This window comes from Myxocyprinus asiaticus, chromosome 39 (genome assembly GCF_019703515.2).
Source record: "Myxocyprinus asiaticus isolate MX2 ecotype Aquarium Trade chromosome 39, UBuf_Myxa_2, whole genome shotgun sequence".
Classification (NCBI taxonomy): Eukaryota; Metazoa; Chordata; class Actinopteri; order Cypriniformes; family Catostomidae; genus Myxocyprinus; species Myxocyprinus asiaticus.
In genome coordinates, this window is record NC_059382.1 from 33,148,669 (window position 1) to 33,437,026 (window position 288,358).

Below are 288,358 nucleotides of genomic sequence, written 5' to 3' on the forward strand. Positions count from 1 at the left end.
CAGGGGCAGCGAATGGAAAGAGCAGGGAAATCGACGATAGAATTAATAATAACCACAACAATAAATGTATTGATAATATTAATAATAATAATAATTAAAATTGTTGTAAAATTGTGAATATCTATAATTTTATATAATATATGAGTGAGAATGCAATATATTTTGAGATTTGGGTTTATAGAAGATGAGAGAGGATAAATGGTTATATAGTAATATACATAATAGTAATAATAGTAATAATAATAATATGCATATCTTAAAGGAAGAGAGAAAAGAAAAAGAAACATGAAAAACAACATATAGAACATTATATCATATATAAGTAACAACAATCTCTATAATAATAATTGTAGAGAATTTAAGATTAATTTGAGTAATACTCAGGCAATATTTGTATATTATAGATATATTATATATTAAACTTATACTTACTGAGACACATTAAATAGTACGGGCATTTACAGATATTCATATACAGATGCGAGGCATCAACTCTATAGGTTATGTTAATATTTAGGGATGAAAGAAGGGGAGTGAAGATTTGATTACATTTATATGACTGACTTTTAACTGTAGATATATATTTCTCCTTAATGACATGATCTCTTAAAAGAAGAAGCCATTGTGTAATTGAGATTTGGTCTTCACTTTTCCAATTGAGTAATTTTGGTTTTTTGGTGATAGCTAGAAGAAGAGGCGTTGGATGTTCGGGAGGAGGGTTAATTTGAGATGTATCACCTAAAAGGGATAATGATGGAAGCGCAGGGATTCTGCAATTCAAGAAATCTGATAGCTTATTGGTAACATCTTTCCAGAAGTGATCAACAGGTGGACATGACCAGAGTGCATAAAGGTAAGATTTTGTTGTGTTGAGGTTGCAGTAGCTGCATCTGTCTGAAGGTACTAGTCCCATTTTAAACATCTTGTGTTGTGTAATATGTGTTCTGTGTAGAGTTTTATACTGGACTAATTGGATGTTTGTATTTGTACTTATGATGAAGGTGATTCTACAGACTGTTTTCCAGAATTCCTTATCTGTAATGATGTTGAGATCTTTTCCCCATAGTTTAACAGGTGCTGATGTCTTAGTATCTATGGATGATATTAGAGTGTAACATTTACAGAATTACTGATTGCGTTGATGTTTTCTATAAGTGGCACTGTAAAAAAAAAAGAAATCTGTAATTTTACGCGATTTTGACTGTTTATTTTACAGTTTTTTCCTGTATTTTTAAAGTACAGAAAAATATTAATAAAATTACAGAAACAGACTGTGAATTTACATGTCTAATGTAGAATAACATGGAAAACCTGTAACAGTGAATAACCATAAAATTTCCATTTTAAGGAAAATCTTGTTTTTTTCTACATAAAAATACTGTTAAAATCCATTCACAAATTTATCATAATTTCACATATATTTATATTTAATGTATGAAACTGCTGAAAAGCAAAAACAAAATTACAGAAGATCTCAAGTAAAATTAAAGCTACAAACTGTATTTTAATGATGGAAAATTACTGTATTTTTACGAGTTAGTTATTTTCCGTTATTTCACAGAATTTTTTTGGCACCCCAGCTGCCAGAATATTACTGTTTATTTTATTTTTTTTGGGTTGTTTTTTTTTTTACAGTGGGTGGTGGTTGTTCTATACTCTTGTTTTCAATTGTGGCTTTAATAGAGTTTCTCATTTGTAGGTAGTAGAAAGTGTTCTTTTCCTAAGTCATATTTCTGTCTTAATTCTGTAAATGTAGTGAAGTTGTTACCAGTAAACAGACGATGCAAGTGTGTGATACCTTTTCCTTTCCATTTTATATTATTAAGAGGTGTTTTGTTGATTGTAAAATCAGGGTCATGCCATATGGGTGAGTTGATGTGTGGTATGAGCTCATGTATGGTTAATGTATTAATTTGCCACCAAGCAGTGAGTGTTGTTCTAATCATAGTACTGTTAAAAAGATTATGCTGTTTGATTTTTTTTTTTTTTTGTGAACGAATGGAGATCAAATATGGTTATTTCATTACATTCTGCCTGTTCTAACTCTAGCCATGGGTTATGGAAACTGTCACATTTGATCCATTTGCAAATATATTGTAATTGAGATGCTAAGTAGTAGTGTTGGAAATTGGGCGCTGTTAGACCTCCTAGATCTTTTTTTTTTTTTTTTTTTTAAGTGTTTGGAGGCTTATTTTAGGATTCTTTTTTTTTCTCCAGTAAAACTTGCTTATTGTTCTATTTAATGATGTAAACCACTTTTTAGTTGGTTGTACTGGGGTCATGGTGAATAAATAATTGATTTTTGGCAGTATACACATTTTAACTGTTGCTATACGACCTGTGATGGAGAGTGGTGAGTTCATCCAGCGATTTCAATCTTCTTCTATTGTTTTTAATAGTGGAATAAAGTTGAGTTTGAAAAAGTCGGAGAGATTCGGGGATATGTGTATTCCTAGGTATGTAATATTATATATTGTAAATGGTGTGTTCTGTATGCTAGTATTGTGCGGTTTCATATTCAGTGGTAAGATTGTGATTTGTTCCAATTCATGGAATAGTCTGATATTTTGGAATAGTCGTTAATGAGTTTAATTGTTTCGTAAGTGATGTCTTTGGAATTTGTATGAAAAGTAATATATCATCAGTGTATATAGAGATTTTATGGTCGGTGTTGTGTGATGAAATTCCATAGATAAAATCAAAAGTAACAGTCAGTATCTGGTGTGGCCACCAGCTGCAAAGTACTGCAGTGCATCTCCTCCTCATGGACTGCACCAGATTTGCCAGTTCTTGTGTGAGATGATACCCCACTCTTCCAACAAGGCACTTGCAAGTTCTCTGACATTTCTGGGGGGAATGGCCCTAGCCCTCACCCTCCGATCCAACAGGTCCCAGACGTGCTCAATGGGACTGAGATCCGGGCTCTTCGCTGGCCATGGCAGAACACTGACATACCTGTCTTGCAGGAAATCACGCACAGAACGAGCAGTATGGCTGGTGGTATTATCATGCTGGAGGGTCATGTCAGGATGAGCCTGCAGGAGGGGTACCACATGAGGGAGGAGGATGTCTTCCCTGTAACGCACAGTGCTGAGATTGCCTGCAATGACAACAAGCTCAGTCTGATGATGCTGTGACACACCGCCCCAGACCATGACGGACACAATCTATCCCGCTCCAGAGTACACGCATCAGTGTAACGCTCATTCCTTCGATGATAAACGCGAGTCTGACCATCACCCCTGGTGAGACAAAACCATGACTCGTCAGTGAAGAGCACTTTTTACCAGTCCTGTCTGGTCCAGCGAAGGTGGGTTTGTGCCCATTGGCGACGTTGTTGCCGGTGATGTCTGGTAAGGACCTGCCTTACAACAGGCCTACAAGCCCTCAGTCCAGTCTCTCTCAGCCTACTGCGGACAGTCTGAACACTGATGGAGGGATTGTGCCTTCCTGGTGTAACTCGGGCAGTTGTTGTTGCCATCCTGTACCTGTCCCGCAGGTGTCATATTCGGATGTACTGATCCTGTGCAGGTGTTGTTACACGTGGTCTGCCACTGCGAGGACGATCACTGCACGTATGGCATATTACCGGGTGAAATGTCCACCGAGTGGCACCAAAAGTGAGTTGTTAAGAAAATAGTTTTTTTGGTGTAAATTATGTAATACAGTCAACAGGAATGCAGATTTTTATTAATCATATGCCCAAACCCAAACCCAAACCATAAACTTAACCATCAGCAGAGTAGAAATGTAATCTTACAGCGAAAATGTAACCTCCAAATTGTGCTCATCATTGATTAAGTGAACAGTTACTTCCTGGTTTCTGTGACACCAGAACCCATGGGTGTGTCTCAATCAGCTCCCTAGCTCCCTATGTTGTGAATCAGTTTATCCTGAACACAAATTCAGGCACTGGCAAGGGTGTTCATTCACTGAGCATTGGTACACTTATGACTCAATCACCTGTGACCAGCTTGTGCATTGAAGCCTGCTGTTTTTAATCAACAACATCGCTGTATAAATGACAATATCGTTCATTTTCGTAGAAGATATTCAAACGTACAGTGTTTTATGAAAGATAAATTACATTAAATAAAGAAATACAAATATAAAAAGGGGTCGATGTAAGGGTACTGGACCATTTGGTAGCAACATGTTGATTTCCCATGTGATCATGTTAGAATAAGCTGCAGTGTGGACCAGACTTAATGCCAAAAGTATCTAGCTACACTAAGACTAGCATTAACTGATCTCAAAACTGTGTTCTGAATGGCACACCATCATTAGAGTCTAGCATCAAACCAGACAATTTTCTAAAATGTACTGGTTTCTTTGTAAATAATAACCTTGACAACAAGTTTAATTATGTACCAAACCATTTAACAACAGAAGTAAAAAATATTTAACCAGTCTACCATTACACAAAGATCAAACAGTTTTGAGAATGAAATCCCAAACCAAAGTCCATGAAATGAATTTAGCAAAGTCAACATGTAGACATCCGGCATAATAACTCTAGTTCCCCATTTTGCTGCCTGCCCAACGAAAAGGTGCATGCCACAGCTGAAAGACTTAGAGACAAATCAAGGACCACTAGTATCGGATAATGGGGCCATTCACACCAAACTTGCACCAGAAGAATCTAGATGCAGCACCACGAATAATCTCGAGACATGCTTTTAAAACGTAAAGTTTTTTTTTAACTTGGCACGACGAGTAAAAACATTGACACTCCTGTGCAAGACACTGAAAAAAAGGAGACATGGCACAAAGATCAAAGAGGTTTGTCTTAGTGCGTATTTACATAGAAAAACTATTTAAAAACAGCACAGATGGATGCGCTGTTCAAAACATGACTGGTCCTCAAGCAAAGCCATAAATTGGATGCCGGACACAACAGTAACACCCATCTTTGCGACATGCATGTGCTTCTCAATGCATCTTTCCCATTGGTGTTGCATGGGAAGGCCTTGAAAGAGCTTCCCATCTGATCTGGATTCATGACATTCCTTGTAATAGTCAGATATAATGGCTTAAAAGTCAGGATTTTGGAAAGGGAGGCTGATACTAGACGCTAAGGGGTGATTTTTGCCTGCAGACACTAGACTGTGCAAATGGAGATAAGGTTGTATATGTTAAATGGTTGCAGCGCTCTTCAAGGCTCTCTCAGACTGTGAATAAAACATGAGGTATACACAAGGCAAACCTCACAAAGTAACTGCTAGGAGAGTCAGTGCAGATGAGAAGGGAATACTTTTGATTTAAGCAGCATGCGCAATTCTGCTAGAGTTTTTCTAAACTCCCCCTCTATTTCTATCCCATGCAGCCTTCCTTTACCTTTCAGTTGTACATTTTTTACTTGTTTTATAGGTCATATTTTAATACTTAGAATGCATACATCTGTTGAAGCTCTTTATTCTTCAATCCTTAGTCTCAGCCTCTGAGCGTGCTGTGGCTGATCCATGGCCATGCCGTCTTTGACACTCTAATGCATATAGATACTATTTGATTACATCATCAAAAATTCCCCCTCCATTTTGGATGGGGACTCTGGAAAACAAAGCAGAGTGTTTCTCTTGTACCAACAAGATAAAGAAATTTGAAACATTGTGACCGTGAAAAACATTTAAGTTTATAAACGTTGGATAATATTTCACAAAGGTGTTATGAGAAGATAAATATGAAGATAAACTTAACTGGTGGATTGGATCTAGGGCTGTCACGATTATGAAATTTGGCTGATGATTAATTGTCAAACAAAGTTTAGCACGAGCTTCTGCTGACGGCGCATGCATCAGAGCGCATGAGAAGCAATTCACGTGCTCTTCCGGACAGTACGGCCAGAGTTCAAATGATTACACAAATGGCATGGTGTTCATGGCATTTATATATTCCCTTAAAATTCCCTTATTTGGGCATTAAGATGTGATTGGAATTTGAAGTGCACAATAATCGCGGTTATCTCAAATAACCACAGTTAGATCAAATAACCGCGATCTGACGATTTAATAATCATGACAGGCCTAATTGGATTCCTCCAACGTGCAAGAAAAACGCTTCTGGTTCCGATATTACCCACGTTCTGTGATATCCTCAATACTTCACGCACTCTGTTAGTGCTTACACGAGTCAGGAAAGATATTCATGTCTCTAAAATCATGTAGATAGTATTATTTTGCATGTGTGGATGGGTGCTGGACATTAAACTGAAAGTTTACCGGTGGGAAAAATTATTGAGAAGACGACCACATTTTCACCACCACAGCTATGTTGCAAACAACAACACATTGTAGCACACACTAAATGATACAACTAGACATTTCTTCTTAAAGATGTGGGAAAACTTTATATGTGCAAATGCAGCTCTGTTCATATAAAGACATAAAAGATGTTACTGTGTCTTTGTATTTGTTAACCTTAAGTCACTGAGCTCAAAATTATGGTTGAAAAAAATATAGCTTTTATCTGTTTCTCATGTTCAACCCCTGTCATGGGATTCCCCTTCATTGTAAATGTGCTGTAGACTGTTTTATTTTGCATAGATTTAAATCTGATGTACACTGTTAGCTCACTTCATTAAAGGAGTAGTTCACCCAAAAATGAAAATGTTCTCATTATTTACTCACCCTCATGCCATCCCAGATGTGTGACTTTGTATTCTGCAGAACACAAATGAAGATTTTTAGAAGAATATCTCACCTCTATTGTTCCTTTCAATGCAAGTGAATGGTGGCCAGAACTCCGAAGGTCCAAATATCATATAAAGGCAGCATTAAAATAATCCATACGACTCCAGTTGTTTAATCAATGTCTTCTGAAGCGACCAATTGGTTTTGGGTGAGAACACACCAAAACGCAACTCCATTTTCACTATAAATCTTGACAGCAGTCTCCTTGGCGATCCTGATTTCAAGCTTTATTACACTTCCAGTAGCGCCATCTAGTTCTCTCAGCATGCGTGAAGCATTAGGAAGTGTAATCGAGCTTGAAATCATGATCGCCAAGAAGACTGCTGTCAAGATTTATAGTAAAAATGGAGTTGGTGGTGTGTTCTCACCCAATGATTCATTGGTCATGCCTGAAGACTGCTATGGCAAGATGCACAGTGAAAAAGGAGTTATATTTTGGTTTGTTCTCACCCAAAACTGATTGGATCACTTCATAAGACATTGATTTAACCACTGGAGTCGTATGGATTATTTTTATGATGCCTTTATGTAATATTTGGACCTTCAGAGTTCTTCCACCATTCACTTGCATTGAAAGGAACAAAAGAGCTTAAATATTCTTCAAAAAATCTTAATTTGTGTTCTGCAGAAGAAAGAAAGTCATACACATCTGGGATGGCATGAGGGTGAGTAAATTATAAGATAATTTTTGGGTGAATTATCCCTTTAAGGAGAAAAGGCAGAGAAAAAGAAATTGCACAAAATGGTTCTTGCATGAATTGTCTACATTTTTGTGTGAAAGTGAATGTGATGTGAGAAAGTGAGTCTTTTGTGCCCCCTTTGAGAACCACTGCCTTTGAGGCTTAGTCTTTTCAATAAGCAAATTAGATTTCATAGTGTCCATGTTAACTGATACAACATATTTGTGATTGATATAAGCAGGAACAGGACCTTCAATTTACACTTTACCTTACACATTCATAAAAATGTTATCCTATCGTGATGTTGATAAAAGAATGTCTAGGGACACATTATGCATCTGCTACCCAGTAACTGTACAGAGCTTCAATAAACAAAATTGTTAGATTGCTCATGTGCTACAAACTTGGTTTATTAAAGCCCAGGCTTTATCACCAGACTTTAGAGAAGCAAACAGCCCATTCATTATATCCCACTTTCTCTTCCATGAGAGGTTATTCCACAATATCCCTCTGTTTAGGAAAAAGAAAATAGGAAACTAGGAAAAAACGAATTCATCCGAAAGCCCGTGATGCTTATTTATAGAGCAGTCCTCTGATAATCATGTTTTCAAGGCCTGTTTGACTTTGAGTAAACAAAACCAGGACACATATTGAATGGCTCTAAACATTTATATGCAGGCTGCACGCTTCAAATGGTTTCATGGGATCCCATCATTCAAGAAGGTGCTTTGCAAGCAATTTGTCAAACCTTTGATAATAGAGCATGACAAGGCATGGTGTGGAACAAAATGCAAGGCCATTCACTGCAGTGTTTGCAGGATTTCATCATCCTCCAATTGCTGCTCATGTCTTTTTTAAGTTTACTGGATATATGTTGGTTGAAGACAAAATGTGAATGAATTTATCAAACACATTTTGTTGTAAGTAATTCATCTAAAAAACTAACATCACTGATTCCATTTCCCTATGTCTTCAGTTTGATTTTGGAAACACATAATCTGACTGCAGAGAGAGTTTTAGTCTTCAAATATTTAACCTGGAACTTTAATATGGGAAATAAAAGAAACCATTCTGATGAAAGCTGAAGAAATAAAAAACTGGTGTCTTGCCAGAGTTATAGTGTTATAATGTGTCCACCTCATTCTTTGAATAATTATTTATGCGCAACCAAATCATTCACACATGCCATAAGTGCTTTCAATGTAGTCTTTCATTATAGTCTCTGATTAGAATGTGTGGAATGACTTGATCTGCCACACACATTCAAATCACACTTGATTGTTCATGTTATCTTTTTACCCAGATATTGTTTTTTCTTACATCTCTACTAAATGTATTATCTAAACAGAGTCATTTAGAAAAACAAAATCTGTATCTGTAAGCAGAGATACTAAAAGATGCAAACATGCAAGGACCGAGGACAAAGAATGAGCACCAGAGGTGAGTAGTAACGCACTACATTTACTTTGTTACATTTACTTGAGTAACTTTTTGGAAAAAAAGATTTTTAGAGTAGGTTTAAAAGTGGGTACATTTTACTCTCAAGTAAATTTCTAATGAAAATGTTTTACTTTTACAATCGGCGGCGTTCCTGTCGTTACATTACTGGGTTTAATTTTAATGAATGTGTCATTTATTGAGAGATTGAAAGGGACTTTTACGACAGTGGAAGTTCACACAGCTGCGTGCGCTGTCACAGACTGTCACTCAAGCCGAGTCCATCACTGATGCAGCATCATGCTCTTCAAAGTGAAACACTTTCTTCACTCCGCACAGTGAAAAAAGAATAGTTTCATCATGCAATGCCTTCATTTAACACCAAGACAAGTGGATATTTCAAGATTAAAATTGAAGCTCCAACTTAAGGCAGCACGCTGAGGTAAATTGTGGCATGTTGTAACATGGTGATGGTCATTTTCAAGGTGATTCTGTAAATACGGGCTCTTGTGACATCAGTTTTTAAGTGCACATTTTTAAATCAGTGCAGCAATATATCAGTGCGCTTTGTCCCGCATCCCATGAGCCGTATTTACGCATTTAGTACTGGCAACTATCGCAGCTACTTTGGGCTGATTAGTGCAGGGAAACATCCTTAACATGTGGATTAAAATACCTACTGTATAAATCCATGTAAACATCCAAGTTACAGACAGCATTTCTGCACAAGCACAGTGAGGCACGCACGTGAGAGATGTGTGGGCACGAGGCGATCGTATGGCGAAGAGAGTGTTCTGCGACCGGGGTTGGTACTCTACCGAGGCTGCGTAATCTGCGTTTAGGGAGAGGCGGTACTGCTGTACAGAACTAATGATCTAAATTCTTTTGACACTGAAAAATGTAACTACACTGAAATAAGAATCCACAGCTTTAAAAGCTATGAAATAGCCAAAGCAGGCATTAATAAACGTAATCTTGCTTTGATTTATACAGTATTTCAGCATTATATATAATGTCCCTGTGGGACATTGTTCACGTTTTCACAGTAATAATTACTAGAATGGTTTCCAAACCTCTCTTCTTATTGACAAATTCATCCAGATCTGACAAGAGCTCTTAAAGGGATAGTTCACCCAAAAATTAAAATTCTCTCATCATTTACTCACCCTCATGCCACCCCAGATGTGTATGACTATCTTTCATCTGCTGAACTCAATGAAGATTTTTTTAAGAATTTCTCAGCTCTGTTGGTCCATACAATGCAAGTGAATGGGTGCCAACATTTTAAAGCTAAAAAAAAAATGAGTCTACATAAAAGTAATCCATAAGACTCCAGTTGTTAAATCAATATCTTCAGAAGCAATCCCTGCGTCTGAAACCGCATACTGTCACAGTATGTACTGCATTTGATGAGAAACGCACTTCTCGGCCAGTAAAACAGTATGCTTTTTAGGTATGCAAGAAGCAGTATGAATAGAATTCGGACATACTAACATCTGGGAATGTACGCATGGTCCTGCGACCAGAATATATGACGTGACAACCACAACCGTGAAAATAATCCACAAAAGTTTGGTTAAACAAGCGCCATTTAAGCACAATGGGTAACGTTCTTTGTGTATACAGCACTTAATGTTGAAAACAGCCTTCCGCCCCGAGGTTCTCTGCCATTTGTTTTAAATCCAGCGTTTGAACGTGACATCTCCTCAGCTCCCGATGCATTCTGGGATAGGAAAGTGTTCAACCGATCCACACTTCGGATTCCCAATGGATTTAGTATATCATCCGGGCATTTCTCGCTTACTGTCTTATGAATACTATGGATTCGGACATACCACTCCACTGGCATACTGTTTTTGAAATACTATATAGTAGGGAAGTATGGACAATCGGATGCAGGGAAATGTGATAGGTGTTGATGAGAAACAGATCACTTTCACATTCTTCTTTTTGTGTTTTTGGTGATTCACATTCTTCTCTGCATATGGATTTAACTACTGGAGTCGTATGATTCCTTTATGTGCTTATTGGAGCATCGAAATTTTGGAACCGATTCACTTGCATTGTACTGACCTACAGAGCTGAAATATTCTTCTAAATATCATAATTTGTGTTCTGCAGAAGGAAGGAGGTCATACACATCTGGGATGGCATGAGGGTGAGTAAATGATGCGAGAATTTTCATGTTTGGGTGAACTATCCCTTTAAAGTGATAGCTCAGCCATAATTTAATATTCTTTCATAATTTCCCTACCCTCATGTTGTTCCAAACCTGTGTGACCTTCTGTATTCTGTGGAACACAAAAGATGTTAGGAACTGACAGTCTCAGTCACCATTCACTTTCAATATATGAAGAAAAAAAAAAAAAACACATTCACTGAAAGCAAATGGTGACAAAGGCTAACATTCTGTCTAAAATCTCCTTATTGTGATATATGGAAGAAAGTCATATGGGTTTGGGATAACATGATGGTGAATGATGACAGAATTTCCATTAATAATAATAATAATAACAATAATAATAAATAATTATGTAATACATATTAAATGTGTATTATGTAATGGAATATAGGGGAATTAATGTTCATTATGTCATTTGTGAAAGTTACGAGATACTCACTACTTGAGTACTCTTTTAATTGGATGCTTTCTTACTCTTATCAAGTAATTATTTATGTTGGTACTTTTAATTCTACTTGAGTAATTTTTTTAAAGTAATTTTACTTGAGTACAGTTTTTGTCTACTCTATCCACCTCTGACTCTGATGAGTACTGACCTGTTGACCTCAAGTACTTCCTTATGTTAACATAAAATAGATGCAAAAAAATCTATGCTTCCTTTTTCCACACTAAAAGATATTCTTCCCAAAAATAATAAATAATTGTAAAAATAAGGCACATACAGTGGCTCAAAGAACTAGCCTTTTTGGATACTTAAAACAAGTGTCATCTGCTTGGCGTCCACATTCTCAGAACTAATTATATTTTCATAGCCATTTTTGCAATAACTTTTAACCAACTGTGAGTTTTTAAAGTATGTATAAAGTCCACTAAATGCCTTCCACTAATGTTTTACAACCAGAAAGTGTCCACTATTATAAAATCTATTTTCAAATCTTAATTTTAAACAATTATCTATTGTTTAATAATATCTTATAAAATAAATAAACTAACAAATTTTTATGTGAAATGCTTAGCTTCAAAAGTAAATTTGCATCACAATAAATGACACTTGTCTTATGTTATGTCATTTTGCAGGGGTTTTCAAACTGGGGTCCAGGGACCTGGGGGGCTGCAACGGGGGTGCTAGGGGGTCCATTAAAAATGTAACAGATCTGTTTTGTAATTTTTATTTTATTTCACAATATAACTGTTTCTGTTAATAATCATCAAATTAATCATGATTATTTTATTGTATTGACAGCCATAATAAAAATAATTAAATAAATATATAAATTGGCATATAATTTCATATATTATGAAAAATAATTCTTATTTGTAAGAAAAAAGGGTTGTAATTCACTATTCTCTGTACAGCTGTTTTTAAACAAAATTTTATTTTATTGACTTCTTTAACAAATTTATTCATTAAGCGTTTTTCACAGTAAATATTAATATTTTAAATAAACTATTATTTTATTATATATTTTTTATTTAACAGACAGTCAACTTAAGAAGAGGTAAATAATGTTTTCTAAATTTATTTTGGCTTTAGTACAATGACAACATAAAAGGCAATTATTTTATTTTGCAAACAAGAAGTCATTATAATGTCATGTTTTCTACTTTTCTTACAGAGCGGGTCCCTTGCAAGGGGATCATCACATTTGGGGTACCTTGGTATCATGGAGTTTGATAACAGAAACGTTAGTAAGAATCAGCTAAGAAAGTTTGTCATTGAATTACCACTGCTTTTACTACTGGGTGTATTGAGTTTTTGCTATATTTGCAAAAGGCCTTTAAAAAATCATGTGATGCCTGTAGGGCCTTTTTAATTAATAGAGGCCACCGTTTCTCTTTCTCTCCCTCTCTCTCTCTCTCTCTCACACACACACACACACACACACACACACACATACATACAGTAATCACATCATATCAGTGTGTTGATGTCTCCTCTGGGGAACTGGTCTGACATGTGTCCCCATGTGTTTTAGGCAAATTATAAAATGTGTATATGTGGGTGTAGTGAATACGTCACGTAAAACTTACTGCTATTTGGGAAGAAATTTTGGATTCTGTCTCCGACGAACTGTGGATCTTTATGTTCACCATTCACACGGTTGTATTCAGGAGGCTGCTGGGAGCCCGATCTATTGCCCTTGGTTTTCTTGTTCCCAGGGCCCTGATGGACGATGTTTAAGAGATGAAGTGTGCTCTCATGTTCCCGGTCCGAGTTTTCCGCCTGGCCGCGCTGATAGCGGCTCTCGCAGGTGGAGTGATGCCGTCGGCACAGCTCTATTCTGGCACGCAAGCGTTCAACTATAGCGCTGTGGAGTTGCGGGACGACTGGTCCTCTTGAAGTGGCGATTGGCGTGATTGATCCTCCCAACCCGACGCCTAACATGGGTGCAAATCCACTTGGGGTGGCTTGGGTCGGAGCCGCCTCTCCCATGACCTGTAGTTCCCTCTTTGTTCAAGTCGAAATGTTTATACCTTAGTAAAGGCAATGTTAAGAACAGACGTTCTTATGTTATTAGTATTTTAATGGAGAAACGTTTAGTGTAAACGTTCTTAGTTGTTTGATGTCTGAGCTGATAGTGAAGTTCCCACAATGTTCTTAGTCCTACATCAAATAAACAACGGTGTAAACGTGACAATGTTCTGAAATGTCAAGTTTTTAATACAAATTTATGCTAACGCCAATTTGATAGACTAATACAAATTAAGTTGAGAGAAGGTTTCCAGGAGAGTTATGCTAACGCTAGTTTGTTAGACTAATACAAATTAATTTGAGAGAACAACTCCAGGAGAGTTAAGCTAATGTCAGTTTGTTACACAAATTAAGTTGAGAGAAGGTTTCCAGGAGAGTTATGCTAACACCAATTTGTTAGGCTAGTACAAATTAAGTTAAAAGAACAACACCAGGAGAGTTAAGCTAATGTCAGTTTGTTACACAAATTAAGTTGAGAGAAGGTTTCCAGATGAGTTATCCTAACGCCAGTTTGTTAGACTAATACAAATTAAGTTGAGAGAATGATTTCAGGAATGTTACGCTGAATAAGAAATTTGGACATTTTGACGTTCTCACAACCAAAAACGAATGTTTGGAAAACGTTTTTAGATTTGTAAACTGGGAACAGAAGCTCATTTAAAATACTCAAATTTGGAAACATTTCGATTCATTAGAGATAAATAACAGTCTCTTTATGTCTAAATGTATCTATGCTGGAATTCAAATTTCCTCTGTTTCCACAACTGATGTTTTGAGTGCCAGAATGCAACGTTATTCACAGTGATGTCATGCAGTAAGTCAGGTCGCCAAAATGCAGCGCGTATTCAACTCAAATGCAAGGTGTCACAAATCCACTGTTAATGTCAGAAGGTTTTCAAACTGGCATGCAGCAATGAATAAACGCATTCACGCCAGTGCATTCCTCTATTATTCGGTCATACCCTCAACGAGACGCACGTATCACTATGACCGAGGTTTCCTATCAGCTTCCAAATAATAAACTCAATTATAATCCATTTACTTGGAGATGAAAATCCGCAAACTTCCAGAGAGTTCAAGTAATATACAAGCACTTTCCATGGTTGTCATTTAAGGCGCTGTTCATGACTCCTTGCGATGATCCCACAAATAAACTGAACGGAACACAACTTGCAATACGTCTTGACTGGCGATATTCGTTCAGCGGATTATCAGTAGTCCGAGCGCGTACGGCGGTGAGTCCGGAGAGGCAGGGTTACCGCAGGCTGACTACAGACTCTCATTGTATGGGCAGTTCACCCATGCGCGAGAGAATTCTTTCAATGGGTAGGCTCTAGTGGTACCAACCGTGAACTACATGAGAACGACCGCTCTGATGTCTGAATAACCGAGGTGTTGCGTTTCAATGGTAGCTACAACGAAATGATTGTAAAAGAGTCTTGATTGATGTTTCAAACATTTAACAGTGTCTGTGGTACACATAGGGTAGCCTACAACACGGCTAAATGCACCCATGTGCAAAAGTGTATCAGTATTTATTTTATATTTATACTGAACATTGATAGAGCAAAAAGAAATTAAACGAAATAATGACGGAAGACTTTGTTACAATTCATTAAAAAATAAAAATAAGACACTTAGGGTAAAATCTGTCAACATATGCATATAATTTTGAGGCTCAAAGATACTTTTTGGTGTAACAAATTAAGATCTGGCTGATTCAAAATAATCACTTCAGAAAAGATTGCACCATTTCCTGTAAATTCACAATCAGCATTTCATAACATAGGCTATTCTTCAAATAAATGAATCTCCAGTTTGATTGGAACCGTCAATGTGTGCCCATTTCTACCTTACAAATCTACATCAGCCCCACTGATTTTCAATTATGAAATGTTGGATCAAATGACCTCAAAATCAACCTTTAGACATTGCACGCAATGACCTCATGGATCAGAAATAATGTTGTAGGGCACAGTGATAACAGTTTTATTAGGAAAGTGCTTTGGTAGTTTTTGTTGCTATTTAAAGTTAGGTAGAAAATCAAATCAAAAGGGCCTTTTACCCCAGGGGGCCTTTAGCTGCATTGTACCCTATTATAAAGATACTACAGTTCTCCATGGCAAAGATATGACTGGAGACACTTTTTACTCTAGTGAAAATTCTTAGGCTGGCTGGGGTAAACTGATTTAAATTTAAACAGCAAAACAATTATGACCAAACAATTCATAAAACAGCAAAGATGGAAAAGTTGACTTATAAACAAATATACACTGAAAAATGTTGCATAATGGTGTAATAAATACACTTTATGCATTTATAACAGGTCAAACATATGTGACAACTCGTCCTAACCTTACATTTATGAAAGTTGCCCTTGCCTTATTGTATGCCAGTGACAGTGTGGTTTTATTATGTTCACTTGTTTAACCAAATGAAATCACAATAATATGATGAGAAAAGTAGCTTTTCTTTTCTTCTGCCATGCCCCTCGGTGCCACCTGCTGGCAACCAATAGGATTTGTTTGGCTTGTCACCTGGTGTTAAGAGTTCTTCTCAAGCTTTCAATTTCAAAGATGAAGAACAAACAGATTTAGAGGAACATTATGTATATTTAATTTTATGGTGATTTTTTATACATTACTCTTGGTATCGTGATTTATTTTGTGTTGTGAATATTCAAAATTATTACTGGTTTTGAGTCTTAATAGGCCTACATACTGTACATAATCCATTCGCTATCAAGGGAATAGTCTACTACTTTTGGTGTAAACTCAGGGATCTCTTTTTTTCTTTCATTTCATTTTTCAGATTAAATGTTTGTATTATAATTAAAGCAGAACAGCTGTAAATACAGATGCCTTTTTATATAATAAATCTTGAATCAAATTAAAAGAATTAGGTATCTTGCACAGTAAGATCATTTTAGTAATTGAAATTAATAGTTCATTTATCTGCACATGTTAAATTGGTCACAGTAGTTCTATTATCATTTTGAACATATTCAGAGGTTAATGGTGAATGTTAAAAAAGTAAAGCTGAGATCTTTCAAATTGTGCTCAAAACGTGTTGACTAAATAAGTCTCCAAGCCTCAGTATATCTTTTTTTTTATTTTTTTTTTTATTTTAATGAATAACATGTCATTCTTGCTTTTGCTAGAGGGGGTCCGTGGGGGATTAGATATCTTCTTAGTGCAAATCACTGGCTCTGCCTTAAATGAAAAAGATTTCTGATTATGCTAATGGATGTTAAATGACAGAACTGATATAATCTTAATCAGCATATTCTCTTGCTTAATTTCATAATATATAGGCTGCTTTTTACCAACAATCCATAAAAGCCAATGTTTTGGCTAAACATTTTGGCTACTGTTCTTTTTTACCTCCTTTGTCAAACTATAAAACAAAATATATTTATAAATAAATATTATGATAAATATATTAAAATATAGGTCTAATACATAGGCCTATATTAAAATCTAAAATATATGTTTTCATGTATTTCCGCAACTTAATAGAAAAACAATGCTAGGGGAAATGGAAAGATTTTGCTGAAAAATATTTTATGCCATTTTGGAGCAAATTATGATGATGATGACGATGATGATGATGATAATAATAATAAAAGATTACAGGGGGAAAAAAGCACACTGTCATCTTGTTCTCCACTATGATACATTAAAATCACTAGTTGTTCTACTGTTTTGCACTTACATCTCTATAGTATATACTATTTGCACAATACTTTCACACAATATATACATTTAGATTCAAGACATTTTGATAAAAATGTCTATCATTTTGGGGATACACTGTTTGTCTCGTGCATCCAAAAGTGTGTGACTGACTTTTGCGTCTGCCTGGAAGTTTCTAAAAACTTGAAACTGTTTAGAAGCTGTTGACCGCAGAAGGCCTACCACTCCATTGGTGTTCACATTTCAGGCCTTTATAGCACTCGCGGGTCATGATACTTCTGTTGAGTTTCGATGATTATTAAATTCCACCACACAAGAGTGCAAATGACATGTTAAACGTCCCGTGTGAGCGATCTAGAGGGTGAGGGAGCTTCGCTGCTGCTCCTATTTGATTAGCTCTGATTCCAATCAGGTTTTAGAAAATCACACCGAACAGAGTGAAATATTTTGATGTCAAACTGAATAGATGCATTATAAAGCATTTAAAAAATGTGCAGACATTTAGTTAAATGTTTAATTAATCGCTTGATTTAAAAAAATACCCCCCAAGAATGCGCAAATTAGATTTCCTGGGGGACTGTGATCCCGCTAGAACCCCTTGAATTCACACCATGAGTGTATCCCAGAGTTCATACGTTCAGCAGCACACACCCCACCTTCCTGAGCAAAGTAGTGTTTTTTTCACCTAGATGAAGTCAAAGAAAGCATTTCAGTGCAAATTATCTATTAAAATCAGATAGTAAAACTTAAGTGTAGTATAAGACATTGGAGTATGTATGAATATATTCAATATAAAGAGTTTATATAACGTTCACCACTGGATGGTATGACTTAACAGCAGCATCACAATTACTACATATGTATTTATGGGTGTTACAACCCGGCTTTAAGGCTGTAATAAAAAGGAGACCACATGTGCAAAAGTACTGAAAAGAATACATTTATTTTAACAGAAGAGCAATGAGATGTAATGCGAGTCAGCAGAAGTGATAATCAGTCGTGTCTTCAAGTGTGTGGGGCTGTAAGACTCCCTCCTGAAGTGACTCTCCCAGCCACTAGGTGGAGCCATCAGCTATAGACACCAATTATGTTATCTATTAAGTTGATTTGTGTCACCTGTGTCTAGACCTATTTAAGTCTGCCTGTTTGTTCCTTTTGTGTTCAGTCTTGAGCCTTTCTTGTATGGGCCACTTGAGTTATGTAAGCCAATTCTCTAGTCCTTTCCTTTGCCTTCTGCTGACTTTGTTTTTGATGCCTAATTTCCTGTACCTGGTGCCTGAGAACTTTAAAGATTATTTGATTCAGCATCCTAAAGCCTCCTTGTGTAACCTCTCTTGCACATGGGTCCAACAATTGTCTGCTATCCAGAGTAGCTCAGTGGTAGGAGAACCATCACCTTAACTGGGCGATTCCCATCTGAGGCAACCCGTTACAGGGGCAAATGTAGTGCAGCATGTCTGAATGTGTAACACAGAGAATAAAGAAACACAAAGCAAAAACTGGGCGCAAGAATGAAGTTCTCAGATCGGTTCCATGACACAGCCCCATGCCTGTGAGGATCTGTCACCAACAAAGAACTATTTGCGCCTCATGAACATATCTGAGGATATTTAAAGCTCCCATTCACAAGCGTCAGGTGTGTTAGCCACAGCCAGAACTATGTGAGTCACTAAAGTCCCAAATCCGTAAAGACTTAGGGACTCACAAATGAACCGATTTCATAACAAATAATAAAAAAAAAATATGGAAATACTACAATAGGCTATACTTCCATTTAATTTGGACATGCCTCTAAAATTACTTACAGGTGCATCTCAATAAATTAGAATGTCATGGAAAAGTTCATTTATTTCAGTAATTCAACTCAAATTGTGAAACTCGTGTATTAAATAAATTCAATGCACACAGACTGAAGTAGTTTAAGTCTTTGGTTCTTTTAATTGTGATGATTTTGGCTCACATTTAACAAAAACCCACCAATTCACTATCTCAAAAAATTAGAATATGGTGACATGCCAATTAGCTAATCAACTCAAAACACCTGCAAAGGTTTCCTGAGCCTTCAAAATGGTCTCTCAGTTTGGTTCACTAGGCTACACAATCATGGGGAAGACTGCTGATCTGACAGTTGTCCAGAAGACAATCATTGACACCCTTCACAAGGAGGGTAAGCCACAAACATTCATTGCCAAAGAAGCTGGCTGTTCACAGAGTGCTGTATCCAAGCATGTTAACAGAAAGTTGAGTGGAAGGAAAAAGTGTGGAAGAAAAAGATGCACAACCAACCGAGAGAACCGCAGCCTTATGATTGTCAAGCAAAATCGATTCAAGAATTTGGGTGAACTTCACAAGGAATGGACTGAAGCTGGGGTCAAGGCATCAAGAGCCACCACACACAGACATGTCAAGGAATTTGGCTACAGTGTCGTATTCCTCTTGTTAAGCCACTCCTGAACCACAGACAACGTCAGAGGCGTCTTACCTGGGCTAAGGAGAAGAAGAACTGGACTGTTGCCCAGTGTTCCAAAGTCCTCTTTTCAGATGAGAGCAAGTTTTGTATTTCATTTGGAAACCAAGGTCCTAGAGTCTGGAGGAAGGGTGGAGAAGCTCATAGCCCAAGTTGCTTGAAGTCCAGTGTTAAGTTTCCACAGTCTGTGATGATTTGGGGTGCAATGTCATCTGCTGGTGTTGGTCCATTGTGTTTTTTGAAAACCAAAGTCACTGCACCCGTTTACCAAGTAATTTTGGAGCACTTCAGGCTTCCTTCTGCTGACCAGCTTTTTAAAGATGCTGATTTCATTTTCCAGCAGGATTTGGCACCTGCCCACACTGCCAAAAGCACCAAAAGTTGGTTAAATGACCATGGTGTTGGTGTGCTTGACTGGCCAGCAAACTCACCAGACCTGAACCCCATAGAGAATCTATGGGGTATTGTCAAGAGGAAAATGAGAAACAAGAGACCAAAAAATGCAGATGAGCTGAAGGCCACTTTCAAAGAAACCTGGGCTTCCATACCACCTCAGCAGTGCCACAAACTGATCACCTCCATGCCACGCCGAATTGAGGCAGTAATTAAAGCAAAAGGAGCCCCTACCAAGTATTGAGTACATATACAGTAAATGAACATACTTTCCAGAAGGCCAACAATTCACTAAAAATGTTTTTTTTTATTGGTCTTATGATGTATTCTAATTTTTTGAGATAGTGAATTGGTGGGTTTTTGTTAAATGTGAGCCAAAATCATCACAATTAAAAGAACCAAAGACTTAAACTACTTCAGTCTGTGTGCATTGAATTTATTTAATACACGAGTTTCACAATTTGAGTTGAAGTACTGAAATAAATGAACTTTTCCACGACATTCTAATTTATTGAGATGCACCTGTATATAACAATGACATCACACCAAAAAAAGAAAGGCTTCCCCTGTTTGGGAACATTTTCAGTTGACAACTTCCGACGTACAGTATGTATGGTATTTTCAAGGGGGAAAAAAAATAGTTTTACAAATCACAAGTTTTGCCATGTTTTATGCATATTAACACATATTAATTCATTTTATTAATATATTTAATATCTTAATTTCATAAAACTTTATTTAGAAGGTGAGATGCTTGGTGTGCGACAAGGAGCTTGTGTATGGAAATAACACTTCATCCATGCTAAAACATTTCAGAGCTTTTCATGAGAAAGCGCAGCCTGAGAAGAATTCTGAATGCACGCAAGGTAGTAGGATTGTTTCTTCCCTGCTGAGTTTGTTGATAATTTGGGCTGCATTATCATAATTTCAATGACTATATGTTATTAAAATATACAAACATTGTTTTTCCCTATAGCTTCTTGCAAGCAGAGGGTTGATGAGGCATTGGTCAATATGGTTATCAAAAACTCTCAGCCATTTACAGTGGTTGAGGATGAAGGTTTCAGCAGGCTCATCCATGCTCTGGACCCTACACTGTCAGAAAAAAGGGTACGGCCGGCGTCCATCTGTGATCACATATGGTACAGTTTATGTGGTTGCACCCTCACTGGGTCAAAGTTACACCTTAAGTTACTAATATGTACCCTTTAGGGATAGATAAGGTACAAATAAATTTCTGTTCATCATAGGGTCCATGTATGTACCATTTCACCCAAAAGAGGTACAAAATACTGTGATCAAATGATTTGCCTGGTGGGGGATGTGGTGGTTCAAGGCTGCCAAAGCCAAACCCTTCAAGTGCATGAAATTCACTTCATTGTCCCATACGTGATCTCAACAATTCAATAAACACGCAATGAAAAATCACCCAACACCAACATAAACTTAAATAATAAATGATAAAAATTAAATGTTATACAGTAAAATAGTTCATGCTCTCTGGACACATACAACAGGTGAAAAAAAAAATAATCCATATCTGACCTCTGGATTTTAGTGTTTATATTTAGAGTGTCTAATTAAATTAAATTACAAACAGGTTTAGAAACAATGCCATTTTATCCCATATAAAATAAACAAACTGTTTCTTTAAATAAAATCATTAAACTTTGGATCTTTCGTACATTTAATTTATTCAAAGGAAGAGTGCAAACTTATGCACAATTAATGCAAACTTTTTTAAACAATAAAAACTGAAGAGCTGCAAGTGCAACAAGTAATTTCACAGTGTAGGGCTTTGTTCAGATTCGTGATGATGGATCTCTGACTGTCGATGGAGGATCTTCTCCTCAAGTTAAAAGAACCTGGAAGTCACTGAAGAATCACATAAATTCAGAGGTATGTTTAAATTTTAAGTGTTGTTATAATTGGTATTTCGTGTATTTGTCCAACTGTTATGTGTTTGTAGGTAGTAATTTTCTTGACGGCCGTTGACATGTTCGCGTACTAATCAGATTTGCCCTCCCGCCAAAATACTTGTTTAATTATACAGGCTTGAGAAAGCCAACATATTGTTTTCCTGCTTCAGTTTAGTACAGAATTATTGACAAGGGACCTTCGAATTATTGACAATTATTGGACACCCCATATTGGTAATCACGTTGCGGCCGTTATGCCTCAAGTTTGCATTCATTTTCAATAATTTGACGTTTGAGACAATCATTCCGCTTATACCAAAGCTACTACACCTCAAGACTTTTTTTTTTTTTTGTCATTTTTTCTTCATTTAAACACTTTAGTCTGTCAAACTGCTAGTGTATCGGCTGATTGTTTTCCGTCCACAAGCAATAATATCATTTTTAATATGTGTGATTACAGTTGGAAAGATGCCAGCATTAATTCTGAATGCCCAAAGTATTAAAAAACATTATTGATTTATTACACTTTTACTTCCCCAGCCACAGTATTGTCTCAATAAATCCAAGTATTATGACATTTATTGCCTGTAATCCTTGATCATTCTTATGTTTCTCTGTTTTTGTTTGCATACTTGGCACCAATCTCTTGGAGCATGTACCTCTGATTCTCGAGAAGGAGAGGAGTAAGGAGAAATTTGGGCACAGTCATACAGTCTGAAGAAATTGCAAAGAGCCTGTCACAGATCTGTGTCAGGGGAGAGTGGTTTGCTGTAGTATAACACATTAGCTAGCCAAGTGCACAATAATGTTTTACAGGACATATATTTTAAGTCTTCATTTTTTTTCACAATACATATAGCTTTTAATCACTGATTGCATTGTTACTCTTTAGTTATAAAGAGTATTAGAGTGTCTTTGAGTGGTTGCAAAATGTAAGTTCAGATGGGAAAAATTGTTTGTACATTTGAGATTGAACAAATATTTTCCTCTGCACTTTTTAATCCAAATAGATGCGTAAAGCTCGCACCGGACACAGCAACGCCAAGGCTAGATCTGCCTCCTCCTGGGGAAGCGCTTGCAGGTTCACCACCTGATCCCTAAAAGGGTCTGTGGGAACCTTGGGCACATAGCCCGGTCGGGGTCTCAGGATCACGTGAGAGTAATCCGGACCGAACTCCAGGCATGATTCGCTGACAGAGAACGCCTGCAGGTCCCCTACCCTTTTGATGGGAGTGAGTGCAGTCAGGAGGGCAGTCTTCAAAGGAGTGCCTTAAGCTCAGCTAACTCCAAGGGCTCAAAAGGAGCTCCCTGTAGACCCCGAAGGACTACAGAGAGGTCCCACGAGTCGGAGGGATTCAACCTCCTAGCGCCTCTCAGGAACCTGATGATCAAGTCGTGCTTCCCCAAATACTTACCATCTACTGCATTGTGATGAGCTGAAATAGCGGCTACATACATCTTCAGGGTGGAGGGGGACAGCCGCCCCGCCAGCCTCTCCTGCAGGAAGGAAAGCACTGATCCGACTGTGCATCTCTGGGGGTCTTCGCGTTGGAAATAACACCACTTAGCGAACAGACGCCACTTCAAGGCATACAGGCGCCTCGTAGAGGGAGCCCTAGCCTGAGTGTTCGTGTCTACCACCGCAGGTGGTAGGCCACTTAGGTCTTCCGCATCCCGTCCAGGGGCCAGACGTGGAGATTCCAGAGGTCTGGTCACGGGTGCCAGATGGTGCCCCGTCCCTGAGAAAGAAGGTCCTTCTTCAGGTGAATTCGCTGGGGGGGGGGGGGGGTGGTTTGTCGCGAGGATCGTGAGATCCGAGAACCACGTATGGGCGGGCCAGTAGGGTGCTACTAGGATGATGTGCTCCTCATCCTCCCTGACCTTGCACAGGGTCTGTGCAAGTAGGCTCACTGGGGAAACGCGTATTTGCATATTCCAGGGGGTCAGCTGTGTGCCAGTGCATCTATTCGGGGTGCCTCGGTCAGTGCGTACCAAAGCGGGCAGTGGGAGGATTCCTGGGAAGCAAACAGGTCTACCTGTTACCATGCAGCGAAATTAAATGAAAATGAAACAAAAGATTCTCCTCCTGGCCCTCCACCGGGGGATGGAGTGGTCTGCTCACCAGCTCCAGAGAAGCGGCCGGCCATGAGACGGGTGGCTTCTTCTGCTTCCTGTGCTGGGCTCCACGCTGGGGCTGGGCCACGGGGGCGGGCTGCGGTGGAGCCGGTGTTGTAGTTGCAGGAGGATGCCCTTGGCATCAAGCAGACGGGGTGTGGGGTCTTGAGCCACGCCGGGGAAGGATGTGCTATATGGCCTCTGTCTGCTGCTTCACCGCCAAGAACTGCTGGGAAAAGTCCTCGACGGTGTCGCAGAATAGGCCAACCTGGGAGATGGGGGTGTCAAGGAACCATGCCTTGTCAGCCTCTCACATCTCAACCAAGTTGAGCCAAAGGTGGCACTCCTGGACCACCAGGATGGACATCGCCTGCCCGAGAGACCGCGCCGTGACCTTCGTCGGTTGCTGAGCGCAGTTCCTGCATCAATCCCAGGTCAGAACTACCCTTGTGCAGTTCTTTTAGTGCCATGGCTTGGTGTACTTGCAGAAGAGCCATGGCGTGCAGGGCTGAGGCTGCTTGTCCCTCGGCACTGTAGGCCTTAGCCGTCAGGGACGACGTAAACCTACAGGCCCTGGACGGGACTTTTTCCACCTGGGGGATCACCAAATACCCTCTGGCCGCTCCGCCATCTAGGGTAGCGAGAGCGGGCAGCTGAAAGACCGGGACTGAGAAGTAAAAGGTGCCTCCCACGATCTTGTCAGCTCTTATGCACTTCCGTGAAGAAAGGAACGGGGCGGGGTATGGCCCCCGAGCCCAGGAACCAATCGACGAGCTGCGAGGGTTCAGGGGAGAGTGGAGGGTTCCACTCTAGCCCGACGCCCGGGAAAGCATGTCCATCATTTCCGCGTTGGCCTGGGACTGGGCGATCATTCCCAAAGGGGGAAGCCTAGTCGAAGCCTCTGCGTCCGACTGGACGTGCTCGCTCTCCGATGCTGCACTCGAAAACTTGTCTTCTTCCCGGACTCTGAACGAGAGGTCCAACTCGCCCTGAGACAAGCCGGCGATCTCGTCTGAGCGCCCGACTGGGGCAAGCGAGCATGCTGGGGAATGGGAGGTCCGTGGGGGGATACCCGGTGGAGGTGGTCCCATTGAGGTACCCAAATCGCCCCCAGTTCTAACCGGCATGGCCTCATACCCGTAGGTAGAAGGACCGAGGCGGGGAGCCGCTGGGGTGGCTTGCTTTCTTACAAATGCAAGCCGTGACCGCAACGTTGCCATGGTCATGTTCTCACAATGAGGAAAAGACCCATCCACGAACAATATCTCCACGTGTGCAGCGCCCAGACACGTAAGACAGCAATCGTAGCTGTCAGAAGCAGAGAGATAACGACCACAACCAGGAATAACACACAAACGGAAAGGCATCTTTAAAAAGACGTTCCGTGTGTGCCGCTCTTTTAGAAAGAAAATATACTCTTTTTAGAATATACTCTTTTAGTTGTTTCTGCCGAAGCACCCAGGGGCATTCTCTGCACTCCATGGGTGCAAAGGGGGAGAAGCCGCTGAAATGCACCGTAGAATCCAGCAGATGAGGTGAATGAACTTTGCGGATGAATTCAGCTTCAGTGAATAGAACCACCCGGCTCCGAAGAGAAAATCTGAATGAGTGGTTGCATACCAGCTCCTTTTATACCCGTATGTCCGGGGGAGTGGCATGCAAATTCCACTCGCCAATTCTCATTGGCATTTTTTCAAAAAAGCAGAGGTGTTTGGGACCCCCAAGAGTGACCCCTAGTGTCACTACATCAACACAACGTCGAGTGAGTGACAGATAGGGAACTACTGTATTGTCTTTTACAATTTGTTACTGTATAGTTTACAGTTAATACTCGTTAATCAAATACATTTTATTTATTTTTTTCTGTGCATTTTTACAGTCTTTTGCCGTTAAAATTACAGACATTTTTTACAGTGTGGATGCAACAAACTTTTTCATGCCGGAGAAGAGAGATAGAAGATGGAATGATTGGTGGATAAAAACTCTCCAGTGTAAGTAATATCACAGATAATTTTATGTCAATTATCAACTTAAAATACATGTTTGATTTCAGTGTTGCATGTGGAACATTAGTTTAGAACTACATTGTAAAGACCAGGGGGACATGAAAATGAGAGGGGCACATAATTTTTCTGTCACTTGGGCATTTTAATATCTTTTATATTGCTGAAAAGTTGTTGAATAATTTACCCAAAAAGGAAAATTCTGTCTTTTACTCACCCTAATGTAATTTCAAACCAACATGACTCTTTTCTTCTTTGTAACACAAAAGGTGAATTTCTGGTGTAAAAGTATTTGAAATAAAAGGTGCAATGTTTTCCGTGTTTTCTCTAGTGATATGATCACTTTGATGAACAGAACATAATTTAAGTTGTTATTTACTATCAAATTAAAGCAATAAAGTTCTGAAAACCTCACTGGTTCTCATTGCATCCTGAGAACAAACTTGGAATATAGTTTAAGTAGCTTTGATTATTTTTACTTTGGTTTTATTGTATTTTTACCTCTTTTTGAGATTTTTTAAAGTCACCATCCACTTACATTATGGCCAATAAACACTATGAAGATTTCAAACATTTACCTTTTGTGTTCCACAGAAGAAAAGATATACATGTTTGGAGCGACATAAGGGTGAGTTAGGACATAACTTTCATTTTTTGGTGAACTATTTCTATAAGACTGGTGTGACCACTTTAATATTAAGGTGAATGATTAACTTTCCATTGCAATCAAAAAAAAAATTCAGTTATGTGATGAAATAGACCGAATCCATTCATCAACTGTCCAGTGCTTCAAGGAGGGCTTCACTAGTATTTTGCATGAGCTTGCACCAAGAAAAATCCTTTTGGCCAAAATATTCATTGAAGCAAGAGAGGAGATGCTTGCAGAAGATCTTCCAGGTATTTACTGTGGCATTACTGCAGATTAAATGAGTAGTAAATACTGTCAAACAAATGTTTTTGTTTTGTCAGAATGATGTGATACTGTAAGTTTTGTCATAGCAAATTAAGTAAAGCTTGGAAAGTTGTTTTTGCAGATGTTGCATGGTTTTAATACTGTTCTAACTTTATGTTTTCCTCTTACAGTGTGATGCTGATACACCATATGAAAATGGCTTTCACCAGGATGGTTCAAAGTCCTGATCAAATGGATGGTGTGCAGGGGAATAAGAATCAAAGAGGGGGTAATTTCAGCCTTCAGTGCATACTTTTTTTTAAACATGACTTTTTTCGCCCTATATGAAAAATATGCTCACTTCCTGCAATGTGCTTTTGCAAAGATATGAGTCAAGAATCATTCAAAGATGTCCTGTGTTCCAGAAGAGACTATTAACACTGAAAAATAAAAATTGTCATATTTTACTCACCCTCATGATGTTTCAAACCTGTATGAATTTCTTTTCTTATGTGAGCACAGAAAAGTAGATATTTTAATAAATATCACAGCCCACCCGTTCAATGCAATGGTAGTGGATATAGGCTCAATTTAAAGCTTAGAGGACCTAAAAGATGTCATAAAAGTAGTCCATGTGACTTGTGCATCTAATTTCAAGACGTCTGAAGGCATACGATAATTTATTTTTTGTGAGAAACAACCTGAAATGAGAGAAGTTCTTTCGAAGTGGTTTGTGTGTTCACGTGTTTGTTTTGTTCTTTTTTTTAAGTTTTAAAGTGAGGTACTGTCAACTGCAATTGTGTTGAAAAGATAAACTGTGATGTCCATTAAAACCTCTCCTTCTATGTACTCCTAGAATGTATTTTTGGTATTAAAGGGTACTTAAGTTAAAATGAAATGTGTAGTAACATTTTTAAAGTGAAATGGCTAAAAAAAATATATATATATATATATATATATATATATATATATATATATATATATATATATATATATATATAATGTATCGTACTGTATTTGATGACAAATTGTGACTCTGAAATGTTTAAAGTGTTAATTCTGTGACATTGTGAACAAAAATGTGAAATTATTGAATGTTTCATGTTATTAAATAAACATGATTAAACAACAAGTTGGCAATTTTTAATATGCTTTATTGAGTACAAATTTGCCATTCATAAGGTACAAAGTGCTTGTCACTGGGGCAGTATTCTTAAAAGGCCAAATGTGCACCTTTTCGAAGGGTACATTATTGTACCATATCACTGAGGTCCAAGTTAGTCACCAAGGGTACATATTTGCGTCTAAAATGGTACAAGCTGTAAAGGTACGAAAATGTACCTACGTTTAAGTGTACACGAATGTACCTTTGAGGGTATTAGTGACAAGCCCCAGTGACAAGCCACTGTACACCTAAAGGTACAAATTTTGCACTTTTTTTCTGACAGTGTACCTACATCCTGCCAACCAGGCAGGTGGGTATGAGTATAGCAGAGGTCAATTTAGATTTTGATGTATAACCTTTATTTTACCATTATTTTATTGTTGTGTTCTTTAGGATTTAAATAAAATGGTGGCTTCAAAATATGAGGAAGCAAAGAGAAAGGACAAGGCTCAGTTGGAAAACGTTACACCTGTGTCTCTCATATCAGATATGTGGACTTCAATCAACATGGATGCATACCTAGCCATAACCTGTCATTATACTGATGACAATGAAAAGCTGACCACTGTCTTGTTGGGTGTTGAAAAGTTCCCAAATAGACACAGGGCTGAAAATATGGCCCTGGTGAAAAATAATATTATGGAGGAGTGGGCAATCAAGGACAAGTGAAGTGCCTTGCCACTAGATGTTGCAGCAAACATGATTGCTTGTGCAAGGATTCTGCAAGTGAGACACTCAATTTGCATTGCACATGCCCTTAACACAATGGTTAAAAAATCTTTTGATCAGGTTCCTGCTCTTTTTGACATCAGGAACAAAGCGAAGAAAGCGGTCACCTATTTTAGAAGCAGCAGCGCTGCCAGACCCAGATGCAGCAGGAGATGCACAGACCAGTTCTTAAACTGGTCAGTGAGGTGGAAACATGCTGGAACAGCACTTTTCACATGCATCAACGCCTGCATGATGAAAGACAGACTGTGGGGGCATTTCTTGGCTCGCTTAAAACTGACATCACTTCGCTTCATGCGCAGGAGTATGAAGTCATAGAGCAAATTCTGTGTGTTCTCTCCCCATTCCACAAAGCCACAGTAGAGCTGTCTGAGGAAAAACGAGTGTGTGGCAGAAGAGGCGTGGTCAAGCATCTCTCCGGAGAGAGAGAAAGCGGTAAGGGCGCTTACACCTGAGCTAAATTATGTCTAACACCTGTCTCTAATTTCAGTGAGCACGGGGAGAGCGGCATAAATAGAGCCACACCGCAAGTAGAAAGGAGAGAGAGCCTGGGCACCACAGACCCGAACAAGAAGCAAGAGTTTTGTTATTACAAATTATGAGAGTTTTATTTTGTGAAGCGGTGTGTGATTATAGATCAACTTAGTGAATAATGCAAAGACTCTGAGACTGCAATTGTGCTGCAAAGAGAAAATAAATCCTTACCTGAACCAGGAAAGCTGCTTCTCACCTCCTCTTTACAGAGTGTCTTATATTGTATTGTACAATATTATATTGTTTATATGTATATACTGTATGTTTTTATTGCAGCTTTGAGTAACCCATTTTATATTTTTATTTCATAGGTTAACCATGGACATCTCAAAAGAATTAACTGAAAACCTCATCAGGCATCTGAGGGAACACATCTTGGATAAGAGTCGCTGAGCATAATGACCATGGCAACTTTTCTGTACCCAAGGTTTAAAACCTTGGGTTTCCTCAACCAGAATAAAATGACTGAAGCTGTCAAACGGCTAAAAGCAGAATGTGCCAATATCATCGGGACCAAAGACGAAAGACCATCGACAAGCACTCTGTCAACAGAACCACCATCCTCAACTCAACAGCCTGCAAGGTCAAATATTTATTTATTAATGTCTTTTTTTATGTTCACAGTTGTTGACTGTTGGTGTATGATGTATTCAGTCAATGTACATTTACAGCCACTCTCATTCAAGTTCTTTTCCTTTCACATTTCTTAGGTGGAAACCTGTGGCTCCTGTTGGACAGTGCTGTGGACCAGAGCAAACAAAGCTCAAATGCCACAGCAGCTGCAATAGTAGAAGCTGATACAATTGAAGTCAGAAGTTTACATACACTTAGGCTGAAGTCAGTTTGGAAAATTCCAGAAAATGATGTCAAGCCTTTAGACAATTAGGCAGTTAGCTTCTGATAGGAATACAGAATTGGAGGTGTACCTGTGGATGTATTTTAAGGCCTAACTTCAAACTCAGTGCATCTTTGCTTGACATCATGGGAAAATCAAAATAAATCAGCCAAGACCTCAGAAGAAAAATTGTGGACCTCCACAAGTCTGGTTCATCCTTGGGAGCAATTTCCAAATGCCTGTAGGTACCACGTTTATCGGTACAAACAATATTACGCAAGTATAAACACCATGGGACCACGCAGCCATCATACCGCTCAGGAAGGAGATGCATTCTGTCTCCTAGAGATGAATGTAGTTTGGTGTGAAAAGTGCAAATCAATCCCAGAACAACAGCAAAGGACCTTGTGAAGATAATGGAGGAAACAGGTAGACAATTATCTATATCCACAGTAAAACAAGTCCTATATTGACATAACCTGAAAGGCTGCTCAGCCAGAGAGAAGCCAATGCTCCAAAACCACCATAAAAAAGCCAGACTACAGTTTGCAAGTGCACATGGGGACAAAGATATTACTTTTTGGAGAAACTTCCTGTGGTCTGATGAAACAAAAATGGAACTTTTTGGCCATAATGACCATAGTTATGTTTGGAGGAAAAAGGGTGAGGCTTGCAAGCCGAAGAACACCATCCTAACCTTGATGCATGGAGTGGCAGCATCATGTTGTGGTGGTGCTTTGCTGTAGGAGAGACTGGTGCACTTCACAAAATAGATGGCATAATGAGGAAGGAAAATTATGTGGATATATTGAAGCAACATCTCAAGACATCAGCCAGGAAGTTAAAGCTCGGTCACAAATAGGTCTTCCAAATGGACAATGACCCCAAGCATACCTCCAAAGTTATGGAAAAATTGGACATTGACATTACATACAGGTGCATCTCAATAAATTAGAATGTCGTGGAAAAGTTCATTTATTTCAGTAATTCAACTCAAATTGTGAAACTTGTGCATTAAATAAATTCAATGCACACAGACTGAAGTAGTTTAAGTCTTTGGTTCTTTTAATTGTGATGATTTTGGCTCACATTTAACAAAAACCCACCAAGTCACTATCTGAAAAAATTAGAATACATCATAAGACCAATAAAAAAAACATTTTTAGTGAATTGTTGGCCTTCTGGAAAGTATGTTAATTTACTGTATATGTACTCAATACTTGGTAGGGGCTCCTTTTGCTTTAATTACTAACTCAATTTGGCGTGGCATGGAGGTGATCAGTTTGTGGCACTGCCGAGGTGGTATGGAAGCCCAGGTTTCTTTGACAGTGGCCTTCAGCTCATCTGCATTTTTTGGTCTCTTGTTTCTCATTTTCCTCTTGACAATACCCCATAGATTCTCTATGGGGTTCAGGTGTGGTGAGTTTGCTGGCCAGTCAAGCACACCAACACCATGGTCATTTAACCAACTTTTGGTGCTTTTGGCAGTGTGGGCAGGTGCCAAATCCAGCTGGAAAATGAAATCAGCATCTTTAAAAAGCTGGTCAGCAGAAGGAAGCATGAAGTGCTCCAAAATTTCTTGGTAAACGGGTGCAGTGACTTTGGTTTTCAAAAAACACAATGGACCAACACCAGCAGATGACATTGCACCCCAAATCATCACAGACTGTGGAAACTTAACACTGGACTTCAAGCAACTTGGGCTATGAGCACCCTTCCTCCAGACTCTAGGACGTTGGTTTCCAAATGAAATACAAAACTTGCTCTCATCTGAAAAGAGGACTTAGGACCACTGGGCAACAGTCCAGTTCTTCTTCTCCTTAGCCCAGGTAAGACACCTCTGACATTGTCTGTGGTTCAGGAGTGGCTTAACAAGAGGAATACGACAACTGCAGCCAAATTCCTTGACACGTCTGTGTGTGGTGGCTCTTGATGCCTTGACCCCAGCCTCAGTCCATTCCTTGTGAAGTTCAGCCAAATTCTTGAATCGATTTTGCTTGACAATCCTCATAAGGCTGCGGTTCTCTCGGTTGGTTGTTCATCTTTTTCTTTCACACTTTTTCCTTCCACTCAACTTTCTGTTAACATGCTTGGATACAGCACTCTGTGAACAGCCAGCTTCTTTGGCAATGGATGTTTGTGGCTTACCCTCCTTGTGAAGGGTGTCAATTATTGTCTTCTGGACAACTGTCAGATCAGCAGTCTTCCCCATGATTGTGTAGCCTAGTGAACCAAACTGAGAGACCATTTTGAAGGCTCAGGAAACCTTTGCAGGTGTTTTGAGTTGATTAGCTGATTGGCATGTCACCATATTCTAATTTTTTGAGATAGTGAATTGGTGGGTTTTTGTTAAATGTGAGCTAAAATCATCACAATTAAAAGAACCAAAGACTTAAACTACTTCAGTCTGTGTGCACTGAATTTATTTAATACACAAGTTTCACAATTTGAGTTGAATTACTGAAATAAATGAAGTTTTCCACGACATTCTAATTTATTGAGATGCACCTGTATGTTAGCTAGCAGGTGGTAGCAAAAGATAAGTTGTATGTGTAATATGAGCCAGTTAGGTGACGTGAATTGAATCCGCGTCAACCAGTGTTTACATACAACACTATATGATCGCTTGTATTATTACTACTAAGGGGCCGTTTACACGACAATGTTTTCAACTAAAAACGGAAAACTTTTTATGCATTTTGGCTGTTCGTTTACACGACAATGGCGTTTTGGGGTCTGAAAATGCAAAGTTTTGAAAACGGGTTTCAAAGTGAAAGTTTTTGAAAATGATGCCGTTATCAATAATATGATTTGAATATGAAAACTTGAGGCAGTGAAAATGCATGTTAGAGCCAGTGTACACAAGACCTCTCTCTCCGTTAGAAGATATCCATATATCAGAGTTCTGTCTGATATCCAAAACCAGTCAACATCAACAGCTTGTTATGTTAACTTACTCTCCTACCAGCCCAAGAGTCAGCAGGGGGAATACAGAAGAAGGCAGGAGATGAAGTAATGGTAAAAATGAGCAGAGTTTATTGAATAATCTTGAGAGTTCAGTCTATAGGCATGCGCGCGAGTACTTCAAAACAACGCGCAAGACATTCAAAACTACAATGGCGGACTACAGGACTGTGTTTGTGCTGCTCAAGATTTTGATTTATTGATGCTTCTCAAGCAAAGTAATTGTAGTAATAAAGCAAACTCATCATCCGTCCAGACAAAATTGCTCGATGCTTTCGCCATCTTCATTGTTTGTATTCACCGCTCTGTGGAAGAACGCTTATGTGCGCAGGCGCGTAGTTTCTTTACAAAGTGACATCGCCATCTACTGGCCTGGCATGCATAATACAGTGTTTTTAGTCGATTTCGCGGATCCATGTGAACGGGGATCGTTTTGACAACGTTGTCGTCTGTACGCGAAACTTTTCAAAAACGCAAAGGAAAAACGTTTCCGTTTTTAGTACATCGTTGTCATGTAAATGTACCCTAAAGCTAGGAAATAGCTTTAAATGGCTTTAAACGAACAACTTAAGCATTACGGCTCATCACAGCTGAGAGACACAACAGACTGATTAATTACACAAACTGAAGGCACTTACCTCTTATCGGACTTTCCACATTGGAGTGGACACACTGTTTAAAATGGAGGACATTGCAGTTTCTATAGTGAATGACTCTAGCGCACCGGCTACTGTGAAATAGGTAGAATTGCCCCTGCTTGGACTGCTACTTTTCCACTGAAAATGCTGATCTTCAGAAAGCTGACTGAATCTCTGCTTGGGAGTGGCAACAGGTGATCGCACACGATCCATCTCTCTCTTTCTCTCTCTCTCTCTCTCTCTCTCTCTCTCACTCACTCACACTCACACACACATCCATCCATCCTTGTTCATCCAATAACTTGTTAGAAACAGCACAAGCCGTGATACTATTTCTGAAGTGAAATTTTTTAATTACAAACGGAGGCTTAGATGCATCATTTGGTTTGAACTAGCAACGGCAGATTCTGATCCGGTGCGTAATAAAGTAGTTCCATGCACAAATGCGTTTTTATGACCGTACTCAGTTTTATAAGCAATATAAGCAATATCACACTCACAATCGTGCTATATGGCCCTAAATCAGCACCGTTGTGATTACCTACGGCACTCGGCCTGCAGCCGAATCACAGCAGTGCTGATGTAGGGCCATATCCCACTCTTGCTCGTGTGATATTGCTTAAGTAATATATACCACAGCATATAAGTCTTGTTTGAGAATTCCACCAGTGTACGTAACAGATAGCTGTGATTTTCCAAACTTAGTGAGTAGCTCGTCAAAAATCCCCTTACTGAACAAAACAGTGCACAAAATAAGATGAGAACAGTGTATGGAAAGCTAACAAAGTTGGCAAATGTTATAACTTACTGAGATCAGCTGCAGAGGACACTGGAGATTCAGGGGCAGATTCACTAACAGTTGTGCCACAGTCTTAATCACTATCCACCCGCAATCTATTTTAGCAGGCGCAGTCAGCTTTGAAATTGTGCTGTGTCTTGAGTATTTAAGTATTGAGTATTTTAGTCATTGTCATTCCTTTCCACGCAAACACGCCTCCTTTCTATGTAAATTAGGCTCATTGTAGATTGTGCTTCATTCACAAAATAATTTAGATTGCACTATTACCGCTAAATGAAAGTAGGCGGTAAAATGTATTTTATTTAAAAGAGATGTTTATGAAAATTTTCAAACGATCACATCAGCAGTAAATAACCCTTAAGCTCTATGGACCCGCCAGCAGGTCCACAGGGGGGCGTTATCAATCAAAGGATGGAGAAGAGCATCTAACATAATCATCAAATGATGGAGAAGAGCATTATAACCTGGCATATATCCAGATGCATGGTGTCATCAAGCGCACATTCTGCATGTTTTAGAGATGATCCAGGTGTCTGGATCAAAGTGATGCTATACAGTCCTGGATGTTTCAAATACGGTGGTCCGCTACATCCTTGGCTATATAGCGCTCAGGATCAGACTGCAAGATCATAATTGTGCATGCAAATTGCACTCAGCAGTAGTTTTGTTGGCTCGTTTGCGCCGTTGCCTTATCTGCATAATTTCAATAGTGAATTGGCCGCTAAACCAGCGCAGAGAGCGCGTGCAATAAAACGACGCTTTTACTGGCCGTAATTCATTCTTAGTGAATCTGCCTCTCACTGTTTATCTTGAGCGTGACTGACTGAATTCAATGCCCCGGTTAGTTAGCTGAATGGTTGGTGTCCAAGTCCAACAGGGCATTCACACTGGCAGTTTTGTCCGAAACAGAGTATGATTCGCATGAAAAGTTGGTAATGTGAAAGTTGTTTTGCGGACCAGGAAGCAGACCGCAGTACCGAACCCGAGACTACCTGTAGGAGGTGGTCTGAGTTCGGTTGCACTGGGACTGTGGTGCGGTTCGCATGAGTGAGAAAGCAACCTATACTCGGGTCCGAATTATTTCAGGATGTAAAATAATTCATTTTTTGCTGATTTAAGCATGATGACATCATCAGTTGCACAAAAACAAACACACACATGTGCATCATGAGTGGCAGGAAATGTTGCGGGACACAGAAAAGGTGAGGTGCCTTTATATATGTAAGTGAGTGAGCGTGCAACCAGCTGTGTCCTCAAAAAAGATAGTTTGTCAGCATCTGATATAGTCTCCTTCTCCTGGACATGTACAACTGCTGAATTACAGCATGTGATGCACAGAGGCGCAAGTGTCGTTCACTCTGGTGTGCATAATGACACAAAATGAATAACAAACACACAAATATAGCGACCTGCGTTGTGCTTTCCATCATGTGCACGTTTGTGATGACGCAGGTTGAAGACGTAAAAAGCACTGGGGTTTGACTGAATCATACATGAGTCTGAAACCAGACCAATGCTGCTGGGGGTGCCAGGAACAATCGCGTTCGGATTCGGACCGCAGCAAATGTGCCCAGTGTGAAAACCACCCAAGACATCGTTGCTCCCTCCACTACCGCTTTTGTTTTGGTCCTTCTTATGGTTCCTGTTCTCCCTTAAGTGTTTTTCAATTTGTTTATAATTTGGTCAGTCTTCCCATTGAAGCCGGTGTGCATAATTTCTTGCCTCTTTTTTTCCCCTTTGCGATCTCTCTAGTTTAACTCAGATCTCCATAGAAGACCAAATTGCAAGTAGAATGCTCCTTTTGTCCATGTTTACTGAACTATTTTGATGTCTGACATTTTTGTTGTTTTTTTATTGTTGTGGTTATAGAGTGAAGACGTACTCTTGCTGCTACTGTTGTTGTTTGGGAAAACTTTACCTGTTGAGGAAACATTATCTCGCCTTCTATTTAATGAATGATTTCATGAAAAGTCTATGGAAGAAAAAAAACTGGGAAAATACTTCCGGAACCCAGGCGGCTGAAAAAGTTGGTGGGCATTGTTGCGCTCTATTGAACTGTGTCACTTCTATTGAGTGATGTCACTTTTTCCTCGTAGCCACCATATTTTGTGACAATCAGGGGGAGGAAGCAATGGAGGTGAATGATAAAACACCCATGAAATGGTACCAAGAAATAAAAAATTTTTTCCCCCACAAATTGTTTTTGATCCATGCCAAGTCCCAGAAAAAGTTAACACAGGTCTAAAGTCAGCACAAATAAGTAAAAATGTTACTTTCATTGACATATAAATATATTTTATCCACGATTCATCTCCGTACACCGGCGAGTCTGATGTGTGACGGGCAAGTACACATACCTCCCGGTACTGTACATCACCGTAAACATCTCTCATTGAGAAGTACAAATGTTTTGTGTTGTTTTGTGGTCTGATTTTTTTACAATATTACAAACGTCTGTAATGATCCCATCTGTATGAATGTAAAAGCGCTTTTAACTTATGAAGAACACAGAAAGCGACCAAGGCATATTAAAGTAAATAAATAATATTTTTACATTTTAGTCTGGTAATGTGAATAGAGTCTGTGTTTCATAATCTTATGATGTGTTGTTTATTGACTAACATTAGTATATACATGTTAAATATATAGGACTGTATAATGACATTATAGTGGTTTTTATTTATTTCAGTGTGTAATATGAAATATATTTAACCCTTAAATGCATGCATGCCTCAGGTCTTTAGTGACCCGGGACCTCATTCCACCCCCTGTACCTCATCCATTTTTTGGAGTTTTGCCCACACCTCTTTAGTATTCCTAAATATTTCTAGTGTGTGGTGGGGTGAACAAGGACAAGGACAGACACAGTGGGTGAGTCAGTTTAGATTTATTTATGCTTATTTAATTATTTTTCCAATATTTTTTTGTTTAAGATATATTATGACTTTAATTTGTAAGGTGAAACCCAATTAGTGAGGAATTGTTTAAGCAGGACTTTTATTATGACACAGAAACACAGGAGGTAGACACAAGAAAGATGGCAGTTGTACATGGGGTTCTAGACTGAGTGTGCTGAAGTTTAGACCATTAAGTCATTGGTGTGAGAGAGAGACACACACACAGGGAGCAGGTGGTTGGTAACACTGGACTGTGACTGGAGCATCGATGGACGGAAGTGACTGTAGCAATGGTAGTGATCCGGAAGTGGAGGATGAATCATATAGCGGGAATGATGGGGGGAATGAATGGTGGAAAATAGTTAATCAAAAAAACCTGTAGTCAAGGATTGTGTACAGACAGTGGAAAGGAAGATCATCCTGGTAGGAAAAATAAAGAAGGATTTAAGGTAATGTTGAAATGTACAGATCCTGGCATGATGATAAACCCTATCAAACTGACTAAAGCTTTGAAGAAATCTTTAGGAGGAATAGATAGTGTGAGGACTTTAAGAGATGGAAATTTGTTAATCATGTGTAAAGACGAGAAACAACAAAAGACGGCCTTGGGCTTAAAATCGATGCTTGGACATACAGTATCATGCACTTTTCTGAATAGGAAACCTTGGGTAAGAGGAGTAATTACTGGAATACCTACTGATGTGCCTGCTGACAAAATCAAAAGTTGTATTGAAGGGGGTAAGGTAATTGGAGCAAAGCAGCTACAATATGTAAGAAACAAAGAAAAGATGGTTAGTCTATTGGTAATGTTACAATTTGATGAAGAAAAGATGCCAGATAGAGTTAAAATAGGCTACATAAGTTATACAATAAGACCATACATACCTCCACCACTTAGATGTTTCAAATGTCAAAAATATGGACATGTCAATGCGGTTTGTAGAGGTAATGATGTGCGAGGTGTGGGGGCAACCATGAATATGGTAAATGTGAAGAAGGAACGAAGGCAAAATGCTGTAATTGTGGCGGTGAGCATAGTGCTGGATTTGGGGGATGCTGTGAAAGTTCAAAATGTTAGAGTATCTGTGTGATTGACATATGCTGAGGCAGTTCAAAAAGTAAAACAAAATGAGCAGATGCAAGAAGACACAAAACAGGAGTGGATTGGGAAAGTCCTGGATCAAGAAAGAATCAATGAGGACAGATTGGTTATTGGAAAAACTGAATTTATTTCATTTATAGAAGTGATAAAATGTTCACTAAACAGAAAACAGAACTGACAGAATCAAAATCATAATCAGAGCAGCAGAGAGGTATCTGAATGTAGAGGGAGTAACCTTGGAAAAAATAAATGACAAACTAAAGGCTCAAATAACAGGTACTCAGACACCATGTGGAAATACATAACACAATGGTTTTAATTATTCTGCAATGGAATGCCAGAAGTCTTATTGCAAACTGGCTAGAGTTTAAAAAGTTTATAGATAAAAAGGAACAGAAACCACATATAATTTGTGTACAAGAAACATGGTTAAAACCTCAGTTAGATTTTGTGTTGAAAGGATATAGTATTGTAAGGAAAGATACAAGGACAGGAAATGGAGGTGGGGTGGCCACATTTATTAAAAATGAGATAGGATATAGAACTATTAATGAAAATGGAGAATATGAATCAGTGGTTGTAGATTTATTTGCAGAGAAACAAAGTATTAGAGTAATTCATTATTATAACCCTTGTAATAGATTAAGTAAAGAATTAGAAAAGGTCATTGGGACAGGAAACCATAAAATAATTTGGTGTGGAGATTTTAATGCACACAGCACTTTATGGGGAAGCAATAATAATGATTATAATGGGAATATTGTAGAAGAGATAATAGACAATAATGGATTAGTATGTTTAAATGATGGCAGAAATACAAGAGTAGATTTGGCACGTGGAGTTGGATCAGCTATAGATTTAACGTTGGTATCTGAAGGGTTGGCAAGGATATGTGTGTGGGATGTTTGGGAAGATAATATAATGGGTAGTGATCATTATGTAATTACATGCAAAATAGGTATGGATGTTTCTGAGTATAATAAAAACACAGTTCCAAGGTGGAGATTTAAAAAGGCAAATTGGGAGGCATATAAATATCTTAGTGAGGTAGAATTAACAGGATTAGAATTAGAGTTGGTGGAGGATATAGTAGAGTTTAATGGGAAAATATGTGAAGTTTTGTATGAAATAACAGACAGTGTCATAGGAAAAAAGGGAAAGTGCAAAAAGAGAAAGCAGTTCCCTGGTGGACAGATCAATGTATGCTGTACAAAATAGGAATAAGGCATTTAGAAAGATCAGAAAGATGTATTTGTATGAAGAATTCATTATGTATAAGAAAGCAAAAGTAAGAAGGATAATTCGAGCAACTAAAGGAAATACTGGAGAGATTGGTGTAGCACAATAGGCGGAGATACTGACATTAGTGAAGTATGGGGTTCAATAAGGAAAATGGCTGGAATTTATAAAAATCAAAGTTTACCTGTCTTAAAAAATGATGAAGGAAGAATAGCTGTGACAGACACTGAAAAATCAGAAATGCTGGCAGAAGTGTTTGTTAGAGTACATAGTGACAATAATGTGTCAGAAGAAATAAAAAGGTATAGAGAGCAGAATAAGAGCCAGAATCCAGATGTGCTGGTGAAAATAAATTCTTCTGGAGACACATTAGACACAGAATTTACCTTATATGAACTAAAAAGAGCTCTAGGGGGAGTTAAGCATACATCTCCTGGCAAAGATGATATGTTACTTGATGATTCAACATCTGTCAGATAGATCATTAAACATCATTTTAAATCTGTTTAATAAGATATAGAATGCAGGTAATCTTACTTCCTCATGGAAGCATTGAATTATTGTGCCAGTAGGGAAACCTGGAAAGGATAAATCCAATCCAAATAATTACAGACCCATTGCATTAACTGCTAATTTATGTAAACTGATGGAAAGAATGATTATATATAGACTAAATTATATAATGGAACTAAATGGACTTATTCTTACATATCAGAGTGTATTTCGGGCAGGTCGGAGTACTATGAATGCTGTGTTATGTCTGGAAGCAGATATTAGAAAAGCACAAGCAAATAGAGAGGTAATGGTAGGTGTGTTTTTCGATATTGAGAAAGCATATGATATGCGTTGGAAAGAGGGGCTTCTAATAAAACTTAAAAGTATGGGAATTTGAGGAAAGATGTATAACTGGATTATGGATTTTCTTCTTGAAAGAACAGTACAAGTTAGGGTAGGAGCAGAGTATTCTAAGACATACAAGATAGACAATGGAACTCCACAAGGAAGTGTATGTTGTCCAGTATTATTTAATATTATGATAAATGAAATTTTTAGTAATATTAAAGGAGACAGGAAATATATGCAAATATAACATTTTTGTGTCACAGAGTTTACAGAAAGCAGTTGATGAAGTGGAGACATGGGCAAATAAGTGGAGTTTCAGATTGTAGATTGTCACTGAAAAGAATACACTGTATATTAATCAGATCAAGTTTGGATTACGGGAGTATAGTTTATGGATTTGCATCTGCATCCATAATTAAAAAGATAGAAGCAGTGCAGGCTCAATCCTTAAGAATATGCTGTGGTGCTTTTAAAATATCTCCAATTCCAGCATTGCAAGTAGAAGTCGGGGAAGCTCCTTTTATATCTTCATAGGTATAAATTGAGAATGACTTATTGGGCTAATGTGAAAGGTCATAAAGAAAGTCATCCAGTAAAGAGCATGCTGGAGGAGTGTTGGGAACATGGAAATAACAACATTAATAGCTTTGGATGGAGTGCTAATAGGTAAGCACAGACAGTTGGTATTGCAGAATATGCAGTCAGCCCTACTGTGGTTTTATCTAGCGTTACCCCATAGATATATCCTATGCCTATTATTGTCCTACAATTGCAAAACAAAATCAAGAATGAGAAAGATGTCCCTAAGGAGGTTATTGCCCAGCAGTATTTAGATCAGGTGTATTCAACAAGGCTACATATATACAATGATGGATCCAAAGATCCACTCTCTGGTAGGGCTGGGCAATAAAACGGTATCGGTATTTATCGACGGTACACCTCTATCGATAACGATATAAAAAATGTTCGATGAAACGCTCGATAGTTTCACTTAAATGCATTAAAATATAAATAGACATGAAGTTTGGTTGCATGAACAACCCTCAAGCATGCTGATACTTTATCATATGGCTTGATAAAGGAGCGTGCTATGAGTGACAAGAAAACAGCCAATAACAAGTTGCGTTGCTGTGGGGTTCGGTTGCGCCATCGCCATATGACATCAGAACACACTAACACATGCGAAAATGAGTGCCGTGCCTGCCGCCGATGAGGAGATTGTGAATAAAAAAGGACGTCAGCTCGCCAGTGTGGCAGTTTTTTGGTTTCTTTACCTCTGACCAACATCAGAACACCGTTGTGTGTAAGCTTTACAAAAAAAACGTCCCGGCCAAGTACGGAAACACAAGCAACTTATTTCATCACCTTAACCGCTTCCACCCTTTGGAATATGCAGCATGTCATCTGCCATGACCTACATCTACCTCACCTCAACAAACAACCCACAAGCAGTCCATGATGGAGAGGTACTCAGCAACAATGCCTTATGAGAAATCCTCCAAACGATTTTTGTAATATTTATTTTATTAAGTTCAAGAGTTTCTTTAACACTTATTTAATCTTCATACAAATACTCTATCAGAAGGGTGTAGCCAGAAAATTACTTTTGGGTGGGCCTTATTTTGTTTTTGACCTTTAAAACTAAAATTATTTTTTTGTTTGCCTTAATAGAGTGGATAAATTAAAAATATAGTGGTTAAATTCAAACCTTTTTTCTACTGGTCTTTGTTTCAAAAAGTTTATTAAAATGTATCGATAATTATCGATACCGAATGATATGAAACATTATACCGTGATACATTTTTAAGCTGTATCGCCCAGCCCTACTCTCTGGTCACACAGCTGCTGCAGTATATATTCCAAAATCCCAAAACAGTATTAAGAAAAGAATAACTGATCATATATCTGTGTATGCAACAGAATTAATTGCCATGTTGTTAGCTCACTAGTGGGTAGAAGATGTAAAACCAAGGACAGTAGTAATATGTACTGACTGTCATGCAGCATTGTCAAGCCTTGCAAATGGACTACATTCTTCAAGGCAAGACATTATCTATGAGATTCTCGCAAGTTTGTTAAGAATAAAAATATAAGCTTAATAACGTTTTTGTTGGTACCAGCTCATGTGGGAGTGGAGGGTAATGAATTGTTGATAAACTAGCTAAACAAGCACTAAAGCACATGGATATAGACGTACAAGTGACACTCAGTAAGGAAGAGATTAAAGGAAAAATTAAGTTATTAAAAGTTAATAATGAATGGCAAGAAGCATGGAACAGTGAAACTAAGGGCAGACATTTGTATAATATTCAGCGACAAGTAGGCAATGGGAGAATAGTTTATAATAACAGGAAGGAAGATTCAGTTATCACTCGCATCGAAATAGGTCATACTGGGCTAAATCATTCGTTACGTATAATAGGAAAACACGAAACAGGACAGTGTAATAATTGTGGTCATGCAGGGACAATAGAGCATGTACTAATAAAATGTACAAAGTATGCAAAAGAAATGTCAGAGCTTATTAAAGTAGTAAGAGATACAGGTGAATAAACATTTAATCTACAAACTCTGCTTAAAGGATCTGCAGAACAAATGAAAAAATATAGTGCAATATTAAGATATCTTAAAATGATAGGGTTAATCAGGAGAATATACTTACCTTCCATTGATGCTTCACACTCCAGTCTAGTCGGTGGGGGTAATGCACCGGAAGCTGGCTTGCCAACTGCCATAAAACCTCATATGAAGAAGAAGGTCATTGGTGTGGCGGTTGGCAACACTGGGGTGTGACTGAAGTGGAGATGGAAGGAAGTGGCGCAGATTCTGGAAGTGATCCGGAGATAGAGGATACAGTGTTTGGTGGGGAAGTTGAAGATGCTAGATATAATTGGAATTTAGTTGAAGGTCACAAAAGAAAGATAGATTGGTGTCAGGCGTCCGGAACTGATAGTGAAAGGGAAAACCTTAAGGTTAGAAGATGGAAAGAAGAGCACAAGGTTATGATAACATTTTTTTTATCAGAATAAGTGAATACATTACATCCAATTAAAGTTACTAAAGCATTAAAGGGGCATTCTGTAGTTCTCTAGCTAGCATTAGCATTGCTCTTCGTGTACTTTAAGTACAGATGTTACAGTGGTGTTAGACGCTGTACTGCCATCTATTGACGTGATCGTCTCGACTGCCCCTGTCAGCTTTGGAATATAATTTGCATCTGGAAAATGTCGGGGTTTGAGGTAATTTCTAAAGTTATTTTTTATTCCTATAATATAACTGCTTTGCCTTAAAAAAAAATAAATCAGAAATAAATCAGAAATCAATTAAACATGCTTCTACTGTTAAGGATAGATTATTATTGTCCCTCATATCAATAAACTTTGGAGACTTTCTATGTTTCACGTTATTTCTAAAGACAGTTATTACCTTTATTAGAGAACTGCTTGGTGTAAAATTATCTAGCAATACAGAATGTTATGGTAAAGGAAAGATTAGAATTGTTTTTGATGATCAAATTTAGCCTGCCCATGAATACTGTATTTGAAGAACTCATTTTATTTCCAAGCAACCAACGTCATGGTTTGCACAAAATCCACAACAATCACTGTGCCAAGCTACTTTGCACTAAATGAACGAAGATGTAGATGCCTTACCGTTACCTATGTTTACTCTAGTTTTTGCCTTTGCTGGTCTTTCTGTCTTCTTGCTTGAAACAAGTTGCTTCAGACCTTTTATTTTTGCTTCTTCGGCAGTTCAGCCACTGGCTCTCCCTGCTAAAGCACGATAAATAAGTATGTTCCATTGTGTTCCGTCACCATGACAAATTCCTTGTGTGTGTAAGCATACTTGGCAATAAAGCTCATTCTGATTCTTTTCGCTCTTCGTGTCACCAAACAACAATTTTATAAGCATAACCAAGAGTATCCACACAGGCGGCAGCCAATGAGCATGAAGATTCTCTTCTTCGACGTTTAGTGAAACACCGCGGGTCATGTGATTTCAACATGGTGAAACACATTAAAAGGGGTGACCCGCACCATGTAGAATAAAAACACTTTTTATAGAAAACTATTATGACTGCAGTCTTAATACACCATTTGGATCAAACTTCACAAAAAACACAATTCATTCATTAATGTGTAAAACTTATTGTTGGCTCCAAACTAATGAATGCACCTTTAAAGGACTTGGATGGAAAAATTTAAAGTGCAAAAATGATGCTTGTTGCTGTTTTGCAAAGATATGAAGCAACAAAAAGTAGCATTAGGATTAAAATCTCTACTAGTAATAAAGGTTACGTGTTCAGTGATGGAAGAAAAAAAATGGGTAAGAGAAGTTATAACAGGGGTTTCAACTGATGTTCAATCAGTTCAATCAAGCAAAACCTTACAGGAGCGGCAGTGATGGATGTAAAGTGCTTGAAATATGACAGAAATAGGGAGAAGATGGATAGTCTTTCTGTAATGATCCACTTTGATGAGGAAAAACTACCTGATTGAACAGTGGCATAGCCAAGGGTGGGCCAGGCCCACCCAGAATATTAGAGATTATTGTTTGACATCAAATATGTATTTACAAAATAGTTTAAAAAATACATAAATTCTGATTTCTGAAAGTGTGAAAGAACTGTTTGAATGCAGTGTTTCTCTGTTGTTGAGGAAAATTTAGGGAAAAAAAATATATTGGGCAAAAACTTGGCACATCCATTTTTATTGAGGCCCACCCAAAAGTAATTTTCTGGCTACACCCTTGTGATAGAGTATTTATAGGATTTCTAAGTTATGTGGTTCGTCCTTATGTTCTCCCACCAATTAGATGCTTCAAGAGTCAGAAGTACAGTCATGTGGCTGTGGTATGCAAAGGAAAGCAATGTTGAGCAAGGTGTGGTGGAGATCATGAGTACGGAAAGTGTGGTCAAGGGGTGAATCCAAAATGTAACTGTGGAGGTGATCACAGTGCGGGTTATGGTGGTTGCCAGGTTAGAAAGGATGCTGTGAAAGTTCAGAATGTTAGGGTATCAGAGGGAATAACACACGCAGAAACAATTAAACGCATTCAAAAGACAGCACAGCAGAAAGAACAGATGCAAACTCCCCAACCTGTGTTTGAGAAATGTGAGAGCCGTTGCAGAATGAATTAAAATGTTATAATGGTAGATAAAATGTCTTTCATGGCATTCATGGCTGAAGTAGTTCATTTCTCTGCACAAACGGAGAGCAGAACAGAAAGGATTAGAATTATTCTTAGGACAGCTGGAAAATACTTGGACGCAGAAGGAATAACGATGGATCAAATAAATGAGAAACTTAAGGTACAAGTGTCAAACACACAGGCAGCATATGGTGGCACATAATGGTTATTATAATGCTACAATGGAATGCTAGAAGTATGATATTGAACAGACAAGAATTTAAGAAATTCATTGGCGGTTTTAAAAATAAACCTCACGTAGTATGTATTCAGGAATCATGGCTTAAACCACATCTGAATTTTGTGTTACAAGGTTACTCAGCAGTACTTAGGGATAGGAAAGATGGAAATGGTGGAGGGATGATAACATTTATTAAATTAGGGGCAGCATTTAAAATTGTGGATGTGAATGAAAAATATGAATCTGTGGTGGTGGAAGTGTGGTCTGGAACATAGTATATCAGAGTAATTATTTTTTATAATACATGTGAAAGATTAAATAGAGAAACATTTGAAAACATAGGGGGTGTAGGTAATTATAAAGAGGTGTGGTGTGGTGATTTCAGCGCACATAGTACATTATGGGGTAGCTTGTATACTGATCAAAATGGGAAGGTATTGGAGGAATTTTTAGACTGGAAAAATCTAGTATGTTTAAATGATGATAGTGCTATTTGAATGGATGTAGCCAAAGGGCGATACTCTGCCATAGACTTAACAATGACATCCCATTGCTTGGCTAGAGAATGAATATGGAAAGTATTGGACCATAATCCAATGGGAAGTGATCATTTTCCAATTAGATTTAAAGTTGGATTAGAAATATCTGAAACTGATTTGGAAAAATCCCCTAGATGGAAGTTTAAATCAGCAGATTAGAATACATTTAAGGAGGTGTGCGATATAAGATTGCTAGAGTTAAACAAAACAATAGAAGATGTAGAGGTGTATAATGATAGAATATGTGGAATTCTTTGTAGCACAACAGAAGAAGTGATTGGCAAAAGTACAGGGGTGCAAGGAAAGAAAGGTGTGCCATGATGGACAGATGAATGTAGTGAGCCAATTAAAGTTAGAAACAGAGTGTTAAGAAAGTTAAGAAAGTCTTACTCATTTGATGATTTTATTATGTGTAAGAGAGCTCAGGCAGTTGTAAGGAAAGTAATTTGAACTGCCAAAAGAAATCACTGGATTGCCCTGTGCAATGTCAGGGAGGACGAGGAGCAGATCATTCTAGTGGCAACCTACTGGCCCACAGAGAATACTGTGATAATATTGGTGAGATATTAGTGAAATGTGGGGAATGATTAGGAAGATGGGAGGGATCCACAATTTCAGTAGTATACCTGTACTTATTAGTGGTGACAAACAAATCATTGGCACAAGTGTTGGCTGAGGACTTTGTTAAAGTTCATAGTAACAGAAATGTATCAGATGATATGAGAATATATAGAAAACAGAAACAGAATCCAGAAATTCTGGCCCAAAGAGGTCCCTCTGAATGCACACTTGACGTTGATTTTTTCCTTGTATGAACTGAAACAGGCTCTTGAAGGGGTAAGTCACTTCTCCAGGGAAGGATGAAGTGTGTTACGAAATGATTAAACATCTTTCAGAGGATTCATTAAAAGTAATTTTAGGGCTTTATAATAAAGTATGGGGAATAGGAAAACTCCCTTCTACCTGGAAGCATGGAGTCGTTGTTCCTGTTGCGAAACCATGGAAAGATCATTCAGTACCAACAAATAATAGACCTATGGCCTTAACTTCTAATCACGGCAAACTAATGGAATGAATGGTTATGTCTCGGTTGACTTATGTACTGGAAGCAAGGGGTTTTATATACCCATATCAGAGTGGCTTTAGAAGGGGGCATAGCACATTGGATGCAGTTATCTGTCTAGAGGCTGAAATTAGAAAAGTGTAAGTGAATAAAGAAGTGTTAGTGGGAGTTTTCTTTGAAACTGAAAAAGCTTATGACATGGTGTGGAAGGAAGGGCTTTTAATTAAACTAGATAAAATGGGCATTAAGTGGAGGTTATATAACTGGATAATGGATTTTTTGATGGATTGAACTATAAAAGTTAAGGTAGGATCTTCCTACTCAAATGTATATTCTACTGATAATGGCACTCCTTAAGGTAGTGTCTGTAGTTCTATCCTTTTTAATATTATGATAAATGATATCTTTGTAAATATTGGATCAGGGATACTCAAATCACTATATGCAGATGATGGAGCTCTATGGAAGAGAGGACAAAATGTACAATGTGTGGAAATAGGAATGCAGGATTCATTAGCTGAAGTTGAAAAGTGGGCCAATCATTGGGGATTTTGGTTTTCCATTGCAAAAACTCAAGTGATGTGCTTTTCTAGAAAGAAGGAAACTGCCACAGTTAATTTAAAACTATACAATCAAATATTAGAGCAGATATCAGTGGTCAGGTATTTAGGTGTGTGGATGGATTCTAAACTAACATTTGATGTACGTATTCAGAAAATAGTTGATAAATGTGAGAAAGGAATAAATGTCTTGCGGTGTTTGGCAGGAGTGAACTGGGGAGCCAAATGTCATTAACTAAGCATAATTTATTGTGCACTGATTAGATCAACAATTGACTATGGCTGTTTAGTATACAGTTCAGCATCAACATCATTGACTAAAAAGATAAATGTAATTCTTCAGTCTCAAGCTTTGCGAATATGCTGTGGTGCTTTTAGATCATCACCTATAGCAGCATTGCAAGTAGAAATGGAAGAAATGAATACCTTTAGACATTCGAAGATTCCGACTCAAAATGGATTATTGGATTTCTTAAAAGGTAATTTTACTTCATCCTGTTAAAAAGGTATTGGAGAATTGCTGGAAATATAAATATAAACAGCTAGACCATTTTGGATGGACTGCAAACAAGGAGGCTCAACCAGTGTTGGGGAAGCTACTTTGAAACTGTAGTTTGACAAGCTACAAGCTACTCATAATTTTAAGTAGTTAAGCTACAGTCAAGCTACTCTTTTGAAAAAGAAGTTAGCTACACTACAAGTTACTATCAAAAAGTAGCTAGCTACATTTAAGCTACTTAATGAGGCAATATTTTTTTTTTAAATGTTACTATCAAACCAATAATATTAATAACAAAATTTACACTGATGACATTTATTAATTAATGTATTAATTAAATACATTTAATGTGTTTTAATATATTAAATGTATTTAATACTATACAACAGTAAAATAAATAAAATACAACAGTATAAAATAAAAACAAAAAAGATCAGATGCCATTAAAAAATCATTTTTATACAGGTGTAGCCTACTTCCCTAAAGATCACATTTTTATGATAAACTCTCCTTGGGCTGGCATTTTTTGTTCTTGCCACATAATATTTAGTGTGGATAATATATGAATAAAGACTCAGGGCTTGTTTCTCCCCTCACCTGGGTTCATGCTCATTGTATTTTCTGACTTTTTTACCATTGACATGCAAATGCCAGCTTTACAGATCACATACAGTGGTTGCGCTACAAATATTTGTTCACTTTGTTCAGGTCCAAAAAAAGTGGACGTATGGTCATCCTAGATTGCTGCATAATAATACATGCCATAAATGATTTCTTTTACCAATCATTTTATTTATTTTACATGAAAATAATAATTAATTAAATGCTAAGAAATGGAGAAATCAAATAGTTCTGCATGACAGTAATTATTATAATAATTAATATATACTGTATTTTTTATAAATATTATAATAATAATTCACTCGCTGCTCCCAGTAACGCACAGGTGATGAGAAGCTAAATAAACATATTTAGAACATAAACAAAATCCCTCAAAAGGCAATTATAACTTTTTGAATTATTTTATTTAAAATAGTAAGTTAAATATGCTGTTGTGTGATCTATTAAGAACAAAGTGTCTGAAAAATTCTTTGTTACATAGAAGAATAAAATGGTGTTCTTTTATCATTTTCAGATTGACCTGCCCCTGTACGTCTTGTAAAGGTAAACAAACTGTGGTTGCTCACTTTACATAACCATCAGACAATCTCTTATTATCCAATCTTTAATAAGCTCTCAGTACATGGCGGTAATTCACTATTTTTGTTTGTGATCTGCCATTACAAAAGAAGAAGAAGAGGCTGCCTGATTCTGATCAGCAGACAGAAATATGCTGCCAGATCGTCTGATGTTTTGACGGTAAAAGTTTGGCTTCTACACAATAAGGACGGCTATTAGTTATAATCTGACTGACATGATGTAGCGTTTGGTCATGCTACACCGCTACTTGCTTGAAAAAGTAGTTCGCTACTGGAAAAGCTACTCTGTTTTAAAAGCAGCTGAGCTACTGTCAAGCTACTGAAAAATGTAGTAAATTAGTAGCGTCGCTACATGTAGTTAGCTATTCAACACATAAGAATACATAATATTGATATTAGCCCAACTGTACCTGTGTCAGTCTCACCCCCTTGGTTTTTCCCAATGCCATCAGTTTGTCTCCAGATATTAAATATCATCAATGATAAACAAAGGTGTGTTGCTAAGGATATAGTAGTACAACAGTACCTGGATGAAAAATACATCCTTTTTTTTTTCCTGATTCTGGACGTACAGCTGCAGCAGTGTTCATTCCTCATTTTAAATATAAAATTGCTAAAAGAACATCAAATTATTTATCAGAGTTTGTTCAGAATACGTCAGCTAAGAATAATAAGTCTTCTTATGGGTACCTGCTCATGTTGGAGTGGAGGGTAATAAGGAGGTGGTTAATATGGCTAAGCAAGCACTTACACATTCAACAATTGACATCAGTTAAGCAAATCTGAAGTCAAAGGACTAATTAAAACGGCTGTTAAAGGGATGTGGCAAGAGAGGTGGGACAAGGAAATAAAGGGACGACATCTATATAATATCCAAAAACAAGTTGGTTATGAAAGGGTTAACTATGGCAATAGGAGAAAAGATACAGTAATATCTTGATTACGTGTTGGACACTCAGCTCTCAATCACTCACTTTACATCATAGGTAAATATGAATCTGGTACCTGTAATAAATGTGGTCTTCCTGAGACTGTTGAGCATGTGTTACTAAACTGCATGGCATATGACAGTGAAAGATTCCAGCTCAAAGAAGAATTCAAATATCTTGGTATAAAATGTCTGACATTACAGAACCTTTTGAACATTTAAAAAAATGTATAAAGTTCTCTTAAATTATTTAAAAGAAACAGATCTGTATAGAAGAATTTAGTCTTTAGGTGTTAAGCTAGTTTCAGTGGTTGCAGTATATTCTTATTAAAAATAATGGCAATAAAATTAGTAAATATCAGTATAAGAATGATCCTCTGCATGGGTGGATTAAGTGATTTGGGGACCTTAGGCAAAGTACAGGAATGGGGCCCTCTTCAATGACACACATTTAGGTTGATTTTCTCTTAAAGGTGCTGTAAGCCTTTTTATTATTATTATTAATACATTTTTTATGGAATGGTATGGCTTCGCCCTGAAAGATATCACTGACTATGGTTACATGGACACCAGAAAGCGGCTTATTGCGAGAAAACAGCGTTCCCGTTTACATGCACTGTATAAGTGGTGTACATTCCTCTCGTATACATGTGACATGGTCAGTAAGCAGCTTCCTCCACAGCAATGTCATTTTCATGCAGCGCTTGTATAAACAACACACATTGCATCCGAGGAAGACTTCACTATTTTACTCTCTGTTGATTTGCTTTATTTCCAGATATTCCAGAGTTGTTAATAATGTCTGACAACACATAAAAACACAATCTGGCTACTATGAACTACAGTACAGTATATACCACCACAATACCTTTTTTCTTTCTCACTCTTCCTCTTTCTTAATGCACTTTTCCTCTATCAACTTGACCTTGAGTTAACTATATCCAAATTATTAGACTAAAAGTTGACTTTGCATGTTTCCAGAAGGCTTAGATACACTTTTACATTTGAAAACATAAAGTTTGCTAAATTTACGCTGCTAAATAGGGTGAAAACATGTCAACAGTCAGATAATTTTATTTTTATTTTTTATGATCTGATCATAATCATCATCATCAACACTGTGTATTGGTGACTATAGTGAGTGCTGTGCTCGTGGAAGCAGCGGCAGGTGGCAGTGTTGGCTGTGCAGCAATCTGATCCGTTTGGAAAAACAGTGTTCCCTATCTGTCACTCACTCGACGTTGTGTCGATGTAGTGACACTAGGGGTCACTGGGGGTCGCCCTTGGGAGCCCCAAACACCTCTGATCTTTGAGAAAATGCCAATGGGAATTGACGAGTGGAATTTGCATGCCACTCCCCTGGACATACGGGTATAAAAGGAGCTGGCTCCCAACCACTCATTCAGATTTTTTCTTCAGAGCCGAGCAGTGTTGATGTATTCCACTGCCAATTCATTCGCCTCTGTAGAAAGCAAGTGATCTCCACAGCTGTTGGATTTCATGGCGCATCACAGCGGTTTCTCCCCCTCTTGCACAGATAAGTGCGGAGAACACCCCTGGGTGCTTTGACAGCGCACTGAGCACTAAAAGAGTATATTTCTCCCTAAAAGAGTATATATTCCCTAAAAGAGTGGTCACTGATGGAAAGCGTCTTTTTAAAGATGCCTTTCTGGTTATGTGCAGTTCCTGGTTGCGGTCGTTATCTCTCCGCTTCTGATGGTCACGATCGCTGCCTTAGGTGTCTGGGCTCCAGACACGCTGAGACAGCATTCGTGGATGGTCCATGTCCGCACTGCGAGAGCATGACAATGGCCACGTTGCGATCGAGGCTTTCCTTCCTCAGAGGGAGATGGTAAGCAGACCACTCCATCCCCCGGTGGAGGGCTGAGAGGAGAATCCTTTGTTGCCTTTTCTTTGATTCGCAGCATGCCCGAAAGGTTGCGGTACCCACATTTTCAGAAAAGGAGTAGTTTCCTCATTTCCTGGGTCACACACCCAGTGTTTACGGCCGTCGTTATTGCAATCGCCAGACACCACACATTTATAGCAGGCACGATGCTGCGGAGGCGGGCCCCCCGCCCCTGCGCGCCCAGCTGCGGCACAACACACCCACGCCCGGGTGGTTTTGACGGATTACGAGGACGGTTCCCTCCTCCCCCGTCACTGACCGGTCCTATGGTTGGTACCCGGAGCCAGGTAAGTTGCACACAGACCCGGTGCAAGGTCAGGGAGGATGAAGAGCAGGTCATCCTAGTGGCACCCTACTGGCCCACCCAGACTTGGGTCTCAGACCTCCTCACGACAGCCCCTCCCTGGCGAATTCCCCTGAGGAGGGTTCTCCTCTCTCAGGGATGGGGCACCATCTGGCACCCACAACCAGACCTCTGGAATGTTCATGTCTGGCCCTTGGACGGGACATTGAAGACCTAAGTGGCCTACCACCCACGGTGGTAGACACGATCACTCCCTCTACGAGGCACCTGTATGCCTTGCAGTGGCGTCTGTTCGCTAAGTGGTGTTCTTCCTGACGCGAAGACCCCCAGAGATGCACAGTTGGGTCGGTGCTTTCCTTCCTGCAGGAGAGGCTGGTGGTGTGGCTGCCCCCCCCCACCTTGAGGATGTACGTGACCGCTATGGCAGCGCACCACAATGTAGTTGACAGTAGGTCTCTCGGGAAGCATGACCTGATCATCAGGCTCCTTAGAGGTGCGAGGAGGCTGAGTCCTCCCAGACCGCGCCTCTTTCCCTCATGGGATCTCTCTGTGGTCCCATGGGGAGCCCCGTTTGAGCCCTGGAGTCAGTTGAGCTAAAGGCAGTCTCTTGAAGACTGCTCTCCTGACTGAGCTCATGTCCATCAAGAGGGTAGGGGACCTGCAGGCATTCTCTGTCAGCGACATGTGCCTGGAGTTCGATACTCTCACGTGGTCCTGAGGCTCCTGAACTACAAAGAAGCATCCAGTAAATGAAGTTGGTAAGTTGTAAATGTGTATGTAAATGTACTGTAAGTGAAAGGCAGTAAATATCAGCATGACTTCATGTAAATACCATGTTTTTCCCCCCTCACCTTCAGTTCACTTCAGTGTCTGTTAAGGGGCCATTTACACGACAATGTTTTCAACTAAAAACGGAAAACATTTTTTGTGTTTTGGCTGTTCGTTTACATGACAATGGCGTTTTGGGGCCTGAAAACGCAAACTTTTGAAAACGGGTTTCAAAGTGCAAGTTTTTGAAAACTACAGTTTTGACAGTTTTGGTGCAACATACTTTACTGACATTATCAGTGGACCTTAGGGAAGATAATAAAATTAAATGCTTCACATATATCCTGAATTCTTAATATGTGCTATATTTAAAGATTGCTCAGTTCAGTGAATTGATTTAAATATCACTGAATTCAAAGATTACCTAATAACAACCAGGTGTTAAATTGGGCTGGAATGGTCCGGAACAGTGTTCCAGCACCTTCAATTCTAAGAAAGAAAAAGAAAAATGCTTGTTCGTCAATCAGTTTCATTTCTTGTATTCTCCGAGGTGGTTTTTGACACATTCCTTCTCTATTTAGTGAGTGTACTTGTTAAAAAAATATTTTACATTTATTATGTTTTGCTCTAGTCAGTTGTGGACGCTGGTAGAGCCAGCATTTTCGAGAGCGGCATGAGACCGCGCGCCCCCACATCCAGATGTGCATTCCGCTTCTGTATCGTGCCGTGGTCAGATCTCTCTGTCAAAGAAATCACTTAATATGGAATCAACTGCTCACTCTTTTCTTAGATCCACTGATATGCAGTAGCGATTTTGGTTAGTTTATTAAAAATCTGTATACACTAAGGGGTTTTGAATCCGGAATCACTCGCATCCAAAGCGACATCAACATTTATCAAAAGACCACTCGACCAACACATTGTAAAAGATTTCACTGTTATTTGTATGTTTATGTGTGCACTCTGATTCAGCATTTATTTTTATTTTGTGTTTGTTTTTTCTTTTAGAAAAAATGTGTTCTTGCATACAGTCCGATTCACTATTGAAAATGATTCTTCAAGACACAGGGAAAAATTTTAAACTCCTATTTAATGTAAATGTTTTCATTTCATTTCAAATTATATTATCAGAATAACAAATTGAGTAAAAGGTAGTTGTGTATAAGATGTTTGTTTCCCCCATTAAGAACAATGTGTATTTATTTTTAAATTGTAACATAATTAGATATTTGTTTGGCATGTTTTATAAGACCTCTTATAATGACCCCAAACCTAGGGCAAGAAGAAGGCAAACTTGTCCCAGCTTGTCATATGATTTATATAAAATGTATAAAATACATTTGATATAATTCTTAATCAAGTATTTTTCTAATGTAAAAATAGTAAACCAAATATTTCATGTAATTATATTTTTTCACAATTAATTTGAATAATAACATACATAAATAATTACAGACAAATCATATAACTAAATCCCAGTAAAATGTATTCATCTAAATAAATCCATATTTAGACACCGGGACATTTTTCCTAGTGGCAACTAGAGGTCGCTAGGAGGTTTTGGTATGGTTTTGGTTTTTTGTCATGTCTCTGTTCTCTGTGCTTCCCTTGATTGTTCCCAGGTGTGTCTTGTTACCCCACTAGTCTTTCTGTTAACAGTATAGTGCCCTCTTGTTCTCCCTGTCCTTGTCAGTTCTTGTCCTTTACTGGATGTTTTGTATCATGTTTTCAGTTCTTGTTTTTGCCTAGTCTGTATGTTGCTTTGCCTTGCTTTGTTTTGTATTTTTCCTTTAATTTAATAAATCTGCACTTGGATCCACATCCTCGCGCTCTGCTACATTACAGAAGAACTGACCCAAAAGAAATGGATCCAGCAGTAGAATTCCTGCATCTCAGGCAAGAGGAAAACTCCATTGAGTAGTATGTTGAGCAGTTCTGTACCCTTGCAAATTGTGTAGATTGGGAGGATTTTACTTTGAAGGACCTCTTCCGTTTTGGCATCAGTGAGCCCATCAAGTCGTGGCTGTCAGGAGGCAGCTTTAACTGTACTTTGCAATAGTACATAGATTATGCCCTACTGCTAAGCTCCTAAGGTCCCAGCTTCGTTGGTCCCAGCTTCAGGGTTCCCAGCCTCAGTAGTTCCAGTCTTGGTGGTTCTGATGGTCTCAACCTCGGTGGTCCCAGCTTCGGTGATCCAAAGGACCACGCTTTCCGTGTCGCCGGCTGCCCAGACCACGGCCTCCACGTCACCAGCTGCCCTGATTGCTGCGTCCCCATCCACTTTGACCACTCTGCCTGAGTTCCCAGCCACCTTGACTGCTGTGTCCCCGCCCGCCTTGACCGACGCATCCCCGTCCGCCTTGACCACTCTGCCTGAGTTCCTGGCCACCTTGACCACTGCGTCCCTACCCACCTTGACCTCTGCGTCCCCGTCCGCCTTGACCTTGCCCCATTTGCCTCGTGAGCCTCCGCTTCCAGCATCTCCGCCCCCAGAGTCTCCATCATCTCCGCCCCCAGAGTCTCCAGCATCTCTGCCCCAGATTATCCAGCATCTCCATGCTTTACAGATATAAATGAATAAATTCATCATATTAACCTCAGCTGTCCAGCCATTTGCATGTGTTTTTAAGTGAAGAGTTCTGTGGAGCAAATTATGTGTTTTCCGTCACCCGTCTAGTCTTGCTGTCAACTTTTAAACTCTTGTGAAGTTTTCACAAGCAGGATCAAAGATTTAGTCACTGAGTTAAAGATTTTATTATTGTCTGAATGTTATAAACATATGAACCCCTGAGAGAGAAGACCATGCTACTAAATCGGTTGTGATGTGTACAGTACAGTAAGTAGATATTAGGCCTAATCTGTAAATTTAGAGTGTGGATATAAACTTGAAATTAGACAGCCCAAACAAAACCAACACTGACTGATACACAAAGCACAGAAAGAAAATATCTGTACAATCCAGAAATGAGAAATGTAACAGGTGTTATGAGAAAGATATGAAGTAGACTGTTTTAAATAGTCATCTTCACCCTGCAGTTGTACAGCTCTGAAAATAATAATGACTGAAGTGATTTCTCTTCTATTCATATCAAACGCCATTAGCATGTCGAATTAATGTTTACATTTTGAAAAACATTACCTAAATGTATAAGCCTACTTGCATTTTGGATACTGAGCAGCTCAGATTTCCAGCCACATGTATAACTGGGGTTTAACGAAGTTTATTAGGTTTATTCAGCGCTTCACCTTTATATGTGAAATAATGAGAGAAACGCTTTTTTACTGTGGGAAACGTACTTTTGCTGTGTACCATTTGAGTCCGCGTGCACGTTAAACAGTGTCTACGCTGCATGGAGAGATTAGAGAGAAATGCACGGACAGAGATGAATTTACAGATTTTATGTGTTCCAATGTGTGGATTACTAATTTTCAACATGTTAAAACAAAAAAATTGGGAATTTCATGCACTGTGATTGTGAACTGTGGAAATCACAATTTTAAAATTCCCTGATATTTCCAGGTTTTCCATGACCGTGGGAACCCTGACTCCTGGGCCAAAAAATGGGCCAAGCCTAAAATGGCAAAACATTAAACTTTTAATGTTTCCACAACAATAGTTGGTCAGGAAATTAGCAAGAATTAAACAAATGCACTCCTGGTGCACTTCTGTGCCACCATTTGCTCATTAGCTTTTGCTACAGTTAACTGTTTGGGAAAAAGCTGGAAACAGGGAAATTCACTTATATAGTCTTCTTGTGTACAAAGGTAAAATCATGATAATGATGATAATGTTTGATATAAAATTGAAACTAACACATGTCTGGGTGTACAAAAGTTTCCAAAATTATCTTCTATAGCTTTTTTTTTCTTCTTCCTTTTAAAAGATTAGTCATTAGTTGGTGATCTGTCAGCCCCTCATCATGCTAACAATCTCATAACTGGAACCAGGAGTGATAGAACAGGGACAGTTTTACAATATGCAGTGTTGTGAGGCCCAAAGTAAAGGAGTGTGAAAATCTGCTCCAAAAAACAAAATAGCATGCAGGGGTTGCTGTCAGAAACCGCAAAGTTGGTTTGCGTCAGGCCAACTGTAGCTATTCTGAAGACCCTAAAGGCAGAGAAAATCCCAATTTCTCTGTCAGCTATTAAGAAAATAGGTCAACGCTTTGACACAACAGGTGATGTTGCCAGAAAGAAAGGATCTGGAAGGCCCAAAGCCTCTTCGTGCAGGGATGACCTGCTTAAATTTACAGTTCTCAAAGACAGGAAAAAAGCCTACAAAAACTGTTAGCAGAATTCAAGTCCCCAGAAAACAAAACTCTTTCGAGAAGAACAATAATCAGAAGGCTATCTAATGCAGGTTTTGTGTCTAGAAGCAGTGCGGCCTTCAAGGAGAGGGCGCTCAAGCTGCTTAAACAGGGTAAGTGCGTACAACACAAGCGCTAAGTCCCAGACTGAGATAGTACCAGGACAAGAGGGTCTGAGCCGTCATGCTCCCTGTATTCCCAGTCAGCGAAAACTTGCCATTTCAATGCATATAACTGCCTCGTCGAGGGTACTTTGGCCTGAAATATGGTGCTGAGAACCAGCTTTGACAACCCGACTGTGTCAGACGGGCCCCACCTAGGTGCCAGACATGAAGTCTCCACAACTCCAGATGGGGATGCTAGATCGTGCCTCGGCTTGCAAGAGCAGATTCCTCCACAAAGGAATTTCCTGTGGAAGCACATCCAACAGCTCTACCAGCTCCAGAAATCAAAAGCTGTTGGGCCTCTGTGTTGCAATCAGAAGCACGGTTTCCCTGTCTTCCCAAATCTTGCACAACACTTGTAGCAAGTGGCCTGGAGGAAACGCATATTTGAGTCTAGCTGGCCATTTGAAACACAGGGCAAGACCAGCAGAGTTTGACATGGAGTACCAAAAGCGACAATGCGTGGTCTCCAGGGCCACACTTGCAGTGTTGTCCGTGTGGATCAGGCCATGGACCTGCATGACTATCAAAAAAGCTCTCAGATCCATGAGGACTACAAGCAGTTCTAGGTGATTTATGTGCCACATAATGCACCTGTTCAGGTGCCGAAGACCAAATGACCATGCATTGGAAGTGTCCATTGTGACAACTGAAAGACTGGCCACACGGCTGAACCCAACACCCTTCCGAAGTATAGATTGAGTCAATGTTGGTCAGACATGCAGACATGGCCACCGAGTCAGGTTTCATTTCAAGAAGGAAACTTGCAGAGTGGGCACCACCGCACTTTTTGCCCAATTGACTTTTGAGGTCCAAATACTCAAGATGTGTAAGCAGCAGATGCCTGTGTTTGCACGCTTGTTCCTCGGATTGTGGTAAAAGCCACCAATCGTTGAGGTAGTTCAATACCAAACCGAAGGGCTTTGAACTGGTATGCAGTCCCTTCCAAGGCAAATCTCATTGAACATGGAGCCAAGAGCAACATAAACAGGGAATACACTGTGACCATGTCCTAATTCCTGGCTCGTTGATGGCAGGGAAGCGACAGAGCTACTAGGCAACATGAAAGTGCCTAACATTTCCATGTTGCTGAAAATTATTGTGCTGCCTTGGGAATGTGTGCAAAGTCCACAGTCGAGGTTAAGCAGATAAAATAAATTTTGTCTCAGTTTTTTCTCAGCTTGTCTCGTTTGTCTGAAGATTTAAGTGTTGCAAACTTTTTTCACTGTCATGAAAAGGCCAGGAACTTTAACAGGAAAATGATTGTATAATTTTATCCCTGAAGGAGCAATCTTTTACCTTACTGCTGTACAAGATGTAGAAGCCATGAATGTGACCTGAATGCATGTGCTATGTTGTAAGTTCAAATTTAAAATTCATATTAATTCTTTTAGTGATTAGTTGGGTAAATTGTATTGACCCATTTAGTCAGTGGTCAACTTGAAGTTTTGTTTCCCCTAACTTTAAAACATGACATGACATTGTATTCAGGGGCGGATTTAGTGATTTTTGGGGGCCCTAAGAAAAGTACAGGAATGGAGCCCTCTTCAATGACACACATTTAGGTCGATTTTCTCTTAAAGGTGCTGTAAGCCTTTTTATTATTATTATTATTATTATTATTATTAATTTTTTTATGGAATGGTATGGAGAAAATGTTCCTTCGCCCTGAAAGATATCACTGACTACGGTTATATGGACACCAGAAAGCGGGTTATTGCGAGAAAACAGCGTTCGCATTTACATGCACTGTATATGCGCCGTATATTACTCCCGTATATGTGTGACTCAGTCAGTAAGCAGCTTTCTCCACATCAACGTAATTTTCCTGCAACGCTTGAATAAACAACACGCATTGCATCTGAGGAACACTTCACTAATTTACTCTCTGTTGATTCGCTTTATTTCCAGATATTTCAGAGTTGTTAATAATGTCTGACAACACATTATAAAAACACAATCTGGCTAGTATGAACTACAATACAGTATATACCACTACAATACCTTTTTTCTTTCTCCCTCTCCCTCTTTCTTAATGCACTTTTCCTCCATCATCTTGACCTTCAATTAAATTTGAAAACATAAGTTTCTAGATTTACACTGAAAAATAGGGCGAAAACAGACAGAGAATTTTATTTTTTTTAATTTACGAGTGTCAACGCCCAGATCATAATCATCATGAACACTGTGTATTGGTTACTATAGTGAGTGCTGTGCTCGTGGAAGCAGCGGCAGGTGGCGGTGCAGGCTGTGAAGCAATCTAATCCATTTGGAAAGACAGTGTTACCTTAGGAAGTCTTGATTCTCTTAAAATGTTTCTCTCCACATTTTCAAACCAAACTGAACTAGCAACAATGTAGCTTAACTAGTAACTTGCATCAGAGTATACAGTGAAATCACACAAAACTGTCAGAGTGGTTTGGCTAACTTTCACCTGTTTACGAACTTGTGTAGATGCATAAAAACCTTTGAATATTCCACTACAGCCTGATCTGAGGGGGAAGGGGTTGCTTGCATTGATGGTGGTGAAAATAACAGCAATATCAATCATATTGGTGTTGTAACAGAGATATTTAAAATTTCAGCACACATTATTTAGCATTCATGATAATAACAAAGCATATTATTTGTATTTTTAAGTGGCCCTTGGCTTCTGGGGGCCCTAGACGGATGCCTACCTTTGCCTAGTAATAAGTCCGCCCCTGATTGTATTGGTAACTTCAGTTAAAGGGATAGTTCACCCAAAAATTTTAATTCTCTCACCCTCATTCCATCCCAGATGTGTATGACTTTCTTTCATCTCCAGAACACAAATATAAGATTTTTATAAGAATATCTCAGCTCTGTAGGTCCATACAATGCAAATGAATGGGTGCCAAAATCTTGAAGCTCCTAAAAGCATATATTGCCATCATAAAAGTAATCCATATGACTCCAGTGGATTAATTAATAATAAATAGATAAATATGTAAAACTTTTTTTTAACTAAAAATGTCCACTTCCGGCCAGCTGTGGTATGAACCGTCATAAGGTTTGAGTAAAGGCGTTGGCATGTAGATATCATTGGATCCCTCTGCTATTGTGAAATCAGCATGGGGAAAATGTTCACTGCACACCCTCAATATTTTGATGGTGTTTTGTTATTGATAGGGAATCTGTGAAAAGTTAGTCTTTCCTCTTGTGATTAAGCCCCGTGAATGTAATCTAATGTTTTTCAGTCGGTTGTGGCATTCAGGATAAGCACATGCAAGCACAATGTTGGAAAAGAAACTGATACAAATATAAATATATGTAGCAAAACCAGTTCAGTTTTTATATAACATTCCTCCTCTGTTGTAAACAGCACAGTGCTTCCATATTTTACATATTTCACGCCTCAGTTAACACGCTTATGTCAGGCGAGAGACAGCGTGTATTTGACCCTCATGAAGTTCATGTCACAGCTGGCCTAAAGCGAACATTTTTTTGTTAAAAAAAGTTTTAAATATTTATATTTTTCTTACAGATGCTTAGAGTTTTGCTTCAGAAGACATTTAATCCACTGGAGTCATATTGATTACTTTTATGATGGTAATATGTGACTTTTGGAGCTTCAAGATTTCAAGATTTAGAAGAACAACATTAAGACGAAGAAGAACAATAAGACACCAAGCAGAAATAAGACCTGCAACTATTCAGTAAGCACAATACAAAGACCTACAGAATAATATAAAATCCACTGTAATACTGGTCTAAGTTGTGAATCTACAAACTTTGGAATTATATTCCAGTTTTTAACACACTGTGCCACTCAGATGACATGCTCTATGTGTGGTAGAGAGACTTGCCGAGGTAACAATCAGAAACAAGTGTGGGTTATCTTCTGAACTCTATTCAGGTGAAACACTTTGGAAAACTTCAAAACAAACAATTAGCACCATCTGTCAGAGACACTAGTAAATCTCATATTAAATATAAATGCTTTTGTATTGCAGCACTTCTCATGTTACTGCCTCCTTAGGACAAATTGCTTTTGCTGTATATTTCTCACTTGTAAGTCACTTTGGACAAACGTGTCTGCAAAATATCTAAATGTAAATATGCAATGTAGTCTTGATTACCAGTTTGCTTAAAACTAATCAATAATAAACAGCTGAAAATACTGTTCATAAACTCACATATTTGATATATCAGCATTTAACTCATTATGAATGAACTTTAAAGTAAAGAAGATCTCCAGAGACTCAACTAGAGATGAATTTAATGAAAATAACTAGTATAGTATGATGGCAAATGGCAAAATTTGACTGATGACTGGAAGTGAGTTTGACTGATAGTAGATCAGTAGTTTGGCAGCTGAGTTTACGAAATGGTCAGATGTTTTTGACAGCTGAATTTAAATGATAGTGAAAATGGCTGACAGCCAAGTTTGAATGATGGATGCAAACAACTGACTGTGGAATTTTGAGGGAGAGTAGGATGTTAAATGTTGAGTTTTTAGTGAGAGGATAAAATGGCTGACAGGTGGTTTTTGAGTGATTGTTGGTTGTGAATGCTTAGTTTGAGTGATGGTTGTAAGGGTTCATTTTGACTGACAGTTCAATAAGATTGACTGTTATATCTTTAAAAGTGTGATGATTTGAGTGTTATGGAAAAGCAGATATTGTGAATATTTATGACAATGGCTACATCTCCGGTGATGGTTCCTGTTGAAATACCAGAGAGGTTGGCTTTGGCCCCAAAGAGTAATAATGGTCCTAGACTGACAAAGTTTAAGTAAAATATTGTGGGGCTTGAGGTTCCCATATCTGGTAATTATTTTGCTGGGTTCATGTTTGATAAAATGGCATGCTTTGTCAAGATCTCTGTTAGGGAAGTTGATGATGACTCGTTTGACAACCCGCCATTGTTTTTTGTGGAAAAAGATTGATGTTTTGCTCTACAATCACGTTTGGAAGGCTGTGACCCCTCTGTACATTATTGTGTGGAATAGCTTGACCCCAAATGTGCAGTTCCAACTGGTGGGTGATCTGAAAAACAAGAAGTTGGACAATCATGTCTCCGTAGTGACTTTGGGGGCTAATACATAAGATTGACACTGATTCAGGTTATACAGACTCTGAAGATGACAACTATGATCAAGTTCTGGACATGTCTGTCTCAATGTCTGAGCCTGTGTTGGTCAGATTGCATGAGCAGTTCGAAACAAACTATATAGAAAAACATATTCACTCTCTAACCCATCTTTTCAAGAGGTTTCTTTTTGAGAGGTTACTTATTGAGTCATCACTTTTAGGGGATTTCCTCTTCTGGACATAGTGTTTGTGGACATGTAGTTTTCAGATAAGAGTGTCAGGCACAGTCCAACCAGTCAAAAATAAATTTCACCTGGACTGTTTAGCACAACAAACTACTGTACAGTTGTGGCCAAAAATATTGGAACCCATGGTAAATATGAAGCAAAGAAGGCTGTGAAATAGAATCTGCATTGTTTATCATTTTGATCATTAATTAAAAAAAAAATCACAAAAATCTAACCTTTAATTGAAGTAAAACAATTGAAACGGGAAATATCTCATTATTAAATAAATATTTTTTTCTCCAAAACGCATTGGCCATAATTATTGGCACCCTTTTATTCAATACTTTTTGCAACCTCCCTTTGCCAAGATAACAGCTAATGCCTAATGAGGTTGGAGAACACCTGGCAAGGGATCTGAGACCATTCCTCCATACAGAATCTCTCCAGATCCTTCAAATTCAGAGGTCCACGCTGGTGGACTCTCCTCTTTAGTTCACCCCACAAATTTTCTATGGGGTTCAGGTCAGGGGACTGGGATGGCCACGGCAGAACCTTGATTTTGTGGTCAGTGAACCATTTTTGTGTTGATTTTTATGTTTGTTTTGGATAATTTTCCTGCTGGAAGATCCAACCAGGGCCCATTTTAAGCTTTATGGCAGAGGCAGTCAGGTTTAGATTTGTTTTATCTGTTGGTATTTGATAGAGTCTGTGATGGCATGTATCCGAAAAAGATGTCAAGGAACTCTCGCAGAAAAACAGCCCCACAACATCAAAATCCAGCACCACATTTAACAGCGGGCTTTGGGTACTTCTTCATCTCTGTGTGCACCAAACCCATCTCTGGTGTTTACTGCCAAAAATCTCTATTTTTGTTTCATCTGAGCATAGAACCCGGTCGCATTTGAAGTTCCAGTATATAGTAGTGTCTGGCAAACTGAAGACGCTTGAGTTTGTATTTGGATGAGAGCAGAGGCTTTTTTTCTTGAAACCCTCCCAAACAACTTGTGGTGATGTAGGTGATGTCTGATATTTTTTTGAGACTTTCTGACCCCAAGACATAACTCGTTTCTTCAATTCTCCAGCTGTGATCCTTGGAGATTCTTTGGCTACTTGAACCATCCTCCTCACTGTGTGTGGAGACAATATACTGCCCTACAAAGGCAAAAGACCTTAACTCGCTAGAGTGTGGAACTAAGAAAAATGACTAAAGTTTTTTAGTTGTCCAGCCAAATGTATTATAGGTAAGACACTGGAAATCTGGCAATTAGATGTTTTAGTAATGAAATTTATCAACATAAAAAAATCTTGAGCTCAAACTATACTTTTGACCCCTATTTTGAAGTTACTGTACTCTGCCTTTGTATTGTCTTTAAAAAGTGAGAATTCACACCAAGGCAAAAGGCAGTAACTTCCACATTATCAATATTTTGTTGCTGATCACCATTTACAAAATCATTATAGTAACACCTGTATAAAATCTAGTGATCATGGCATTTATTTTGGATGATTTACAATTACTTATAGCCATGTACTTTTTGCTATCCTGTGCTTTGGTTGTATTCTGATGGCATTTTTAATACATTAGACATGACACATACCTCCATAGCGGTAAAGAATATCTTCAATTGGTGTGCAGCAAAACTATCAGGTTGACTACAGATAGGTGACACTTAATTATATGAATAAATACAAGATAAGCATATTTCTAATGAGTAAACAATAATTATAATTAAATAATAATTTAATTAATAATGGAATGCAAAGATATAACAAATCATATACAAATTTAAAATGCATGGGATTGGAATAAGAGATAATAAATACAGACACAGGCCTACAAGGTAGTGCCACAGCTGGTTAATCAAGGGTTAAATTTGGCTACCATGCTCCAATGCACAGCTCTCTGACTGGTGGACTGGATTGGCTAATCTCAAAGGCTATAATATAGAGTAATGTGACTATATTAATTGTTTTTCTGAATCTGACCGTAACTGACATCCAGACAAAAAGTTATACATGTGGTTGGATACCGTTTTGAAACCAATTTATTTATTGCAGTGTTCACTAACGTAAAAGGATACAAGACATAAGTTAGCCTAAGTGCTTTTACATCGAACTGAATGAAAGTAGCCTAGCCTAAAAGATCGACTTGTGGATTGATGTGAACACCAGCAAGTAGGAATAATGCTCAGAAATCAGAATGCTTGTGGATTGTTGTGGATTAAACATCTGCGATGACGTTCATTGCCATGGATTTTATCGGGTTACTAGAAGAGGTAGGACAGATTTAATTGCGAACCGTTACTACTGATTTTATGTGTGATCATGCTACATGCTACGCTGTCATGGCATTCGAGTCCACACTCATGCAACTAGTGGGCAGCCCCAGACTGTCACTGACACTGATGTTGACAGCTGTCACTGACAGGCTGGCACTGACTGAATAATATGCATAATGGAAAAAAAAAAAAACTTTGAGAATATTTACGATTACTTATTGCTGGCAAGTTATCTAGTCTTTGCTTGTTTACGGTGCTTTGTTATATGGAGCAGTTTGGTAGCCTATTCATGGGATAGCCGAGTAGCCTATTTATGCTATAGGCTGCTAGCTAGCTAAATGAAGTAGATTGCGATCTATCTATCTAATTTGTTTGTCTAATGCATCTTTTGTGTTACACACTTTCTTAACTTGACCTTGATGTCGGCATTTCAAAGCCATCTCAACCATCATTTTCCCTTGAGAGGCCATCCTTAAACGCTATAGAAAAACACTCAACAATATTTGTTTACTACACTTTTATTCAGGTATCGTGTGTGTCAGATTGCTTCAATGACAGATGTATGACAGTACACAGGCTACACCGTAATTTAAACACGGTAAACTTTAATGTAAAAACAAAGGCAGAGTACAGTAACTCCATGCCGGCACAGTAACTTCATTTTGACGCACGGCTAAACAAAGGCAGAGTACCCTAACTCAATTTGAGCGTTCCAAAAACAAAGTCAAAGAGCGGTAATTGGAGTTACGGAGTTCTGTCTTGGTTCCTCCTGGGCTTTTGGAAGTTACTGTTAAGACAACCCATTATTTTCTCGAAAAAACAACAAAATTGACTCAAGATACTTATCCACATGATAAAGGAGGTCTTGAATGTCTCAAAAATATCACGGCCTTTTGCCTTTGCACAGCAGTATAGACATACGTCCTTTTCCAGGCCAATTCTTAAGATCTCCAGTTGATTGGATCTTGTTAATTATTGCCCTGATGGTGGAAATGGGCATCGTCAATGCTTTGGCTATTTTCTTATAGCCACTTCCCATTTTGTGAAGCTCAACAACCTTTTGCCGCATATCAGAACTGTAACGCTGGGTTCTTGGAGTGGAAGAGGAAGAGAGGAGACGCAGTAGTAGATACCTTAAGTCTTTTAATAATGACCGCTGGAGTGGAACAAACACTGGAGTAGAACAAATTATAAACTAACAAATTACATCACTAACTAACAACACAATGTAAGACTTCAAGGACTGAAAAATGAATGAACAAAACTAGAGGGTATTTAAACACAAGGAGCTAAATGAGGGAATGGAACACAGGTGAGGATGATGAAGAACAGATGGAAGTGATGAGGGTAGTGAAACATGGGAGATATAGTCCGGAGGAAAACTTCAAAATAAGAATCCTTGAAGAACGTGAGGGAGACAGACTGTGACAAGAACTATATTCTTTAGTCTAACCCACTGTGATTGATGATTAAGGGAATTTGGCCTGTGTGTTACCTCATATTTATACCCCTGTGAAACAGGACATCATGGCTGAACAATTTCATGTTCCTAGTCACCCAGGTGCACTAAAAAATGAAGAATATGAATGGGAATATACTTCAGATATACTTCAGATATATTTTACTCATAAGAATTGTGGCCAACGTGTTTTGGAGAAAAATATTGATTTAATAATGAGATATTTTCCCTCTTTCAATTATTTTACTTAAGGTTAGATGTTTTTGCATTTTTTGAATGAAAGATCAGAAGGATAAACAATGCAGATTTTTTTCACAGCCTTCTTTGCTCATATTTACCAAGGGTACCAATATTTTGGCCACCACTGTATATAATACAGACTTCTAAAAAAGTAAGATATAAAGTTAATTGTTTGCTCACTTCTCTGTAATGTTTTATCTTCTGTTCACTGAGCACTTATCTGAAGACCAGCAGAGGGCATTGGTAATTGGTGTTTGGATAGAGTTCTCATGAAACATAATAGGTTGTAGAGGGGAAAACGGCCTGGGTGTAGTAGATCTGTTGTAAAAAAGCAACTAATTATTATTATGATGATTATTATTATATAATAAATAGCCTAATATCTTCAGTTTCGTTCAGTTTAATAATACATTTTATTTATGGGCTATTTGTGTAACAAATAAACTTTTTTATATTCAAACCTTTATAGGCCTATTACATTTTTTTTTATTTATTTTTTTTTTACATTTTTTTTATATTTATTTTATATATGCAGGGATTTAACCGAAGTATCTTTGGGTAAAATAATATTAAATACAGCACCAGAGTTACAGTTAAAACATGTTACAAAAGTGATCTTTTGATGATACAGCATAAACGTCAATACTGTGACATTTACTTATGAAAGTGTGTTGCGGTATTGCCGTTTCTGAACCAAAGAGATACAGCTGGTCAATATGTTGTCAATAGTGCCTGTACAATATACTGGATATTCTGCTGAACAGAGGTCTCAAACTCAAATTACCAAACTCAGTTTCAGCAGATGACAGCCATTATTTTGTACTAAATAAAGCTACAGTTGTACCATAAGCGTGCACTTTTTTTGACCAACCAAACTTTTTAGACAGATGTGAAGCTTGTAGGCTTCTTTGTCACCTAGTCTACAACTGCATGTTTACATTTGTGTTTTAGGCCTGTGTAGTGAACAGCAAGAAGTCAAAAGACATTCCAAAGCTCTTTCAACCACTACAGGGGATGAATCTTCATGTTGATGTGATCAGGTTCCTGATGTGATCAAGCCTGAAGGAAGCAAATGCCTTTTGCCATCAGATAAGACTTAAAGACAATTTCCAGGCATATGTTTTTGGAAGACAAAACGGCCCTGCAGAGTAGCTGACCTCATCACTGGATACCCTTTTGTTCACTTCCTGACTCTCAATCCTGAGACCAGGTGTGAACAGTCACAGGATATCTCAGGTCCATCAAACTTGTTCTCTGGAGTAACTTAAACAAAGAGATGTTCCAAAAAGAGGACAAATCTTCACATACAGCGTTTTACTGCTAAAATACACACAAAACTGCTTCACAACATCTCCATATCCATTTAGAGAATGGTATAAGCTTAACAGCAACTATTTGTGACACAACAGTTCACAAATATTTAGCTGTTCATGTATAAATGAATGCATTGGTTCAAACTTTCAGCACCATATCAGGACTCTATGCATTCTGCACAATGCCAAGAGTGTTTTGGGAGTGGTTTGGAAAATGAACAATGCATAGGTAAAATCTTAAAGACATTTTTCTAACTGTGAACTTTAAACAACTACAAACAAGTGAAAGAAGGTTGGGTCACACTGTGTGTGCCACCTCTGATTTCAACAGCCTCTGATTTCAACAGCCAATCAGTACACTGGAACAGGAAGGCACCAAATTGGAATCTCCTCCTCATGAAGAAGGTATAAAAGAATACTTACAACAGCCACACCCAATCTGAGTCTTTGAAGGAGACTGTAACAGATCACTAAGTTCTGCTCCACACAAGATGATAGCAATGGCAAGTTCATAGTCCCCATACCAGGGAGAAACAATAGAGACAACCAGCGACAAGGTTAAGCTCTGGCGAGCAAACCTTTTCTACAAGTTTCCCTCGTCTGTATGTTCCAGATTGTTAAGGAAATTCTGTGCCTGAATCAGGGCCACAAGTCTGCATGTTCCAGATTGCAAAGGAACCCTCGGTGTGCTCCAGGACATCAGCATTTCCCAGTGCTTCGTGTTCAAGGCTGTTGAAACAGAATCCAGTCCTTCGCCACTGCAACGCACAACAGCAAAACCAGTGGAAGACGTCACCATCACCAAGCTCATAACATGATCAAGCAGAGCGTAAATATCACTTTCCAAACCTATTTCCAGAGACCTTGGCCATTAGTGTTTATAATCAGTGTGTACTATAATTTTGTTTTATTCTAACGTACTTTAGATTGCATAATCTGTGTTCCAAATTGTAACAGTACTCCAGGTTCGGGTATGGGAAGGAGGAGACGGGGAGCAGTGACGCTTTAAGTAACGTTTTTATTTCTCTATTTATGTACAGCAGATGCACTCTTTTCAGGTTTTTTCCACTCAGATCAATAATTCACTCTCAAAAAGAAACTTTTTTCACAAAACATTCAATAGCTTCAACTAGTTATTTGTTTAGCTAGAGATAAGGTCTTTACCTTATTATTTTACAGAGAAACAGCAGTTTATATTTCCAGAAGATAACCAATTCTCTGCCATAGCTTTATCAAACTCAACCACTTATCTTCCCATCATATGCACTTTTCTTATCCATTCTTAGTATCTTTTAGCATATAAGTACATTTTGTAGTTGTTGTTACTTGTTCTTGTTTATCTTTTTGTATTTTTATTAAAACTGTGTCTTCTTGGGGGCCTGGGTAGCTCAGCTAGTATTGACGCTGACTACCACTCCTGGAGTTGTGAGTTCGAATCCAGGTTGTGCTGAGTGACTCCAGCCAGGTCTCCTAAGCAACCAAATTGGCCCGGTATGCTAGGGAGGGTAGAGTCACATAGGGTAACCTCCTCGTGGTCGCGACTAGTGATTCTCGCTCTCAGTGGGGCGCGTGGTAAGTTGTGCGTGGATCGCGGAGAGTAGCATGAGCTTCCACATGCTGTGAGTCTCCACGGTGTCATGCACAATGAGCCACATAATAAGATGCACAAATTGACTGTCTCAGAAGCGGAGGCAACTGAGACTTGTCCTCCACCACCCGGATTAAGGTGAGTAACCACGCCACCACGAGGACCTACTAAGTAGTGGAAACTGGGCATTCCAAATTGGGGAGAAAAAAATGAATACAAAAACTGTCTTCTTTGTGTTGATGATATAGAAGGGCTATAAAGGTTAGGTTGAATCTCACAAATCCTTCAGATAATTCAGATGACCCACTACATAAAGTTTACATATTTATAATTTATTGAATGGTACATTTGGATAATTCTTATACTGTTAAAGTGAAATTCTTTAGCTGGTGCCCCGAGGATGGAGGGTGGGACCATCTGATATTCACAAACGATGTATGTGATGTGTGATCAAGAATCACCTCATACTTATGGTGTCCTGTGTCTTGTGTACATTTTAATTGGTGCTCAAGAGTGATTATTGAAAAAATAACGTATTAGGCTACTGTTTAACTATTATTTAAGAAAACTAGGGGATAACATTAAAGGCTGAACCAAAATGCAGAATGTGAACATTTAAGGGCTGGTTTTAGGATTAACATTTGAAGGGTCATAGGAAACTACCTTGCAAGCCAAATCTAGCCCACGGACTGGTAGTTTGAGCTCAGAACATGATGAATCATGAAGGCTCCGAGCGGCTGTATGTGGCTAACATCTGTGATAAAGAGTGAGCCATTCTAGCTATTGCCAGAAGGGGTCAGTGGGGGTTTGGGGATTTTCAGACTGCAGGAGTATCAGGGAGTGGCCTGTTACCTGCACTGTCATGATATTGGAAAACACATCAACCTGTTACTCAGCAACAGATTTGGACTGCTCTGCAAAAAAAAAAAAAAAAAAAAAAACATTTTTTTGTGAAAGTAGTGAATAATTGTTAGACCTGTATATGTAGCTCACATTACTGTATAATAGCATATAGCAGTAAAACCTTATATATAAAACATTAATTTCTCTTTTTATCTGACATATCTGATATTTGCTGTTGTTTAATGTTAAAGCCCCTAGTTTTCATATATGGGTCAACAATGATTTTATTTTTCCCCCTTTATCTTTACATGTAATTACATATAGGCAATGTTAAAGCAATGTAAAATCATGCTCTTAACATTTGGACTGCTCTGCAAAAAAAAAAAAAAAAAAAAAAAAAAAAAAAAACAATGTTGTGAAAGTAGTGAATAATTGTTAGTGTCATATGCGCACTTACCTGTATATGTAGCTCACATTACTGTATAATAGCATATAGCAGTAAAACGTCTTAATAAAGCAGATGGCCCAGACTTAAACTCATTTGACAGACCTTTGTATTTTTGTATACGTATATATATAAAACATTAAGTTCTCTTTTTATCTGACATATCTGATATTTGCTGTTGTTAAATGTTAAAAAGATTTCATATGTGGGTCAAAAATTATTTTCTTTTTCCCCCTTTATCTTTACATGTAGTTACATAAAGGCAATGTTAAAGCAATATAAAATCATGCTCTGATTTATATTTAGTAAGAAAGTAAACTGTCATATTTTATACATAGTGATTTACAGTACACATATTACAATGATAGTCCCCCTGGAGTAACCAGATGTTGGGCCTCATGTATTCAGATAGAAGACAAAGGCAGGCCTAACACAGTTGTAAAAACATAACTCAAGCCCCCACCTTTTAAGTCGTAAATCTTACTGATAAAAATCGCGCCAAAATCAAACAAAGGGAGTCCAAAACAGACTACAAATCCATGAAGCCTTGCTCACTAAAGGATCGAACTCTCAACTCCTATTGGATGAGGCACACAACAGAACGTCCCTCAAACATGACATTATCAGGAGTTGAAATACCTCTGAATTGCTTCCAGAATTCACTTCCAGTGACTTTGTTCACCGAATATAGACGTAGCTCTTTGCTGCTCTCAGGTGCAACCTCGTGGCACAAGGAAGTATTGTCCGACTTGAAACTGTGGCCATACAATCTCCATCTCGCTGGACGAGTTGAGATTACTCTGTGTTCAACCAAACACTCTAACGGATCCGAAGGAGACCGCCGAGCAATTCGCATCTTCATCCGTTTGCCTACAGAAGTGAAGAGATTAAAGATTTCTCTTCCATCTTCAATCAAGTCGACATTTCTGAGTTCTCCGCCGGCCCGCCGAGAATCAACAGCCGTACGCCCGCCGACAGAGCGAGGAAACGGTCTCCCGTCATCACCCAAGCCTCAAGGAACCGGGTCAGAGTTAAAGGATGGAGGAAAACACATTCTACCTGTGTCCTCATGCGATTCAAGTAAGAGGTTTACGTCTGGGCAGAGATAGAATATTATAGTGTGTTATTCTTGTGTTTCAAGGTTTTTGCTTGTACAGTTTACGGACCGCCATGTCCGTTCATTATTAATACTCAGGGTATTAATTATCACAAATTTGTTTTGCTGTATTGTGGTCCAACCAAATTGGACTGTTGTGCAATTTCGCCATCGCGGGTGAGACGGCAACTGAGTTCATCCATTAAAGAGTCAAATAACGCGGGACTTTTACGAGCCGTCCACCGCATCTCTGAGTGATGAACACAGCTGCTTTCTCTCCCACGGCTGTCACTTAATCATCTCTCTCTCTCTCTCTCTCTCTCTCTCTTACTAATCACACACACACACACACACACACACACCTTATGTGTTATAGGATTATTTTGATTTCCATATCTAATCATATCACTGTTTAGTTTGTAGTTGTAAGTCGGAAGTTTATTGACTGCATTGTATTAATTATTAATTGATATTACTGCATAAATAAACTTTGTATATATTACAAAGAGAAGTGTTTTGGTTTGTTTTGCATACACCTGTGTCATGCTGACGGGATGTCAGTGCTCGGATTCAAACCTTCATTCATTGTTTTTTTCCCGAAAATCGATATTCTTCGGATTTCGATTTTCCTAAGAAAACAATCTAATATTGAGACTGTTTTACTATTCGGTTATTAGTCCCTGATTTCAGGGTGGTGCCCCGTCAATGTTAATCCTTATTAATATTCTATTGATTTTTGATAATTGATAATTATCTTTGATGATTGAATTCGAATGATCAATAAGCTAGTGTTAATTTTAACTAATGTTTCATCGATGTTAACAATTTACGATTATCTTTGATAATTGTTGATTTAAAGGATTTTAAAAAGCTAACATTGATTCTCATCAATGTTCTATTGATTTTAATAATTATTAATTATCTTTGATAATTATTAATTATTGCTAATAACCAAACTTGCTCCTAAACTTAGCACACTACATTTACTGGAGCCCCATATGAGGTTTTAATGAGTTAGATCCAATTAATTAATTTAAATATTAATTAATAACTACAGAAATAATTATTAATTATTTCTGATAGTAACACTGATCTAAACAACCGGTAAAGCCCTACACAGATATACCTAAGACACACACATACAGTTAACACAGGATTCCATGCTAATAGACGAGGCACCTGGAAGGCTTTCCCAGAAGAGCGGAGGCTGTTAAAGTTGCGACGGGAGGACCAACACCATTAATGCTCATGGTTTTTAAATTAAATGTTCAACATATACATATTGGTGTAGTTTTTGGGTCTCCACATACTTTTAGCAGTGTAGTACATATATAGTATGTTGCCTTCAAGACACCCTGGGAAGTTCTTGTGAATTTGTAATCCTGATATTGTGCATTCCCAAGAGGACTTGAAAATACCATCGGCCTCAGTTGGCATGGTGTTGGACAGCCCACAGACTGTTCACTGAATATTTGATGCAAACTGCACAAAGAAATGGCAAAACCTTTCCAAAATTGTAAGCTTCAACTTTACACAATTTCTAGAAGTCAGTGAATATAGGTATTTATTAGTCCACTGGGAAACAAAGTATAATTTGCAAGATACCTATCTGGCTGCTACATTGAATGCTGAATTTGATGAAGTTTTTCAGGTTTGTGACATTGAATGTTTGAAAGATATTTTGTGTTTTGCTTGAAACACTTGTCAGTGCTATATGAAATGAAACTACAGATAACTGGGATGATTTGAGACAGATATACCTAAAATCGAATTTGGGCTGTCAGTGTGAACAAAACCAAGCATGCCCTAGCACGTGTGTGTAAGAAAGAAAAAATCTCCTACTTCTAAAACTTCGGCATGTAACTTGTGCTCCAGACATGAAAAATACCTCAAATCATGAGACTTGTTGAGGAGAGGTCTGCTATTACTTTATAAGTGATCGGACATACAATTTATTTGCCAAGTGAATGATAAAATGGGCTATAAAATTTCCCTCTGGAAACTCTGTGGCGCTCAGCCATGCTGGGACCAGAATGTCGTATATGGGAAATTATGGAAAACTACTCACATTTTCTTCCAACGATGTTTAAATCTAGTTACATTTTTCAAACAGAGTAAACCATTAAATTGTATATTATGATATGTAATTTGAAAACCTAAACCTACTGGCAATAGCCTGTATTTTTCATTCATCAATTAGACATATGGTAACAGGAAGGGACATTCACAGAAAACTAAAGATGTCTTGTACGATTGTGCATTAGTTTATGCACAATCTAAACTAATGCACAAACTTTTGTTTTCTGTGAATGTCCCTGCTTGTAACCATCTGTCTAACTGATGAATGAAAAACACAGGCTATTGCCAGTAGGTTTAGGTTTTCAAATTACATATCATAATATACAATTTAATGGTTTACTCTGTTTGATAAAAGGGATGTGGTTACAATTCAATTTATTTGCATAACAATTTTAAGTAAAATGTCATTGGACAACAACAATAACACCAACACCAACAAAAACATCTCAAATGAACCACATTTGAAGATTTTACTGGCTTTGCTTGGCAAATTTGCTTCACAAAATCAGGACAAATAGCATAAATTAATGTTAGTAGAGCCACAAATTCATTCTTTTTACATATTTTGTCTACCTGCAAAACACAATAAATTAATAAATTAATTCACAAGCGACCAAGAGTTTAACAGAAATGCTTTACAGAGAAGTCAACTCAATATTTTTTTTTTTTTTTTTTTTTTTTACATTTTGTCATACTTTCTCTCCTGCCCTGATCTGACAAGTCCCCCTAACAAAAAAGTAAACTACAGCTCACACACAAGTATTATATTCACTTACTAGAACTCTCCCATAACAATACATTTTTTTTTTCCAGAATAAAAAAAAGACATAAAGAAACTAATTTCAGACACTCAACAGTTCACATAAACATGGTAAAGAACTGTCAAGGCCAATGCCAGTGTGAAATCGTCACAGAATTTTTGTTCCTAAAAGTTTAGTAACATAATGGCAGTCTTGTAATGGACATTTTAAATAAACCACTGAACATGAACTGATCTAAATATAAAGGCTGAAACATACTTGCAGTCTGAACATGATTAAAGTGCGATCTTGCACTTACTGTGTTAGGAACAAACTTCAGTCCTCTAGCGGGCAAAAGAGCAACCTTCAAACACCTGTGCCATTAATCTGGATGTGTTATTATTCTGGTAAATTGCTATAAATATATTTAATTTGACTAACTTGCACAGCAAGTCACACTAGGCTTTGAGCGCCCCAAAACAAACGCAACGGATCAGGATATGATGTTTCGTGGGAGGGCTTCTTATTTTAGTAAATAATACATCACAAATAACAAATAATATTACATTAAAAATGTTAAAATATCATGTCTACTCAATTTCCTGCAACAAAACATGCAGCTTTGAAATATGTATTCTTTGTGTTGGTCCAAGAGGTTCTTTCTTGATGGCTTTGCTTGTCCCTAAACCCAAGCGAGCTCATATTATTTAAATACAATTACATTTGTATGGTTTCCTTAACCTTTAATAATGCTATTATTATAGTATTCTCACACATTTAGGATTTCGAGAAAATAAATGTCATCAAGCTCATTTCTAAATAATTGGCTCTGTTGTCCACATTTTTTGCCAACAGTCAAACAGATAGTCCTGCCCCAGACTTGCGCCATTGGTTGAGCCACTAGTTTAGATTTCAGACTGCTTCAACAAATAGCATTGTTTAAAGCACCAGAGAGCCAATGTGTTTTCACTCTTTAGGCAAGTCAACCTACAAATGGCTTACTTGAGTTTTCTCTGCACATTTAAGATGCTGTAAGCGATTTTAGCATTCTGAAGCTTTCACGTGATTGAGCCGTTGGATTAGCCACGCCCCCTCATTCCAAAGCCCCGTCGTCCAAAGATAATTTTGAGACCAACCAAGCAAAAGAGCAGCACTGTTTGTTCCTGTGGCTGTCAAATTCAACAGTGGCACAATAGCGCCCTCAAATAACAAACATTATGAATCATAGCCTCAATGATCCACATCAAATACAACACTATGAAAATTAGCAAAATGATTGACTGGTGAAAAGTCCGTGGACACATTTTTGTTTGCTGTTTACAAAGTCTACAGCTGACACAGAGACCTGTGAGATATCTCAGGACACTTATTTCATTCATATCTTTAAGGGAGTAGGACATTTATTTATTTATTTATTTTTATTTTTTGCATACTTTTCCATGAAAAAATCGCTTACAGCACCTTTAAACTTATTTTAACATTGAAAAAAACACATCACCTCAAATGAATTTCAAATCCCTGCTATATGCAAATCTGTTGAAACAATCCTGACTGAGCATTGGATTATTCTGTACTGTTTAAGGTGCCATCTTAAACATGCACTCTCTAAGTGTCTTGACCTTCCACTAATATCCATAGACATAGATAAGCATGGCTGTTATGATTTATAGCCACAGCTGCTTGCATTATCCAGCCATTTTGCTGGAGGAAATTGATTGATTGAAAGGATGTGAGGTTAGCATGGGTTTATTTTAACCTCTCTTACCATTAGTAAATGTGAAAATCTTTATATTAGAAAGCCATTTGCTCTAACACCTGAAATAAAACCGCGATGAGAGCAAACAGTAACAATAAAACATCTAATAAATGTGAGTGATTTCAAAATAAACTGTCCATACATCCCTCTTCTGTCAGCTAATAAAAACACATTGGCTTGAGGTATTTCAACAAATCAGATGTGTTGCTATACAATATAATATTTCTTGGGTTTTGCATATGTGTGTTTTGTTGTCTGTTTGCTCTAGCCTATTTTGTAGTGACAGCCAGGAAAGCTTTATGTTTTAGGGAGATGTGTTATATAGACAACTCCAACTGATTCCATTTAGTCATATTATGCCTATTCAGACTGCATGCAAAGTAAGGGTTTGCCCACTGGATACTTTGAAATGCATATCTGGTGTCAAGATAACAGGGAATGAGCGACAAACATCTGTTAGGATCTATTTTCTAATTTCTAATATCCAAAGCGACTAAACGTGCAGACTTGTTAATGTGCTGTTCTGCCCAGTGTCCAAGAGACTGCTTTAAATATGAATGTCAACAGGTCAAAGATGAATAAAGTGACTCCATTTTCACTTAAACCAAAAGAATGCAACTCCACCATTTCACATTGACCCCTTATGGTTCTCGACTCACAATCATATAGAGCAAGTAGCCAAAGTGAGGTTGCACAGGACTTTTAAAAATTTTAATAAGTCTAACATGCCTTGCATTACAGTCCTGGAGGTTCAGTGGGGTTTTGTCCTCCAAAGACTAAATGAATGGGATCTATGGCTTTTGTCCATCACATCGCTATTTTGTCCCAGGTACATCATTTTGGATCCAAATATTCTCCAAATAACAGTGTTACAGTATGAGAGCATTTTGGGTGACGTGAAGGAACACATTCAGTGTGCCCACTCTTTGCCAGTGTATGACCATTTGAACATCAAGACTTGATGCCTTTCACAGGCTCGGTTGACTGTCGCACATCTGTCCATTCCTGCATGGTGTTCTGAAGGGCCTGTGTCTTCTCTTTGTCCACTTGGACGTAGTCCACTTTTTCATCCGAGGTCACTGAAGAAGTTGATGGCTATAGGAAAGATAAAGATATGTAAAGACTGTGCAAGGATATGAGGTGGTAAACACAACTACAATAACCATTCTGTGAGAAAATGTCACTGATAGGTTGCAAAAGAATATGCTCTTTATTAGGGGCCCAAGCACCTAATATTGTATATGTCTGTATGTTTTGGATGCTGGTCCCTATGGGATGCTGGTGTCCCCACCAGGCCTCTTCACTAGCTTAACCAGCAAGATCTTGATCAATCAGCTTCATGATAAAGACCATGCTGGTGGACCAGCTTCACCAGCACAAAACCAGCAATCACCAGCCTAAATGAACATGGTCATGGCTGGTCTTTTCAGCAGAGGAGTGATGGCTTTAATTACAGTGTGACAGGGTTACCTTTCTGTGTGGATCAGGGGAGCCAGGCTTAAAGTCCAGAGCCAAATAGTCCACATTACCACAATTCCTGGGTGCAGGACTGCTGGTACCACTCATTGCTGGCGAGGCAGACGCTGGGTTTTGCTGTTGAACATTAAATGAAGGACAAAAATTGCATGCTAACTGAGAAATTACTAACATACAAAACTATAACATATGAAAAAAATGGCCTTAAAATTTTAACTTTAGGGGTACAACAGCTTGCCACTAGGGCAGTATCCTCAAAAGTACACCCACTGTACCTTCGGTAGCACTTTAGTTTACAGTATTGTTCTACATTTACGTACTATATAATTACAACAACTATAGTAATTACTTGGTACTAACCCCAACCCTAACTTTAAAGAAATAGTTCACCCAAAAATGAAAATTCTTTCAGAATTTACTCACCCTTATGCCATCCCAGATGTGTTTGACTGTCTTTCATCTGCTGAACTTTTTTAGAAGAATTTCTCAGCTCTTTTGGTCCATACAATGCAAGTGAATGGGTGCCAAAATTTTGAAGCTCAAAAAAATCACATAAGTCATCATAAAAGTAATCCATAAGACTCCAGCAGTTAAATCAATGTCTTCAGAAGTGATATGATAGGTGTGTGTGAGAAACAGATCACTTTCACATTCTTCTTCTTGTGATTATGGTGATTCACAAACTTCATGCATATCGCCCCCTACTGGGCAGGGAGAAGAATTTCAAGCAAAAAAACAAAAAAAAAAGACTTGATCTGTTTCTCACCCACACCTATCAAATCACTTCTGAATATATGGATTAAACCACTGGAGTCGTATGGATTACTTTTATGATGTCTTTATGTGCTTTATGGAGCGTAAAAAGTTTGGCACCCATTCACTTGCATTGTATGGACCTACAGAGCTGAAATATTCTTCTAAAAATCATAATTTGTGTTCTGCAGAAGAAAGAAAGTCATACACATCTGGGATGGCATGAGAGTGAGTAAATGATGAGAGAATTTTCATTTTTCATCTCTTTAACCCATATTAAGTACAGTACATATAGTTACCTAATATTTGGGTACACTGTAAGTATATTGAAAGTACACATACTGTAAAATAAAGTGCAACCGTACCTTCTTTACACCTTAAGGTACCAATGAGGGTAGTGTCCGAGTGACAAGCTGTTAGCCCTAAAGGTAAACTTTTTTTGCACATTTCTTCTGACAGTGTGTATTAAAATAATGGCAGTTGTCACATTAAAGCCAGTTCCACACATCCTGAATGGGCAAAGTACTAAGCCTGAAGTCTGGCCCTCACCATTGCCACATAGTTCTCCTCACTGTCTGCAGAATCAGTGCTGGTGATGCTCTGCGTGGAGATGGGCCGACAGTGCTGTGATGAGATGGAATTCATAGGCCTGTACAATAAAGCAAAGCTAATCACTCAAGTGTTCTCCAAAGCCAAGTGTAGCTGACCAAAAATAGATACTGTAAGGTGAAAATAAGCTTTATTTTGTCATGGTTTTGCTCTTCAACCCAATCTACCTGGGAAGGAACTAACGTGACCAAACAAAACTAGATCATTTCCATTATAATCAACAAAGCTGACAACAAAGTGGAACAGTAGTGAAGTCTAGTGCATACGCAAACATATGCCGTATACCCACCTATTTTTCTAAGGATTTTTTGTATGCTCACCTAAAATGAGTAACGATCCATATCAAAGGCCGCCAGAACTTTTCAAACAACTGGGGCGATGCCACAGCACCTTTGAGTGAATTGTGGATTTGTTTTATTTTAAAAAGTGTACAGAGATTCTCTTTCACCACATTGCACAGCGTGAGTGCTGACCTGAAGGCACTGGAAAGATAGACAGTCTGATTCAGCTGAACAACCAATGAGAACATTTGTTTCAGCCAGGATGGGATATTTTTCAACCAGTCATATTCTCCAAAAGCAAACATACTTAACATATTTATGCATTTTAATAATACATTCACAGTATGCCCACCTCTTCAGCCCCCTCTACACCACTGCAGAGGAGGTCTATAACACCCAGAGAAAGCTATCCAGTAGCATTCCCACTTCTAGCAACTATCTTGAGCTGTGACATTAAAGGCCGGAGAAAGGAAAAATTATGTAAGTAAATATGTTATATACTGTAAGTACATTTCACAATTTTAAGAACCTATCTTAAAGAAATTGGGCCCTGGTATAATATCTACAATAATATAATAAAATATTTGCAAATTATATGTCACTTGCAAAAAAACAAAAACAACAAAAAAAAATACATTTGACTTTTAAGAGGCAGTCAGTGGAGATTGCTTTTGGGTCCAGATGGTGGAGTTACAACATCTACCAGCCCGGGCAAACTGGGCAATGCTAACCAGCCAAACCTTGATCCACTGCAAGTGCCCAACGTTTATTTTTCTTTTCTTTTTTTCTTCTTTTTTTTATTTCATTTTAATAATTTTTACTTTTTACAATTTATTACTTTTTTATTATTATTTCTTGTTCTTGTTTATGGTTTTAAATTTTATTTTATCTTGTATTTTCTTAATCATTTTTATGTAAAGCACTTTGAATTGCAGTTGTGTACGAAACTGCAATTCATACACAACATGCTTTTACCTCTCAGGTAAAAGCAGAGGAGGTGGTGTATGTTTTATGATCAACAAATCCTGGTGTGATCAGAGGAACGTACATTCTATCAAGTCTTTCTGCTCTCCTGATCTGGAATTTCTTATGCTTCTGTGTCGACCATTCTGGCTACCGAGGGAATTCACAGCGGTCATTATCACAGCTGTGTACATCCCCCCACAAGCTGACACAGACCGGGCACTCAAGGAACTGTATGGGAGTATAAGTGAGCAGGAAACCACGCACCCTGAGGCCGCATTCATTGTGACCGGGGACTTTAATAAAGCCAGTTTAAAATCAGTCGCACCAAAATACCACCAGCACATTAGTTTCAACACACGAGGGGACCGGGTTTTGGACCATTGCTACTCTCCCTTCCGGGATGGCTACAAATCCCTCCCCCGCCCACCATTTGGCAAATCAGACCACTCTTCCATTCTGCTTCTGCCTGTTTACAGGCAAAAACTGAAACAGGAAGCACCCACCCTCAGAACGATCCAGTGCTGGTCAGACCAATCAGATTCTACGCTACAAGACTGTTTTGATCACACGGACTGGGAGATGTTCTGGTCCGCCTCTGATGACGAAAACGAGCTTTACGCTGATAGCGTAATGTGTTTCATCAGAACTTGCGTAGAGGACGTGGTTCCGACCAGAACAATACGGATCTATCCGAATCAGAAACCTTGGATTAATAGCGATGTTCGCGCGGCACTTAATGTGCGGACCTCCGCTTTTAATTCCGGGAACGCGGAGGAGCATAAACAAGCCAGTTATCAGAACCGCAAAACGCCAGTACAGGAGCAAGATTGAAGGACAGTTTAACACCACCAACTCTAGAAGCATGTGGCAGGGAATTAACATCATCACGGACTTTAAAGGGAATAAAAACTCCACCATGAACACCGCTGCCTCTCTCCCGGATGAGCTAAATACTTTTTATGCTTGTTTCGAGGGAAATAACACCGCCCTCGCGGAGAGAGCTCTCGCGGCTGAAGCTACAGAGGTTAGTTCACTCTCCGTCTCTGTAGCGGATGTAACCCGATCCTTCAGACGGGTGAATATCCGCAAAGCCGCGGGCCCAGACGGCATTCCGGGCCGTGTCATCAGAGCGTGCGCGAACCAGCTGGCTGGTGTTTTTACAGACATTTTCAACCTTTCCCTCTCTTTGTCTGTAGTCCCCACATGCTTTAAAACATCCACCATTGTGCCTGTTCCAAAACAATCAAAAATAACTTGCTTAAATGACTGGCATCCTGTTGCTCTGACCCCCATCATCAGCAAATGCTTTGAGAGACTAATCAGAGATTACATCTGCTCTGTATTGCCTCTCTCTCTTGACCCGCTGCAGTTTGCTTACCGCAACAACCGCTCCACTGATGATGCCATTGCATCTACAATACACACTGCTCTGTCCCACCTGGAAAAAAGAACACTTATGTGAGAATGCTGTTTGTAGACTATGGCTCAGCATTCAACACCATAGTGCCCTCCAAGCTAGATGAGAAACTCCGGACTCTGGGCTTAAACAGCTCGCTGTGCAGCTGGATCCTGGACTTCCTGTCAAGCAGACGCCAGGTGGTTAGAATAGGCAGCAACATCTCCTCCTCACTGACCCTCAACACTGGAGCCCCACAGGGCTGTGTTCTCAGCCCACTCCTGTATTCCCTGTACACACATGATTGTGCGGCAACACATAGCTCCAATGCCATCAGTAAGTTTGCTGATGACACGACGGTGGTAGGTCTGATCACTGACAATGATGAAACAGCCTACAGAGAGGAGGTGCACACTCTGACACACTGGTGTCAGGAGCACAACCTCTCCCTCAACGTCAGTAAGACAAAAGAACTTGTGGTGGACTTCAGAAGAAAAGACAGAGAACACAGTCCCATCACCATCAATGGAGCACCAGTGGAGAGAGTCAGCAGCTTCAAGTTCCTGGGTGTCCAAATCACTGAGGAACTCACATGGTCCATCCACACTGAAGTCGTTGTGAAGAAGGCTCATCAGCCTTTCTTTCATCACCATCATCACCAACTTTCTCTTCTTCCTGAGACGGCTGAGGAAGTTTGGAATGAACTGCCACATCCTCACACGGTTCTACACCTGCACTGTAGAGAGCATCCTGACTGGCTGCATCTCTGCCTGGTACGGCAATAGCGCCACCCACAACCGCAAAGCACTTCAAAGGGTGGTGCGAACTGCCAGACACATCATCGGAGGTGAGCTTCCCTCCCTCCAGGAAATATATACAAGGCGGTGTGTGAAAAAAGCTCGGAGGATCATCAGAGACTCCAGCCACCCGAGCTATGGGCTGTTCTCACTGCTACCATCAGGTAGGCGGTATCGCAGCATCAGGACCCGCACCAGCCGACTCCATGATAGCTTCTTCCCCCAAGCAATCAGACTTCTGAACTCTTGATCTCCTACGATCAAATACATCAGCACTGCACTTTATTACCCTTACTCTTATGTCTCACACCGGACTGTCATAAATTCTATTATTATTATATTATATTCTCTCTTAACAACTGACTATCAACCGACAGCCTGAATGTCAATACAGTACAATACTGTACATTCTATATATACTATATATACTTTTTTATATATTTTTATTTTTTATTTTTATTGAATAATGTGTATCTATATAGTGCGTTTTGTATACTGTACAGTGTATGTTATTATTTGTATATTGTTGAGTGTAATTATGTGTATATCAGATGTTTAAATTGTGCTGTGTTAATTTGATGTCATTGTAAATTGGTACTGTCTCATCACTGTCACGACTGCTATGTTGATCGGAACTGCACCCATGAATTTCACACACCATTGCACTTGTGTATATGGCTGTGTGACAATAAAGTGATTTGATTTGATTTGATTTGAAAAGTGCAATATAAATAAACTTGCATTGCCTACGACTGCAGTGTAGTCAGCTTTGGAGAATTTAATGGGAGTGATCTACTTTTGTTGTGTTTCAGTGAATCCCTCACCTCTGGTGTAGATTGGGTTTTAGTTGTACTGTTTTAAATTATTAAAGTAGCTTTGAATGATTGTACTGCAAAACTGTCCTTTTCTAAATGGTGAGAAGGCACTCACATTGGTCTGGTCCAAGACATGGTGATGGGGCTCTTGAAGGGAAGTTCATCAATGATGCCATTGTTCCTCAAGTCAAGAGGTGTTGGTTTTGCTGTAGACAGAGACACAATTACAGTTACAGCTTAACGGTTTAATTCTATAATCTTTCCATTCCCTCGAAAGCCGCAGGAAATATAATGGCAGAATTTATCCGAAGATAAAATACACTGCCTGGCCAAAAAATAAAAAAGTTGCATACTCTAATATTTCATTGGACCGCCTTTAGCTTTGATTACGGCATGCAATCGTCATGGCATTGTTTTGACAACCTAATGCAATCATCATGGCATTTATTTCCATCCAGAGTTGCATTAATGTTTGGCCGAGATCTTGTTTTGATGACTGGAAAGTCGAACTACTCTGTAAAGTCTTCTCAAGCACATCCCAAAGACTTCCAATGGGGTTATGGTCAGGACGCTGTGGTGGCCAATTCATGTGTGAAAATGATTCCTCATTTTCCTTGAAGCACTCTTTCAAATTTGAGACAATGCCATGAATCTTGGCATTGTCGTCCTGAAATATGCCTGTGCCGTCAGGGAAGAAAAAAACCATTGATGGGATAACCTTGTCATTCAGTACATTCAGATAGTCAGCTGACATTTTATTGCCACATAATGTTGCTGAGCCTAGAACTGACTAACTGAAGCAACCCCAGATCATAACACTGCCTCCAGAGGCTTGTACAGTGGGCACTATGCATGATGGTGCATTGCTTCATGCGCTTCCCTTCTTACCCTGACGCACCCATCGCTTTGGAATAGGGTAAATCTGGACTCATCAGATCACATTACCTTTTAACATAGCTCCACAGTCCAATCTTTATGCTCCCTAGCAAATTGAGTTCTCGTCGCATTGTGCGTTTGGAAATGCTCTTACTTTCACTATTAAACATAACCGTGAGTTCTACTGTCGATATTTTACGATGTGACTTCAAGCGTTTTAGTGTTCTCTGATCACGATCATTCATGACCACATTTCTTCCGTGAAGCTGACGGTTCATCACTATCCTTTCAGGTTTTAATAATGCATTGGACAGTTCTTAACCCAATTCCAGTGATTTCAGCAATCTCTTTAGTTGTTTTCTTTGCCAATAATTTGCCCCTTCTGAAACACATTAACATATTTTCCACGAACACGGGATACATCTTCCGACATGTTTTTTTTTAAGAAATGAGAAGCTACACACTGCATCAGTTAGGGTTAAAAACAATTGTTGTCTGCTGAAATATGAATCACTGCAATAATGATCCAGTCATAGGCTCTTAAGTATCTGCTTAATTAAATCCAAATTATGACTTTTTTTTTTTTTGCCAGGCAGTCTATGTAAAGAGCTATAATGGCCCCAAAAAGTATTTGGACACTTCAGCCACACTTGTATGAATGTCATTGTATTAGATAACAAAAAGCAAGTGGTATTTACAGGCAAATGACACTACAGCTTTTCTCAGATCTAAAGCCCTATTTGGAAGGGACTGGTTTTCTCTTGGGAGGTTAGGGAAATCTGTGTTTCTGGACCGCAAATATTTTACATGGGGACGTGAGGTAATTCCAGCATTTACAGGGGGTAGTCAGTGATTTTATTGACGTCCGAATCCATAATGTCTGTGTTTTTCTCCCACCTCCCGTGAGAATATTCCCAGCCAAATTACCTACTGTTTTTTGACAAACACCAAGGTTGTGTGGTTATTTAATTACCGTCCGAATCCACATCTGAGTTTATAATCCAAAAGCCATTTTGGAAATCCTTTTGACCACTGCTAAGTGCCGTACGTTTGCGCTGCATGTGGTAACACCTCTGGCGGTAATGGACAGTTGTGAAAGTTGGAGGATTGTGTAACAGAAATTTGTGAAATAATTCACAATAATAAAATTGCGTCACCGCTCCATCACAGTGAGTGAGAACTCTTAAGTAGAAAGGAAAAAAAAAAACGAGAGCCAGATCACATAAACTTTTGAAATTGTCCATTATTATGGCAGCAATGTAATAAAATAGTAATATATCACATTTTAATGTAGAAACATTTACTAAATACATTTATACATTGGGCTTGCATGACTACTCATTTATACGGGTCAAGTAGCCCCAGAAAAGTTGCCGGGTTAATGTCTATCTTATTTAAAAGGTTTAATATCCACCTCCACTTTTTAAACACCGACAGATAATTCCAAATGATGTCCGTCATTTTGATAGATAAAACATAAAAAATAAAAAATAAACATTTTTACCATAGCTCTTCAAACTTTTATTTTAACTATCTTTATTGTCCTTGATATGTGCAGCTTCTATATCTCCTTGCGTGCGCTTAGGAGAGAGCATGCAAGCAGCGCAACTGAGGTGATGCGGGTGACGAAACGTGTACCCCCTTGACAGATTTATTTGGCTGCGTTGATAAACAGCCTTGTCCCTACAGTTTCTTGATTCATTTAATTGCTCTTTGCAAGAATTTTGGCTTGCTACGTATGTGAAAATATACACTGTAAATGTCTGCAGCGCTTTGCAGCGTGGTTCCCTCATGCTTTAAAAATGTTATTTTCATTTTAGCATAATTCCAAACATATTTAAACTTAAATACAGAGGATACAGTGTGTGGATTGATGAATTTTCCGCAACTGCAATCATGTGATCGACAAAAAGTCTTGCTCGTCCCCCATGATTTAATTGTCATCCGAACGCATGAGTTTTATTTAAGAGGAGCCATGAAAAATGTACTTTTACAGATGTCACCCTGAGAAATAATTGCCGTCCGAATAGGCCTACAGATGTACTTTTTGATTTTAATCCCATCTGAATCATTTAAGTCTGTGTTTTTCTCACACACCCTCTGTAACAAATTTCAAAGTGAATTATCTACTGTTTTTCGGCTAACTGGCTAATGCGAATGTCTGTGATTGTTGATACTGACTTTTCACAACGCTTTTCCGCATGAATTTTGACCAGCATATACTACAGTTAAGATCGTACCAACATTTTATACCTGACAACCTTCTTTCTACGAAATGTGTTGCTTCAAAAGTGTGCTTGTGCTATATTATTTTTAAATAACTGCCACTTGCTTTTATTTTTTATCTAATGCAATGATATTAAAACACTGACAAATGCAACATTTTCTGGGGCCACTGTAATCACGAAATCTGGTGACAATGCCTCCCACCTGTCCTGTTGGGTTTAAGGTTGCGATTGATTGGTGGAGGTGTGACGTCACTTAGTCGGCCAGGCCGGAGACCTAATGAAGCTGTACTGCCCTTCCTGGCAGGCAACGTTGCTGAAAATCCTGGGAAATCAAAATGGTGAGGGCCTGGGCTCATGGGAATGTAATTATTTTTGGGACTGTCGGCGAGGGCGGCACTGAGAAGGGATGAGGATGAGCCAGGATTCATGGGCACATAGTTATCCTCAGAGCCGGCACTGTCAGAGCGGGTCAATGGGGCTTTAGTTCTCTGTAAAAGAGAGAAGAACAATTCAGCTAACACAGTTTTCAAATAAGTGTTGAAAACCACTGTGACACACACAATTTGTTCTATTGTTGTTTGAAAAGACTTGTTATTGTCCGTCTGTGGCTCTATGAGTTATGTGGTCATTTTCAGGAAACTGTGCCATATGTGCCCCCATGACTCACTACTGATTTAATTAACAGTACATTGAACTTAATCATGTTATCTGAAAGACTCTGTTTAGTATGCAATGTAAAAAGAAAGTAAAAAAAGTAACAAATATTTTTGTCAAAATACTTAAATTATCAACCAATCTGTGCACCTCCATTTAGCACTACTAAATGTTAATGTGTTAAATTAAATTAAATGTAAATTTTGCTTTAATTAAAACTAAAATACAGAATGTCTATCTGCACCCTGGTGTAAATTTTTCATCCCAATAGTGATGACTAGTCTGGTGAAACCACAGGAATATACGACAAACTATAGACAATAGGTGTTGCTGCTGTGACGTGGGGTATAAAGACACACAGTCACTTGTGTGTAGATTGCATCACTGTATTACTATAGTTATACTGTAGTAACCATTTTTTTTGGCAGAAACCATAGTTTTAATGCAATTAACCATGGTGTTAGTGCAATAATATGGGGGTAATATAGTAACCATGGTTAATTTGGTTACTGTAAATTTACAACAAAATACCATGATGAAACTATGGTTAATGTGGTAAAACCAAGGTTATTTTTTCTAAGGTAAGGTTAGGGTTAGGTTTAGGGTTAGGGGTTAATGTAGTGTGTCATTGGGACTCTAAATAAAAACAATAAACACACTGCAGTGATGCCCATATACTGACAATAGTATCTGACACTATTTGCACCAGAGTGCAAATAGCATTTGCCATTAAAATATCATGTAGTTGTTTTTTGTTTTGTTTTTCTAAAATGCTTTATGCATTTTCTCCTTCACTTTCTGTTTAACCTATTTCTGTTTTCTGTTGTGACATAAAAATGGCTTTATTTTTCTGACCTTATATTTCCACCACAAAACATTTTGAATATATATATATATATATATATATGAAAACAGAAATAGGTTAAACAGAAAGTGAAGGAGAAAATGCATAATGCATAGAAAAAAAAAGAAAAAAAAACTACATGATATTTTAATGGCAAATGCTATTTGCACACTGGTTATTTATATATATATATATATATATATATAATAATTATATATATATATAATTGTAATGTGTGATTAATTACATGGCATTCTGAAAATGAGTTATACACCAGAATTTACTCCATTCAAATAATAAGTTTATTAACACCAGACTTATTGAGACAGGGTTGAAATGTTCTAGAGTTTTTAGGGCTTAGTGTTAGTAATGATAAATAACTACTGCTATTTAGCAAGGCTGTAACCACCACATTTGCAAATTTGGGGGTAAACCCATTTTTTACTACTAATTAGAATTTCCCTTTCATAGGTTCACTGGAAGCTGTGTTAGTAGGTGACACTATGGGAACACTTCCCAGGTGTTATGATACCTGAAGCCCATATAGAATAACAGCAATTCATTGGCTGATGACCCAAAGCACCGCCTCTCAGAGGACAGTGTCATTAGTGCCTTATAACGACATGCTTGCATCATGTCTTCCCTCTTGTGTCTGTTGGAGCATACTTATTATTTGAGTTCTGTGTCGCCATTGGCTTGAATCGAAGTGAGATCTTCCTGTTTAGTGGAAATGCTAGACTGGTGGATTCGTAAAGAATGCCGTTGTATATTCGACCATATATTCACTACTGATTCTCTGCTTACAGTGGGCTTATATTGTGTTTCATTAGTCTCACCCTTCTTTCTTTCTTCTCCCAAGATCTTCTCTTAAGAGAAGGGAGGCCCAGCCCCTCTACTGTCTTTGTTCTGTTTTCTTCCGAGGACACACATGAATGAAGGCAGAACAGAAGCACAGCTCTGAACCTGGGGAGAAATAAGGCACTGGCTTTCTTGTTCCCCACTTTCTCTGCTGATCAGAAGCTCCTGTGAGGACCTTTACTCTAGCTTGGGGACACGAAGAGACCTAAAAGAGCAAATTTACTTATGGTGGCGATCTGGTGCTCATGGTGCTTTGCCGGCTGCTGCCGTTTTCCCCAGGCTCCATCAAGAAATGGTGAGGTCATGCAAGATCTTGTTTTGGCCCGCTTCAAGGACAGGGCAGTGTTCTGGAGGGAGAGGAGACGCTGGCTGCTAATCTTGGTCCCTCTTTAATAGTGACGTGTATGTTGCAGCCCTCGCTCCTTCCAAGCTGTGTTGGTTCTGCAATCGACTGCGGTTTTGCAGTCTTACCAAGCAGATCTCGTTTAGCAGTTGCAGTAGCAGCGACATGGTGGCTCAGTGGGTAGCACTGTCGACTCAAAGCAAGAAGTTTCCTGGTTTGAACCCAGCTCACCCAGGGCCTTTCTGTGTGGAGTTTGCATGTTCTTCCCGCATTCACGTGGGTTTTCTCTGGGTACTCTGGTTTCCCACACAGTCCAAACATGCAGATCAAGTGAATTTGAGACTCTAAATTGCCCACAGGTGAGATTGTGAATGTCAGTGTGTATATCTGTGTGTCTTAGCCCTATGATGTGCTGGCCACCTGTCAAGTGTGTTTCCCTGCCTTCGGATCGAGACAGCTGGGATAGGCTCCAGCACTCCCTGCGACCCTACATAGGACAAGCGGCTATAGAAGATGGATGGATGGATGGAGAGGGTTCCCCGTTATCCTCGCTTTGCTTCTCCCTTGAGAAACACATGATGGGGAGTGAGCATTTGGCTGAGTGACGAGTGGTCTCTCAACTGTCTTACAGCCATATGTTACAAGCACAATTCAATACGTTTCAGCACAAGCCCTGTTGTCAGAACATTGAGTTTCAGTGTTCTGTTCACCAAACACACGGCTCTCATTCACAGACTTTAAACATCACTCTGTATCCCTTGTGATGTGCTCTGGGGAATGGGTATTGAAACACTGTAGAAACATATGTTTCCCCATTTTGGAGCACAAATTATCATGTAAAGGTTCAGCATACACCCTCATGTAACATCACGTGTTGAACACCTCGTATCAGCGTTAGGGGCAAAACATTGGGTTATGTCAAAATTTTTCCTTCTTCAAACCTTTGAGAATTTGTGACAAATTCAGAAGTTCCTGGTATACATAATTAAGGACTCTGCATATTTGTATATAAGCTTGCTGTTTTCAGTTTGGTCCCCTTTACATCGAATGCACAGTTCTCATTTGCCAGCTTTGAAGGCAAGGCAAGTTTATTTATATAGCACATTTAATAAACAATGGCAATTCAAAGTGCTTTACTTATAAATGATTAAGAAAATACAAGATAAAATTCATTTTAAAAGCAATTAAGAACAAAAAATGAGATTAAAATGTAGCCAATTAAACCAATAAAAATAAGTAAAAATTATTAAAATAAAAATAAAAATACAGAAATTAAATTATGCCGTGCAATCAGTAAGTGCAGCACAGTGCTCAGTCAGTAACTGCACAGTTAAACAGATGTGTTTTCAGTCTGGATTTGAATGTGGCTACTGTTGGAGCACATCTGACCTCTTCTGGAAGCTGGTTCTAGCTGCGGGTGGCATAATAGCTAAACGCTGTCTCACCTTGTTTTGAGTGAACACTCTGTATGTCTAACTGACTTGATCCTAATGATCTGAGAGGTCTGTTAGGTTTATATTCAACAAGCATATATGAAAAGTATTTAGGCATTAGGTATTTATGCTATTGAGCGATTTATAAATGAGTAATAGTACTTTAAAATCAATTCTAAATGTAACTGGAAGCCAATGTAAAGACCTAAGGACTGGAGCAATATGCTCTGATTTTTTGGTTCAGATAAGAATCATGGCAGCGGCATTCTGAATGAGTCCACCCTACTGATGATAAATGCATGAACAAGTTTCTCTAAGTTTTGACTGGATACAAAACATCTAATTCTGGCTATATTTTTTAGATGATAGTAGGCTGATTTAGTTATTGCTTTGATGTGACTACTGAAACTAAGGTCTGACTCCAAAATGACATCAAGATTCCTTCCTTGACTTTTTGTCTTTAGACCCTTGGAGACAAGGGATGTATTCACCTTGGGAATTTCACCTTTGTTGCCAAATACAATAACCTCTGTCTTGTCGTTGTTTAACTGAAGGAAGTTTTGGCACATCCAACTGTTAATTTCATCAATGCACTGGCACAGAGAGTCTATGCGGCTGTAGTCATTTGGCATAAATTGTTGTTCCCCCTGTTTCTATATCTTTGGGTGAAACATTGGGTTATGTCCACATTTTTCTCAGTTTTGAACATTTGGAAATTTGTGATTAGTTTAATGGCTTCTGGTATAACATAATCAGGGCTTTTTATAGCTATGTTCAGTTTTAAACTGTTAAAAACTGCTATACCGAACACATGATTATCATGTAGTGGCCAATTGTGATTTTGGCAAAACTAGAGTGAGGACGCCATCTTCTGGCCAAATCGCGTATCTCCACTCTAGGATCAGGTGTACAAAATGTTCATGTTTATGATTCATGAATTCAGTCTCTCATGCATATTGGGGCAATCTAGGATGATTTCCCCACTCAAAGAGAGACTGGCTTTTTCAGACAGTATTTATTTGCCAAAAACAAAAAAAGACTGGCTTGTGTAAATATATCTGAAAGTTGCTTACTGCATTCTCAGATTATTGAGCACTCTGACTTACATTCATGACATGTATGGATACTGCACTAGCTATCAATATCTTGGTGATTGGTTGGGTTAGTCTACTCGGCACAGTTGGTTGCAATCCTTTTCCATGCTGAAGCTGGCACGGTGCACTCTGTTGTGGCCTCACGGTGCACTTATGTTCTGGGCCAGAACTTCTCTCAAGACCCAGGGAGTGGAGGTTAAACCCTCAAGTTGTGAGTCAAATCAAAATGGCTCATGTTTGGTAGGGCCGATGTGGAGGACTCTAGGTTCTATATCTGAAGAACTGCTTAATATTAAGACCGTGCTGCTTTGTGCATTAGCGTCTTTTTGGTGAGTTGGGGACTTGCATGCCTTCTCAATTAGTTCTTCTTGGTTTGACTTTGGACCAAGGTTGTCTAAGTTTGACCGAGACTGGGGCATTCCACTCACAGGTCATCATGCTGCACTCTTTTTCTCCTCCACCTTTTCAGTTGGCTGAGGATGAAAGATTGCATAATGTATGCCTGGTTAGGGCATAATGTGTTTTTATTGACCATACTAGCCGGTGACGCAAGTCCGAACAGTCGTTTATCTGTTTTGGTGGTTGTCATAGGGGTTTGGCCATCCCTAAACAGAGTCTGTCTCATTGGGTGGATTGGGTTCATGCTTTTGAGCTTTGCGATTTACTTGTGCCCATGGGTGTCATGGCCAGCTCTACGACGGTGTGATAGTATACGGTTCCCAAAGTATCAGGAAATGATGTAGCGTAAAGTGAAGCTTTGAAATAGAACGTCTTGGTACATAGGTAACCTTGGTCCCTGAAAATGAAACAAGATGCTGAGTAGCTGTGCCACACTTCCTTATTGGGTGCTCGGGCCCCTTTTGCAGAAATTTAAGGAGATGATGAAATCACACACTTACAAGGCACCTATGACTTGGCCCTCTAAGGGGCAGTGGTTCCCGTCATCAACCAATGAATTGCTGTGATTCTTTACAGGCTTCAGGTACCATCACACCTGGGAGGTGTTCCGTTAGCTACAGACTCATTCTGATTCTGGTACCCAAATATCTATAGTGATTACAGCACTGGTACTTCAGGTCTGAGATGCAAATATGATATCACATTTTCAGGCAAATTTGTCTCTATTTACTAAGAATGACCCTATGTAGGAACGTAGAAATGTTGGAGAAGCTACTTTACCAGATAAGAGCTGAAACCATCATTGACAGACTCCACTGACTGACCAGAGTTATTGAAATAAACTGGCCGCTGGTGACTGCTGGTCTCAAAAGAGGATCCTAAAACAGGGTATGAGAGGTTATGAGAAAAAATAAAGAAACAAAACAAAAAACATGTTACATCAAAACAAGCGAGCCAAGTTATTCATGATTAATTCTGGAAAATGGAAAAAAATAAAGCTTGTACATGTGTATTTTTTTTTTTTTTTTTTTTAATAAATAAAAATCACAAGTGCAATAGTGGGTGAAAGTCTTGGGTGCAGTTCCGAGCAACATAGCAGTCATAAAATAGTGATGAGACATATACCAATTTACAACAAACATCAAACACAATTTACATATCTAATATACACATAATTACACACAACACAATATACAAATAAAAATATGCAATGTACAACAATACACACAATATAGAATACACATTATACAATAAAAATAGAATATATAGTATATATAAAATATACAGTAGGTTGTATTGTACTGCATTGACATTCAGGCTGTCGGTTGATAGTCAGCTGCCAGTGTGTTGTTAAGAGAGAATATAATTTATGACAGTCCAGTGTGAGATAATACGATTAATAAAGTGCAGTGCTGATGTACACTACCGGTCAAAAGTTTTGAAACACTTATTCTTTATTATAATTTTTTTTTCTTTTTTTTTTTTTTTTCCACATTTTAGAATAATAGTAAAGTCATCAAAACTATGGAATAACATAAATGGAACTATAGGAATTATGATGTGACTAAATGAAATCCAAAATAAATCAAAAATGTTATATTTTAGCATCTTCAAAATAGTCACCCTTTGCCTACAATTTGCAGAAATGTACTCTTGACATTTTCTCAACCAACTTCTTGAGGTATCACCCTGGGATGCTTTTTAAACAGTATTGAAGGAGTTCCCATCTATGTTGGGCACTTATTGGCTGCTTTTCTTTATTATTTGGTCCAAGTCATCAATTTCAAAAAGCTTTTTTTTTATTTTTTAATTACATTTTAGTTTTATAATGAAATAAATTAATATGGTGGCACAATTATATTTTTGTCTACAAAACTAATTTCAAACATTTAAGCATACGCCTTCAGATCAAAAGATTTTTAAGATCATGAGAAACATTTCAGTCAAGTGTTTCAAAACTTTTGACCGGTAGTGTATATTGATTGTGAGAGATCAAGAGTTCAAAAGTCTGATTGCTTGGGGGAAGAAGCTATCATGGAGTCGGCTGGTGCGGGTCCTGATGCTGCGATACTGCCTGCCTGATGGTAGCAGTGAGAGCAGCCCATGGCTCGGGTGGCTGGAGTCTCTGATGATCCTCCAAGATTTTTTCACTCACCACCTGGTATATATGACCTGGAGGGAGGGAAGCTCACCTCCAATGATGTGTCTGGCAGTTAGCACCACTCTTTGCAGGGCTTTGCGGTTGTGGGCGGTGCTATTGCCGTACCAGGCAGTGATGCAGCCAGTCAGGATGCTCACTACAGTGCTGGTGTAGAACCTTGTGAGGATGTGGCAGTTCATTCCAAACTTCCTCAGCCGTCTCAGGAAGAAGAAGCGCTGATGAGCCTTCTTCACAACGGCCTCAGTGTGTACAGACCATGTGAGTTCCTCAGTGATGTGGACACCGAGGAACTTGAAGCTGCTGACTCTCTCCACCGGTGCACAATTGATGGTGATGGGGCTATGTTCTCTGTCTTTTCTCCTGAAGTCCACCACAAGCTCCTTTGTCTTGCTGAAGTTGAGGGAGAGGTTGTGCTCCTGACACCAACGTGTCAGCGTGTGCACCTCCTCTCTGTAGGCTGTTTCATCATTGTCAGTGATCAGACCTACCACCGTCGTATCATCAGCAAACTTAATGATGGCACTGGAGCTATGTGTTGTCACACAGTCATGTGTGTACAGGGAATACAGGAGCGAGTTGAGAACACAGCCCTGTGGGGCTCCAGTACTGAGGGTCAGTGATGAGGAGATGTTGCTGCCCATTCTAACTACCTGGTGTCTGCTTGACAGGAAGTCCAGGATCCAGCTGCACAGCGAGCTGTTTAAGCCCAGAGCCCGGAGTTTCACATCAAGCTTGGAGGGCACTATGGTGTTGAATGCTGAGCTGTAGTCTACAAACAGCATTCTCACATAAGTGTTCCTTTTTTCCAGGTGGGAGAGAGCAGTGTGTAATGTAGATGCAATGGCATCATCACTGGAGTGGTTGTTGCGGTAAGCAAACTGCAATGGGTCCAGTGAGGGAGGCAGCACAGAGCAGATGTAATCTCTGATTAGTCTCTCAAAGCATTTGCTGATGATGGGGGTCAGAGCAACAGGACGCCAGTCATTTAAGCAAGTGATTTTGGATTGCTTTGGTACAGGCACAATGGTGGACGTTTTAAAGCATGTGGGGACAACAGACAAGGAGAGGGAAAGGTCCATAAAAACACCAGCCAGTTGGTTCACACACTCTCTGATGACGCAGCCCGGAATGCCATCTGGACCCGCGGATTTATGGATAGTCACCCGTCAGAAGGATCGGGTTACATCCGCTACAGAGACAGAGAGTGAACTAACCTCTGTAGCTCTGGCCGCGAGAGCTCTCTCCGCGAGGGCAGTGTTATTTCCCTCAAAACGAGCATAAAAAGTATTTAGCTCATCCAGGAGAGAGGCAGCAGTGTTCACAGCGGAGTTTTTATTCCCTTTGTAGTCAATGATGACATTAATTCCCTGCCACATGCTTCTAGAGTTGGTGGTGTTAAACTGTCCTTCAATCTTTTCCCTGTACTGGCGTTTGGCTGCTCTGATAGTTTTGCGGAGTGCATAACTGGCTTGTTTATGCTCCTCCACGTTCCTGGAATTAAAAACGGAGGTCCGCGCATCAAGTGCCGCGCGAACATCACTATTTATCCATGACTTCTGGTTGGGGTAGATCCGTATTGTTTTGGTCGGAACAACATCCTCTACACACTTTCTGATGAAACACGTTACACTATCAGCATAAACCTCGATGTCATCATCAGAGGCGGACCGGAACATCTCCCAGTCCGCGTGATCAAAACAGTCTTGTAGCGTAGAATCTGATTGGTCTGACCAGCACTGGGTCGTTCTGAGGGTGGGTGCTTCCTGTTTCAGTTTCTGCTTGTAAGCGGGCAGAAGCAGAATGGAAGAGTGGTCTGATTTGCCAAATGGTGGGCGGGAGAGGGATTTGTAGCCATCCCGGAAGGGAGAGTAGCAATGGTCCAAAACCCGGTCCCTTTGTGTGTTGAAACTGATGTGTTGGTGGTATTTTGGTGCGATTGATTTTAAATTGGCTTTGTTAAAGTCCCCGGTCACAATGAACGTGGCCTCAGGGTGCGTGGTTTCCTGCTCACTTATACTCCCATACAGTTCCTTGAGTGCCCGGTCTGTGTCGGCTTGTGGCGGGATGTACACAGCAGTGATAATGACCGCTGTGAATTCCCTAGGAAGCCAGAATGGTCGACAAAGAAGCATGAGAAATTCCAGATCAGGAGAGCAGAAAGACTTGATAGAATATACGTTCCTCTGATCACACCAGGATTTGTTGATCATAAAACATACACAACCACCTCTGCTTTTACCTGAGAGGTCTTTCGCTCTGTCCGTTTGGTGCACGGAGAACCCCACGGGTTCGATGGCTGAATTTGGAATCTCAGCAGACATCCAAGTTTCCGTAAGGCAGATAATGCAGCAGTCCCTCGCCTCTCATTGGAAAGAGATCCGCGCTCTCAGCTAGCAGAGCTTGTTGTCCAGAGACTGAACATTTGCCAGTAGAATACTGGGTAGCGGGGGTCGATTTGCACGATGTCTTACTCTGATGAGAACGCCGGCTCTCCTTCCCCTTTTCCTTCTGTGTTTCCGCGGCCGGGCTGCCCAGACAAAGGGCTCCGCTGCCGTGTTTGTAAACAGCGGGTCGGCATTGAGGAATTTGAAGTCTGGTTTATGGTGTGCAGTTGCAGAACCAATGTCTAAAAGTGTTTGTCTGTCGTAGACAATCAGGCAGACAACATCCAAGACAAAAAACATAAGAATTGCAAACAAAACAAACAAAAAACTGCAATGTTGTATCGGAGCTCGCAACGCAGCAGCCATACTCGGCACCATCTTGAGTCCGTAGATAGGGTACAAATTGGTGTTCAATTTTGACTCGCAAGTAAAATGATCAAACAAATATATTTGATCTAATTATATATATATATATATATGTATATATATATATAGAGAGAGAGAGAGAGAGAGAGAGAGAGAGCGGTTATCTGAGTTACTAGACTTTGTCAGTCTCTGTTGACCTCTCTCATCAACTGGATGTTGTTTGTTGTGTGTGAAAATCCCAGGAGATCAGCAGTTACAGAAATACTCAAACCAGTCTGGCACCAACAATCATGCCACGGTCCACATTTTTTTCCCCATGCTGATGTTTGATGTGAACATTAACTGAAGCTCCTGAACCGTGTCTGCATGATTTTATGCACTGCTGCCACACGATTGGCTTATTAGATACAGTGGATATAAAAAGGGCCGTCCACAGGAGATGCCCTCGCAATTTGACAGATCTGGAAAGTTTTTGCAAAGAAGGGTGGGAAAATATTCCCAAGTCAAGATGTACCAAGCTAATAGACCCTTATCCAAACAGACTGAGTGCTGTAATAAAATCAAAGGGTGCTTCAACTAAGTATTAGTTCAGGGATGTGCACACTTATGCAGTTAAGTTATTCTAGGTTTTTTTTTTTTTTCTCTGAAATGTGTCACTTTGGTTTTAAGTGTCATTGCATAGGTTGCCATTTTTACATTAAAGGTGCATGATGATTTATCTTTGTTTAATTTTTTACATCAAAAACCTGCTGTTTCAACAGGAGTGTGTAGACTTTTTATATCCACTGTAATTGCATGGATGATTGTTGGTACCAGATGGGCTGGTTTAAGTATTTCTGTAACTGCTGATCTCCTGGGATTTTCACACACAACAGTCTCAAGAATTTACTCCGAATGGTGCCAAAAACATTCAGTGAGTGACAGTTCTGTGGATAGAAATGCCTTGTTGATGAGAGAGGTCAACAGAGAATGGCCAGACTGGTTTGAAATGGAGTTAACTAACAGAGGTTCGGGAGGTGCATTTTAATCTGTTAATCATTGTAATCTAAACTCTCCTGACATGAGAATCTTTCCGGCATTCGGCCCCGCCCATTTCCCACGAACAGACCCAGGCAGACGGATCACAGGATACAACTTCCCTGCAAAGCATTCAGCTCCACCAGAACAGCTCTTCCATCCAAACAGTCTCGTTATTCAACGGAAGCTCTTTGTTTTTAGCAGTATTGACGGCTACCACGTTACGTGTTATATATATAGTCTTTCTTTCTATGCTCCATTCGACGAAGCAGTTTATAGCGTGAAGTTGCTGCCGCACACTGGCTGCTCCTGCATTTAAAAATATGAAACCGCTCTCTACGACTGCTCATATGTTCTCTTATTTAAACTTTCCACCCGGAAAACAGTGCCAGCTGCCTCCGCGAACGGGCGCTGTTCCGGCTTCATGCCATTAGAATTCAATTTTTTGAAAGCGAGAGAAACAAAGATTAACTATTCATTTCAACCCCAAGCATTTTTAATCAGGTTCTGCCGCACTGGTGATGCCCGTCAGCCTCATTATCTTGCCACAGCTTGTTTAGGGCGTGCTCTATCCAGCGATTGTTCGTCATTTCTAACATGAATATCACGATTGTTTCTCCCTCCAAAGTGCCCTTCGGAGCGTGATTTACTTCATTCTGAACACAGAACTTCTTTCAATTGACCGATAATCTAATTACAAATTATTTTCAAACCAACGCAGACTATTTGCCGCGCAGCACTCGCTCTGACTATTCCACAGCACACTGCAGTTATACACGGCCTCTGTCTGAGCAGACACTAGCCGAATTCGGCTCCGCAAGAGGCGGATCATGCGCCGCGTCCCAACTCATTCATAAACATCCTGTAACGTGTCTCGCTTGCTCTCAGCGTTATTGACGTATATTGTACAGCAGGGGGCAGTCATACTCTTATGAGCGAATGACCACAAGCGTATCCTTCAGTAATGATTGCCAAGTCCATTTCTCCTGCATATCTGCATGCAGTACAGAGCCAAAGCTCTTATTTCTCAGATCATTTTATGCTGTTATTCACATTATTTATTAAGACGTACTGTATTTCCCAGCACATTTCTCCTGCATTTCTGTATGCAGTACAGAGCTGCAACTCAATGCATTCCTAGATAATTCACACCTATTGCTGTGCGATGCATTTCCTATGCAATATGTACTACAGGTGACAGTTATACTGCTAAGGAGCGAATGGCCTAAAGCATATCTGTATGCAGTACAGAGCCAAAGCTCTTATTTCTCAGATCATTTTATGCTGTTTTTCACATTGTTTATTAAGATGTACTGTATTCCCCAGCACATTTTTTTCTAAATAACTTTTCACCGATTATTTCTTATTTCACGGGGTTGTGAAATGTCTTCCTAGTATAAGTTTCACCTAAATATGATTATTTTGTCTTTTCTTCAGCAACGCCTGAAATTGTGCCTTCTGCAGGGGTTTCACCAATATTACTTCCAGCAGGTTTACCTCTCGTTTTCTCTATCTAGGTGTCTTTCCAAGACTTCACCATTACCTGCCAAGGAGCCAAAGATGGCAAGCATTTTAGTTAAGAAAGCACAACTGCGGTGCTTCTACTTTTGGCTCAAAACATCCCTAAGCAGCACAAATGTGCTGTCCATGTGCCACAACTGCAGCGTCTTTTGGGTCATGCAGCAAACTCCCATGACACCACAAAGCAGTGCAAACATGCTGTACAGGTGCCGCAACTGCGGTGTCCTTTGGACCATGCAACAAACTCCCACCGCACAGCAAAGCTGCGCAAATGTGTTGTCCAGGTGCCGCAACTGCGGAACCTTTCAGGCCGTGCCACTAAATCTCCCACAACACCGCAATCATGTTTCCTGTTTCCTCTTATGTTTCCTCTTATTAAAAGTCTAGGGGCATAGCTCATAAATATATACCCATCACAAACCACAATTCGGCAAGGTTCTTTACTCTGTGCCACCCGCCATTCGAATGCAGTATGGGCTCTCCCGTTCGAATGCAGTGTGAGCCTTAGCGCATTGGTCGCAGGCTCTCCCGTTCCAATCACAGTATGGGCCCTCCCGTTCAACTGCAATGCAGGCTCTCCCTTTCGAATCACAGGGTGGGCTCTCCCATTCGAATGCAATGTGAGATTTCATGTCATTCATTCCGTGGGCTCTCCTGTCTGAAACGCAGTATGAGCTCTCCTGTTCGAGTGCAGTGGTGGTGCAGTAATTTGAAGAGCCTTTTAGCTTTTCCCGTTAACCTTGGCATTTCCTTTGCTCATGGTCGAAATGAGCCCGACACACAATAAGATGTGCTTAAATGTGATAAACCATGTGTGCCCTATTTGATACTGCAGCCACAGCGCCCGCCCACGCTCGATACTGCTGCAGCATTGCCCGCATACTCTCGATTAGGCCACAGCATCACCCCTTTCACGTTTTGTTACTGCCGCAGCTGTGCCCTGCCATGACAAATGTAATAAAGTTGTATTCTTAACTAAAATTTCGCTTCCCTCAAAGCTGCATATAATCGTAATTGACACGTTTTCCATAACTAACCTTTTGCTTCCCTTACAGACGTATATAAATGTAATACATTTACGTATTCCTAACTAACCATTTGCTCCCCCTACAGGTAAGTACAAACTAACCTTTGCTTCCCTTACAGGTGTTAATAAATCTAATGAAGTATTTGTGCCTTACCCATACCAAATGTGTGTACACGGTTGTTAATATTTTCTCCACAGGCGCTTTCAATGTCTAAGTTCCATACTTTCATAGAAGTGCATCTACAGCAATGGAAACACAACAGCGCTCCCACAGGAGCTCCTTCACTATGCCCCCAAATCAGGACTCGAGTCGAGTCTCGAGCTCCGAGCCCTCCAGTATACACAGCAAGCCAAATATGTTTACTGCTTCAACACAAGATTACATTAACATACGAACTACTGAACTGACAAAGTCTACGGTAATTCAGATAACCACTCTGTACAATTGTGGTGAGAAGAATAGTATCTCAGACAGTGCGGATTTAGAGATTTAGGGAAAAGTACAGTAACGGGGCCGATTTTCTCTTATAGGTGCTGTAAGCCTTTTTATTACTATTATCATTTCATTTTTATGGAATGGTATGGAGAAAATATTCCTTCACCCTTAAAGATATCACTTACTACAGTTACATGGACACCAGAAAGTGGCTTATTGCGAAAAAACAGCGTTCCCGTTTACATGCACTGTACAGGTGGCATACTTTACTCCCGTATACATGTGACTCGGTCAGTAAGCAGCTTTCTCCAAAGTAACGTAATTTTCCTGCAACGCTTGTGTAAACAACACACATTGCATCCGAGGAAGACTTCACTATTTTACTCTCTTTTGATTCTCTTTGTTTCCAGATATTCAAGAGTTGTTAATAATGTCTGACAACACATTATAAAAACACAATCTTGCTACATAGGAACTACAATACAGTATATACCACTACAATACCTTTTTTCTTTCTCACTCTCCCTCTTTCTTAATGCACTTTTCCTCCATCAGCTTGACCTTGAATTAACTATATCCAAATTATTAGACAAAAAATTTACTTTACATGTTTCCAGAAGGCTTTGATCAACTTTTAAATTTGAAAACATAAAGCTTGCTAGATTTACGCTGCTAAATATGGTGAAAACACATCAACAGTCAGATAATTTTTAGATCATAATCATCATCAACACTGTGTATTGGTGACTATAGTGAGTGCTGTGCTCGTGGAAGCAGCGGCAGGTGGCGGTGCAGGCTGTGCAGCAATCTGATCTGTTTGGAAAGAGTCCATCAAAATGGTTTCTCTCTACAAATTCAAATCAAACTGAACTAGCAACAATGTAGCCTAACTAGTAAGGTGTTGCTTGCATTGATGGTGGTGAAAATAACAGCAATATCAATCATACTGGTGTTGTAACAGTGATATTTAAAATTTCAGCACACGTTATTTAGCATTAATAATAATAACAAAGCATATTATTTGTATTTTTACGGGGCCCTTGGCTTCTGGGGGCCCTAGGCAGATGCCTACCTTTGCCTAGTGCTAAGTCTGCCCCTGATCTCAGAATGATATTCTGAGATGCGGGTTGGCGCTGTTTTGGCGGCACGAGGGGGACCTACACAATATTAGGCAGGTGGTTTTAATGTTGTGGCTGATCAGTGTATGTGTGTGTGTGTGTGTGTATATGTATGTATGTATATATATATATATATATATATATATATATATATATATATATATATATATATATATATATATATATATTGGTTTATATATTACAAACCAACACTGGTTACTAACCAGCTATCCCATTTTAAGTGATAGCTAAATTTGTTTTTTGTTTTTTCTGTATTTATTTTAATACAACTCTTAACCAAGTATTTTATTAATATATTTATTTAATTTGTATCAAACTCAGTACTGTGCTCATACCCCTCCATTATGGACAGCATGCCAAATCTGTTTACTTTAATGCACTCCAAGATTATATGAATCGATAAACTCATGAATAAGCATTTTAAATTATTTTCAGACATTTTACAAAAATTGTGGGCCTCAAAACATAAAACAACAAATTTGGATTGTTTGACCTCGTGAGGTAGACAAATAACATTTTCTGAATGTTACACACTGAATTTCACTCATTTCACTGAATCAAAATAGGACTTGACCATGACAAAAATTTATGATAAGCCCTATTTTGTACCCTATTTGTGGAAAAGGCTTACACACAAAAGACAAATGCATTGCTTTATTGCTTCCCAATTTGCCTCTCTGTAAACATGGCTACTAAGCACAGGTGTGGGAATCAGGCAAGGATGGTCAAAAGGTCACTTCCTGTTCCTACAGACACACTAGTCTGGCCTTGCTGAGCAAAGAGCCACTAGGAAATCACTCGGTTGAGTCTGAGTCAGTTTTTTTTTTTTTTTTTTTTGGCTGCTTATCAGGCCGGAACAAGTTGTTCTGGTGCTGCATGTATGGCTTGAATTGCATTAGCCTCCTAGCAGATCAGAGCAAACCCTGACCAGATTGCCTCTTGGCTTTAAATCAGTTGCACAAAAAAAAAAAAAAAAAGGGAAAGATAGCAAAGAGGTGAAAAGAAAAATAAATGGCTCACCAACAATATTAAAAAAGCTTGAACTGAAAGCTTTAATTAGCCAGCTGCTGAATCTAGAGACGTAAACCACACTCTTAGTATGTGAGATTTCAGCTCATAAAGCAGATGAAGAAAAGATAAGATGAGACGAGGTGATACAAGATGAGACAAGGCAAGAGAAGAAGAGAGACATGATGAGATAAGATAAAGGAAGTAAAGAGAAGAGATATGAGAAGAGACAAGAGGAGGCAAGACTAGAGTGAACTGTAGTGACTGTAGTACCTCTGTGAAGCTTTATGTTCTCCACCGCTGGCAATGTGTTCCTCCTGGGAATGACAGAAACTGTGGCTACCTCACCATTTTGAGTCCCCATGGACAGTGGGCTGCCCCACCGAGTTTCCAAGCTTTGGCTGGGTTTGGGTGGTCTAGGAGGGGGTGCATTCGTGGAGTCAGCACTGGATGGTATCACGGCATTGTGGTTTTTATCGAATGTGCGAGGGATGTGGTACACAGAGCCAGGAATGCTGGGTTGGTCATAGTTATCGAGGGGTCGCTGTTCGTTGGCATGTGGGGCTGCTAAAGTGTTACTGGGAGTCTTATAGGTGTAGACATCTTCTGACTCAAGCTCTGAGGACCCTTCGGAGCTGTAATCCCTGGGAAGGACATAGCAAGCATCACGAGAATCTGTCCGCGAGGGGGGCTGTTGTTGCTTGCAGGGTTTGGGTAAGCTGTAGAAACCATGAAGCTGGGCGCCCATGCCATTCAGACAGTGAGAGAAACCATGAGTGAGTCTTTGAACCGCAGAGTCACTGCCCACCCAAAGACTGCTGCGTGAGACTTGTGAGAAACTGGCACTCCTTTGGGAGGAAGATGGTCTACAGGTTAGCTTTTATGATGGTTTATGATTGTTTACTATTATAGTTAAAACAATCTATTAAAGCAAATTATTTTATCACTAGCTATGTTTCCATCAACGTTTTTTTTTATGCGCATTTTGGGATATCTCATAAAAACTGCTGGATGGAAACACCAAGATGCAAATAAATCTCCAAAATGTGCATAAAAAATGTATATGCTCACTTGAGGTGGATAACTTTTTTTATTTGATAAGAAAGAATGCACAAACTATGATGGAAACACATTTACAGAATAAAATCCTATTGAATATGTTAGGAATAAAAGTTGCACGCCAAAAATTTAATGTGACTGAAAAACTCGTTCATTGCTGGACTAACCAGCGGACCTATCACTGCATCTGAAATGTTGCTCTGGTCATCCTGAAATAACGATCTAGAAAATCCAAAGCCTACAAAACGTTTGCAGAGCAAATAAGCTGAAAACAAACTTGAACTGTATGGAAGAGAAGGTTTATTGACACTTTTGAAAATTGTCTTATAGATCCACACTGCATAGTCATAAGGATGGATGAACACACATATATAGTGCTCCCAGAAGTGTGTGATGTGCTGTCGCTCCCAAACATGAGACAAACTTCTTTAGAGTGTTTTGTCTGTATGCTGTAAACCACAGTGGCTACAATTTCGCCGGAAGTAACGATTTCATCCTTTTGAATATCCTTGGATGGAAACGCGGCTTTATTCGCACATTGTTTTTACGATAATATGGTTTTTCGCATAAATTAAATTCACAACTTGGATGGAAACATAACTAATGACACTAATTAACCTCTCAAATGTTGCCAAAGCAAACAAACTACAGTATATTTAAGGCAATGAACTAGCCTTAGGTTGAATATTTTAATATCAACAATAATCTAACATCTATGTCAAAATATACATGTTCAGTTCAAATTTACATAATTTAAGACTCCATTAAATACAATTTGGAGTTTTATGACTTGTAGTCCATTCCTGTTAGCTACGTGGTCATCCAAAACTTATACATCTCCTAGAAGTTATACAGAGATATACACATTTAAAATGTATACTTCCAACATTGATTACATCACCTACTGCTCAAGGGTGTGGATATATTTTGATCCAATAAAATTATCTCTAGAATGAGAATACCCTTTACTATAATTAGTTAATTGCATGACACTCATTTTTTTTGTCTGGATCTATACATAAAAAAAAATTTAAAAAAAAACATTATAAATGCAATTCACACAAAACAATCACTTGAATTCACATCTACTATTATGAACATGTTATCAATTGAGTTCAAAGTCATTTTGAAACAATTTATGGGGTTTAAATAAAAAAATGTTTAAGTGGTGTAACTGTACAGAGACAGTGAGATAAACAAATCTCTAATTAAAAGCTGAAATTCTTTAAAAATATTATTTTGGCATAAGTAGTTTGGAATAATCTTATTATTTCTTTAAAAAAATAAGCAGTGAAACAGTTTTGTTTAAAAATATTATTAATATTTGAAAAAATATATATAACTGTCCACAAAATCAAACCAGCAGATAGCCATGCAGCAAGCTCCCTATTAAACTTTCAAATTTTCATAAACAAGCTCTAGAGGCATGGGGAATAGTCTACAAACACAATTCTTTTTCAATAAAATTTTCCTTTACTCTCTATGGAGAATTTGTGGTCAGATATCTATAAATGTTACTAACAGAATACAGAATTTTTAAGTATTAGCCTAAACTGATATGAATAAAAATTGCCCCGTAGGTGTGAGTGAGAGTCCTTTAACCTGTCTGTGTAAAAATGTCATGATCAAATTTGTATTCAAGAAAGATATGTTTAAAATCACAGTAAGAGTAGTATGTGAGTATGCCATTCCCAACATAGCCAAAGTTGTGTGTGTGTCTGTGTCAAGTAGCCGTTTAGATTTTACCTCTGAGGGTACTGTTTCTCTTTATCTGGCACCTCATTTAAAGTACATTTGGATATAATGTAGTGTGCACTGCTTATAGAGGTATAGTTTCAAATGCTCTGCTGTGTGAATCTATTGACCAGACAGACTGTTAGGACATGATGGAGAGTGTTTATGACACATGTTGCAGGGAGTCAAACGTGGCTCTATATTGGGGACTGAACGCAAGGACATTCCCACAGTAAAACTGGCATGGCTGGTACCCAGGGGACAAAACTGGGTTTGTTTACTTTCTGCAGGTCTTGAACTTACAGGCTAGGTCAAATGTTTGTGTTGACAAGCAGCTTAAGGCATAAAATGAATGATATTAAACTCAATTCCAGGGCATTATAACCTGGAATGTGAAGAAAAGGAAGTGAGGGATTAAAGACATCAAGGTGAAATGACTAATTAGCACATCCTGTAAGTGAATCCATCTGCAAACACTATTACAGGCCCTACATAACCGCTTGCTCCTGAATATTTAGGAAGGTCTCCAAGGTGTTTGTTAAGGTTGAATACTCTTTCAATTTCAACCTAGCAAGATTAAAATCTCTGTAAGATGATCAGTTAGATGGGTAAAGTAACAAAGAAATGCCCAGGGCATATTTCATCCTTAATTCAATAATAATAATAATAATAATAAATATATATATATATATATATACAGGTGCATCTCAATAAATTAGAATGTCGTGGAAAAGTTCATTTATTTCAGTAATTCAACTCAAATTGTGAAACTCGTGTATTAAATAAATTCAATGCACACAGACTGAAGTAGTTTAAGTCTTTGGTTCTTTTAATTGTGATGATTTTGGATCACATTTAACAAAAACCCACCAATTCACTATCTCAACAAATTAGAATACATCATTTTTAGTGAATTCTTGGTCTTCTGGAAAGTATGTTCATTTACTGTATATGTACTCAATACTTGGTAGGGGCTCCTTTTTGCTTTAATTACTGCCTCAATTCAGCGTGGCATGGAGGTGATCAGTTTGTGGCACTGCTGAGGTGGTATGGAAGCCCAGGTTTCTTTGACAGTGGCCTTCAGCTCATCTGCATTTTTTGGTCTCTTGTTTCTCATTTTCCTCTTGACAATACCCCATAGATTCTCTGTGGGGTTCAGGTCTGGTGAGTTTGCTGGCCAGTCAAGCACACCAACACCATGGTCATTTAACCAACTTTTGGTGCTTTTGGCAGTGTGGGCAGGTGCCAAATCCTGCTGGAAAATGAAATCAGCATCTTTAAAAAGCTGGTCAGCAGAGGGAAGCATGAAGTGCTCCAAAATTTCTTGGTAAACGGGTGCAGTGACTTTGGTTTTCAAAAAACACAATGGACCAACACCAGCAGATGACATTGCACCCCAAATCATCACAGACTGTGGAAACTTAACACTGGACTTCAAGCAACTTGGGCTATGAGCTTCTCCACCCTTCCTCCAGACTCTAGGACCTTGGTTTCCAAATGAAATACAAAACTTGCTCTCATCTGAAAAGAGGACTTTGGAACACTGGGCAACAGTCCAGTTCTTCTTCTCCTTAGCCCAGGTAAGACGCCTCTGACGTTGTCTGTGGTTCAGGAGTGGCTTAACAAGAGGAATACGACAACTGTAGCCAAATTCCTTGACACGTCTGTGTGTGGTGGCTCTTGATGCCTTGAGTCCATTCCTTGTGAAGTTCACCCAAATTCTTGAATCGATTTTGCTTGACAATCCTCATAAGGCTGCGGTTCTCTCGGTTGGTTGTGCATCTTTTTCTTCCACACTTTTTCCTTCCACTCAACTTTCTGTTAACATGCTTGGATACAGCACTCTGTGAACAGCCAGCTTCTTTGGCAATGAATGTTTATGGCTTACCCTCCTTGTGAAGGGTGTCAATGATTGTCTTCTGGACAACTGTCAGATCAGCAGTCTTCCCCATGATTGTGTAGCCTAGTGAACCAAACTGAGAGACCATTTTGAAAGCTCAGGAAACCTTTGCAGGTGTTTTGAGTTGATTAGCTGATTGGCATGTCACCATATTCTAATTTTTTGAGATGGGTTTTTGGTGGGTTTTTGTTAAATGTGAGCCAAAATCATCACAATTAAAAGAACCAAAGACTTAAACTACTTCAGTCTGTGTGCATTGAATTTATTTAATACACGAGTTTCACAATTTGAGTTGAATTACTGAAATAAATGAACTTTTCCACGACATTCTAATTTATTGAGATGCACCTGTATATATATATATATATATATATATATATATATATATATATATTTTATTTTATTTTATTTTTTTTTCACAAATAAAAAACATTAAGGCTATTTTTAGGACCAGAGACCATGGAATAGAAAATCATCTTGACTTGACATTATTTATTTTTGTTTAATTTTATATGCGTACAATTGTACTTTACAAATGTACTTCTTGATTTAAATAGCTTACCATTATTTTCTCATTACAGTAATGAGAATAACACAATTTTTATAAATTACAGCCAGTTACTAAGAATTGGAGTGTGAATTAAAATAATGTCACAATGCAGAAAATCTCATTGGTCCTAAAATAGGCTTTATTTTCTTCATGCAAACATATAATTTCCAACATTTTTCTTTTTTGAGATTTTGAGGTGAAATATGACATTTCTGGATAGTTTTGTGAGATTTACCAAGATGCATTTAACACAATGTATGCTGTCTGTTGTTCACACACCACAACATTGCCTTCCAATCCAGTGGCATCAGCAACTATATTCTGTCTTAATGGTTAATCAATATCAGACACAATTTTCATCACATGATTCTTGATCTATGTGTTAATCTCTGGGGATCATTCATCAGTGCATGACAGGTTTTCAGATGAAAGATGATTTGTCTCTATAGATGCCAGATTCTTGATTAAAGAAAGCACTCTGTATAGATGAAAATGTGTGAGAATGAGCAGTGAGTCTGATAAAGGGCATTTCTGAATTATGTGAAAGTACAGAGGTGATGGACTGCAGTTCAGACCTCATAATAAACTGATTTATAGCTTTGATTGACTGTCTGTGCAAATGCTTCCCAGAGTTTTTCCGGATGAGCTGTAAACATTTTTAAAGGGTAAGTTCATCTAAAAATCAAATTCTGCTGTCATTTACTCACCTTAATATTGTTCATATTGTATTGTATTATATTATTATTATATAATACATATTAAATTATAATATAATATTTATATTAAATATTTATTGTTAATTGTCTTTAAACATTTATTGCTGCCACGACAGCCACAACAGGCAGCGTGTTACAGTGACTTTAACATAAATAAAGGGGTTAAAATCATTGTAAATCACGTTTCCAGACTTTTCAAATCCTTTGATGGTAAATCAGTCTAACGCAGAGCCTCTCCTAGCTTAATGTTTGTGTTCCTTTTAGGAGTATATATATATATTTAAATATATATGATATATTTCATGTATATAGCTTATATTTAGGTCTCAAACATTGTTTCTTTGCATGAATTAATGTTTGTCCTTCTGATGACAACAGAAACAAATTCTACTAGATTTGTTTCACTTCTTAAAAAGCTAATGATGAATGGCTTTTGGAATTATGTAATTTTTTTCTTAAGTTCCCCTTTTATTTCAGATATTGCCACAATGTTTACCTACTAACAAACACTGTTATTTGTTGCATCCTGGTAAATCAAGAAATGTTAATGACTCACCTATGTTCTGATTTTTTTTTTTTGCCTTGTACCAAACCTATGAGCATCATTATATCATGTATTTTATCCTGTGTATTGTCAAATGATCATATGGGCTGCATTTTAATTTTCTACTTTATAAACAACTGAGCTCAATTACATATAAGCATTGAGGACAATGGGCTCTATTTTCATAAGTGTGCAAAGTGCAACACTCCGCTGAAAGACTAGCTACTGCCGCTATGTCTTATCTAATTTTCATGAGTGCTAATTCTAAGTGCAATTTTCATGCCAGCACAAAGCACAAGTGGGTGTTGGTGTGAGTGTTTGCACTATCTGTGGGTGTATGCGTGCAAACTGTGGGTGTATTGTATGTTAATGAAGTGGTGCAAAGTGCAGTTTGCTATTTTTCTGAGAAATAGGTTAATGCACTAAGACATTTAAAAACCACATCTATTTTCAGCACAAAGTCTAAATTCAAATCCTACATTTGCCATTTGGAGACTCCAACAGCAGGTGGTAATGAAGTTAATGTCCAAATTCTGGAAATATAGTGGAACTTCAAATTATGTTCCTAACAATCCCATTTTATATTAAAAAAAATTGTATTAAACTATCTATAGATCATGTTTTATTTTTCAATTATTAATATTATGTTTATATTTACAATCGAATATAAGATCTAATTTGCATTAGTATTTTTCCACCTGTTGTTGAAGAGTGATTTTTAAGTCACTGCAAAAGGGGCCAGTGGAAGAAGTTGGAGAGGGTAAAATGTCTGGATTTGGTGGTATTTATTTTTTTATTTTTTGACAACTTGAAATAGGGCCCAACATCTTCCTTTATGGAGTATATTGGCCTATAGGTTATATGATGTTATATGACCACAGGGGGTCCACATAAAGAGCCCCAGAAATAATGGTCCTTACCGTGTGCTCTCACTCTTGCGGCTCATGCACTGATGGAGGAGGAGGTAGTCCTGAGGAGCACTGTTAGACAAAGGACTGTGGGAGTGGCGTACTGGAATGTCGAATGTGAACAGCATTGGCTGGCTGGAATGTGCAGGGACAGAGGTTTTACGTTCACCAATCAAAGGAGCCAGAGAGCTGCCCAGATCATTAGCCAAGGAACGGGAAATGTGGGAAGTGGAAGATCTCTCATCTGTAAGAAAAAACAACAAAAAATAAACCTTTAGGAATTTGACAAACAACCATTGGAGTTTGAACAACCAGTTTCGCTTTCATTTTAGGACACTAAAATGAGATATGATTAATCTTATAACACTTGTGCAACTCATGTGAAAACCTGATTTAAACACTCAACAATGACATATTCTGGTTAAGCCTTTACTCTGAAAAAGACATACATCCACAGCAACAGGAATATTCCTGAGTACACGTAATCAACATATACTGAATAAACTAAGAAATGCATGGTGTTTTTGGAGATCCTCACTTTTAAGATATATTAACAAATATATTGTTGAAATATGTAAATGAGAGGTTCAACATATTTAATTTATTGACCCTGAGCGTTATGCTGCATTTTCAAATATATAAAGTCCAATAACAGAGGCTTCATCCATTTTCCTGCAGTGATCACAGTAAAAAAAAATTTTTTTTTAAAGTTGATTGAACTTTCTAATGTAGAAAAAGTAGAGATTTATTTTTTTCTTCTTTTTTTTCTCCCAATTTGGAATGCCCAATTCCCAATGTGCTTTTAAGTCCTCGTGGTCGCGTAGTGATTCGCCTAAGTGGCAGAGGACGAATTCCAGTTGCCTCCGCGTCTGAGACCGTCAACCCGCATATCTTATCACGTGGCTTGTTGAATGCGTTGCCACGGAGACATAGCGCGTGTGGTTCTTCACGCCATCCACCGCGGCAACAATGCTCAACTCACCACGCGCCCCACCGAGAACGAACCACATTATAGTGACCACGAAGAGGTTACCCCATGTGAATCTACCCTCCCTAGCAACCGGGCCAATTTGGTTGCTTAGAAGACCTGGCTGGAGTCCCTCAGCACGCCCTGGGATTCAAACTAGCAAACTAGCGAACTCCAGGGGTGATAGCCAGTGTCAACCCGCTGAGCTACCCAGGCCCCCCAAAAAGTTGAGATTTCTTAAAACAATCCATAAAGTTAACTTTTATGCCATTTTTATACAGTAAGCACATACACAATATTTTCTAATATATAATTCATTTATGATATTTAAATATTGATAAGTAATATTTTCATCAGGATGTTGGACTGTATATTATTATATATTGACCTGACCTTAAATGGAAAGTTCAATTTTACTGTTGTAAGTCTATAAAACCAGGCCAACCTCGGACATGGAATATCAGGAAATATCAGGGAATTTAAAAACTGTGATATTGACTCATATACTGTATTTAAGAATGTCATCCAGAAGTCAAACGCATCTGTCAAAGTCATGGAAAGCTCTTGAAAATACATGGGTCAAAATCTGTCAGAAAACCTTGTAAGGGTAATCACTATGAACTTCATATTGTTGCATCTGCTACTGAGCATGCCCACTGGAAAAGCATTGTAGATGAAGGCAATACCCACAATATTGTGTGCTTGAATTGATTGAATTGTGTTTTGTCAAAGCACCTTTTTAGTTGGACAAACTCTTTTGTACTTTGTTGATCTTATCTGTATGAAAATGCACGTTTATTGAACTTAAAGGTGCAATATGTAAAAAAAATGTTTTGCCAATATGTGAACGGCTTGTAACACAACTTAAAAAATTAGCCCTTTCCGGACTTCCTAGGTTGCCTATTAAAGCCTGTAGACTGATTTTCATGCGAAGGGAGTGGGTCGCTTTTGCCGGGAAAATCCAAAGGATGTGACATTTATGCGCGCTCCTGAGAGCCTTGCCTCAGACAGTAATAGCTTCTCTTCCGCTATTCAACAGCGACAACAAACTACAACACTAGGTAACGTTATCTTAGAGTGGAATCCAGCAAACGTCCGGCTCCCAGCACAACACCGACTCCTACACAAACTCCGAGTTAGCCAAAAAACAAAAAACAAACATTTATCTACTGAATCCCATCTGGCTAAGTGGGAACGTGATCGTGGTCGAGCAAAAACTAGAGTGAACATCAGCAGGGAATTTGATTCCTGGAGGGACCTTCGTTCGGTTTTGGGGATCAAAACCGACCCTGAATTGGCCGGGTTGGACAGGTAAGCTTACATAACTGCAAAGCATGTGAAATATAGTGCCATAAGGATTGATCTGTGTAATTTTAGCTAACTTGCCTGCTAACGCTGACGAATTGCAAGCTATCTTGCTTCGTAACTTTCAAATAATTGCAACGATCTTCTCTTTATACTAAAAGTCAGGTATACAGGATAAATTTAAGCAAATACACTGGTTTCTTCATTATTGTGCAACATATGACAAACAAAACATACAATAGTGCAACACATCAGTGCAGTGCAACAGTAAACTGTCTGGTATAGTTCGGTAGTGTGTATCTGTCTGTGTGTATCAGTACGCTATGCTAGCTGATGAGTTTTTTTAGTTTAGTCTCAATGTTTGTAGTAAAACAATCATAACTGTGTAATTTTAATCACGCAACCTCATCTGTCAGCATGATGCCGGTGAATCACGTTCAGCCTCTTTGTACGTTACGTCATTGTTTTGGTTGATGCTCGCTCGCTCACATCCCTATAGAGTGTGTGCACGAGAGCGAGCACGAGCAATAGGTAGCTGGCTGCAGTTCACTTAACGGCCACAGGTGTCATTAATAACAAGGGTTTCTGAATCTTACATACTGCACCTTTAATAATCATTAATATTTTTTCTGAACTTATTGTGTTGAGTTCATAGAACTTACAACCCAACTTGAATTGTTAAGTTGGTAAAACTAACCCAGAATATTCATTTAAGAACAAAAAATGCACTCCAGATAACAGTCAGTGACTATAATAAAATGGCATATCAAACAGAAATTTTTGTAAAGTACTTTTAACCTTTGAGGCCAAAACTTCCATTTATTTTTTTATTTTTTTTACATGACATTTACTGTCTTTCACAAGTCAAGCCTGTGCTTTTATAGAATTCTGAGATTACAACAAATTAAGAGATTTACGAAGACGTGAATAGTTTTTGTATTCCATATCTTGTAATTACTGTAATTCCAACATGATGTGAAGGCATCATTAAACACCATGTCAGGTAAAAAAAAAAAAGAAAGTTCCCTTTTAAAAGTGCATCTTGAGACACCTGGTTTCTGTTACAGTATATGCATTGTGCTGAGTTCAGCTTTTTTTAGAACAAGAACACGTTTGATATGAACAGCCACTAACTTGCTGTACAGTGCTACGTTCATGAAAGATTCCTGAAATCATGTTCACTTCCACTAACACGCATGCAAATGCAGAAGAGCAAGAATGCAAGCATATGCACAGAAATTTCTTTCACTGCATGCAAAAGTTCAAGTTAAGTGTTTGATCTAGTGTTCTAAGACCAAGGGATCTTCTCTTTGATTAAGGGATCTAAGCATTACAGATTGACCACCTAGCAATGACATACCATGATGCAACCACACAGAACTCTCTAGCAACCACACAGCAATGCTAAATAAAACACTCAGAACACCTTAGCAACCATATATGGTAACCAACCACAACACCCTAGTATTGTGATGGTGAGGTTTGGACCGGCAAGCACCACTAACGTTTTCCTAAAGAAAAATGAGTGTATTTATTAGCATTTATTTGAACATAACTTATGTAAAAGTTTAAATAAGTATCATTTCTTTAGTTTTCAAACAATAATAATGCACAAAAAGTACCAGGTTTGGAATAAGCATTAAAAACTCTTCATAACTAAAGAGTATTGAGGCATTTTTGCTAATGCTAATACTAATGACAATGCTAATATGCAGACAAAGAGCAAAAACACAATGTCATAGGATATGAACAGAAATTATTTGGAATTCAGACATTTGTCAAAGCAAAACCTAATGTATACCATGTTGTCATGATTTATAATATCATGATCTGCCACATTGGCAGTCACCATCTAATACAATTAGTTTACTGGGCCTCAGGAGTCCAAAATAAGTAGGCCCAGTGTAGAGAGAGGGACAAGACAGCTTTTACAAGATCTCATTTCCTCCCCGTATTGCTTCACAATGAAAGGCATCCAAAGACAGAGGATAATGTGATATACATTGAAAACAAAATTAGGTACGCCAAATGATAAAATCTGATCAAAATGAAGGAGGAATGTAGAGCAAATGTGGAAAGGGGAAACCAATTCAGTAACACAGATACCAGAGATTGTTTAAGGTTAAACTCTGCTGTGACTATTTGAAGTCAGCATGCTCCAAATAACCACACACAAAAACGAAAAATGCTTATCTCTCAGCATGTGATATTAATGGCCTTTAGGAGGGAGTGACCTGGCTCTTTTTTTCTCCTATAGCTATTTTTATGCCTGACTGGTTATAAGTGAAAAGCTATTTCCTTTACAGCTTCAGAGAAAGATTGTAATTTAAGGAATAGTTCACCCAAAAATTAACTATTCCTTTAAGGAAAAGTGCCTTCAGGCCTAGAGGGCAGAGTCTAGAAAATTGACTTCAGATATGACTTCACCACAACCTATGGCTAGACAAGACAGGCTGCTATTGTCTCTTGGGTCCCATGCTCTAACCATGAACACTCAGGCAACAATACGTCAAATCCCAAATGGCATGCCAGGAACCATTTGCATTCCTTAAATTGGGAGAATCCATTTTCCTTAATGAGATTGACGTCAGCGCGTAATAGCATCTCTGGTCATTTTAGGGTTACTCTCCAGCATAATGGAATCGCTTATCAGTGAGCAACAATAGTGGTGGTGTTAGAGGCCATATATAGTTATCTGTTCAGCCTTCTAGTAAGTTAGTGGCCATAATGGTAATTTTACTGATAAATGTATAACTTATTCCATTTAACAATAAACAGAAAAAAAAAATGTGTTATACCATTTTCTACTTTGTATGTGCTTTGCAAATTATTAGTAGTGCTCGCTAAGTTAAGCATCACGACTGCTATAGCTTTAGCATGTTATTATGTGTCATTACTTGTTAGGTGGATTCAGATGTGTTTAATAATATGTTTGGCTTGATTCAAACTAGTTCATTTAGATTTTACCACATGAAGCACATATTTAGGCTAACATTGTTTAGGACTCAAGCTACAGTATATGTCCAGCATATCACAGAGACTTGTGAGTTGGGCTCTTTCGACTTGGAGCAGCAGGCAACCACCTAGCAACCACCCAGAACATCATAACAACTGCATGGGAACATTGGGAAGCTATAGTTTGAGTTTGCTCTTTCATAGCTCGAGACATAATGGTGGTCTTGATTGTGTATCATTTAGAGTTAGGGTACTCGAGTTCGGACTCGAGTCCGAGTCACGAGTCCAGTTTTAATGGGCTTGGACTTGTCACGGACTCGGATGCATTTTTACTCGGACTTGACTCAGACTAGAGCCTTTGGGATTCAGGATTTTTTCAGAGTCCAGCCGAGTCCATGGCATTTGATTTGTGATGCACTGAACAAAATAAATAAATAAAAATAACAAAACAGAAATAAATGGACACTCTGTCTGCAAGCAGTTGTAGCACCCGTGTTGAGCAAACACACCTGCATAGCGGCACACTCAAGTCAACCATGCTTGAATGTTACTACGGAGACTGCTGTATAACATCGTTTACGGAGGTGGCTGGCACAACGAACACATAAAGACAGGTATGTATTACTGGAAACTACAAAGCAGTTTCACACGCCATGGGACCTGACAACTGGTAAAATCGCACACGGTTTTTGTGCAGCCAAGACGGTGCTCGCATCGCGGTTTCATCATGGTTAAGAACTTCATTAAGTCAAGTCACCCACATCATGTCTCTTACAGTTTACTAAAACAACATATAAAAATAAAAATTCAGAAAAAGTCTTTTCAGGCGTAATGTATCCACACATGTAGGCTTCTGTAGTCTCTTGTGGTCCACACATTGTTGTCAACTTAAACTGGTCCTTGATAAATTAACTGTAACCTTTCAAACAGTTGGGACATATTTTTTATTGCTGAAGCAGACTGCAATTCTGAAAAACAGATAAACAGCACCTATTTATTGTTTTTCTATTTTAAAAGCATTGACGATCTGCTTAAAATATTTTCTTTTACAGTTTTTTTCCACAATAAAATGCACAATGAAATATGAAGTTATTTTGGGCAGTGAAATGTTTTGATTATAATTGAATTATAGATTGGGTGACCAGACGTCCCGGTTAATTACACAGGACAGTCCCGGTTTTTGGTAGGGTCACTGATGTTTTTCTTCTTAAATTAAATCTCCTCATTGTCCTTCTCGCTATTGTCTCTGGTATCTTTTGCAGAAAAGAAAATCAATTTTGTTGCGTCTCACGTTGATTTGACAACACATTCATTCTAGTCTTAAGCAAATCAGCTGAAATACAGGTGCATCTCAATAAATTAGAATGTCGTGGAAAAGTTCATTTATTTCAGTAATTCAACTCAAATTGTGAAACTCGTGTATTAAATAAATTCAATGCACACAGACTGAAGTAGTTTAAGTCTTTGGTTCTTTTAATTGTGATGATTTTGGCTCACATTTAACAAAAACCCACCAATTCACTATCTCAAAAAATTAGAATATGGTGACATGCCAATCAGCTAATCAACTCAAAACACCTGCAAAGGTTTCCTGAGCCTTCAAAATGGTCTCTCAGTTTGGTTCACTAGGCTACACAATCATGGGGAAGACTGCTGATCTGACAGTTGTCCAGAAGACAATCATTGACACCCTTCACAAGGAGGGTAAGCCACAAACATTCATTGCCAAAGAAGCTGGCTGTTCACAGAGTGCTGTATCCAAGCATGTAAACAGAAAGTTGAGTGGAAGGAAAAAGTATGGAAGAAAAAGATGCACAACCAACCGAGAGAACCGCAGCCTTATGAGGATTGTCAAGCAAAATTGATTCAATAATTTGGGTGAACTTCACAAGGAATGGACTGAGGCTGGTGTCAAGGCATCAACCACACACAGACATGTCAAGGAATTTGGCTACAGTTGTCGTATTCCTCTTGTTAAGCCACTCCTGAACCACAGACAACATCAGAGGCGTCTTACCTGGGCTAAGGAGAAGAAGAACTGGACTGTTGCCCAGTGTTCCAAAGTCCTCTTTTCAGATGAGAGCAAGTTTTGTATTTCATTTGGAAACCAAGGTCCTAGAGTCTGGAGGAAGGGTGGAGAAGCTCATAGCCCAAGTTGCTTGAAGTCCAGTGTTAAGTTTCCACAGTCTGTGATGATTTGGGGTGCAATGTCATCTGCTGGTGTTGGTCCATTGTGTTTTTTGAAAACCAAAGTCACTGCACCCGTTTACCAAGAAATTTTGGAGCACTTCATGCTTCCCTCTGCTGACCAGCTTTTGAAAGATGCTGATTTCATTTTCCAGCAGGATTTGGCACCTGCCCACACTGCCAAAAGCACCAAAAGTTGGTTAAATGACCATGGTCTTGGTGTGCTTGACTGGCCAGCAAACTCACCAGACCTGAACCCCATAGAGAATCTATGGGGTATTGTCAAGAGGAAAATGAGAAACAAGAGACCAACAAATGCAGATGAGCTGAAGGCCACTGTCAAAGAAACCTGGGCTTCCATACCACCTCAGCAGTGCCACAAACTGATCACCTCCATGCCACGCCGAATTGAGGCAGTAATTAAAGCAAAAGGAGCCCCTACCAAGTATTGAGTACATATACAGTAAATGAACATACTTTCCAGAAGGCCAACAATTCACTAAAAATGTTTTTTTTTTATTGGTCTTATGATGTATTCTAATTTTTTGAGATAGTGAATTGGTGGGTTTTTGTTAAATGTGAGCAAAATCATCACAATTAAAAGAACCAAAGACTTAAACTACTTCAGTCTGTGTGCATTGAATTTATTTAATACACGAGTTTCACAATTTGAGTTGAATTACTGAAATAAATGAACTTTTCCACGACATTCTAATTTATTGAGATGCACCTGTATATCTGGTTACCATGGCAAAGACATCATGCGCTTAGCGCTCATGCTCTATGTCCTCCTGTCAGTCAGCACAAATGGCCAAAATAATGCAAAAATGTGTTTTCTACAACAAGCTGAAAGAAGCCGATCCATGTATTCACGCAACATGTGAAAATGTAAGCGGGGTGTTTTCTGAATGTTCATTTTCCCCATGAGCACGGAGGTAAATCAGACAAGTGTCACAATCAGACAGCTAAACTGCACTTTTTACATAGTACAAGCAATAAAAGGAATATTCCGGGTTCAATACAAGTTAAGCTCAATCGACAGCATTTGTGGCATAATGTTGATTACCACAAAAATAAATTTTAACTCGTCCTTCCTTTTCTTTAAAAAAAAAAGCAAAAATCGAAGTTACAGTGAGGCACTGTAACTGCACTGTAACTTGAGATTTTACTTTCTTTAGTCTATGTTTGAGTGGAGGGGAAAAAGCAACAAATAACTGAAATGTCAATAGAACGCAATAAGTGTGTTGAAGAACAGTTTGGTCTTCAAACACCTAAAACTTATGCTTTCATTCTGAAACCACTTTGAAGTCTGTTCAGCATGAAACTAATCATAAAATATAGAGGTGTTTTTGTTACATTTATATTGACAATTGTATTTTCTTAGTTGTGAAAGTTAAAATAAGCTTAAAATATTGATGTTGAGTTTACGGTTACAATTTGAATTCAGATTCATGAACAGATTCATTCGGACTCGACTCGGACTCAGCCTGTTATGGACTCGGTCTTGAGTCCGACTCGGCCCCTTTTGGACTCGGACTCGACTCGACTGTTTAAAGACTCAGACTTGACTCGGACTCGACTAAGGTGGACTCGAACCCATTACTGGTATCATTGAAGTATTAACCTTGTTCCAGATGTTTACCATTGAAGAAATAAAAATTGACACAAATGAGACAATTGTTGAGTATAGAGATATAAAATGAATGTGGATATCATAGCTCATATAATTTGGTCTTGAAAGAATTTGATGAGATATATAAAAGCTCATATTGAAATTTCTGACAATTAATTGCAGACTTTGGTATCTTGGCAAATCTGAGCACAGTCTGAGACCTTGTTGAGACATATGTCAGGGTCTTTTTCTCAGGATAAACAGGACACTTAATCATGCCTCGTTTTGCTCTCCATTTATTCTCCTTAATATCTAAGAAAAATGAGTGAGATGTTAAAGAGATGCCTTTTGTAATTTTTATTTCATATGGGCTGCAATAAGAAAGTAGATCAGGGGTCTTCAACCTTTTTTAAGGCCAAGGACCCCTTGGTGGATAAAGGGCTAGTGCAGGGTCCTACAGTTACAAATTTTACAAAAAAAAATGGGTGTTGCATTTTAAGCCTGGCCAATAATAACATATAGTACCATATTCATATTTTTATGCATTTTGTTATGATGCTTATGTTGCAAATTAATACAAATAACCATTATTGATGTCCCTCCTTTAAAACAACAACAACAACAACAAAAAAGAAGAAAAATCAAGGTTACAGTGAGGCACTTACAGTGAAAGTGAATGCGGACAATTATTTGAGGGTTTAAAGTCCAAAATGTGAAGCTTATGATATTATAAGAGCATTTGCATTAAGTCTTTTATAAAAACGTGTATATTATTTGAGCTGTAAAGTCGTTTTAATTGCTATTTTTATGGTCATTTTAGGGTTTTTAGTGTTACAAAGTCTTTGCAACCATGTTGTAAAATTGGACCAGTTTAACACTGAACAGGTTAGTAAGCAATTGTATCACACTAAAATCATGTTAACACATGCTTATGTCTTGTGGCTTTACATGAAATACAGTGAGTATTTTAACATTTTCGGATTGGCCCCATTCTTCTCCACTGTAAGTGCCTCACTGTAGCCCAGATTATTTATTTATTTTCATTTTTTTTTTAAAACGAGGGACAAGTTGAAATTACATTTTGTGGCAATCAACATTATGCCACAAATGCTGTCAATTGAGCTTAACTCGTATTGAACCCGCAATATTCCTTTAATGTTGTATTTTGTAACAGACATTTAAATTTATTTAGGGGCCACAAACTCCCTGTTGAAGACCCTTAAACTAGAACAAGAGAAAAAATAGGTAGGCTAGCTGGCAGAGTGATGCCTGCAAGATGAGGGTTGTGTTCCAAGACTAGCCTCTTGATCACATTGCCCTCAACCCCCTCCACTGCAGCCTGCATCATGTGAGCAGTGCCTCTGACCACACAGCAACATCAATTAGCCTCAGCAGCTCTGACTGATCAATTGGCGGCACAGCCATGCTTTGTCAGGCCCAATAAATCATTTGGTTTATGGTGATTTCATTCCTGCAGGAGCTGCTGCCTGGGGCGGGGCAGGTCTGCTTTGCTGCTTTAGCCTGTGTTGCATTTCTTGCAGATGTGGCTAGCATTACGTACTAAAGCTAAGAGATAAACAGAAATCAAGGTAGAGTGAACACTGACTATCAAGTTCATTGCAGGGGGATAGCGTTTCATAGCACTTCATTCTCCTTGTGGGGGAAAAAATTCCCTAGAATGAGCAAAGTACAAAGTACATTGTAGAAACACTATTATCATACAGCTGTCAGACCATAATGCATAAAAATAAAATTCAATTTGCTGTATTGGAGCTACCTTGAATTGGACTAAATCAAAGTCAGCATGAAATTGACCCTATTTACTAGGGGTCTAACGATCCATCGATTTGGATCGATGTATCGATCAAATCACCAACGATGCGATGTCATCGATTCAACACGTAAACATCGATGTATATTTTTTAAGATGCAACCTTTATTGTGACATTCTCATGCCAGCCACGTCCGTATGCCTTTCCGTCAGGCGATGCAGCAAACTTTTGATATTTATCTCACTTCATAATCCTCTAAATATGCTTCTTATGTGGGACACGGATGTGCTCGAGTGATTGAAGCCTGAAGTTGCGCTCTGCTGGATTCGTGTGCGCGTGTCAACGGCTGCAAGTTACGGTGACAGGATAGCGCATAACGGCTTACATGCGCAATTAAATTGGGCTATCCTCGACATTGTGGTGCATTCGACACATTTTAATTCTACATGAGAATTTTCTATTTTAAAGCGCTATGGAGCAATCCAACCATGTCAAACGGCTTATCAACCATGATGTTCTGAACAGCGCTGAAGAGAAAAAGAGAAAACAATTGCCTGCACTGACATCAGTTACAAGACTTTTCACATCTACACATCAATACTCTTACTAACATTTATCACAGTAAACACCTCTTTTCAGTACAACTGTGGAAGTTGTAGCCAAGAAAAAACACGGATAGCACATACCCTCCTGTCATGGGTATGTAAGTGTTTTGGACAGCCTGATCCCACATAAACATTGGTAAGAGTGCCGATTTTTCTTTAGCTGAAATCAGTATACATTGACTGAATTTTGAAACACTGCCCCCAGGGGCTAAAGTGGTAAGTGTTTTAGAGCATATAAACAAGTGTGACATCCATTTACTGTATATCCAAGAGAGGTCACCAGAAACCAGTAGTAAAGACAATTGTTTTCAGCTGTACAGGGTGTAAAACAGAGAAGAGAAATCCTAATTTCATTTAATCTACCCCCCAACCAAAACCCAAATCTAACCCAAACCATTAGTAGAGACAAAATGCAATGTAAGGGATAAAAATGCAAACTCCTTATCATACTTGTGATTGTTTATACAAATGTGATTACCTCCTCACTTTAATGGGAATTGAACTGTGGTCTCCCATGCAACTAACACAACATGCCACCAGTCGTGCCACGGGGGAAAGTAGCTGTTGTGGAGCTGGTGCAAATATGTCCGATGGGAGATAGGGCTTCTATCCTAGGGTACCGGAACTTTCGGAAACAACATGCTGACTTCCTGTGAGATCATGTTGGTTTTGGATTGAAAGACTTGGTTGACTGTTGTAGAGATGACAAATTGTATAGTGTTTACGTCATTCCACAAGGCAACGAGCTGTCATCAAACGATTGATGTATGTGTGACTTTATTTTTTTAAATTATAAATTTTTCTATATGAACTAAAGTACCTTATTTTGCTGCAGATGTCCCAATGTGGATACTGGATTTGCACTTTTCATAGAGCTCATTAAAATATTCAAATTATATTTTGGTTGCTTTTGTGAGATAATAAACTGATTGTGTTAAATAGGCACATAATATCATAATATCGATCACACCCCTGAATCGAACTGAATCAAAATCGCATCGTGGCAGACTTTGAGGTATCGGCAAACATCGGATCGCTGGCTATGAGAATCAATATAAGATTGCATCGTGATGAAACTTGCAATTTACACCCCTACTATTTACTTTCTCAAAGCACATTCCTAATGTTCTTGTGCACAATTCATTGGTACACATTCCAAAGGGAAAAAAGGATTTTATCAGAATGTAATAACTTGCTCTGCTTCTAAAACTACTTTCCTTTTTGCCGGATGTCACCAAACCCTCCTACTCTTACAATCATTCCAAAGTGGATCCCAAATTCAATTCCAGATGGATCCCCAATACAATTCATGATGGATCCCCAGTCCAATTCCAAAATAATTCCCAATCCAATTCCTGCTGGATCCCCAACCACAAGCCCTACATTTTTCTTTTTGAATATCTTGTTTCGCTAAGAAACATGCTACAGTACATTACACAATTAATTTAAGTAATGAGTATAATTTTTGTTTGTGTTAAAATACTTGAATTGGACTAAATCGAAGTCAACTTTCTTATTGCATGCACCTAGTGTTATCGTGTGCAATTCATTTGTGCACTACCTTCCAAAGCAAAAAAAAAAAAAAAGTTCCTGATGGATCCCCAGTCCAATTCCCTATGGACCCCCAATTTAATTCTAGATGGATACCTTATCCAATTACTGCTGGATCGCAAAGTTCCTAATGGAAATCATCATGTACTGCCCTATATTTTTCTTGTTGAATATCTTGTTTTACTAAGAAATATGCTACATTACAGGTTGCAAGCTCTGTTTCATGCTGAATCTACAAGTAATGTGTAATTTTTTTTTTTTTTTTTTTTTTAAATACTTCTCCTATTCCAACTTTATAAGCAGAGTCAGCTGTAAGGAATTCGTAAAGAGGGAATTTGTAAAGATTTCCCCAAAAAATGCAAACACTGTGGCATCAAAACATTGCTCTGTTTGTTTGAGCATTCTGAACAACTCAACAGAGCAATTGGCTAAACAAATGGTGTGAGTTTGGGGCAAGATTATCTGTTTGTGCGACTAATAGCAGATGAGGTGTGTTTAGGAAACCAATCATTATTGTTGCAGTTCCATTCGGTAACGCTATTGGCGCATAAATTACACACTTCATCATGAAGAACTGAGCAATAAAGTTTACTGGAATATATACAGTCTCTCATTTCAAAATCAATGCACATTGGGCTGGGTCTTGATGATCTCATCGTATGTTCTCAGCAGTATGCAGTACAGCCTAGCAACCTGACGGTGCAGACAACATGAGCTACAGTACATTCTTGAAGCAGAGAATTGGAAGCAGTCAACGGAACAGTAATTTAACAGTAATTAAACTCTACAGTATGTTTAGTCTTCCTTATAGAATAATCTTGTGTGGGATTTTTTTTGCCTGTTGACACCTGGCATAGGATCTTCAAATAGGAAAACCATAAACTCTTCTTCAGCATAACAGAATGTTAAGTGTGAGTTAACAAGCCCACAATTTTAACTGATCAATGAATATGACCATTGCAAGTGAGCTTTCAAACACAATTATAAGCCTAATGGGACCAACGTCATCCAAGGACATGTATTTTGTTTTCAATCGTCATTATTTGAACCAGCCCCCTTTCGTCTCATGTTTCTCCTTTTGTTTGGTTAAGAAAAGGCTTTGTGCTGAGATGGTGACTTTAGACAGATTTTATTTTGATTCTCTTTGATGTTTCTGTTTGCCAGCAATTCAGCCAAGGGTTAATTAATCAACACAAACAAAATAGAAAAGAGAAAAAGATAACACGAAAACTAGGAAAGGATAAAAACACAAGGCAAGAATATGCTGCTAGAACATGATGTCTACCGTGACACTTGACAACTAAAAAAGGCAACTATTTATGTAAGAGTATCAACAGACAGGGAAGTCATACAGTATGCCACACACAGTGTTTTGACTGAGTGTAAGCTCATAAATGAAAAGGTAAACAGTGTAAAATGAGAGAGCTGATTCTGACACGATTTGCTATTGGAGGAAATAGTGTAATGGATAAAGAGCATTCCTAGTGTGTACTTGATAATTGTGGGTTGCTTAGTCTCATCTTCTGATATGACCTTTCGAGGGAAGACTGAAGGCCCCAGCACACTCATTGCAAAGTACTTCTTAGTTTTTTGCTCAAAACCAAAAATAAGTTAGAAACAGCTGAGCAACGACAAACTGTTTGCATGCATTCAGACTCCGGCCATGAAGGGAGGCATTTAGGGGAACATTTAAATATGAAGAAGCAAAAGACAAAATATGTAAAACATAATCTAATATGACATTAATATGACATTAAATTATGTTATCAATGTCTTCATGAATGAGCAAACAGACAGCAACACATTCTATGAGAGGAATTCACACGAAATTGGTAAAAGAAGCTCTTTTAACTACTCAGTGATTATTTAAAGTAATATATAAGCAGTAGATAATGTGTAATTTGTAATGTTTACCTTGTGTATTCATGGTGCCATTGCGCTAACACACTATATGCAGCCATAATATGCACCAATTATACTCTTATTGTAATTTATGATGACACTGTTACTACTGCAAAGATGGGTGTATTAAAGAGCGTTAATGGTCAGAATACAGACAAAAGGGTAACACTTTACAATAAGGTTCCATTTGTTAATATTACTTAATACATTAGGTATCATTAACAAACAATTAATAATGTATTTTACAGCATTTATTAATCTTTGCAACCATCTACGGTAACATTGGAGAAAAAAATCACCATTGGCTATTACATTTTTGTTTTTACTTGCCAGACTTTTGACAACATGTAAGCCGAGAAGGTACATTTATATACGATTATAAATATATATTATAATCATATATATTTAAAAAAAAAAAAAAAAAAAATGATATATATATATATATATATATATATATTAGTTTTCATATATATGATTTCACACAATAAAAGTATGCAAGATTGTAAATTTTTTCATATTCCGCTTTTGATCATTTAAATCACATTTTAGCATGTATACAAATGTACAAATTTCACATCCTATTCATTTTTATGATGTCATGAAATTGCATTTTTAATAATGACACAAGCTGTTGTCACTGTATGAAATTTCAAATTTTTGACAAAATGGAAACTAATGAAAATAGAATTAATAATTATACTATAAAAATAATAATATAAGTACTAATATAACAAAACTACAATGCAAATAATAAAATAAAATTACCAAACCCTTTTTGTTAAATAAATTTAATTAACATTAACATTAACCAAGATTAATAAATGCTGCAAAATTATTGTTCATTGTTTATGTTAACTAATGTTAACAAATGGAACATTATTGTAAAGTGCTACCGACAAAAGAATAATGACTGGCATATCTTTGGGCAGATGTGTGAATGGATTTCGACTGCAGATGGTACATGAGTGGATGGGCACTCAAGAGTATTTAGGTAGATTTGTTTCCTTTTATAGACTAGTAAAATAATAGATGTATGTTTTGGAGTTTGGAGTAAATAGGAGTTTGCATCAGCTCGCTAATAACTCTGCATAACAGTGTGTTCATGTTGACTGATTTTAACTGACTGAACAATAAACAGTAACTGGGGTTAGCTGTTGACCTCAAAGTAGGTGGAGCTCCAGGTCACACCTACCGATGATGTGGGCCAACGGCAGTAAGAAGATGTATAGCTCAAAAAACCTTATTTTCGGCCAGATTTTGCTCTAAATGATGTCACACCCATCATTCTTCGATTTCTTACGAAGTGTGCAGGGGCCTTGAGGATGAGGAAATGCATATTTTCCTTTTCTGCTATTTAGCAAAAAAGTACCATGGTACTGCCATTTTTTTCGACATGGTACCACGATAATACCGTTATTAGTTCAGTTCAGTTTAGTTTAGTTTAGTTGTTTTTGCCACTTTCATTGTATTTGGTTAACTATATTTTTTGTTAAGTTTTGTTGTTTATGCCACTTTTGTTATATTTGGTTAACTATATTTTTGTTTTGTTGTTTTTGCCATTTTCTTAATATTTGCTTTACTACTATATGTTTTTGTTTTGTTTTGTTTTGTTTTGTTTTGTTTTGTTGTCTTTGCTGCTTTCATTAGACAATCAATTGAAAATTAATGGGGAGAGAGAGGGGTCAGGATGCAACACTACAGGCCAGAAACAAACCTGTGTATCCCATGGTCATCGTCTCCCACACAAGCTCCAACAGCTCAATGCTTCCAAAGCACAATCACTAACAGCTAGGGCACAGCTAACAATTTTTAACTACAGCATTCACCTTTTGATGAACATACAGTATAGTGTAAAAAGTTTTTCTTCCATTTCCCCATCTATTTAATCTTTAATGTGGGGCCAGGTGTCGTGTTCACTGGGGTAGGGAATAGCTGGAATTCTTTAGAACTCGCTGGTGTAAACACCACCATGATTGATAGAGGCTCTCTGCTCTTTCCATTTTAATTTTGACTTGCTTTCATCTACTCCAGGTTACTAAGATAGATTTACATAGAGACCTATGAGCACGCTCTGCACAGAACAAAATTACATCTGTCTTCTCATTACGTCAGTGACATAAATGTGATAACTATGCTATTTTTGAACTCATGATCTCATCGGAGATTAATGGCCAATAGAGATATCCCAGAGAATGTGACCGCTACTCAAAAGAGTATTGTGAATAAAGGTTTGTGTGAATAAACAGATTCTAAAAATGTCACAGTGACTCAACTTAATTTACAACTGCTTCCTGTTACTTTTTGTGGGGATTTTTTAACTGTTCCTGTCAGACTAAAAGATTTGTGAGTTGTGTCCGAACTGTGTCAGTAACACTGCATTTAGATTTTTTTTTCTTTTTTCAGTGGAACAAAAAAGGTGAATTTTAGAAGAATCGTCCTGGAACTCTTCCATACAATGACAGTTTACAGTGTGTGTGTCCAAGTCTTCTGAATCCATACGATTGCTTTGTGTGAGGAATATAGAGTCATATGGACAGCTTTTATGATGTTTTATAGTGCTTTTAAGCAGACATTTTACAAATTAGCGATCTTTTCATTAACTGCGAACCCGAACCCAATGCATACCCTAAATTATGCCTGAGCAACTGACCTGAACCCAGCCCAAAACCCAAGAGTTTGTTCAGTCCCATCATGCTCAGGTCAGGTAGTAGACTTCTAGTATGCTGCTATGGTGATGAGTATGTGTATTTTGGGATGCTGAGCAGCAGTTCCAGGCCGTGAGCTGAGTGGAATTGGCAATCTAACCCCAAAGCAGCATGGCGTCTTGTTATTTCAACAAAAATCGATAAAATTGAAGGACATTTTGTATGTGTGTGTTTGGGAGGGGCCATCCTAATGCTGCACTGGGCCAGGCTGCCCTTGTATAACCTTGGGGTTTGTCCCATGAGCAGCTTGCCATCCCATCCCCATGCACTCCAGCCAAACCCTGGCAGACAGATCAGAGCATCGATAACAGCCTGCTGCAGCCGCACCATCCCCCACTGGAGCAAAGAGCCCTTTAAACACACACACAAACCAACTTCTGGCCATCTAAAAGGCCCTGTGGTCTCCACAAAAACTGTACAATGCATTTGAACATAAATGCATCAACAATGGTGCTCACAAGTAGGCGGACCAAAATCTTACATCATGGTATGAGTAATTTTATTCACAATAGCGGTACATATGACACTATTGTTAGTCACAATTCTGTAGCTAAGTTGGTAAAGGATAGCACAGGCAACAATAAGGTCATGGGTTAGATTCCCAGAGAATGCACATTCTGAGAAAATGCATAGCTCTAGTGTATGAATTTCATAAAATTAAATAGAAAACAAATTGCTTATTTATGAATTAACCATGTGGAACTGCCTATTTTTGCATAAAACAGTAAATTAACTTTACAACTGAAAGTTTCTTCATCTCATTCGATGTTACACTTACGTGCTACTAATGTGTCAATGTCTGTTTGTAAAGTGCTGAATTATCACCTCATTGCATATCATTGTAACTTCATAGTATTTTGGATAACTTTATAAATACTAGGAAATTACTTGGCTAATGGAATGTTATAAAAATAAATAAATAAAAATAAATAAATAAATAATATTTTATCAAGAAAAAACTTTATTATTAACTTGTCTACTGGATAATGCATGAGAAAAATTAACAGTAATTCCAGTGAAAGTTTTCACCTGAGAAGTAGCAGGTTCTCTTTACACATTTTGTTTTATCAGCTTGTATCTGGACTTTAATTATATTTTTTGTTCACTTTAGTTTTAATAAGGTATCAGTAAATTTTTCAATCACACAGACATTTTATTTATTTATTTTTTTTGGAACCCAATCAATTTAAATATTATTTTTATATTAAAAAAAGTAATTATTATTATTATTATCATTATTATTATTATTATTATTGCTAAACATTATAATTTTTATCATACAAAAATAATATATTTCAGTCATAATTTCTTAACTTTAAAATCTTCTGGCTTTTATTTTGACGAATCACTCCAGTAAGAATTTTGAGTGTTTTTTTAAGTCTTGTTTACAGCAATTTGCTTCTCATTCAAAATCTTGTCAAACGCGCCTCAGGTGCTGTTTTTTATAGATGCTAACCTGAACTATGTAGCATCTACATCTGAGATGGAGCGTTCTCATTTTGCGAGCTGCTCTGAGAGCTAAAAACAGCAACACTGCTCATTCAGTGAAGTGCGCTTTGCATGCAGACTGTATATTTATGTATTAAACACAGCCATTTTTCACAAAACTATCGTACTGTTTGTCTTCAAGAGACTGAACAAAATACATGAGTCATATGGGCTACTTTAATTGGTGCTTTTATTGTTCCTTTATGTACACTGGCGGCCAAAAGTTTGGAAAAATGTACATATTTTGCTGTTTTGGTAGGAAATTGGTAATTTAATTCACCAAAGTGGCATTCAACTGATCACAAAGTATAGTCAGGACATTACTGATGTAAAAAACAGCACCATCATTATTTGAAAAAAGTAATTTTTGATCAAATCTAGACAGGCCCCATTTCCAGCAGCCATCTCTCCAACACCTTATCCTTGAGTAATCATGCTAAATTGTTAATTTGGTACTAGAAAATCACTTGCCATTATATCAAACACTGCTGAAAGCTATTTGGTTCGTTAAATGAACCTTAATATTGTCTTTGTGTTTGTTTTTGAGTTGCCACAGTATGCAATAGACTGGCATGTCTTAAGGTCAATATTAGGTAAAAAATGGCAACCAAAAAAAAAAAAGAAACAGCTATCTCTAGAAACTCATCAGTCAATCATTGTTTTAAGGAATGAAGGCTGTACAATGCTTGAAATTGCCAAAAAAAAAAAAAAAACCCTGAAGATTTCATACAATTTTGTACACTACAGTCTTCAAAGACAAAGGACAACTGGCTCTAACAAGGACAGAAAGAGATGTGTAAGGCCAGATGTACAACTAAACAAGAGGATAAGTACATTAGAGTCTCTAGTTTGAGAAATAGACGCCTCACATGTCCTCAGCTGACAGCTTCATTGAATTCTACCCACTCAACACCAGTTTCATGTACAACAGTAAAGAGAAGACTCAGGGGTGCAGGCCTTATGGGAAGAATTGTAAAGAAAAAGCCACTTTTGAAACAGAAAAACAAAAATAAAAGGTTAGAGTGGGCAAAAAAACACAGACATTGGACAACAGATAACTGGAAAAGAGTGTTATGGATCTTAACCCCATTGAGCTTTTGTGGGATCAGCTAGACTGTAAGGTGCGTGAGAAGTGCCCGACAAGACAGCCACATCTATCGCAAGTGCTACAGGAAGCGTGGGGTGAAATGTCACCTAAGTATCTGGACAAACTGACAGCCTGAATGCCAAGGATCTGCAAAGCTGTCATTGCTGCACGTGGTGGATTTTTTGATGAGAACTCTTTGAAGTAGTTTAAGTTACTTCACGTAAGTTTTTTTTTTTTTTTCAAATTGTAATAGTATTTTTTCACATTATTAATGTCCTGACTATACATTGGGATCAGCTGAATGCCACTTTGGTGAATAAAAGTACCAATTTCTTTCCATAAGAGCAAAATCTGTACATTATTCCAAACTTTTGGCCGCAGTGTAATTTTTTGAGCTTAACAGTAATAATAACCTTTACCAACATGCAATATCTGATTGGGATCGGCCTCGTCTGACCGATCCCCTATCTGGTTAAAAACAGACAGTATCGCTGCATCCCTAGTAGCAACATGTTGAGTCTTACTGATCTCACATTGAAATCGGAAACAGTAGGTTGACTTTTCTTTAACTAAAATCTGTCTGCGCTTACTGGAATTCGAGACACTGTGAATTTGTGGCCAAAGCGGTAAGTGTTGATGAGCATATGGGCACGTGTGAGCTCTATTTCCCAAGTGTAATGTCCAAGGAGTGGCGTCAAAAGCAAGTTGTAAAGCGCCTTGTTTCCAGCTGTACAGGTGGTTATATAGTGAAGAGGAATGTATTTTTTATAAACTGTACCCCCCAAATCAAATCCCAAACCTAAATCTAACCATCAATGGAGCAAAATTTTAATATTAGAGGGGGAAATGGAACCTCTGAATCACGCTTGTCACCCACGCTGCTAAGGTGACGCACATCTGGTCGCACAACAGGGGAAGGTTAACACACTGGAGCCGATGCATTCATGTCTGATAGAAGATGGTGCTTGTTGTTAATTTGGCATAATGTGGCCAATCCTAGGGTACCTGAAGTATCAGAAACAACATGGTGACCTCCCATGTGATCATGTTGGTCGAGTTCTTGTTTGATCATGTTGATTATTTCTATAATCAACATAGGCTTACGATGCTTTTGGGAAACCTAGCCCTATTTAGACATACACGTAAACAAAGAGATATACCAATCTTTGAGTCAGCACGGGGAGGACTTAGCTTACCCTACATTACTGAAAGAATTACAAAGCTCCTTAGTAAACACTTAGTGAGAAAATGATACCTGAAGGCAGACACTCCAGCAGACAGATAAGAGTCAACTCATGGCTTATGTATGCGCTGAATCATTGTTTTGACTAGGCTGAGGGCACAGCACTGCAGTCCTCATCTATAACTGTCTATGTCTGCTTGAAGATCTGACAAAATAATTTTCTAGCCTCTTCATCCAAATATTCCCAACAGATTGGGTCTGGAAAGTTACAGTACAATGTTTTTTGTTCATTGACTTAACTATGTCCCAAAAAAGACCCCAAAAACTATTTGGAAATAAGACCACTAAAAACTGTATGAAGTTACAATATTTGCATTACAAAACAAATTATCACATTAAGTAGTGTCAGCAAACAAATGATGCTAGAACTTTTTTTTTTCTAACTTTGTAATTTTTGATGTTTTAATCAATTGGTCCCCAGCATTTTATTTATTTATTTTTTTTTTAGATCTCACTGGTGTGCTAGCACAGTAACTACAGGTAGTATGCAAGCTCTTCCGACATTTAATTACATGCAGGATATGAATTAAAGATATAAAATTCAATTTGCTAATTTTTGACATCAGTTTGATATCAGATAACATTTACACTAGTACAAACATTAATACTTGATTAAAAAAATGATTTCATAACTCACAGAAAAACTCATTCTTGACATCAAAAATAAAATTTTTGGGGAACTAGTAAAAAACATAATTATTGATATCTGTAACTGCATTTTAGAATTAGTAGAATTTTACAATGATCTGTCATTTACTCATGTTCGATCGATTTCAGATATCAATAAACTGAAGAGTAACAAAAGAAATCTGTAATTGTGCTCTGAACAGGACTGAATGACAGATCATTGTGAAATTCTACTAGTGAAAATGCAATTACTTATATCAAGAATTACTTCTGATATCAAGCATGAGTAATAACGTCATTTTTTAAAACCAAGAATTTTTAAATTTTTTCTAGTACAAATGCAATTACTGATATCAGGAATTAGCATTTTCACTAGTTGTAATTCCATTAGAATTAGCATTTTAAATCGTGAAATTGAATTGTCGATATGTATAACTTACATCCTGCATGTGATTAAACGTCAAAAGGATTTGCAATATTACAACAGTGGTTCATTACGTTAACCATGAACATTTTCCATGAACATCCAACAACCAGAAAGCATGCACATACTGTTTGTTCTAATTTTGAAGTATATCCATTGTGAAAGTCAGCTTCACAACCCCTTTTACTTGACATGTTTTTTGTACTAGGCTTAAAATCACCATCAACGTAATTCTGAGTGAAACAGGATATTCAATGAAAATAAAAGTTTGATGGGACTCAATGGCTGTGTCTCGTTTGGAAGGCTGCGTCCTCCGGAGGTCGCATTTGTCGGCCGCATACGTCATCAAGGCTGTCTCGTTTCAGAAATGCGAGTAGGACACTTCGAAGGCAGCCTTCGAATGCGACCTTCTTTCATGGGAATTCGGAGGATGCATGAGGTGGGCACTCACAACCCACAATTCTTTGCTTCAACGGAAATGTCTAAACAAAATGACACCAATTTGCCCATAAATATGATGTTCAAATGCAAGTAATGTTAATTCCCAAGTTGAAGTACCTCAGTAGATGGGTGCAGAGTATATAACATGTATTATTATTATTATTAAAATATGTATTATTATTATTAAAAATAAAGTATTAGACTAAAAGTACTCCTGTAGTATCTATTTTCTTTTCTATTTATATCTTTATAACTCTCCTAAAATGTACCTCATACATTCCCTTCTAAAGGAACTTTGTTCCCTTCTCACTCAAAGCGCTCGTGTTTGTTAAAGAGTGGCATGCTGTCATAGCAACCATGTTACGCTCTGTTTCTGTTTGTCCTATGAAGGCCGTCTCGTTTAAACGAGACTTGTTTAAAGGAGGACGTTCGGTATACCGCAGCCTTCAAAGGACACGTCCTACTTAGCATGCAGCCTTCCAAACGAGACACAGCCTATATATTCCACCAGGAATTGATTGGACTGTGGAAATTGAAGCCAGGCTTGGTGACGTCTACCAAAAAGAAAAGTAATTTCAAAGGTGGGGCAAGTTATAATAACACTTTATATAAATGGCGGTATTTACACTTAGTCAGTTTATGCAATTTTCTAATTGGATAGCTAAGATGGATTCGAGACATATATAAATCCGATCACACGTTTCAGATTAAACTTGGTCAAGTGTAAATGCATCTGGCTGTTCAAGTTACATATGTAAACTTTACTTCGCCCAGTCAGCACTGAGTCAGCATAGGGAAAATGTTAAACATAACAGCTGCTACGAGTATTTGCACAGGGCTTGTGTCGCGCAAATATTAATAACAATTTAAGAAGTGGATGCATGTTGTAGGAGAGACAGAATTTTATTTTTTATTTTTTTATTTGATGCAGATGGCAGACGAAACTGAAACTAAACACTAAAAATAAGCGCAGGTGATGTACATGGACATATCTTACCTACGACAAGCTCCGTGGAGAAAAATACTGTACACAGCGCACGCACACAATACGTGCACTGCGCAAAGTCACTTGGAATCAAGTAATAAATCAAGTTTTTTACATTTGATTTTTGCATAATCACTTAAGTAAAATCTGTTTTATTTGCTTATAGTGTGGGAATTGATAATTGATCTATATTCGTTTGGCAGAGACACATTTATTTGGCAGAATGTAAATGGTATTATTCAATCGGATAGCAATCTGACCAGTAAAAACGGATTAAATGATCAAGTGTAAATATCCCCATTGTTTCCTCTTTTTAGGGTTTATAAAGGGTATCATTAATGACTAAGAAGTAATTTATAATGCATTATAAATCATCAATATGCAGTTATAACAACATGCATAAAATGGCTGATTTTCATGTAATACTTGCCAAATAGTTAGCATTTTAGCTTACATGTTATAAATGCATAATAAATAGTTATTCATACTTTCTATTAAATAAAAACATAAAATACCCTAATTCATGATTTATGTCACAATGCAGCAAAATAGACTATTTTAGTGAGATTAAAAGGAGGATTATGTAATTTTGTCACAGTCCGCTTTGTTTACTTAATTACTGTAATGTACTGACTCACTCGTCACTAGTGCTCAACTTGCCTAGTCCTAGTTACCTAAAGTTCTCTGCAAAAACACTTTTCAGGTCTTCATGCTCATTCACAGCATATATCATATAATAAAGTCTGATGACCATTAAACCATACTGAACTTTATTTGCATAGTATCTAATGTTGACATCTCTGTAATTAATTCTTCATATGTGTCCACTTTACATTAACAAATATTTTTTATAGGTTTTTAATACTGCTTGTGTTTTTTTAAGCTTTTGTAATATGCGAGGTGAAATGGCTCACTATTTGGCAGATATTGAAAGAAAATGGCCCTTTTTACACATGTTGTTATAACAGCATATAGATGAGGTATAATGCATTTGTAAATGATTTATTAGTCATTAATTACCCCTTTTATATACTCTTAACAAAGGGAAAATTAATGTAAAGTGTTACCCAAGTTATTTTAATGAAAGATTCAAAAGACAAAAAAGTTTTTTTTTTATTCTTTGGCATAACATGCACAGTTAATCTGTGCACAATAAGACTAGGAATGCAAATTAAGCATGGAAGTAGTTAATTCTGATTTCACATTGAATTTAAACTCAAACCCAGACACAAACAAAGTCACCCACACAGTCTAGCATGAGTTTACAAATGCATGTTGCTTTTTCCCACACATTAGACCTACTTTTTGCAGAAGATATTAAAACAGTCAAACACAAACATATACTTGACACACTTAAGTTTTGTCCGCATGAAACATTACACGTGCAAGACACATCCCCAAAGCTATTGCAGACAGAGACAATGCGCTGCCGAACTATCAATGCTAAGTTCCTCTCAGGCAAACTGGGTTCTCCCATTTTTCATGCTCACAGTGCAGATGATAACTTGATACTTGCTTTGGGAAAAGAGAGTTGGAGCGCTGCGTTCTTCTGGGGAGGGGAGGAGAGTCGCTCTAATTTACATTGCAGTTGCAAGAGACTGCGGCTGCATCTCATAACAAATGGTTCTGTTTCAAATCAGTCTTTTACCATTTTGCCGGAGTAAGTGCATAGATGTGACCACAGCATTAGAGGTAGTGTATGTGTGTGAAGGTCATAGAGTGGCTGGGGGTATTTGTGTCCGGTTCCTCCACAGAAAAAAAATTTGTATAAAAAATGTGGGTATCAGTTTAATGAAAAGTTGAGAGTGTGTTCGTGTGAGTATGTATGTAGTGTCAGATGGCATGCCCAAAGACTGCCCACAATCCTTTCACTGACCATCTGATGCATGTTGCACAGAAAACTGTAAAGCACTTTCTCAGTCTGGCTAACTGTTATCTAATCTGAGCGGTTGATTGACGAAATTTCCATGATTCCAAGGGCACACAGTTTATTTGATCATCCACTGGGACAAAAAGTTGAGTTTAAAAAGTATTGGGTACACAAGCACTTTTGGGTGTGAAATATTCACTGAATTTGTTCTCCAGGAAAAGTGGCATCAAATTTATTGAAAGATATTTCCAGTTTTGTTTGAGGCACTTTGTAGCAGGTAAACTAGATACTGTATGCACAAACAGAATTGCAGTTTTGGGGAAGCTGCTTTGAAACTAAAGCTGCTCATAACTTAGAAATAGCTAACTACAGTCAATCTACTCTTTTAAAAATAGTAGTTAGCTACAATACAAGATACACTGAATCTTTTTAAAGAACATATTTATCATTATACAAACCCAATTCCAAAAAAGCTGGGACAAAATGAAAAATGCTCATAAAAAAAAAAAAAAAAAGGACTGATTTATAAATTCTATTCACCACGTGCTATATTGAAAGCACTATAACAGCACACTAATTTATGTTTTACCTTGTCAACATAAAAATATATATATATATTTTTTTTAATATACACATTTCAAATCAGATAATTGCAAAAATGTTGGGACAGTCAAGTGTTTACCATGGTGTAACATCACCATTTCTTCTAATAACACTTACTAAGCGTTTGGGCACTGAAGACACAAGTTTGTTAAGTTTAGCAAGCAGAATTTTTCCCCATTCATCCATTATGCAGGTCTTCAGCTGCGGCATTGCTGGTATTGTCGTATTGTGTGCTTCATAATGCCCCACACATTCTCAATAGGACACAGTTCAGGACTGCAGGCAGGCCAATCTAGCACACACACTCTCTGCTTATGCAGCCATGCACTTGTAATCCGGGCAGTATGTGGTTTGAAGTTGTCCTGCTGGAAAACAACTGTCTAAAAACCGTCACTCATCTGTAATGGATATCATGACATGGGCTCGGGAATACTTCGGTAAACCTTCGTCATTCAACACCATACGTTGCTGCATCCACAGATGCAAGTTAAGGCTTTACTATGAAAAGCAAAAGCCATACATCAACACTGTCCAGAAGCACCGCCGATGTCTCTGGCTTCAGTTTCGTCAGAGATGGAAAACAGAACAGTGGAACCGTGTTTTGTGGTCTGACGAGTCCACATTTCAAATAGTTTTTGGAAAAAACAGTCGTTGTGTTCTCCAGGCCAAAGAGGAAAAGGGCCATCCAAGCTGTTATCAGCATCAGGCCTAATAGTCAGTGTCTGTCATGGTATGGGGGTGTGTTAGTGGCCATGGCATTGGTAACTGGCACATCTGTGAGGACACTATTAATGCAGAAAGATATAATAAATGTTGGAGCAACATATACTGCCATCCAGATGCCATCTTTTCCCTGCATTTTCTAGCAGGACAATGCCAATATTTTTTCTATAAAAGACGAAAGACCTTTCTTTGTGCGATCCATGTATAACATAAAGAGAGAACAGATTAGTACATTGCACAGACTGCCCTAGATATCCAGGATGACAGATATTTAAATGATGTCAGTGTGCACCTTTTGTGCAATTAATTCCCATGACTTTTCTGACTTTTGAGTTTTTCAATATTATTTTTTTTAAAATCCAATTTATAGAGATTGCAGAAAGAGTGTTTAGATATAAAATATTTTAGTGCTAAGCATACTTAGAAAAAAGTGTATGTTCACCATAGAACGACTTCTTAACATTTTATTGATTTCCACGACTTTTCCAGGCAGTCAAATCACAATCTTAAAATCTCCTGATATTTCCATGTATTCTATGACCATGGACCCCTGTGTACTGTTCCCAAAGATCGAGCTTCTAAACATAGAAACTATGCCTCATTTTCATCCTCTTGGTTTATTTTTTCTCTATACTAAAGAGGCTGTAGGGTGATTAAACACAATTTTCATACCCCAGACCTAAGGGATAATATCTAGTTGTGTCAGGATTTATTAGGTAACATAAAAAGCAGCTGACTTTTACAAAACAAGGATTTCCACATAATATACAGTATCATAAACATGAGCTCAATATGCACGTGTGTTAAAACATCTGAATTTGCCATGTTTAACACGGCATTAAATCACACATGTTCAGTTTGCCATCAAAATGAACAATGCTTTCCTTAAGTTTGAGAAAGAAGCAGGTGACTTCAGCAAAAGACTCATTTAATCTTTTAAATAAGAATTTCTTCTTATTTCTATTTAGGAGAAACCATTGAGATTGTAATTGAGATTTTTCATTCCTATTGGAATCCACACTGTATTATGCCATGTTTTGCTAAACACAGGCCATTTCTTGTTTTTATTTAAAAATATTTTATTTTACAGTAAAACGTGATATAAAATCAGATTGTAAAACACAAGCTGCCACATCCTTCAAACACAAAATTCTCTTTATTTTAAAAAAGGCCAAGTGTTTAAGGCTGTCTGTAGCACCACAGTTTTTAAACTGGGGGGCATGCCACCCCTGACGTGCCCCCCCAGTTTGAGAAACATGATGCTAGAGAGGACAGATGCACTGTATACCTGATAATATAATCTCTCTGCTCGCACGTGGATTTTCTTTGCTCTCACACAAAACTGGATGCGGCATCTCAAATATAAGCTGCTCTATGAAATTTCCCTGCTCTCGCTCAGAGAGTGTGTGTGCACTCTCAAAACGTGTCCTGTGCACAAATCTAAAGCCATATAGCTCTGCCTCTGTTTACATGCTATATAGAAGGAGAAACAATACCGGAGTTTGAGTAATCAACTCATCATTTGGCCAGTAAATTCTTTTTTTTAGGAAATGCCATAGCTAAATTCGTATTTTAACATTGAAATTCTGATGCTCCCTGACAAAGTAAGAAACACAAGTAAATCAAATGACATATAAGACATTAACTAAGAACATCTGTTTGCGACACACGTTTCTGTCATCTCAATGGAAAACTAGCTGCACAAGTTTATCTTGGACACATAAAGGATTTTCCAGAACTCATGTGGCAGCACATACATAGAAAATCTGAAAATATGCGGAACAAAATCAAAATGTGTCCATTATTATGAGTTTAACATCATAACAGGACAATGTGTTTTCATGTGTTCGTGAAAAGTGCAGATTTGCATAGAGACGAAGTCTGGCTCATATGATGCGAGTTTATTACAAATATACTGTAGGTAAAAAAAATAAAAAAAAGTAATCCCATTTTCATAAGGACAAACATGTATTTTTAATACAAATAATGCAAAATACAGTTTCATGTTATTAAACAGAAATATTTATAGCCATTAATAATGCACCAGCGTATTATGCATTGCCGAATGAGTCTGTCAGGCTGAATTTAAGGTTATTGATAATTACTGGTGAATTGCTCCAATTGCTGAAATATGCTGAATTTAGAAAATATATATAACTAGAAATAAAACTGATAAAACCCTTATAAAACCTGATCAATACCTGATAAACCTTCAAACAAGTGGCCAGAATGTACTACGGTTATTAGTGGAAGAAAAATGTTTTTATTTTTTATTATTTTATTTTTTTACTTTTAGCATAGGCTATCTGGTTTATTATTAACATGCCTATATACAACATTTGGATTTGGTCTTGTAAATTTTGTCAGAGGGGAAGCTTACTGTTTAAGACTTTCAAGACCCCTGCTCTAGCACAAACACTGCCATTGTGTCTGCAGTGATGGGCAGCACTCACTACCCTGTTCTTCAACAAAACAAAAGGAAAAAAAAATCAATAAACCTTTCTGACACTGCATCCATTTGGCAGGGCTGCTCCAGCCCAATGTTCTCAAATAACACAGAGAAGAGGTGGAGGGGAGAAAAAGAGGAAAGGAATAAGACATGCTATCCGGTTATGTGATTGATCGTATCAGCAGTTTAGAGACAAATTTTCCACATTGCTTTAGATAAAAGCATTAATACTGTAACACAAATAATGTCATTAATGTCATTACTATTGTAACACTACCTAAAGGCTTTCATAGATTCATAAACAAAACTTGACAGCCCCTGAAATATTCATGGAACATGTCCAAAACTAGAGCACTATACTGTAGTTCAATGTCCATGTCTAAAACTGTATGGTAATAAAAACAGTTTTTTTTTTTTTTTTCAACATAGTATTATGATAACTCACAATAATTTATATGAGGTAGCAAAATCGTAAGATATTGCATGACTTTGCTTGAACGAAAATCTATGACTTTTATTTCCATAGAGATCAACAAATCAAGAAACAGAAAATAATATCGATACAACATAGGTATCAGATTTTAGCTAGCATTCAGCCCAACACTTTATTTTTAAGAAAGAAAATGTCTGTAAACAAATTTAGTTACCCATTCCCATTTATATGCCAATAACCTGTAATACACATCCCTCGTCTCATTCCATACCCCAATATTGTTTTTAAATCTTAAGAATGCTCATTCAAAACCTCAAAGTTTTCTTTCTGGTAAGGTGTAAAAGGTCTCTACTTTAATGGAAAGGAGGAAGCGGGAGACGGCGAGATCCAACTCAAAAAGGTAATTTATTTTCTCAAACACGCTTTTCAGCGCAATTTTAATAACAGCACAGTCTCAGTATGCGCGTGGCAGCTCTCTCCCTCTCACTGCCATCCGGCTTGCTCTTAAAGTGATAATCCTTACTGTTCTCATCTCCTGATCTCGCTCTCCATTCACAAGCCGGCACTCAACCATGCCCCCACCCCATCACCCGACTCAGGCCAGGGAGCCATCTGGCCCACCCAGTATTCCCCCCACCCATTTCTGGAGAGAAAGTCCGTAACAGCCATCTGCGCCCCCGGTCTATGGACCACCTCAAACTTTAAAGGCTGAAGAGTCAAATACCAACGGGTGATCCGCGTGTTGGTATCCTTCATGCGATGGAGCCACTGGAGCAGGGCGTGGTCCAAACAGAGAGTGAAAGCCCATCCCAGGAGGTAGTACCGAAGGGTGAGGACCGCCCACTTGATGGCCAGACACTCCTTTTCAACGGTGCTGTACCTCGTCTCTCTTGCCGAAAGCTTCCGGCTGTTGTACAGCACCTGGCGCTCCTCCCCCTCCACCACCTGGACAACACGGCTCCCAACACTCTGTCCGACACATCAGTCTGTACAACAAAAGGGAGAGAAAAATCAGGAGCATGTAACAACTGCCCACCACAAAGTGCAGCTTTCACCAGCATAAAAGCCTGTTGCCATGGCTCCGACCACTGGACTGGGTCTGGGGCACCCTTTTTAGTGAGATCGGTCAGCGGGCTGGTGACATTCGAATAATTAGACACAAACCTCCTATAATAGCCAGCCAGCCCCAGGAACTGTCTCACCTCCTTTTTGGTCTTGGGTCTTGGGCAGGCCGCAACCACTGCGGTCTTTTCAATTTGGGGACACACCTGCCCGTGACCCAAGTGGAACCCCAGATACCGTACCTTCACCCATCCAATTGCGCACTTCTTGTGGTTTACCGTGAGTCCCGTCCGTCACAGCGACCTCAGAACCGCCCTCATATTCTGCATATGCCGCTGCCAATCATTACTGTATATAATGATGTCATCCAGATAGGCAGCAGCATACGCAGAGTGCGGTCTGAGGACTCGGTCCATAAGGTGCTGAAATGTAGCCGGGGACCCAAGCAAACCGAATGGAAGGGTCACGAATTGGTGTAAGCCAAACGGTGTGGAGAAGGCCATTTTCTCACGGGACATTTGTGTTAAGGGGATCTGCCAATAACCCTTCGTTAAATCCAGTGTCGAATAAAAGCGAGCCGCACCCAACCGATCGAGCATTTCGTCAATATGAGGCATTGGATACGCGTCAAATTTAGACATCGCATTGATCTTTCTATAATCCACACAGATCCAGACCGAGCCGTCGCTCTTTGGCCCAGTCACTGTGGGATACTTCTATTACTCCCATATCAAGCATGGCTTTTAATTCTTCTTTTTTTTTGTGCTCGGGGTAATCGGTAGGAACGACTGGGTACCACTACCCCTGGGGTTGTCTCGATATGGTGTTTCTTGAGGTTCGTATGACTGGGAAGGGGCGAGAACATGATTGAGAATTCTCTTTGCAACCGGGCCACGTCAGTGATTTGCGAAGGTGAGAGGTAGTCTCCACAAGTGACCGGGGTGCCACGATTGGCTTTTAAGTTCACCTCTGGCCCGAGCCCCTCCCTCTCCAGTACCACCACTGCCAAAGCCACGGGGACCACCTACCTCCATGGTTTTAAGAGGTTGAGGTGGGAAATTTGCTGTGCTCCACCCCTATCCATTCATTTATCGACTTCCCTGACTCGCCCTGTGACCTCAAAAGGCCCTTGCCACTTTGCGAGTAATTTAGAGCTTGATGTGGGTAGTACAAGGACATTATCTCCCTGTGTAAATTCCCGTAGCCGAGCTCCCCTGTTATACAGCCGGGTCTGACGTTCTTTTTTTTGGGGGGGGGGGGATTACCAATGTGCTCTAGGTCCTCATGGTGGCATAGTGACTCGCCTCAATCTGGGTGGCGGAAGATGAATCTCAGTTGCCTCTGCATCTGAGACAGTCAATCCGCGCATCTTATCACATGGCTTGTTGAGCGCGTTATCGCAGAGATGTAGCACATGTGGAGGTTCACGCTATTCTCCGCGGCATCCACGCACAACTCGCCACACGCCCCACCGAAAGATAGCGCCACATTAAAGTGATCATGAGGAGGTTAACCCAACGTGACTCTACCCACCCTAGCAACCAGGCCAATTGGTTGCTTAGGAAGCCTGACTGGAGTCACGCAGCATGCCCTGGATTCGAACTTGCGACTCCAGAGGGCCTGACATTCTTGAGCCTGTAGCAAATTCTCCTGTGATAGTTGCCCCAATGTGTGGAGTTTTGCTCTCAGGTCAAGAACGTATTGAATTTCGAGTCCCTCCTCCCAATTTTCTCTCACAACATCTAAGACACCATGTGGCTTACGCCCATACAATAATTCAAATGAGGAGAACCCCATGGAGGCTTGCGGGACCTCTCAAACTGTGAATAAAAGGAGTATTTACTTAAAGCCACTTATCCCAATTCCGAGCATCTTCGTGCACAAACTTACGAATCATGTTTTTCATGGTTTTATTAAAACGTTCAACCAAGCCGTCTGTTTGTGGGTGGTAGACACTTGTCTGAATCGATTTAATACCCAATAATTTTTAAAGCTCGCATAGTGTACATGATTTCTTTCGGAATCCCCACTCGGGAGATAATTCTGAAGAGTGCCTCAGCAACACTACATACTGAGATGCTGCGCAAACGCACTGCTTCTGGATATCGCATTGCATAGTCCACCAGAAACAACACAAAGCGATACCCACGTGCCGTACACTCTAATGGCCCGACGAGGTCCATACCAATTCTTTTGAATGGGACCTCGATCAAATGAAGCAGGTGCAAAGGCACTCTTGGGGTGGCCGGCGGATTCACCAGCTGACATTCACGGAATGCCGCACACCATCTGCGAACATCCCCACAAATGCCCGGACAACAGAAACAGGCCATTAGACATTTCAGTATTTTTCTGCCCTAACTGACACACCATCGGATTATAATGAGCTGTCTGGAATAACATTTCCTGACGGTTCTTTGGTATCAATAACTGGGTTGTATCTTCCTTTATCTGAGTGTCCTGCATCACTCGATGCAACCGCTCATTTATAATAGAAAAGTCCCTTTGAAAAGAAAAGCGAGTGCAATGTCTGGCTGAAGACGGTGACCATCAATCACTCTCACCTGGTCGAAGGTGTGCCTAAGAGTCTCGTCTCATGTCTGCTCCAGAAGGAAATCCCCGGTGGGAAACCCTCTAAGGGATGGGGAAGCCGAGACTTCCCCTCCCTTACGTAATCCTGATGTGGAGCTGACATAGACGGCCCTGGCTCCGCCTCCCCAGCCAGCACATCACAAATCTCACACCAAGATGCTCTGTTACAGGACCCATTTGCACAAATTTCCCTTAATAAAGTGGAAAACACTGGCCAATTCATGCCCAAAATTAGTGGATGGGTGAGGTGCAAACTAACCACAACCTCGACACTATGATTTTGTCCCGAAATGTAATTGTCACAATCACGATAGGATATTCATGTATATCCGCATGCACACACCTTATGACTAGCACCCAAAGCCTCATCTTGAACCAGGCACTGATGGATGGAGGTTTGGCTGCAACCCGAATCCACCAAGGCCTGGTATGTACCCCCCTTAATACTTATGGGTATGTGGTATGTCCCAGCTCGATCGGGAGCAGCCTGCAGCATGTCAGGGACCCAAACCAATGCCCCCACCTCCATCACCGGGCATTGGTCCTGGAAATGTCCGGGCTCCCCACAGCTCAACAGACCGGCCCAGGCTCCACGCCTACGCCTGTGACAGTGGCTCCACCACCCTGGGAGTGAGAGCGGAGAAGGGCAGGGAAAACCAGCGGGTAGGTTTGGGAGGGGGAGGAACAGGATGGAAAGCAGGGGGAGGAGGGGAGACAAGAGAGTGAGAGAGAGAGAGAGAGAGAGAAAGAAGGATCTCAGGGCTCACTGGCTCCAGAATACGCTGCCATATGGTCCTCTGCCAACTGGATGGCCGTTTGGAGCCGGGTGGTGGCACTGCACCCACTCCGCCGTCCTTCTCGGAAGTCGAGCAATAAACTGCTCCAGTACCAACAGATCGATGACAGCTCCGACATCGCGTTGCTCAGCCAGCAACCACCTCCGGCAAGGGTTACGGAGCTGCTGGGCGAAGGCAAATGGGTGGCCGTGCTCCTCAATGGTCATCGAGTGAAAGCGTTGGCGCTGCTGCTCGGGTGTCCGGCCGACCCACTGCAGGATGGCTTGCCTCAAGTCGCCGTACACCAGGAGGTTCTCTGCTGGTAACTCCTGTGCCGCGAGTTGGGCTTCCCCAGACAACAGTGGAATTAACCGATCCGCCCACTGGGTGCTCGCCATTCAAATGCCCCGCCGTCTGCTCAAAGAGCTCCAGGAAAGCCTCCTTATCGTCTTGGGGCAGGGGTGGGGCAGCAGCACCCTCCTGGTGCAGCAAGCTCCGGAACATCTGCCGGTCCTCCGCTTGGTCCTGGAGGAGCGCAATGAACCGCTGCTCATGTTCGGGCCTGATGTTGTGTCTGGTGGATGCTGGCAAGGGTCTTGACAACGTCCTCCACAGGTGAGGGATCCATGGCGGCGTTCCTCCTTCCTTAATTCCCAGGTTTCAGCACCAGTGTAAAAGGTATCTACTTTAATGGAAAGGAGGAAACGGCAGATGGCAAAATCCAACTCAAAAAGGTAATTTATTTTCTCAAACACAAACTCGCTTTTCAGCGCAATTTTAATAACAGCACAGTATCCGTACGTGCGTGGCAGCTCCCTCCCTCTCACTGGCGTCCAGCTCACTCTTAAAGCCCATCTCCACTCTCACTACAATGACAAACAGCTGTTTGAAACAATCATTGCCAGGTGATGATCCTTACCGTTCTCATCTCCTGATCTCCCTCTCCATTCACAAGCCAGCGCTCAACCACGCCCCCACCACCACACAAGGTTTAAAGTTTGGGTCAAGGGGTCAGACTTAGTCAGCTTTAGGTTTGTGTTAGGGGTTAAACATAAGAAAAATCATAATAACATTGTTCATGGTTCGTTTACTTTTCTCTGTAGGAATTCGTAAGTTAGTTGTACAAGCCAACTCATACTATTCATATGACTTGTTATTTTTGCAAATGCATTTGGTAACACCAATGAATGTACAGTAGACATGATTGTTTTACCATGGTGACTGTCCTCTGACTGGTTGAATCCACAGAGCTGGCAGATTGAACGCACCCAGCGGTTCATCTCCTCTTCTGTCTCTGCCACCAGGTAGAACGTTCTCTCAGCCGTCTTGATGTCAAACACAAAGCTGTCCTGAAACTCTTTGCGTTTAAAGGTGAGGCCTGCGTCTACTTGCTCACAGCAGTGCAGGTCTATGAGGCGAATGGGCTTTTTGGCATGATCACTCTTGTAGTATTCCAGCACATCCGGATCACCACTCATGCGCCCGCTGCGCAGGATAAACCAGCGCTTCTTCCATGCCTATAAAAACAACAATAACGATAGAATTAAAATATTTTTACTTGACTAACAATGTCAATGCTTTATTTACTAGACAGACAGACAGACAGGCAGATGGATGGATGGATAGATGGATAGATAGATAGATAATAAAATACAAAAACAGAAGGTAACCAGTGCATACTATGACCGCATTTAGAGTGTTAGCGTTTTACTCTTTTACTAGCAAGCAACCACCTATCAATGCAATGACAACCACCCAGAACACCCTAGCAACAACATAGTAACACACATAAAACCCCTTAGAACATGTTAGCAACCACATTCCCTAGCAAACACCCACAATGCGTTAAATTGTGCAAGCCCTTAACATTTTCCTCAAACAAATGTTTTTATTTTCAAAAGACGTTCCTTTGCAGTACAGTAAATTGTAATTACATTTTTGCAATTAAATAATTCAGAAACAATAAAGTACTTCAATATGTTTCAAACAGGAAGCTTCTCAGTGACACAAACTGTTCAACAGCCCCTTAAAAATAGAACATGTTCAGTTTGTACTGATCAAAACCAAGATTGGGCTCTAAGAAAAAGTGTATCTGCGTCTGTATGTACAATATTGTGTGTGTGTGTGTGTGTGTGTGTGTGTGTGTGTGGCTTATTTGAGACAGGTGCTACTCCCACACACAATTTCCTGCTCAGATAGAGTTTTAAGGAGGAGGCAAAAAAACACACATACAAATGCACTGCATTACTACCTCCATTATGACGACAGTAATAATAGTATGCATAGCTGCTAGTCTTCTGTTTGAGAATCCATACAGTTTTATGCGATACACATATACACTACCTTAGCATATTTATATGTACAAATACAAGGATTCCCACTGGTGTACAAACACACAGGTGTTTCACATGTAGCAGCTGGGAATTCCCCTGTTTTGAATGTAAATTGGCACTTCTGCATTAACAACATGTAACAGAAAAGTAACATATGATAACAAACATCATAACAGTAATTTTTATCAACAAGCTAACTATGTGGACCAAAAACATGCTGCAAAAGGTTTATTGAAAAAAAAATAAAAATTATAATTAACAGGTATTATGCACCAGAACTAAATTAAATATTTTAATTTAAAGCTATATTTTGTTTAGGTTGCACTAATACAGTGGTCTTAGACCATCTTAGTGGTTCAGACCAAATGCATTGCGTTAAAAAAAGCCAATGCAATGGGTAGTTTTGTCTTATTTTCCCTTAAAAAATATCTACTGTACACATTGTTAAAACAAGAAAAACTTTCTTGAGAAGCAGAATGATATTAAGTCTTGTTTTCAGAGAAACCGAACAAAATGTAGTGGGGTTTATGCTTAAAAAAAAAAAAATCACTTTGAATCACTTTTTTTGTTTCTTAACCCAGTAGCAATGATCTTTTTCTTCTTAAAAGCATAAATGTTGCTAAATTATGTTAGACTTCTGTCCTGTCATTTTGCTTCTTAAGTAAATGTATTTAGTTTCAACAGTTTTAGAAAAACATAATTTTTTTTTTCAGTGTAAGCACAGCACAACAAAGTTCTTTTTAATTCGCAAAGCAATTGAAAACATGACAACGGAAAAACAGCCAAATGTGGTGCAACACTCAAAGATAAAAAACTGTGCAGACAAACACTATAACACTTTTGGTTTGAACGGCCCCTTAGACTTTATACTGACACCTGTCAGTGTGGATGCAGCATCATGCAAAAGCAAAAGCATTGTAGAAATAGCTTATGCACAGTTAAATTAATTACCCATGATTAATTATTAATGATGTTTGCTGAGGCAAGCATCAACATTACTATTGCTCATACTGAAGTTGGGAATTTGAACAATACCCAAAACCTATGTATTAAACTTCGGCGTAACCTTCGTACTACGGTCATGAATGATGCTTGTGTGACTTAGTGAGGAGAGGATTGCTATTAATGATCAGATTTTCCCTTGGTGGATGATAAAATGACTGAAAAAGAAAAGAAAAGAAAAAAGTCCCATAGACTTACAATGTACAACATAATCAAGCCATATCTAAGGACTAGGATCTCATAAATACTTGCAGGGATGGGCTAATTTATCTTGAATCTTCAACATATGTGAGTTAACATCATTTTAAACATATGTAAACCTTGAAATCCAGTGAAAAGACTTCTGAGACTGACCGAACGGAGTAGTGATGGAAACAGGCGGATATTGGAAAGAGGATCTCTGGCCCAATGCTAAAAATTAACTTCCCCTCAATCTCTCTTTTTTCGGGGCAGCTCTTGCTGGCACACAGGATCCCACAGGCTCTCTTTCTTCCATCATCACTGACACAATCACACACATATGCACCAACTCTGCCACCAAACCAGGGAACCAAGGACATTATTTCCACTAAGCACTGCATCCCCTCTCTTCCCCGTCTTGCATCCAGCCTCACTGTCCTGCAGGAAGCGGAAAATGGATCCCACTACACATCCTGTGTTTTCTCAAGCCTGCTGTTGACCTGCCCCTCACATCACTACTCTCACTCCATTCTGCCTTTACATTCACTGGCTGTGTTCAAAACAGAATTCTAGCATACTATATACTGCACAGCATACACAGAACTTGTACAATAATAAAGAGTATAATTTGTGCATGTATGTTGAAATTTGCACTTACAGCCCCAATGTGACAATTTATAAATTTGAAGTATAATATTAAAATTTTCACTCAACTTCACACTCTCAGAGTCACAAATGTGTGATGTGACACAGAAATACGACAGACACACTGCCTAATATACAGTAACTAGATTAAAAAGTTTGTAGACAAGCTTTAGGTTGGCTTGAAAAAGCCTGGTCTGAAAGTTAAAAAAAAGATGATGGATGGATGGATGGATAGAGTTGGGGTACTAGAGTTTGGACTCAGACTTGTCAAGTACTCGGACTTGTCACAGACTCAGATGCATTTTTACTCGAGCCTTTGGGACCTGGATTTTTTTCCGAGTCCAGCCGAGTCCATTACATTTGTGATGCATTAAAAAAATAAAAAAATAATAACAAAACAGAAATTAATGGATGCATCTCTGTATGCATGCAGCTGTATTAGCCCCTTAAATCGTAGACGTAGCCAGAGTTGTTTCACTGTGTTTAAGTAAACACACGCACACACATATACGCATGTGCACAGGCACACTCATCAGTCAACCAACACGCTTGAATGTTACTACAGAGACTACTGTATAACATCGACTACCGAGGTGGCTGGCACAACAAAAACATAAAGACGGGTATGTATCCAATGTAATAGAAACTACACAAGGCAGATCACACAACATGGGACCTGACAACTGGTAAAATTGCATGTGCTGTTTGTGCAGCCAAGACGGTGCTCGCATTGCGGTTTCATCGTGGTTAAAAACTTAAAATCAAGAACATTGTGTCAAGTCACCCATATCATGCTTCTCACAGTTTACTAAAAACAGAATATCGAAATAAAAATACATAAAAATAGTATTAATATTGGATATTAAGTCTTTTTCGGCATAATGTATCTACACATGTAGGCTTCTGTAGTCTCTTGTGGTCTACGCAGTGTTGTCAGCTTGAACTGGTCCATAATATCTTGATGAATTAATTGTGTAACTTTTTAAATAGTCGGAGGGGAAAAGCATTATTGCTAAAGCAGACAGCAACTCTAAACAGATAAACAGCACCTATTTGACGTCACTGCTCTCATCACTGGACTTCCTGTTGCTGACGGCATGCTGCACAAGTGTTTGTAGCCTGCTAGCCTGCTTAGCATTGCTTATTCTTATCTCATATGTTCATTTTATCCTTTTCATTTTACCGCGAGTTTCGGGTTTTTCAGCTTTTCTACTGTTTCATCTGTGTGTATTTTACCTGTTGCTGCTGTCGCCTAGCTTGAGCCTGCTAGCTTTTTTAGCATTGCTTATCTATCTGTTTTCAGCTTTTAATCCTTAACATCTGCCATTTTTCAGCGCGCATCGGGTTTCCCCACCACATCATTCTCTTATCGCGATTCAACTGCGTGCATTTTCCGTGTGCATCCGCTTTCTATATTTATCGCTATTAAACTGCATGCATTTTACAGCGTGCACCCGTTTTTCTCCTCTTGGTTACACGGATTATTGCATCGATCTCAAAGCACTGCATATCAAGAACAACAATAACAACAAACAATTGTGGTAAGTCATGGCACCTGCTTATGTTATTTCTTCCTGCATTGCATGTCACATGTTTATGATAGCTTCTTCCATCAGCAGTGAGGAATTCACATGTGATAAATGTAAAGAATTAGTCAGGCTGACAGAGAAGGTTAATGATATAGAGACACGCATCTGAACACTAGTGGATGTCAGTGAGAAAGAGAAGCCAGTAGATACTGTTTCAGATGTGGGTAGTACAATGAGCAACACACATACTTTGGTTCCGGCTCTAGAGTCCCTCCAACAGAGTGTTTGGGTTATTACTCAGCGGCATACTCGCTCAGCAAAGCGACACCACTCTCCCGTTCCTGTTAGGGTTTCGAATCGATTCTCCCCACTCAGTGATGCACCCACTGAGAATCATGTTCAAAGAGCTCTAATAATTGGTGATTCTATTGTAAGGAACATGGAAATAGAGACTCCAGCCACTATTGTTGAATGCATTTCCGGGCTCAAGTGTCTGACATCAGTATATACCCTTGCTACAGTATATAGATCACCTGGGCCATATTCTGATTTCCTTGGTGAATTTGCTAATTTTTTATTAGATCTTGTAATTACTGTAGATACAGCTTTAATTGTTGGTGACTTCAACATTCACATAGATTATGAAAATGACACATTGGGATTAGCATTTATTGATATTCTCAACTCTGCTGGAGTCAGACAAAATGTGACAGGACAAACTCATCACCATAATCATATGCTAGATTTAATTCTGTCATATGGAGTTGATGTTGATACTATAGAAATTCTACCGCAGAGCGATGACATCTCAGATCATTACCTCATCTCTTGTATGCTGCGATCAGCGACCCAACTTTATATTTCTTCAAAACCTGACGAAATTTCACAATTCTCCAAATTAGCAGAGTATCAATGAAATCAAAGATTGGATGGCCAGAAATTTAATTCTACTCAATTCCGACAAAACAGAGGTACTAATTATTAGACCAAAAACCTAAACCTAAAAACAAGCAGCTAAAATATAATTTGACTCTCGATGGATGTACTATTACATCGTCTTCAACAGCGAAGAACTTAGGTGTTATATTTGATACCAGTCTGTCCTTTGAAAATCAAATTACCAATGTTTGTAGAACAGCATTCTTCCACCTTAGAAATATTGCTAAATTACAACACATGCTCTCTGTTGTTGATGCTGAAAAACTAATTCAAGCGTTCATGACCTCAAGACTAGATTATTGTTATGCATTACTGGGAGAATGTCCAGCAAGATCAATAAATAAACTTCAAAATGCAGCAGCCATAATGCTGACTAGAACCAAGAAATATGATCATATTAGCCCCATTTTATCGTCATTACATTGGCTACATGTTAAATTTCATATTAATTTTAAAATTCTGTTAACTATGTATAAAGCTTTGAATGGTCTAGCTCCACAGTACTTAAGTGACCTTCTACCACGCTATAATCCATCACGTTCATTATGATCACAAAATTATGGCCTGTTATAGTTCCTAGAATATTAAAATCAAAAAAAGGAGGTAGATCCTTTTTATATTTGGCTCCTAAACTATGGAATAGTCTCCCTAACACTGTTTGGGATGCAGACACACTCACTGAGTTTAAGTCTAAACTAAAGACTCATCTTTTTAGCCAGGCATACACCTAATTTGTCCTTCAACTCACAATTAGGCTGCTTTAGTTAGGTCTGCCGGAACCAGAAACATTGATCATGATCTATAACTCTGCAATAAACTGAATGGCATCTATGCTAATATTATTCTATTTGTATCCCTGTCTCAACCTCGGGACTCCTATCCTGAGGTCACCAGGACCGGCTGGATCCAGCTCCATTCCTGCTTCATGTTGGACTCCACTGCTATGTGTCTCTGAGTGATGACGACTAAATGCAGCCGGTGCCAGCCAAACATCACTTCAGTCTATTACGATGGACTTCAGAGGATGAACTGATGCCAGCTACAACCATAAGACATGGGATACATCATATGCCATTGCCTGAACCTTGGACTTAGGATAGACCTCACTGAAATTACCGGCCGGTTAAATGTGATGCACCTCACTGATCTCTGCCTGCATCACCTTGGTCTAATGATGGACTACACTCTTATAATGGAATACATAGACTATCAATTAACTGCCAACAAAACTCTTCATCAGCCAACTAACAAAGGACAATGCATCTATGTGAACTTCTGCAGTTAATCCAGGATGAACTTCAAAGACATTAGTCATTAATCTTACAGTTCATACAAATCTTTGTTTAAACACTGACCCTTAACACTTACTTGACTTATAGTGACTTGCACTATATATAATTAAGTAATATTGGCATTATATTCTTGATGTTAGCCAGAGGGGAACTGGCTCCCACAGTGAGCCTGGTTTCTCCCAAGGTTATTTTTCTCCATTAACCAACATCTTATGGAATTTTGTGTTCCTTACCACAGTCATCTGCAGCTTGCTCACTGGGTTTCTAAATAAAATTTTTATTTAATTACTTATTTTTAAACACAATTCACAGTCGTATTTTATCAAACTATACAATGATGACTCTAAGACATTATAGATATTACAGTTTCATTTTCTGTTAACGCATGATTTTCTGTAAAGCAGCTTTGAAACGATGTGTGTTGTGAAGGGTGCTATAAAAATAAAAATGACTTGACTTGACCGATTTATTATTGATTAACTATTTTCAAAGCATTGAGCTGCTTAAAATACATTATTTTACAGCATTTGTCCACCATTCACAACATTCAATCATGCACAATAAAATATTAGGATATTTTGGGCAGTGAAATATTTTGTTTATAATTTCATTATAGACTATAAAATAAATGTATTATTCGATGACAGAGTTTGTGTATGAAACTAAATTTCATGTTACGAGATTAATTTAGTTATAACGTTTTTATTTAAAACATTTATATTTGTATTTTTATTGTAAACCACAGGATAACTTATGCATGTCTTTTTTTAGCCTACAGACTGCAGACCAACACGGCTGCCGCTCAAGCAAATATCAATTATTTTTATTTTTTTTTATCTTCTACGGCAGCTGCTGCGAGACGCACTATAACATATCAGGGATTAAGGTACAGGAGCAGCATGCAGAACTGCCCTGCATTGTGCAGTTTCCCACAAATTAACTAGAAATTCATGTCCGTGATGACCTGGCCCTAATATTGTCAGTGGGCTTTTCCAGTGTTTTTCGATGTAGTATTTGCAGTCAAATCATGAGACGTAACTTCTCAGCGAGTGCTAATTACAACTGTGTTGACTCATTTGTATGTACTGTATTTTCCCAAATCAGTCGGCAGACAGAGAAAAAAGATTCAGATAGAAATCTCAGTATAGACTATTATTTCTTTAGATAGGGATAATTTTAAATTAAACTAAATTATTGAATTCATAAATTGAAAATGAGGTAGAAATAGAAACTAAATTAAAATTCAAAACATAACCTTGGTTGACTAATGCAGCTTTCACTTTCTTTAGTCTATGTTTGAGTGTGTTGGGGGGAGGGGGGAGCAACAAATAACTGAAATGTCAACAGAACACAATAAGAAGTGAATATGCTTAAAGCACCTAAAGCATATGCTTTCATTCTGATACCACTTTGAAGTTTGTTCAGCAGAATACTAATCATAATATATGTAATAATCATAATATATTCATAACATATAATATATATATATATATATATATATATATATATATATATATATATATATATATATATATGAAATGCAACAGAGATGTTTTTGTAAAATTTATATTGACAAACTGTTTTTCTTAGTTGTGAAATTTAAACTAAGCTTAATATATTGATGTTGAGTTTACGATTACAATTTTAATTCAGATTCATGAACAGATTCATTTGGACTCGGACACGGACTCGGCCTGTTATGGATGCAGTCTTGAGTCCGACTCGGCCCCTTTTGGACTCAGACTCAGCTAGGACTTGATTGTTTAAAGACTTGGACTTGACGCGGACTCGACTAAGGTGGACTCAAACCCAACACTGATAGGTAGATAGATAGATAGATAGATAGATAGATAGATAGACAGACAGATAGATAGATCTGAGTGATTGCTATAGCTTTGCTAAGTGGTTTTCAGGGTGTTCTGGGTTGTCACTAGGACGTTGCTAGGGTGTTCTGGGTGGTCGCTAGGGCGTTGCTAGGTGTTTTCTAGGGTGTTCTGTGTGGTTGCTAGGGCTTTGCTAGGGTGTTCTGGGTGGTTGTTAGGGCGTTGCTAGTCGGTTTCTAGGGTGCTCTGGGTGGTCACTAGGGTGTTGCTAGGCAGTTGCTAAGCATTGCTAGGGTGTTCTGGGTGGTCGCTAGGGCGTTATAAGTTGGATGTTAGGGTGTTCTGGGTGGTCGCCATGTAATTGCTAGGTGGTTGCTAGGGTGTTCTGGGTGGTCACTAAGGCATTGCTAGGTAGTTGCTTGGGTGTTCTGGGGGTCACTATGTCATTGCTAGGCTGTTGCTAGGGTTTTCTAGGTGGTTACTAGGGCATTGCTAGACAGATGCTAGGGTTCTGGGTGGTCGCTAGGGTGTTATTAGGTGGTTGCTAGGGTGTTCTGACAGGTCGCTAGGTCATTGCTAGGCGGTTGCTAGGGTGTGATGGGTGATTGCTAGGGCATCACAAGGTGGTTGCTTGGGTATTATGGGTGGTCGCTAGGGCATTGCTTGGGTGTTCTGGGTGGTCACTAAGGTGGCACTAGGTTGTTGCTAGGGTGTTCTCGGTGGTCGATAGGGCATTGCTAGGGTGTTCTTGCTAGTCGCTAGGGCATTGCTAAGTGATTGCTAGGTGGTTGCTTGGGTGTTCTGGGTTGTTGCTAGGGCATTGCTAGTCAGTTGCTAGGGTGTTCTGGATGTTGCTAGGGAGTTGCTAAGCGGTTGCTAGGGTGTTCTGGTTGGTCACTGGGGCGTTATTAGGTGGTTGCTAGGGTATTCTGGGTGGTTGATATGGCATTGCTAGGTGTTGCTAGGGTGATCTGGGTGGTCACTAAGGCGTTGCTAGGCAGTAGCTATGGTATTCTGGGTGGTCACTAGGGCACTGCTAGGTGTTTGCTAGGGTGATCTGGGTGGTCGCTAAGGCTTTGCTAGGCAGTTGCTAGGGTGTTCTGGGTGGTCGCTAGGTCATTGCTAGATGGTTGCTAGGGTGTTCTGGGTGGTCGCTAGGGCATTGCTGGGGTGTTCTGGGTGGTAGCTAGGGCATTGCCAGGGAGTTGCTAAGGTGTTCTGGGTAGTCACTAGGGTTTTGCTAGGCAGTTGCTAGGGTGTTCTGGTTGGTCACTAGGGCATTATTAGGTGGTTGCTCGGTGGTTGCTAGGGTGTTCTGGGTGGTCAATAGGATGTTGCTAGGTGTTTTCTAGGGTGTTCTGTGTGGTCGCCAGGGCTTTGCTAGGGTGTTCTGGGTGGTTATTAGGGCATTGCTAGTCGGTTTCTAGGGTGCTCTAGGTGGTAGCTAGGATGTTGCTAGGTGGTTGCTAAGCAGTTGCCAGGGTGTTCTGAGTGGTCGCTACGGCATTATTAGTTGGATGTTAGGGTGTTCTGGGTGGTCGCTAGGTCATTGCTAGGTGGTTGCTAGGGTGTTCTGGGTGGTCACTAAGGCATTGCTAGGTGGTTGCTTGAGTGTTCTGGGGGTCACTATGTCATTGCTAGGCTGTTGCTAGGGTTTTCTGGGTGGTTGCTAGGGAGTTGCTAAGCGGTTGCAAGGGTGTTCTGGTTGGTCACTAGGGCATTATTAGGTGGTTGCTAGGGTGTTCTGGATGGTTAGTAGGGAATTACTAGGTGGTTGCTAGGGTATTCTGGGTGGTTTCCAGAGCACTGCTAGACAGATGCTAGGGTATTATGGGTGGTCACTAAGGCAGCACTAGGTAGTTGCTAGGGTGTTCTCGGTGGTCGATAGGGTGTTGCTAGGGTGTTCTTGCTTGTTGCTAGGGCATTGCTAAGTGATTGCTAGGCGGTTGCTTGGGTGTTCTGGGTGGTTGCTAGGGCATTGCTAGTCAGTTGCTAGGGTGTTCTGGATGTCGCTAGGGAGTTGCTAAGCGGTTGCAAGGGTGTTCTGGTTGGTCACTAGGGCATTATTAGGTGGTTGCTAGGGTGTTCTGGATGGTTAGTAGGGAATTACTAGGTGGTTGCTAGGGTATTCTGGGTGGTCGATAGGGAATTGCTAGGGTGTTCTGGGTGGTCAATAAGGTGTTGCTAGGCAGTAGCTATGGTGTTCAGGGTAGTCACTAGGCATTGCAAGGTGTTTGCTAGGGTGATCTGGGCGGTCGCTAGGGCATTGCTAGGGTGTTCTGGGTGGTAGCTAGGGCATTGCCAGGGGGATGCTAGGGTGTTCTGGGTGGTCCCTAGGGTTTTGCTAGGCAGTTGCTAGGGTGTTCTGGTTGGTCACTAGGGTGTTATTAGGTGGTTGCTCAGTGGTTGCTAGGGTGTTCTGGGTGGTCACTAGGATGTTGCTAAGTGTTTTCTAGGGTGTTCTGGGTGGTCATTAGGGCATTGCTAGTCGGTTGCTAGGGTGTTCTAGGTGGTCAGTAGGGCGTTGCTAGGCAGTTGATAGGGTGTTCTGGTAGTCAATAGGATGTTATTAGATGGTTGCTAGGGTGTTCTGGTTGGTCACTAGGACATTATTAGGTGGTTGTTAGGTGGTTGCTAGGGTATTCTGGGATGTAGATATACGTAAGGGATAATCCACTGCTAGTAGTGCGTTAAACGATTTTAAATGCACGACGTGGAGGCAAAGAACCACCCCACACGAAGCATAGGCTGGTTGCCTCCGCAAAGTGCATTTAAAAATTTTTAATGCACACCTAGCTATGGATTATCCCGCTTATACCATCACTTGCCAGAATTGATTAGGTCCAGCTGTCATAGTTTTTTGCAGCACAAATTTTGACTGGAAGAATAAAAAAGATATTTTAATTTTATCTAAGGGCTGTTAGATATAAAGCATTAGATATAAAGCTTCACCTGTTCTAAATCAGACACAGAGAAAAAGTAGTGCCACCACACACTTGTCAAAAATATTAATTTAAATGCACAATCCAGAAATAATAACATCTACAGAATATAGATGGATTGGCACTCCAGAGAAAATTTATTAAGCGGTCTCCTTCGGATCCGTTAGAGAGTTCGGTTGAACACAGAGTAATCTCAACTCATCCAGCGAGATGGAGATTGTATGGCCACAGTTTCAAGTCGGACGTTACTTCCTTGTGCCACGAGGTTGCACCTGAGAGCAGCGATGAGCTACGTCTATACTCGGTGAACAAAGTTGCTGGAAGCAAATCCAGGAAGCATTTCAGAGGTATTTCTATTCCTGATGATGTCATGGTTTGAGGGACGTTCTGTCGTGTGCCTCATCCAATAGGAGTTGAGAGTTCAATCCTTCAGTGAGCAAGGCTTCATGGGATTTGTAGTCTGTTTTGGACTCCCTTTGTTTGATTTTGGCGCGATTTTTATCAGTATAATTTATGACCTGGTATGTGGGGGCCTGAGTTAGGTTTTATGACTGTGTTAGGCCTGCCTTTGTCTTTTATCTGAATACATGAGGCCCAACAAAGGTCTCTACTTTAATGGTAAGGAGGAAGCGGGAGACAGCGAGATCCAACTCAAAAAGGTAATTTATTTTAACAAACACAAGCTTGCTTTTCAGTGCAATTTTAACAATGGCACAGTCTCCTTATGTGCATGGCAGCTCTTGCCCTCTCACTGGCATCCGGTTCGCTGTTAAAGCCCATCTCTACTCTCACTGCAATGACAGACAATCAGTGCCAGGTGATGATCCTTACCGTTCTCATCTCCTGAGCTTGCTCTTCATTCACAGGCCAGCGCTCAACCACGCCCCCACCCCATCGCCCGACTCAGGCCAAGGAGCCATCTGGCCCGCCCAGTACTCCCCCTCCCATTTCTGGAGAGAAATTCCGCAACAGCCATCTGCGCTCCCGGTCTGTGGACAACTTTGAACTTAAAAGGCTGAAGAGCCAGATACCAACAGGTGATCTGTGCATTATTATCCTTCATGCGATGGAGCCACTGGAGCGGGGCGTGGTCCGAACAGAGGGTGAAAGCCCATCCCAGGAGGTAGTAGCAAAGGGTGAGGACCGCCCACTTGATGGCCAGACACTCCTTCTCAACGGTGCTGTACCTCGTCTCTCTCGCCGAAAGCTTCTGGCTGATGTACAGCACCTGGCGCTCCTCCCCCTCCACCACCTGGGACAACACGGCTCCCAACCTCCTGTTTGACGCATCGGTCTGTACAACAAAAGGGAGAGAAAAATCAGGAGCATGTAACAACGCCCCACCACAAAGCGCAGCTTTCACCTGCATAAAAGCCTGTTGCCATGGCTCCGACCACTGGACCGGGTCTGGGGCTCCCTTTTTAGTGAGATCAGTCAGCGGGCTGGTGACGTCCGAATAATTAGGCACCAACAAATAGCCAGCCAGCATCAGGAACTGTCTCACCTCCTTTTTGGTCTTGGGTCTCAGGCAGGCCGCAACTGCTGAGGTCTTATCAATTTGGGGATGCACCTGCCCGTGACTCAAGTGGATCCCCAGATACCGTTCCTCCACCCATCCAACTGCACACTTCTTGGGGTTTGCCATGATTCTTGCCATCGCAGCGACCTCAGAACCGCCCTCAGATGCTGCATATGCCACTGCCAATCATTACTGTATATAATGATATCATCGCAGAGTGCGGTCTGAGGACTTGGTCCATAAGGTGCTGAAATGTAGCCGGGGACCCAAGCAAACCGAATGGAAGGTAACAATTCATCACGAATTGGTGTAAGCCAAACGGTGTGGAGAAGGCCGTTTTCTCACGGGACATTTGTGTTAAAGGGATCTGCCAATAACCCTTCGTTAAATCCAGTGTCGAATAAAAGCGAGCCGCACCCAACCGATCGAGCATTTCGTCAATACGAGGCATTGGATAAGCGTCAAATTTAGACATCGCATTGACCTTTCTATAATCCACACAGATCCGGACCGAGCCATCGCTCTTTGGCCCAGTCACCGTGGGATTCTTCTATTACTCCCATATCAAGCATGGCCTTTAATTCTTCTCGAACCACTTTTTTTTTGTGCTCGGGTAATCGGTAGGGACGACTGCGTACCACTACCCCTAGGCTTGTTTCGATATGGTGTTTTATGAGGTTCGTATGACTGGGAAGGAGCAAGAACACGTTCGAGAATTCTCTTTGCAACCGGGCCACGTCCGTGATTTGCGACGGTGAGAGGTGGTCTCCGCAACTTAAAAGCCATGATTGGCTTTTAAGTTAACCTGGGACAACACGGCTCCCAACCATGAAATGTGGGAGCCGTGTTGGCTTTTAAGTTGACCTCCAGCCCGAGCTCCTCCCTCTCCAGTACAACCATTGCCAAAGCCACGGGGACCACTCTCTTTACGGTTTTAAGAGGCTGAGGTTGTACATTTTCTGTGCTCCACCCCTATCCATTCGTTTAACCTCATAATTGACTTTCCTGACTTGCCGTGTGACCTCAAAGGGCCCATGCCACTTTGCGAGTAATTTAGAGCTTGACATGGGTAGTAGTACAAGGACTTTATCTCCCTGTGTAAATTCCCGTAGCCGAGTTCCCGTTATACAGCCGGGTCTGACGTTCTTGAGCCTGTAGCAAATTTTCTATAATAGTTGCCACAGTGTGTGGAGTTTTGCTCTCAGGTCAAGAATGTATTGAATTTCGTTTTTGCTGTTTGAAGGTCCCTCCTCCAAATTTTCCCTCACGACATCTAAGACACAGTGAGGCTTATGCCCATACAATAATTCAAATATGGAGAACCCCATGGAGAGTTGCAGGACCTCTCGAACTGCAAATAACAGGGGTTCAAGCCACTTATCCCAATTCCCAGCATCTTCATGCACAAACTTACGAATTATGTTTTTCAGAGTTTTATTAAAACATCTACATGATAGATGCTTGTCCGAATCGATTTAATACCCAATAATTCGTACAGCTCATGTAGTGTACGTGACATAAAAGTAGTGCCTTGATAAGTGAGGATTTCTTTCGGTATCCCCACTCGGGAGATAATTCTGAAGAGTGCCTCCGCAACATTAAGTGCTGAGATGTTGCGCAAAGGCACTGCTTCCAGATATCGCGTTGCATATTCCACCAGAATCAACACAAAGCGATGCTCGCGTGCCATCCACTCTAATGGCCCGATGAGGTCCATACCAATTCTTTCGAAGGGGACCTCGATCAAAGGAAGCGGGCGCAAAGGCGCTCTTGGGGTGGCCAGAAGATTCACCAGCTGACTTTCACGGCATGCCGCACACCATCTGTGAACATCCCCGCGAATGCCCGGCCAATAGAAATGGACCATTAGACATTTCAGTGTCTTTTCCTGCCCTAAGTGACCCGCCATCGGATTATAATGAGCCACTTATGAGTCAACAACCCAGTTATTGACACCGAAGAACCGTCTGGAAATGTTATTCCAGACGGTTCTTCAGTGTCAATAACTGGGTTGTATCTTCGTTTATCTGAGCGTCATGCGTCACTCGATACAACCGGTCATTTATAATAGAAAAGTACGGTTAGGCGTCTGCAATGTCTGGTTGAAGACAGTGACCATCAATCACTCTCACTTTGTCGAAGGCATGCCTAAGAGTCTCATCTGGTGTATGCTTTAGAGGAAAATCCCCAGTGGGAAAACCTCTAAGGGCTAGGGAAGCCGAGACTTCACCCTCCCTTACGTCATCCCGACGTGGAGCTGACATAGATGGCCATTAGCCACTCTAATGGGGCATTTTATTATGGATTGTGGTACAGCAGTGCTTGATTTCATATTCGAGGAAGGACAATGGGAAAAAAAATTACTTTATTCTGGTAACAATGCCAATCTCTAAACCAGTTACAACCTTATTCTATTTGCTTGCTAGCTAAGTTATAATAGTTTCCACCATTTGACTTCATCTGATATGACTAGCAAACGTTGTCCAACGTCAACATTACCTAAAATTTGTAATGCTATTTATTTTAAAACAATTGTTTTCAAAACAACAGCAGAAATTGTTCTACTTACCTGCTATTGAGACATATTTTTTGGATATCTGTCTTTTTCTTTCTATCGTTATTTTTATTTATTTTTTGGATGGGAGGGGGCGAGTTTTGTTATCGTTAGTGACATTTGCTCTGATATACTGATCGCCTGTGACCATGGTTACACTGGTACTACTCAAACCATCAGATTCATCTACGCAGAAGTGCAGAGCCAAAGCCCAGCTCACATAATTACCAAAACAGTGTTCCTCCGCAAGAAATTTGCAGTTTTATGTTTCAACCACTAGAGGGCCAGAAGTTACATAGTGTAGCTTTAAAATTCCTTAAATCCTTAGGGGTTTTGGGAACTTGTCAGGGTGCATTTCCAAAAAGCATCGTTAGCCAACTATGGTCGCAAATTCCATTGTTTCCAACATAGTTCAACGATTTGGTGTTTCCCGAAACCTTATTTCAAATGAACATTTGCAAACAGCATCACACAGTTGTGTGGTGGGAACTACAGCTCTTTACCTGTGGTTAGAAGTGTAGTTCCTTGTTAGTTTGTATGTGGACATTATTTCACTTTGCTGAGGTTTCTAACCCTTTCATTCCATATATATCTTTCATTTTCTCAACACTTTGATCATGTTTACATGCATTTAAGGAATAGGCTTATTCTGGGGTTTTGCAGAGAATGGCATTCTGAAATATCATGTAAAAGCGGATGAAGCCGTTGAAGGCTGTTAAGAGAAAGTGCTATATCACACACTGTTTCTGTCAGAGAACACGGCTTTAATGTGTTTATGTTAACGCATAAGCAGCATTTGTATGTTTCTGAAGAGTGCGTACGTGCTCATGTGCCGCGGGGAAACACCGAAGTCTTGATGTAGAGGGAAACCCCACTATTGCAGCATATGTATCTGTCGCATTACACATTGCATGCAGTTTTCCTGTCTTCAGCAGCTTTATTGCATTAAACAGCTTTCTGGTGTTCGTGTAAATGAGCTTTTATAATTTCATATTCATGGAAGTTATTACTCCACCCCCTGCGTAATGTCATTAATGACAGCTCTATGTTTTTGAACCAACGTGGTTTGAATGATGGATGTGCAACATAGTTATAACTGTGTCGTGACTAGCTACTTAATTTATCCAACAATGCATTATCCTTTGGTGGTTGAGCACCGAGTTCCGTCGTTGTATGGGAAACGCACCCCAGGCTAGGAGAACAGCTAAACATCATTTTGGCCAGGTTTGGAGACCAGCAAGGCAAGACCAGCAAAGCAGGTTAGACTGGTTTCAGCAGGGATAACTCAGATTAGTTGGTTTTGGAAGAAAGTGGTGAGAAATGTCAAGTTCATATCGGAATTTCTGACATTTGATCACATAATTTCACATCTTGCCAAATCTAAGCACAGTTTGAGATACTGCTGAGATCTCTAGAGTAGAATATGTATAAAATGTAGTAGAGAAACAGTTGTGATTATTGGGGTCTTTTCCTCAGGAGAAAAATCTGAGGGTAAATGACCAAAATTTCCATTTGTTCTCCATTTTCTCTCAATCTCTTGGAAAACAATTGAGATATCAGAGATTTTCTACTCTCAAAACATTCTCTAATTCTCAAATTCGAATTTACCATCAGATAGCAAGAACAAATGCTGCAACAGTTTGTCCATGTCTTACAGATATGACAAACACCAGAGACATCACTGTCTACAAATGCACAAATCCTGCACGTCAACTCCATTATGACCACTGTATACGCATTTGTGAGTCTACTTGTTGAAAGTCTATGTGAAGTTCTATGTAATGCTCAAACATGTACACTACCTTAGCACATACTGTATACACAAGGATTCCCACTCATGTACACACACAGGTGTTTCAAGTGTAGTTTGTTGGGAATGTCCCTGTTTTGAATGTAAAATGACACTTCTGCATTAACCACATGTAGCATTAATGTAACTCATGATAAAAAAAGATTCTCAATTGATCTTATTCTATTTAATACTGATGTTCTATTTACAATTTTAATATAGTTCTGTGTTTACATAAGAATCACAACCATGAAAAACAAGGTATAACACATAATGTTGATATCTGTGGACCGATTATTGATTCTCGTGAACAGCCAATAGAAATTGTCATGTCAATGGCAAAGAGTTTTTGTGTTTTACATAACTTGTCCTGAAACATTCTTCTTTCATATCACATGAAAAATGGAGATCTTAACTAAACTGACTGGGTGGTACTTGTATGATCTGATTGGATCAGAGGTGGTACTACTTGGTTCTAGAAATTGTTTTTTAGTAACACTAGCTTGATCAATGGAAATTTTCTGTGAAAAACAAATATGGTCCGTCCATGTACTCTCTGTTTTTATTTCTTTCAGAGAGATAAATGGCAAACACCAAAGATGTCTTCAGACAGATTACTTACTGGAGATGATGGGTGTGGCAGCATTTTATCAACAGTGTGTTAATTCCAACAAAGCTCATGATGGTTTAGACAACAAAAACACATTGGATTTGGAAAGGGAAAAGCCAGTTTAAACTGATAAAATTACATGTAATTTGGACTACATCACATTTTTGTTGGAAATTTTACAAATAAAATAAAGGACAAATTAAAATATACCAGAGGAGATAAAAATAAAATACATAAAATATTAAGTACTGATTATAGTGTGGCAGTTTGAAAGCTTTGATATTACTAACATGTAGTTTCATACTTGCGTATTTCTGGTGATCACCATTATGTTAAATATATATATTTTTAAAGACAAAAGTATTAATAGAATTGTCATTTAGTGGCCAAATACAACAAATTTGACATGGTCTAGGTATTTAAATTAAACATTTAAGTTGTGTAAATAATATTTAAATACAAAAGAAAAGACTTGCTGATAGCATGCTGTGTATACAAGTGTGATAAAAATGAGTCCTTACTCTAAGACTTACTCTATTATTGCAGGATGTTTTTACTGTATCAGTATAACATGTTTCACTTTCAGTGTAGTCAGTTGTGGTTTAGATTTACTAAAATCTATCAGTATTAGGCAGATTTTTAAAACTGGCTTGCTTAATCATTTTTTGCTCTAAATAATTGCAGTATAACTGGATTCAGTAGATTAGTGATGGGCTTTTGTTGTTTTTAGAACACATCCGTAGTAGATCCTTCTTTGTGGTTTTTGGTGTGGCAGCTGCAGTATTATACAAGAAGCTCCACCCTCAAAATCATCTCAGACCACACCCGTTCAGAGCAGGGCACAATGTACAGTCACTATAACAAAACATGATGTAACATTTGCCTGATGACACATAAACAGATAGAGAATTGCTCCTTAACATTAAGGAAATTTTTTCAAACTGTGTACTTGTTTTGTCAACTGGTGCAGTGTATCTAGTAATTACAAGAGAACAAAGAAATAAAGATGAGAGAGAAAAAGAGGGGGCGGAGAGAGAGAGACAAATGCAATCACTCTAGTGCCTCTCGCCCATCTCTCATTTAAATGTATTGCACTCTCATGGCTGAAATATGACTTAATGAGATTTGGAAAAAAGCCCAGATCAGTTGAAGGAGGGCAACATGACCCATCTAACTCACTCCTATAACGCCAAGCACATATGTCACGGCTGCTCTTAGATCAGTAGAGCCTGTTACACATTTTACAGGGCTTTAAATGGATTGATATTTGTTTAGTTTTTAACCATTAACTAAAAGGTTTTCTTTTGTAATTGCCTTTGATTCCTGACAGAAAGATAAAAAAGTGAATATGTACAACATACCAAACTACAACTGAATTGAACTGAATTAAAGATGGAATTGCAACTGACGGACCTGTTTGAAGAGGCAAACACACATTCCTTCATTAAAAAATAAATAAATAAATAACCTAACTTTTCCTTGATTCATGGCTATAATTGTATGTTCCAGACAAAAAAATAAATATCATCAACATAAATATCTGAACTTATGTTAACTCCCCTTTCCCTCCTCCAGGTGTCTTTGAGTTTGGCCCATAGGAGTGCTGTTGGTGATAGTGACACTGGAAGCTGCCTAACTGGAGGAGATTTTAAAAAACAAATTCTGGTCCCAAAGGAAGTAATCACGTTCATCAATGATGAGCGTGATTTATATAACTTTTTTACTCCATTGATGGTTAGGTTCAGGATTTGGGTTTGGGTTTGGGTTTATGATTAATAAAATTATGCATTCCTTTTGACTGTATTACATCATATACATCTAAAATCAACTCGCTTCACAACTCACTTTTGGCACCACACACACACACACACACACACACACACACACATATATATATATATATATATATATATATATATATATATATATATATATATATATATATATATATATATTATACACACACTGGTGGAAAAAAGTTTGGAATAATGTCCAGATTTAGCTTCGGAAGTAAATTGTTACTTTAATTCAACAAAGTGGCATTCAACTGATCACAAAGTATAGTCAGGACATTACTGATGTAAAAAACTGCACCATCATTATTTGAAAAAAGTAATTTTTGATCAAATCTAGACAGGCCCCATTTCCAGCAGCCATCACTCATGCTAAATTGTATATTTGTTACTAGAATTTCACTTGTCATTATATCAAACACAGTTGAAAGCTATTTGGTTCGTTAAATGAAGCTTAACATTGTCTTTGTGTTTGTTTTTGAGTTGCCACAGTATGCAATAGACTGACATGTCTTAAGGTAAATATTAGGTCAAAAATGGCAAAAAAGAAACAGCTTTCTCTAGAAACTCATCAGTCAATCATTGTTTTGAGGAACGAAGGCTATACAATGCTTGAAATTGCCAAAAAAACATTTTTGCCAAAAAATGAAGATTTCATACAAAGGTGTACAGTACAGACTTCAAAGGCAAAGGACAACTGACTCTAACAAGGACAGAAAAAGAATAAGTACATCAAGTGTGAGTGGTGGTGGTGTAGTGGGCTAAAGCACATAACTGGTAATCAGAAGTTTGCTGGTTCAATCCCCACAGATCAAGGCACTTAACTCCAGGTTGCTCCAGGTTATCCCTGTAATAAGTGCACTGTAAGTTGCTTTGGATAAAAGCGTCTGCCAAATGCATAAATCAAATCAAATCACTTTTATTGTCACACAACCATATACACAAGTGCAATAGTGTGTGAAATTCTTGGTTGCAGTTCTGAGCAACATAGTAGTCGTGACAGTGATGGGACATATACCAATTTACAATAAACATCAGATTTACAACACAATTTAAAATCTAATATACACATAATTACACATAACACAATATACAAATAATAACATACAATGTACAGTATACAATACACACAATATAGAATAAACATTATACAATAAAAAAGTATATATGGTATATATAAAATGTACAGTAGGTTGTATTGTACTGTATTGACATTCAGGCTGTCGGTTGATAGTAAGTTGCCAGTGTGTTGTTAAGAGAGAATATAATATAATAATAATATAATTTATGACTGTTAAATGTAAATGTAAGAGTCTCTAGTTTGAGAAATAGATGCCTCACATGTCCTCAACTGACAGCTTCATTGAATTCTACCTGCTCAACACCAATATCATGTACAACAGTAAAGAGAAGACTCAGGGGTGCAGCCCTTATGTGAAGAATTGCAAAAGAAAAAGCCAGAGTGGGCAAAGAAACACAGACATTGGACAACAGATATTTGGAAAAGAGTGTTATGGATCTTAACCCCATTGAGCTTTTGTGGGATCAGCTAGACTGTAAGGTGCATGAGAAGTGCCCGACAAGACAGCCACATCTATGGCAAGTGCTACTGGAGGCATGGGGTGAAATGTCACCTGAGTATCTGGACAAAGTGACAGCTAGAATGCCAAGGATCTGCAAAGCTGTCATTGCTGCACGTGGTGGATTTTTTGATAAGAACTCTTTGAAGTAGTTTAAGAAGTTATAAACATTTTTGACAAATTGTAATAGTAATTTTTCACATTATTGTCTTGACTATACATTGTGATCAGTTGAATGCCACTTTGGTGAATAAAAGTACCAATTTATTTCCATAAGAGCAAAATCTGTACATTATTCCAAACTTTTGGCCGCCAGTTATTATTTTGATTATACCAGCATATACATCATCAATATCAAAAGTCCTTATTATTAATAGTCACATTTCTGAACTGTCTAATGAATTTACTCTTACTGTGTAATAAATTATTTCATGTGTTGTGAATTCAAAACTTCCCATTACTGTAAAAAAAAAAAAAAAAAAAAACAGAGGTAGAATTTTGCAACCCTAAATGCCCCACGTTGCAATTTGCAACATTTTCACAAAATATGCATAAAAAGCATCGTTTTCATAACAAGTGGCTTTCTAAAAACACTTTCAAGGAGGAAAAAAAAATATCATCAATATCAATGCTTGGGTCTCTGACAATTAAAGCACCACTGCTAAAAATATCAACACTAAAAAGAAAAAATCTAGATCAACTAATTGACTTCACTAATTGATAACTCATCGTGACTCATCCATAGTAAGGTGGAGCTCTGCATTCCTATGAAGCTCTCACAAACATTTCTTGAACTCTCACAAGATCATCTACCACATTCCCTTCTCTGTTTTCGTTTTATTCAACAGTACAATGTGGCACAACTGTCATATAACATCTGTAGGCAGAAAGTATGCATTTTCGGTTTCAGGGAGTGTACAGTTAATGGTCAAACAAAGCTATGCAAGAGAAACTGAAACGTGATCTCAAGTTGATAAAAGGATAACAAAGGAGGATTACAATATCATACAATCAACCAAGACCACAGATTTGGTTGAAAATTGGTGGGGGGGGGGGTTGTACTTGCTAGTCTTGGTTATTGGGGGGGTTACCTCAACCCCATCCCCCCCCCGAATATATGCCCCTGCAATCAACATTGATTGTAGTGTTCTCAACTCATGACTGATAACTGGCATGTTACTGAAGACAACTGTGCTGATCTGTGGGAAATGTAATGGCATGAATTCAGAGGCTCATTATTGATTGGGCACTCCTCAAGGATGCACTGGCAGCACACATGCCAACCTAATGAGCCCAAATGGAAAGACTGCAAGTCTAATCATGTGCTGATCTGCAGATCATTTGAAAACTGGGTTGTTTATCTTATTGCTTGAATTACATTCTAAAACAATTTCTTAGTCATCTACCAACCCAATAAATCTGACACTGAGGTTAAAATAAGCCAGATCTATTTTAGATTTATGTAAAGCAAATATCCAAAGAAAAAGTTTGGAGGGAGTCACCTTCTAAAATTAGATGCAAAAAGCGCTTTTGTTTTTATTCCAGCCAAAGGCCTTTGTCTCTTCTGAGCTGATAACTCACAAAAGCCCTATTTTAAGAGACACAAAACAATACTGTAGGAGAAACAAACAAATAAGACAAACTCCATCAGGTCTTCCACAGAGGAAGTCGGGACTCAGCAAGGTTTTTCCACAAGGGATGGAAAACAAATCAAGATCATCTATGAAGAACAAAAGTGCACGGTTTGGGTAATTAGAACACATATTTGGATTTGATCTCAGATCTGACCAAAAGTGCTTCAACTTTCACTCCAAATGAAAATGTGCCTGGTTCCCCATATCACCCCAACTCATTAAATAAAGTGACAGTCCAAAACAAAGAAAGCTATCAATCAGTCAATCAGGGCTAAACGGTCAGTAGATAAAATGTTTTAATCACAATTAATCTCATGATTTTTCTAGTTAATTGTGATTATTCTCAGATTTTAAAAGTGCTGAAATGTGACTCTATATATACTAATTTCCTGTCAAAATGCATTTATTGCCTTCTTTCGAAAGAAAAACACAATATAACAAAAGAATGTGTTACAATAATGCTTTATTTATTTATTTCTTTTCATTTTCTCCCCAATTTGGTATTCCTAATGTGCTCTAAATCCTCGTGGTGGCATAGTGACTCGCCTCAATCCGGGTGGCAGAGGACGAATCTCAGTTGCCTCTGCGTTTGAGACCGTCAGTCCACGCATCTTATCATGTGGCTTGTTGAGCGTGTTACCGTGGAGACGTAGCGCGCATGGAGGTTTCACGCTATTCTCCGCGGCATCCATGCACAACTCACTACGCACCCCACCCAGAGCGAGAACCACATTATTGCGACCACGAGGAGGTTACCCCATATGACTCTACCCTCCCTAGCAACCGTGCCAATTTGGTTGCTTAGGAGACCTGGCTAGTCACTCGGCACACCCTGGATTCGAACTCACAACTCCAGGGGTGGTAGTCAGCGTCAATACTCGCTGAGCTAGGCCCCCACAATAATGCTTTATTAACATTTTCCAAACTCCACAGAGACAGAAATTCACTCAAATAGCACCAATTCAAGTAACATTAAACATTTACCAAAGTCTAAGTGGGATTTTGACTTACTGATAGAACTACTATTCATTGCAATGTGCATAAAATCTCTTGAATCCTCATCCTCTACAATATTTATCATCATCAGGCTGTCTTGAACTGCATATGAACAGCGCATCTTGTTCTGCTTTTAGCGCTGGCACTGCCAATGGAAATATAATTCATCCAAATTATCTGGTAATCATTAGCTGATGCTTCAGAAGCTCGGTGGCAACTTGAACAAAGTTGAAATTATGTTAAATTTGAGCAGAGCGTCAACAAACCCTCCATGTGGTAAAATGCTGACTTACAAAAGACGCGAAGACTAACTTCTGTCACAAGTCCCATCAGCGTTTGTTTCATAAAAGGCCATTTCTCTGGCATGGACTCACTATTGTGTGTTTGTTTGTAGTGTGTAACGTCCTCACTGGACACATCGCAAGGGTTCAGCCCTCTAACGAGTGTTGAGAACTCACACAGAGCTGAATAAAATGTCAGAATCTAATGTCAAATCGGAACATGCCTTAATTGCGATTAAGAAAAAAATGTACATTTTAAATTAATCGCATGCATTAGTCTGCACTAGTATGGACCAAACACACCCTAACCAAAATCGCCACGTGACCACCTTAAAGGAATATTCTGGGTTTAATACAAGTTAAGGTCAATCAACAGCATTTGTGGCATAGTACTGATTACCACAAAAAATAAAATTTTCTTAAAAAGAAAGCAAAGATCTGGGTTACAGTGAGGCACTTACAATTTAAGTGAATGGGGCCAATCCATAAACATTAAAATACTCACTGTTTCAAAAGTATAGCCACAAGATGTAAACAATCTGTGTGTTAACATGATTTTAGTGTGATAAAATCACTTACAAAGTTTTTCTTTGTAAAGTTATAGGCAATTTTACAACTTTGTTGCCATGACGATGTAATGTCAAAAAACCCTAAAACCCCAAAACAACTGTAAAAATGACAATTTAAGCAATTTTAAATAATACACAAGTTTTAACAGAAGAAATAATGCTTTTAGAATTAGTGCTTTTATAAAATGATTAGCTTCACATTTCTGAGTTTAAACCCTCCAAAAATTGGCCTCCATTCACTTTCATTGTAAGTGCCTCACTGGAACCTCGATTTTTGCTTCTTTTAAAAGAAAAGGAGGGACGAGTCAAAATAATTATTTTTGTGTTAATCAACATTATGACACAAATGCTGTCGATTTGGCTTAACTTGTATTGAACCCGGAATATTCCTTTAAATGGCACAGTTGTCCAGTACCGGTTTTAACCACCACGCAAACCACGCAATTGCGTGGGGCCCCGGACATTGGGGGGCCCCCGCCCCAATAGGAAAGCTCTGCAAAAACCGCTTGAGGGGTGGCATGTCACATGTTGTTCTATTGTCACGGGCGAATATGCTGTTGTCAGTGCTCTCAGAGCTGTTCATGTTAGAGGTCCACCGGATTGGGTCAGTTTTTCAAGTAGGACTTTTAGTTCGGATTTGCAATTTATGAAAAAAAAATACAGGGCTTCCGAACTTGTTTCGCCCACCCACGCACACTCACTCACAGATACGAGTTAGGGGCCGTTCATACCGAATGTGTTTTTTGCCAACGTCTGCTCTGTTTTTCCATTGTTTTCCTATGTAAACACGCGCTGGACGAACGTCCATGCCTGCTGCACTGCATCTCGCTGTTTCCTCAGTGTCTCACTGGACCGGCACATTTTTAGACACTGTGTCAAAAGTTAAAAAGAACTTCAGGTCTCAAAAATGCTGTTTCACTCAAAAACTTTCTGTTTCATTCGTTGCGCTGTGTCTAGATTGTTTTTAGCGCATGTGTCAAATATTTAATGTTCTGAGCAAGTTCAGGTTGCAAAGAGGTGACTGTTACAATGTTTAACTTTATTCCAGACTGTTCTGGACAGAACATTTTTTTTTTTTCCTTCTGCTCTAATGTGCTGAGGGACTGCCATGCCTTGTGTTTTTACTTTAACGAATGTTGCCAACGATGCTAACATAAAATACAGCCTTTTGCAACATGGTGAACAATACACTGCAGTGTAAGAATATAAGCTCCAGGTGAAAGTAAATGAAATAAGACAGATTACTTTTGTACACAGCAAATCCTCAAAGTAATAATAATAATACTGTCTCAAATTATAATGACAAACTGGACAACAATTAATAATTGTTGCCTTATAATAATAATAAAAACTGAATTACAAAATGTTAGCAAGTGTAGTAGGTTCCCTATCTGTCACTCACTCGACATTGTGTCGATGTAGTGACACTAGGGGTCACTCTTGGGAGCCCGATACACCTCTGGTCTTTGATAAAAGGCCAATGAAAACTGGCGAGTGGTATTTGCATGCCACTCCCCTGGACACATGGGTATAAAAGGAGCTGGTATGCAACCACTCATTCAGATTTTCTCTTCGGAGCCGAACGGTAATGCTCACTGAGCTGAATTCCCACGACTGTTCATTCACCTCTGCTGGATCTGACGGTGCATTTCAGCAGCTTCTCCCTCCTCTGCACTGGTGCACTGCAGAGAACGCCCCTGGGCGCTTCAGCAGAAATAAGAGTATATTTCTCTAAAAGAGTATATTTCTCTAAAAGAGCGGCACACACGGAACGTCTTTTTAAAGACGCGTCTTTTTAAAGATGCCTTTCCGATTGTGTGTTATTCCTGGTTGCGCTCGTAATCTCTCGCCTTCTGACGGTCACAATCATTGTCTTTCATGTCTGGGCACAGCCGCCTCCGCCCTGCACGCCATGGCTCTCCTGCAAGTCCACCAAGGCACTAAAGGAACTGCACGAGGGTAGTTCCACCCCGAGATTGATGCAGGAACTGCGCTTGGCGACCGACCTCGCTCTCCGAGCGACGGAGGTCACGGCACGGTCTCTCGGGCGGACGATGTCCACATTAGTGGTCCAGGAGCACCACCTCTTGCTCAACCTGGTCGAGATGGGTGAGGCTGACAGGACACGATTCCTTGCTGCCCCCATCTCCCAGGCGGGCCTATTCAGCAACACCGTCAAGGACTTTGCCCAGCAGTTCTCGACGGTGGAGCAGTATACAGAGTCTATCCGGCATATCCTGCCCCGGCACGGCTCAAGATCCCGCACCCCTTCTACTCGTCGCCAAGGGCGCCCCCCTGCGGTAACTGCACCGGCTCCGCCACATTCCGTCCCTTCAGCCCGGCCCTAGCGTGGAGCCCACTGCAGTAAGCAGACGCCACCCGTCTCGCGGCCGCCCAGAACCCGTGAAAGGCTTCAAATCGCCCTTGAGATGGGCGACCCAGGGACGACGAAACCCGCTCCTCTGGAGCTGGTAAGCAGACCTCTCCATCTTTTTGTTACCTTTGCATTTAATTGTGCTGCATGCCCAAGTGGCTGCAGTACTCAAGAGTTCAGCAAGAGCAGTTTCCTTGTTCCCTGGGTCACGTATACGGTGTGCACAGCCATCATCATGACCTCCGTCCACCACTATATTTGGCAGGTTTGGCGCTCCAGTGGCGGGCTCCTGCCCCTGAGCGCCCAGCTGTGGCACAAATCTGCCCCTGATGTGACAGTCTCCACGGTTCACGAGGACAGGCCTCTTCCTCCCCCGTCTGAGGCTGTTCCGGGGGTGGTCACAAGGAGCCAGGTAAGTGCTTCGATGTCCTTAGACTCAGCACGGCCACGACATGGTGTGGCACCTCGAGCTCTGCCCCGCTGCAAGGCCCCACCTGCCGGTACGTCCGATGACATTGTCCCTTTGGTCCCCCTTGCGCGGAACTTGGATGCGTGGCTTGCGCTTTCCAATCTTCAGCGGTGTCCACTTCACCTTGGTGAAGGACAAAAATGCTGCTACCTTGCGTGGAGATCGCTACCCTCCGGCTGAGATGAAGAAGAGGTTTTACAGCCCCTCGTACCGAAAAAAGGTGGTGGGTTGCGGCCAATCTTGGACCTGCGAATACTGAACCGGGCTTTACACAGACTCCCGTTCAAGATGCGGACGCAAAAACGCATTCTGGCGAGTGTCCAGCATCAAGATTGGTTCGTGGCGGTAGACCTGATGGACGCTTACTTCCACGTCTTGATCCTTCCACGACAAAGACCCTTCCTGCGGTTTGCATTCGAGGGTCAGGCATATCAGTACAAGGTCCTCCCTTTCGGCCTGTCCCTGTCTCCTCGCATCTTCACGAAGGTCGCAGAGGCAGCCCTTGCCCCGCTAATGGAGGTGGGCATTCGCATTCTCAACTATCTCGACGACTGGCTAATCTTAGCTCACTCTCGGGACATGTTGTGCGCACACAGGGACTTGGTGTTCTCACACCTCAGCCGACTAGGGCTTCGGCTCTACTGGGAAAAGAGCAAGCTCCTCCCAGTTCAGAGCGTCTCTTTTCTCGGTTTGGAGTTGGACTCAGTCTCTTTGACAGCGTGCCTCATGAACAAGTGCGCCCAGTCGGTGCTGGTCTGTCTGAAGGCGTTTAAACAGAAAACAGCGGTTCCACAGAAACTTTTTCAGAGGCTCCTGGGGCATATGCATCCTCAGCGGTGGCCACCCTGCTCGGGTTGATGCATATGAGACCACTTCAACACTGGCTTCAGACTCGAGTCCCGAGATGGGCATGGCGCCGCGGGACACATCGCGTGGTCATCACGCTGGTCTGTCACCGTCTTTTCAGCCCTTGGACCGACCTCTCGTTTCTATGGGCAGGTGTTCCCCTAGAACTGGTCTCCAGGCACGTCGTGGTCACAACGGTCGCCTCCAAAATGGGCTGGGGCGCTGTTTGCAACGGGCACACAGCCGCCAGCTTGTGGACGGGCCCGCGACTGCATTGGCACATCAACTGCCTCGTAGACACGATCACTCAGGCTAGGGCCCCCCCTACGAGGCACCTGTATGCCTTTAAGTAGCATCTGTTCACTAAGTGGTGTTCTTCCCGATGGTGTTCTTACCCCCAGAGATGCGCAGTCAGATCAGTGCTTTCATTCCTGCAGGAGAGGTTGGAAGGGAGGCTGTCCCCTTCCACATTGAAGGTGTATGTTGCCGCCATAGCAGCACACCACGACGCAGTCAATGGTAAATCCTTAGGGAAGCACAACCTGACCATCAGGTTCCTAAGAGGCGCCAGGAGGCTGAATCCCCCCCAAACTGCACCTTGTTCCCTCATCAGACCTCTCTGTAGTTCTTCAGGGTCTACAGAGTGCCCTCTTTGAGCCTTTGCAGTCAGCCGAGCTTAAGGCACTCTCCTTGAAGACTGTCCTCCTGACTGCGCTCACTTCCATCAAGAGGGTAGGAGACCTGCAAGCGTTCTCTGTCAGCAAAATGTGCCTGGAGTTCAGTCCGGGCTACTCTCACGTGATCCTGAGACCCCGACCGGGCTATGTGCCCAAGGTTCCCACGACCCCTTTTAGGGACCAGGTGGTGAACCTGCAAGTGCTACCCCAGGAGAAGGCAGACCCAGCCCTGTCGTTGCTGTGTCCGGTGTGCACTTTACGCATCTATTTGGATCGCACGCAGAGCTTTAGGATCTCTGAGCAGCTCTTTGTCTGCTTTGGTGCACAGCAGAAAGGAAGCGCTGTCTCCAAGCAGAGGATCGCCCACTGGCTCATTGACACCATAACTATGGCATATCACACCCAGGACATGCCGCCCCCGGTAGGGCTACGAGCCCATTCTACCAGGGGTGTAGCGGCCTCCTGGGCCCTGGCCAGGGATGCCTCTCTAACAGACATTTGCAGAGCAGCAGGCTGGGCAACACCCAACATCTTTGCAAGGTTCTACAACCTCAGGGGGGAACTGGTTTCATCCCAGGTAGTGGCACGCAATACAAGCGGATAAGCCCGGGATAGCCGGCCGGTGTCTTCCCCTTGGGAAGGAAAAAAGAAGGGGAAAAGAGGCCACGTTTCTATCTTTTGGGTAGTCGACTTGTCCCAAAACGGCCATTCGACACTCATAACTATGTTGGGGGAGGTTACGTGTCGACCTGGTGTGCTGGCTATGAGGCACACAGTAGTCTGCCCACCACACACCGCCAGTTCACGTAACACAGTTCAGCCAATTGTGGCGTTTCGTATAGGGACCCCTAGTGTCACTACATCGACACAATGTCGAGTGAGTTACAGATAGGGAACGTCATGGTTACTTGTGTAACTTCCGTTCCCTGATGGAGGGAACGAGACGTTGTGTCCCTCCTGCCACAACGCTGAACTACCCGCTGAAATGGCCGGACCTTATATCAGCTCCTCAGCATAAAACCTGAATGAGTGGTTGCATACCAGCTCCTTTTGTACCCGTATGTCCGGGGGAGTGGCATGCAAATACCACTCGCCAATTTTCATTGACCTTTTATCAAAGACCAGAGGTGTCTCGGGCTCCCAAGAGTGACCACTAGTGTCACTACATCGACACAACGTCTCGTTCCCTCCATCAGGGAACGGAGGTTACACAAGTAACCATGACGTTTTGCACACCCCGTTCATTAAAAAAAAAGAGTGTTTTGTAAAAATATATTTAGGTAAATATTGTTTTATCACTATATTGTGGAAAATTTCACTTTATCTAGATTTTTATGTTTCAGTAAACATTTTGAATGTACTTGGCTACAACGGCTGATAGGATGAATTTAAAATTATTATTTAAAATCAATTTTATGTTATTTTTTATGCAAATATTTTCAAAATGGGGTCCCGGGTTGATCGGTTGCTTGGGGTCTCAGAAATCATAAACCCGCCCCTGCAGTTGTCAACAACACTGTAACCTTTCTGGTGACAAAAATATGCACAGTGTAGTACCTACCCACCTGTAGTACCTGTTCTGTCCATACAAATACACACATACACACTAACAGCTGAGCAAACACATGTCTGCATCGCTCATCCAGACTCCTGTTTATCAATCCGCCCTGTCCTATGACAGACCCTGATGTATATAAAGGTCAGGCCTCAGTAGTGTGCAAGGCAGTTGGGGCCTTTTTTTAGAAAGTAGAGAGCGTGGCGCTTTGGCCAGGCAAACTTTGGGGTGAGCAGCTGCTTTTATATAGGTCACATGGGCAGGTTTCTGTTGACTCCAATATCGCATCTCTCTCTGTCTCATTTTCACTTTCTCTTCTCTTTGTTTTAACTCTCTCAGGGCAGATTTGTAATTAAGCCTAATGTCGTTCTAAACTCATATGACTTTCTTTCTTATGTGGAACACAAAATGAGATGTTTTAATGATTATCAATGAGTGTCTTTTTAATACAATGGCAGTAGATAGGACCTGACTTTAAGGGACCCAAGAGTATAATAAAAGTAGTTCATACGGCTTGCTGTGCATCATATTCCAAGTCTTCTGAAGGTACAGTATACAGTATGGGTTTTGGTGAGAAACAACCCAAAACGTAAGTAATTTTTCAGTGAAAATTTTGATGTCTGAAACAAAACAAAAAAATAGACATTCAGATGCAAAAAAAAAAAAAAAAAGGTGGTTTAAGACTTTTAGCTATTTTACACGAGTGCATTATAACATTCGTTATAATTTTTTTTTTTTATTAAATAAATTGTTAACCTTAATTAAGAAAATGTTTGAGTAATCACATCTGAATATAGCTAAAACGAGTATATTACATCTACCAGAAAACAGACACAACTGTAAGTATACTGTACTTAAACCAGTAAGTAGTTGTTACTATACGAAGCACACTCTTTAGGTTACCAAACAAAAACTTTTTAACAGTTTATGCTCTGAATCAGAATCAGTTAGCAGTACAGAGGTCCACCCATAATTCCATGGAATGTTCAGACTGATGTGCTGTTGCCCAGCAAGTGAATCTCTGTAACGACAGAGGCAACGGTTAATCGATAACAAGGTCAAATGACAACCACATTCCAGGAATGAGAGACAAAAAAAGAAGCAGAGATGTGTTGAAGAAATACCAATCAGTTCGATTAGACACTAATGGCATTTCTCGAACTCAGCCACACAGTTTCCAATGCTTCTCCATGTCAAGACTGCATATACAAACTTAAATAAACATGTTTGGTTTTAACAAATATGATAATACACCAATTTAACACTTATAAAAAGGTACCATTGTATCACTGTTCATTAATCTATGGTTTATGTTTTTATATGGTTTATATGTATGGTATAACTTTTTTGGACATTTGGACATATTGTATATGGACATATATTTTGGGCATATACATGGTAATACCATGGTATTCTTTGAAGAAACATAGAGTAGAATGTAATTACCAGGCTATAAGAATACAGTAATCATTCAGTACCATGGGATTTATCAAAGCCCCATGGTATTGCATTGTGATACAGTCATTGCACCACCAGAGTACTTTTTTACGTTAGAGAAAGAGCTAAGATCAAACTTTCCGGAACTAAAAAAAAAAAAAACACACACACACACACACACACACAAAACATTACATGTATCAATTAGTAAACTATAGGTAAAGTTTGTCAAGGTAATTTTATTTTGGATTTTTGATGGTACTCTGTGTGAAAATGTTTATTACGATCAGTGAGATAAGTTATAGCAGCACGAGTCTGAACAGTCTGAAGGTCTGTTCCGAGTTTGGTGGATGTATCTTAAAGCTCTAGAAGGAGTTACTATTGATAATTTTGGTCTTGGTTTAGGGATTTGAAAAAGCCCTTAAAAAAGTTTGTAGAATAACTCTAAACAGCTCAGTTTCACCATTTTCAGTACCACATCAACCAAGCTGTGAGGAAACAGATCAAAATAGATTCACCTTGCCTGATTTAGGTCTAGGGAAAGAGGGAGAAAACAAAAGTTTTGAAAAGAAAAAGGGTCTTGTGTAATTGAGACAAACACTGTACTCCCACTTAACATCCCTAGAAAAAGAGGAAGCATGCACATTATGTCTGTCTACATTAGGCAAAGCTGTTAAATGCATTTTAAAAATATCAGCGCAAGTAAAAGCAATTGTGAGGCCAGTGATAATGTATCCACCAGAAATGTGAACAGACACTTCAGTGTGAATTAACAGAAAAAACACTGCCCGATAACTACAGCTGTCCTGGACTAGATTGTATTAATGCATTGCATTGTTTTGCACTGGTCTAACAGCATCCAGGATGCCCACCAACAGTTCCTTTTAAACTATGACTAATGAGTATATTGTTGCTCTTAAGCAAAACTATTTTTGAAATACAGTTAATTTAAGTTTTTCTTAAAGAAATGAAATAAGTCATATTGTCTTTTATTTCTATTTTCCATTCTCTGTTGACAATTCTTAGTGAAGAACATTTCAAAAGAGAAACACATCTACATTTGGTAATAGTGGCACAGTCATGTTCTTCTACTTCAAGACTTCAGACCAAGTCAATTGGTTGGAAAGAAACATCACGGTAACACTTTACAATAAGGTTCAATTTGTTAACATTTTATTTAACAACAGTTAACATGAACTAACAATGAACAATTCTTTTACAGCATTAATTGATCTTGGTCAATGTTAGTTTCAACATATACTAATACTTTTTTTTTTTTAAATCAAAAGTTGTGTTTGTTAATATTAGTTAATGCACAATGAACTAACATGAACAATAATTAACAAAGATTAATAAATGCTGTAACAAATATATTGTTCATTGTTTGTTCAAGATACAGTACCTAATGCATTAACTAATATTAACCAATGGAACCTTATTGTAAAGTGTTACCGTGACTTTTCTTTCCAACCAATTGACTTGGTCTGAAGTCTTAAAATAGAAGAACATCTCCACGCGCGCTACGTCTCCGCGGTAACGTGCTCAACAAGCCACGTGATAAGATGCGTGGATTGATGGTCTCAGACGCGGAGGCAACTGAGATTCATCCTCCGCCACCCGGATTGAGGTGAGTCACTACGCCACCATGAGGACTTAGAGTGCATTGGGAATTGGGTATTCCAAATTGGGGAGAAAAAGGGGAGAAAAAAAAAAGTAGAAGAACATCACTATGCCACTATTACCAAATGTAGATGTGTTCCTCTTTTGAAATGTTCTTCACTAAGAATTGTCAACAGAGAATGGAAAATAGAAATAAAAGACAATATGACTTATTTCATTTCTTTACGAAAAACTTAAATTAACTGTATTTCAAAAGTAGTGCTGCTTAAGAGCAACAATATACCCATTAGTCATGGTTTAAAAGGAGCTGTTGGTGGGCGTCCTGGATGCTGTTCATTAATTAATTCAATCTAGTCAAGGACAGCTGTAGTTATCGGGCAGTGTTATTTTCTGTTAATTCACACTTAAGTGTCTGTTCATATTTCTGGTGGATACATTATCACTGGCCTCACAATTGCTTTTACTTGAGCTGATATTTTTAAAATGCATTTAACAGCTTTGCCTAATGTAGACAGACATAACGTGCATGCTTCCTCTTTTTCTAAGGATGTTAAGTGGGAGTACAGTGTTTGTCTCAGTTACACAAGACCCTTCTGCTTTTCAAAATACTTTTTTTGCTTTCCCTAGAACTAAGTAATCAGGCAAGGTGAATATATTTTTATGTTACCAAAGTGTTACCAAAATCACATATGAGATTTCTTTAATATCTCAATTACAAGTACTTACTGTATGTTAACAACTGTAGCATTTGTGACTATTTTAATTTCTCGTAAGGAATTTTCAGAGATAATAGAGTGAAAACAAAGACTCTTGGGCAGCAACAACTAGCAAGTTATTTTTAAGCTATTTTGCTATTTAATTTTATTATAAGTTCTGCACTTAAATGGATACAAACTGCCCACTGTGAGGTTTTAGTGCATCCCAAGTATTATTTTCCCAGACAACGCTTTGAAGACAATTTCATAAAATATCGCAGTGGGTCTGTTCAAAAACCTACCCTGCTAAAAAGGCCAGCTTAACCAGCATGCAGTTTGCATACTGGTCTAGGCTGGTTTATGCTGGCTAGTGCTGTTTTGGTACTGGTCTAGCTGGTGGATCAGCTAAGCCATACTTTTCACCAGCAAAACCTTGCAAGCTGGTTGACCAGCATAATCTAATGAAGCTGCCAGTTAAGCTAGTTTAAAAGCCTGGTTGAGACATAATTTTCAGCAGGGAAGTGAGTTTACTGCCTATAGTTCCTACAGGCAGATGCTTTCTACAGTGTACATATGCAGCAACTTTGCACGCCACACAAATCGTGCCCCACACGGAGACTCGACTCACAGTAATTCCAATAGAGCTTGTTGTTAGCATGTTGCTAAGCTAACAACCAGCCTGTGAAGGGGGCAGGCACCTTTCTGGAGGAAAGTGTGATGCCCTAATAAGCATAAAAATTCATAGCACAATCAAATATAGGGTAAAATAGTCAGGTTTCAATTATTCTAAACCATTTTTATCAATACTGTTCAGTACTGAATGAATTAAAAATATATTTAACATCAACATTTCTCTTGCTTTTTCCACCATCTTGGATTTATTTTTTCACTGAGCTTGTTGCAATGTAGGCATATGCCGGTATCAAATTTTCATATTGTGACAATTGCTGAAGCTTATTTATCACTGTTTTATTGTATTACATTACAAAACAGGTTAAAGGTAAACAAGCTTTATTGTTGTTCTTAATAAGAATGATGCACATGCAAATGTGCAAGATGCACATTTTAGTCTATTTAAGTATGCAGATGACATGGCACTTGTCAGCCTTTTTGCAAGAAGGAGGAACAGAAAGGAATAATCTTTATTATAACCATGTAAATTCCCTCCAGAACTGGTGTCGATTGAGTGTAATGGAGATTAATGTGAATAAAACCAAAGAATTGGTTGTTACTAGTAACAAGAGGGAAACTGCTGAACAAGTGCAACCTTTAATACTTGGTGTGTACCCTGTTGAAATACTGTAGTTTGTAGTTTTAAATATCTGGGAACATTTGTAGATAGCCATCTACATGATTTTACTGAGAGTACAGATTACGTTTTTTTAAAAAGCAATGCAGAGACAGCATCTTGTTAAGAGATAAAACCAATCTGGTGAGAGTAAAGACATTTTTAGAATTACATTTCCACTTTAAATTAAAAGATCAAAAAGAAAGTAAATTAAAAAGTGTGTGTAAATCCAAGCAAAATTTCCTTGCCAGCACAATGCGCAAATGGTCGTGGGTAGTGTTTGCGCTCTCTGTGGGTGTATGCGTGCAAACTGTGGGTGTATTGTAAGTTAATGAAGTGTCACAAATCACAATTAGCTATATTCCTGAGAAATAGTCCTTGCGCTAAGACGTATGAGAACCACATTTATTCTTGCCGCATGTGCCTGTGCACAGCCTGTGTACAGCGCTCTGCATATGCATCAAGCCTGAGGAAGTGTAATCAAGCTTCAAATCATGATCGCGCCTAGGAGACTGCAGATTGCAAGATTTATAGTGAAAAAGGAGTTATATGTTGATCTGTTTCACCCAAAACTGATCGGTTCACTTGAGAAGACATGGATTATACCACTTGAGTCATTTGGATTACCTTTATGCTGCCTATATGTCCTTTTTGGAGATAGGAAGTGTTGGGTCCCATTGACTTGCACTGTATGAATATATTCATCATCATCATCATATCTCTATCAGAGTACCTTGGTTTGTGTTCCGCAAAAGAAAGTCAAATGAGTTTGAGACGGCATAAGGATGAATAAATGATGAGAGATTTATCATTTTGGGTTAACCTTTCCTTTGAAAAACTAATTGAACAGTTAAATAAACACACAAAAAAATAAATAAATAAATTGAAAATTGAAAATAAATATAAAATCAAGTGTTCACTATGTTGCAAAATATTTCCACACTTTTGACTTTACTCTTTAGAAAGGGGATAAAGGGTCGGACGGGTTTAAAAAAAAAAATGTTTTATTCTGTTTTATATTCTTTCTTTCTTTTTTTAATTTCCATCAATTTTATAAAACACGATTACTTACAGTGTAATGATATAATGAGATTCACCATCCATAAATTATTCTCATTGGCCATGAAACTGTCTCATTACTTATGGATGGAAGCTATGGTGCATTCAGAAATATCTAAACAATTTGGCTAATTGGTTATCTAGATTTTCTTAATGGTATTTTGAAGTGTCCATAGTAACATGACCGTGCATGTTTTTTATCGTGGTATACCGAAAATTCTCTACCATTCTGCTTAACATCTCCTTTTAAGTTTCATGGAATCAAGACTTTCAGGTTTGGAAGACTGTTTCACTGCTTAAATATGGGACAAAAGGTGTCCCGTATGGGACTTTTGGCCAAAATACTGTACAGTCCCTAATTCAGAACAAAGTTATGTGTGCAACATTTGGCTTCTCATGAATCCCAAATTGGGCAGTAGATTTACAGTTAGTACAGGTTTCTGTTCTTGCTTATCATTTCTGTTCTTTCCTTTTCTCCCTTTTCTCTTTTCATTTTATGCATATGAACACACATTGATTTGTGGCTAAAATCTGTTACACTGGTCTTTCCCCTTCACTCTTGTTTTAATAGAAATGTCTAGTAGATGTTTTGCATGCACATAACCAACATTTACTCCCTCCCTCCATGCCTCTATGCTCTACCTACTTTGAGGCCAGCAGCTAATTCCCGTTCAGTCAGTTAAGATCAGTCAACATGAACACACTGGCATGTAGAGTTATTAGCGAGTTGTGCAAACTTACCAACATCTGTACAATTGTTTGCAAAGAGACATTTTCCAAGACCATGTCATGCAATTTTTTTGATTAATTAGTCTACAAAAGGAATCAAATCTACTCAAATACGTGTCCATTCACTCTATTGTGTGATATGCTGCTTTACTCATGTGCCATCTGCAGCCGAAAGCTATTCACACATCTGCCCAAAGTAAGATATGCCTCTCTTATCATCATTCTTTTGTCTGTATTCTGCCCATTAACCTTCTTTTATACACAAAAGATTTGCAGTGGTATCAGTTTAATTATAAATGACAAAAACAAAGTGTAACCTGTGCATATCATGGCTGCTTATAGAATGTTAGCACATTAGCGCTATGAATTCAAAAGGTAAACATGACAAATTAAAAATTTTCTAATGCATAAATATTGCTTTAAATCACCGATTTAAGTCACGATCCACTTTTGTTAAATGCAAAACAGCAGACTGGACATTCTGCCTAACATGTCCCATTGTCTCCTCACACACGGAAGAAAAAAAGTCCCTGTTTGAGACGATCCAGACACCCACAGGGTAAAGCAAAGAGGATGTTAAACAGGGTGTCAGGCTCCAGAAGGTAATCTTGGGCAGATGCTTGAGAGTCCCACTGCAATTTGCATTAAACCTCTCTAGTTCCCCAATAGTCAAAACAGAGATGTTTGAGGGCCAGCAGCTGGGTTGCATTCCATGTCTAGATAACCCCCACAACCGCACACACCCACGTACACTCCAGATCCATTAAAGATACCTCACAAAGATATCAACAACATATAGCAATAGCAGACACCAATATGTATGCCATGGCTTTCACAGTAGCTTGATAGCTTGAGTCCACAGCTAGCAGACTGGAAACTGCTTTAGCCCAACCATGCAAGAAAATCCAACTTTTTGCCACAGAAATACAGGGCACTTGAACATTTTTAGCATTTTAATAGTGGCCCCCTCATGCATATTGCTGTCGGACCAGGGGAAGGGGTCCCCCTCAAGTGTTTTGCCTCTTAAATTTGGGACATAGGATGTCCAGGCTAATACGAGACACTTCAAAACCTTAATGGTAGCAGTGTCTTGGAACATGATAGTTAGTCCATAGCTGATGGTGGATTATCTTGGACCAGCAACAAAACAGCTTGCAGCTGGTCATACTACCTTAAGGTGGTCAAGCTGGTTTTTGGAACATGTTAGATGGTCGACCAGCCAATGACCAGCTCGTACCAGCTATTAACCAGCTTGGATCAGCTAAAAATCAGCAACAGTGTTCCAAAACACAGCTACCATCTTAAGCTGGATTTTCCAGCAAGGGAAACATAGCCTACCCTACACAAGTATGTCAATGTAAACGTTTATATGCAAGCTCAATTTCACACAATTTTCGCACAATTCTTAATGCAATGCTGTCATGGTGGAGCAACAGTTTGAATCTTGCTCAGCAAGCTAAAGTAAGTTAAACCGTTGACATTTGTTGGCATTTACAGCTAGCTACGAGTGTAACGCATCTGGCTAAATTGCACAGGCATTTGAAGGAAACTATTGCTTACTTGAGTACTAACCACACATAAAATGGACCAGATAACTACAGATATCACTGAAATAGGTGTCATGAGAAACCACACCTGTAATAATTTTTGTGTGCCCGTGCAATAGCTTTATCCACCCCTTATGAAAACTAACCATGGTTTTATAACAATAGCCATAAGTATGGTATTTGTAGTAAACTATAGTAACCACAAAATTTACTGTGGGTTTGCTACAGTAACCATATTTTAACCATTATATTTGTTGTAAAACCATAGCTCTAATACAATAAAACCAAAATTGTAGCAATAAAAATCATAATCATTCTGGTAATAAACCATGGTACTACAGTAACACTATGTTTATTTTGTGGTACATGTACAATGGTTTTTAAAACCATGGTTCCTACAAAACAAAACATGGTTACTACAATCAAAGTTACTGCAGTTTTACTACATGGTTAATTTTCAAAAAGGCATAGTTTTATTTTATTCATTTATTTATTGATTGATTTATTATTTATATTGTTGTTATTTTATTTTTTAATTAGGGGTTCAAGCCCGAAGGGCTGAAACCCTATTGAAATTGTAAGGATATTTATTTTTATTATTATTCTGCCCTAAAACTGATCGTGCAGACCAAACCGTAAGTCGTAGAGAGCTGAAACTTCCTTGAGGGAAGATAGTCCCCCAGAGTACTACAGAGTATCAAAGTTTCGGCCCGATCGGCCTCAAGGTGGCGCTATAGTGATCATGTTTATGTTTTGGCCCATAACTCCTAAACCGTATGTCGCACACTCAAGTGTTTTACATCATTGGATTTCTTGGCTCAAGACGAACAAACTACATCACTACATTGACTACATCAGCACAACGTCGAGTGAGTGACAGATAGGGAACGTCCTGGTTACTTTCGTTACCTCCGTTCCCTGATGGAGGGAACAAGATGTTGTGTGGATGTAGTGACACTAGGGGTCACTCTTGGGAGCCCCAAACACCTCTGATCTTTGAAAAAAGGCCAATGGGAATTGGTGAGTGAAATTTGCATGCCACACCCACGGACATACGGGTATAAAAGGAGCTGGTATGCAACCACTCATTCAGGTTTTGTGCTGAGGAGCCGAGACCAGGTCCCGGCCATTTCGGCGGGTAGTTCAGTGTTGTGGCAAGAGGGACACAATGTCTCATTCCCTCCATCAGGGAACAGAGGTTACGAAAGTAACCAGGACGTTCCCTATCTGTCACTCACTCGACGTTGTGTTGATGTAGTGACACTAGGGGTCCCTATACAAAACGCCACAACTAGCTGAATTGTGTTACGTGGACTGGCGGTGCGAGACGGGCAGACCGCTGTGTGCCTCATAGCCAGCGCACCAGGCCATCACGTAACCTACCCCAACACTTTTATGGGCGTCAAACTGTCCTTTGGGAAGTCGACTGCCCAAAAAATAGGGACAGGCTAGCCCAGCGAGTGGAATTTGTTAACCAACTGGGGACCCATAAATGTCTGCGTCGGGGAGGGTGTCACTCCCAAGGGGAAGGCACCGCGAAGACCACACCCCGCCCAGAGAAGGCGGGGGGGGGGGGGGTGGTATTTTGAGTAGAATTACATCACATGGTCTTACCGAGTCTTGTCGGAAGTATGTCATGTGGATAAGTCCCATGGTAGGTCCTACCCGAGAGGGACCTCTGCCCAAGGAAGACACAGTTTACCAACAGGGAAACGATTTAGCGGCAAATATACATCACATGGGGTCACCTATGGGGAACCAGCATATGTGGAGCACCTACCCCAGTACAGGGCTTAGTTAGCACATGTAATGGGCCGGCGTCTGTCACAGGGCTAAGGAGGAAAGTCATCCAGGGATCACCACTTTGTGAACACTACTGGGATTCAACAGTGCACGTCTTCACCTCAAGGGAGTAAAAGTCGCTATGCGCAAGCGGTACACCCAGCCAGCTGTCCCAGAACTTACCTGTTCGTACCTGACAAAACACGGGATGAAACCTGCTTAACCAGGAGATTGTAGAACCTCGCAAAGGTGTTGGGTGTTGCCCAGCCCGCTGCTCTGCAGATGTCTGCTAGAGAGGCGCCATTGGTCAGGGCACAGGAGGCCGCCACACCCCTGGTAGAATGGGCTCGTAGCCCCGCAGGGGGTGGCACGTGCTGAGCGTGATATGCCATCACGATGGCGTCAATGACCCAATGGGCGATCCTCTGTTTGGAGACAGCGCTTCCTTTCCGCTGTCCGCCAAAGCAGACAAAGAGCTGCTCAGAGTTCCTAAAGCTCTGTGTGCGATCCAAATAGATGCGTAAAGCGCACATAGGACACAGCAACGCCAAGGCTGGGTCTGCCTCCTCCTGGGACAGTGCTTGCAGGTTCACCACCTGATCCCTAAATGGGGTTGTGGGAACCATGGGCACATAGCCCGGTCGGGGTCTCAGGATCACGTGAGAGTAGCCAGGGCCAAATTCCAGGCATGTTTCGCTGACAGAGAACGCCTGCAGGTCCCCTACCCTCTTGATGAAAGTGAGCGCAGTCAGGAGGGCAGTCTTCAGAGAGAGTGCCTTTAGCTCAGCTGACTCCAAAGGTTCGATGGTCCAAGAGCCAATTCCCATTGGCCTTTTTTCAAAGATCAGAGGTGTTTGGGGCTCCCAAGAGTGACCCCTAGTGTCACTACATCGACACAACGTCTTGTTCCCTCCATCAGGGAACGGAGGTTACGAAAGGTCCAAGATTGGTCGCAACCCACCGCCTTTCTTCGGTACGATGAAGTAGGGGCTGTAAAACCCCTTCTTCATCTCGGCCGGAGGGACAGGCTCTATCGCACCCTTCCATAGACAAGACCCATCCATGAACGATGTCTCCACATGGGCAGCACCCAGACACGTAAGACAGAGATCATGGCCATCAGAAGCCGAGAGATAATGACAGCAACCAGGATTAACACACAAACGGAAAGGCATCTTTAAAAAGACGTTCCGTGTGTGCCACTCTTTTAGAAGAAAATATACTCTTTTAGAATATACTCTTTTTGTTTTAGTTATTTCTGCTGAAGCATGCAGGGGCGTTCTCTGCATTGCACTGGTGCAGAGGGGGAAAAGCCGCTGAAATGCGCCATAGAATCCAGCAGAGGAGGTGAATGAGAATTGCGGAGAATTCAGCTCAATGAATAGAACCGCTCGGCTCTAAGAGAAAATCTGAATGAGTGGTTGCATACCAGCTCCTTTTATACCTGTATGTCTGGGGGAGTGGCATGCAAATTCCACTCATCAATTCCCATTGGCCATTTTTCAAAGATCAGAGGTGTTTGGGGCTCCCAAGAGTGACCCCTAGTGTCACTACATCGACACAACGTTGAGTGAGTGACAGATAGGGAACGTATATCTCCGATTTCATTTCCGGCATGAAAAGTTTTGCGCTAATTTGCATAATTCGAAAAAACTACTTTTTCGAACTCCTCCTAGGCCATATGTCGGATTTGCATGAAAATTGGGGTGTGTCTACTATCCTGACAAAAACGTATCAAAGGAATTTTGATTCGTCGAAGCGTTGCGAAGATATAAGCCAACAAATTGGTCCGGCGTCATCCATTTTGTACGTATTGACCAATATCTACCAAATGAAAAGGCCAAATGTTACGAAACTTGATACACATAGACAACAGGACATTCTGAGAATGCACGCAAAGTCGTGAACGGGGTGCTACAACAAATAAACGCTCATAACTCCACAACCGTATGATCAATGAAGTTGAAAATTGGTATGCATCTTGTAGGGGCCAAAGGCTAACAAAACCTACAATATCAGTTGGACAAATAAAAAACATGGCTGCCAGCAGCCAATCAAATTTCAGCAGCTAATAACATCAAATCTAAATGGCCGACCATTACAAAACTTGAGATATTTGTAGACAGTGTCAGATTGAGGCTGTGTACCAAGATTTATGAAAATCATCCACAAGGTGGTGCTATAACAAGGACATTTACATTTTCACCAATAACTCCACAACCGAGTTAAGTAATCTCAAAATTATTTTTCCTCTAATTCCTTGCACCAAGACCTACAAAATGTACATCTTCATTTTATTGCAGTTTATAAAATGTTTCCGCTATTCTAATTTTCTATAAAAGCAACTTTTTCTAACTCCTCCTAGACCGTATATATCCAATTCTCACAAAAATTGGTGTGTGTCTACTATGAAACCTCCTGAGAAAAAATTGTCAAAGGAATTTTGATTTGTCGAAGCGTTGCGAAGATATAAGCCAACGAATTGGTCAGGCATCATCAATTGTATACGTATTGACCAATATCTACCAAACGAAAAGGCCGAATGTTACGAAACTTGATACATATATACAACAGCACATTTTGAGTCTGCATGCAAAATTGCAAAAAAATTCGCCTATAGGGGGCGATACAACTAAAAAAATGCTCATAACTCCTCAACTGTATTATCAATGAAGTTGAAAATTGGTATGCTTCTTGTAGGGGCCAAATGCAAACATATTCTACAATATGACTCAGACAAGTAAAAAAACATGGCTGCCAGTAGCCAATCAAATTTCAGTAAAATGGCTGTATAAATGGTGTGTAAATTATTGTATATTATCCAACGTTACCTGCTATTGTGAACTACATCTAGGACTCCCTAGGTCAATAATTATCAAAGAAAAGTTTAACTTTAGCTATTTATTTAGTTATTTAGGGGTTGCATTTATCATGTGAGTTTGACCAAGTGTATCCAAAAGCCTATAATTCCTGAAATAAATATTCAAATTTCTAAAACCTTTTTGGAGATTGGGTGCTTTGTGGCTTTATAACAGTTAAAAGGTAAAAAAAAAAATGACCACCATAACAATTATCCTGTTTCAAGATCATTGAACACAAGACATCAGAGTCATATTTAACACCAGTCTGCAAATTCAGCAACTTACAAAGTACATATACAGTGCATCCGGAAAGTATTCACAGCGCTTCACTTTTTCCACATTTTGTTATGTTACAGCCTTATTCCAAAATGGATTAAATTCATTATTTTCCTCAAAATTCTACAAACGATACCCCATAATGACAACGTGAAATAAGTTTGTTTGAAATCTTTGCAAATATATTACAAATAAAAAACTAAAAAAATCACATGTACATAAGTATTCACAGCCTTTGCTCAATACTTTGTTGAAGCACCTTTGGCACCAATTACAGCCTCAAGTCTTTTTGAGTATGATGCTACAAGCTTGGCACACCTATTTTTGGGCAGTTTCTCCCGTTCTTCTTTGCAGGACCTCTCAAGCTCCATCAGGTTGGATGGGGAGCGTCGGTGCACAGCCATTTTCAGATCTTTCCAGAGATGTTCAATCGGGTTCAAGTCTGGGCTCTGGCTGGGCCACTCAAGGAGATTCACAGAGTTGTCCCATAGCCACTCCTTTGTTATCTTGGCTGTGTGCTTAGGGTCGTTGTCCTAAAGGAAGATGAACCTTCGCCCCAGTCTGAGCTCCAGAGTGCTCTGGAGCAGGTTTTCATCAAGGATGTCTCTGTACATTGCTGCATTCATCTTTCCCTCGATCCTGACTAGTCTCCCAGTTCCTGTCGCTGAAAAGCATCCCCACAGCATGATGCTGCCACCACCATGCTTCACTGTAGGGATGGTATTGGCCAGGTGATGAGCGGTGCCTGGTTTCCTCCAGACATGACGCTTGCCATTCAGGCCAAAGAGTTCAATCTTTGTTTCATCAGACCAGAGAATTTTGTTTCTCATGGACTGAGAGTCCTTCAGGTGCCTTTTGGCAAACTCCATGCGGGCTGTCATGTGCCTTTTACTGAGGAGTGGCTTCCGTCCGGCCACTCTACCATACAGGCCTGATTGGTGGAGTGCTGCAGAGATGGTTGTTCTTCTGGAAGGTTCTCCTCTCTCCACAGAGAAATGCTGGAGCTCTGTCAGAGTGACCATTGGGTTCTTGGTCACTTCCCTGACTAAGGCCCTTCTCCCCCAATCGCTCAGTTTGGCCGGGCTTCCAGCTCTAGGAAGAGTCCTGGTGGTTCCAAACTTCTTCCATTTACGGATGATGGAGGCCACTGTGCTCATTGGGACCTTCAATGCTGCAGACATTTTTCTGTACCCTTCCCCAGATCTGTGCCTTGATACAATCCTGTCTCGGAGGTCTACAGACAATTCCTTGGACTTCATGGCTTGGTTTGTGCTCTGACTTGCACTGTTAACTGTGGGACCTTATATAGACAGGTGTGTGCCTTTCCAAATCATGTCCAATCAACTGAATTTACCACAGGTGGACTCCAATCAAGTTGTAGAAACATCTCAAGGATGATCAGTGGAAACAGGATGCACCTGAGCTCAATTTTGACTGTCATGGCAAAGGCTGTGAATACTTATGTACATGTGATTTTTTTCATTTTTTATTTTGAATACATTTGCAAAGATTTCAAACAAACTTCTTTCACGTTGTCATTATGGGGTATTGTTTGTAGAATTTTGAGGAAAATAATGAATTTAATCAATTTTGGAATAAGGCTGTAACATAACAAAATGTGGAAAAAGTGAAGCGCTGTGAATACTTTCTGGATGCACTGTACATATACAAATACATACCTTTTTTGCATGGGAATGCAAAACTCAATGTGAGGGAAGGCGTACTATTGCGAAGTAATGCAAAGCTATTTCAGAAAATATATTCCCTCCCTGTCCTTTAAGGGGCTCCATAAATCAGAAATGCTCCCTGCCCGTAAATCCTTTTGCGCGTTCAGTTTTGTTGCCATCGGGTTTGCTCACGTCTTAGGGGTTTCGAAAAGAGGGCGTGTGGTTAAAGTTAGCAAAATTGTGGAAGTTAGCAAAACAGCTCAAATTAATTACAGAACCTTTTAGAGACAGACTCTTGCATTCTATTGGCAATTTGGGATGAAAATAAAGAGTAATTGCATTGACTGTCTGGAATGAAATATCTCTAAGAAAAAAAGCAGGACAGGAGTGGCAAAAAAAACAAAAAACAAAAAAAAAAACAATTTGCAAGGAAAGAGAAAGACTGACAGATTAAAGACAGAGAAGCATTTAAGCTGATTAGAGTCTTATTCTGCTTGATGAGCCAAGCTGCAACTGCATCCTTCTACATTCATCTGGCCAATAAGTGCAGAGTGCCTATTATGCAGTGTTTTAACAGCATTTGAGCCTTGATGAGCAAAAGACACGTGCGTCACCTCTGAGTGAAGCCATTGGGTGCTGATCGCAAGATCCAATCAGACATATTTATTCGACACCCACTCATATTGAAAAAGGAGTAAAATCTCTAAAGCTTGGGTTGAATATGCATCCCGATCCATTCATAAAGCCATGCAAGAGAGTGACAGCAAAACATTTTGGCTAATCAACTCTTTGTGTCACTTCCTTTGCTCTCTGCCTTCTGTGCTGTTTTGTGTTTGAAAGCTGAACTAGAATCAGCAGGGCACACTTCAACTGGGTATGACTCAAAGCATGACAGCTGTCTGGGACAAGATGGACGTACAACATAGCCTGCCCTACAACATTTAACTCGCTTTTGCGCCACAGAGTGGACTTTTCACCTTAGAACTGCCGTGATCTGTATAACAAACCATGTAATATCATGTAATGTCAAAATGTTGCCACAGTAACGTAATTTTCATGAGATCAGGCTGTGCACTTGAGTTCAGAAAACCTCTTTCACACCAACCAAACTAACCGAAAGTCTAATGACAGATTGACTCAGATTTGCATCAAAAGCTCTAGTTTGAAAGTATCCTTAACTGTACTCTTTTATTACATGTTAATCATACTCACACATGTTAAGACAACTAACCTGCTGACGAGAGACCCTTCTCACTTTCAAGGTTCAGCCTAACTGTTACAGTGGGCCACATCCTCAATCACACAAACAAACCAGGCTGACCTGTACACATTGGTTTAAACCACATGTTGTACAACAGGTGATGTTGCAATCGAGCACACCTTTGATGCACATGTCGCTGCAGCCGAAGAAAGACACTTACAAGATGCAGAACTCAGTTTCCGTTTCCGATGTGTTCGGAAACAATCATCTTGCAAATTAGTTTGGTGCCGCAAGTGGATTTAGTTCCTTACACAATTCAAACATGACAATACTCAAAAACTGCCAAACATTAGCTCTAAAAACAAGATATATGGCAATAAAAAAGACATTATATGAAAGAAAAATAGCACGTCTTGTTTCAAATATCAGTCACTTTTTGAGTAAATGTGAAAGACTATTTTGACTGTGTGAAAGACCCTTATGTATGTTCCCATTTTATAAGTATCATTATATACAGCTTCATTTTGTGTTGTTAACTGATGTTGTATGTTGAGTGTACAGCAATACATTATGCAGTGATGTAAATGCATCAACAATTCGAAGAACTTCACACCTCATTTGGGCTTTTAATGCGATAAAGTCAATGGAAATTCCAGCTTGTTACAGCATCACAGACCACAATAAAGATTAACCCGTCCTTCACCAGTATGTGAACTGATGTATACAGGGAAAAATGAAACAAATCTCTTGTGCATTTCAATGATGCGCGATAATGATTTAACAGAATCAAACACAGCATTGTTTCTACATGGTGAATAAATTACATTTCAACAACCATTAAAAGCTGCTTTATTATGTATAAAGGTGGCCTTATGGTGGGCGCCATGTTGAGATCACATGATCAGCTGAATACTACTTTAGGTAAACTTTTGGTTGTGGAATAAATTCATCCTGGATGACAAATATGTAAATATGACATTTCTTCAGTGGAATCAGATGTCAGAGCACACACACAAAACTGAATTTGTGTGCCTTCAAATTTAAATTTAACAGTTTGTGGTTTTGTATCTGTACAATCAAGGAAGTAGAAATCAGGAAAATGCTTAGCAAATATTAAGTAAACCTTGTTAAGTTTCCAATTGTTGTGTGTGTGGAAAACCTCTAACAACAGGGTATCCATTGTTTAAAACATGGTTTGTTCCATATACATTATAGAGCACAACCAGACTGATCTCACCGTGAAGTCGACGACAGAAAGTCAAAAGTTCTTTAGCCAAACTCGATCTGTGCTAACTGAAATTCGAAGAACAAACCAGGAAATGTTGTTTAACATATGGGCATGTATGTGTGAGCTCCAGTTTCTGAGTGAAATGTCCACAGTGGGACACCAAAAGCAAGTGTATTATGTTGTAAATTATATAATACAGTGAAGAGGAATGCATTTTTTGTTAACCATATCCCCTAACACAAACCCCAACTCTAAACCTAACTGTCAGTGGAGAAAAAAAATATAATCTTAGAGAGGAAAATGTAACCTCCAAATTGCGCTCGTTCAATAAGAACCCAGGTTTCTTCTGCTGCTGACACAATACACTATCGGTCATGTCACAGGAAATGGTAAATACATTTGAACTGATGCAAAAATGTCTGATGGGAGATGCCTCTTGTCAGTAACTCAGCAGAATGGGGTCGATGTCAGGGTACTTGAAAATTCAGTAGCAACATGTCGGCTTCCCATGTGATCATGTTGCTGCAACAGTGACTGTCCTTGGCTCCAGAAGTATTTTCTCCATTCATTTTCTCCATAGTAATTTCCGAAAATTCTTAGGTGCTGCAAGCGATTTTTTCATGGAAAAGTATGCAAAAAATGTTCCTACTCCCATAAAGATATGAATTAAATAAGTGTTTTGAAATATCTCACCGGTCTCTGTGACAGCTGTAGACTTTGTAAACAGCAAATAAAAATGTGTCCGTGGATCTCGGACATTAACTCGGACATTTTTCACCTGTCAATCATTTTGCTCGTTCTCATAGTGTTGTATTTGAAGCGGATCACTGAGGCTATGATACATAATGCTTGTCAGTTAAGGGTGCTGTTGTGCCACAGTTGAATTTGACAGCCACAGGAACAAACAATGCTGCTCTTGTTCAGTTTTGGTCTCAAAATTATCTTTGGAGGGCGGGTTTCTGGAATGAGGGGGCATGGCTAATTCAACAGCTCAGTCACGTGAAAGTTTCAGAATGCTAAAATCGCTTACAGACCCTTTATGGAACTTAAAGAGTAGCCTACTGCTTGAAGCAGATTACAGCATGTATTCAGTGATTATTTGAATGAGCAACTACTTTGTTGCAATATCACAGTAAATAATAAAAATATGTAAAAAAAAAAATTAAAAAAAACTGACCATTTGGGATTAGGGCCTCTTAATATCTAGAACCGGTCCTGTATGAATTAAGTGCATAAATATTAAGGTGCCCATTTTCAAGAGTCATTGTGTTAGTGATTTTGACTTGCTCTACAGTTAGACATGAAGGGCTGCAAACAGATGTAAAAGCTAAATAAACATGCAAATACAAATCTGAGTATACGTGAGGTAATGTGAGTCAAGACAGTAGCTATGTTTCCAGCAACACTTTTTTTTAATGCATATTTTAGGATATTGCATAAAATCTTGCATAGAAAACATACGCTTGCTTGAGATGGATACTTTTTTTATTCCATAAGAAGAAATGCGCATAAACTATGATGGAAACACATTTGCCGAATAAACTCCTACTAAATTTAACAGGAATACAAGATGTGCATAAAAAAAAAATCATGTGACTGAATAATGCATTCATTTTTTCCCAAAGAGCAGGTTTATTGACACTTTTAAAGAATATCTTATAGATCCACACCGCAAAGTCATGATGGAGGAACGCACACACACATAGTGCTCCCAGAACTGTGTGACGCGCTGTCATTTCCAGTCATTAATTAAGTTATTAAAGTGAAACCACGAGTATTTTATTAATAAAAGATTAATTGTCGCTACAATTTCCCCGGAAGTGACGATTTTGTTCTTTTGAATGCAAGAGATGGAAATGCGGCTTTATCCACACATTGTTTTTGCGATATTCAGATTATTATTATTTTTTGCTTAAATTAAATTCGCAACTTGGATGGAAACATAGCTAATGAGACTGTGTGGAGCGATACGGAGAGACTGAGTGATTATGCACGCTTTTAGTTTCACTTTCCTACATGTGCGCTCTCCACTCCAGGTGCTCTCAGGCCACGTCCACACTAATACGTTTTCATTAGAAAAAACATCCTTTTGTCTACGTTTTGGCCTTCCATCCACACTGAGACGGCATTTTTGTCAGCGAAAACGGAGCTCTTTGAAAACTTTCTCCCAAGTGGATCAATTTGAAAATACGGTCTTCGCGTTGTAGCGCGGACTGGGAAATGGATATTTCTAAAAAACGATGACGTATTTGTTGACATGTGACGTAGTCATGTGATCCATTCAACCAAAACAATCAAGATGGCGCCCTGTGTTATAGCAGTGCTGTTGTGCCTGATAATCACTTTGATAGCGTTGTTAAAGAAAAATGTTACTTTATACATTCACATTGCATTCCTTCAAAGGCGACGGAAAGTTTACTCGTAATTGGTGTCCGGCGATGGAACACAAGGACAATTGCGTTTCAGACCATACATACAACGGTGATTTTTCGCATGCGCAGTAAGGGGATTTAAGTGTTTTCATACGTTCAGTGTGGACAAGCAACTTTTGGAAAACACTTGAAAACAGAAGTGTGGACGGAGAGGGTTTCAAAAAACGAAAACGTCGTTTTCAAATTTATCTGGATTAATTTAGAATTAACATCAGTCAATCATCCAAGCGTTATTTTGTGAGAACTCCGATTTAAATCTGAGTGGCCATTTAAACAACACGTTTTCAACTAAAAACGGAAAACTTTTTATGCGTTTTGGCTGTTCGTTTACACAAAAACGGCATTTTGGGGCCTGAAAATGCGAACTTTTGAAAACGGGTTTAAAAGTGCAAGTTTTTGAAAACGATGCCGTTATCGTCTCCGTGTAAACATACAAAAAATTTGAAAACGATGACATCATGCGCACGAGTACTTCAAAACATCATGCGAGACATTCAAAACTTCAATGGCGGACTACAGGACTGTGTTTGTGCTGCTCAAGATTTTGAGTTAATGACGCTTCTCCAGCAAAGTGTAGATTTACTGCATCACTACTACGACCAGCGATTGCCATCTTCATTGTTTGTATTCACCGCTCTGTGGAAGAATGCTTCGCGTAGTGTTTCTTTACAAAGTAACATCGCCAACTACTGGCCTGGCATGCATAATACATCATTTTTAGTCGTTTACGTGGATCCGTGTGAACGGGATCATTTTGAAAACGTTGTCGTCTGTACGCGAAACTTTTCAAAAACGCAAAGGAAAAACTTTTCCATTTTTAGTACATCGTTGTCATGTAAACGTACCCTGAGATATATGCTTGTCACAATACCACAATTAACAGTTTAACCCTCAATAATGGCACAGCGTTTTCACACAGTTGCTTAATAATTAGTCATTTGTGTTGCAACAAAATGCCAAAGACTGTAAACAAATCATAGATACCAATGATTTCCCACTAAAGTGGTTTTGGAGCTTGTAATATTTTCGAACATATCTCTGCTGTGTATGATGCTCTCATGGTATTTACTTTTTGTCAGTATGCCACTGTGATATTTGACAGTGACAACAAAACTATTCATAACTGTTTTCAATTTAAATAAATGTTAGCATTTTACAATTAATATAAATTGAATGTAATTTCTCTGAATGGAGCATAAACACCCTTACAAAAAATCTAGAATTCTGGCAAACTACCCGTATACTTGCTACAAATTTGCCGTAAATTTGCAACTCATTATTTTCACATGCAAATGAGCTTGTGATGTTTTCCAGAAATTTGCAGCTCTTCACTGGTAGTGGTGAACCTGCAGCAAACCTTTGGCTACAATGGACAATTTGCCACAAGATTGCCACAAAGCTCATTTGCATGTGAAAATGATCAGTGGCGAATTTGCGGCAAGTTTGTGGCAAATTTGTCATGAACTCTTGATTTTTATAATATAACTGCAGCATTTAACTTGTAAAATTGTAGCAAAGGGCACTTTAAAAATAAAAATCAGTGATTAAATTGATATCGGCCAATCTCCGTGTTAAAAAAAATCAGTGATCGTTATCTGCCTCAAATTTCCTGATCGGTGCACCACTAGAAAAAGTAGGCTATATCAAAATCAAGAAAAAATAAAAATGTACAAAACTATGTACTTACATTCTTTTATGAGGGAATGAACATCCCATGAAGCATCGCTAATGATGTAATCAGAAAATTACGGTAGTGTTTCATAGTTTTTCAAAGTATATTTTAAGTTTAATGCAATATACTCAGATACATACAAGCATATAAGTAGTTTGAAAGTGTAAGGAGGTCAACTCGACATAATTTGCAGTACTTCATGGGAGTTGTCCCTTTTGTCACTATATCTGTTTCCATGGTAACAGAGCTCTATCTTCAGTATTCAAGATTTTTCACCAGAATGTCAGCTATTAAATGTTTTTTTTATTTTTTTTTATTTATTTTTTTATGAAGTTGAAATCACACTGACTCAGGGCCGTAACCACAATATACATTGAGGTGTATATACATACCCCCCAATAATCAGATATGGCCAAATTGTCTCCCTCAGATGAACTTGGCTCAGATGGCTTCAATTGAGTTTTTAGGTTGTGACAAGGACAGTGTCATATATTTTTAATGCAAATATTATTAGGTAATAATTTAAAATCAATTTAAGGTTTCAAAATAATTTATTTGTCTTTAATTAATTAAAAATGTTGTACAGCATCTCCTAAGAGTCTTTTAAAAGAGACCATTTTATTTTGAGGATGAGCCACCATTTAAAGGAGTAGTTTACCTAAAAATTTTAAATTTACTTTCACTCACTCATTTACTCACCCGTATGTTATTCAAAACCCATATGCTGTTACTTTTTCTTGGAACATAAAAATAGATATGTTAAGCCACTCTGTTCCATAGAATAACAGTATATAGTGATCAGGAGCTGTCAAGCTTCAAAACGGACAAATGCTATAAATCGTTATTAAAGGTTCAGTATAAAGACATCATAACAGTAGACCATATGACTTGTGCACTTTATTCCAAGCATTCTGGGGCCATAGAAAAGCTTAGTGTTGTATGGAATACTTTTATGGTATTTTCATGATGATTTTTTTCCCTCTTTGGACCTTGACAGTAGTGGTCAATATGAAGTGTTTTTGTATGGAAAAGAGCAGCGTTAGGATTCTTGAAGAAATGATTGTGTTAAGATTCTATGGGGGAAAAAACAATGAGGGACAACTTCTTGTTGCTAGCCAGCTGATGTCATGTCATTTTACAGATACATCAGTGATGAAAAGAAACTGATTTTCTTTGATACAGCCCAAAAAGAACACAGTGTTTGTCTTGTACTGTGTGAACTTTAAAAACATATCATTTAAAACCAAAAATGATAAAATTTTGGTCGCATTTAAAAAACTTTAATGCGTTTAAAGCCTTTATTCAGAAAATTATTGCATTTACCGCATTTACTTTTTTAAAGGACCAAGGACAACCGCGACCCCCCCACCCCCAAAATGGTTTGGTCCCCACAGTGTTCAAGACATGGTTACGGCCTTGCACTGACTTATGGCTTATACAAAATACCATTGCTTAAAGGGGTCATGACATGAGGAATAAAATTGTCCTTGATCTTTTGACATATAAGAGGTCACTGTACTAGAAAAACATCCTGTAAATTTCAGAACTGAGAACTTCCTCCTTAAAAGAAAAATAGCATTTATTTCAACCAGGCTGTAGAAATGGGCCGTTTGCAATTTGTGGAACTTGTGACATCACAAGGACCAAATACATCTGCATATGACTGCCTCTTCAGCAGGAAATCAATGCCTATTGTTTGTCATTGCACCCTTGGCCCCTCCCACTGTTGCTCAGTTGGACAGGTGAAGAGGAGAGAGAGCTTGTCATGTGAGATTCATCCAAAGGAGACTTACACAGGACACCTTCATGTACCTAACTGGATTTAAATGTTTTTCTACATAAACCTACACTAGATGAAGAGCTTTAACTGTTATCATACATCTCGCACCACTTTTAAAAGACGCAATATCAAGTTAGAAATCTAAATAGGAGATCTCCATTCATTCAGCTGCGCTGTGTTTTGCTGTTGTGCTGTTTTGAAGCTGGACCATTTTTGCACCCATCTGTCCTTTTTAAATTGTTAGTTTTTTTGTAAACATGCACTGTATGGACATCTTTGATTGTTTTAGTGCTTTTCGGGCGATATACGGCACGTTTTAAGAGCAGTAAAAACGCATCTCATTTTGCTGCTGTCACTGGCTGGGAGAAATACATGCCGTTCTGTGTGTAAACAAACACGGAAGATGTGTGAGACGTCACTCCTGTGAAGACCAGCGTCTCTTCTTTGGCCTGTTGAAGCACTCAACATCACTGTGGATTGTATTACGTTTGCGTATTCGGAACATTTCAGCTTGGATCAGTTGTGAACCAGTCACAATATGATTCAAGCTTTGCAAAGGAACTGTTATTGAAAGATGGGGCATTTAAAACACTGCTGGACTGCAAAAACGCAAGTAATGAATATTTCATATGTCATGACTGTTCGATAGATTATGGTGCTGCTTGAGTGAATAGTTTAAAGGAATAGTTCACTCAAAAATGAAAATTCTTTCATTATTCACTTACCCTGATGCCATTCCAGATGTGTATGACTGTCTTTCTTCAGCAGAACACAAATGAAGATTTTTAGAAGAAGATAGAGCTCTGTCAGGTCCTTATAATGCAAGTACATGGGTGCCAGCACTTTGACGGTCTAAAAGTCACGTTTAGGCAGCATAAAAGTAATCCACACAAATCCATTCGATCAATGAATGTCTTCTGAAGCAAATCGATAGGTTTATGTAAGAAACAAGTCGATAATTAAATTTTTTTTAACTTTACATCAGTGCTTCTGTCCAGGGCTCTGATGCTGTTTGAAATGGCCGAGCTCTCGCGTGATGTTCGTTCTTCTGTTGTAAATAAGAGCCACATCTGAATTCTCACGTGAACTCGCCAATGCGCTTACGTCACATGACAGCTATGTGATGCTCAACTGCTGGCAGGAAGCACTTTTTAAAAGTTAATAACGTTTTAACCTGTTACCTGGCACCCCCACTTTGGTGAGGAATGGGGTAAATGACCCAAAATAAAAGGTTTACTGCTCATGAGTCCCTCTGACTACACACATAATCAAGTATCTTTAGAAAGCTAACACTTGAGACTTTACTATGAAATCACAGAGATAAAGAAGTACAAACACAAAAGAAAAAAATCATATTTCACACTTATTATGAAATAAATACAGAATGCTGTGGGATAGACACCTAAAAACAAAACAGGCTAAAGCCCTAAGTCTTACCAAGCTATGTTTCAAATTTGAAAGTGATACTAGCAAAGAGCTTTCTGTAAGCCTTTATCTAAGTGCTTGTCTGGGTGCTTTTCGGAAAAGGCCAGCGTTGTCAAGGAGACTGAGCACGCGCGTTTGAATGAAAACGAAGGCCATCCGCATCCTTCGTGAATAAATTTGTTAATTATCAATTTATTTTTTACACAAACATATCGATTTGCTTCAGAAGGCATTCATTGATCGACTGGAGTCGCATGGATTACTTTTATGCTGTCTAAATGTAACTTTTGGACTTTGCATTATAAGGACCTGACAGAGCTCTATCGTCTTCTAAAAACCTTAATTTGTGTTCTGCTGAAGAAAGACACATCTGGGATGGCATAAGGGTAATTGAATAATGAGAGAATTTTCATTTTTGGTTGAACTATTCCTTTAATATATTCCAATAAATTGTGTAAGATGGGTGTGATACGTTTATCCTAAAATTTAGTTTTATAAATGTTATGGTCTTGTGGAGTTTGTACAATTCCTTCAGACTGTGTTTCTATTATGGCTGTATTGGAAGGGCTGCACGATGTTAGCCAATCATAACAGTGAGCGTTAACATTGAAGTTACAATGAAGGCCAGAGAGCTTAAAACTTAGTGTTTCAGACAGAGGGCCAGAGACAGGGTGGAAATTATAATATATTACTAAATTTGGACTGTTTTGGTGCAAAATACTATACTATCATTGTAAGTGGACCTCAGGGAAGATAATAAAGTTATTTTAAAAAAGAGTATGTCATGACTCCTTTAACCTCAGAGCTCATGATACATATTGAAAGCATTTATGCATCATTGTAACAACTTCTCTATGGAAAAAAAAAAAATAATAAAATTATGAGATTAAGAATCTAAAAACACATATGCTTTCAAATATAAGTCCTTCGCAAGTAGCGCAAATACCTTTTTTAAAGCTTTCACCATACTGAAGTAATTTAATAATATTTCACACAGGCCTGTGATAAGTTGCTACAGAAAGACAGGGCTTTGTCTTGGAACATCGTCTAAAGCCGAAATGGAGCGAAGCCAACACATCCCCCCTCCCATCATGACCAAGCAGCATGGAGCACATTTAATCAAGCATGACCCTCCATGTGTCATGTGACCCCTGTCATCTGCCACGCAAAAACACACTGGATCTCATCCAATCACACTTGTCATCCTTAATATGATGACATCACATGTTAGGGTGCCCTCAACTGTCTAAACAACAAATGTTGTAATGATCAGTTTCCAATAAAAATCCCTCCCACAATAAATGCTCAACATCTCTTAGTGTAATCGAGTAATAGATCCGGACAAAGCCCATGAGCATTGGAGTGCTAGGACACAGAGAACATAATGAATTTGAGTCCATATGAATGTTTTTCTGGGAATTGAATGGAAGGTTATCAGGGTCATTTCACAATCAATCAATACCAATTCGGTATCATCAATATGCATCAGAATAAGAAAATATCTGTATTCTATGTAGAGCTATAGCAACAAAAAATGTATCTCAAAGTTTTTCAGCCTTTTGATGATATGCAATATGAATTAATGTCTTAAAGGGTGAAATTTTTCAATTAGAAGAATCACAAGATCGACCAAATAGCCATTTTTTTAAGTGCTAAATTCAAAATGTTGAAAGTAAAATATGTAAAAATCTAGTTTCAAATAATCAAAATTTGTCTCTAAATGAACACAAGGAGGAATAATATTAATTTATATATGCACAAATATGACAGTACATGGTAACAGAGCGCAATAGTGACCGCCAAAGTTTTCAGCAGCTTTCCCCCCCATTTATTTTCTTCATTGGGATTTAACAAAAAAAAAGCCCTAAGGTTTTAAGGCACAAACTAAATCAACTAGTTTAAAGAATAAAGGCCAAAGTATACTTTTTTTTAGGCTAATTTTGACAGTATGCACAGACTGTCCACGTAGAGCTTGTTTTTCTAGACACAGCAGACAGTTCATGTCTTTGCCCATCGTCAACGTATGTGTCAAGAGCATCTGTTTTGGCTTGCAGTAAAAAGCTTAAAAATATTTAATGCAGAATCCTAAGGCATGAACCAAATCATCCAGCTCATAAAGGTCAAAGTATACTTCAGTTTTCCAGGTGTCAGTAAAAAGTTGGTAAAAATATAGAAAATGTCATCCTCAGCACAGTATGCACGAACACTAGTTTTTCAAACACGCAGACAGTCCGCATCTTTGCATGCCGTCGGAACATGCGTCAAGCATGTCTGTATGGGCTTGTGGTCAAAAGATTAATAATCTTTTACACAGTCCTAAGGGATGAACCAAATCAACCAGCACAGAGAGTAAAGGCCAAAGTATACTTCGGTTTTCCATATGTTGGTAATAAAATCGTGTTGGTAAAATTTTTTTGAATATTTTGTCATGAATGCGTGAACTGTCTGCATGCAGCCTAGTGTTTTTAGACATGTTAACAGTCTGCGTCTTTGCGGATCATCATCGGCAAATGAATCAAACGTGTCTGTACGAGCTCGCTTTTAAAACAATATACTTTAAAATGATGAGCGCTCGACTGTGTGTGATACGGAACAGCACTCCTTCAAACGAAGTAAACCCTCGCCTTAAATGCCATGAGAGAAATGCCAAGAAAATTCAATGAACATTTTTAATTGATGACACAAACAAATCATTAAATCTGTTTTTTGAACAACTTCATTGAAACAGATTTAACTATTAGAATTATAGAAACTTTCCAACTCTATCTGTATTTCTGCTACAGTGGTTTAAATCTGATATACCATTAAAGCTCTCTTGTAAATGTGATGGCTAAATAAAAGTGCATTAAAATAATAGCAAAATGCAAATGTTGGCTAATTGTATACTGCCAACAAAATTAAACATTTTTAAAAATTCTTTACAATTGTATATATTCTTCTGAGGCATTGCTTTTTCATATGCATTGTTAATATTTATGGTAGTAAAAATTATGGTGAAGGGTGAAATTTATGAAAATCCTAAAAATAAAAAGTATAATTTAATAGTTTAACCATTATATTATATTTTAATCATATTAATAATAATTTTATGATATTCATAAACCAAGAGTCTCAGCAAAACAGACCCATTAATCTTTAAGCCTTCCTGGGGCAAACACGGTAGAAATGACTACTTCTTTTATCTGTTTTTATATCAGTTTATTCAAGTTTTATGGTCATAGCTACAAAACACTTGATGTGTTCTTAACAGCTCGCTTCATACCAATTTACATCATTCTTCAGCGTACTTCACAAATTTGGAGAGAGAAGACTACAGATACATGCCTAGGACTTAAATTAATGTCACCCAGTTGTAAATTAGCTTCTAAAACAGGCACCACAGCACAAAGGAGGTTTTGAAAGACCTCTGACACTGAGAAGTGACCTTAATTTTACACTTGGTTCCTACGTGTTCAAACCCTTTCAAGCTCAGATCACAAGATTATATACCTCTGGACTGTATTTCCTATTACAAAAAGTCAAGATATATATTTTAGGACCAGCATCCAATCCTCGATTCTTGATGATAAAGATTAATGAAAACCCCCAAACTGTTTTGAGTCGACAGATCACATCAATGGGATCTGATTTCCTATGATGAAAGACATTCACTTTGATTTATGGCTCTGAAAAACAGCAGAATTTAAAAAAGTCACAAGAAACCCCAAACACATCCCACTCACTTCCCCTCCTCATGGGACCCGGGGCTGAACATTTCCTGTAGGTGACATCCAGAGGAAGTCTGGAACATGCTGCTGCTGCTGCTGCAGCACTTTCAGCTTATAGCACAAACAGGTACGTCCACAGGATATGCTGAAGGCCAGGCTATATTTACTATATAAAGATCTGCCATCTTGACTGTAATTTCCTGGCCGAAAAAGGTCAGAAAAAATGTGTCAAATAATAGGCTCAGGTAAAGAAAGCCAATAAGTAATTGTGTATAAATGATATAATTTCTATCTCATACTAAGTATGCTGGAAACATGCAGGAAACAATCAATTTTCAGACAAAAATTTTCCTCTATATCCTCAATTAAAATCTTAACTAGATTGTTACATTTTCTAGAGAACAGGTGAGTGATCCAAAACCAGCAACTCACTCCTTGAAAAATCTGCAAATATGTTACTACTAGATGTGGTTGCTTGCTAGGGTGTTCTGATTTTGGTTTCTAGAGCATTGCCTGGTGGTTGCTATGTAGTTGCTAGGGTATTCCGGGTGGTTGCAAAGTGACTGCTTATGGCCCAAGTCTAAAGAGAACATCCCAAGTCAATGCTAGGCTGTTGTGGGTGGTTGAAAGGGTGTTACTATGTGGTTGCAACAGTGCCTGTCCATTTTTTTTTTTTAGCCATCCAAAGGATGTATCCCATTCGTTTTTCTCATTGACATTTCATAAAATCCTTAATAAAAGAGTTCTGAGCCATGAGCCAAACCAACCAGCTCCAAGGTGAATCACAACATTACAAGCTTTGATTTGAAGCAAAAAGGTATTTTAAGATCAGACAAAAAGGAAACTCTACTTGACTAATATCTTTCATGAGGGCATGAACTACAATTCCATGAAGCATTGTAATTGTCAAAATCCAATCAAAAGCGTTAGAAAAATATAAAACTATATGTATAAAATTGTTGACTGTATAGAAACAATGTATTTTAATTTTATTGCAAAATATTCAGATATTTGCAAATTTATACATAAGTAGTTTGAGAGTGTTGGAAGACCGATTCGATTGCGTCATGGGAGTGGGCAGTCACTGCAGAGCATGTCTGCCACACTTTGTTGGACACAATTTTCTGATTGGTAAAAGTTTTCTCTTCAGCAACATGGGTAGTGTAGTTCTGAATGAGGAATTCTTCTAAGATGGAAAAAAAAGTGGAAATAACGTGGACTAATGGCTCAACAGAAGCATATACCATCAATTAACAACTTTGGAACACACGGTAGGGATCTTTAAAGGATTATTGGTTATTGTTAAAAAAATGTATTCACCTATGGCATAAAAATAATGGCATAAATAATGGGATTTTAAATTAAATGGGAACCTGACAACTCTGCTCTATTCTGGTCCCTAGATATGTCTCGGGTCCCAAGTCCATGAGATTGTTTGCCCTTTTCATAGTCCACTAAACTAAAATCGTTCTAGTGATTAGAAAACAAATAGTTCACCACTCCACAACAAGCTGAATGATTTGAGGCATCATTCATGTCCATAATACCAGTGGTGCGGGATGAGTTGCGCTTCAAACTTTAATACTTAGGGTTAAGGGGTTTTGTTTAAATCTTAGCAAGTACCACTAATTCCAAACATTACAGTGAAATGCAAAGCATGGAATAGTAATCTATATAGACCCGTAACCCCAAGCCTGTAGCTAACACATTTAGTTCAGTGTCTTTCAGTCCTCAAAAGGACATCCAGCTGTCTGTAATTTTGGTAGAGCAAATTCAATATATGCCAGATGATGTGGAACAAGGAGAATGTCTGTTTGAGCATTGGTTTGTCTGTCAAAGCAGGAACTGGGAGGTGTTCAGTGCTGACCTTGAAGGGCTAGGACTTCCCAGTGCCCCTCTGCAAAACAACAGCATGGGCGGCAGCTGACACAGGGACTCTGATTTCTGTCTGTTCGCCTGCTCTGGAAAACAACTGCCCCTGCACTGCACAAACTAATTTTCTTACTAAATTTTATTTTTTATTTTTCATTTATTTTTTTGGTCTTGTTTTCCAACGAAAATATCAAAATATCCTTAAAACAACATACATTTATCAAAAAAGCTAAATAAAATATGATATATTAAGTCTTTTTTACACTTTCCAGACTACAAACAGACTACAAAACAGGGAAGTGAGGAAGTTCACAGCAGGAATAGAACATGCCTCAGCCACCTTCCCTCGATATGATCATACAGGAATGTAGCGATGGATTATGCAAACAGACATGTTTGGGAGGTGATGTCAGATCAGAACCAGGAGAGTGGGTGGTACCAACTACTGCCAGTGCTGTTCATGTTACACATACAAACACACACAGTAAAGTATTTCTATTTCTGCTCATAAACTGATGATGGAAGCAATTTTTAAAGCCTAAATATGATGATGGGGGGTTGGGTTGGATATGAGATGGCTGGTGGAGTTCAGGGCACCCACTTGTCTGTCCCCCCCGGGTGGCTGCCCATGTCGCCCATGCCTAAATCCGCCCCTGATTTAAAGTGTTTGAGTGAATAGCATGAAGCCTGTCAAGAACATGTCTAAGACGTTTTTCACCTCAAAATCAAAAGGAAAAAAATATAACATTTTGCTCAAAGGAAATAAAGCTTATTTTAGGACCCCCTAAATCTCATTACCGTAATGAAATTTATAAATAATTAAATATGCATACACCATGGTAGTATTTGTTGTATTACCTTTATTTTTTTATTTTTTTAAATAAATTAATAAACAATATTACAGTAATGATCATCTAATGAGTTTCACTGTTGAGAATAATGATAATAGCAAAAAAAAGAAAAAAGTAAACTGTCCGGGGCATTGCGGTAATGAGAATTTTAGGGGAAAATGTGCTTAAAGAAACGTTCCTGTTCAATACAAGTTAAGCTCATTCGACAGCATTTGTGGCATAATGTTAATTATCACAAAAATTCATTTCAACTCGTTTCACCTTTTCTTGAAAAAAAAGCAAAAATCGAGGTTACAGTGAGGCACTTACAATGGAAATGAATGGGGCAATTTTTGAACGTTAAAATACTTAGTGTTTCAAAATTATAGCCACAAGACATGAAGGATATGTGTAAACATTATTTTAGCATGATAAAATTGCTTACAAACTTTTCTGTGTAAAGTTACAGCCAATTTTACAACTTTGTTACCATGACGATGTAATGTCAACAAACCCTAAAATGACTGTAAAAATGACAATTTAAACATCCGTACAACTCAAATAATGCACAAGTTTTAACAGAAGAATTCATGTTAATATAATATAAATTATAAGCTTCACATTTCTGTGTTTAACGCTCCAAAAATTGGCCACATTCACTTTCATTGTCCCCATTCACTTCCATTGTAAGTGCCTCCCTGTAGCCTCAATTTTTGCTTTTTTTTTTTAAAGAAAAGGAGGATTGAGTCTAAATAATTTATTTGTGGTAATCAACATTATGCCACAAATGCTGTTGATTGAGCTTAACTTGTATTGAACCCAGAACATTCCTTTAATTGTCATAAATGCAACAAATTACAATGCAAATTTAAAAAAATAAAAAATAAAATAAAATAATCATAATAATCTAATGGTCCTAACAACATGCTTATGTTTATTTATGCAAAATATAACTTTTTTTTATTATTATTATTTTATCTCAGTCATCCTTTTATTACAAATATATAAATTATATAAATAATTAAATAAAGATGGGAAAGTAGTATAAAAACATGAGGGTAAATACAGACTACTCTCCCAAAAAGGTCAACAAAAGCATCAGCACACTTACTACGTCAGTTCTCAACTGTTGCAACAAAAGCTGTAACTGCCCAGGGTGTTTGCCTTGTGTATTTGAATATCATTTACATGACAGGATTGACGTTAAGGAGATACCTTCCAAAACGTGTACTTACCTGCACTACTTTAAAAACACCTGAACCCCATGGGAATCACATGGAAAACTGGCATATTATTACTGATAATTTGAGTTATTAGTTTTATTTCCTTGAAATGAGTTGAATTTAAATAGAAAAGGTTGAAGAACAAAAAACAAAAAATGAAAAAATGAGGGGGGAAAATTATACAATGAACATGAACAGAATTAGCAATTAATGCTTCTATGAAACCTTTACTGAAGACTTACAATGATACAAATTAGTAGTCATCAGTCACATTCTTGTTCTGAAATGCATTTGCTTCAGCATTCAGTAGTACTCAATTCCAATCCAATAAAATGTGAAAGGATGAGTTAAACCAATCAGGTATTAGCCAGCCAAAACTATGCAATGCCAAACATTTGCAAGCCAACATTGAGGCAGCAACATTTCTTTCACCTGAAAACACCTTGCTTGAAGAATCCTAAAATCTACAGCTGCTTAAAATATCTCTCAGCATTAGGATGTCAGTAATGTATGTCAGATGACAGCAATTCAGTCTGCTAAATGGCCGTCATTGTCCAGCAGCAGCCTGTTTAAGTGGAAGGAATTTTTCAATGGGACAACTAGTTCTCTCAGTACAGGCTGTCCGTGTGCTGTCCAGCTGATTAGTGCATGTCTGCTGAATTTTCAACTTCCTTACCTGACTTCTTTGCTCTTTTATTTATGTGAGGAAAACATTTTTGGATGCAAGACCTCAAGACCACTGTTGTGCTTTACAACTGCTTGTGATTGAGTGTTTTCTGTAAAACACTTTTACTATAGTGCATAACTTGTAAGGCGATACATTTTAACGTTTGCATTACATAACCAACTACATTCACAACCTTGTTCGAACGTGATTAAATTGCGCAGCTGCTCAATTGATAGAGTGTTGCACTTGCGATGCAAAGGAACAGGTTATGAGTCCAGAAGGGTGCACAAGTCGAGACCTGAGAAGAAAGTGTCAAGGAACCACCACAAAATTATGGTTGCGTTTTTCATCTCACTATTGGTTAGGTTTAGGTTGAGGGTAGGGAGATAGGTTTTGTTGATTTCAAACACAATACAGTATTAACCTTAAAAACCTCATCATTTTTTCAGCTCACATTTGCTTTTTATAATGCTATCAATTAGCTTTAGGATTAAGGTTTAGGGTAAGGAGGTAGGTTTTGTTGATTTAAAATTCAATAGAGCATTACTCTCAAAACCCTCATCTCTTTGGGAGAACATTTCATTTGCTTTTAGCACCACACAGTGGACATTTAACCTCAGAACTGCTACAATATTTATAAGGAGCCACAAAATATCATTTCGCAAATGTTGCCACAGTCACATAATTTTCACAAGATCATGCTGGGCCGATTAACTGTACTTGCCAATATATCGGTTTATTAAAAGCAACACCAATAAAAAAAAATTTTTTTTAAATTAAAGATTAATTGTCATTGTCATGGTCACCTTGTCAGGTTGAGGTTCTACCTGACTGGACCATGGCAGTATCTGCCCACCTTTGTGTTTTTCGTATTTGTGCTTTGTGTGGGCACGGGTCCGGTGGTGGTTATCGCAGTACACGAGTTTCCGCCGTGGGCCCTCTGGTGATGTCACGGTCATGGCACCTTGCCAGGTTGTGTGTTTGCCTGTGGTGGATCGTGACATCATCGTCTCCTGTCTGTCTTGTGTTTTGTGTTTGTGCTTTGTGTGGGTGCACGGGTCAGGTGGTGGTTATCACAGTCATCATCATCGTTCCTTGTCTGTTTTGTCAAAGGGTGTTTACGTTTTGTCCTCATGTGTTAAGGTGTCGCTGGCATGCTGAATCAGCATTTCCATGGGAACGTCATTACGACAGTCAGCTGCGAGTGACATCTGCCCCTTGTTTGTTTCTCTTATTTAAACCCCCGAATGTGTCACGTCCAATGTCGGATCATTGTCTACTGTGGTGTATTGTGGTGTTACTGTGACCGTGGTGTTAGCTGTCTTGTCTAACATTCCTCTCTTGTGCAGTTAGAGCTGCTCATGTATCTGTAGTACTAGCGGTCATTTGTCACTTCCTCGCTGGAAGCGCCTTTCAGTTATTAACATTTTGTGTTTCATCAATAAATCCTATTGACTGTATTCCTCTGCTTTTGGGTCCTGTCTTCCCACATACAAGACAGACATGGCTGATATATCAGTCCATCAGTCTATTAATTAACAGAAGTGTTAGCTCCTCCTTGTGTCAACTGATTTTCTGTTTAAAATGCTTGTAGTAAATTGAGTAAATACTGGGTCTGTTTCAAAACCTAGTGAGCATCCTCCAGAGGCAGCATTTTAAGACATTATAGGGGTGATGCTGATGCGAAGGCTGTTCCAAAAGGTAGGTATCTTAATTATGCTGCCTCTTAAGATATCTCGTTTTGGCCAAATTCTAAGGTAGCATTGTATGTATCTTTCCCCAGGTAGACGATCCCAGAATGCACCATGATGATGAGCTCGGCGGAAAAATAAATCCAAGATGGCGGATGAAGCTAGAGAAATTTAGATTACAAATATTCTTATAATCCATTGAATACTGAAAAGTATCGATAAATAACAGTTTAATATGACACAAAACCGACTATTCTACCCAAAATGTGTGTGTGTGCAGTGCGTAATTATGCTCATTAGAGCAGTGGTTCCCAAACATTTTACAATGGCGTACCCCTCCAAACATTCAGCATCCTTTCGCGTACCCCCTCTCTAATGCATAGATAACATTCACACAAGGTATTTTGATAATATGTATATTTAACACAATTATCTTTGTAAAACAACTCCCTTATAATAAACATGTTTTATTTGTACATGTTTTTTACATGTTATATTAATCATACATACTGAATAAATGGCTTACCGATTGAGATGGGTTTGCTAGATATGATATAACTGCATAACTTGAAAACTCCCCCCTCATCACGGTCTGCAAGAATAGCATTCGTTTCTGTGCTTGGATTTGCGCAGAATTGCCGGCTGACTTCGAGCATTGTGGGTAAGTATCTGTGCAATTGCCTGGTCTGCTTAAGCTGCATTTTTATGTCACATCTGACACTGTTAGCAAAGTTGAGCTCATCTGCTGAAATCAAACATCATGCAAAAATGTAAAAACAGGTCTCTAGCATGCGAGTAAATGTGAGTGAAAATTACTGCGTGTTAATGTGGAAAATTATTTGGCCACACTGTTTGTCTGACACCTGTCATCAAAGCTTATGAACTTGGGGGCCTGGATAGCTCAGCGAGTAAAGATGCTGACTACCACCCCTGGAGTCGCGAGTTCGAATCCAGGGCGTGCTGAGTGTCTCCAGCCAGGTCTCCTAAGCAACCAAATTGGACTGGTTGCTAGGGAGGGTAGAGTCACATGGGGTAACCTCCTCGTGCTATAATGTGGTTCGCTTTCGGTGGGGCGTGAGGGGGGTTACCTCCCCCCCAGCCCCCCTGGAATCTACACCCCTGCTTATGAGGCGTCATTTCAGTAAGGATGCTGCTGTAGAAGACAGCTGCCTATGTAGTCAGGAGACAACAAGGCAGCTCACTAAGTTTTGGAACAGACCCACTGTGTAAAATAATTGTTCACTTGATTTCAACAATGTTGTGTGTGCCTAATTTTATTCCTAAAATTGGATTATGTATGCATAGTACTTACATCAGACACCCTGCTCTCTAGATATAGCATCAGGATCAGAATACAAACCAATCACTTCAGAGAAAACCATCTTAAACCAGCCTTTGTTCATTCGTTTGTTTCCCAGCCTGGCCACGATGATTAGGCTAGTTTATTTTGCAGCTTTTAGAGGGGTTTTAGTCACCTGTCAGCTGGTCAGGCTGGGAAACCTGCCAGCAACCAGATCAACTAGAGTAAAACCAGTTTGATCAGCAAAACATCTTTACCTAAACCAGCTGTTTTCTCCAGCAGGTAAATCAGCGCTCAGTGTGCTGTCCCACAGGATAGTGAATGACTGCTGTATGTTCTACTTCCTATCTGGATTTTTTGGTCTTATATTGTGTGGGCAGAACGGTTTTGGATGCAAGACCTCAAGGAGCATTGACCTTCAGTTATAAGGTAAACATGTGTCTGCTTTTCCAGTTATTTTGACATGAGCAGTTCCTGTGCATCTCCACGTAAGACAGGGCTGCTTTTATATGGAAGACAATAAGGAAATGACCTAGCAGTGTGCATCTGAGGACACACAGATATGGACTCTCCCAATGAAACTGAGAGAGAGAGGGAAATAGTACGAGAACTAGAGAGATGACATCATGGCAAAGTTAGGTAGGAGGATGGAGAAGTCCTGTAATGCAACACTGTAGATAAACATGAGACAGATGTATTTATGAGATCTAACACTGAGGGCCTTCCCCAGCTTTTGTGCAGGATGTATTATCTGGCCTGGCAAACCGGAAAGCAATAGTCCCCAACATTCAGGCACCAAAGCAGGATGTGGGGATAAAGAGCCACACGTCCAACAGTGGTCCACAGTTTACAATAATGCAGCAACTGGCTCCTAACAAGCCAATATGGGATGAAAGAGGGGCAGTAAACAGTTTCTGCCCTCTTATAAGGACAGTTGTGTAGACAGCTGTCCAAAACAGAATTATGAGACAGACAGCGTCTCTGTGGTATCTTAAAACCCCATTGTGCACAGCTTCTTTAGTTCAATTAAATCCAGATTATGATACTCTTTTAATTTTATTATAAAACAGGTATTAATGGTGGTCATTCTGAATAATAGACGTGTAGTTGTGTGTTTTAATGATGGTGACGGTGCATGTTCTACTCTTTTACAGTAGTGAGGAGAGGAGGGATGCTGGGGCAAAATGGGTCGCACCTGCTAAGGTGGGGCCAAAAAGCAGTGACAGCAGGGCCTTAGCAAGGAATTCGAGGCCCCCTGACTGAATATTGCCCTTACCTATTAAAAAATACAGTTTTGAATTTGTTGTGGGCCCCTTTGGGCCCCTAGCATCATTACCACTTTTAACCCCACTAGCTACAGCCCTGAGTGACAAACTGATATATTGCTATATACAGTATATAACCAAATGATAGATCCTGGGAGGATAATTTGGCATTTATCTGTAATTTATTCCAGTTTTTGTTGTCCAAAACAATGGTTTCATAGGATGAATACAGGTAAAGTGGGACACTTTCTGATAATTTGTCATTGTTTTAAAATATGATGGCAAATGGCTTAGCCCCTCACACACTACTATTTTAAATTGCTAAGATTTTTTTTACATTTTTTATGAAGAAATAATGAATTCAAAAACTTAAGTGTCCCACTTTACCTATTTCCATACATGCCTTCTACATTTTGGCTGTTTCATGAATTGTTTTGAATATTACAATGGTTTTACTGCTTAAATTGGCTGTAGCTGAAAAGCCTTTAAAAAGCAGGGTTTTTTATATATATATATATATATATATATCTGTAATTACATGAATTACAATATTTGTTGGCCGAAACAATGTTTTAGGGTGAATTACAGGTAAAGTGGGACACTTTCAGATTAAAACATTGGCATTGTTTTAAAACATGCTGGCAACTGGCTTAGCCCCTCACTCAATATCTTTTGATATAGCTAGGACTTTTTATTATTATTATTATTTTTATTTTTATAAAAAAAAAAAAAAAAAAAAAGCGTGCCTTTTACATTTAGCCGTTTTCATTAGTTGTTTTGTATTTTATAATGGTTTTACTGCTTAAATTTAGCTTTAAAAAGCATATATATATATATATATATATATATATATATATATATATATATATATATATATACATTTTTACTGTAATATTACATTCAAATATTTGTTGGCCAAAACAATGTTTCAAGGTGAATAAAGCTAAAGTGGGATGCTTTCAGGTAAAAACATCGGCATTGTTTTCAAATATGATGGCAATTGGCTTAGCCCCTCACACAACACCATTTTATGTCTAAGATATTTTGTATTTTGTTAAGAAATATGAAATACGCAAAGATTCAACAGTTTTAAGATTGCGTTAAAACACTTACATATCTCCGCAGTTTTTTCTCGGGTGGTGACTTTCTCAGCCACCCTTGACAGATGATTTCCCCTCCACTCATTTTCCGAAGAAAAAAATAAATAAATCACCGCAGTAATATCACTCTGAACTCCTTAGATGATGCCTTTCCATCTGGGTTAAACGCGTGTGAAGCTGTAATTTGGATGTAAAGCGCACTTTGCTGCAGCGGTCCGGGGTGTCATTTAGTGATGATGCGAGCAGCGCGCGGCGCGTACTCTGCGTTCAACGGGAACTCACTGTAAACACTACACGCATCGGGAAACGGCTGACGCGAGATGAGATGGGGTAAACGCTTGAGTTGTACGGTGATGTAGGAAGTGCTGTTGGGTGTCTGCTGTTTGTTTTCCCACTCACACACACACACCACGCCCACTGAACTGAAGGGACGGGACTCGCTCTGTGTGAGTATGTGTGTGTGTGTGTGTGTGTGTGTGGGGGGGGGGGGGGTATTTATACGAGGACTTTTTTTTTTAGGTTACAAACTGGTAATTACAAGGGTATTATGCTATAAATGTGGTTAATGAGGACATTTCTAGTGTCCCCATAATTTAAATCGTAAAAAAATAAATAAAATAAAAACATACTACACGATGTTTTATTGAAACTGTAAAAATGCAGAGAGTTTTTTATTTATTTATTTATTTTTTGTTTGTGAGGGTTAGGTTTAGGGGTAAGGTTAGGGTTAGGGGATATAATCTATAATCTATAATTTGTACAGTATAAAAATAATTATGTCTATGGAGAGTCCTCATAATGATAGCTGTACCAACATACTCTGTGTGTGTGTGTGTGTGTGTGTGTGTGTGTGTGTGTATGTGTGTGTGTGTGTGTGTGTGTGAACAAAGTAACAATGAACCGCACGCGTGAAATTCACTGCCGTGAGACCAGCAAGTTAAACTCACACATATGATGTATGTACTTAGAATACACTACATTTGAACTCTTTATAAAGTTTAGGAAAGTATCTTTAAGGAAATGGAAACGAATTTCTGTATGTGTGTGTGAGAGAGACAGAGTAAATTCATATTTTGTAAGCTTTTAAAATAAAACTTTCAGGGAGTATCTGATGTTTCTCATTTATTGTAGTAATCATCCCCAGAGTTCCCAGGATCAACCAAACTACATCAATTTTTCCAGAGTTTATTACTTAACTAGACAAATGGCAATACCTAGTGGACAAATATGGGTAATGCAATTTCCGCACTAAAAAAAAATCACTCTAGACTAAAAAAGGTGGTCACTTGGTTACCAGTTGTTGCAAAAAAAAAAAAAAAAAAAAAAAAAAAAAAAAAGGGGGGGGGGGGGGGGCAGAGGAAAGTGTAGTTAGTTCTGATAAAAGGTCTAGCATGATTTGATTTGAAGTCAGATGGTTTGATGTTTTGTGTCTAATGCAATAAAAAGTGTGACAATAATCAGAATCAGAATGAGCTTTATTGCCAAGCGTTCACACGTACACAAGGAATTTGTTGGGGTGATACGAGAAACAAGTGCACACAAAACATTACAGTGAGACACAGAATATAAAACAAGGTAAGAGTATAAATAGACATACAAATAATAGGACATATAACAGAATGGCGTATGTACATGTGCAAGTGGTAATATATGTGCATGGTAGGGGTATGTACAGTTATTGAATTAAATATGTGAATTTACATATGTACATGAGATATGTATTTACATTATTGCACTATGGGGGAGTCCTGAGGCAGTTTAATTGTTCATGTGGTAAATGGCCTGAGGGTAAAAACTGTTCTTGTGCCTGGATGTCCTGGTACTCACTGCTCTGTAAAGCCGGCCAGAGGGCAACAGTTCAAAGAGGGAGTGGACAAGGTGTTTGGGGTCCAGAGTGATTCTACCTGCATGTTTCCTCACTCTGGAGATGTATGCATATGTGTCCTCCAATCCAGCCCTGTGAGAAGAGGTACAGCCATGCAGGAGATTGACTGAATACCCAGTAAACACACCCTCAAGACAACTCTGAAAGAGCACATCATCTGGAATGCATAGTGACCTTCTCGGGCATTATAGGGTGATTCTCATGAAACCTGTTGAGAAAATGGGCTCCATTTTCTTGAGCGTGCAAAGTGCAGTGCTAAGTGCAACAACCATGTGCTACGTCTTAACCAATTTTTGTGAGAACGCTAATTCTAAGCACAATTTTCATGCTAGCACAAAGCGCAAGTGGGTGTGGGAGGGAGTGTTTGCGCTGTTGTGAGTGTATGCACGCAAACTGTGGGTGTATTTTACATTAATGAAGTGTCGCAAAGCGCAATTTGCTATTTTTCTGAGAAATAGGTCATTGCACTAAGATGTTTCAAAAGCAGGTCTGTTTTCAGTGCAAAGTCTAAACTCAGTTCTTGCATTTGCAGTTTGGAGATTTCACCAGTAGGTGGTAATAAAGTTCATGTCCAAACTCTAAATTATGATTATTAAATTTAAATAACGTTAAATTATGTCCCTGACAATCGCCATTTTATGAAACAAAAATGTATTCTATTTGTGTTACACTATCTATAGATCATGGATTATTTTTTAATTATTATTATGTTTATATTTACAGTTGTATTTATGATTGAATTTGTATTGGTGTCTTGCTATCTGTTGTCACAGAGTGATTTTTAAGTCACTGCAAAAGTTGGAGAGGGTTAAACGTTTGGATTTGGTATGATTTTTTTTTTTTTTTTTTTTGACCACTTCGTTATTTTGATTATATTTTTGTTTCATTTGAAGTGTAATTTGAATTTAGAAATATTTTTGATTTTTGTATTTATTTTTTTTGTGTGTTTCAATAAATCAAGTTAATTTTTCCAAATTAATCGGTAGAAGTGCATGTCGATACAATCACTGTTAATACTAGCCATGATTTGTGTGTCAGTAGATGAAAATTATTAATATATTTACATTCTCTATAATTTAACGAAGCCTACATCCAAATTCTGACGGGAATCACATTTTCCATGCGTATAAAAGTCACTGTCGTAGAAATATGCCTGACATTCATCAAGGAGGCAGTTAATGCACAAAAGAAGGGGTAATTTTTTTTATTCTTCTTATTCATTGCATATGGCCCATTTACACTATCAACTTCTTATGAATGTGTCTTTATTGTCTTTACACTGATCAGCCACAACATTAAAACCACTGACAGGTGAAGTGAATAACATTGATTATCTCATTGCAATGGCACCTGTCAAGGGGTGGGATATATTAGGCAGCATGTGAACAGTCAGTTCTTGAATTTCTTGTATTGGAAGCTGGAAAAATGGGCAAGCATAAGGATCTGAGCGACTTTGACAAGCGCCAAATTGTGATGGCTAGATGACTGGGTCAGAGCATCTCCAAAACGGCAGGTCTTGTGGGGTGTTCCCGGTATGCAGTGGTTATTACCTACCAAAAGTGGTCCAAGGAAGGACAACTGGTGAACCGGCGACAGGGTCATGGGTGCCCAAGGCTCACTGATGTGCGTGGGGAGTGAAGGCTAGCCATCTGGTCTGATCCCACAGAAGAGCTACTGTAGCACAAATTGCTGAAAAACGTAATGCTGGCCATGATAGAAAGGTATCAGAACACACAGTGCATCGCAGCTTGCAGCGTATGGGGCTGCGTAGCTCCAGACCGGTCAGAGTACCCATGCTGACCCCTGTCCACCGCTAAAAGTGCCTAGAATTAATGCAATGTGGGGGGGAAAGTATTATTTAAATTGTGAAGTATTTATACATTATACTAAACTCAGCAAAAAAAGAAATGTCCTCTCACTTTCAACTGCTTTTATTTTCAGCAAACTTAACATGTGTAAATATTTGTATGAACATAAAAAGATTCAACAACTAAGACATAAACTGAACAAGATTCATAGACATGTGACTAACAGAAATTAAATAATGTGTCCCTGAACAAAGGCGGGGGGGGGGGGGTCAGTAACAGTCAGTATCTGGTGTGGCCACCAGCTGCATTAAGTATCGCAGTGCATCTCCTCCTCATGGACTGCACCAGATATGCCAGTTCTTGCTGTGAGACGTTACCCGACTCTTTCACCAACGCACTTGCAAGTTCCCGGACAGTTCTGGGGGGAATGGCCCTAGCCCTCACCCTCCAATCCAACAGGTCCCAGACGTGCTCAATGGGATTGAGATCCGGGCTCTTCGCTGGCCATGGCAGAACACTGACATTCCTGTCTTGCAGAAATCATGCACAGAACGAGCAGTATGGCTGGTGGCATTGTCATGCTGGAGGGTTATGTCAGGATGAGCCTGCAGGAAGGGTACCACGTGAGGGAGGAGGATGTCTTCCCTGTAACGCACAGCGTTGAGATTGCCTGCAATGACAACAAGCTCAGTCTGATGATGCTGTGACACACCCCCCCAGACCATGACGGCCCCTCCACCTCCAAATTGATCCCGCTCCAGAGTACAGACCTTGGTGTAATGCTCATTCCTTCGATGATAAACGTGAGTCCGACCATCACCCCTGGTGAGACAAAACCACGACTCGTCAGTGATGAGCACTTTTTGCCAGTCCTGTCTGGCCTACAAGTCCTCAGTCCAGCCTCTCTCAGCCTATTGCGGACAGTCTGAGTACTGATGGAGGGATTGTGCATTCCTGGTGTAACTCGGGCAGTTGATGTTGCCATCCTGTACCTGTCACGCAGGTGTGATATTCGGATGTACCGATCCTGTGCAGGTGTTGCTACACGTGGTCTGCCACTGCGAGGAAGATCAGCTATCCTTCCTGTCTCCCTGTGCACAGTACGGACATTGCAATTTATTGCCCTGGCCACATCTGTAGTCCTCATGCCTCCATGCAGCATGCCTAAAGCACGTTCACGCAGATGATCAGGGACCCTGGGCATCTTTCTTTTGGTGTTTTTCAGAGTCAGTAGAAAGGTCTCTTTAGTGTCCTAAGTTTTTATAACTGTGACCTTAATTACCTACCATCTGTAAGCTGTTAGTGTCTTAACGACCGTTCCACAGGTGCATATTCATTAATTGTTTATGGTTCATTGAACAAGCATGGAAAACATTGTTTAAACCCTGTACAATAAAGATCTGTAAAGTTATTTGGATTTAAAAATATATATATCTTTAAAATACAGTGTCCTGAAAAAAGGATGTTTCTTTTTTTGCTGAGTTTAGTATTCCCTTAGTACTGTCTTTCATTTTCACTGATTTTATAAAATAATAATAATAATAATAATAATAATAATAATTTTATAGCAGCATCTTTTTACTGTAATACAGTAAAAAAATGAGTGTTACAGTAATGAGAATCATTACTGAAAACAATGGAAAAATTCCGGACATGCTGTGATAATGAGAATAGGGGGCTACATGTGTTTAAATGTCCTGAAAATAATGTCACATAAAACAAGCTTAAAATGGTCCTAAATGTAGGCTTCTTTGTCTTTATAAAAAATATGTATTTATTTATTTTTTATTTGGGGTCAAATATCACCAGGACATTTCCTTGTCAGGTTTCGTTTGAATCACCTTATATTTGTGTTAAACATCCAAAAAGAATGGATTTAAATGGATCTAATGGTAACACTTTGTGGCATGGGGGGCATGGTCATGTGTCGGTCTGCGGGAGAGGGAGAGCGGTAAGGCTCGTCACCTGGCTCATAATTATCTCTAAGACCTGTCTCTCATTATAGTGATGGCAGAGGGAGATTTAAAAGGCACACCAAAGCATCAGAGGGGGAGAGAGACAGTGGCCAGACAGCACACCAGACGAACAGAGAGAGAGAGTTCTTTTTCATTTATTTATGAACTGTGTATTTTGATGGTTACCATCAATTTTGTGTGGAAGCTGACGATTAAAAGACTGACCTTTGACCTGCTTCGTTGTCTCCTGACTCCTCCATTGCCCACAAAATTAGAACCTTTCTACACACTTTTACAATAAGGTTCCATTAGTTAACATGAACTAACAATAAACAATTCTTTTACATAATTTATTAATCTTGGTTAATGTTTTTTTTTTTCAACATATACTAATACATTTTTCAAATAAAAAGATGTATTAGATATCATTAGTTAATGCACTATGAACTGAAATGAATTAACAATGAAAAAAATTATTTTTATTAACTAACATTAACAAATATTAATAAATTATGTAAAAAATATATTAATTGTTTATGATACCTAATGCATTAATTAATGTTAAAAATACAACAATGCAACCTTATTGTAAGGTGTTACCAATCTAATATACTCTAAATCATAAATGTCATGAAAAAATCTGCTGAATATCCTTTTAACATCTGACAGGGAAGGTTTTAACAATGTATTGCAAATGAGCCACTACTCCAAATATGACATCCTCCAGGAGAAAACACATTTTAATTAAATAAACTACATACATGTTATCTGGTACAAGCTTGCAGGATTAGTATTGATTTAATTGTTTTTTTTTTTTTGTTTTTTTTTGTTTTTTGTGATTGTAAGGGGGTTCAGTGGAAAGGAGGAGGTGAGAACCGGCTTGACAACTTAAATAATAATTTATTAACCAAAAACACACAACCAAAAACACAAAACCAAAAACACAGCACAGCTGTCTGTAATTCTCTCTCTCTCGAACTGTCGTCCCCGGCCGCCTTTATCCCTCGCGCGCCCCATCAGGCTGATTGGGGACCGGGTGTGTCTCATTCCAGCCCGGCCCCGCCCTCCTCGGCTCAACAGTGATTAACAATTTTTATTGATTCATATATATCACAAAGAAAAAACCAACACATATACAATGAATCAGTATTTCACATTTAAACCCCACTAATATCCCTCCCTATTCACCAACCCCACCCCGACCCCCAACAAACAACCCTGTGGTCTCACATAATACACACACACACACACACACACACACACACACACACACACACACACACCCAATATATATACACTCTCCACATCCCCTCCCCAAGAGTCGTCCCACCCCCCCCATTTATCCCCAGACTTCTACTTACCACTTCCTCGAAAGCAGCCACCCTCCCTATTTCCACACACCACTCTGAAAAATAGGCCGCTCCATCCGACTTCCATCCCCTTAAAATTATTTGCCAGCCGATCATGAGACTGGTCAGAACCCAATTTTAAATGTGATAATCCCCCCAATTTATGACTGACCCATCACCCAAAATACAGAGTCTGGAACAAAGTAAAATTTGAGTGCTCAAAACGTCACACATAAAACTCTGAACTCTCAACCAAAATTCTTGAATCTTAGCAACCCCCCCCCCCCAAATACATGGATTGTGTCTCCATCTTCTAATTGCCATTGCCATCACCAGCAGGTGGGTGTGTCTTTAAGACCAAGCCTATATAATCTAGAGGGGGTCCAATAGAATCTATGTAAAATCTTAAATTGCATAAGGTGAACCCTTGCATGACTTGACATTTTTTAGAATCCTAGCCAACACTTCCTCCTCCAATACCAAGTTTAAATCTTTCTCCCATTATCTCTTCATAGAAGTTAAAGCTCCGTCCCCCAGACTCTGAATTAACAGGGAGTACTATATCGATGCCTCATGACCTTTTCCAAAAGCAGTAATCACTTCTCCCAGAGTATCTGCCGCTTTAGGGGGGTGTGAGCTACTCTCAAAAATATTACAGAGCAAGTGGCGCAGCTGTAAATACCTATAGAACTGAGACCTGGGAATCTCAAAGTGTTGAACCAAATTTTCAAAAGATCTAAACACTCCACTCTCATATAGGTCACTGAGTGTAGTAACCCACCTCACAATCCACTCTGACCAGCAGAAAGGGGACCTTTCAATACATAATTTAGGGTTCAGCCATATGCTCGAGGCAACATTTAAATATAAAAATGTCCGAATTAAACACTCTGGACAGTTTTGTCCATACCGTGTGCAAACGGGGTGTGACTTAACTATTCCGGTTAGTTTAATAGAAAGGCTTTGTAATGGCAAAATAGGGGCAAGAACTTCCTGTTCAATACAAAACCAGGGAGGGGCTGGTTTAAGTGACCAATCAGAGCCAAATGTCTGAGACCGATTGCATAATAATAAAGCAAAATCTTGGGTAGGCCTAGCCCACCTTTGTCAGTCGGCCTATGTAACTTATTAAAATGTAATCTGGGATGTTTACCATTCCAAATGAAGGACTTCACTATACTATCAAATTGCTTGAAATAAGAGAGGTGGACATCTACAGGGAGAGACTGTAACAAGTAATTACATTTTGGAATACAATTCATTTTAATAACATTAACCTTCCCAATCATAGATACATTTAATGAAGCCCACCTGCTCACATTGCTCTAATTAACCTTTTAAATAAGTGGTCAGAATTAACTCTTAACTAAATCAGACAAATTTGCTGGGTATAAAATTCCCAAATACTTAATGCCCTGTTTGGGCCACTGGAAGGCTCCCAGCTGGAAAGCCATTACTGAACATTACTTTGTCAGAGCCAAAGCTTCAGATTTAGACCAACTGACACTGTATCCTGAGAACTTAGAAAAGGAATTAATAATTCTGTGGAGGCAAGGCATAGATCTAGTAGGGTCAGAGACAAATAACAAAATATCATCTGCGTAAAGCAAAAGCTTATGCGCCATACCTCCCGCCACCACCCCTGGAAAATCATCTACCCTTCTTATTGCAGCTGCTAATGGTTCCTGGGCAAGGCAGAACAGTAATGGGGAAAGAGGGCAGCCCTACCGGGTGCCCCTATCCAGAGTAAAATAATCTGAAATTAATTCATTCTTTTGTACCGCCACTACCGGGTGTCTATAAAGTAACTTAATCCAACTGATAAAAGTTTTCCTGAACCCAAAATATTTCCAAAATCTTAAAAAGATAATCCCATTCTACCATATCAAATGCCTTTTCAGCGTCAAGTGAGATGGCAGTGACTGGAGTCTGATCATTCGCCACTGACCACATGATATTGATGAAACGCCTAATATTATCAGAAGAGCTACGACTCCGAATAAACCCCACCTAATCTATATGTATATGAGATGTCATAACTTTACTTAATCGGTTAGCCAGAACTTTTGACAATATGTTAACGTCTAGCTGGATCAGGGAAATCGTCCTGGTTACTTTCGTAACCTCCGTTCCCTGATGGAGGGAACGAGACATTGTGTCGATGTAGTGACACTAAGGGTCACTCTTGGGAGCCCCAAACACCTCTGCTTTTTTGAAAAAAGGCCAATGAGAATTGGCGAGTGGTTTGCCTGCCACTCCTCCGGACATACTAGTATAAAAGGAGCTGGAATGCAACCACTCATTCAGGTTTTGTGCTGAGGAGCCGAGACCAGGTCCCGGCCATTTCAGCGGGTAGTTCAGCATTGTGGAAAGAGGGACACAACGTCTCGTTCCCTCCATCAGGGAATGGAGGTTACGAAAGTAACCAGGATGTTCCCTATCTGTCACTCACTCAACGATGTAGTGACACTAGGGGTCCCTATACAAAACGCCACAACTAGCTGAACTGTGTTACGTGAACTTGCGGTGTGTGATGGGCAGACTGCTGTGTGCCTCATAGCCAGCGCACCAGGCTGTCAAGTAACCTCCCCCAACACTCTTATGAGTGTCGAACGGTCCATCAGGAACAAGTCGACTGCCCAACTATAGGGACAAGCTAGCCCAGCCGAGGACTCTTTCCCTCTCTTTTCTCCCCAAAAAGAGTGGAATTTGTTAACTGACTGGGAGCCATAAGTGTCTGCGTGGGGGGGTGTCCCTCCTAAGGGGAAGACACCACGGAGACCACACCATGCCCAAAAGGGAGGGGTGGTGGTATTTTGAGTGGAATACATCACATGGTCTTACCGAGTCTTGTCGGAAGTATGTCATGTGGAGTGGTCCCATGGTAGGTCCTACCCGAAGGGGGAGGAGTTTCTACAGAGCATGGTGACTGGGGGCAGAGGGGCCTCTGCCCAAGGAAGACGCAGTTTGCCGACAGGGAAACGATTTTGCGGAAGATATCACATGGGGTCGCCTTCAGGGAACCAGCATATGTGGAGCACCTACCTCAGCACAGGTGCTCATTAGTGCACGTACTGGGGTGGTCAGCGAGTTTCTCTGCAAACTCAACTGCCAGAGGTCTAAGGAGGAAAGTCATCCAGGGATCACAGTCTGTGAACACGACTGGGAGTCAAGAGCACACATCTTCACCTCAAGGGAGGGGAAAGGCACTGTGCGCAAGCAGTACACCAGCCAGTTGTCCCGGAACTTACTTGCTCGTACCTGCCAATACACGGGATGAGACCGGCTCAACCCGGAGATTGTAGAACCTCGCAAAGGTGTTGGGTGTTACCCAGCCCGCTGCTCTGCAGATGGGAGTGGGCTTGTAACCCTGCAGGGGGTGGCACATTCTGAGCCTGTTATGATATCGCGATGGCATCAATGACCCAGTGGGCGATCCTCTGTTTGGAGACAGCGCTTCTTTTTTGCTGTCCGCCAAAGCAGACAAAGAGCTGCTTGGAGCTTCTAAGGCTCTGTGTGTGATCCAAATAGATGCGTAAAGCTCACACCGGACACAGCAACGCCAAGGTTGGGTCTGCCTCCTCCTGGGGCAGCGCTTGTAGGTTCACCACCTGATCCCTAAAAGAGGTCATGGGAACCTTGGGCACATAGCCCGGTCGGGGTCTCAGGATCACGTGAGAGTAACCCAGACCGAACTCCAGGCACTATTCACTGACTGAGAATGCCTGCATGTCCCCTACCCTTTTGATGGAAGTGAGCGCAGTCAGAAGGGCAGTCTTCAAAGAGAGTGCCTTAAGCTCAGCTGACTCCAAGGGCTCAAAGGGAGCTCCCTGTAGACCCCGAAGTACTACAGAGAGGTCCCACAAGGGGATGAGGTGTGGTCTGGAGGGATTCAACCTCCTAGCGCCTCTCAGGATCCTGATGATCAAGTCGTGCTTCCCCAAGGACTTACCATCTACTGCATCATGATGAGCAGAAATAGCGGCTACATACACCTTCAGGGTGGAGGGGGACAGCCACCCCTCCAGCCTCTCCTATAGGAAGGAAAGCACCAATCTGACTGCGCATCTCTGGGGCTCTTCACGTCGGGAAGAACACCACTTAGCGAACAGACGCCACTTCAAGGCATACAGGAGCCTCATAGAGGGAGCTCTAGCCTGAGTGATCGTGTCTACCACCGCAGGGGCCAAGTGTGGAGATTCCAGAGGTCTGGTCACGGGTGCCAGATGGTCGCTGAGGATGCCATATGCCCCAGGAGCCTCTGACAAAGTTTCAGTGGAACCGCCGTCCTCCGTCTGAATGCCTTCAGACAGTTCAGCACCGACTGTGCACACTCGTTCGTGAGGCATGCTGTCATCGAGACTGAATCCAACTCCAAACCGAGAAAATAAATGCTCTGAACCAGGGAGAGCTTGCTCTTTTCCCAGTTGACCCGAAGCCCCAGTCGGCTGAGGTGCGTGAGCACAAGGTCCCTGTGCGCATACAACATATCCCGAGAGTGAGCTAGGATTAGCCAAGATATGTTGTCGAGATAATTGAGGATTCGGACACCCACGTCCCTAGCAGGGCAAGGTCTGCCTCTGCGACCTTCGGGAAGATGCGAGGGGACAAGGACAGGCTGAAGGGGAGGACCTTGTACTGGTATGCTCGGCCCTCTAAAGCAAACCGCAGGAAGGGTCTGTGTCGAGGTAAGACCGAGATGTGGAAGTATGCGTCCTTCAGGTCTACCGCCGCGAACCAATCTTGATGCCGGACACTCGCTAGAATGCGTTTTTGCATTAGCATCTTGAACGGGAGTCTGTGCAAAGCCCGGTTCAGTACTCGCAGGTCCAGGATTGGCCGCAACCCACCGCCTTTCTTCGGTATGATGAAGTACGGGCTGTAGAACCCTTTCTTCATCTCGGCTGAAGGGACAGGCTCTATTGCACCCTTGCGCAGAAGGGTAGCGATCTCCGCACGCAAGGTAGCGGCGTTCTCACCCTTCACCGAGGTGAAGCGGACGCTGCTGAACCTGGGCAGGCGCCTGGCGAACTAAATTGTGTAGCCGAGTTGGACAGTCTGTGTCAGCCATCGTGATGGGTTGGAAAGCGCGAGCCACGCGCCCAAACTCCGGGCGAGGGGGACCAAGGGAATGATCACATCGGACGTATCGGCAGGTGGGGCCTCGCGGCGGGGCAGAGCTCGAGGTGCCACGTCAAGGGGATTCGAGCCCCGTGGCAGTGCTGAGTCCAGGGACATCGAAGCACTTACCTGGCTCCTGCCGCCCACCATAAGATTAGCCGAGGAGGGGGGAGGAGGAGTCTCATCCCCGTAGTCCACCGGACCCAATCCCATGTGGGCGTGTTTGTGCCACAGCTGGGCGCACAGGGGCGGGGGGACTGCCGCTGGAGCACCATACCTGCGAAGATGGGATGGTGGACGGTGGTCGTGACGACGGACGTGCGCACCGGACATGTGACCAAGGGAACAAGAAAACTGCTCTTTTGTTGAATTTTTGGGTACCGCAGCCTCTTGGACATGCAGCGAAATTAAATGAAAATGAAACAAAAGATTCTCCAAACAAAAGATGGAGTGGTCTGCTCACCAGCTCCAGAGAAGCGGGTCTCCTTGCCCCTGGGTCGCCCGTCTCAGGGGTGCTTCGAAGCCTTCCTTGGGTTCTTAGTGGCCGGCCGTGAGAGGGGTGGCATCTGCTTACTGCGTTGGGCTCCATGCCGGGGCCGGGCCACAGGGGCGGGCTGTGGCGGAGCCGGTGTTGTTGTTGCAGGAGGATGCCCTTGGCAACAAGTAGACGGGGTGCGGTGTCTTGAGCCATGCTGGGGCAGGATGTGTTGTATGGCCTCCGTCTGCTGCTTCACCGCCGAGAACTGCTGGAAAAAGTCCTCGATGGTGTCGCCGAATAGGCCGACCTGGGAGATGGGGCTGTCAAGGAACTGTGCCTTGTCAGCCTCACACATCTCAACCAAGTTGATCCAAAGATGGCGCTCCTGGACACCAGGGTGGACATCGCCTGCCCGAGAGACCGTGTCGTGACATTCGTCACCCGGAGAGCGAGGTCGGTCGCCGAGCACAGTTCCTGCATCAATCCCGGGTCAGAACTACCCTCGTGCAATTCTTTTAGCGCTTTGGCTTGGTGTACTTGCAGGAGAGCCATGGCATGCAGGGTGGAGGTGGCATGTCCAGTGGCACCGTAGGCCTTAGCCGTCAGGGACGATGTAAACCTACAGGCCCTGGATGGGAGCTGTGGGCGCCCGAACCAGGTGGCGGCGCTCTGCGGACACAAGTGCCCCCTGGCCGCTCCGCCATCGAGGGTAGCGAGAGCGGGGGAGCTGAAAGACCGGAACCAGGCAGTAAAAGGTGCATCCCATGATATTTTCAGCTCTTCATGCACTTCCAGGAAGAAAGGAACGGGGGCCCAGGAACCAATCGTCGAGCCGCGAGGGTTCAGGGGAGAGTGGAGAGTTCCACTCTAGCCCGACGTTCGTGGCCGCCCGAGAAAGCATGTCCGTCATTTCGGCGTCAGCCTGGGACTGGGCGACCATTCCCGAAGGAGGAAGCCCAGTCAAAGCCGTCCGACTGGACGAGCCTGCTCTCCGATGCTGCGCTCGATAACTTGATAACTCGATAACTCGTCTTCTTCCCGGACTCCGAACGAGAGGTCAACTCACCCAGAGACGAGCCGGCGATCTCGTCCGAGCGCCCGACCGGGGCAAGCAAGCGTGCTGGGGAATGGGAGGTCCGTGGGGCGATACCCGGCAGAGGTGGTGTTACCCCCAGTGCTAACTGGCACGGCCTCATTCCCGTAGGTTGAAGGACCGAGGTGGGGAGACGCTGAGATGGCTTGCTTTCTTATGAATGCAAGCCGCGACTGCAGTGTTGCCATGGTTATGTTCTCGCACTGAGGACAAGACCCATCCACGAATGATGTCTCCGTGTGGGCAGCGCCCAGACATGTAAGACAGCGATCATGGCCGTCAGAAGCTGAGAGATAACGACCTTAACCAGGAATAACACACAAACGGAAAGGCATCTTTAAAAAAAAGTTCTGTGTGAGCCGCTCTTTTAGAAAGAAAATATACTCTTTTTAGAATATACTCTTTTAGTTGTTCTGCCGAAGCACTCAGGGGCGTTCTCTGCACTCCACGGGTGTAGAGGGGGAGAAGCTGCTGAAATTCGCTGTAGAATCCAGCAGATGAGGTGAATGAACTTCGCGGATGAATTCAGCTTCAATGAATAGAACCGCTCGGCTCCGAAGAGAAAATCTGAATGAGTGGTTGCATACCAGCTCCTTTTATACCCGTATGTCCGGGGGAGTGGCATGCAAATTCCACTTGCCAATTCTTCATAAATTCCTTGAATCGATCACGTTTCTCTCTTGTCGAATGTTGTGGTTCTTCCAAGAAAGCTTTCCTTTGCTCCTCGCCTTGCGCAACACAAGATCTTTATCGGATGTTCTCAGAAATTTGGCCAGAATTGATCGGAGCCTGTCTCCCTCAGCCGATCTGCAAGCCAGGACTCTGTGAGCTCGCTCGATTTCCAGCTTATGGCCTGTTATGTCGAGCAGACAAAGGAAGAGCTCGTCTAGGAATTTCACCATATCTCTGCCTTCCTCATGCTCAGGAATTCCAACAATTCGAACATTGTTTCGCCAGCTACGATTCTCCATATCCTCCAGTTTTTCCAAAACGTGCTGCAAATCTATCTTGGTTGCTAGCGGATAAGCAGTTAATTCCCTCTCCGAAGACTCCAGATAATCGATCCGTCTCTCGACATCCGACAGTCTTGTAACCAACTCAGAGAATTTAGTCTCCATGGAAGTAATCGATCGACGTATTACAGCAAGATCTTCCAAACCTGCAACGACTGTCATCAGCATTGCTGACACATTCATCAATTTATGCCGGATTTCTTTCAGTTCACCGTCCGAATTGAGTCCAGGGGTTCCGTCCTGTTTCTCCGGGGAATCAGCCCGAGCATGTAAGTGTCTTTTAATATCACGTAAGTGTCTTTTAATATTTTTTTAAATATTGTCTTCCTAGAACAGTTAAGAATCAGGGTGTATCGAATCACACTGGTTTATGACACAAATAGTAAAAACATTAGCAAAGTGCGCAGAGCTCACCGCTCACACGTCCGCTCCTCACATGGTGTCACGTGATCTCAGATTAGTATTGTTAGGTAACTTTACATAATCATTTTGACCTATTTCTATATTCCCAAACATTTTTGTTGAATCCTTATGACCTAAATTATTTACATAATGTACCCCTTGAAATTGTAAGTAATGCTAAACTTTCAAAAAACATCTTCCCAAGCTTATTTCTATTATTAATTTATCTTTCAATTAAAATGTTTTACATTTTATTATTACACATTTCTATCACCTCACGTACCCCCCAGTGTAAGCGTACTCCAGCGATTACCTTCCCCACATCCACCCTGGAATCTATGCCCCTGTTTATGAGGCATCATTTCAGTAAGGATGCTGCCATAGAAGACAGCTGCCTATGTAGGCAGGAGACAACAAGGCAGCTCAATAAGTTTTGGAACAGACCCACTGTGTAAAATAATTGTTCACTTGATTTCAACAATGTTGTGTGTGCCTACTTTTATTCTTAAAATTGGATTATGTATGCATAGTACTTACATCAGACACCCTGCTCTCTAGATATAGCATCAGGACCAGAATACAAACCAATGTCTTCAGAGAAAACCATCTTAAACCAGCCTTATTTAGTTTGTTTGTTTCCCAGCCTGGCTACAATGGTTAAGCTAGTTTGTTTTGCAGCTTTTAGAGGGGTTTTGGTCACCTGTCAGCTGGTCAGGCTGGGAGACCCGCCGGCAACCAGCTCAACTACAGTAAAACCAGTTTGATCAGCAAAACATCTTTGGCTAAACCAGCTGTTTTCTTCAGCAGGTATATCAGCAGCTCAGTGTGCTGTCCTGCTGGATAGTGAATGACTGCTGAATGTCCTACTTCCTACCTGGCTTTTTTGGTGTTGTATTGTATGGACAGAACGGTTTTGGGTGCAAGACCTCAAGGAGCATTGACCTTCAGTTATAAGGTAAACATGTGTCTGCTTTTCCTCTTCCCAGCCGCAGCTGCCCAGTTATATTAACATGAGCAGTTCCTGTGCAGCTCTACGTAAGACAGGGCTGCTTTATGTGGAAGACAATAAAGAAATGACCTAGCACGTGTGCATCTGAGGACACACAGATATGGACTCTCCCAATGAAACTGAGAGAGAGAGGGAAATAGTATGAGAACTAGAGAGATGACATCATGGCAAAGTTAGGTAGGAGGATGGAGAAGTCCTGTAATGCAACACTGTAGATAAAAATGAGACAGCTGTATTTATGAGATCTAACACTGTCGGCCTTCCCCACTTTTGTGCAGGATGTATTATCTGGTCTGGCAAACTTGAAGCCAATAGTCCCCAACATTCAGGCACCAAAGCAGGATGTGGGAATAAAGAGCCACACGTCCAACAGTGGTCCACAGTTTACAATAATGCAGAACTGGCTCCTAACAAGCCAATATGGAGTGAAAGAGGGGCAGTAAACAGTTTCTGCCCTCTTATAAGGACAGTTGTGTAGACAGCTGTCCAAAATAGAATTATGAGACAGACAGTGTCTCTGTGGTATTTTTAAACCCCACTGTGCACAGATTCTTTAGTTCAGTTAAATCCATATTATGATACTCTTGTAATCTTATTATAAAGCAGGTAATAATTGTGGTCATTCTGAATAATAAGCATGTAGTTGTGTGTTTTAATGATTGTGACAGTGCATGTTCTACTCTTTTACAGTAGTGAGGAGACGAGGGATGCTAGGGCAAAACGGGTCGCCCCTGCTAAGGCGGGGACAAAAAGAAATGACACAGGGCTTAGCAAGGAATCCTAGGCCCCCTGACTGAATATTGCTCTGGGCCCTTTACCTATTAAAAAATACAGTTCTATCATTACCACCTTTAACCCCACTAGCTACAGCCCTGAGAGTCAAACTGATATATTGCTATATACAGTATATAACCAAATGATAGAGCCTGGCGGATAATTTGGCATTTATTGGTAATTATATTTATTCCAGTTTTTGTTGGCCAAAACAATGGTTTCATAGGATGAATACAGATAAAGTGGGACACTTTCTGATAATTTGTCGTTGGCATTGTTTTATTTTTTCAAAATGTAAAGAAGAAATAATAAATACACAAACTTAAGTGTCCCACTTTACCTATTACTGGACATGCCTTTTACATTTTGGCTGTTTCATGAATTGTTTTGAATATTATAATGGTTTTACTGCTTACATTTACTGTAGCTGAAAAGCCTTTAAAAAGCAGGTTTTTTCATATCTGTAATTACTTAAATTACAATATTTTTTGGCCAAAGCAATGTTTTAGGGTGAATTACAGATAAAGTGGGACACTTTCAGATTAAAACATTGGCATTGTTTTAAAACATGCTGGCAATTGGCTGAGCCCCTCACTCAATACCTTTTGATATAGCTAAGATTTTGTTTATTTATTTTTTTTAATTATTTAATAAAAACAAAAAATAAAAATACACAAACTTAAGTGTCCCACTTACCTTATATATATATATATATATATATATATATATATATATATATATATATATATAGATAGATAGATAGATAGATAGGTATAATTATTATTATTATTATATATATATATATATATATATATATATATATATATATATATATATATATATATATATATATATATATTTTTTTTTTTTTTTTTTTTTTTTTTACTGTAATATTACATTAAAATATTTGTTGGCCAAAACAATGTTTCAAGGTGAACAAAGGTAAAGTGGGATGCTTTCAGGTAAAAACATCGGCATTTTTTAAAAATATGATGGCAATTGGCTTAGCCCCTCACACAACACCATTTTATATCTAAGATATTTTGTATTGTGTTAAGAAATATGAAACACGCAAAGTTTCAACAGTTTTAAGATTACTTACATACGTATCTCCGCAATTTTTTCTCGGGTGGTGACTTTCTCAGCCACCCTTGACAGATGATTTCCCCTCCACTCATTTTCCGAAGAAAAAAATAAATAAATCACCGCAGTAATATCACTCTGAACTCCTTAGATGATGCCTTTACATCTGGGTTAAACGCGTGTGAAGCTGTAATTTGGGCTGTGTCTCGTTTGGAAGGCTGCATGCTAGGTAGGACGCATCCTTTGAAGGCTGCAGTATACCGAGTGTCCTCCTTTAAACAAGCCTCGTTTAAACGAGAAGGCCTTCGCAGGACAAACGGAAACGGAATGTAACCTGGTTGCTATGACAGCACGCCACTCTTTAACAAGCGCGAGCGCTTCGAGTGAGAAGGGAACAAAGTCCCTTTAGAAGGGAATGTATGAGGTACATTTTAGGAGAGTCAAAATGATGTAAAGAGAAAAGAAAATTGATTTTACAGGTGTACTTTTAGTCTAATACTTTATTTTAATTATATATTAATATAATTATACATATTATATACTCTGCACCCATCTACTGAGGTACTTCAACTTGGGAATTAACATTCCTTGCATTTGAACATCATATTTACGGGAAAATTGGCGTTATTTTTCTTTAGACATTTCCATTGAAGCAAAGTATTATGGGTTATGAGTGTCCACGAAGGATACACCTCATGCATCCTCCGAATTCCCGTGAAAGAAGGTTGCATTCGAAGGCTGCATTCGAAGTGTCCTACTCGCTTTTCTGAAAAGAGACAGCCTCGATGACGTATGCGGCCGACAAATGCGACCTCCGGAGGACGCATCCTTTCAAACGAGACACAGCCTTGGATGTGTAGCTCACTTTGCTGCAGCGGTCCGGTGCGTCATTTAATGATGATGTGAGCAGTGTGCGGCGCGTCCTCTGCGTTCTGCGGGAACTCACTGTAAACACTATTGATACTGTGTGTGTGTGTCTGTGTGTGTGGATGAACAAAGTAACAATGAACCACACGCGTGAAATTCACTGTCGTGATACCAGCAAGTTAAACTCACACATATGACGTATGTACTTAGAATACACAACCTTCTATACAAAGTTTAGGAAAGTATCTTTAAGGAAATGTGTGTGTGTGTGTGTGTGTGTGTGTGTGTGTGTGTGTGTGTGTGTGTGTGTGTAGAGAGAGAGAGAGAGAGAGAGAGAGAAAGAGAAAGAGAGAGTAAATTCATATTTTGTAAGCTTTTAAAATTAAATTGACTATATGGGAGTGTCTGATGTTTCTCATTTATTGTAGTAATCATCCTGAGTTCCCAGGATTAACCAAACTACAGCAACTTTTCCAGAGTTTATTACTAAACTAGACAAATGGCAACACTTAGTGGACAAATATGAATAATGCAATTTTTGCACTAAAAAAATCACTCTAGACTAAAAAGGTGAAGTCACTTAACACTTGGTTACCAGTCATTGCAAAAAAGGCAGAGGAAAGTGTAGTTAGTTCTGATAAAAGGTCTAGTGTATTGGGAGCCAGCTGGTGCAAGAGCGATTGATGCTAGAGGCTGTAGCCTTTAGCCTCCTTGTTTGCGCACCCGCCTCCCATGCCGGAGACGCCGGTTCGAGTAGAAAAGGAGTGTCACAACGGTGCGTTGGCCGGGAAGGGAGTGAGGTTTAGGGGGGGTGAGTGTAATGGTGGCCAGCTGATAGATAGATAGCTGTGCAGTGTGTATAAACCTCACTCCTCTGGTCTCAAGAGGCACACTAGTGACTGACGCTACAGGCTGTAGCCTTTAGACTCCTTGTCAGCACACCTGCCTCCCACACAGGAGATGCCAGTTCAAGTCCCTTACAGAGCAGGTAGAACAGGAACATCACAATGGTGCCAGGACCCAGATGGGAGTGAGGTTTAGGGGGGTGAGTGTAATGGGAGCCAGCTGATAAATAGCTGTGCAATGTGTATACACCTCACTCTCCTGACCTCAAGAGGTTCACTAGCAACTGACATTAGAAGCTGTAGTCTTCAGCCTCCTTGTTAACGCACCTGCCTCCCATGCCGGAGACGCCAGTTCGAGTCCCAACGGAGCGGGTAGAACAGGAGCGTCACACTATCATGATTTTATTTGAGGTCAGATGGTTTGATGTTTTGCATCTAATGCAACAAAACGTGTGACAATAATCAGAATCAGAATGAGCTTTATTGCCAAGTGTTCACATGTAGATAAGGATTTTTTTTTTTTTGGTGATAGGAGAAACAAGTGCACACAAAACATTACAGTGTGACAATATAAAACAAGGTAAAAGTATAAATAGACATACAAATAATAGGACAAATAACAGAATGGCGTATATACATGTGCAAGTGGTAATATATGTGCAAGGTAGGGGTATGTACAGTTATTTAATTAAATATATGAATTTACATATGCACATAAGATTTGTATTTACATTTACAATACATTTGCACTATGGGGGAGTCCTGAGGCAGTTTAATTGTTCATGAAGAAAATGGCCTGAGGGTAAAAACTGTTCTTGTGCCTGGATGTCCTGGCACTCAGTGCTCTGTTGCACCGGCCAGAGGGCAACAGTTCAAAGAGGGAGTGGACAAGGTGTTTGAGGTCCAGAGTGATTCTACCTGCATGTTTCCTCACTCTGGAGACGTACTGCATCATCACTGCACTACATGCTTTTCCAAAGAAGTTCTTATTAACTTTGTAAACACAATCTTCATTAGAAAATAAATTAAAAACTAAAATACTGGATACGCCCTGAAATATTCGATTTTGTTAGTCACCTCTACATAACAAGGTCATATTTGCTCTCTTACCAGTTCATTAAAGGGTACAGTTTAACTCTTTGAATGAAATAAGACTTTTTACTTAATAGGTCATTTTTAGTTCACAAAGTGTATATTGGCAAACCTAAAAACAATTCTAAAAATAAAATAAAAAACTACTTTAAGTAATTAAAAATAACAATTATGTAAACTAATTAAAATAAAAACAAAAATGACTCAAAAAATAATTTATTTTGCAGTTGTCGAAAGTGTTCACATGACTTGTTAAGGCAGAGAGATAGAGAGAGAAAATTTAAGTTAATTTTGCAATTCTGGTCAAAAATATTCAAACAAACAAACAACTGTTAAAATAAATAACCCCTAAAAATTTAATACATTTTGACTTTTTTTTTTTCCGACTCTGACTCCAAGCATAAAACAGAGGTTTAATGATAATAAAATAAAAAAAGTAAATTGACCAGATCAGTCACCACACTAAGGCAGCAGTAAAAATTTAAAACACAAAATTCTTTCTGTGACTTTCTTTTTTATTTAATCCCTCTCCAGAGCAGGCAGGAGTGCGAGAACCTTGTGAATGGAATCACATCTTTGATATGGTAGACTCCCAGAATACACTGTAGGTTACTCTCGAAGCCCATCTCAAAAACCACCGTGAGGGACAGAGCCGAACTTTCGCAGCTGCAGATACCGTGCATATGTGTCCTCCAATCCAGCCCTGTGAGAAGTGGTATAGCCATGCAGGAGATTGACTGAATACCCAGTAAACACACCCTGAAGACAACTGGAGTGCATAGTGTCCTTCTCAGGCATTATAGGGTGATTCTCATGAAACCTGTTGAGAAAATGGGCTCTATTTTCATTATTTTTTACTTATTATTATTATTATGTTTATATTTACAGTTGTATTTATGATTGAATTTGTATTGGTGTTTTGCTACATATTGTCATAGAGTGATTTTTAAGTCACTGCAAAAGTTGCAGAGGGTTAAACGTTTGGATTTAGTATGTTTTTTTGTTGTTTTTTTTAACACTTTGTTATTTTGATTATATTTTTGTTTTGTTTGAAGTGTAATTTGAATTTAGAAATATTTTTGGTTTATTTTTTTCGTGTTTCAATAAATGAAGTTATTTTCAAATCAAAATCAAAGAAGTGCGTGTCGATACAATCACTGTTAATACTAGCCATGATTTGTGTGTCAGTAGATTAAATTATTAATAATACACTGTAAACAATTGCTGTAATTTTTACAGTAAATATTTACAATAGACTACTGTGTTTTTTTAAGGAAATGAGACTAAAAATAAAATAAAAATTAAGAGTACTGGAACATTTTCATTTTTGTTCACCCCTTATATGCTAATTTTATATACCCTAAATGCAAAGTTTGAGAAAAGTAGATGAGACCATTTTAATTTTATATACCTTTAAACTTCAAGTCTGTGTTCACTCAAAAGATAAATTTTGCTCCATCCGTGTAAAAATAAAGTAAACGTTTTGCTCCATCCGCCAAGGTGAAGTCGATCTAGAGCAGTTATTGCATTCTATGAGATAAAATGGACACATTGGGATGGTACATAGGCTATTGGACTATCCATGGGCAAAGTTTGAGGAGAGCTGCTGGAAAGATGTCTTTTTTATACACCTTTAAACTATATATATAATGATGTATCTGATGTATCCTATGTACAAATGTTCGAGTCCCAGAGATTTGTCAAACTACAACATTGTTTAAATGTCAATGGTAACAAAGCTTGGATGTTGTTATCAAAAACAACAACAAGGAAATCACAAGTCATGTTTAATCTAATTTAATCTATTCTACATACAGTAAATGGCTCATTACAACATCATCCTGAAAATGTCGCAAAACAAATAATTTCACAAAAAAGTGAGATCACAGAAAAGCAGAATATCCACTTTAAGATACACCAATATTTATAACAGTGGCGTAGATCTCAGAAATTAAATTATCATCATCTTAGAAATGTCATAGGGTTTGTTTTAATTTACTTCGCTGACACAGAATTTAAAATACATATCCTCCATGAATTGCAGCAGATCCGCTTCAAATGGCCCAACTGTCAGTTAAAATTTAAATGATATTCGCGCTTCAGGACAGTGAGGTGTACAGTATTACCAACCCAGTCTCATGAAAATTCTTACATATTTTAGGAGTTGGCTATTTCGTATGATTTCCTACGAGTTCATTCGTATGTATTTGTACGATTTCATTACGTGCAAATGCCCAGATATCTAATGGGAAGTAAGTGCGAGTTTCGCGCAGGAAGCATTAAGGACATGCTTATTAATATTATGCCCTTACCCAAACCTAATGGATCAGTAGAGTGTAAAGATGACAGGAAGCTGTTGTGTAACAGAAGCAAGTAATTGTCACACATTAGATGGAAACAATGTCCAGCAACATCATTGGCTGTAGTGAAAGTTGTACAAGTTCAAACGAGTGCAGTGGTACGATATTATACGAATTAGCCAAATTTAGAAAAGTCATATGAATCCTTAAGATTTCGCCTTGAGAGTGTGTAGTTATTTCAGTGGTAGTCAACACAACGTAAGCACAACCCCTGATAGCACATGTACATCACCCAGATGTCTATTTGATATGTATTTTCATTTGCAAGATTGATATGTGTTTTCATTTGCAAGACATATTTCTTAGGTTATTTGCTCATCTGCAATAGCAATTACTCCCTTCATTCTATCTTTGTTCATTCCAGTTTCTGAGCACTGTTGTCTTAAAAAAATAATAATAATAATCTTATCTGACTGAAACAAACTTCCAAACAAGCAGGTAAGTTAACTTTCAAAATATGAATTTAACAAGTTCTAGTTTAGCAGTTTTATGCTTTGTCATGCACTAAAGCTACTTTATTTAGAAATGCGCTGTGAATCAGGCTAACAGCATATTTATTATTATTCTTACTAAGTTTTATGAGATACATGCTACATTTCAGAGCGCCATGCACAGTACTGCTATTTAACTGTATACTTACATTCTCTATAATTTAATGGAGCCTACATCCAAATTCTGGCGAGAATCACATTTTCCATGCGTATAAAAGTCACTGTCGTAGAAATATGCCTGACATTCAACAAGGAAACAGTTAATGCACAAAAGAATGGGTCAATTCTTTTATTCTTCTTATTCATTGCATATGGCCCATACACAATATCAACTTGTGAATAACATTGATTATCTCGTTACAATGGCACCTGTCAAGGGGAGGGATATATTAGGCAGCAAGTGAACAGTCAGTTCTTGAATTCCATGTGTTGGAAGCAGGAAAAATGGGCAAACGTAAGGATCTGAGTGACTTTGACAAGGGCCAAATTGTGATGGATAGATGACTGGGTCAGAGAATCTCCAAAACGGCAGGTCTTGTGGGGAGTTCCCGGCATGCAGTGGTTAGTACCTACCAAAAGTGGTCCAAGGAAGGACAACCGGTGAACCGGAGACAGGGTCATGGGCGCCCAAAGCTCACTGATTCGCGTGGGGAGCGAAGGCTTGCCCGTTTGGTCCGATCCCACAGAAGAGCTACTGTAGTACAAATTGCTGAAAAACTTAATTCTGGCCATGATAGAAAGGTTTCAGAACACACAGTGCATTGCAGCTTGCTGCGTATGGGACTGCATAGCCACAGACCGGTCAGAGTGCCCATGCTGACCCCTGTCCTCTGCCAAAAGTGCCTACAATGGGCACGTGAGTGTCAGAACTGGACCATGGAGCAATGGAAGAAGGTGGCTTGGTCTGATGAATCATGTTTTCTTTTAGATCATGTGGACAGCTGGGTGCGTGTGCATCGTTTACCTGGGGAAGAGATGGCAGCAGGATGCACTATGGGAAGAAGGCAGGCCAGCAGAGGCAGTGTGACGCTCTGGGTAATGTTCTGCTGGGAAACCTTGGGTCCTGGCATTCATATGTAGTTACTTTGACACGTACCACCTACCTAAAGATTGTTGCAGACCATGTAAACCCCTTCATGGCAATGGTATTCCCTGATGGCAGTGGCCTCTTTCAGCTGCCACACTGCAAAAATTGTTCAGGAATGGTTTGAGGAACATGACAAAGAGTTCAAGGTGTTGACTTGGCCTCCAAATTCCCCAGATCTCAATCCGATTGAGCATCTATGGGATGTGCTGGACCAACGAGTCTGATCCACGGAGGCCCCACCTCACAACTTACAGGACTTAAAGAATCTGCTGCTGACGTCATGGTGCCAGATACCACAGGACACCTTCAGAGGTCTTGTAGAGTCCATGCCTCAACGGGTCAGAGCTGTTTTGGCGGCATGATGGGGGACCTACATGATATTAGGCAGGTGGTTTTAATGTTGTAGCTGATCGGTGTATATTGCTAGTGCTTGACAGGGAATTAACTATATAATAGGATGCAGACAGTGGAATAACCAGAGAAAACCTCAGAATTAAACTGCACTTGATCCAGCCTGTTAGCGCTTTGTGCGCACGATTTCGTCAAACCCACTTAACCTTGACTTAGCACATGATTGCAAAAAAATACCGAAATTTCATGGCCAAGCACATTCACTTTGCACTTATGACTTATGGCATAGCGCTAGCACTCTTAAAACAGGGCCTAATGTCCTAGTCCTATTTGACTCCAAAATCATAAGTAACAAATGAGAAATTATACTCTGCATAAAGAAAATAAGCCTACTGTATATTTAGTGCCATTAAGATTTTTTTTAAAAATTTGTGACATTATTTTCATGACAGTTATGCACATTTTACCCCCTCAATTTTCACTAATGCAATGTGGGGAAAAAAGTATTATTTAAATTGTGAAGTATTTATACACCATAGTAGTATTCTTTCATTTTCACTGATTTTAATTTAAAAAAATTACAGCAGCATCTTTTTACTGTAATACAGTATAAAAAAAAGAAATAAAAAAAAATGAGTGTGTTACAGTAATGAGAAGCATTACTGAAAACAATGAAAAAATTTGAAGTCAAAAGTCCAGACGCGTTGTGGTAATGAGAATAGGGGGCTAAAATGTGCTTAAGTGTCCTGAAAATAATGTCACAGAAAGCAAGCTTAAGTGTAGGTTTCTTTGTCTTTATAAAAAATGTTTATTTATTTTTTATTTGGGGTCAAAAATGACCAGGATATTTCCTTGTTAGGTTTCACTTGAATCACCTTATATTTGTGTTAAACATCTGATAAACTTTCACTAAAATCCCAAAAAGTAATTTATTAATCTTGGTTAATATTTATTTCAGCATATACTAATAAATTTTTAAAATCAAAAGTTGTATTAGTTATCATTAGTTAATGCACTATGAACTAAAATGAACTAACAATGAACATTTTTATTTTTATTAACTAACATTAACAAATATTAATAAATGATGTAACAAAATATATTGTTAATTGTTTATGATATCTAATGCATTAACTAATGTTAAAAATACAATAATGGAACCTTATTGTAAGGCGTTATCAATCTAATATACTCTAAATCATAAATGTCATAAAAACATCTGCTGAATATCCTTTTAACATCTGACAGGGAAAGTTTTAACAATGTATTGCAAATGAGCCACCACTCCAAATATTACATCCTCCAGGAGAAAACGCATTTTAATTAAATAAATTACATATCTGGTACAAGCTTGCAGGATTAATGTTAAGTAATTTTACATAATCATTTTGACCTATTTCTATATTCCCAGACATTTTTGTTGAATCCTTATGACATATTTTATTTACATAAAGTACCCCCTGCAATTTTAAGTAACGTTAAAGGTGCAATATGTAACATATTTACTGTACTAAAGCATAAAATCATCATAATATGTTATCAGAGATTTAGGAAACATGCTAAGTTGAAATACTGGCTTCTCCGAAAACAATGCTACAGCCACTATATTCTAGTTTTAAATGTCCGTTCCGGGCCAGAATTTCTGTTTGTGTTTTGGCCTGTGTGATCCCGCCCAATGCCCATTTCCCAATAGTATTTCGACACTCCTGGTTGCCAGATTTGAAACAAGTTAGCGGGCAAACACAGCGCGCTGCAGCCATGAAAGCCAGCAATACATCTAGCTACATCTGAGTTTCACAAGATGATATAACATTCGGATTTGGCTAATGATTACTTTAATAGTTGTGTACTTTAAATCAATATTGACCCCATTTACTTTATTTATACACTTTCCTGGTCTTACTGGTCTTATTAACTTTCACCAAATGTAATAACTTGCTCCACCTTTAAAACAACCTTAATTTTTTGGCTGTTGTCTCCTCCCCTTGTCCAGCCAAGTCATATGGTGAATATGACTAACCATTAGCTGTTTTCCATGACTAACCATTAGCCCTTTTATTTTTAGTAGGGCTGGGAAATGTAACGTGTTAATTTATCGGATTAATATTTTTGTTTAAAAATGCAGTATAGGTTTTTTTTTTTTTTTTTACTTCCAGAAACTTCATGCGATGGGAGAAAGGTGTCCTGAGTTGTTCCTCTCAGGCTACTCAGCCTTTCAGGCTCAGATTAAGATAGGGGTGGGGTTAGGGCATCTGCTGCCTGCCAGGAACAAATCCAGGCACCTTTGTACAATGGGCTCACTGTTTTCCCCCACTTTCTGTAGCTAAAATTAAATGGCAAATATACATTTTCAGGAAGTACAGTGCATTCAGGATGTATTCAGACCCCTTCATTTTTTTTTTTTTTTTTTTTTTTACATTTTGTTACGTTGTAGCCTTATGCTAAAATGCCTTTAATTATATATATATAAAAATAATAATAAAAAAATCACATCAATCTACACACCATACCCCATAATGGCAAAGCAAAAACCAGATTACAGTCTCAATTCTGTTTGGGTATGATGCGACAAGCTTTGCACACCTGGATTTGGGGACTGTCTGCCATTCTTCTCTGCAGATCCTCTCAAGCTCTGTCAGGTTGGATGGGGACCGTCGGTGGACAGCCATTTTTGGGTCTCTCCAGAGATGTTCAATTGGGTTCAAGTCCGGGCTCTGGCTGGGCCACTCATGGACATTCACAGAGTTGTCCCTAAGCCACTCTTGCGTTGTCTTGGCTGTGTGATTAGGGTCATTGTCCTGTTGGAAGGCGAACCTTTGGTCCAGTCTCAGGTACTGAGCACTCTGGACCAGGTTTTCATTAAGGATATCTCTGTATTTTGCTACATTCAGCTTTCCTTCAAACCTGACCAGTCCCTGCCACTGAAAAACACCCCCACAGCATGACGCTACCACCACCATGCTTCACCGTTGTGATGGTTTTGCGCAGGTGATGAGCGGTGCCTGGTTTCCTCCAGACATGACGCTTGAAATTGAGGCCAAACAGTTCAATCTTCGTTTCATCAGACCAGAGAATCTTGTTTCTCACAGTCTGAGAGTCCTTTAGGTGCTTTTTTTGCCAATTCCAAGTGGGCTTTCATGTGTCTTGCACTAAGGAGATGCTTACATCTGGCCAATCTGTCATAAAGCCCAGATCGGTGGAGTGTTGCAGTGATGGTTGTCCTTCTGCAAGTTTCTCCCACCTCCACACTGAACTCTGGAGCTCAACCAGTGTGACCCTCATGTTCTTTGTCAACTCTCTTACCAAGGCCCTTCTCCCCTGATTGCTCAGTTTGGCTGGGGGGCCAGCTCTAGAAAGAGTCCTGGTTGTTCCAAACTTCTTCCATTTAAGAATTATGGAGGCCACTGTGCTCTTTTTTTTGTAGCCTTCCCCAGATCTGTGCCTCGACACAATCCTGTCTCTGAGCTCTGCAGGCAGTTCCTTTGACCTCATGGCTTGGTTTTTGCTCTGTTATACATTTTCAGTTGCGAGACCTTATATAGACAGGTGTGTGCCTTTCCAAATCATGTCCAATCAATTGAATTTGCCACAGGTGGACTCCAATCTTCTCAAAGATGATCCAGAGAAATGGGATGCACCTGAGCTAAATTTCAAGTGTCATAGCAAAGGGTCTGAATACTTATGTTAATGTGATATTTCAGTTTTTTCTTTTCTAAATTATCAAAAATCTGGTTTCTGCTTTGTCATTATGGGGTATGGAGTTTAGATTGATGTGAATTTTTTTTTAAAGCATTTTAGCATAAGGCTGCAACATAACAAAATGTGAAAAAAATGTAGGGGTCTGAAAACTTTCTGAATGCACTGTACATGCTCCACTCAACTGCACATCCTGGCACAGAAACTACAGTTATTGTGTGGAACAGTACATTTATTTTTTTTTATTATTCATTACGCACAAAGCATGTCCTAGGCATAATAAACACGGGACCAGATTTACTATAAGGAAAATGAAGACTTCACCTGCAAGTTGTGAACCAGGCGTGTGAGAAAATGCTCACTCACTTTCATCTGAACCACTGTCAAAAGAGTAACCACCCAAATGAGACCCAGCATGTGCGTGATAGAGACTGAGAAGGACCTGGCCATTCAGCAAACTGCAGATTGAACAGCAGCCAGAGAAATATTAGTTTTGAGATTTTAAACTTCAGAAAATTAAACTTCAGCATTCAGTATGTTTTATATCTGTATATATATATAGTGTCTAATAATGCATTGGCAATGTACACTTAAGTTTATCTTACAAATAAAGTTTGATATGATTTGAATCTGCCCATTAGATCCCGTTATTATAAAGTCCACTGGAAAACGGCAGACGATTTTGCCCAAATTGTAATTACATGACCATTGATTTTATGGCATGTATACATATACTTGTATCACAGATAAATACCTGTAAAAATTTGTCTAATTAGCTAAAAAAAAAAATAAAAAAAAAAAATTTAAAAAAAACCCGAACACAACATGTACATATTTAAATTATTAAAATAATTGATGACTAACCAGTTACTTGCAAGTTCTTTGAGACAAAGTATAAAGTAAATGTATTTATGACAATTTTTGTTAATGTTTGTTGTAATGTATCATGTACAATTATTTAATCGTGATTAATCGTGATTAACCACAGAAAACTGGCCGATTCATAGCCCTAGTTTTTAGTAAAAATGAGTATGTTTATAGTAAATAATGTAATAACATTAAGCAGAGCGCACACTACCTGTCGACATTACCAGCCATGAACCAGCCGAGCACAGACTCATCACAAGAACCATCGTCATTTCGTTGGAAAAGCCCACTTTTGGAGATGATTTTTTCACTATCCCAACAATTCCCAATGCATACATTCTTTTTTTTTTTTCTTGTTTAATTTCCTGTTTTCTCTGAATAAGTCAGATTACATAAGAACAATGGGTTGTGGATGGTATTTCATGTTGACTAAAGCTATTGATTTGATTTATCATAAATATGGTTTGAAATTCTTCAACATTTGTGTAAAAAATCTCAAGCATAAGGATCTCTGTAAGGTAACACTAAGTTCAGCTCTTGAATACCGGTGACTAGTAAAGTGTTTGAAGTCTTTACCCTGCCATCACCTCCAAGTGTAATTGTCCTGAGACTGTTAGATAAGCTGGCACAGAGAAGAAATTGGGATTTTGGTCATCTGAGCCATTTTGATTACCTGCAGGCTTCAGAGAGAACAAACAAAATATCCATTATCAAAGTTTCAGAAAAAAAAATATACCATCCAAACATTCAAAATAATATTATTCTGTTTGTTGCTGCATATCACAAATAAAATGGTGCACTCTTAAACTGAGAAGCTGTACTTACACCTACACTTAAGGAAATCAGAGATTTAGACATACCTCAACTAGGAAGAGTTCGCCGGCACCCTCACAGTCATTTGAGGTGATTATTGGTGTGTGTATCTGGACATAACCATCATCCTGTAACAGCAAACACAATAAATCTACAGGACATGTCTTCAAACATACAGATAAGTGTGCAGTGTGAAAATGAATTATATAACTTTTTTAGAGGAATTTCTATAGGTAAATTTCAGGGTGTGATCTTTGAGGTTAGTCTCAAACAAACCTCTTGCCATCTCTAGCCCAGTTAGCCAAACATTAACTATATTTGTGAAATGCTTATGATATGTAAATCTTTAATAAACTGATAAAAACTACTGACAGAATAACTTTAACTTTGTTAAAAATAGAATTAAAATGGTTTAGTATTTAGACCCCCACCTACCTCATGAATTGAATTCCTTTTTGGGTGGTACAAGCTAGAAGTCTGTTACCCTATCAGAGCCCAATGGGAACTGATGAACTGTTGGGTTTCGAGTCAATCTTTCAAGTATAAATTTGGGTTTGAATTAAAGAAAAACAGTGAACCTAAATAGAGGAGTTAGGGGTTGTTCACCCCAAACATGTTTTTTGCATGTGTTATATGTTTTTCAATAGTTTTTCAACAAAAACACGCGCTGAATGGACATCTTTAACCATTGCACTGCATCTAATTCGTTTTTAGCATCTCATGCAGGATTGCTGGATTTTTAGACACCATCAAGTTTGTGCTCATTTATTGTGTTTTTTGTTTTTTAGCACATGTGTCACAAAATTCGATGCCGAGGGGCATTTTTAAAGCTGTGTTTGTTGTCACTACATAGTTATGAATGTTGCCTACGATACTGTAACAGGGTTCGGGAAAGGAGGAAGCGGGAGCTGGAACCACATTCAACAAGACTTTAATTAGACAGAACATAAACTGAAACACAATGACACATAGATGAACAAACACACACAAAGAGCGGCCACGTGCGTCTCTCTTTCTCTCGCTCCCTGTCGTCCCTGGTTCCTCCTTTATCCCTTTCCCGCTGATTGGGCAACTCAGTGCCGGGCATGCATCCTCTCTGTCCAGCCATGCCCTCCTCCTCATCACACTCCTCTACTGCCCGACTGGCTTACTCCACCCCCCACCCCTTTTCTGGAGGGGAGATGCTGCCCTTCCAGATGTTCCACCATCCGATGGTCCTCCCCGCCTCCTGAGAATGCAAGAGAGACAAGGGGATGGAGGGGGAGAGAGAAAGAGTGAGCAGGAGAGACAGAGAGAGAGGAGATAGAAAAGAAAAGTCTCTTCTTTGGCTCCCGTGAGCACGTCACCCACCCAGTCCTTAGCCGCTCATCTGCCCCCTGGTGGACAGCAATGGCTCCACCGCTTCCTTGCAGATGGCAGCGGTTCCTCCGGCTCCTGCCGGATGGCAGCGACTCCTCCATCCCCTGGCAGATGGCAACAGCTCCTCCTTCTCCTGGTGGACCGCAGCGGCTCCTCCGTCTCCTGGCAGATGGCAGCAGCGAATTCTCCTGGACAGCGTGCTCTTCCTCCTTTCCTGGGTTTTGGCACCGATGTAATGGTTCGGGAAAGGAGGAAGCAGGAACCGGATTAACAGTCACAAGACTTTTAATGAAACACTGACGAAGTCTTTCAACATAAACAATGACACACTCACACACAGCTTTGTGCGTCACAACACGTCAAACCTTGAGTCTTCTACAACAGCAGAAGACTATGTTGGGCTCTTTATTAGCACCATAGTGTAAAGTGCTCAGAAACTGTAGTATATACAGTCAAGCGTTTTTGGTTGGGAATGCACAAAGTAACACTGCTATGAAACCAGCACATTACTATTTTATTATTTAACGACTGGATGGCAGTTGTAGCCTCACTGCATATCCAGAGCAGGGATCTGAAGGCATTTGTTCGGCATCTGAGGTGGGGAAACTGTCTGAAGTGGTACTTCAGAGAATGACACTCCTTGATCTTGAAAGGAAAGATATAACACTGTTGGGCCTCATGTATTCAGATAGAAGACAAAATTGTTAATTAAACAATGGATCAGAACAAAACATAAATTGTCAATTTATTATTGATGTTCAACAGAGATGCATAAAGGAGATCAGAATATAGAGGTTAGGAGAACACTATGGGAACATTAGGAGGACGTTAGGGGGAATGTTCTCCAAACCCACAGGGAACGTTTTATTTCCTTAAAAAACAAAAACAAAAACAAAAAAAAACTTTCCAAGCAAGACAGAATGTTAGAATATTTTTTTTCTGGGAAGGTTAACAAAATTGTTAGCTGGGTTGCAGGTAAATTTGGACAAGAACTGTTTACTTAGACAGGAAGAGCCATCCGACTGACATGTAAAGTGACCAACCACAGTTTGTTTTGCTTAGGGGCGGGGTTATCTGAGTTATATTATAACATAATAATAGACCAGCATGGGAAAAATATAATAATCATTTAATGTTAAGTCTTAAGTGAATGCAAAAAGACAAAAAAATCAAATTTGTGTTAAAATATTGTCATGTGTAATTTTTTGATTCATGTTTTTCATGTCTTTTATTTTGAAAAGTTGAATTCCTGTTTCATGTCATGTGTCCCTAGTCAGGTGATGTCCTGGTTTCCCTCCATGTTCATGTGTCTAGTTTTCATTGGTTTATTGTCTTGTTATCCTGTTATCAGTTATGTTTGTTCATTGGTTATCTTTGTCATGTGTTCTCCCATGTCCATGTATTTAAGCCCTTATGTTTTCCCATTGTGCTTTGTCAGGTATTGTTGAATGTAACTTTGGTTGTGTTTGGTAACGTTGTTCATGTCTAGTCAAGTTTATGTCAAGTCAAGTTTAAGTCAAGTCAGGTCAGGTCAGGTCAGGTCAGGTCAAGTCAGTTCAAGTCAAGTCAAGTTCATGTTTATATTTCACGTTTGTAATTAGGGTTTTTTGGTTTTCACATTTATTAATATATTTGCACTTGGGTTCTTCATTTCATCATCATCGTCATTGCCAGCAGCATATCGTTACATAATACCTGACCGAACTATGAACCCAGCAATCCAGCTCCTCCGCTGGAGGACTTTTGCGCTCTGGCCTGCCAGGTGGACTTGAATGAGGTTGCCCTCAAAGACTGTTTCCGATTTGGACTGAATGAGCCCATCTCTTTTCTGATGCCAGGCGGTCAGGGTACCCACATCCTGGCTTTATGGGTAAAATAGAAATAGCTCTATGGACCTCGCCCTGCAGATTATTGGTTCCACGTTCATTGTGGGGGAGGCCAGAGTTCCACGACATGGCCGCCGAGCCAGAGTTCCACGACATGGCCACCGAGCCAGAGTTCCACGACATGGCCGCCGAGCCAGAGTTCCTCATCATGGTCGCTGAACTAGCACCATCTTTTGTTCCGGATCCTCAGTCTGCTCCATGCCATGTCACAGCAATGCCACAGCCTGCTCCATGCCATGTCACAGCAATGCCTCAGCCTGCTCCATGCCATGTCACAGCAACGCCTCAGCCTGCTCCATGCCATGTCACAGCAATACCTCAGCCTGCTCCATGCCATGTCACAGCAATGCCTCAGCCTGCTCCATGCCATGTTACAGCCACACCTGAGCCTGCTCCATGCCACATCACAGCCACACCTAAGTCTGCTCCACGCCTTGTCATAGCCATTGTCTGAGCTATTAGACCTGGAGATGGTTCCCGCCCTTGTACCCACCCTTAGTTCTCCTGAGCAGTGTAGCATCTGGACCAATCAGACACACAATTATTCATTATTTAATGAATAATCCAACAGACATCTCAAGACCGTAACAAGCAAAGGTCCAAGTAGGCCCAAGCAGACTCCGAGATGTCTGCTCTCCCACTAATCATTATCAGCTTTTACTCCCCCTTTGCTGACACTGGTCCAGCAACTAGTGGAACTCAGAGACATTCCAGGTGGGGGAAGGTAGCCACATGCAAAAGCAAAGGAATGTGGGGAGAAGTAACTCACTCCATTCCCCCATAGGAAAGACACATAAAGCCCATAAAACAGACTTTTCTTCATTAATTTATAAACAAACTGTTCTATAAATGAACATGCATATCCTCAGGACATTGTGTGTATGATTATTACTGTCTCATAGAGTGTATTTTGTACTGTATACTGTTTTGTGCATGCTTTATAACAGAACCACTAGATAATGTAAAATTATTGGTATCATGCTTCCTATCAAATTATTCCTTGTGTGATGACCTAAACATTGGTGTATAGCACCCCCTTATAGCATGCATTGTATGCTTGTTATATTAATCAGAGCATAAAGGGGTACAAACTGCCAGCTTACTTCAATCATGCAAATGAGTCAGCTTCCAAACAAAGGAACTTTTCCCACTGGAAAATTGCATCTTTCTCATTAGTCAAGCCAAACTCGAGAGGAGTGGCCTCCCTCTGGAGTTAAAGGGCACTGTCGGAGTGACCTCCCTCTCTGCTTGTAAATCAACGTCAATTTAACGTTTGATCAGAGTTATTTTTCTGTGGCCATGAAAAATATCCTTTCTGAGAGTTGATAGACGATCAATACTGAGTGTTCGCTGGATGAACAGATTAATTGATTGTAATGTTAATTCAGCTACATCAAGTTAATTCTATTAACAGATCCAAATATTTATAATTAATTATAATGAGTTATGATTAATTATTCATATTTCCCTTTTAAAGATAATTTGAAGGTGGTATATTTTGATAAATAATCTCATCCCTGTTTTTAAAAGATTTCGTTTCAAAGCTGTACCTAAATATGTGTATATTATTTTCAATAAGCCATGAGAATAATATTACTACAATAAGAGGATTAATCATAATTCCCTTATTAAAGCTAATTCCTTACAATAGGAATTGTGAGTGGATACAACGAGACATTGTATTACGATTTTAATGGTGGAGAATTTTATTCAGACAAATAATCTAGTTATTTCTTGTCATTTATCTAATTAATAATGGTTGTCGAACATGACTAATTCCATTATAAATTTCCTTACATAATAATGTAGAATAAGGACAGTTTCATTTAATTCCTAGCTCACACATACTGTTTCCCTACATATAATGGTGGAGGTACGCGGGCACCCATCCCATGTACATTTATACTACCAAATTCGCTGCAGCAGGCAAGGGGAAGTTTCAACCCTCTGACCCTGCCTGGACCCTCCGAGCCCTGGACTCTGCCTTGGCCTGTCGGTCCCTCGACATCGCCTCGGCTCTGAGTTCCCTCGGCTCCACTGCAGTCCTGCAGCCTGTCGGCTTTGCCGGGGTCCCTCGTCCCTCCGGCTCCTCCTTGGTCTGTCGGTCACCTGGCTCTGCCTTGGCTCTCCGATCCGTCAGCTCCACTGGGGACCTCCTTCCCTACGGCTCCACCTTGGTCCTCAGTCCCACTGGCTCCGCCTCAGTCTTCCGATCCCCCAGACTTGCTCCTCCGAGCCTCCAGCGCCGCCTTGGTCCTCCCTGCCATCAGCTCCACCCTGGCCCTTTGAGTCTTTGGCTATTCACTGGGTACCAAGTTCCCTGTTGTCGCCCTTCAAGTCTGTCACGGTTCCGCCTTCCATGACTCCACCCCTCGAGCCTCTCAGGGCCCCACCTTCCATTGACTCTGCCCTGGTCCCATGCCCCATGCCCTGTCTCGCCAGGCCACGCCCCACGCCATGCCCTTCCAAGCCATGCCTCAAGACCCCCCCCCCTTCCCCAGCTCCCTACAGAACTTTGAATATTATGTCATGTTTTACGTGTTTTGTTCATGTGTTGGGGCATCTTAGTGGGGGGGATATGTCATGTGTATTTTGTTGATTCATGTTTTTCATGTCTTTTATTTTGAAAGGTTTAATTCCTGTTTCATGTCATCTGTCCCTAGTCAGATTATGTCCTGTTTTCCCTCCATGTTCATGTGTCTTGTTTTCATTGGTTTATTGTCTTGTTATCCTGTTACAGTTCTGTTTGTTCATTGGTTATCTTTGTCATGTGTTCTCCCATGTCCATGTATTTAAGCCCTCATGTTTTCCATTGTCAGGTATTGTTGAATGTAACTTTGGTTGTGTTTGGTAATGTTGTTCATGTCTAGTCAAGTTTAAGTCAAGTCAAGTCAAGTCAAGTTCATGTTTATGTTTCCCATTTATAATTAGGGTTTTTTGGTTTTCACGTTTATTAATAAATTTGCACTTGGGTTCTTCATTTCATCGTCATTGTCATTGCCAGCAGCCTATCATTACAAATATGGGATTTGTGCAGTGTGAATGAAGCCTAATATACCTGTATATTATGTTATCGAGATTAATCAAACAATAATATAAAATAAGCGTACTATTTTTTTATTATTGTTCTTCTTTCATACTTATTTCTTTATTAGTGTGAATATTTACCTGAATAATAATAATAAAAAATAAAAATAAAAACTTGAAGCAATATTAACTTAATTGAGAAAACTTGAATGCTATTATTTTAATTTAATGCTAATATTTAGATTAATATGTAACTTTTCAATAAAGGAGTGTATTAAGTAGTGCTCAACAGTGATACTTATATTTGTGGTATTGAAAGTGATATCAAGAGTTGAGAAATTTCACTGATAATTGTAATTTTTTATATATAAATATACAGTATTTAAATATAAATATTTTATTTATTTTATACATGATATATATTCTGCTCGGGTGGCTAAATGCCCAGTAGACCTATGTTTGCTCAACAAGAACAACAAAGAACATTTTTGACTACCATTTCCCTTAATGCCGGTTCCCTTTATAGTGCCGTTAGATTTTAGGAAAGGGGTTCCTCACAATGGGATCATGGTATTTGATGGTCCTTGGCATAAAAAAGTTTGAAAACCCCTAGCCTATATTAGATCATGAGAATGTAGTGCATTGGACTATTTGAATGTCTATTAAAAACTAGAATCATATGGATGAATATAGCAGTTAGTACTATATTTAATTTTTAATAATAAATATTTAGACAACACCAGGCAGCAGATATAAATTTATTTAAGAGTTTGTGACATGGATATTCTTTATCTTGTGGCTCTCCCAAGCAAACAAACTTAGTAGTACATCCTTTATCTCTAGTGGTTAAAATACAGCTTTTCTCAACTGATTGTATACATTTGTCCAAACCCTGGTCAGTGTTCTCAAAACAGTTAACACATATGAAACAAATTCATACTTTTGCATAACGTTTGCATTCACTGCATAACGAAGCTCTATTATTTTCTTTTGAAAATGCATTTTTGGAAATTAAATACATCAAACATCAACATCAAAACCATAAACATGTTTTATGTTGAATTCATAAGATATTCAGCGATGGAAACACACAACTTGCCATTTAGCCACACTATATCATAAAATTGCAGTGCTCATCTTTGCTACTAGATGGTGCAGTAACTCCATGAGTCTGCTGCGCAGGGAGTCTAATGAGCAGCCATTCACTGACTAGACAAATCTATTTAATTACTTGTTTATTTGCTCAGCATCTTCACCAATTAATTATTAATGCAGAAATAATGTCTCTGTGGACTGGATCTCACCAGTGGCAATGCCAATGTTATTCTTTCCAGCTTGGTATATGATTCTATTAATCTGTGCCTTTGTTTACTTCATAGTGAAATCCCTTTTTTTTTCAGTAGCTGATTGATTTGAACAAGCTGTGATGCAGAATTTTGTTACTAAGTCATGATATCATTAACTAATTTAACATATGCCTTTATGTTTTTATTGTGAAGGGATAAAGTGATAAAGAGAGACACAAATGTCTGTAAGTTGAGTTTCCGCATAGCCAAGCTCAGGACATCCTTATTTGTCTCAATCAATATGTGATTAACAAACATAAACGGGGATCTTAAAAGCTGTAAGCTCAGCAGGGGCAAGCACAGAGGGCAAAAGTGTCTTCACCTCTTTCCTCACTGACTCTACAAGCTGTATTGACCCTTAATTCAGGGGCTTATCATCAATTGCTCTGCTGTATACATTATGCATGTGCGCTAGTGCGAGGCACATTGATTTTACTTCACAAGGCTTGTTTAGTTCTGATCAAGCCAAACTAATGATGTCATTTGTGGGAAAGACTTGGGATGCCTGACACCCCAAACCTGACAGTGGACAGAAACCGTCTGATGAGAGAGACCATTTGTAACCTCTGTTTGAGAGGTGTTTATCAGTTGTCCACTAGATTAGCATATTTGCATCCCGAACCATGTAGTAAACATGCAGGAGCTGATGCAAAACTGTATAATAAGAGATGTCTATAATAAGACATAATCTGGCTGATCCTAGGGTACTAGAACTCTCAGAAACAACATGCAGACATGCCATGTGGTAAATGTTTCTTTTTTTGTTGTTTATCAGCAGCAACTGACAGTAAAGAACAGGTAGCAGTGTTGGTTCTGGCTTACTTGGTGCCCTAGGGGAGATCCGACTTTTATTTTTTTTACAGATCTATGCTTTAACACAAAGTATATAAAAGGGTTATTTCACCCCAAAATTAAAATTATATCATCATTTAATCACCACCATAACATCCCAGATGTGTATGACATTCTTTCTTCTGCTGAACACAAATGAAAACATTTTTAGAAGAATATCTCAGTTTTGTAGGTCCATACAATGCAAGTAAATGTTGGTTAGAACTTTGAAGCTACAAAATTCACATAAAGGCAGCATAAAAGTAGTCCATAAGACTCGAGTGGTTAAATCTATGTCTTCAGAAGCAACATAATAGGTGTGGGTGAGAAACAGATAAATATTTAAGTAATTGTTTTACTCTATATCTCCACTTTCACATCTTAAAGTCACATGTGATGCCCATTTAGTTTCAATTTCAGATCTGAAAGTGTAAGTGGAGATTTAGAGTAAAAAAAGGATTATAGATCTATTTCTCACCCACATCTATCATATCACTTCAATACATAGATTTAACCACTGGAGTCTTATGGATTACTTTTATGCTGCCTTTATGTGCTTTTTGGAGCTTCAAGGTTCTGACCAACATTCACTTGCATTATATGGACCTACAGAGCTGAAATATTCTTCTAAAAACTTCATTTGCATTCTGCAAAAAAAAAAAAAAGAAAGCCATGTTTCTGGAATGGCATGAGGGTGAGTAAATGATGAGAGAATTTTCATTTTTGGGTATAACTGGACAATGAATATAGAAATGAAGTAACTACGTATATATATATATACACACACACTACCGGTCAAAAGTTTTGAAACACTCATTCTTTATTATAAATTATTTTTTTCACATTTTAGAATAATAGTAAAGTCATCAAAACTATGGAATAACATAAATGGAACTATGGGAATTATGTTGTGACTAAACAAAATCCAAAATAAATCAAAACTGTGTTATATTTTAGCATCTTCAAAGTAGTCAACCTTTGCCTAGAATTTGCAGACATGTACTCTTGACATTTTCTCAACCTACTTCTTTAGGTATCACCCTGGGATGCTTTTTAAACAGTATTGGAGTTCCCATCTATGTTGGGCACTTATTGGCTGCTTTTCTTTATTATTTGGTCCAAGTCATAAATTTCAAAAACTTTTTTTTTTTTAATTAAATTTTAGTTTTATATTGAAATAAATTAATATGGTGGCACAATTATATTTTTGTCTACAAAACAAATTTCAAACATTTAAGCATACAGATCAAAAGATTTTTAAGATCATGAGAAACATTTCAGTCAAGTGTTTCAAAACTTTTGACCGGTAGTGTATATATATATATATATATATATATATATATATATATATATATATATATATATATAAATTTGCTAATTATATTAACATTATACATTAGGTGTACATTATATATACAGAACTTAAATTGCACAATTAAATTATAGAGTCAGTAAATAAAGAAAATGGCAGAATACTTACAGATTGCTGCTTATGCTATTACACATAATTCCTCATTTCAAATTTAACCCTCCCCTCCTAGTTTATATTGAAGCAAAATCATCAATGACTTTGTCAAATCTGCCAAGCAATCACATGGTTGATACTTATTTTCTCAAAACTGTTGAGTCGATCCTGTGTAATGGTGTACCTTTACTGTTGATTATGGTTATCTTATGTTTGTTCAGAATGTAAGAATGCATTATGAACATCTATAATCCTAACCATTTAGAGCCTTTTAGGCTGAGTAGCCTGTCAGTAACAACTTGGGGCACCTCCCCCCATCGTGATCTTGTAAGCTCTGTGCTGGGGTGGCATGATTTGGGGCACCTCTCTCCGATGGCGATCTTGCGAGCTTGGGGTGGCACGATTTTGTGCACCTTTCACCCATTGCGAGCCATGGCACAATTCGGGGCACCTTTCTTCCATCGCGATCTTGCAAGCTCTGTGCAGGGGCGATCGATCAGGTACCCTGTCGTGCCGCCCCAGAGAGCAATGCCGCCCTAGGTGCCTGCCTATATCGCCTATGCCAGGATCCGCTACTGACAGGTAAGGTAATAAAAGAGACATTATTCAAAGATTATATGGAATGAGTCAAACCATAGTGTTACTTACAAAATCCAGTGAAAGACTGAACTTTTTCACACCATACTCAATTACTGACACGTGAAATCTAAATATTTACCAGCCTTTAGCTAATCACAGACATTTTCAGTTGAATAGTGCAAAATTTGGTCCCATGTTTGAGTGATTTACCCGTATTGTAAAGAGTCACATTGTGTGCGCATTTAATTTATCTATATTTTTACCCAGCCCTACTTTCTTCTGTGGAACACAAAAAAAGAATGCGTTTAACACATTTAAAGAATGTGGTGATCACTGATTTCCATACAATTGCAGTAATAATAGTCTCTCACTTTACTGTACCAGCACACTGCTCTCCCAAAAATTTATTTCCATTTCAATGCATGTGTATGACATTTTCATATGATCTTCATCAGTCTCATAAGTAAAGGTAGCCAGCTGGTGCATGATAGCTGTGCAGTGTGTAAACCTCACTCTCCTGTCCTTAAGAGACACACTAGAGGCCATGGTTTTTATAGACTCTTTGCTAGCACGTTCGACTCCCATGCCGAGGATTGACGGTTTGAATACCGCTCAAGGCAGGTCGAGTACCTGTGACACATACAGTACACAATACACCCAAAAAAATTCTATAAACCTCAACTAAGGTTTTAAATAACAAGGGAGTCCAGCACATGACAAGTTCTTAAACACATGGTCATGGTAAAAATACACAGATATAGCAGGCCCCTAAAGCATAAATATCCATAAATACAATTACACACAATGTACACATACAATAAATAAAGTACATATGTAAAATTCACTGAGAATATGATATATATCTTTTTATATATTTTTGTCATGGTATGACAAAATATTTCCACAGACTTTTCTGCACAATTCAAATGAGAATCAACTCCTTGATTCTGAAAAAAAACAATTGTTGTAAAATAGTGTAAACTTTTATGTGTGAGAACTTTCACTTTGGAAACAGTTACAAGAGGAAATAACAAAAGGCAGCAGACAGGCTGTGCTAGTGCTATTGATCTAATGGAATTGTCACTGCTTAATGTTTCATGAGCTTAGCTAGACAAATCCTTTAGGAGTGGCCCAATATCTTTACAGCAACAGCACCTTAGCTCCCACATATCAATTTGCCTCTTTGTTTGCGATAAGAGACAGTGGGACTTCAGTTTGCAGATTACAATGATTTCACTGTGCTGCGTCTTGCTCTTTTTCCTGTCAGCTTTTCATCATCAAAAAGAGCTGCATCTGGAATGCTTGGACCATTTTTATCCCAGAGCATTTGAAATTTCTTGTACATGAAAGAGTCATAAATTTAAATACTTAGCTTGTTGTTTAGAATTCTGTGGCATGCGGCAAACACAAAGGGCCTGGCAGAAGTATTCACACTCTAAACATATTCCCTCACATTACTCATTAGAAATTCTATATACTGAAGTTTTGTTCTCTCTGCCTTTGTGTTTGGGGTCATTGCTCTGCTGAAAAAAAAAAAAAAAAATATTTAATTTGATCTTGATCTTTAATTTTAGAGCATGACAGATCCATTATATGGTAAAGAATGGCCAGCACACTCTCCTTATTTTTAACTCAACATTTTGCCATTGTCAATTTTGATTTGAATGTATGCAAACTGAGTGTAAAATTGCAAGTGACATTTTTAGGCCCAGCCTGCTCAAATAATTTTTCAACATTTAAATGTAAATAGTTTTTTTGAATAGATGCTGAAATGTACAATATGGACGTACTGACATCATCTAAAATGCAAACATTTTTATGTAACACTGATATATGCTGTATATTAATATATAAATGTTTGGATACATATTAATTACATTTATCTCATTGTTATGTAATACTAATATATATTTATATATATATATATAATGTAGCCAGTGGGCTGCAAATAACCACACTGGACACAAAAAATATATCTTTTTGGGGTTTTATCTGATGACTGTTGTAAAAAAATAAAAATAAAAGGGGGAAAAAACAGCGGTCAGTGGAGCCGTATTGTATTTAAAACTAAAAACAAAACAAAAAAAGAATAAAGAAAATACAGAAACTGTGTCTTTGTGCTTATGAAATATGGTAATGAAATAAGGTACAATGAAATACAGTAATGAAATACTCTATGGTAGAATGGCTAATGACATAAGAAAATACAAACAGAACATTAGCTTACTGTGACAGATTCCTAGTTCTCTCTTGTGAATGAGGAAGTGGGAGCCAGATAAACAGTTGAACATAATTATTTCACACACATTTTCAATGTAACATGCAATACTAGCTTTTTCAAATCAAAATCAAATCACTTTTATTGTCACACAGCCATATACACAAGTGCAATGGTGTGTGAAATTCTTGGGTGCAGTTCCAATCAACATAGCAGTCGTGACAGTGATGAGACATATACCAGTTTACAATAACATCAAATTAACACAACACAATTTAAAGTCTAATGTACACATAATTACACACAACACAATATACAAATAATAACATACACTGTACAGTATACAATACACACAATATAGATAAACATTACTCAATAAAAAAAAGTATATATAGTATATATAGAATGTACAGTAGGTTATATTGTACTGTATTGACATTCAGACTGTCAGTTGATAGTAAGTTGTTAAGAGAGAATATAATATAATAATAATATAATTTATGACAGTCCGGTGTGAGATATAAGAGTAATAAAGTGCAGTTCTGATGTATTTTGATCGTGGGAGATCAAAAGTTCAAAAGTCTGATTGCTTGGGGGAAGAAGCTATCATGGAGTCAGCTGGTGCGGGTCCTGATGCTGCGATACCGCCTGCCTGATGGTAGCAGTGAGAACAGCCCATGGCTCGGGTGGCTGGAGTCTCTGATGATCCTCCGAGCTTTTTTCACACACCGCCTGGTATATACAGTATGTCCTGGAGGGAGGGAAGCTCACCTCCGATGATGTGTCTGGCAGTTCGCACCACCCTTTGCAGTGCTTTGCGGTTGTGGGCGGTGCTATTGCCATACCAGGCGTAGATGCAGCCAGTCAGGATGCTCTCTACAGTGCAGGTGTAGAACCGTGTGAGGATGTGGCGGTTCATTCCAAACTTCCTCAGCTGTCTCAGGAAGAAGAGGTGCTGATGAGCCTTCTTCACAACGACTTCAGTGTGGATGGACCATGTGAGTTCCTCAGTGATGTGGACACCCAGGAACTTGAAGCTGCTGACCCTCTCCACTGGTGCTCCATTGATGGTGATGGGACTGTGTTCTCTATCTCTTCACCTGAAGTCCACCACAAGCTCCTTTGTCTTACTGATGTTGAGGGAGAGGTTGTGCTTATGACACCAGTGTGTCAAGTGTGCACCTCCTCTCTGTAGGCTGTTTCATCATTGTCAGTGATCAGACCTACCACCGTCATGTCATCAGCAAACTTAATGATGGCATTGGAGCTATGTGTTGCCACACAGTCATGTGAGTACAGGGAATACAAGAGTGGGATGAGAACACAGCCCTGTGGGAATCCAGCGTTGAGGGTCAGTGATGAGGAGATGTTGCTCCCTATTCTAACCACCTGGCGTCTGCTTGACAGGAAGTCCAGGATCCAGCTGCACAGCGAGCTGTTTAAGCCCAGAGCCCGGAGTTTCTCATCTAGCTTGGAGGGCACTATGGTGTTGAATGCTGAGCTGTAGTCTACAAATAACATTCTCACATGTGTTCTTTTTTTCCAGGTGGGAGAGAGCAGTGTATATTGTAGATGCAATGGCATCATCAGTGGAGCGGTTGTTGCGGTAAGCAAACTGCAATGGGTCTAGAGAGAGAGGCAGCACAGAGAGGGAAAGGTTGAAAATGTCCGTAAAAACACCAGCCAGCTGGTTCACGCACGCTCTGATGACGTGGCCCGGAATGCCGTCTGGGCCCGCGGCTTTGCGGATATTCACCCGTCCGGAAGGATCGGGTTACATCCACTACAGAGACGGAGAGTGAACTAACCTCTGTAGCTTCGGCCGCGAGAGCTCTCTCCGCGAGGGCGGTGTTATTTCCCTCAAAACGAGCATAAAAAGTACTTAGCTCATCCGGGAGAGAGGCAGCAGTGTTCATGGAGTTTTTATTCCCTTTAAAGTCTGTGATGATGTTAATTCTCTGCCACATGCTTCTAAAGTTGGTGGTGTTAAACTGTCCTTCAATCTTATTCCTGTACTGGTGTTTTGCTGTTCTGATAGTTTTTCAGAGGGCATAACTGGCTTGTTTATGCTCTTCCACGTTCCCGGAATTAAAAGCGGAGGTCTGCACATTAAGTGCCGCGCGAACATCGCTATTTATCCATGGCTTCTGGTTCGGATAGATCTGTGTTGTTCTGGTCGGAACGACATCCTCTACGCACTTTCTGATGAAACACATTACGCCATCAGCATAAAGCTCGATGTCGTCATCAGAGGCGGACCGGAACATCTCCCAGTCCGTGTGATCAAAACAGTCCTGTAGCGTAGAGTCTGATTGGTCCGACCAGCACTGGATCGTTCTGAGGGTGGGTGCTTCCTGTTTCAGTTTCTGCCTGTAAGCGGGCAGAAGCAGAATGGAAGAGTGGTCCAATTTGCCAAATGGTGGGCGGGGGAGGGATTTGTAGCCATCCCAGAAGGGAGAGTAGCAATGGTCCAAAACCCGGTCCCCTTGTGTGTTGAAACTAATGTGCTGGTGGTATTTTGGTGCGACTGATTTGAAACTGGCTTTATTAAAGTCCCCGGTCACAATGAACGTGGCCTCAGGGTGCGCGGTTTCCTGCTTGCTTAGAATCTCGTACAGTTCCTTGAGTGCCCGGTGTGTGTCGGCTTGTGGCGGGATGTACACAGCAGTGAATTCCCTTGCAAGCCAGAATGGTCGACACAGAAGCATGATAAATTCCAGATCAGGAGAGCAGAAATACTTGATAGAATGTATGTTCCTCTGATCACACCAGGATTCGTTGATCATAAAACATACACCACCACCTCTGCTTTTACCTGAGAGGTCTTTCGCTCTCTCCGCTCGGTGCACGGAGAACACCGCAGGTCTGGAATCTCCGCAGACTTCCAAGTTTCCGTAAGGCAGATAATGCAGCAGTCCCTCATCTCTCGTTGGAAAGAGATCTGCGCTTTCAGCTCGCAGAGCTTGTTATCCAGAGACTGAACATTTGCCAGTAGAATACTGGGTAGCGGGGGTCGATTTGCGTGGCATCTTACTCTGATGAGAACGCCGGCTCTGTTTCCCCTTTTCCTCTTGCATTTCTGCGGCCATGCAGCACAGACAAAGAGCTCCGCTCGTGTGTTTGTAAACAGTGGGTCGGCATTGAGGAATTTGAAGTCCGGTTTACGGTGTGTAATTGCTGAACCAATGTCCAAAAGTGTTTGTCTGTTGTAGACAATAAGGCAGACAACATCCAAGACAAAAAACATAAGAATTGTAAACAAAACAAACAGAACACTACCATGTTGTGTCGAAGCTCGCAACGCAGCAGCCATACTCGGTGCCATCTTGAGTCCATCAGCTTCAGTGAACACACACACACACACACACACACACACACACACACACACACACACACACACACACACAGTCCGCTTCATGTGTTGCTCTCTCTCCCCTCCAGCAGTCTGTACAGCCCTTTTAACCCCTCCAGCTCTCACTGCAACACAAAACAGCTATAGAGGTGATTTCCTACAGGTGTCAATCCTTACCGCTCTTCCTCTCCTGGCCTCACTCTCCACAGATGTCACTCGGCCATGCCCACATCACCACTCTTACCCATATGCTTCAGCATACATCACCTTAATACATGCTTATATCATTCACAGCATTATATGCATTCAAGTACTTGCTTAAATACTCACACTATTTTATGCATTTAACACATGCTTAAATCACGCAAAGCATTTTGTTAAATTTTAACCAGGCTTTAAGGACATGTATTGCAGTTTAAAACAAAAGAATTCTCATTACACATTTTCTCATTACACTTTTTCATATATAATTAAACTGGAAAACTCTCTGGGCTATAAATCATTAAATGAGATATAATTAATTCTAAATGTACATACCCAGTTCTTACATATGTGCACAGAACATGGTCAAACTCCACACATGCAATCCATATACATCCTTCAAAAATCATCCATAATGTTTTGTTTGTTTTGTTCACAATTCTTATGTTTTTTGTCTTGGATGTTGTCTGCCTTATTGTCTACGACAGACAAACACTTTTGGACATTGGTTCAGCAATTTCACACCGTAAACCGGACTTCAAATTCCTCAATGCCGACCCGCTGTTAACAAACACGCAAGCGGAGCCCTTTGTCTGGGCAGCCCGGCCGCGGAAACGCAAAAGGAAAAGGGGAAACAGAGCCGGCGTTCTTATCAAAGTAAGAGGCCGTGCAAATCGACCCCCACTACCCACTATTCTACTGGCAAATGTTCAGTCTCTGGATAACAAGCTCTGTGAGCTGAAAGCGCGGATCTCTTTCCAACGAGAGACGAGGGACTGCTGCATTATCTGCCTTATGGAAACTTGGATGTCTGCTGAGATTCCAGACTCAGCCATTGAACCCGCGGGGTTCTCCGTGCACCGAGCAGACCTCTCAGGTAAAAGTAGAGGTGGTGGAGTATGTTTTATGATCAACAAATCCTGGTGTGATCAGAGGAACGTACATTCTATCAAGTCTTTCTGCTCTCCTGATCTGGAATTTCTCATGCTTCTGTGTCGACCATTCTGGCTACCGAGGGAATTCACAGCGGTCATTATCACTGCTGTGTGCATCCCGCCACAAGCCGACACAGACCGGGCACTCAAGAAACTGTATGGGAGTATAAGTGAGCAGGAAACCGCGCACCCTGAGGCCGCGTTCATTGTGACCGGGGACTTTAATAAAGCCAGTTTAAAATCAGTCGCACCAAAATATCACCAGCACATTAGTTTCAACACACGAGGGGACCGGGTTTTGGACCATTGCTACTCTCCCTTCCGGGATGGCTACAAATCCCTCCCCCGCCCACCATTTGGCAAATCAGACCACTCTTCCATTCTGCTTCTGCCCACTTACAGGCAGAAACTGAAACAGGAAGCACCCACCCTCAGAACGATCCAGTGCTGGTTGGACCAATCAGATTCTATGCTACAAGACTGTTTTGATCACACGGACTGGGAGATGTTCCGGTCTGCCTCTGATGACGACATCGAGCTTTACGCTGATAGCGTAATGTGTTTCATCAAAAAGTGCGTGGAGGACGTGGTTCCGACCAGAACAATACGGATCTATCCGAATCAGAAACCATGGATAAATAACGATGTTCGCACGGCACTTAATGTGCGGACCTCCGCTTTTAATTCCGGGAATGCGGAGGAGCATAAACAAGCCAGTTATGCCCTCCGAAAAACTATCAGAACCGCAAAACGCCAGTACAGGAGCAAGACTGAAGGACAGTTTAACACCACCAACTCTAGAAGCATGTGGCAGGGAATTAACATCATCACGGACTTTAAAGGGAATAAAAACTCCGCCATGAACACCGCTGCCTCTCTCCCGGATGAGCTAAATACTTTTTATGCTCGTTTTGAGGGAAATAACACCGCCCTCGCGGAGAGAGCTCTCGCGGCCGAAGCTACAGAGGTTAGTTCACTCTCCGTCTCTGTAGCGGATGTAACCCGATCCTTCCAACGGGTGAATATCCGCAAAGCCGCGGGCCCAGACGGCATTCCGGGCCACGTCATCAGAGCGTGCGTGAACCAGCTGGCTGGTGTTTTTACGGACATTTTCAACCTTTCCCTCTCTTTGTCTGTAGTCCCCACATGCTTTAAAACATCCACCATTGTGCCTGTTCCAAAGCCATAAAAAATCACTTGCTTAAATGACTGGCGTCCTGTTGCTCTGACCCCCATCATCAGCAAATGCTTTGAGAGACTAATCAGAGATTACATCTGCTCTGTGCTGCCTCTCTCTCTAGACCCATTGCAGTTTGCTTACCGCAACAACTGCTCCACTGATGATACCATTGCATCTACAATATACACTGCTCTCTCCCACCTGGAAAAAAGAACACATGTGAGAATGTTGTTTGTAGACTACAGCTCAGCATTCAACACCATAGTGCCCTCCAAGCTAGATGAGAAACTCCGGGCTCTGGGCTTAAACAGCTCGCTGTGCAGCTGGATCCTGGACTTCCTGTCAAGCAGACGCCAGGTGGTTAGAATAGGCAGCAACATCTCTTCATCACTAACCCTCAACACTGGAGCTCCACAGGTTTGTGTTCTCAGCCCACTACTGTATTCCTTGTACACACATGACTGTGTGGCAACACATAGCTCCAATGCCATCATTAAGTTTGCTGATGACACGACGGTGGTAGGTCTGATCACTGACAATGATGAAACAGCCTACAGAGAGGAGGTGCACACTCTGGTGTCAGGAGCACAACCTCTCCCTCAACGTCAGTAAGACAAAGGAGCTTGTGGTGGACTTCGGAAGAAAAGACAGAGAACACAGTCCCATCACCATCAACGGAGCACCAGTGGAGAGGGTCAGCAGCTTCAAGTTCCTGGGTGTCCACATCACTGAGGAACTCACATGGTCCATCCACACTGAAGTCATTGTGAAAAAGGCTCATCAGCGCCTCTTCTTCCTGAGACAGCTGAGGAAGTTTGGAATGAACCGCCACATCCTCACACGGTTCTACACCTGCACTGTAGAGAGCATCCTGACTGGCTGCATCTACGCCTGGTATGGCAATAGCACCGCCCACAACCGCAAAGCACTGCAAAGGGTGGTGCGAACCGCCAGACACATCATCGGAGATGAGTTTCCCTCCCTCCAGGAAATATATACCAGGCGGTGTGTGAAAAAAGCTTGGAGGATCATCAGAGACTCCAGCCACCCGAGCCATGGGCTGTTCTCACTGCTACCATCAGGCAGGCGGTATCGCAGCATCAGGACCCGCACCAGCCGACTCCATGACAGCTTCTTCCCCCAAGCAATCAGACTACTGAACTCTTGATCTCCCACGATCAAAATACATCAGCACTGCACTTTATTACCCTTACTCTTATATCTCACACCGGACTGTCATAAATTATATTATTATTATATTATATTCTCTCTTAACAACTGACTATCAACCGACAGCCTGAATGTCAATACAGTACAATACTGTACATTCTATATTTACTACTATATACAGTGGTGTGAAAAAGTGTTTGCCCCCTTCTATTTAAGTGATTTCTTGATTGAGAACAGGTGTGGCAGTAATCAGGCCTGGGTGTGGCTAGATAAATTGAACTCAGGTGTGATAAACCACAGTTAAGTTATGTTTTAACAGGTGGGGCAAACACTTTTTCACACAGGGCCATGTAGGTTTGGATTTTGTTTTCCCTTAATAATAACAACCTTCATTTAAAAACTGCATTTTGTGTTTACTTGTGTTATCTTTGACTAATATTTAAACTTGTTTGATGATCTGAAACATTTGTGTGACAAACATGCAAAAAAATAAGAAATTAGGAAGGGGGCAAACACTTTTTCACACCACTGTATACTTTTTTATATATTTCTATTTTTTATTTTTATTGAATAATGTGTATCTATATAGTGTGTATTGTATACTGTACAGTGTATGTTATTATTTGTATATTGTTGAGTGTAATTATGTGTATATCAGATGTTTAAATTGTGTTGTGTTAATTTGATGTTATTGTAAATTGGTACTGTCTCATCACTGTCATGACTGCTATGTTGATCGGAACTGCACCCAAGAATTTCACACACCATTGCACTTGTGTATATGGCTGTGTGACAATAAAGTGATTTGATTTGATTTTGATTTGAATTTCAATGATTCCAAATTCTAACATCCTTCTTGACTCCTCCTCAATAGCTTGCCGGCAGCCTCAGGCACTCGATAGGGTTGCTGCCAGATTGTGATGCCAGGAGGTGATGCTGGATCATGTTGGTCCTTCCTGGGGTACCTGAGAACACATCAGAGAAGGTTGTGATTAGTTGAGTGAGATCTTTATTTTGATTTGGAGAGAGTTAATCTTCCATAAGGACCATGACCGGTTCTTCCTTCGTGTAGGCGGTGAGGTGGGGGATGGGATCAATCCACTTTTTGAGGAGATAGATATTACATTCACCGACCGCTTTATTAGAAACACTATGGTATATTTTGTGGTCTTCTGTTGTTGTAGCCCTTCTGCCTCAAGGTTCGACGTGTTGTGCATTCTGCGATGCTGTTCTTCTCAATACAATTGTACATAGTGGTTACCTGAGACACCAGAGCCTTTCTGTCAGCTCGAACCAGACTGCCCTTTTTTTGTTGACCTCTCTTATCAACAAGGCATTTCCATCTACAGAACTATGGCTCACTGGATGTTTTTTTGTTTTGTTTTTGGCATCATTCTGAGTAAGCTCTAGAGCAGGGGTTCTCATCGGGGGCGATACCGCCTCCCCAGGGGGCATTCAAAGGATGCCAGGGGGTGTTGAAAGCAAATTAGTAGAGAGGGGGGCATTAGGTTACAAATGGGGGGGGGGGGGGGGGCGTGCTTTATCAATCATAATAATCAAATCTATAGTCAAGTTCCTCTTTGCGTTAAAACATTTATCTAGACTTGGTATATCAGTTGGTTCTCAATTATATGGGTTGGTACACATTTGTACCACAGTTCATCTGATTTTAAAGTCTAGCGATGCATCTGAATTATCTGGTTTAGCAGCATCAAGTACACAGGTGGAGGCACAACCTCGGCTAATGCACCTGTATGGCTCTGTAGATGGATTCGGCTTACGACAGAACAGCACGAGCACAAAGCTTTTAAAGCTCAAGCTCTTAAAATCGCAGCTTTGCGAGAATCAGTGAGAAGCAAGGCGTGAGAAGAAGAAACCATTTGAATTCGGCACAGAATTCTACATCACCACCCTTGAATTTACTATAGTATCACTAACTTTACTTTAGGCAGAACTAGATTGATAATAAATATTATCATATCACTACTTCAGCTCTATTAAATTTGCCATAAGCTACATTAGGGGAGTGAGGGAATATAATACATTTTTGTTACAACTTATAAATATTTATATTTTGTATTTATAGTTTTTACATGTGTTTATAGTAGGTCTACTGTTTATAATTACAAAAATGCTATTGTTTGTTTTATAGAAATCATGGTACATCTAACCATGGTAGTGAAAAAGATCCATGCTTCCATGTGTTTTATTATGGTCTTGTTACTATTACCACTGTTAGAACTATAAAAATAAATAATTAATGAATAAATAAAAAATTCAAAAAGTTAAATGTAAAATATATTAACAATATCATTTTCATTATTAGTTTCCGTCTTTGCATTTTCTTTTTATAGGCCCCAGATATAGCCCTCCATCTGCTTGAATTCAAGAAATGCAAGGTTTCGTCTCACATTCATGATGCGTAAGCCTGCTGAATTTATTAACAAAACGTATAAATTATGCAATGCATCGAAGTTGCATTGAGCAAGTTAAACAAATAATACAAATATTTCGTTTTGTTTTATGTTTTTTTTTTTTTTTTTTTTTGGTACAACAAAGTCTCTGCGTTCAAATTATGTCACATGGCTGGGGTAACTGCATGTTCAAAATGTACTTTCTTTTCGTAATAGCTTTTTTGTTGAAGGAGTTAGATGCACGAAACCAGCATCATTCAACAGAGTAGGACTGTGCTCAACTTTCACAACCATTCGTTATATCCCTAGTGGTTTAAAAGGGAACTGCATGTCCAAAATTAACCTTTTTTTGTAATAGCATTTCTTTTTTTGAAAAACATAGAGGCACGATACCAACATCATTCAATAGATGAGGACAATGTGCAACTTTCACAACCATTCGTTTTACCCCTAGTGGTTGAATAGGGAACTGCATGTCCAAAGATAATTTTATATTTGTAATAGCTTTTTTGTTGAAGGAAATATAGACATGAAACCAATGTCATTCAGTAAAGGAGGACAGTGCACAACTATTATAAGCATTTGTTTTAACACTAGTGGTTGAACAGAGAACTGCATATCCAAAATTAACCTTCTTTTTGTAACATCTTTTTTGTTGAACGAGATAGAGGCACGAAACCAGTGTCATTCAACAAATGAGGACAGTGCACAACTTTCACAATCATTCGTTTTAACACTAGTAGTTGAATAGGGAACTGCATGTCCAAAATTAACCTTCTTATTGTAATAGATTTTTTGTTGAAGGAAATAAAGACATGAAACCAGCGTCATTAAATAGAGGAGGACAGTGCACAAATTTCACAACCTTTAGTTTTACCCTTAGTGGTTGAACAGGGAACTGCATGTCCAAAATTAACCTTCTTATTGTAATAGCTTTTTTGTTGAAGGAGGTAGAGGCATGAAACCAGCGTCATTCAAAAGAAGAGGACAGTGCGCAACTTTCACAACCATTTGTTTTAACCCTAATAGTTGAATAGGGAACTGAATGTCCAAAATTAATTTCTTTTTGTAATAGCTTTTTTGATGAAAAACATATAGACACGAAACCAGCGTCATTCAATAGAGGAAGACAGTGCTCAACTTTCAAAACCATTCGTTATATCCCTAGTAGTTGAATAGGGAACTGCATGTCCTAAAATTAACCTTCTTTTTGTAATATCTTTTTTGTTGAAAAACATAGAGGCACGAAATCAGAGTCATTCAATAAACGAGGAGAGTGTACAGCTTTCACAACCATTTGTTTTACTCCTAGTAGTTGAACAGGGAACAGCATGTCCAAAATAATAATTTTTTTTGTAACAGCTTTTTTGTTGAACGAAATATAGACATGAAACCAACGTCATTCAATAGCGGAGAACAGTGTGCAACTTTCACAACCATTCATTTGAACCCTTGTGGTTGAACAGGGAACTGCATGTCCAAAATGTACATTGTTTTTGTAATAGCTTTATTGTTGAAGGAGATAGAGGCAGGAAACCAGCATCATTCAATAGACGAGGACAATGCGCAACTTTCACAACCATTCGTTTTACCCCTAGTGGTTGAATAGGGAACTGCATGTTCAAAATTATCTTTCTTTTTGTAATAGCTTTTTTTGTTGGAGATATAGACACAAAACCAAAATCATTCAATAAAGGAGGACAGTGTGCAACTTTCACAACCTTTTGTTTTACCCCTTGTGGTTGAATAGGGAATTGCATGTCCAAAGTTAACATTCTTTTTGTAACATCTTTTTTGTTGAAGGAGATAGAGGCACGAAACCAGTGTCATTCAACAAATGAGGACAGTGCACAACTTTCACAACCATTTGTTTTACTCCTGGTAGTTGAATGGGGAACTGCATTCCAAAATTAACCTTCTTTTCGTAATAGATTTTTTGTTGAAGAAGATATAGACATGAAACCAATGTCATTCAATAAAGAAGGACAGTGAGCAACTTTCACAACCTTTCGTTTTACCCCTAGTGGTTTAATAGGGAATTGTGTGTCCAAAGTTAATATTCTTTTTGTAACATCTTTTTTGTTGAAGGAGATAGAGGCACGAAACCAGCGTCATTCTGTAGAGGATGGGAGTATGCAACTTTCACATCCATTCGTTTTACCCCTAGCTGTTGAATTGCGAACTGCATGTCCAAAATTAAACAACTTCTTATAATAGCTTTTTTATTGAAAAACATTGAGACACGAAACAAGCGCCATTCAATAGACGAGGACAATGTGCAACTTTCATAACCATTAGTTTTACTCCTAGTTGTTGAATAGGGAACTGCATGTCCAAAATTAACTTTCTTTTTGTAATAGATTTTTTGTTGAAGGAAATATAGACAGGAAACCAACGTCATTCAATAGAGGAGAACAGTGTGCAACTTTCACAACCATTCATTTTAACCCTAGTGGTTGAACAGGCAACTGCATGTCCAAAATGTACATTCTTTTTGTAATAGTTGTTTTGTTGAAGGAGATATAGAAATGAAACCAGTGTCATTCAATAGACGAGGACAATGTACAACTTTCACAACCATTCGTTTTACCCCTAGTAGTTGAACAGGGAACTGCATGTCCAAAATTATAATTTTTTTGTAACAGCTTTTTTGCTGAAGGAAATATAGACATGAAACCCACGTCATTCAATAGCGGAGGACATAGCGCAACTTTTCCTGTGCGCCCAGCTGTGGCACAAACATGCCCACATCGGGTTGGTTCCGATGGACTGCGGGGACGATATTCCTCCTCCCCCCTCCTCGACCAAACTTATGGTGGGCGTCATGAGCCAGGTAAGTGCGTCAATGTCTCTGGACTCATCACAGCCACAGGGTCCGAGCCCCCTCGACGTGGCACCTCAGGCTCTGCCCTGCCACGAGGCCCCACTGCTGGTACGTCCGACATGATTGTCCCCTTGGTCCCCCTTGCCCGGAGTTTGGATGCGTGGCTCGTGCTTTCCAACCCGCCGCGATGGCTGACACGGACTGTCTGACTCGGCTACGCGATTCAGTTCACCAGGCGTCCCTCCACATTCAGCGGCATCCGTGTCACCTCGGTGAAGGGCAAGAACACTGCTACCTTGCATGCACACAGACTCCCGTTCAAGATGCTGATGCAAAAATGCATTTTAGCTGTTGGGCCTCATGTATTCAGATAGAAGACAAAGACAGGCCTAACACAGTCGTAAAAACCTAACTCAAGCCCCCGCATTCCAAGTCATAAATCTTACTGATAAAATTCGCGCCAAAATCAGACAAAGGGAGTCCAAAACAGACTACAATTCCATGAAGCCTTGCTCACTAAAGGATCGAACTCTCAACTCCTATTGGATGAGGCACACAACAGAAAGTCACCTCAAATCATGACATCATCAGGAGTTGAAATACCTCTGAAATGCTATCATGATTTGCTTCCAGCGACTTTGTTTGCAGCGTGTGGATGCAGCTCTTCGCTGCTCTCATGTGCAACCTCGTGGCACAAGGAAGTAATGTCCGACTTGAAACTGTGGCCATACAATCTCCATCTCGCTGGACGAGTTGAGATTACTTTGTGTTCAACCGAACACTCTAACGGATCCGAAGGAGACTGCCGAGCAATTCGCATCTTCATCCGTTTGCCTGCAGAAGTGAAGAGAGAAAAGATTTCTCTTCCATCTTCAATCAAGTTGACATTTCTGAGTTCTCCGCCAGCCCGCCGAGAATCAACAGCCATACCGCCCGCCGACAGAGCGAGGAAACGGCCTCCCGTTATCACCTGAGCCTCAAGAAACCGGGTCAGAGTTAAAGGACAGAGGAAAACACATTCTACCTGTGTCCTCATGCGATTCAAGTAAGAGGTTTACGTCTGGGCAGAGATAAAATATTATAGTGTGTTATTCTTGTGTTTCAAGGTTTTGCTTGTACAGTTTACGGACCGCCATGTCCGCTCATTATTAATACTCAGGGTATTAATTATCACAAACTTGTTTTGCTGTATTGTGGTCCAACCAAATTGGATTGTTGTGCAATTTCGCCATCGCAGGTGAGACAGCAACTGAGTTCATCCATTAAAGAGTCAAATAATGCGGGACTTTTACGAGCCATCCACCGCATCTCTGAGTGATAAACTGACAGCTGTTTTCTCTCCCACTATCGTGAAATAGGCTTTAGGGCTGTCATCTCTCTCTCTCTCTCTCTCTCTCGTACTAACCACACACCCACATACACACACACACACACACACACACCTTATGTGTTATAGAATTATTGTTATTTCCATATCTAATCATTTCACTGTTTAGTTTGTAGTTGTAAGTCGGAAGTTTATTGACCTCATTGTATTAATTATTAATTGATATTACTGCATAAATAAACTTTTGTTTATACTACAAAGAGAAGTGTTTTGGTTTGTTTTGCATACACCTGTGTCATGCTGACAGGATGTCAGTGCTCGGATTCAAACCTTCATTCATTGTTTTTTTTCTCGAAAATCGATATTCTTCGGATGTCGATTTTCCTAAGAAAACAATCTAATATTGAGACTGTTTTACTATTTGGTTATTAGTCCCTGATTCCAGGGTGGTGCACCGTCAATGTTAATCCTTATTAATATTCTATTGATTTTTGATAATTGATAATTATCTTTGATGATTGAATTTGAATGATCAATAAGCTAGTGTTAATTTTAATTAATGTTTCATCGATGTTAACAATTAACGATTATCTTTGATAATTGTTGATTTAAAGGATTAAAAAAAGCTAACATTGCTTCTCATCAATGTTCTATTGATTTTAATAATTAATAATTATCTTTGATAATTATTAATTATTGCTAATAACCAAACCCGCTCCTAAACGTAGCACACTACATTTACTGGAGCCCCATATGAGGTTTTAATGAGTTAGATTCAGTTGATTAATTCAAATATTAATTAATAACTACAGAAATAATTATTAATTATTTCTGATAGTAACACTGATCTAAACAACCAGTAAAGCCCTACATAGCGATTGTCTGGCATCAAGATTTGTTCGTGGCGGTAGACCTGAAGAACGCGTACTTCCATGTCTCGGTCTTACCTCGACACAGACCTTTCTTGCGGATTGCTTTCAAGGGCCTGGCGTCCCCTCGCATCTTCACGAAGGTCGCAGAGGCAGCTCTTGCCCCGTTAAGGGAACTGGGCATCCGCATACTCAACTATCTCAAAGACTGGCTGATTCTAGCTCACGAGAGAGTTGCTGTGTACACACAGGGATCTCATGCTCAGGCACCTCAGCCGACTGGTGCTTCAGGTCAACTGGGAAAAGAGCAAGCTCTCCCAGGTTCAGAGCATCTCTTTTCTCAGCTTGGAGTTGGACTCAGTCTCGATGACGGCGCGCCTCACGTACGAGCGTTCATAGTCGGTGCTGAACTGTCTGAAGGCGTTCAGACAGAAGACAGTGGTTCCACTGAAATTTTTCAGAGGATCCTGGGGCATATGGCATCCTCAGTGGTGGCCACACCACTCGGGTTGATGCATATGAGACCGCTTCAGCACTGGCTTCAGACTCGAGTCCCGAGATGGGCATGGCACCGTGGGACACATCTCATGGTTGTCACGCCGATCTGTCACCACCTCTTCAGCTCTTGGACCAACTTTGCATTTCTAAGGGCAGGGGTTCTGCTAGAGCAGGTCTCCAGGCGCGTCGTGGTTACGACGGATGCCTCCAAGATTGGCTGGGGCGCCATATACAATGGGCACACAGCCGCTGGCTCATGGACTGGCCCACGGCTGCGTTGGCACATCAGCTGCCTAGAGTTGTTGGCAGTACTGCTCGCCCTGCGGAGGTTCCGGCCATTGATCCAGGGCAAGCGTAAATCAACCGTCAATGCAGTCTGCACTCCCGTTGCATGTTACAACTTGCCCGCCGTCTCTTCCTCTGGAGTCAGCAGCGCCTCAAGTTGCTGCGAGCCACTCACATCCCGGGCAACCTCAACACCGCAATGGATGCGCTGTCATGACAGGCTACACTCAGGGGAGAGTGGAGACTCCACTTCCAGGTGGTCCAGCTGATTTGGAGTCGATTCGGTCGAACACAGGTAGACCTGTTTGCTTCCCGGGAATCCTTCCACTGCCCGCTTTGGTATGCCCTGACCAAGGCACCCCTCTGTAAAGATGTGCTGGCACACAGCTGGCCCCCGGGATTACGCAAATATGTGCTTCCCCCAGTGAGCCTACTTACACATACCCTGTGCAATGTCAGGGAAGACGAGGAGCAGGTCGTCCTAGTAGCACCCTACTGGCCCATCCAGATGTGGTTCTCGGACCTCACCCTCCTCGCGACAGGCCTCCCCCCCCCCCGATGAATTCCCCTGAGGAAGGACCTTCTTTCTCAGGGACGGGGCACCATCTGGCACCCACGACCAGACCTCTGGAATCTCCACGTCTGGCTCTTGGATGGGTAGACACAATTACTCAGGCTAGTGCTCCCTCTACAAGGTGCCTGTATGCCTTGAAGTGGCATCTGTTTGCTAAGTGGTGTTCTTCCCGATGCAAAGACCCCCAGAGATGCGCAGTCAGATCATTGTTTCCTTCCTGCAGGAGAGGCTGGAGGGGCGGCTGTCCCCCTCCACCTTGCCATCATTTAGGCACATCATGATGCAGTGGATGGTAAGTATTTGGGGAAGCATGACTTGATCATCAGGTTCCTGAGAGGCGCTAGGAGGTTGAATCCCTCCAGACCGTGACTCCTCCCCTTGTGGGACCTCTCTGTAGTCCTTCAGGGTCTACGGGGAACACCTTTGAGCCCCTGGAGTTAGTTGAGCTAAAGGCACTCTCTTTGAAGACTGCCCTCCTGACTGTGCTCACTTCCATCAAGAGGGTAGGGGACCTGCAGGCGTTCTCTGTCAGTGAATCGTGCCTGGAGTTTGGTCCGGGTTACTCTCACATAATCCTGAGACCCCGACCGGGCTATGTGCCCAAGGTTCCCACGACCCCTTTTAGGGATCAGGTGGTGAACCTGCAAGCGCTGCCCCAGGAGGAGGCAGACCCAACCTTGGCATTCCTGTGTCCGGTGCGTGCTTTACGCATCTATTTGGATCGCACGCAGAGCTTTAGAAGCTCCAAGAAGCTTATTGTCTGCTTTGGTGGACAGCAGAAAGGAAGCGCTGTCTCCAAACAGAGGATCACCCACTGGGTCGTTGACACCATTGTGATGGCATGTCATGCTCTCGACGTGCTGCCCCCCGTGGGGTTACAAGCCCACTCTACTAGGAGTGTAGCGGCCTTCTGGTCCCTAACCAGTGGCGCCTCTTTGGCAGACATCTGCAGAGCAGCAGGCTGAGCAACACCCAACACCTTTGCGAGGTTCTACAATCTCCGAGTTGAGCCGGTTTTGTCCTGTGTATTGTCAGGTACGAGCAGGTAAGTTCCGGGACAGCTGGCTGGGTGTACTGCTTGCGCACAGCGCCTTTCTCCTCCCTTGGGTTGAAAATGTGCGCATTTGACTCCCAGTTATGTTCACAAGCTGTGATCCCTGGATGAATTTCCTCAGCCCTGTGGCAGACGAGTTTGCGGAGAAACTCGCTGCTGGCCCAGTACGTGTTCTAATTAGGCCCTGTACTGGGGTAGGTGCTCCACATGTGCTGGTTCCCTGTAGGTGACCCCATGTGATATCTTCCGCTAAATCGTTTCCCTGTTGGTAAACTGCATCTTCCTTGGGCAGAGGCCCCTCTGCCCCCGGTCACCATGTTTGTAGAAACTCCTCCCTGCTCGGGTAGGACCTACCATGCGACTTCTCCACATGACCTACTTCCGACAAGACTCGGTAAGACCATGTGATGTATTTCCACTCAAAATACCCCCCCCCCTTGGCACAGTGTGGTCTCCACTTTGTCTTCCCCTTGGGAGTGACACCCTCCTGATGTAGACATTTATGGCCCCCAGACGGTTAACAAATTCCACTCTTTTTGGGAAGAAAAAAAGAGGAAAAGAGGCCATGGCTGGGCTAGCCTGTCCCTATTTGTTGGGCAGTCGACTTGTTCCCGAAGGACCGTTCGATGCTCATAAGACCTTTGGGTAAGGTTACGTGACTGCCTGGTGCGCTGGCTACGAGGCACACAATGGTCTGCCCATCTCGCACCGCCAGTCCACATAACACAGTTCAGCTAGTTGTGGCATTTTGTATAGGGACCCCTAGTGTCACTACATCGACACAACATCGAACATCATCCTGGTTACTTTCGTAACGTCCGTTCCCTGATGGAGGGAACGAGACGTTGTGTCCCTCTTGCCACAACACTGAACTGCCCGCTGAAATGTCCGGGACCTTGTCTCGGCTCCTCAGCACAAAACCTGAATGAGTGGTTGCATACCAGCTCCTTTTATACCCGTATGTCCGGGGGAGTGGCATGCAAATTCCACTCGCCAATTCCCATTGGCCTTTTTTCAAAAAGCAGAGGTGTTTGGGGCTCCCAAGAGTGACCCCAAGTGTCACTACATGGACACAATGTCTCGTTCCTTTCATCAGGGAATGGAGGTTATGAAAGTAACCAGGACATTTTACCCCTAGTTTTTGTATTGGGAACTGCATGTCTAAAATTAACCTTCTTTTTGTAATAGTTTTTTTTGTTGAAGATATAGATATGAAACCAACATCATTCAATAAATGAAGACAGTGCACAACTTTCACAATCATTCATTTTACCCCTAGTGGTTGAATAGGGAACTGCATGTTGAAAATGATCGTTCTTTTTGTAATAGCTTTTTTGTAATAGCTTTTTTGTTGAAAGAAATATAGACATGAACCAACATCATTCAGTAGAGGATGACAGTGCGCAACTTTCACAACCATTCATTTTACCCCTAGTGGTTGAATAGGGAAATGCATGTCCAAAATTAACATTCTTTTTGTAACATCTTTTTTGTTGAAGGAGATAGAGGTACGAAACCAGCGTCATTCTGTAGAGGAGGAGATTATTCAACTTTCACATCTATTCGTTTTATCCCTAGTTGTTGAATAGGGAACTCCATGTCCAAAATTAACTTTCTTTTCGTAATAGATTGTTTTGTTGAAGGAGATACAGAAATGAAACCAGCGTCATTCAATAAAGGAGGACAATGCGCAACTTTCACAACCATTCGTTTTACCCCTAGTTGTTGAATAGGGAACTGCATGTCCAAAATTAACTTTCTTTTCGTAATAGATTGTTTTGTTAAAGGAGATATAGACATGAAACCAGCATCATTCAATAAAGGAGGACAATGCGCAACTTTCACAACCATTCGTTTTACCCCTAGTTGTTCAATAGGGAACTGCATGTCCAAAATTAACTTTCTTTTTGTAATAGATTTTTTAGTTGAAGGAGTTATAGACATGAAACCAATGTCAACGCCGAGGCTGCTTTCGTGGAAGGGTTGTGTTCTCATTGCGAGAACATGCCCATGAGAATGTTGCGGTCGAGGCTCACTTCCTTCTTCGTGAAGCAAGGAGCCACCACGGCTGCTCACCAACCTGGGTCCGTACTTTCACGTATCAATCCTTCCTCGACACAGACCCTTTCTTCTGTTTGCCTTCAAAGGATGAGCATACCAGTACAAGGTCCTCCCCTTCGGTCTGTCCCTGTCTCCTCACATCTTTACCAAGGTCGCAGAGGTTGCCCTGGCCCACTGAAGGAGAAGGGCATTCGAATTCTCAATTATCTTGACAACTGGCTAATCCTAGCTCACTCGTGAGATCTATTGTGTGCACACAGGGACCTTGTGCTTCAGCACCTTGACCGACTTGGGCTTCAGGTCACCTGGGAGAAGAGCAAGCTCTCCCCTGTGCAGAGAATCTCTTTTCTCAGTATGGAGTTTGAATTGGTCACTCTCAGGGCCCGTCTTAAAACCGAACATGCTCAGACCTTCAGGCAGAAGACCTTCAGGCAGAAGACTCCTTTTCAGAGGCTCCTGGGGCATATGGCATCCTCGGCGGCAGTTCTCCCCCTCGGGTTGATGCATATGAGACTGCTTCAGCACTGGCTACAGACTCGAGTCCCGAGGTGGGAATGGCGCCATGGCACCTGGTGTGTGAACATCATGCCACAGTGCCATCAGACTTCAGCCCTTGGTCGGACCTGCCGTTTCTATGGGCAGGTGTTTCCCTAGAGCAGGTCTTAATGCGCATCGTGGTCACGATGGATGCCTCGAACTCGGGCTGGGGTGCCATGTGCAACGGGCTGGCAGTGTTGGGGCTCTGGATGGGGCCCTGACTACAATGGCACATCAACTGCTTAGAGTTGCTGGCAGTATTGCTGGCCCTGAGGAAGCGCTGGCCATTGATTCAGGGCAAGCATGTGTTGGTCCAAACCGACAACACAGCGACCGTAGCATACATAAACTGCCAAGGCAGCGTACACTCACGTCGCATGTTGCAACTCGCCTGCCGCCTCCTCCTTTGGAGCCAGCAGACCTTGAAGTCTCTGGGCCTCTCACCTTCTGGGCGTCCTCAGCCGTGCAGTGGATGCGCTCTCACGGCAGGTAATGCTCCACGGGGAGTGGAGACTCCACCCCCACATAGTTCAGCTGATTTGGGAGAGATCCGGGGAGGCACAGGTAGACCTGTTCGCCTCCCAAGACTCCTCTCACTGCCCCCTGTGGTACTCCCTGTCCGAGGCCCCCCTCGGCATGGGTGTCTTGGCACACAGCTGGCCTTGGGGGCTACGCAAGTATGTGTTTCCTCCTGTGAGCCTCATTGCACAGACTCTGTGCAAAGTCAGGGAGGACGAGCAGCAAGTCCTGTTCGTTGCGCCGTACTGGCCCAACCAGACTTAGTTCTCGGATCTGATGCTCCTGACAGTAGTACCTCTTTGTGTATTCCCCTGAGGCAGGACCTTCTCACTCAGGGGCAGGGCACGCTCCAGCACCCTTGGCCAGACCTCTGGAATCTCCACATCTGGCTCCAGGATGGGACGTGGAAGACCTAGTGGGTTCCGCCAGCAGTGGTAGACACGATCACTCAGGCCAGGGCTCCCTCTATGAGGCGGCTGTACACCTTGAAATGGCGTCTTTTCGCTAACTGGTGTTCTTCCCGTGGGGAAGACCCACAGAGATGCGCCATCAGGTCTGTGCAGTCTTTCCTTCAGGAAGGGCTGGAGACATGGCTGTCTCCCTCTACCCTGAAAGTGTACGTAGCTGCTATAGCAGCTCACCACGATACACTGGATGGGAGACCCTCACAACAGCGCGACCTGATCAACAGGTTCCTCAAAGGTGTGAGGAGGTTGAATCCTCCTAGACCGTGCCTGATCCCCTCTTGGGATCTCTCTGTGGTCCTACCTGCCCTACAGAGAGTCCCCTTTGTGCCCCTCAAGCTCAGCACTCTGTCCCTGAAGAAGGCCCTCCTGGTGGTGCTCACTTCCATCAAGAGGGTGGGGGATCTGCAGGCACTCTCTGTTACCAGCGAATGCCTGGAGTTCGGGCCGGCACACTCTAACGTGATCTTGAGACCCCAGCCCGGTTACATGCCCAAAGTTCCCACCACTCCTTTTCGGGACCAGGTGGTGAACCTGCAAGTGCTCCCTTCAGAGGAGGAAGACCCAGCCTTGTCGTTGCTGTGTCCAGTTCACGCTCTGTGCATCTATCTGGACCGCACACAGAGCTTTAGATTCTCGGAGCAGCTCTTTGTCTGTTTTGGAGGACAGCAGAAGGGGAAAGCTGTCTCCAAGCAGAGATTAGCCCATTGGATTGTGGATGCCATTTTCCTCGCATACCAGTCTCAGGACTTGCCGCGCCTCTTGGGAGTCCGGACGCGTCCTCCTGGGCACTGGCAAGGGGGGCCTCTCTTGCAGACATATGCAGAGCTGCAGGTTGGGCTACACCCAATACCTTTGCGAGGTTTTATAACCTATGCATAGACCCAGTTTCAACCCGAGTGTTACGCGGTAACAGCAGGTAGACCGGGCGGCCTGTTGGGTGTACTGCTTGCATTGCGCCTTTCCCCTTTTTCAAAGGTGATAATGTGCACCTTTTTGTCCATAACAATTCCCTGTATCCAGAGAACCTCGGACACCTCTTTAATTCTTTAGCACTGTTCAGGTGATGAACTCGGCGGAGGAGTGATGACACCAGGCCCGGTACTCGTCGTATTCCCCTTTTCAGGTGAGCCCGTGTGCTCGGGATCAGTGCTCCATGTGTGGTGATTCCCCTTGGTAAACCCATATGATGAGTTTCCACTGTTCGGTTCCCCTTAGGTGAACCCTGTGTTTCCCCTCGTCTTTCTTTGCCTCGGCCACTGTGCTGCGTACCCTCTCTATAGATAGGGTCCTCCTGTGGTATCATTCCATATGTGGACTTACCCATTGGTAAGTCCATGTGAGGTATTCTCCACATGCTAACTCCCTTCGGCAGGATGTGGTCTCCTTAGTGCTCTCCTTCCTGTAGAGAGAAGAGCACTTCCCAGTGCTATTCTAGAAAAGTGCTCGGCGGGACATTGCTTAACAGCAATCAGTTAAGACACTGCCTGTAGCCTCCTTGGGTAAGTGCCTCCACCCCACTTAACGGGACTAGGGAAATGCCTTACCTAACTCGCTGGAAGGTCATGTGGTTGAGTGCTCGCTGCGAGACACGCAGCAGCTTGCCCGTGTCCGCTCTTCCGTACCTCGTGACATGGTTCAGCGTCTGCAACGTTTCCTATAGGAACCCCTAGTGTCACTACATCGACACATTGTCGAGTGAGTGACAGACAGGGAACGTCTTGGTTACTGATGTAACCTCTGTCCCTGATGGAACCAGCGCTGAACCGGCAGCTGACATGGCCGGGACTCTCTATCGGCTCCTCAGCATAAATATGAATGAGTGATGCACGCCATCTCCTTTTATACCCGTATGTACGGGGCAGAGAGTGGCATGCAATTTTCATTGGCCTTTTCTATTTTAAGCAAAGGTGATTGGGGCTCTCAAGATCGAACCCCTAGTGTCACTACATTGCCACAATGTCTCGTTCCCTCCATCAGGGAACAGAGGTTACATCAGTAACCAAGACGTTTTACCCTTAGTGGTTGAATAGGGAACTGCATGTCCAAAATTCACTTTATTTTCATAATAGCTTTTTTGTTGAAGGAGATATAGACACAAAACCAGTGTCATTCAATAGAGGAAGACAGTGCGCAACTTCACAACCTGTAGTTTTACCCCTAGCAGTGTTGTAGTCAAGACCACCTAAACCGAGACCAAGTCAAGACCAAGACTAGATTGTATTGATACCGAGACAAGACCAATACTTTGAGCGGTTGAGACCAAATCAAGACCAAGGCAGGGCAAGTCTGAGTCAAGACTAATTCCAGACCAGTGCGATCCCACACTGCATGACACACTTACGATAAAATGTGGAACATGCAAACCATAGGCATTCCTCAAATTGACCTGAAAGATCCACATTCCCATAAAAACACCCACAGAAAACAATGAAGATTACTATTCATTCACCTCTTTTATTGCCATATATATATATATAATGTGTGTGTGTGTGTGTGTGTGTGTATCAGTGTACCTTGAGAAATGTCTTGATAAAATAATCAAAAGGCATGCAGAGGGGAATTTTATGTGTGTGAATTTTCCTTTGTTTTCTTTGAGCAAATAAATACAAACAAACACTAAGGAGCTGAAATCAACTTAACCATCTTTATTCAACACTCCTTTTCCAAGTTTTACCATCCACCAAAAGCAATAAATTTTTTGTGCAAGCATCGCATCAGGTTTTCTGGATAACTCTTCTCCTAGAAACCATCAAGTACAGAATATATCAAACAATTATTCAATACTTAAGTCTTCACTTTTCTCTGTCTTTTCTTAAACAATATAGTATGTTTTTTGTTGTTTTTGAACCAACAACAAGCCTTGTATAAATGTGTGCAATTTGCTAACCACATAGCTAAATGTAGAAAATAGAACAAAGAATGCAAAACATAAGCAAAGCAGCCTATTTAAAATGTAAATTTTTCATATAAGTGGAGGTGCATTTCTCGGTCTCCACTCTCTGCTGTCACATCTCTAGCTCTCTCACCCAAGTGAGGAAGTGTTACCACGGCATGTAGCATTTATGAATGAATGAACGTTACATTTATATAGCGCTTTCCTGACACAACACTCAAAGTGCTTTACACAGTAAACACGGGACTCTCCTCAACCACCACCAGTGTGCAGCATCCAGCTGGATGATGTGACGGCAGCCATAGTGTGCCAGTATGCTCACCACACACCAGCTATTGGTGGAGAGGAGAGAGTGGAGTGATAGAGCCAATTAATGGATGGGGATTATTAGGAGGCCATGATTGAGAAGGGCCAATAGGGGAATTCTCTTTTCGAGAAGTGTCCTGGGATTTTTAGTGACCACAGAGAGTCAGGACCTCCATTTAACGTCTCCTCCGAAGGACGGTGCCTTTTTACAGTATAGTGTCCCCATCACTATACTAGGGAATTAGGACAGTCCGCAGGGTGAGCACCCCCTGCTGGACTCCTTAATACCTCTTCCAGCAGCAACCTTAGTTTTCCCAGGAGGTACTGACTAGGCTTAGACCTGCTTAGATCCAGTAGGCAACCAGTCTTTAGCTACAGGGTGACATGGCTGCCCTGTCCCCTCAATCTCTCACTTTATGTCGGAGCTGACATTAGCTAAAGTTAATGTAACGTAACTTTAGATACATTAGCTACATAGCTTTATGTGGCCTGTCTCATCATTGTTTACCACAAGCAAAAATGTATCTTGGGAACAACAATTTGTCACTACATGCCCTGTCCCTTCAATCTCTCACAAAGTTAACACTGCATTAGCTACTTCCCTCAATATATGTTAATTAAATTAGGTAGCTTGCACACCTAGCTAGCTGGCAAATAGCTGGCAAGCAACTGAAACTAGCACCCTAAAAAACAGTAAATACATAGGTAGCTAATATGTATAGCTAATACTCGCTAAATCTCTTTGGGTGAGGGGTGAAGATGAGTTTAGGTACAGATGCTGCGTTCCATTCAAATCGGATGTGAGATATTCCACTTGATATCTCTGATCTCCGACTAAAGGCATTCCAATGCCAGATGCTCGGAAGATGATGTTAAAGGAAACAAATCTGCAAAGCTCCCGTTAGCTTAGCAAGTGTTTGACTGTCACCAGAGATGTCTCCTAACAACCCAATTCAGAAACAATTTGCAACGCTAGCATTTGTGCTACAGGTGTACGATTACACTATGTAACACAATTTTTGTTCCTGGGTAGTAAGTGTTATTTTCTAATTGCTTATGCCTCAAAAGTATAGAAAATGTCTATTATTCCCCACAAACTTTGCTTTTGCTATTTCCAATGAGAAAACGGGTGAATTTGTGTCTTTTCGTTCACATAAAGTCAGAACAAAACAACATATGAATCCAAAATCCTTCTTTATCTGTGGTCCGACAAAGACACCGGCTTTGACCTTTGCCTCAGACAGCTTTGGGAAGAAGTCTTGAAGGTACTTGAAGGCTGCCGACTCCTTATCTAGAGCTCTGACAAATTGTTTCATAAGGCCCAATTTGATGTGCAGTTGATGTTCCGGGGGTCCACCAGTGACTCCCACTTGAAGTTGTTCCTCCCCATAGAGAACTCGGTCCGCTGTGGCCAGTCCCGCCTGTGGTAGTGCGCCTTGGAATCCCTGCTGTCCCGAAGGCAAAGATAGCAGGGAAACTTGGTAAAACCGCCTTGGAGACCCATCAAGAATGCCACCATTTTGAAGTCTCCTATGAACTCCCAGTTGTACTCATCATATTTCAAGGCGTCCAGCAAGGTCTTGATGCTGTTGTAATCCTCTTTGAGGTGCACCGAGTGAGCCAGTGGAAGAGACGGGTACTTGTTACCATTATGGACCAGCACAGCTTTGAATATTACTTAAGTATAAATACATGTTAATTTGGGTTCATATGTTGTTTTTTTCTGACTTTTATGTGAACGAAAAGACACAAATTCTCCCGTTTTCTCATTGGAAATAGGTACATTTCAAAATATCACTGTCCTGGTCACAGCACCTGCTACTCTGCTAACATTTGTTAAACAAGCTTTAATATTTAATAAAAGTGAATGTTTATCACTTATTCTGTACATCTTCCTGGGTGCCAACAAGATTGTGTGACATCACGCACCTGCATCTTGGCAAAATCGGAGTTTAAAATTTCCAGATGACTTTCCAAGTTGTAATTACGACTTCAAGTGCCGTTCCATTGCACTTTCCCAAGTAGGAAGTTGGAAAATCCGACTTTCGGAGTTGAATAGAATGCAGCAAGTGGCAGACTGATAACGTTACCTAGCTAGCTTTGCTAGCATCACTTACACTTAGCTTACCTTTCTTTATGCTTCCTTTCTAAGTGCCGATAAAAGTTTGACGTGGTCCCAGCCATCTTGGTAAGAATTGCATTGCAGAATTTACATACCGCTGTGTGTTTTCTTTTGGATGCTTTTTTGCAGATGAACTCTTTGTGGTTTAGGTCAGTGTTTCCTAACCTTTTTTCTGCCACGGCACACTTTTTACGATTAAAAAATCCTATGGCACACCACTATCCCACATAACTATCGTCAATAATTTTCCTTTTCAAGAACTTGTCCAGGTTTTCTGTCTGTCTTAGTAGCGTGAACTCGTAATGTTTGAAATTCGGCTATGCAAATAATGCAAGTAACATAGGTACGCTGTATAATGAGGTCACAGATGCCAAGAGCGCTAATTGGATAATGAAAAACCAACACATTTGTGTCTTTTCCACAAATTCCACTTTTGTTCTTGCAAATTAATTCTTGCAATGACACAGCAAATACATTTTATTATTTATTTATTATTTACTGTATTTTCCTGAAATAAAGTCGCACCTGACTATATCTCGCACTGGGTCAAAATCACATTGTTGAAAAAGAGAAAATAAACACATAAGTCGCACTGAGAGAGGTTGGATCCAGCAGGCACTAGGACCATGGAGCAGCCGGCCGGCCTCCATTCACTGGTTCAAATGTCAAACCCGCTCAGTGAAGATTACAGTACCTCAGAATCTACACAGTATCACAGTGTTTTTGGACTTGTTTAAAACAGGACAATTTGCTTTTAGTAATCGTATGTGACAGTTTCTCATATTCTTTTTATGTTTCACGAGAGAAACGCTACAAGTTAGTAAGCCACATCTGTTCATAACATCTGTTACTCTATGCTGTGCACAAATAAACAGCTTTAGTCTATGAGTAAAACAATACACCTGTTGTATTCTATTCATTCATTCGGTTCACTGACCGAATGATTTTACTACAAGTGTGATGATGAAGCATCATTTTGTGGGCATGTGAGGAGTTGCGTTTGACAGCGGACTAGAGTTTGTTAGAACAATAATGTTGTGACAGACAAAATATTTAAACTGATTGCATAAAATACTTTGTAATGGAAAATATACTGAATTGGCAATTTTAAAACTCTTCTACCGTCTATATGCCTTCACTAAAATACCGAAAAAAAACGGTATTTATTTATTTTGAGGAATTTTATCATTTCCCATGGCACACCTGACAATCTATCATGGCACACTAGTGGGCACAGTGGTTGGGAAACACTAGTTTAGGTAGCCAAATTGTATTACAGAAGATTTGGCTGACATCTCTCAGACAGCCACAGTTTTTTCTCCTGTCTCCCACATTCACTTTCTTGGAGGGGTGACAGCCATTAACAGTAACAAAAATGTCAAATTAGAGACGAGTCATTTATTGCTTGCATTTGAAGCAGGAAGCTTTACATCCAATCACAGTAATGATGTTAACAAATTAATTAGACAATGCACAGGCAATTTAGTGATATCCCCGCAGTTGTGGTCTTGACCGGTCTTTGACATAAAATCCTGAGTCCTCTTTGTCTGAGACCGAGACAAGACCGAGTAAAAATGCGTTCGATTCCGAGACGAGATCTTCAAAAAGTTGAGACCAAGACTGATCTCGAGTACTACAACACTACTGGTTGAATAGGGAACTGCATGTCCAAAATGAAATTCTTTTTGTAATAGATTTTTGTTGAAGGAGATATAGACACAAAACCAATGTCATTCAATAGACGAGAACAGTGCACAGTATTCACAACCATTTGTTTTACCCCTAGTGGTTGAATAGGGAACTGCATGTCTAAAATTAAGTTTCTTTTTGTAATAGCTTTTTTTTTTTAAAGAGATAGAGGCACGAAACCAGTGTCATGTCCCTGTCAATTCTGCGTTCGACAGTTTGTTGAAAGAAGAGGATGAGATTGTCCCTCAGTCAGCCCCAGGACCAGCCAGTCAGCAGCCAGGACTAGCCCGTCTACATCAAGCTCATCAGCAGCCTGCAGGAGGAGAAATATGGAGACATGGTCTAATCAAATGTAGATTCATTTGTATAAAAGCTGTCCATATGCCCATGTAAGAAAACACCAAAAATACAACTAAACCCTCCAGAGAAGACAAGGAAAAAGTACACAGACAGAAAATAAAGGAAGGCATCTAAGGAAAAGCAAGGTATGGACATCCAACTCAAGAGATGGTTGACAAATGCTAGGTGTGCTGGATAGGTAAGAGACAACTGTCCTAACATACAGTGGAATAGGAGAATAGTCAATTCATATCTTTTAGATGTTTAATAACATTGCAATAGCATGTAATATAAGAGACATTGGACACGGTCCATCTACAATTCCTAACAGCTAAGCCCATTGATAATGAACCCATTCACTTCACACAAACACCAACCCCTCCTGCAACCCCCCTCCTCCCCCCTCCTGCTACTCAACCTGCACTTAAGATCTGTGAAGAAGAGGTGTCCCATGTCTTCTGAAAATAAAAGACAAGGAAAGCACAGGGCCCAGATGGCGTTTCACCCGCTTGTCTAAAATCCTGTACTAACCAGCTGGCCCCCATCTTCACACTGATCTTCAATAGATAACTGGAGCAGTGTGAAGTCCCATGCTGCTTCAAACACTCAATTATCATTCCTGTCCCAAAGAAACCCAAAATCACAGGACTTAATGACTACAGACCCGTTGCCCTGACGTCTGTGGTCATGAAATCATTTAAGAGACTGGTGTTGGCCCACCTGAAGGATATCATTGGACCCTTTCTAGATCCCCCTCAATTTGATTATCGAGCAAACAGGTCTGTGGATGATGCAGTCAACATGGGATTGCATCATATCCTGCAACATCTGGACAGACCAGGGACATATGCAAGGATCCTTTTTGTGGACTTCAGTTATACTTTCAACACCATCATCCCAGCTACTCTCCAGACTAAACTACACCATCTATCTGTCAGTGGATTATCAGCTTTCTGACGGACAGGCAGCAGCTAGTGAGACAGGGGAAATTCACTTCCAGCACATGTACAATCAGCACAGGTGCCCCCCAGGGATGTGTGCTCTCCCCACTATCTTCTCCCTGTATACAAACGACTGCACCGCCAAGGACACCTCTGTCAAACTCCTGAAGGCTGCAGACAACACTACTGTCATTGGCCTCATCCAGGATGACGATGAGTCTGCATACAGAAGGGAAGTTGAACAGCTGGCCGTCTGGTGCAGTCAAAACAACCTGGAGCTGAACACGCTC

At 39.9% G+C, this 288,358-nt stretch overlaps 2 protein-coding genes across 2 annotated transcripts in view; both read right to left on the reverse strand.

The window, feature by feature from the left end:
- The window catches only part of zmp:0000001236 (mastermind-like protein 2), a 121,264-nt gene extending 106,534 nt beyond the window's left edge, over positions 1-14,730 (reverse strand). Inside the window, 2 exon segments of the mRNA XM_051679769.1 lie at positions 13,020-13,064; positions 13,066-14,730. Coding sequence (XP_051535729.1) covers positions 13,020-13,064; positions 13,066-13,422 — 402 coding nt within the window. The 5' untranslated portion in view covers positions 13,423-14,730.
- Positions 14,731-75,268: 60,538 nt separating this feature from the next.
- LOC127430197 (GRB2-associated-binding protein 2-like) lies at positions 75,269-216,740 on the reverse strand. Its single transcript, XM_051679774.1, has 10 exons — positions 216,375-216,740; positions 147,290-147,593; positions 111,725-111,956; positions 104,575-105,149; positions 94,023-94,120; positions 87,820-88,105; positions 84,629-84,719; positions 80,199-80,298; positions 78,891-79,013; positions 75,269-78,515 (listed from the first exon to the last, which is right to left on the reverse strand). The coding sequence occupies exons 1-10, from the start codon at positions 216,444-216,446 to the stop codon at positions 78,372-78,374; spliced, it is 2,025 nt and encodes a 674-aa protein (XP_051535734.1). The 5' UTR covers positions 216,447-216,740; the 3' UTR covers positions 75,269-78,371.
- Positions 216,741-288,358: the final 71,618 nt, after the last annotated feature.

Coding starts and splice junctions, on each gene's coding strand:
- LOC127430197 (XM_051679774.1), bottom strand. CDS start 216,446: ATGAGTGGAGGGGAAATCATCTGTCAAGGGTGGCTGAGAAAGTCACCA. Junction 80,299..84,628: donor ATGTCTTGGACCAGACCAAT/GTGAGTGCCTTC, acceptor TTTATTGTACAG/GCCTATGAATTCCATCTCAT. Junction 79,014..80,198: donor AGGAGAACTATGTGGCAATG/GTGAGGGCCAGA, acceptor AATGTTCAACAG/CAAAACCCAGCGTCTGCCTC.